This window comes from Notolabrus celidotus, chromosome 4 (genome assembly GCF_009762535.1).
Source record: "Notolabrus celidotus isolate fNotCel1 chromosome 4, fNotCel1.pri, whole genome shotgun sequence".
Classification (NCBI taxonomy): Eukaryota; Metazoa; Chordata; class Actinopteri; order Labriformes; family Labridae; genus Notolabrus; species Notolabrus celidotus.
In genome coordinates, this window is record NC_048275.1 from 11632463 (window position 1) to 11837170 (window position 204708).

The 204708-nt window shown below is 40.2% G+C and overlaps 6 protein-coding genes and 2 long non-coding RNA genes across 21 annotated transcripts; 5 read left to right on the top strand and 3 right to left on the bottom strand.

Annotated features, from left to right (window-relative positions):
* Positions 1–7091: 7091 nt before the first annotated feature.
* Positions 7092–12624, top strand: LOC117811172 (phosphoglycerate mutase 1-like). The gene is made up of 4 exons (XM_034681269.1): positions 7092–7390; positions 8604–8878; positions 10538–10718; positions 11082–12624. The coding sequence occupies exons 1-4, from the start codon at positions 7252–7254 to the stop codon at positions 11249–11251; spliced, it is 765 nt and encodes a 254-aa protein (XP_034537160.1). The 5' UTR covers positions 7092–7251; the 3' UTR covers positions 11252–12624.
* A 1311-nt stretch (positions 12625–13935) lies between these two features.
* On the bottom strand, positions 13936–15136 carry LOC117811336. The gene is made up of 3 exons (XR_004630974.1): positions 14665–15136; positions 14309–14475; positions 13936–14073 (listed from the first exon to the last, which is right to left on the bottom strand). It is a non-coding gene; the product is annotated as an uncharacterized LOC117811336 (long non-coding RNA).
* Positions 14139–24605, top strand: slf2 (SMC5-SMC6 complex localization factor 2). Of its 2 annotated transcripts, none has more exons than XM_034681559.1 (20): positions 14139–14516; positions 15215–15249; positions 16784–16944; positions 17086–17131; positions 17475–18955; positions 19074–19153; positions 19239–19352; positions 19467–19634; positions 20555–20660; positions 20750–20837; positions 20922–21063; positions 21481–21568; positions 21678–21854; positions 22207–22301; positions 22390–22477; positions 22594–22701; positions 22875–22952; positions 23066–23152; positions 23579–23647; positions 23775–24605. In XM_034681559.1, exons 1-20 carry the CDS (start codon positions 14482–14484, stop codon positions 24135–24137), a joined length of 3609 nt encoding a protein of 1202 aa, XP_034537450.1. In that variant the 5' UTR covers positions 14139–14481; the 3' UTR covers positions 24138–24605. The 2 variants fall into 2 exon arrangements, with proteins under 2 accessions (XP_034537450.1, XP_034537451.1); XM_034681560.1 differs by having other exon boundaries at positions 14510–15037.
* Positions 24606–28153: 3548 nt separating this feature from the next.
* Positions 28154–40993, top strand: washc2c (WASH complex subunit 2C). 9 transcript variants are annotated; one of them, XM_034681882.1, is made up of 31 exons: positions 28154–28648; positions 29429–29572; positions 29736–29900; positions 30082–30150; positions 30298–30471; positions 30575–30668; positions 30752–30813; positions 30900–30956; positions 31043–31141; positions 31233–31317; positions 31496–31555; positions 31690–31811; positions 31921–32011; positions 32121–32174; positions 32277–32459; positions 32541–32698; positions 32807–32917; positions 33340–33432; positions 33521–33622; positions 33941–34048; positions 34137–34306; positions 34413–34530; positions 34792–35226; positions 35335–35463; positions 35599–35700; positions 35830–35904; positions 36015–36074; positions 36514–36741; positions 37480–38175; positions 38268–38439; positions 40298–40993. In XM_034681882.1, exons 2-31 carry the CDS (start codon positions 29429–29431, stop codon positions 40441–40443), a joined length of 4362 nt encoding a protein of 1453 aa, XP_034537773.1. In that variant the 5' UTR covers positions 28154–28648; the 3' UTR covers positions 40444–40993. The 9 variants fall into 9 exon arrangements, with proteins under 9 accessions (XP_034537773.1, XP_034537770.1, XP_034537772.1 ...); XM_034681879.1 differs by having other exon boundaries at positions 28154–28309; positions 32121–32177; XM_034681881.1 differs by having other exon boundaries at positions 28154–28309.
* A 2100-nt stretch (positions 40994–43093) lies between these two features.
* zfand4 (zinc finger, AN1-type domain 4) lies at positions 43094–62066 on the top strand. Of its 3 annotated transcripts, XR_004631003.1 has the most exons (11): positions 43094–43441; positions 45898–46209; positions 48287–48362; positions 49874–49941; positions 50089–50275; positions 51050–51215; positions 51638–52867; positions 52984–53040; positions 53905–53959; positions 59374–59491; positions 60970–62066. XR_004631003.1 is itself a non-coding variant. In XM_034681667.1 (10 exons), exons 2-10 carry the CDS (start codon positions 46026–46028, stop codon positions 61103–61105), a joined length of 2220 nt encoding a protein of 739 aa, XP_034537558.1. In that variant the 5' UTR covers positions 43095–43441; positions 45898–46025; the 3' UTR covers positions 61106–62066. The 3 variants fall into 3 exon arrangements, 2 of the variants coding, with proteins under 2 accessions (XP_034537558.1, XP_034537559.1); XM_034681667.1 differs by lacking the exon at positions 52984–53040 and having other exon boundaries at positions 43095–43441; XM_034681668.1 differs by lacking the exons at positions 43094–43441; positions 48287–48362; positions 52984–53040 and having other exon boundaries at positions 46098–46209; positions 60970–62065.
* Positions 62067–71891: 9825 nt separating this feature from the next.
* march8 (membrane-associated ring finger (C3HC4) 8) lies at positions 71892–184697 on the top strand. Of its 3 annotated transcripts, XM_034681717.1 has the most exons (8): positions 71928–72026; positions 101043–101251; positions 155071–155121; positions 167063–167142; positions 167650–168612; positions 177323–177503; positions 179997–180132; positions 183305–184697. In XM_034681717.1, the coding sequence occupies exons 2-8, from the start codon at positions 101144–101146 to the stop codon at positions 183607–183609; spliced, it is 1824 nt and encodes a 607-aa protein (XP_034537608.1). In that variant the 5' UTR covers positions 71928–72026; positions 101043–101143; the 3' UTR covers positions 183610–184697. The 3 variants fall into 3 exon arrangements, with proteins under 3 accessions (XP_034537606.1, XP_034537608.1, XP_034537607.1); XM_034681715.1 differs by lacking the exon at positions 167650–168612 and having other exon boundaries at positions 71892–72026; XM_034681716.1 differs by lacking the exon at positions 167650–168612 and having other exon boundaries at positions 72007–72259.
* On the bottom strand, positions 136810–137983 carry LOC117811447. Its single transcript, XR_004631004.1, has 2 exons — positions 137836–137983; positions 136810–137084 (listed from the first exon to the last, which is right to left on the bottom strand). It is a non-coding gene; the product is annotated as an uncharacterized LOC117811447 (long non-coding RNA).
* Positions 184698–192818: 8121 nt separating the features above from the next.
* Positions 192819–202685, bottom strand: LOC117812154 (arachidonate 5-lipoxygenase-like). The gene is made up of 14 exons (XM_034682775.1): positions 202375–202685; positions 199839–200037; positions 198779–198860; positions 197960–198082; positions 197382–197488; positions 196513–196694; positions 196210–196356; positions 195906–196109; positions 195182–195268; positions 194618–194796; positions 194406–194527; positions 193894–193994; positions 193460–193630; positions 192819–193298 (listed from the first exon to the last, which is right to left on the bottom strand). Exons 1-14 carry the CDS (start codon positions 202522–202524, stop codon positions 193119–193121), a joined length of 2034 nt encoding a protein of 677 aa, XP_034538666.1. The 5' UTR covers positions 202525–202685; the 3' UTR covers positions 192819–193118.
* Between the last annotated feature and the right edge of the window lie 2023 nt (positions 202686–204708).

Here is a 204708-nt window from a genome sequence, read left to right on the forward strand (position 1 = left end):
TATGCTTTGCACACTTGAAGCTGGCGTGGAACATGTGATAAAAGGCTGCACATTAATCACACACACACAAACACACACTTCTCCTTTTTCTCTTGCACATTTCCAGTTAAATGTGACAAGTTATTCTTGGAAAGGAGAATAAGAGATTAAAGTTGTATCATAGCAGCTCTAAAGTCTTGATCAACACTAAAGAAAATTGCAGAAATGAGAACATAGAAGCAGCAGCATCACAAAAAATGAAGCAGATGCAGAAAAAAGGAATATCTTATGCTTACTTCCAAAACTATCTGCTGTTTCATGATTCATAGTACGTGTACATTTTACCCTGCCATTAAACGGACCTATAAAGTCACTTTCCTGAACCCTAAAAGGAGACACAGGGAAAATTGTTACAGTATTTCTACTTAATTTCAGAATTCTAGTCTCAACTTTCCACTACTTGATTGATCTGATTCTGTGAAGGATTCGGTACGATAAGACACGACACAGCTCGTCTCAACTCGACATGGCATGTTTCGTGCATCACGACACTACACGATACCATACCATACAATGAGACAGGACACGAGATGACAAAACACAACATGACACAATGCAATACAACATGATACAATATGACAGGAGACGATACGATACAACAAGATAAGATACATTATGATACAATAAGACACGATATGATACGATACGATACGATACAACATGACTTGACTCGACACAAAACAATAGGATACGATACGATATGACATTGCACGGCAAGAAGACCACAACATATGTTGCACATCTCCCATATTGCACATGATCTGCACAAAACAACATATATTATGGAATAATATAAGAGGATAAGACCATCATGACACAACTGCACAAGTCATACAGCCTCATGAAACGTTTCTTTATATTTTGGTCGAGGTGAGCACAAAGGAATTTTAAAAGAGGCTCAGTTGAAAACTGGAGAACTCTGTATCATCTGGCCAATTGTAAGAGTTCACACTCAGAGTCTGAGTAATGGGTCAGACAGCACTCTCTGCACTTGTGTAAGAACAAACTGATCGTATACTGACTGCAGGGAAAGGTTTTGTCATGAATAAATAATGTAACCAGCCCAAAAGAAGTGTGTAACTAACCATTATACAGGAAAAACAGACCAGAAATCAAAGTAGACAGATAGAGTGGATTATAGAAACATTGAAGAAATAAGCTATTCTGATTATCCTGAAGTAAAAGTGGTCATCACTTTTGCCAAAAACAAAAAGGAAGCCAAATTTCTATCCCTGTCAGTGCACCAAAATATTTTAGTTTTTGACATACATGGATGTATCATAGCTTATCTTAACTCTATACTTTATAAGAAAGATACAAAAGAAAATGTGATCATTTGTGACTTTAACAAGATATCATCTATCAATTATTCTTAAAATTAAAGCAAGTAGTTTTTTTTTAATAAGTCTGTTCACAATGCATAATGTATCACTTTAAAAACAGCCAGACGCCCTACAGCTTGTGGAGAATTACTCCAAAGGAAATCCTTTTTATCGACCCATATTTCTGACATATTAGTCAATGATTTCACTGGCCTATCATTTCAAAATTTCTCTTTATTGATCCAGAAATCAAACCATGTCATCCTGGGCATCCAAAGCAGGACCAAAAGTATGTCTTAATTAAAGTATCAACGCTTTTTTTAAGAACGTCAACAAATGGAGCAGCTGTTCCTAATGTCATCCTGCAGTGACGGCAGCAAATCTACAGGTTGTTTACAAGTGTGTTATGAGCACAAGGTGACATCTGTGGTCAGAGTCATGAGTGGAAGGGTTAATGTCAACCAGCTGTGGCACTGGGGTATAAATCTAACACTTCTAAAGTGGGGAAAGGAGTACACCCCCTTCCAACTTTCTCCCCCTCTGAGATTTCCACAGAAGTGTTGTCCTGTCTACGTGTCAACGCCTGTGGAAACACACTGTTGTATACAACCAAACAGAGACACACACAAAAGGTCTGTGTGCTGCATAGAAAAGCTTTGGCTCCAGGTTTCTGTGATACTTCAAGTTACTATAGTGAATCATTTAAGCTTTGGATGACTCACAACTTTAACATATGGGGGCATTTAAGGCCAGAAAAACTAGTCCCCACTATTACTTCAAGAGCCTTCTTTAATCTTACAGTGTTAACAGCCTCTTTACTATCTTCATCCTGAAACATCACATCCCTGTTCAAACAAGAAACCCGTGAAATCACAGGTAATAGCATAAAAAAGGTACGTCTTGACATCATTCAAGTGTTTGAGCACCACAACAGAGGCTGCTGTATCTTTGATCCAGCTACACCCAGTGTAAAGGAAACCCAGAGTAAGGACATATAGAGCCAGCAGCTTCTCTAGAGTGCCAACTGTGTGATATTTACTCTGGCTACCCAACCAAAGAGACATTTCCTGTGTGCGCTTTCCCACCCTTCTGCAAGAGACCAACCGTCTGAAAGTAACGGTAACCCCTCCAAAAGGTTCTCTTTGGCTCTCTCTGAATGCAGCTGTATGTGTACTGACGCCATGGATTGATCAAAAACTGATAAAGAAATTCCTGCCACAATATCGATCATGAATTGACTTCTGAAGTCCAAATGGATAGCACATGTCAGCTGCAATTAAAGCTCCTGTTAGGAACTTGTAGTTTGTCTTGAATTTGGAGACCCCAGTAGACAAAGTGGTATATCTTAGCTCTTTGACAGTTTTGTCCTGTACAAAATGAGTTTTTTAATATTTTTTTAAATATCTTCCTGCCCAGGGACCACAGATGTAAATCAGCTTTACAGCTTACTCTGGTCCAGCTGATGTGTTGTGCATGGTCCCTGCCAAATAAACCTTTGAATGCACGAACACACAAATGAACTGACCCATCAAGATAACTAGCAGTAGACATAGTAAACCAAGGCTGGTTTATTTGCAGTGTTCTGTTAATCAGTTTTATTCCCAGCTTTTTTACTAATAATCTGTGTTTAAAACTTGGTTCTGATTGGTCAAAACCCAAAAACCCTGTTAAATAATCCTGGATAGCGAGAGCGATACAATGGACAACCAGATCACACACATCATTTCAAATCAAACTGCAAAAAGGAGTTTCAGGAAATTTCATATCTGCCTGTTGACATTGTGGCAAAATGTAACTTAAACATATTCTGTTTTGAGGCTAAACAGCATAGATCATTTGAATTCTGGATCCTGACCTGCAATCCAGGCAAAGGCAGCAGAGCTGGTGATTCCACCTATAAGTTGCCAATCAGTACAAAGTAACTCAAATCATAAACTGCAGTGATAACAGCAACAATGTTTAAAGTAATGACTTCAGAGATATAACTTACTATTCATTATCCTTTACATAATCAACATAGAAATAATTGTTCATAACAATGTAGAAATAACCAATCTCATGGCTGATGGTCTTGTTTGCTTTAGGTCATATTGAAGCAATAGAATAGTACCTCAAGTCTGTTTCAGCTAAAAACTCCTTACAGGAGCTTTACTAGCAAGTTTAACATATAGACAACACAGGATTCATCTTTTCCTTGCATAACTGATAAATTGACAAGTCTTCTAATCAGACACTACTTGCTGCTTCAAGGTTTCTATATTGTTTTGATTTCAACATCATAAGAGCTGATTTCACTCTATGTGAAACAACTCTTTTGTATAAAAACAATAAAGAAAAGAGTCCTAATAATAAGGATAGTCAATTGTTTTTAAGTACCTCTTAAAGCAATGCAGGGAATGCTGTCAAATATTAGAAGGGGTTTGTCCTCCTCCATGCTTGTATTGCAGAGGTGAGATCCGTTCCTAAATTGAACCCGTTCAAGCTGAAAGAGAGAAAATCCACAGTCATGAGTGTAAACATACCCTCTGACTTTCAGCTGCAGCTAATTTGATGCTTTAGCCGTCTGGCTCGGTTGAATCAATAAAATTGAGTAACTTCTGGAGTTACATCATTGACCTACTGTTCAAGACTCTCTCTCACTCTTACTATATCTCCGCCGAGGCTGAACAAGGACACAGCCTTGAATAACAGATGAGATTTTTTAACTAAAAAGACTTTGAGTTTGTTAAATATCCACTTGATTAGACTTAGATTTTAGCTCCAGTTGAACTAACAAATACTTAATCTGCCCATTGCAAAGATTAAAGGTTGTGCCTGCAATCTCTTATTTTGGAATAATTTGGTAATGTCAGTATTGTTTTAAAACAGACTTTAAAAATGTGATACCTCCTTAAAAATAGGTATTTCTTCATGTCTGTTCAGCATTATTTAAGAAGTAATTTACATATTGAAACCGAAAAAAAACCTTAACACTCAGAAAGATTTGTATTTTGTATTCATCTCAGTAGCCTTGTTTTGAAACTCTTCACACTCCAGAGCCTAGTGTTGCAGTCCATTGAACCAGGTGTGTAAACTTGGTTGGTTCTAACACACTCAGCAGCTGGACTGGAAAAGATTTTTCTTCCGCACCCAAAGTCTGGGTGGGTTATTCCCAGAGGAAGTGCTCCATCCTGCCCATGTGTCTGCCTCTTTTTTTTCCCCTTGTCTCCGATCTCGGCTTCTACAAGTCGGCGCATGAAACATGAAAACACATACACATGCAAGAAGCAGTGCCGTGCTAACCACACTTGCATGAAATCCTGCTGAGGTGCACATTCCAATGCAGAGGAGAGGGAGACAGGGGCTGAGTAAACAGATGGAGAACGATATAACAAGTGAATGAGCAGAGAAAGAGAAGAGATGTAAAGATGTGAAGATCCAGGCAGGAATCTGAGACTGACATTTCCTGTGTGAGAGGCATGAATCAGCACACTGTTCAAGTCCTTGTAGCTATTCTCTGACACTCGCATGTTTATAGTTTCCTAACATGGTGACGGGGGTTTCTCATTCCACATCTGTTGCAGCAGCCTTTGCCCACACAATACGTCTGAATGGGGCTTAGTGTTCATGAGTTGTGTGAGGGCAATGGCAGCTAGTGGTGGGAAATGAGGCTATTTATAGAGCCCTAAGAAATACCACTGCTTCCTTCACTCTGCAAAACTTAACGCCAAGATGTGGAGAAAGTTAGGGAGACAGGGAGGGAGAGACTGGGCGGATAATTTCACTAATTTCCTGTCTGGCATGTATTGGCTCTTTGGCATGTTCTAGAAAATTACGTTAGCAACACCTCCGTCATTCATCACCTGTAATTTATACTGCACTAAAGCTTAATCTCAAAGACAGGGAATGAAGTGGTTGACTTTCTTATGACTAAAATCAAAGGTGAGTCACTAAAAAAAAAGGAAAAATTCTCTTTAGCACAGTGTAAGCAGAATTATTCATTGGGAAGTAAAACAAACACAGAAGCTGTAATGGCTCAGATCTGTTTCCCAGCGTCACTTTTCCCACAGTGATTTCAAAGAGGCTGAAATTTTCTCTGTTACATCACACAGCTGTTTGGAGGAAAACATAACACTCACAAGCATCAGCCATGATCATTCTGGCCATAAATAATAAGCAAATAAAAATATAGAACGTTACTATGATTAATGTATGTAATGATTAATATTGTTCTTGTATATTGTAAAAAAAAGGATTCAATGTACCCACTAGGAGGTGTGAAAGAGCTTCACATTTGTTTTGACTAGTTTTGTTCATTCATTTCACAGAAAGTTGCTGAAAGTTGCTTTTTATTGCCCCCAATAACACTGAAAATAGATGAATAGCTCCTAACTCTTGGGATGCTTTTGATGGACTATACAATGTCTGATCTAATGCACAAGAGAGTATATGGGAATATTATTTTTCATTTAATGATATTCCTTATTAATTATAATAATATATATAATAGAACCATAATAGGTGAAATGCTTTTCTAATGGCTTTATGTCACTAAATATCAAACAATCAATCAAGCTTTATTTATATAGCACCTTTCATACAAATCAAATGCAACCCGTAGTGATTTACAGTGATTGAAAACAAGAAAGAAGCAGAAATAAATAATGGCAAGACATTAAAAAAAAAATTAAAAAATGGAGACTACTGTAAACCAACAGCAATAAAAGATGCATAATTAAAATAAGTTAAAGCATCAGGTAACATTAATAATATATATAGATAAAATAAATACATTTAAAAAGGGTAAAGATAAGAGTTGAAAATAAAATGAAGGCTAAAGGTATCAAAAGAACTGAGTAGATAAATAAAAGCAAGTATTTAAAATTAATAAAATAATAAAACAACATGTATAGCATTTATAATTTGCTTAAAAAAGCAACAGAGAGCAGTGGTAACTTGATACAAATACAATCAGTGATAGCACAAACTCAAACAAAGTTAGGACTAACACAACCTCTGTTCATATCGCTCTATTTCAACATAGCATATCAGGCAGAAACAAAATCATAATGCTGAACTAAGAAATGAAATGCTCTTGTGCAAAAGCCTGACCAGGTTAGCTTATGTGTCAATAGAATCTAGATAGGTCCTTATCTGACTTTGTGAGTGTGGGGACTTACAACATCAGAAAGTGGAGTTCACAACAAGGCCATGAAACATCCTCTGTATTTTATTTTATTTTATATTTTATTTTATTGTATCCTTAGCAGTCTGATACAGTTAGTTTTCTGTGTTTCTTCTCATAGATAGATAGATAGATAGATAGATAGATAGATAGATAGATAGATAGATAGATAGATAGATAGATAGATAGATAGATAGATAGATAGATAGATAATACATTTTATTTATAAAAGTGCTTGAAAAGATTCTCCAAGAAACTTTACAAGAAAATAAATTATACAATAGAAAAGCAAAGGAAAACAGTGCAAAAAAGCAAAGAAACAGTGCAAAAAGATAGATAGATAGATAGATAGATAGATAGATAGATAGATAGATAGATAGATAGATAGATAGATAGATAGATAGATAGTGTTATAAAAGGGAGAAGTCAATAGTACAATGTACAAAATAAAGGTCAGGGTACAGTCACCGCTGCTGACACCCACCGCTCCCATTGGTCGACAAACCAAAGATAGGGATTTCAGTGGAATGTCATTGGTCGATAAAACCCGGAAGTAGAGGAATAAACCAATCCACTAAATAAAAGTCCTTACCGGTGTGACAGCAACACTGTAGACCTTCTGTGGAGGGGGAATTATTCAATCAGCCGCACTCTTCATCCACAAAACTAAAACAACTTTATTCAGAGGAATACCTGTATTTTAAATCGTGCAGTATTTAATTAACTATGGCTGCTTACAAACTAGTGTTGATTCGCCACGGAGAGAGCAGCTGGAACCAGGAGAATCGGTTCTGCGGCTGGTTCGATGCGGATTTGAGCGAAACCGGAGTTAAAGAGGCGAAGAGAGGTGGACAGGCCCTGAAAGGTGAGAAATAATTAATTAAATGTGCTCCTAATTTCCAGGGCTGCTTTTTTTCCCCCTGAAACACTGCAGGGACAATGCACGTCCACGGTTGCGTAATCCTCCTCCGCATCAGACAACAGACCGCCTCCTGAGCGCGTCAGGAATATTATGGAAGATATGCAAACGTGCAGAAGTGATGCCTTCATGTCGCTGTGCCGGTGCACTGCGTACAGGGCCTTGTAGCAGGCAGCTTACGTAAAAATATATGGACTTTGTTGTTTATCTGATCCGATTTTCTGACTCTCATTAGAGACATCAGTGCACTAGTACAAATATTCAAAAACTAGCCCCAGTAAACAATGGTGTATAAAACTGCAACAATGAATAAATCAACAAGTCGATGTGAATCATACCTCAGTCCATAGTTACTTAATTGCTTCTATAATTGTGGAAACAGTGATGTCATTTTTGGTAATTTCAGCTTCTTAAATCTGTTAAATATGCAGAGGTTTTATTTCACACTTGACAGTAGTTGTAATATTTTTGTTTAGCCTGTTGGTCAGACAAAACATAACCTTGGTCTCAGAGAAATTGATGATGTTTGTTCTATTTCATATTTCATGAACAACTGATTTACAAAGAAATTATTCAGCACTTCAATTTTAAGCTTTTATCCGTATCTCTAAAGGAAGAAATAAACCATCTTGTAATTTTAGCTCAGTTAAGTGTATTGACAGTATATTTTAAAAGTTAGATTTAATGCAAGAGGTGACAGGAATAACAATCTCAAAGAAAGAGCAACAGTGTCTCAGTTGAATTTTCTTCAACAGTTTAAAGTTACAGTAGGGGATTTTCAGCTGGTTATGACTATACTGCTATAACTAATTCTTGTGCTTCTTCATGACCTCTAAAAGCAAACAAGACCATCAGCAAGAGGACTGATGATTTCTTTTTGGTTATTCTTATGTCTGAAACTGTGGCGATGGAGGCATCAGAAGAATTAATTAACAGATCACTGAAAAACAGCCTTTGCTGCACTTTCTCCATGCCAAGACTGTTGATGAGTTATATATTTGACTGTTAAAAAACACTACTTTCCCATTTACAGGACAAGATCAGCAGAGACCATTGTCTCCACTGGGGGGCACCAAAATCTAACAAACAAAAAAACCTAAAGTCTCTTACAGAAGCTTTAAGACAAACTTAATAAATCTTGTGTCTCTCACTCTCACAGATGCTGACTTTGAGTTTGATATATGCTACACCTCTGTGTTAAAGCGGGCCACCAGGACTCTGTGGCTGGTTCTGGACAGTATAGACCAAATGTGGGTTCCAGTGCATCGGACCTGGCGTCTCAATGAGCGCCACTATGGAGGCCTGACAGGGCTCAACAAAGCAGAGACAGCTGCAAAGCACGGAGAGGCCCAGGTGAAGATCTGGAGGCGCTCATTTGACATTCCTCCTCCCTCCATGGGCCCTGACCATGACTACTACACTATCATCAGCAAGGTAAGCTATGATATCTACAGCACAGAGGCTTCAGTACAGAGCTTTGTTACTCTGTGATAAAAAAGTCAAGTACATATTGAAACACTTGATAACTAACAGGCATAAGAAAGAGGAGGCATGACCAGAGCTGAGTGAAATCACCAGAAGTGACCTGAGTGTTAGGAGTGAAAATAAGGACTTGAAGGTCAGAGGTGTCTTATCTTTTTGTTCACTGCACAGTCAGCTTGAAAGTACAAATGTTGTACAAAAGAGCTATAATGTAATCTTCAAGCTACACCACACACTGGGGATAGAGTCCTCTAGTATTTGGTGGTGTATGCCCAGTGTTATTACCTAATAGTACATCCAAGATGAGTTAATATATGACTGTCAAGAATGAGGTCTGAAAGGTTCAAGTTTAAAGTTCAGTAAAGGTAGAAACAAACAGATGTCTGCAGAGACAATCGTACTGAGAAGTGAAGATGATGTGGAGAGATTGGATTCATTCAGGCCCACAAATGACATACACATATTTCCTCAAGCTGGGAATGACAATCCAGGAGGCTTCTTAACTCACTAATATAAATGTGGGTACTGGGACTGTTAAAAAATCACCAGGGCAACTCACATTGAGATAGTTTCTTTTCCTAAATAGATGAACAACACTCCTTGCATATGTTGCACTGTTTTTATGCAACTTTTAGGTCTCTTCATTGCACTGTTGTCACCTTAACTGATTGGACTGACTCAATTTTTCATGGATGAGTGTGTATGAATGTTTTTATTACCATATGTTACTAGGATCTCCTGGAAACGCTCTTTTATCTTGTTTTAACACTAGTTGGAACAAAAAGACAATTAAGTTTGATTTGATTTGACATTAAGTTATAATATGTTTTGCTGTTGACGAGGAAGTAAGTGATGAATATTTTTTTACTACAGAAGTAGAATCTTCTGGTATTTTCTTTACTCCACTTGAGTGAGTTTTTTTCTGAAAGGATTTCACATTTTCTCCTACAGTTTCATACACATTTATGTTCTTTCTACTACTTACAATATCACCTGCTTACCTGCTTACTTGTGCATGAATGGTCATATGATTTTTTTCAATTAATTTTTGCATGCATTCTCCACAACATAGAGGACAATTTTTCACCTAAATGGAAAAGACTAATAAAAGAAAATACCTTGTAGTTCCCTTCAGTGCATAAATTGCACAACAAGGGCATTTTAGACATATGAAGATGAGACTGACAAGTGGGGGGACATTTTGCTGAACTTTTTTGTGCAGTTCTTTAGAATGTTGGTGGCATTATGTTTTGACCTAGGGGAGGCTGTGGGTAGAGTCGGTTGTCCATCAATTGGAAGGTTGGCGGTTCGATCCCAGCTTCAGCAGTCATATGCTGAGGTGTATTTGAGCAAGACACTGAAGCACAAATTGCTCCCGCTGTTGTTCTGCTGTGTGTGAATGTGTACATAAGAGGTTAGCTAATACTGATGGTCCCTTACAATGTAGGAGCCTTATCCATCAGTGAGTGCATTGGTGAATGTGACGAGTAGTATAAAAGCTTCAAGTGGTCAGAAAGAAGTGCTTTATAAGTGCAAGTCCATTTACAGTGTACCAATGCGGTCACATTTTGAATTTTATGTGTAATATATTGATAACTTTTCTTTCTGCAGGATCGTCGCTATTCAGACCTGACAGAGGACCAGCTCCCTTCCTGTGAGAGCCTTAAGGACACCATCGCCCGGGCTCTGCCTTTCTGGAATAATGAGATTGCCCCTCAGATTAAACGGGGGAAGAGGGTGCTCATCGCTGCCCATGGGAACAGTCTGAGGGGGATTGTGAAGCACCTTGAGGGTGGGTGGCACAACAGAGTTAATATACAGTCATGGTGGTTCTTGCAGACACTCCTCAGCACTGAAGGAGCTGATGATGATGTTGTTGTGTATTGGCAATCATGTTTCAAGGTTTAATTGCTAATTTATTTTCTCATCTTAGACATTGAAACTGTGAGAGTTTATTGTGTAGAGGAATTCTTACTGTGATTTTCTCACAATGTTTAAAGAAGTTACTGGTTTGACTATTACTTTCTTGAAAAACTAATTTAGACTTCTTGACTTTTGGGTACATAGCAATAGTTATGGTGATCCATTGAGAACATATTTATCCTGCAAATGTATCTAATTCTAGAATTCTGTTTGTGTGTGCTGCCCCATGTAGGAATGTCGGATGAGGCCATCATGGAGCTGAACTTGCCAACAGGCATCCCCATCCTCTACGAGCTCGACAAGAACCTGAAGCCCTTGAAGCCGATGCAGTTCTTGGGAGACGAGGAGACTGTGCGCAAAGCCATGGAGGCTGTGGCTGCTCAGGGGAAGGCCAAGAAGTGAAGTTAGAGAAAAGATCTCTCTGTTTACAGCAGCTGAGATTTCTGTCACAACCGGCCTCAGATTAGTGTTTCCCTAAAACCCTAATTTATTTTGGATTGTAATGGATAATACACTGTAGATTGTTGTCAAAGGCAATCTGACTCTACTCGCTCAGTAAAGGGATAACATGTGGTGAATTGTTGGGCTATAGAAAGAGCAAAGGAGCTCTCAAGAGATTGCAAACCATTTGTGACAACCAGAAGATAGCATTTAAAAGAAAACCTAATTTTGCTGATAAATGCAGTTTTATTTTGTGCACTTGAATATCTGTTGATAATTAACACACAGTCCTTTAACAGCCCCTGATTCTTTTTCTTTACAAAGACAAAGGTCTGTAGCTACTGCGTCTTAGGCTGAGCTGTCACATTTCTGAGTAAAATAGTCAAGACGGAAATTATAGACTCAGGAGTGAAATCTTTGCTGCAGCTTCACCGTCATAAATGAAGATAAATTTGGCTACAGTTTGTGCTTTGAAGATTCATGCACATCTGAAGTTAATGACACTATAAAGATAATAATGAAGAAATAGGTAGAGACCTGACTCTGCCGCTAGTAACCTGTATGCCCATACTCATACAGTTAATCTATGTGAGATACCATTCATAGGTGGTAATACCTGTTTTTGTTTTATCATGCTGACTTAATTTTTACTTGACCTAGACAGTTTGTAGTTACTGGAAGACCGGCGTATAGTATATAGAGAATATTCTGACCTATTATTTTGATCAGCAGCCAAGGTTTTATCAGGTTTTATATGGAACATTTTTAACCTTAAAGGGACCACTGCAAACAGTGAACTATCTCTGTTTTCAATTCACCTTTACGATGCATTCCACCGATGAAAGGATGTATTTTTGCAATCTCTTGAGAGCAGAAAACAACTCATTTAACAGCTGAACACCTTTTCTCTTACCTTCTCTGTCTGAGTGATACTTGTGCAGTTTCCTTGAATGTTATATTGATGTTTGTGTTGTGTCCGACAATCTGTACTTGTGTCTTTGACTTAAAACCTGTTTATTCCACAGTGCCAAACAACTTGCTGCCACAACTGCCATTAAGAAGTGTTAAATCCACTTGGATGAGGATTATAGCCCCACAGTTTCACGGTACCACTGTGACAGGTTGATGAGTGAAGATGTTTGAGTTGGACCATTATCAATGACTTTTTGTTTGCATTCCTTTGGTATGTCTTTGTGTCCTTGTGAAATAGTGTTTATGTGCCTCCTGGTGCTCTTCTCAAAGCAAATGCCTCTTTTCAAATAATTCCTGTGTGTTGGTCCGCTGTACCCTGAATGCCCTGGGGCAATAAATGTAAAACTATGTAAAAAATTGGATGTGTCTGTCTACTTGTGTTGTGTGGATGAGTTTGACTGTACATTTTGTTCTCCACAGACATACAGTTACACTTCAGTTTTCAGAAAAAAGTTTTTCTTCCTGTATAGTGGTCCAAGGAATATGCGTTCATCAGGTCTAGCTGAAAACCAATAAGGGTCCCTAATCCTTGTTTACTTGAAAGCCAAATTGAGTCAGGTGTTTGTTTTTGTTAATGTTTCATTCAAAAAAATGTGCTAATTATGCTAAAAAGACCTTAAAGTTACAGCGTGTAGAAATTAGAATATTTAGCAATACTTGGCAGTAAGTTTGTACATTGAAAAAGCTCCCCTGCTCACCCCTTCTGTTGGTGAAGCAATGGTGGCCTTCAAGATAAAAAGCACCTGTGAAGCATGATAAGTATGATCCTCCATCATCAAGATTTCAACCATCAAGAATGAGATCATGATCTGTTTATCCTAATATTCTGAGTTAACCATGCTGTATTCCTAATGCTAAGTTAATTTCAGGGTTTCTCAAGGTGTTTATATATTTTTCTTGTTGTCTTTAGATAACAAAGGTGGTTTTCCCTTCATAGTGGGAAATTATATATTTTATGAATGCATATGCTCAATTTAGAAATAGTGCCCTATTTGATTTTGCATGGAAATAGATATTTAATTCTGTTAATAAAGTTGTTTTTTAATGAGATTTTTTTTTTATTTGTTGTGATGCAACTTTTTTTTTGTACATTTGTCACGAACCCTTTGCAGTACTCCATTGTACCCCCATTTGGGAATCACTGGGCTAGTCAGGGTTCCCACTCTTTTCCAGAGATCATTTTCCAGGACATTTTAAGGACATTTTCAGTGATGAACAAGCTGGTATGACAGTCTAAATTTAGTTCCTAATTTGGTTCCTAAATAGTCTAATATGTTCCTCTCAGTGGAAGTCTACATTGAAAGTCGTTCAGTCTATGGCTATCCACGAAATCATCTCTTACATGCTTAAAAATGATGGCAAATTGATTATAGAATAATGCAACCACAGATGTAAAGCACTTTATTGCCCAGTAACAATGATGGTCAACTCTCATCTCAGCTTTCTCTTTTCTCAAAAAATGTTAAATCAGCTAAGCAAAAATCACAAGAGCCAGCAAATGAATCTGGAAGCTGCCTCCTGAAATAAATAAATAATAATAATCAGAGGATCAGTGCAAATTGACCTAAATAGAACTGAATGACAAAAATGGCCACAAATGTTGAATGGGGATGTGTTTTTTTAATCTTGCCAGGTCGCACACAGTCATATTGGAATCATTTTCCAGGACAATCCGTTATTTTTCCAGGACATTTTACTTTTTCTCCCATTTGCCAGGTGTTTTCCAGTGCTGGAAAACTGGTCAACTGTTTTCCAGGTTTTCCAGGACGCGTTGGAACCTGTTGGAACCCTGATATTGTACCGACTTGCTTCTGAATGAATGAAAAAAAAAAAAAACATCAAATAAATTTGACCTGCTTGACTTTCCGTAGATGACAGCCTCCTCCCAGGTTTCTGAGTTACTTTTATCTACTTGTTTACTTTAATGCAGATAGTTTCCTTAGCTTACACAATTAAAATGTACATATCTATCAATTAACTTAGCTCACAAACTCATGTTGAGTCTGTGGCTGCCTAGCAACACAGTCAAAACGAAGGGCTACCCACCGCTGGAACACCTTTGGACTCCAAGTCCCATGGTGCAATCCGATCCGGTTCTTCGCTGTCGGTTGGTTTTTTGCAGCAAGCGGGAGAAGACCATGTTGACACGCCAATTTTAGCATAGCGACCCAGGGACTGTTTGTGTCTGTGTTCTCGGTTTGAATAAAACGTTCCTCACAATGAGAAGAGAAACAGAAAACCAAAAGAACAGCCGGTAAGAAGAAAGACTTCCTTTGCTCTCTTTGCTACGTGCGTTAGCGGGCTAACAGCTAGCACAACAGGGCACTTCCTACTTATTACAACCTTCTTATCTTCAGTTTTACTTTAAAGTATGTGGAGTCAAGCGACAAGACTGTGCTTACTTTAAAAATCAGAGCCTTGGACGACCTTATGCTACAAAATAATATAGCTAGTATCTGCAGTAGACCCTTAAACTGGTCCAGACTGTCGGTCTCTCGTGGATCGTGACGTTAACTGGACACTGCTGGCTAGCACTTCCTTTTACAGCTGCTAGCTTCAGCACTGCTAACATGATGTATGATTTTGTTGTCGATATTGTGTTTGCTTTCCCTCTGCATGGCAGTGCTTGTTTGAATTTGACGCTGACTAATGCTGTAGTGTCAAATCGTTGTATTCACTAAGTCAAAGTTTGGCTACACACCCCTCACGCTGGACCCGTGTTGACATTTAACGTCGCATGCTGTGATTGGTAGCCAACCAGAAGTAGACAAACAGGTGTGTTATTATTAGGAGGCTTGGGAGAGCTGCAGGTTTCGTTCTGAAACACAGTTTGTCTTTCTTTTTGATTTTAACCTGAAGCTCTGAGTTGCTATGGTGTTGTGTTGTTTACTAAGCAAACTAACTATGACCATGGAAACTAAACTTTTCTTGTGTCTCTCCGCTCTCCTGCAGATCACTTTCAGACTACTTCTCTCCAAGAATTAAAGGTGGGTCAATGTAACAGGTGTTGCATCGTATGCATACATATTGATGTCTTGTACAAAAGCAAAGTAATGATGCACTTTAATTTAAAACAACAACCATGCTGTATGGAAAATGAGTACTAATGTGTCTTTGACAATTTGAGTTTTGAGCTTTTTGAAATCAGCTGGATGTAGAAAGATGGATGCACACAGGTCAAGATATTGTAAACAACTTTCTTTTGTTGACCTGCCTACAATGCCAGTGGACAGATTTAGTCCCTATTAATAAAATTGGTTAACTTGGATGAAGGTAGAACTGCTTCTTTGATAAGAGTTAAATAATTATAATTGTCTTCTTTACCCTTTTCTTGTATTTGATTTGATATGTCATAACACGTGATCCTTGTAACATAAGTGATCATTCAGATGATGTTTAGTGTTTATTAAATGTGAACGTATATGTGTGCACAGTGAAAGTTAAAACGTGAATTTACTTGTTACTATGGTTTTGTGTTGACATTTGCCAAATTAATGACCAATTTGTTTCTCTTTGTATGTTATTTTGTAATTCATTATGAGGAGCTGTTTTTGTTTTGTTTTGTTTTGTGGTTGTTTGTCTTGTTTTGCTGACTGTGTGTTAGTGTGCATGGTTGTATGTGTTGGACCCCAGGAAGAATAGCCTATGCTTATGCTTGTGCTAATGGGGATCCAAAGAAAGAAAGAAAGTCCATTCATTATTTTAAAGCTATTTATGTGCCCTCAGGAGTGACATTTGGACTGTCAACTTCTCATTTTCTCTCTCAAGTGTCAGCATTTTTTTCATAGAATGATATAAGCCAGGTTATAAGTCTAAAAAGAAAGATGAGAAAATGAATGAAATCATCCAAACCTTTCAGTGTGGAATTTTTTTATTTCGAATATGTTGTCTAGGTCATTTTCAGAACTCTGCAATGTCTAGTAATTTGCAATAATGTTGCTTTATATGATGTACAAGCTGCTTTAAGTCACTTATTTTTGTATATCATGTGTGATGATCTCAACACTTAATTAGAGCATTTGTGGCAGTGAGTAGTTACCATCCCACAAATGACATTTGTTTGCACTGCGCTGAACTTGTCAAGTAGGAAGTTAAAGCAGTCTTTAAATTTTTCTGCAGCCTTGTACTCAGTCTCACACCATCAGGTCCATTTTACCCCTTATGTATAAAAATCTACTTTTAGAACTTGATAAAATCAGGTTCTTTTGGACCCGTGAATTCAGCAACAGGCAAGTCTAAGTGAAGCAGAATCTTACTCCTTCTTCTGCAAGCAGATTTAGACTAGTTAAGAAGAAGCTTTTATAAATAGTGACAGCATGATGCAATGCAGAAGCGATGGTGCTGTTGGCACTCTGCCTAAAAAATGCAGCGATAAAGATTCAGTGTAATGTAATATGACTGATGACTGAGCCACAGCTCCAGATATCAAGCCCCCTGTCAAATGATGGCATGACGATGCTTTGCAGAACTTGTACACTCCACGGCACAGAATAACACACAAATGCTGTCTCTGTGTTTCAGTGAAGGATTTTGCACTCCAGCAGCGCCCCCCACACCATTTCCCTCCTCTTGTCCAGGAGACTCCAATGAAGCCCTCACAGGTCCCTAACCGGCTTCCCCACCCAACACCCAGGACAGTGTTGCCACTTCAAACACACCACTTCCCAGTATCTCCTTGCCAGGTAGCTAAATGAAAGATTAAGTTCTAGTTAGATGGCCGTCTGTTGGGTGATGCTTACGCTCAGTCTCTGATAAAAACATGATCCAGTGATATTGTTCTTGTTGAAAACTTGCTAAACAAAGTCTGCATTTTTCTTTTTCAGGACCAAAGACATAAACCAACACCTTCAAGTGAAAAATTAGCTCAAGGTAATAATCTGAGTAAATCATTCAGATACATGACTGAATTTAAACCCAACTTTTTAAAGGAGAAATTTGCTTTGAAAGTTATTTTTAAAAGTAAAATGAAATTAGATATGAGCACGACAGCTTATTTTCATTATGTCAAAAAAATATCAGCTTTATTTACAATTTTCACTGTAAAACTGTGATCACAAAAATGTGTACTAGCTATTAACTTTTGCACAAGTACTATTATTCAAGTTTGGAATACTTGAAAATGTTTATTTTAAGCATGAAGTTTGCAAGACCTTGATAAAGTTTGACTGTTTATGTAAAAAAATACATTTTCTTCATCTTCCTTTGTCTCTAGTTGTGGACTTGAACTGCACTTCTCTGAAGAGGAGGAGGGAGTTTGACGACTCTGACCACAGTGCTGTGAAACTGCATCGTCTTGGTGAAAACTCTTGCAGAGCGCAGACACCAAAACCCACAGTTGGCAATTCACTCAGCACTTCACTGGTGTCCCAACCATCAACAAAGCCGTCTCCAGGTTTTGAACAGTCACCGAAACCAGGAAATAGCCATCACTGGAGGGAACCAGTATGTGGCCAACCAACCTGCTCAGAGCCATCATCCAAGTCTAAACCCACCCAGTCATCCTGTGCATCCCTGACACCTGAACTCTGTGTACAGAGACAACCAGCCAGGGGGGCAAAGCAAGCCTATATAGAATGCACTCAGAGTCAGACTCTGCGGCTAATGGTTTTTAGTCCACTCTCAATGCAATGTGATGAAGCCATCGCTGATTTCAAGAAAAGAAAGGAGACAAACGACGAAAGGGACAAACCATGCACTTTGTTTTCCTCTGGGATTCCCTCAAAAGACAATGGTAGCTCACCTTCTTTTCACTTAGGGAGCCCGCACTCTAGTGATCACTGTAGTACCTCCCTCTTGCCTATGAAGACCCCGAGCAGAGGTTATCAGGTGGAGGAGAACAGAAAGTCAGGTAACTTCACTCCCAAACCAACTTCAAAACCAAATTCAGATTCTCCGAGTTGTCGCTCGTTAAAACGGAGCAAAAGTGGCCCCTCAAGAAGACGCCTTTCAATTGCAGATGATATAGATGACCTTTTCACCCCTGATCCCAGGACATATGTAGTTGGCCCCACACAGAAGACTTCCAAGCCAAAGATAGATAGGGAGGTGAACAGACCCCTGGAGAAAAGTTGTTCATCCAACACTGTGACCAGCCCTTGTACCGCTGTTCTAGGATCCTCGGCTGGAAAAACACAAAATATCACAAAACCTGCTTCTCCTCATGCAGGGGACAAAAACACCTGCCCTGTGTCATCACAGAATCAAGAGCCCCAACAACACCGTGTGCCAGTTGTAACTTTGAAGCGGGTTAATCTTGGAAACCTCAGATCCCCTCGATGTGGGAACAAACTCCGTTATTCTTCCTCTTTAAGCTTGCAGCGTAAGGATAAAAATCTTAAATCTAATGAGAAACACAAATCTCCCCCCAACACTGTGGCAGCATGCACTTTAGAGACTGACACCGCTGCCTCTTCTGCACAACCTTGTATTGGGTCTCCAGTGATGGAGAGGCAGGCAAACGGAGAGGGGAGACAGCAGGAGAACGAAGTAGATCCTATAGATATGGAGCTGGACCTAGACCTGAGCTTGGCATTAGACTTGGATCTAGCTCAGAGCTCCCATAGCAGTGAGGACGAGCCGCTGCTTTCCCTGGACGAGATGATGGAGCGTGTGACCAAGCCTCTAGATACACCAGAAGAGGGGTCTTTCTCAGAGCCGGGTACACCTGGACAACGCGCCTGTAAGCAAAGAATTGTAAGTTCCACATGGATTATTTTTTATTGTACATTAAACAGAAATGTCTTTATGCCTGAGAAATTTTCAAGATTTCAAGTTTGTCTCTCTGGATTTTCAATGTTGTCTTCCACATCAGTATTTACAACCAATCACAAAATCAGCCAACTACAAGAACAGCCTTGATCAGATGCTGAAGGAAATAAACACCAACAAAAAGTATGATGATCAAAAATATATACTTCATTATGTGATCAGAGCTTCAGCAGCTGATGAGAAAGTTAACTTTCTCCACTTTCATCAGATCAAAAGAGATTGAGATGCAGCTTCTAACAGCATGTAAAGAGGACCTGTTGAGAATAGCTGAATATGAGGAGGCTGAGGAGAACCGAGATAACGGCATCTCCACTGAACACCAGTAAGTCATCCAGAAACACACTGACACACTGTACGGGGTCACTGGGAAACAGCCCATGGATAGTTATAGACACTAAATCTAAAATGTTGGGTTTTCTTGTCATTTGTTTCCCAGGGAGTTCCTCCAGCGCTACACATTAATGTCCAATGCAATCAGGGAGGTGCCTCCAGGAGAAGTGGTGTTTAACCTGGAGAAATTTGGCCAAATCTTCAACCATGATACGCTGCAGCTCAGACAATGCATGGTCTCCCCAGAGGGGGCAGCTCAGAAAACACTTCTGTGGTGAGTTATTTTCCAGGTTTTCGTGAGTCTTGATCATTTTAGTGATCCTCTGATTTCTCATTACAGGGAAACATCATCTCAAAGTCCATGTCCAGTGTAGTACATATGAATATTATAGATATTGAAGTTTCCTGTTTATAGTTAAAACCCAACAAAATTCAAATATCAGCATACAAGAGTTGAATGTTTCATCACGAACACCTTCATTACAACATATCAAGCACACGATACTCTGCAGATAATCTGGCTCCTAGCCGAGAGCTGTGAACCAAAAGAGCATGGACAGGTCACTCTGAGACTCTGTAAAGTTTACGGTCTGTCATGACAGTCAGTCCTGCACAGCTCTGTTTGCACAGCTGCGAAAACACAGGTGCCGGTATCTGATTGACAAAAAGCAAGTCAACTGATTTCTCAACTGATGATCTGAAATGTCAACTTGTACATGACAGCTCAGATATTTCATGCAATACCAAAAAGTGTTCAGCATGTTTATGCTTTCTATAAGGGAGAAACTTTCTCTGTTGAACAGCCCCAAAGGCGACTGATTAGCTTTGCGCAGAGGACATTGTATTATGTACTCAGCTGTTTGATTGCAAACAGCTGAGCCTAATGTTGTCACTTTGAGTATAGCATCTAAATGTATAGATGCCTTAATTACTGTGAGATTGAAGGCTCTTCCTTTAGATCACTCTCACAAAAACATTTGTATATGTCATGTATGTTAAGAGTTCCCTCCATCACTTCACTCTGTGGGATTCTGGTCATATTTATTGTGTATTTTTCTTGGTTTTATACTTTACAATAAAACCATTTGAAAAATTGAATTGATTTAAATAAGCACAGTCTTACCTTTTAGGTGGTATCCATAGATTTTCAACTCCTCTCTCTTTCTTTCCTCCTGCTTCTCTGCCTTCTTCCAGGTCTAGCCCTGCTCAGCTGAGACTGCACATAAATATTGGATTGTTCCATCAAGCCTACAACTGTCATTCACCGTGTCCTACTCAGGTTACCCGTTTTCTCTTCAAGGTAGGACCAACACTGACATGTTACTTCTCAGGAGGGTTCTCTCTCGACATTTCTAAGCTTTGCCTTTTTCTCTTGGATTATCTTTTCAGATGATGTCCGTCCATAATGAGAGACTGGTGTCTGAAAGTATTCTACAGACCCTCTGTGACATAGGCAGCTCTGCTGCTTATCAGATAGGTAAGGGCCTTCATTCTCCAGAGGCTATATGTGTATCAGCTCTACTGTTGAGATAAGTTAACGTTCTTTTTGTTGTTTACTCAGTGAAAAATGGGAGCCAGAAGTTTGAAGTGTGGGTGCCCAGCTTGGCTGATGTGACGCTAGTCCTGATGAACATGGGAGCTTCGTTCGTTACTCTCTTTCCTTTTGAGAATCTGCAGCCTCCGTTCACTGAGGGAGATTTGCTGTAAGTCATGTTTCAGTTCATTTCATTGTTTAGGTTTTATAAAGCTTTCTGTGAGCTGATTATTCTGATTATTTTTAATAGTGTTTTATTTATATTTTACATTATACACATATGCACCAAAACAAAGAAACTAGAAAACAGACAAAATAAATGAAAAAGCAAATAAAAAAATAAGGCCAAGAAACGAAACAAAAAATATATATACAGACTAAATTTACATCAACCTGACAAGCTCAACCTCAGTCATTTCATGTCTCTGCCTCTTTAAATAAATGAAAGGCTGATAAAATGGGAAATTAAACGAATAAGGAGTACAGAAAAGGAATTTCCAAATATAACATTTTGTTTTTATGAACTAAGTGCATTTTATATTTTACCCATGTTTTTTCAAATCTGATGATCTGTATATTTGTGTAGGGAGGACGTCTGTATCAAAGTAGAGAGTTCATCCAGCTATGAGGAGCAGAGCACTTTCCCTGAGCACAACTGCATCAACATCCTGAAGGTGAGATGATAGAAACACTTAATTTTCATGTTTTTCACAAAGAGAGGGGTTAAACTTCACAATTAAAGTAACTTCATCCTTTTTGTTTCTCCATGTCTTCTGTGTGCAGTACGTGTCTTACTGCATGAGTCTCTGTCCGCGGGCCTACAGCGACAAAGAGCTGCTGTTGCTGCTAACAGTGGTGGGGAGGGTGGGTCTGGACCAACAGCTAATTCTCCAGTCCCCCTTGGAAATGTATCCTCTGCTGTACAAAGCTGTCAACAACTTCAGGGACTGGAGCGCCATGGTCAGTTGATACATGATGTATACTGTGTTTTAATTCATTTGTTATATGCAAGGTGCCTCTTGTTCTCGGGCTAGGTAATCGTGTTCAGATGAATGTCACAGAATTAAAAAGAATAATTTAATATTTCAGGATGTATGCCATTATCTCATCAAAACTGACATAAACTGTGTTCTTCCATCATGACCTATTTTTGTATCAGTTTGCTTTGACTCATAAATGAAAAAGATTTTTATGCATGCTCAGAAATCATAGATTATTCAGTCATGGTAATATGACAGAAGTACTGATAATCCTAACTGTGTGTGAACTCTATCCTTTTCCCTTCATTGATTTTCTACTTATTTGTTTTCAGCTGCCCAGAATCTGTTTGGCGTTCACTGATCTAACGGATGACCACCACAACATGTGCCTGCTTGTTAGAATGCTGCCTGATAACACACGCGGAAAGTGAGTCCTTTTATCTGTGACAGATCTCTGCTCTGCATGCTTCCCTTCAAACCACACTATGATTATTTTTCACTGTTTCCTCATGAAGGCAACTGCGTCGACATCTGAGCCTGTCCATGATCTCCAAACTGTTGGACGGAAACTGTACTTACAGTCCTACAGAGAGTGAGATTCAGGTAATAACCACCTGGACATAGTTCCTTTCAGATCCTTCATCATTTTGGTTGCGGTGATAAATGTACTAGATGTCTTTCCTCATCTAAAGTCATTTCCTTGTAATCTAAATTGTCAGCTATCTGAACTGAGGCGGTTCCTGCCCCGCATGCAACCCTCCACCCTTCTCCGGAACATGCTGAGGAGTCAAAGAGATAAAGAAGACACGGCAACACTGGACCAACAGGTAATCATGAGGAACAAGTCTAAAGCTTCTAAATGTTCCATCATTATAGATCTTTATGTCTTGTTTTTTTTGTGAATAAATCTTGCAATCACACAACTTAAACCATGAGCGGATTCAAAAATGATTTTCTAGTTATCCTGATGCCAGTATATTTCTCTTCTTGTATGTTTCAGTCCTACTACCTCTGCTACAGCCTTCTGACCTTGGCAAATGAAGCGTCAAATTTCCAGTTCTTCCCAGCCCATCAAAAGGTATGACTCCAGCTCTTTCACTGTTGCCTAAAAGTGATCAGTCACCAGTTATTTATCAGCTAGTTTGTCAAGTGATGCCTTATTGTTTCCTTGCTATCTTTCTTTTCTTCCAGAAGCAACTTCTGATTCTGTGCTCTGAGCTAGAAATGCACGTGAAGTGTGACATCAGAGAGAGTGAGAAATGTCTCTACCGGAGCAAGGTGAGTTTTATACCACCAATCAGGAGTTCAGGAAGTTGTGTGTAACTGTGTGTATTATGATGACGAAATAGTGTAAAACATTTCTACATCTTCTGCAACTTGTTTGAAAGGTTGTACAGACTGATAAGAGTGTGAGCTGTCTGAATGATTACAATTTTAAACCTCAACAGCGCAAGAAACGGGGCGCTGGTGGCCTAGCGGTCTAAGCGCTCCATGTGTAGAGGCTATAGTCCTCATCACAGAGGTCGCCGGCTCGACTCCCGGCCAGTTGACCATCTACTGCATGTCTTCCCTCACTCTCTACTCCCCACATTTCCTGTCTCTCTTCAGCTGTCCTGTCAATAAAGGCAAAGAAGCCCCAAAATATATAACTTTAGAAAACGCAGGAAACTAGAAACTCTAATCTACCTTCTCCTCTGCCTTCAGGTAAAGGATCTGGTTGCCAGGATCTACACCAAGTGGCAGATGCTCCTCCAGAGGACCAGGCCTCTAAATGTACAGTAGTGAAACTATTATACACCTATTTTTATTTTCTCTTGAACATAGAAGTAATTATGAATAAAACAAATCTCAGCGAAAGAGAAACTCATACCTGATTCTCAACTCTGTGTATCTCTTGCAGGGTAAGCTGTATGATTATTGGCAGCCCTTGTCTATGGATACTTTGACAAGCAGCCAAGAAGAGCTGGAGTTGAAAAGCAACGATGAAAGAAATGAGGCTGAAGAGGAGGAAGCCAGTGGAACTGAAGACAATGAGGTTGAAATGATGGCTGAAGATGATGATAACGAAGAGACAGACGATACAATGGATGAGCCAAACAAAGCAGGCAAAGACAAAGAGCATCTTTTGCATGACAAAGAGATGCCAGAGCCAGAGACCCAAGTACACACAGAGTCTAAAGCTACAGAGGAGAACATAGAAGCCGTAAACAAGGAGTGTAATGAGACCGAGACTGGAGAAAACTATCAGCTTAACCAGGCTTAGGCAGGAGTTCAGTGTCATACAGATTTTGTTTGTTTTCAGGACTTTAGTAGCTTTTGCCTTAATGTCAAGCTCAATTTGCACTATTAGCCGATCTCTTACCTCCACGTTTGTCAATACAGATAACTGTATTATGAGAAATAAAGCCATTTTGGAAGAGAAACTGAAGTTTGTCAAAGGTGCAGACCTCATCTTCTTTTTGCTTTGTGCTGCTCAAGAAATAAAATACTCTTTCACTCTGTTTTGATAGAAGTTGAAATGTTGTTTGAATTCTATTTAATTTACTAAAGAAGTGTGCAATGTGTGAAATGTTGATTTTTGTTTGGTTTATTGACATCCTGTCAAAGGGTCCCAATGAAACCTGTTCATATTGAGGGATGTTTTTTACATTGCTTTTGTGTTCCTGCTATGTTTGTTAAAATGTTGTCATTTCGGAAAGACAGTAAATAATCTGTTTATTTGCCCACCCCAGACAGTGACTGGAACATGGATTTTATATCTGCTGCACATATCCCTAAAGTGGAGATATGTCCAAATGTATAGATAACTTAATGCTGTTTACCTTGTTCCACTCTGGTGCACTTGTTTTTCTATTTGTTGAAGCACTGTCAGGAATAATAATAGCTGCCGTTGGCACCACGAAACTTAATGTTACCCAATGATGACCCAAAATCTGCATGAAACATGTTTACTGTCAGTGATCTATTTAGAAACATCAAGCTGTATGTATCCTTTAGCTGTACTGTTCTGTTACCTACAGTAAATATCGTTAAGCATTAATTTCACAGCTTTCATGTTCGGAAAAGAAATCGTGTTAATGACACCATTGATAAACTTCTGCTCTGGTGATAAAAATTTTGTATTTACATGTAGGATTTTATTTCAGTGATATGCCAAAATGTCATCAGCAAAAATAACTGCTAATTCAACTTTGTGACTAACTTCCAAACAGTTTTCTTGTTGATTTATTTTTATAATTTAAGTGTTTTTTGTGTGTGTTTTGTTACATTTCCCTTTTGGAAATGTATTTTTTAAGGATTAAACTTATTTTATAGTTGCTGTTGTTAAAATACAGAAAATAAACTGTTTACATGTAAAGCTGACATTTTGCATCCTTTTTAAACAAGACAGACAAACACTACAGGTACAGATAAAAGAATTACAATATCTTGGAAGAGGTTATTTTTTCATAATTTAATTCAAAAGAGTAAACGTTCATATGTTCAGTATTCATTTCATGTAAAATGAAATATTTCAAGACTTAATTGAATTTTGATGATCATGGCTCAGCTCAGGAAAATCAGAAACCAGTAACCAAATCCTCTGTTACACTTATTTACTGCATCACTGTGTTGCTTTGATAGCAGCCTCCAGCTCGTCTGTAGCCACAGGTGCAGAATATTGTAAATATATATATATATATATTGTGCTGAAGTTCAATCAAGTTCAAAGAAATTGAAATATAATGTACTGTAGACTAATAACATGAAATGAAAATGTTTAAGCATTTTTCCATTTTAAATTTAATAATTATAATTTGCAGCTCCAAAAGAACATAGAAAAAATCTCTGAACATTCAAGATCTGTGGAGAGCATCCCAAGGTGTTGACTGAGGCAGGTGTCAGTGCATCAAGAGCCACCACGCACAGAGGTCTAAAGGAAAGGGGCTACAACTGCCACATCCTTAACATAGAGACACTCCTGAACCAGAGATGTCAGAGGTGTCCTAACTAGGCTAAAGAGAAAAAGGATTGGACAAAGTCCAATTTATTAGTTGACAGTAAATTTTGCATCAAATTTGTAAATCAAAGTCCTAGAGTCTGGAGGAGGAGAGGAGAGAATCCAAGGTTATAGAAGTCCAGCGTACTTTCTGCAGTCTCAGATGGTTTGGTGTCCTCTGATGTTAGTCCAGTGTTTCATTAAGTCCAAAGTCAACACAGCCTACCGTCCACCAGGACTTTAGAGCACCTCTAGTTCCACCTGCTGGCAAGCTTTATTGAGAGGCTGATCCCCCAGGACTTGGCACCTGCCAGCAGCACCAAAACTACTACCAAGTGGTTTGCTGACCATGATATCATTCTGTTTGATTGACCAGCCAACCTGCCTGACCAGAACCACAACAAGGATCTATGGGATAATGTCATAGGAATATGGTTCTCAAACATAGTATACATTGTACCATTCTTTTGACAATACCATGTCAAACTGGGGGAAACATACCTAGACTGTAATATGTCTCTGCGAATGTAACACATTTCTGAGCTTTTAATTTCCTACAGAGCTGTAGCCTACTTTTATTTTCTTCATTTCATTGGATATGTATCACACTCCAACTGCAGTTTCATTTGGCAATTAAGTTTCTAAGTCTTAATCAAGGAAGTGACTGTAGAAACTAAACTTCAACAACAACATTTTTTATTTTTAAGATGTTCGTATTAGAAATGATTTTAATGAACTTCTAAACACTAGCTCACACTTTAGAATATACATCACAGTTTTCTTTAGGAGGACATTTTGATGTTAAAAGTGAAAAAGGCTCTTTAGAAGTGAACCGGAACACTCAGGTTATCAGTTTAATAGTTAATTACCATAGACTGCAGACAGGGCCGGCCCGTGGCATAGGCAGTAAAGGCAAATTCTAGGGGCGCCACTAAATGAGTGAGGAGGAAAATGTGAAGATAAACAGGAAACACTAAAGACTAAAACACACAGGGAGCAAAATGTGAAGGTAAAAGGAAATTGTGGAATGAGGCCTGTAAACATTTAAAAGCTTGTGATTCACTTTTGGTTTTTGAAATACTGGTATGCAAATCAGTTTTTGAAGTCTTGAACTGTTCATGATTTACCTGTTTTTGTTTTGTTTTTGTTGTTTTCCTTACACTTTGGAAGCTGTTATCTTAATTAGATAGAAAATGTAGACTAGGCTCAAATAAACATTTTGCTTCTTCCTTTTCAGTCATCACTTAATACATTACTGTTGCTTTGTGTCTGCACTGTGAAAATGATTTTGTTATATAATGACTGAATAAATTATACTACTACTAAATTATTTATTTTGAAATTGTATAATTATTTTCCTGCTAATTATCAGTGTTATTACCATTTTATTAATGTTCTTTTAGAGGTTATTTTTTATTTTAAAACAAAGTTGTCTTACAGTGTGTATGTGATGTGATTGTTGGAGTTGGTTATAACACAAGGGGCACCAGTTAAAATCTTGCCTAGACATTAAATTCAATTACCCACAACACTAACATTAAATTTATATGACTTTATGGAAATGAGTTCCGGCTCTCTGTTTCTGCATTTGGTTTATTGCATTCGGCCCATAGACTGTGTAAATAAGTGAAATAAAGTGAATAGAGCTCTTTATAAGTGAGCTGGAACACTCAGGTTATCAGTTTAATGGTTAATTACCATAGTACGGAAGAGGATTAGGGCCACTAAAAAAAAAAAAAAAAGAATTTGAGGTCAAATTTTATTTTTTTTAAATTATTATTCTGAGAAAAAAGTCAGAATTCTGAGAAAAAAGTCAGAATTCTGAGAATAAAGTCAGAATTCTGAGGATAAAGTCAGAATTCTGACTTTTTTCTTAGAATTCTGACTTTTTTCTCAAATTAATAATAAAAAAAAAATTTGACCTTAAATTTTTTTTATTTTCAGTGGCCCTAATCCTCTTCCGTAAATCTCAGAATAATAATTAAAAAAATAAATCTTGACATTTTTTTTTTTTTCATTGGCCCTTATATTCTTCCGTAGACTTTAATCTCAGAATTCTGACTTTATTCTCAGAATTCTGACTTTAATCTCAGAATAATAATTTAAAAAATAAATGTTGACCTTAATTATTATTTTTTTCAATGGCCCTAATGCTCTCCCGTACCATAGACTGTATATATATATTTTTACAGTCTATGATATAAACATTCAATTTATATGACTTTATGGAAATGAGTTCCGGCTCTCTCTCTCTTCATTTGGTTTGTTCCACTCCGCCCCACTTTCACACGGTCGCTAGGCAACGCTAGTCAGGTGACTGTCTGCAGACAGAACATGGCTGACCTGTCAGAAGACCAATGAGGAAAAGGCCAAATTTAGCATAATCGATCATACTTTTCACGCCGTACTGACCACTGTTGACTGTCGTGGACAGCAATTGACCACGGGCATTCAAGGTGAGTACGAGAGCGCTTCAATTCGGATTAAAATAGTTCCGTGTGTTGCTCGTTTCAGCTGAAGCTAACGTTCGTAAAGCTAGCTAGCTGCTAGCCAAACAGTCCTCGCTCTCTCCAGCAGATACAAGTCTAATGGATGTGAAAGCTCGCAGGAGGAAATAGGATTTGGGTAACTTTGTACGGCCACAACAAGTTGGCTTCCGCAATGTTGTAACATTATTAACAAAACACACGTTTGCTGTTTCGCAAGTGAATAAACGAGTTATGAGTGAAAGGGACACCGTCGTTAGAAGTAGAGGAATTCATTAACGGTGTTTCAGTGATTGCAGACCTACGTCGGTATGTACACACACACACACACACACACACACACACACACACTCTCACACTCTCACACACTCACACACTCACACTCACACAGACCCCCATATTAGCATCAACTCAGAGGCTCAGTTGATTTTGCATTGTAATCTGTTAGTTTTTGGTACATTGACATACAATCAGACATCGCAGACAAAACATGGACACATCATCAAAACAGGGAGGAATGATCGTCGTGCCAAACAGAGGCGAGATATAAACCTTTGAACAGGGAGCTGTCCTTTACATTGATCGTTTGGTGAGCTGGAGGCATCGTCCTTGATTTATTTAGACCTGCTGATAGTCTGATTGTGGAGACATGCCAAAGTCCTGTCACTGATCTTCCTTTCTGTATCTTACTATTGTTCTAGTTATATTAGAGCAAGATAAAAGGCCAAGAAATCAAGCTGAAGAATGCTTTTGATGAAGGTTGCTTCTTGAAACTTGTGCAGTTTTTTGTTGTCTGCCATCATTTTGGGGATGAAGCAAATGTTGGGAATCCATGAGATATATCTCCAAGTCAGTTCATCATCAGAACTGTGACAATGAGCAAGAAGTTTTTCTAGACTTGATTACCCTCAGGCGTTATATGCCTTATTTCAAGATGATCAAAAGTCACTACAGTTAGTCTTTGCTTCATTCAAACACTTTTAGTTGTTAACCTTTAGTTGAGAAACATTTTCTTTCAGCTTGAAGTTGTTGTTGTTGAGCCTTTCTGAATGATCAATCAATAGAATAATAACAACAATCTGATTGCAGATGAGCGAGTTTCCGGAAGGAATAGCTAATGGGCCGAGCAGGGGCAAACACTTACAGAAAGATGGCCACATTTGGGAGAGGCCGTGGACTCTTGAAGAGATGCGGCAAAACAGTGCCAACTGGTCCCTGGCAGCTGACTCAGGGGTGAGTTTAAAACTACCTCCTTGTTTATGAATAAAAAACATCTGTGATTGTTATTACCTTCTCTCCTGTAATCTGATTATTGCTTTAAAACTAACTTACAGGTATTTGAATATACATACACATATAACTGTGGCTATATTTTTTGTGTTTCTTTTCTTGACAGCTCTTCCTCTTCCTCCAAGACTTCTCCCAGAGGATGCTGTCGAAGACACATGAGATTGAAAAGCAGATGGACAGTCTGATCCGTGACACCAAGGCCACAGACAGCTGCTTGCACTCTGTGTTCAACGACTTCCTCATGCTTTCCAATACCCAGTTTATAGAAAATGTAATGTTTCAAATTGAATTTCTTTTTGTTCTCCTTCATTGTGCTTGTTATTTTTCAACTTCAATGATTTAGTGTTTGTTTACTCAACGGAACCCAAAGTGTTGCAGGGTGTCCTATAGTAATCTAAACATGATATAATCCAACTAACAAGAGAGTCTTCTTTCATTGTGTCCTGTTTCAGAGAGTGTATGATGAAGAGGTGGAGGAGACTGTCTCTAAGGCTGAAGCTTTTGAAAAGCAGCCTGAGCAGGTATAAAGAATTCATCCTTCCTTTCTACTCTAAGCATTTCTGGTACAACTGACAACACTGGCCAACCATTTTAATACTTCATAATGCTTTTCAAGCCCCATAGAAGTTTTCCATAAACCTCAAAGTCTTTTTTGTTTTCCCTTGAAGGAGAAGACTCGGGAGCAGAAAGAGGCAGAGTTGATCCCAAAGATGCATGCGGCTGTGAACTATGGTTTAAGTGTGTTGGAGTCAGCCTTTGAGCATCTGGACATCAAAGCAGGAAACTCTGACTCAGAGGATGATGACCTCACTGACAGAGTGGAGGCCATCCTGGAGCCCAAGGTTTGCTCTTCATCTTTAATTTAGGACAGCTGCAATAACTGTAGACATGTATGAAATGATGCATCTTCATAGCACTGTTCTTCCTTCCTTCCTTGTCTTGTAGGATCTCTATGTAGACAGGCCGCTTCCATATCTGATTGGTTCCCAGGCCTTCATGGAACAGGAAGATGTTGGACTTGGTGACCTCTCAAGTGATGGTTAGATACTCAATTCAGCTTTTATATGCTCTCACACATTAGTGTTTATTTTTCTTCATGTGTGGGTGTGCTTATCTTTCCAGAGATGTCAGTTGACAGCGACAGAGACAGTGTGATTGAGAGCGATGATGAAAAAGAAGCGGACGTAAGACCCTTCTCTTCTTTATTTCTAATGCACGTTGGTTACAAAATTCAACGCCTGATTGTTTCCATGTTTTTTTTATTGGTCAGCAGTCTGATGATGACTTTATTCAGGAGGAGGATGAAGATCACAATAATCTCAAGAAGGTAAGCTGGCTGAACACCCACCAACTTGACAAATATGTGAAACGAACGACTTCATCATTTTATAACCTGCTCACTCACTTACCTAGAAGTCATCCATGTTGAGTTATGATGACGATGAGGAAGAGGAGGACGAGGATTCAGACATATTTGGAGAATCGGACAGGGATGATGATGAGGACTCAAAGGTGAAACACGTTGAGCAGTTCAGAGGTGAAATATTTCCAATGTGTTGCTACCTCAGAGTCATTGAACTTCTCTTTGGCTGTTTTTACTCAGAACACAGGCCCGTCTTCTTTTGCTGACGAGCTGGCCGCCCGGATCAAAGGTGAACCAATCAAAAAGCCGGAGGCAGATCGAGCATGTAAGTCACTGCTGTTCTCAAGTCATTGATAGCATATCATCTTTCTCCTCATTTACATTCCATGTTTTTGCCTTGCACTTGTCAAATTTCATAGACAGCAAGAACGTTTATATTTGTGATTTAATGCTAAGCACCATCTCTGCATGTGCATGCTCATGGGTTTTGTGTTTCTTGAAAGCAATTACATCTAAGAAGAAGACTAAAGGCAAAAAGGAAACAAAACCCGTAAAGCCTCAGGGTAGGACTTTCATCCGTCATCAAATACAAACATTCAAACATTCTTTGTGTTTACTTTTGCATGAGTCAATCCCACAGAAGCTCCGGTGTATTCTTTCCGCTACTCAATACTATTTATGTGCTCCGAAACAACAGCTGAAGAGGACAGTGATGACATATTTAAGCCGCCAAAGATGGATGAAGACGATCTCTCCCCGTTTGGTGGGAAAAGCGGCCTCTTCAGTGGAGGGAAGGGTCTGTTTGACGATGATGATGAGGTATATTCAGCCAAATGATCGTTAGATTCCTTCTTATTAAGTTCATGTTACATAAACCCTGGGCTGTAGCTTTTGATTTGATTTGTGCTGTATGTGTTCTGTCATTCAGGGGGATCTTTTCTCTGAGGCACCTAAACCTCCTGTAGCTGAAGAGAAAAAGGCTTTGACTGAAAGCTTGAAAACCACAGTTCAAGCTCCAGGTAAGGTCAGACTTTATAGGGCAATATGCAGGAACGTATCTACGTCAAGATGGTTTGAAAGTTTGCGAGGAAAAAAGTAAAAGATTGCCACTTTCTTTTTCTGTCTAAGAATCTGACAAACCTGCAAAGAAGATCCCAGCTGGTGCCGTTTCAATATTTCCAGGTAGTAGCATCTACTTCCATTTGCTTGTACGACACCTTATAAAACATCATTCACAACATCTTCTTCATCATCCTTAACCGAACCAAATTTGTCTCTCCCCAGATACCAACCTGTTCAGTTCAGGGAACGACTCTGATCCAGTGGAGAACAAGGAGAATGGTTCTGGCCCCAAACCGGTTCCTACAGCAGCTGGTGTTGGTGGAGGAGGAGGTGGGCTGTTTGATGATGAGGAGGAGGAAGAGGATGACTTCTTCAGTGGTAAAAGCCTGAAGAAACCTGACCCTGGTAAGTGTCTAAGAACAGGCAGCTCAGTGCTACTACAGTCTTAAGTTCTCTTTGAGTTGACTGTTGTTCCTTCCTTTTCAGCCGTACAGGAGAAATCCAAACCCAAGAAAGCTATTGACCTTTTTGATGAGGATGATGAGGATGGGGACATATTCAGTGAGAAGAACAGCGTGTCTGCTCCAGCTCAGAGCAAGAAGGAGGTGGTGATGGAGGAGCCGGTAAAACATCCTGAGAAAAAGGTAAAGATTAACATATTTGTTACTTAATTTCTGTTTAGAATATCACTCATGGTGGATTTTGTGGTCTGTGGAGGATCATTGCATGTCTGTCTGTGTCTCTATGTCTAGCTGCCAGCTGGAGCTATTTCTATGTTTGGTCCTGGGACTAAAAACGTGCTCATTGAGGGCCTGAAAAAACGGCAGCAGTCAACCAGCGAGGAATCTGAGAAATCTGAGGAGGTCTGAAAGGAGCATTGTCTAACAATCTAACAATACACTCCGTACAAAGTCCCATTTGGTTTGTTTTCACAAGATAAGTGGCAGATTTTGCACTGAAAAAAGAGTCTGTTAAAGCTTCAATAACCACACTGTGCACAGGCTGTATGGCCCATATGATAGAGGACTTTGAACTGCCTTGTAACAAACTCTGAGCAGGCTGCCTCAGAATGTTTTCAGTCCATATCCCTGTCGTTAGAGTCAACGCCAAATTTGATTTAGTTTTGAGTGAACTTCTGCCCTTTACATCTGTTGACACCATCCAGTTCTCTTTGGTCCATACCAGTGTTTTCTTTCAAAACATAACCCACATACTCTATAACAGAGGGTTACGCGTGAAAATAACTGTATAAATTGAATTTCCTTCAACATGTTGTGTATTTCAGAACGGAGCTGCTCCAGATGTCGGGAAGTCTGCCGTCAAGCCCTCTCCTAAACCGCAGAGCAGAGGCCTGTTCTCTGATGATGAAGACACACCGGTAAGGCTCTCAGTCTTCACCACAAAAACATGAGGAATACAGCATCAATAACTTTTAACCACACTCAATATGTATCTGCAATCTGCAGCCATTTCCAACCCTCCCTAAGAGCCAGTCCAAGCCTGAATTTTCAAGCCAGAACAAAACCGGCAAGGCGCCTTTGTCTTTCTTCGATGATGAAGAGGATGAGGTAAAATGACTTAACACAAATGTGTTTCTCGCACCAACACAGTTAAATGATGCCTCTTGACATATTTTATTATAACCCCTTTTCCACCAAGTCAGTGCCAGGGCTGGTCCGGAGCCAGCGCCTAATCTGGAACCAGTTCCTTGTGTTTCGACCACATTAGAACCGGCCTTAAACCGGAAAAAAAACGATTCCAGAGTAGCACCAACTCCTTGCAGGGCTAGAAGAAACAAGTCCAGAATTAGCACCAGGGCTACTTTAGTGGAAAAGGGGTACTTGTGCATCAAGTACTGTGCAATAATCAGATTATTTTTCCTGCAGGATCTGTTTGCATCTGCAGCAAAATCTAAACCAAAACCTAACCAAGCTAAAGCCTCCACACCACAGCCCAGTAAGGCTGTGTCCAGCTTGCTCTTCAGTGATGATGAGGTATGCATTAACTTTGCTGCACGCTTCATGTTATATTGATAGGAAGGATCAGTATGAGGTTTTATTTTTGTGAATGTTTGAATTGCAGGACCAGTGGATAAGCTCTAAAAGTAGTCCAGAGAAGCCTGAGGTCAAGACAGGAGGGATGAAGCCCAGTGCCAGTGCTCCCTCCAGTCTCCCCAGTGCCAAAACGTCTCACAAAAGTAGCCTCTTCGACGATGACGATGACGACCTGTTTGCTCCAACAAAAGAGTCAAGGTCTTTCTCTTCACTGGAAACAATAACTTTCATCATACTTCACAGAGTTATATTTTTTGCTGTCTGAATCCTCACCCTTTCTCTTGTTATGTTTCTCCTCATACAGTCAGAAGAAGCCTCAGAGAGTGGCTCTCTTGTTTGAAGACGAGGGTGATGAAGATAAAGGATCTTTCTTTGGCATCAAACCTGCCGTCAACACAAACACTGCAGCCGCAGCTTCTAAAGTAAGTGCTCTAACTTATTTATTGTATTTTCAAATAGTATGTGAAAAACAATGTTTTTTTGAAGCTATCCTCCATAAAGCCTTGAAAAGTTTTTTAAATCTAAATCATATAGAGCCTTCAATTAAGCAAAAATACGACCTCAGATGTGAGCTCTGAGACTGAACAGTAGTATATAGAACTAGGTTCAGGTAATTTATGACATCATTTAATCTGCATAAGTGCCTAGACTTAGATTGATTCTTTTAACGCCTGTTTTTACAGACACCTAATGTGGTCTCTCAGCCACCCTCTGTGATGGAGAAACCAGAGGAGGCTGCAGCGCCCAGGACGGACGATAAGCCTCCAGAGCAGGTGAAATCTGCGCCAAAGACCCCTGAGCTGCCCCCGTCATCGTCGCCCTCACCACAGAGCAGTGAAAGTAAAAAGAAACCTGCCGGAGCAGTCAGCATTTTTGGCGGAATTGACATATTTGCAAGCAAGCAGACAAAGAGCCCATTGTTGGATGAAAGTGACCACGATGACAGCTTTCCCGCCAAGGATAGCCCACCGCTAACCGTCAAGAAGGAGGAGAAGAAAGAAGAGAAAGTGAAAACAAACACTGTCAGTCTATTTGATGATGAAGAGGAGGAAGAGGATTCAGACTGGAATGACCCCATATTCACGCCCAGTAAACCTGCAGTAAAAAACACACTTAAGGTTAGTATGTTTTATGGTTAACCTTTGAACAGTGACCAATCAACTCAGCTGCATTAGCACACTGTTTGCCACAGTTCATATGTTGAAATGTGTCTTTTTTTTTCCTAGCCTGCAGAAGAGAGACAACAAACAAAGAGCACAGGTGTGTTCCAGGACGAGGAGCTGCTGTTCAGTCACACGCAGCAGAAAGACAATGACCCCGATGTCGATCTCTTTGCCACCTCAGGAAAAGCAGCGGTCAGTTCACCAGACTCTCTTATCTGCTTGAATCTGTTCTGTTCTGGTAACATGTTTAACTGAGCTGCATACTGTGTCCAAATGCACGTGTTCCACTTCGCTAGGAAAGACACATGACTGTGTGTTTCTTTTTAGAGCTCCAAGCCCAGCTCTGCGAAGCCGGCATCACAGAGTCTGTTTGCGAATGACGATGAGGACGACCTCTTTGGCCCCACCAAGCCCAAAGCTCCTCCTCCGGTAGACATTGAAGTACTTTTAAAGTGGTTTTGAGCTAAGCTGGATTCCTGCATAACTCAGCTCAGAGTTTTAGGTCAGTAAGAGAACTTTTATCCTTCTCTTGTTTTTCTGTTTCCTCTCTAATTCCAGAAAGTGGCTGAGAAGCCCAGTAAACCTGTTGATAGAGCACCACTAGCAAGTCCAGAATCTGTAGCAGAGATCAAGGTAAGGGTAACTCAAGCACCATCATGCACTTCTTTATTCATTCATTTGTTTTTTTACCGTTTAATTTAAGGCCTTCAAAGCTCTGAACCTGCTGTAATCTGACCACACAGAAACCTGCCCCAAGTGTTGTAAAACCTAAAGATTCCTCATCCAGGATTGGGAAACTTCAAGTAATATTTTTTTTTCTTTAAAGTTCTTCATTTCTGACATTTCCGTCTGATTTCCCCTGAGGAAGGATTTTTCTCTTTCCCCTTGAACGGTTTCTTCTCTCTGGACTTTTTTCATATTTCAACCTAAGAGCTTGGCTTTGGTGCCGCATGACTTCCAAAAGGAACTTTGTCATCGTTTTGATTAGATTTTTCCATACTGGAAGAATTTGCTCCCTTCATCACTCAAGTAACTGCATCTTGCTCTCACCTTGTTTCCATCTACAGTCCTGGCTTTATTCTCCTCTGAATGATCTGCTGCTTGGAACCTCTCTGAGAAACAGAGAGGCTGAAATTTGCAGTTTCCACACTTTCAAATGTACAAAGCCAACATTTTGAACAGTTGAAACCGTCCGGATCCCTGGTGGCTTTTATTTACTGCTGTACCTAATCTCATTTTCAGGCCAATCTGATGATCAACCCTGCTGCTTTGCTGCCTGGTGCTGTCCCCACTTTTCTAGGGGCTACAGCTGCATCACCTGGCACAGGCCCCAGCTCCTCTTCAGGGGTGTCCAGCTCTAGCCTGAGCCCCAGCCCTGTCACAACTCCTTTAGGTGCCCAGCCAGACAGCGAAGGAGCCGTGAGCTTTGAAACTCCAGTCCAAGTTGCAACACTTCTGAGCGCACACAAGGTGGGCATTTGGTCCTGAAATATGTTTGATGACTTCAAGTATGTTTTACTGTCGATATAGCCTTGATTTGTCTTGTGGTATCCAAACAAAGAAGATGGTTAAACTAAAACTGCTGCTAAACCATAGGAGCAGAAAAGCAGCATACATGACACATATTTTGTATTCTCTGCACTGTCTACCTCTTCACAGTAGAATTAACTATAAGGGCTTTTGATTGGTTAAAACATTTGTGATGGTTTTAGTACTCTTAACTTATCAGATTTGCCTCCTTCGGGGTGGCCTAGCAGTCTAAGCGTGCCCCATATACAGATGCTGTAGTCCTCGTTGTAGAGCTTGCTAGTTTGAAACCTGGCCTCGACCGTTTGCTGCATGCAAAAAGAGATTTGCCTACTGCCTCTGAACAATCTTGAGCCCTAGTGTCTTCTGACAGGGGAGTTTTTAATCATTCCACAAATTCAGAACAAAAGCCTCAGTATCCATGCACATTTAGCATTTACAATTATTGAAGTCTAGTTCTTTTATTTCATTTGTTTATTCATCTCTTTATTTACTTTGTTTGTAGTTTGGCCCTAAATTGAGCTGCATTATTATTTTTCCTTTAAGTCATTCGTCGTGTTTGGGTCAGTTATTCTTATGTGAAGCACTTGGTTTTGCAGAAACTTGTATGAAAATGTCTTCATAATTAAAGTGAGATTGAACTGATTCATTGATTGTGATTGCAAATCCTCTGTCCTGCAGGGTCGTGCCAAAGGTTCAGCACAGCGGAGACCCCAGTCCAGAGCAGCCAGGCAACAATCAGCCCAGAGATCTGCAGTGAATGAAGAACAGACCCAAAGTGCAAACGCTCCTGTCCCGAACCCAAGTCTGACTGATTTAGTCTTACCTCCACCAGACAAGTCCAGCCAGGCCCCTGCGGGTCCAACACTACCTAACTCAGCTCCACCTACAGCCTTACCCGACTCCTCAAATTCTCAGTCCTCTCTTCCTGAGACCTCCCCGAGACCGTCTGCACTGACACTGCCAGTTTCCACAAACGATGAAAAGAAAGACTTGAGTAAAGACGGCAACAGTACAACAGTGCTGCCTTCTTCTGATGAGGATGACCTTTTTGGCTCAGACGGTCTGTTCGGTGTGACTAACACATCCGCCTCCAGACAAACCACCAAGACAACAGCACCTCCAGCCAGTAATGACGTAGGACTGACGACAGACAAGGACAAAAGCACACTCCCATCCATTTTTGATGACAACACTGACGACTTGTTCCAAAACATCAAGTCTAAGTCCTCGACTAAGAAGGCCAAGGCCTCTTCCTTTTTGGAGGATGACGATGATGAGGATATCTTTGGAGTGAGCAACAGCTCCACTCCCTCATCAACAAGCAGTAAAGACATGAAGAACAGCAGCACTTTTTCCAAACAGGACATCTTCCAGGTACCTTTCATTTCATCTTAATTATAAAGCTGTCAGGGTTTTCTGTGCCTTCATTTCTCTTCTTATTGATTTGTCTTCTTTATTTCCTCCAGGATGAAGTAACCATTGTGCCTAAAGCTGATAAAAAGCACAAAGAGAAGACCATTGATGCCAGCTTGTTTGACGACAACATTGACATTTTTGCTGATCTGACGGACTCAATAAAGCCTAAGCAGAAGTCCAAGACAAAGGGAGAGACCAAGTCAATATTTGACGATGACATGGGTAAGCAGCAATAAAACGTATGCTAGCGTTAGTGTGCAAACTATAGACATTAAAAGATCCAAAGAAATTGGAATTAGAGATATACGTAGATTAAAAGACAATAAAATGAAGAAAGAAAACTAGACATTAAAAAACACAGGCCAAGTCAAATCCCAAGTCCTGAAACATAGGACTTTGCTCAGCTCATGTACTTCTTCGCTGGTTAGACAGTCAATCATGTAGGATGGAAGGTTTAGAATATAGAATATGTTGCTTTTATTTCCCTCTTAGTAAGTTATTGTCTTTGGCTCCATGAAACTGTTAACCCTCACAATCCGGTGACAGAGTACACCAGCGAGGCATAAAGTAAGTCAGTCATAGCTCTCATGTCAAACTTAGATATAACCATCTGTTTGACCAGAACTTACACTAAGTGCCCCAAACCTGACTAACACCGGTCATAGCTGCACCCAGTCTTATCATGCGTGTTCACATGAACATTCCCTGAGTGGTGACAAGTAACAGACTTCTATCCACTCTCCCCTCCAATCAAAAAAACAGCAGAAGGTATGGATAACACAGCCTAAAGAAAACAATACAGAAAGGGAAAAATGGAAAGTCATAGATTTGTATGCAGAATGAAAAAACATTCTAACTGCGGAAGCAAACAACACAAACAACAAAGCAAACAGAAGCTCTCAGCAGGGAAAGTGTGGAGGTCCGTAACCAAAGCTGTCGATCGTTAAGCAGCTTATTCGCTGATATTTGGAGAGAATTCCCCTCTTTCATAAGACTGGGCAGCATTGACAGCTCAGTGCTGACAGATGTTTACGTGAAACCTTAGAGCAATCAGCACCTACAGGGTGGAGGACAGAACGCGGCTGAGGGGAGAACTCTTTCATTAGTTTAATCAGGGCTTACCTGACAAAATGAAACCTTAAAACCAGCTCATTAGTGTCTGATCATGGATTACTCTCTCTCTTATCTTAATGCACTTTCATTGATCATCCTGTAAACAAGGCATGCTGGCATCACCTTTTTTAAGTTCTGTGACTCTCATTTTTCTGTTTATTTGACTTTGAATAGGCCCACTAGTCTGACTTAAGACTTTGGCCTGCTCCTTCCTCAGTGTAAAGTTAGACACAAGCAGAGCTTATGTCTAGCTGGTGCACAGGGCTTAACTTTAGGTTAGTCGTTACCTTCGGCTCTAAGTCAGCCGTAAGGTTGCACTGAGATATACACTACCAGTCAAAAGTTTGGACACACCTTCTCATTCAATAGTTTTCATTTATTTTAATTAAATTTGAAATTGTAGATTAATACTGAAGACATCAAAACTATGAAATAATCTGGTTTTGCCATAATATAGTTTACAACAGTAGTCAAACCGGGCTATCCATTGAGTAATAACCCTACCTCTGAACAACACAACTGATGGTCTCATACACATTAAGAAGGCAAGTCATTCTACAAATGAACTCTTGAAAAGGCTTATGTTAATTAGAAACCATTCCAGGAGACCACTTCATGAAGCAGACTGAGAGAATACCAAGAGTGTGCAAAGCTGACATGAAGGAATAAGGGGGCTACTTTACAGAATCTAAAATATAAAACATATTCTGGTTTGTTTCAAAACTTTTTTGTTAATTAAATAATTCCATATGTTCTTTCATAGTTTTGATGTCTTTGGTAATAATCTACAGTGTTTCAAATAATTAATATAAATTCAAACCCTTGAATCAGAAGGTGTTTCCAAACTTTTGACTGGTAGTCTATGCCCAGCTGTTGCACTCGGCTGTAGGCGTCTGTCTTTGTATGCAGTTTTTGATTATGTCTTTGTTTACCATATATTTTGTCTGTCTCTCTCTTCTCCTCAAAGATGACATCTTCTCACCGAGCACGGTAAAAGCAGTCTCAAAAGCTCCCAGCAAATCAAAGAAGACACCGCCGTCTCAGGAGAGCACTACGGCGGCCGATTCAAGCAACATCTTTGATGATCCACTAAATGCTCTTGGTGGGAACTGATTGTTTCTGAGTAGCCAAATTTGTATAATTGTGAATTAAATCTTTTGTCAGTTGGTGGCTGAAAGATTGGAGATCGGATACACTGTTGATAGAGTATTTATTCGTATGAATTCATATAAATACTATGGCATATTTTTTGCAGATAAAGTCTCAAATGAAAATAATTCAAGTCATCTCCCGACAGCACTTCCAAAATCATCTCTGCATCAGATCTTACTATGTAACAGTTAATGTGTACTGTTAATCTTTATTATACATGATAGCACTTTATAAGCATACCCTATGCTTAGCCTCAAAGCCTGCAGAAATTAACAGTACATTTTTGTTTATTTTGAGTTGTTTATTGTTTGGCTTTTCCATGTTGAGATTCCATGTCTTTTGGTTTGTGCCATATAATGTTTATGAGAAATCAGTGTGTTTACTTAATGTCTTAGGCATTTTGACAATGTTTTTATTAATAGAAAGTTCATCAATTTCTTAACTTTGGCTGTGATAAAAAGGAAATTCATTTTTAATAACTAAAAAGAAACATATTTTATGCTATCTGAAATGTGTGTGATTATTTCAAATGCCCTTATATTCATGTGGTCTGTGACTAACTGGACCAAAACATGGTCTACACCTCTTATTATTTTCTTTATTTGTGTTTGGGGACAGTCTTATGAAACTAAAAGGCAGGAATTTAAGTTCCTTTTCTTTATTAGTTTTTGGGAAGAAGGTTTTAGCTGTTTGGAAATTCTCTATCAAATTATAAAGGCAAGTTTCTGAAAACCTTAAACTCACTGCATCCTTCTAGCTTCTCTCTTACTGTGTGTAGATTTTTTAAGCTTGTGGTTTTTCAGATTTAACGACCGACGGGGGACATTTTTAATAGTGTTTGGATGTTTTAGCTACTTTTTGGACACAGGAACCTTCTCAAGGAATAGGGGCTTTTAACTACTCAGTGTATTTCTACTGCTGGGAACAAAGTCTCAATAAAATACTATGCACTTTATTTAACTCCTTAAAAGGTCCCTACTGGAGGGTTAAGTGCTTCAGAAGGTACAGGGAATTAGGGACATGCTGCAGTGCTTAATATTACTGATTGGTCAAGTCATTGTAGTTGTACAACAGCAAGTAGATTGAGCATCTGCATGTGTGACCATACTACACTTAAATATTTACAACACTCTGAGGGAGTCGTGGCTGTCAGGTTCAACATATTTAAAGAAGGAGGGTACTTTGGTTAAAATAAAATAAGCTAATCATGGTGAGTTGTTGGTTATGTAATTAGTTTGGAGAAAGCTCTGCATCACTCCTGTCCTCGCCAGCCTATATTGGCTGCCAGTTTTTATCGTGTCGCTTTTAAGATTTTATTGATTACTTTTAAAATGTTAAATTGACAGGCCCCAAACTATTTAAGCAACATTTTAACCCCCTATGTGTCTGGGCAGCCCCTCAGGTCTTGGGATGCATCTCTGCTGGTTGTGCCAAGATCCCGCCTCAAAAACAAAAGGTGACAGGGCCTTTTCAGTCAGAGCTCCAAGTTTGTGGAACTCCCTGCCACTGACAATTAGACAGTCCACAACCTTACCTGCTTTTAATTCCTCACTAAAAACATTTCTATACAAGAAGGGATTTCTCCACCCCTAATTCATGAATTTACTCTACATTCAGATGTCTTGTTTTGCTTTTTTTGTCTTTTTTCTTCCCCCTGTTTGCACCATTTTTTATTCTTTGTAATTCTCTGCTTTTTTGTTGTGAAGCGAATACACTGTTGATAGAGTATTTATTCATATGAATTCATATAAATACTATGGCATATTTTTTGGAGATAGTCTCAAATGAAAATAATTCAAGTCATCTCCCGACAGCACTTCCAAAATCATCTCTGCATCAGATCTCACTATGTAGCAATTAATGTGTACTGTTAATCTTTATTATACATGATAACACTTTATAAGCATACCCTATGCTTAGCCTCAAAGCCTGCAGAAATTAACAGTAAATTTTTGTTTATTTTGAGTTGTTTATTGTTTGGCTTTTCCATGTTGAGATTGCTGGTTGTGCCAAGATCCCGCCTTAAAACAAAAGGTGACCAGGCCTTTTCAATCAGAGCTTCATGTTTGTGGAACTTCCTGCCACTGACAATTAGACAGTCCACAACCTTACCTGCTTTTAAATCCTCACTAAAAACATTTCTATATAAGAAGGCATTTCTCCACCCCTAATTCATGAATTTACTCAGCATTCAGATGTCTTGTTTCGCTTCTGTCTTTTCTCTTCCACCTGTTTGCACCATTTTTTATGCTTGGTGATTTTCTGCTTTTTTGTTGTGAAGCACCTTGTAACCTTGTTAAGAAAAGTGCTATATAAATAAAGTATATTATATTATTTCTATTATTAGTATCAGTATATGTTACAGTCATTGAAGAGGGCACGAGTGTAATTTGTAAACTTGTGTAAGGTCAAAATGCAGAAAACAAGACAAGACATTCTGAGTTAATTGAAACAAGTTCCTAGAACTGTAAAGTCAGGTACTGGTACTTCTTTTAGTGGGAAGTCCAAACTTAGTGTGGTGTGAAAGTGTGAAAGTGACGATGCACGGAGACGGTTGATGATTGGTTCTTGTAGTCCCGCCCAACTAACCATCCCCGACGCTGATTGGTTCGAATATCCGTCAATCAAGCAAACTCACAAAGGTGTTGTTCGACCGCCTTTGACAGGTACTAGGATGTCACCAACAAGGGCACCACGGCCACCAACCACGGTGGACCGTCTCATCTGTCCCGTGTGTACTTTTTAGGGTTTAACGTGATGAAATGCGGCTCGTTGTTACCTTCGACAGCTTCATCCGACGGGAACAGGCTGGACCTCCTACATGTAGCCTAGCAGCCTGTTAGCCGTCCACCGAGAGAGGAAGGCATTGTTTGAGTTGTGGGCTAACATGGCAACCAAAGCTAATGTTAGCAGAGTCGGCTAGACGAGCTTCACGACCGAGTTACTGCAGAAGAGACTGGTAAGTCATCTCAAACAAGAAAATACTGTTTTCAACTGATGTTTTCAACTGAATTCTTAAGAAAATGAGAGGTACTTTGCTACATTTCCATGCTAACGGTTAGCCCTGCTTTATCTGTGTTCATCACTGTTGTCAGGCAGCTAGCTTGTTAGTCCCTTTTATGCTGGACTAGCCTGTGGCTTCTTTTGTATAGTGATGCGGTCAACCACTAACTGTTAAGGGTAAATGTAAGTTACTTTGGAAAAAGCCGAATGTAAAACGACTATTTTAAGACTTTTCTTCAGACAATGACCTGGTTTGACAACTCTGGAGTCCATAAATGAGTTTATCTCCGGCCTTTCTCTCAACAGCCAACAATCAGCGTTCATTTTAGCATTGTGTACCTCCTTCAGTGTTTAGAGGTAACTTAATTCCAGGCCCATTGAAGTGGGTTCAATTTAAAAGGTCAGGCTGGTATTAGTTGCCCCTGGTTGCACCTTGTGCAATAGTGTGTACTCTGAAACGCACAGGAACAACACAATATAATAGCATTATGTTTAAAACCCAGGAATCCCAAATCGTAATTTCTTTGATGGTACCCTGTGGTAAAACAACCTCCTGTATTCTTCTGTTATTCCTGCTCATAGGGAAGAAGGCATATGCACAACTTAAAGTCTAACTTTAGAATAGAATAATGTACTTTATTAATCCCTGAAAGGAAATTCAGGTGTCGGTCAGCTCATCTCCCTTTGGCTAGAGAGTTATGAAGCCTAATGGCTGCAGGGATGAATGATTTTCTGTTTCTGAGATGAGCCGTCCACTGCTGCTGTTTCTCTGGTCCACAAAGAAGTTGTGAAGTGGATGATCTGTGTAATTTAGAATGACCTCTAGCTTCTTCTGTGTGCATCTCTCCACCAAAAGCCCCCAGTGAGTCCAACCTGGTTCCAATCACAGTGCCAGCTCTCTTCACTAGTTTGTCCAGTTGCCTTAAATTCAACATGCATGGTAGCCTGACCGGACATGCATCCATATATCATATCTACTGTGTTTTCCTGTAATAGAAAGATAGCCTCATTTTTGTTCTCAAGACCTCGTAACATTGATTATAACTTGTATCCCCACAGTGGCATAAAGCAAACATAGAAACAGGCCTAACCTCCCTCATTAATGTGGGTGATGTTGTGGTCTGGCCTGTCACAATGACCTGCCTATTGTTTTGTTTTCTAGATTGCCAGGGAATTATCCTATTACCACAATAAACAAACTTTGTTATCTTGAGATAATAAGATAAGTCATTTTGTTAAACTGCGAAAACCAGCTTTTTTATTCCATAGATTAAAGAACATCTATAGATGCATGTCTGCCTAGAGCATCTGTGTGCTCTTTTCAGAATAAATAAAAGCATAGCTGGTTTAAACTGCCATGGATTACAGGTTGTAAGGTTTTTGGTATATACATACAGTTGTATGCACCAACATGCAGTGGACATGCAATTAGGGAGATATTTCAGAGTGAGGATGCTGCCATCAACCAGTGCACCTCGAGCAGTTGGGGGTTCAGTGGCTTGCTCAAGGGCACCTTGGCAGTGTCCAGGCAAGTGAACCAGCACATCTCCAGACACCAGTCCACTTGCCAAACTTCGTCCATTGTGGGACTCGAACCAGCGACCCAAGCCAAGTCCCTATGGACTGAGCTACTGCCGCCCCAAAAAGTACAATAGTGGCCCGTACGGGGATCGAACCCGCAACCTTGGCGTTATCAGCAGAAACTTAACTTGTTTGCATACAAAGGCATACATGATCACAAAACACACAATCTTAGCAAACACGCTAAAACAAGTGACATAAGAGGTGATCAGTCGAAGGCTGCGGTAAGGCAGAGGACACCTCATACCTGTGATGGGCTTATGTAATGCACATGACCTTCTTGAGTTTTAGCCAAGGCTTAACACTGTACTGAATGTTTAATAAAGGGCTGTGCACTAATATACAGTATGCCCTTCAAAACCACGCTGCCTCAATTTAAAAGATAATGCAAAAAGGTCCCAGTCTCACCGGAAACTTTCTTTGCATGCTGGGAGATGTTTTTGTAACTTTGTATTTAATATTGGTTTGTCCTGTTTGTGTCGATTAGAAACTACCCTGATGAGTGTCCAACTCAAGTGTGATGTAACAGGTTATGTGTATATCCTCTAGTCTCCCATCCCATGTATCCCCCTCTACCCCTCCGCTGCTAATTAGATTTCCAGTCATTTCTATTTCAACAGTCAAGTTGAAACCTGGTACTTCTTTTAAGGTCATTCAAAAAGTGAATTCAAGATGTTATCGTAAAAACTTTTCTATCCAGAGTTAGCTTTAGAATATAATTTGAAGGTTAAGTCAGTGTGCAGGGATTGGATCCCAGAGGCAGGAGGCTTAATTAATCAAACTGTCTGAAACATTGTGAAAATCATGCTGTGCTTTTGTGTCTGTTCACAGCTGATGTGGTGATCCTGCATAATGTGTGACGGTCGTGAAGCCAGTCTCCCTCGTTCCCTCATTCCCTCATCGTGGGCTGGCCCTCCGGTTTAACCATCTTCCTGAAGTCTCTCTCCTGAGCTGCAAACATGACGGACAGGAAGGAGCCACCCTTTTACAATGACGACAGCATGGGGGCGTTTCAATATAAGCTCCCTTTCTATGACACTATGGAGCTCTTCATAGAGACCCTGACAGGGACCTGTTTTGAGCTGCGCGTGCTGCCCTATGAGGCTGTTATTTCAGTCAAGGCGAAGATCCAGAGGCTAGAAGGTACATTTCTCACTAATGTGTGTTTTGCTTGTTTTAGCCCATCATTAGGTAAAAGTGCAGACTTTAAAATCCAACAAGTTCATTCACTTACTTTTTAAGTGGAGGATAAAGGCCAAATTCCTGTCTGTCTCCGATCCGTCACTGGACTGGATCTGATGAGTTTCTATTCTAGTCAATCTGTTAACCGCAACTGGATCTGCTCTGTTGTTCCGGCTGCGTCTCTGATCCAGCACGGAACGCAACGGATCATTTACGCAAGACTTCTATTTTTGGTGGATGCTGGAGCACGATGCATCAATTCAGCACAGAGCAGATGGAGCAGGACAGGAAGTCAGGCACCAAAACAAAATTAAAACATCCGGTTAATTTTCAGAATAAAACACTCTTTGTTACTGTTTGATCGTTTTTAACTTAACTATGACAACAAAATGTCATTTTGAGCGGAGGCAGGCCTGGAGTCAACAGGTCAGGTTTTCAGAGGCCGATAAAGACAACCTCGGTCACATGTCTCCAGATGTCCAGCGGTCCTGCTCCGTGCTGCGTTCTGAAAACGCAACTGGTGGGTGTTGACGGATGAGAGAGCACGGAGCCGGACCGCAGCGGATTGGAGATTGACCGGACACAGATCTGGTGGAAGTCCCTTGTAAGAGTTACATGCATCAGTCATATTTACATTCTATCGTTGGTTTGATCACTTAGCTTGGTCTATTTTATCTCCTGAGTTGTTCTGCTCTGTGGAGTCTTTTTAACACAACTGTATCTACCTCTCAGAGAATTTTGTTGTTTAGGTTCAGAGCTCATTACCAGGCTTAACATAGCTGAAGAGGAAAAAGATGCCAAAAAACAAACAACTCTGCTTACTAAGACTACCATAATTATACACCTCAGCCAGTGATGGGTAGGGACTGGGATATCAGTTTTTATTTGAAAGTCAAATTTTGTCCCTTGGTACACCTTCAGTTTTCAATCTATTATGGTTTGTTCTGATTTGAAATTCACAGTTAAAGCACACAGGCTGTGGTGTGTGCTTTAGCAGTGTGTGCTTTAGCAGTGTGTGCTGCAGTAGTGGGTGTTTAATAAATGTCAGTGAATCACAACACCAAACCTCCTTACAAGCCATGTGTTGATGCAAACTAGTGAGAAAAGGTCAGGGTGTTTAATTACTTGTAAGTGCTTCAGCATTATAATGTAAATATAATTAATGTGGGCTCACCTGTTGCTTGATCTCTAAAGAGAAGCACAACAAACAAGCATTGTTCTGGAGCTCAGTGAAGGATTAGTACATAAGTTGGTATTGAATTTGTTTCATTAAAATGTTATCATTTTACCATGCTAGTTTTCCCCTTTGTTCCCAACCTTGGCTTTCCTCTGAAGGTTGCAGATCAAGATATGATTTATTTTCTACACATCTCTCCCCTGATTTCACTTTAGTTCAGAAAGGCCTCTCTGTGCTCTCTGTGAGTGAGGAGGTGTGTCAGCAGCCAAGCCTTTGTGTTTTGTGATGGAGCAAATCCACTTTGCGATGAAATGACCGCTACTCCCACATTAACACTGGATCACTTCCAGCACTGGATCTGGAAATCCACACACACACACATGCTCAGAAAGCTTCCTAACACTTCATACACTCCCTCTTATACCAAGGAGACGCTCTAGAGAGCCTTCTAATGCACTCTCCATCCCTCTACTGCGGTCTTAATTTGAACTCATTGCAGTAGTATAAAATACAATATAGGCGTATAGTAGTCAAACTTCATGTGTAGCATGTTTAGCTGTAAGGTGAGTGTTTAAACATGATGCTGTGTTAACAGTGAGGCAACATGTTTTTTAATGTTCCAGCTGTCGGAGCTTGTGTTCTGTGATTTTCACCCTCACAACAGTTACACAGTTTAGTCTCTAGGGGGCAGACATGAGTCATCTCAGTTCTCTCTTCTGTTGTCAGCCTGTCTCTTCTTTCTTCCCTGCCTGTCAGATTTATGAACTTAGGAGTCTATAAGATATAAAAAGTCATTTTTTAAAAACTTTTGTTTTTTCTCTTTACTATCCTCTCCTACCCTCACCCCCACTGTCTTCAAAGGTATCCCTGTTGCCCAGCAACATCTCATCTGGAACAATCTGGAGCTGGAGGATGAACATTGTCTACATGACTATGGGTATATATATTTTTCATAGTCCTTTCTGTCTTTAAGAGCAACGACACTGCAGCAAATCAAACGGTCAAGTCGTATTTTTAGAGCAGTTACCAGCCTCATGTTTGAAGCATAGACTGTATAAATAATGGACGTAGTATCCGTGATGTCACCAATCTGGAAATGCAGAACTCAACCAGGCGTAGTGTGACGTAAAGAGGCGGAGTTTGAGCCTCCTTGCAAACAGCTATGTGTTCCGTCCGGTAGTCAGGTCAGTCATGTCCTTATTTGGGCAAAAACTCATAATTTGAATATCTTCTGAACCGTCGCAATAGAAAAAAATTCACCCCCCGTACAGTGTGTGCCGATACAGAGCTTAGCTACGTAGAGCCAAGCCGTTTTTTGAACCAGGCTGTAAACATGTTTATTAATGCTGCAAAGATCCTCTTTTCTGAATTGGTGTCTATGTGGTTTCCGATGTTTTTGCGGCCAGCCTCAAGCAGACTCGATGAATTGCAGTTTATAACACTTCGGCATGTGCTTCATATTTTGAGACCTGAGGTTGTCGCTTGGTTTGAAGCTGTGCACAATAAGCAACAATCGTCTTTGCACTTTAATAGCGTCTTGCTGTTGTGTTGATCTTGTTTTATTCATTTCAACATGTTCTACGTAAGTTCAAGAACCAGAAGAAATGGGCTTCAATCACACATAAGCCTGTTGCATGAGGGGGCCTGTTATGCAGTAGTTCTTTATAGGCAGTAAGCTCTTCAGGTGCTGTTAATGTGGTTTAATAGAAACACAGTTTGACCTGAAGTTAAAGATTAAATCAGAGCTGAGGAACCCCCTGACATTTTTTAATTGGAGATTTTCCCAAATAAGGAAAGTTGACGTCTTACAGATCGGTGACTTAACCTCACAGAATAAAACATGGTTAGAGTAAGGACAGGTGAATCAGTGGTTGCCTAGCAACAAAAGAAAAATGCAGCAAGTTGCTCTGTTTCAAATTGTAGGCTTGAACAAAACAAGCAGTCTGGCGTGCTCCTCTCTTTGCAGCCTGCTCTATGCTCTCTTTCTGATCCGGGCCATACTGGTCATATTAAGAGAGCTCGCCCATGCACTCCCATCAGTTCATGAGATGCGGGCCTCAGCCTGCAGTGCTCTGCTGGATGCAGATGGTGGTATTGTTATGAATGCTTGTCACTTAATTTTCCACATGAACAGCCTCTGGTGAGATCCTTCCCGCCTATCATTCGGCAGCATGCTTTGAAGTCGGAGAAGCGAAGAGGAGGAGCAGGCGATGAAACATCTGTTCATATGAAACAACTGTTCAGATGGGATTCCCAGTAGTTCACTTTGGTTCACTTGAAAATCATCCTGACCCTCAGAGTGCTGTTCACTTTAGATCACAGCGTCAGAAGGAAAGCTTTTTACCCTAAATACAAATATGTTGACGGCTTGCATTCACAGGTGGATGGATTATTATTATAGTGTTGATTGTTCTGCTGTGCTGATCAACACTGTGTGTTTGTTTGCAGCATTGCAGAGGGCTGCACTTTGAAACTCATCTTATCCATGAGGGCTGGCCCAATTAACACCAGGAGAGGTATGGACAAGACAAAAGATCTATACAATATATACTACAGCAATTCTTACATTGCATATCATTTAATTCCCTTATGCAGAGAGGGATTACGATGATGTCGCTGCTTTTTTTATTTTAACCACGATTCCTGCTCCATTCTTTTATCAGTAACACTCGAGGATCCCGTCAAAGAGGTGGCTGACCTGATGGAGAGCACAAAGGAGCAGGGCTGGGAGAAAACCTCGTCCAACAAACAGGTCACGTTTGTGGTCTACCGTGAGGGTGACCAGCTGAATTTCTTCAGAGTGGTCAACAGAGGAGACGGGACTCTGACCCCTCTGTCTGAATCTCTCAGGTGTGAATATTGACTAAATGTCTACAACAGTTTTTAGCACATTTATCTGATTCTATACCTATAAATCAATGTGTTAATCACGTTGGTGCAGTTATAAAGTGTAACAATTCAATCATTCAGTCAGTGTGAAATTCAGTGGTTAACACTGTTAATTAGTGATGCAACGATGATGAGTGAACCATGGTTGGTCCTTGACACGGTGTGGCCAGCGTATGATCCACGGATCTGTGGAAAATGTATCATCAACGTGTGCAATGTGATTAGCTTTTACTGTTTCTTTAAGCGCTCACCTCTGCTTCAAACCAATAAGAGTCTGAGAAGGACGCCTGTCTGTTGTGTTAGCGTTGGTCCTCTCTTCCACCTTGGTCAGAGACAGAGCATCCCTCCACTCACGCAAATACTGCAGTTGCATTGAGATACAATAAATACACACGGTAATAGAGACAGAGTGGGAGTTGGTGTGCTTTGAAATGCACTGGTAGAATCAAGGCTAAGCAAAGGAGTAGGAAAGCAATATAAATATCTATCTTGTTTTTGTCTATCCATGAACCATACTGAACCGTGGCCCTTAATCCATGAACCAACCAAAACCAGCTTGTGATCCGTTGCACTGCTACTGTGTCTGCAGTGGTTATTTGCATCTGTGCAGAATGTTACGTGTACATTGCAGCAACAAGTGTTAAGTGAGCAGAGCCACGAAAGAACCTGCCATTAAGCAAACCGCTTTGTTGGATTACTAAAAGGAAGAGTGTTTCCGCCTCTCATATTTTCTAGTGGCGGCGGTTCGGTGTACAATGTGTGTGCAGAGGAGGAGGAGGATGAGGAGGAGGAGGAAGGAGCGACTTCAGCAGCTGCTCAGCACAGCCATGAGAACTCCATCACCATGAGTAAAATGAAGCTACTCAAGGCTAAGATGGAGGACATGAACCTCAGCAAGAAGGTTGGCTCACAGATACTTTTACTTCAGAAAATTAAACTGCCTGTCTGAGCGAGGATGTGGCCTAGAGTTTTGTTTTTTCATAGTACATCTTCATTTAAAAAATGAACACTCTGCTCATATGAATCTTCAGGCATTTATTTTCGTATCAGGGCTTTTCATCATTACAAAAGCTGAAATCACGTCTGAGATTCAAACTATGTCTGTTAAGCTAAAAAATGTCAGCCTGCAACCATTTAGCATAACATAGTGTTACTGTACCAAACACTGAACACCAAACACTAACTACCATGAACACTTTGCATGTGTTAATAAGACATGGATCCTACCATACATTAAACTGCAGTGGCTCCTTCATCTCTATTATGCTCATAAAAAATGGCTTCTGTGGTATAACCTGAATTTCCTGTCCCTCCATTCTCCAGCCCAAAAAGCCCATTAAGATGAAACCACGGCCCCCTGTCAGCCCTCACCCCTGCGGTGGCTCTCTTGGACCACCTATCACACGACACCACCATCGCCCCTTCCGTTCACTTGCTCAGATCAACCAGTCTCAGCAGTCTAATGCAAAACTACCTCCAATCCCTGACCATAAATCCATAGACCCCTTCCCCTCCTCCTCTTCTGCTGCTTCGACTTCTGCGCACTTGTCAATCCCCAGAAGACCTCCACCCTCTTTCTCCTCGCCTTCTTGTTACATGCTTCAGGAGGAGGAACCATGGGAGACATGTCCCCAGTTTGCAAGAATCCGACCCCCTCCCAAAGTTACACAGTGTGACATCGGCAGCACCCGGCTAATGAGAGACTGTGTGTACCCTCAGCTCCCTCCACTGTATATCAGGGGACACCCCGAGGCCACCTTCGACCCCTCTGAGCCAGCAGTGGAGACAGTGGGACTTGGTTTGCTGGAGGAAGCTGCTGGGCTGGTGATGCCATCACAACCTGGAGCTCAGTTTGGGGAACTTTCAGACCCACTGAGTTTGGATGTGTCCACACAGCCAGAGGGAGGCTACCAGTCCCTCACAGTTGGAGCCCAGCACCAGCTGCCGCTCCCCCCTTCCCCCGTGAGTACCTGGATGCTTGGGACAAATGAAACTCTCACTAGCAGAGCTGAAAGGACTCAGCTTGGCACGTCATTTCACATCAGCCCCCCCTCTCCCTTGCCCACCTCCCCATCCTCCTCCACCAGGCCTCTGCCTCAACCTTTTGATTCCACTCTGTCCTGTTTACAGCCCAACCTTCAAGCACAAGTTAGACCAGGGAACATGTCCCCTATCCCTTCCACCAGTTCATTGGTTTATCCTCCACGCCTTCATGGTGTTAAAGTGGAGTCACCTGGCAAGAGGCCAGAGCTTATCTCCAAAAGGGAAGCGAGGGGCATCACTCAGATGGTGAACCAAGCCTGTAAGGAGCCACTGGGGTCTGTGAACAACACCGAGCTCTTGGCTTCTCTCTCCACAAGGCCTTCAGACAGCAGCCACAGCAGGGATGCTTTTGGAGAGAGTCTGGGACTCGCACTGACTTTCCCTCCTGCTACAGCCTCAGGACAGGGCGGCCTCAGCTCCAGACTGCAACCCATCCAAACCAACAGGCTCCTTCAGGATGATATCCTCAGACAAATGTCACCTTCGCGCCGAGCAGCAGCCTCTTTCATGGTGAGTACAGATACATGTCAATATTTGCTTTTTAAAATTGAATTTGTGGATCTCTTTTCAAAGTTCAGTTTGTCTTGGAAGAATTTATTTGAGTCTGCACACAATGTTTTCTGCAGACTGAGATGTGACTGGTGAAGTAACCACCACTCTGCTCTCCTCAACAAGAAGATGCTGTAGGAAGTCTACTTAAAATTCTCTTTACTACAGATGCCATATAAATGACTAAATTAGTCAAGTTAATGATATTATTTCTGTCAGGTTATTAATCTAAACTGGTCTAAAAGGATTTTGAATCACACGTTTTCGCTCCTGTTGAATTCTGAAATATTTGGGATTACATGCTTGGATAAATTTCAAGATCTAACTCAGTTTTCATAAAGGAATAAGAAACGTTCATCAGGGTGTCAAGAGGTTTTCTTCAAGGAGGCTGGCTTTTAGTATCTCCAGGGCAAACATTAAGGAAATAAATTACCCACAATGCTCCTCTGTTAAAAACAATCTGTTGGAATTCTGAAGTTCAGCTCTGTTTGACATTGACTCGTGACAAGGTGGCAAACACTGGATGTAAAGTTAAATGAATACATTGTGGAGGGACTTCCAGAAAACCTTGATATATAAATGAGTCATATTTGCAGCGGACACACCACACACAAAGAATTGTCACTGTCTTGTTTAATAGTTCAGAAACACAAGGTAAAATTCACATTTGTGTCATGATTGATGGAGAGCAGATTAAATATAATGTATAAAGCAGAGGTAATGTCAATCAAAGTCCATCTTTTCATGATTCCTCCTTCAGTTAGAAAAATAAGGTCTCTCAAATCTGTTTTACTCTACCTGTGGTCATTCTAAGATTTTTTGATAGTTTTCTCTCCAAGAGACTTAAAGTTAGTCATTACTTCTCTCATAATACTGAATACTCAGAGCCTGTTTTCAACACATCACCTCTAAAGCCTTGAGATTTTCTCAAGATAAAGCACTGCAATATTGTCATTGATTTGCTGTACAAATATTTCATATTGCTGTTATTTTCTCAGGCCACAAACACTCTTGCATCAGCTGGGGGAGCCATGACTTCATTCGGGAGAATAGGTAAGGGAGACGCACACAAACACGGTCATGATTTCAGGAAGCACTGCACCATTAAAAACCATGCTGCAGTGTGCCAAACGGCTCTGAACTATAACGCCGTTCTTGAAAGAAGCAGTCATATACAGAGAGGATGCTGTTATGTGAAAGCCTTCAGTGCATGTTGTAAGAGAGCTACAACAAAGCACCGCAAGGGTTTTAAATATTCATTAATGCTACAACTGCAGAAGGCAGCAGGCGTGCACACAAGAACACTCACTTATTTATGTCAGCCACTGATATGCTTTGGTTGTACTGACAATAGAACAAGTTGTGCTGTTCTCATTTTTCCAATATTACTCTAACAGCATCAGAGTTTCCGAGAGACCCAAAATGTATTGATAAAGACTAGGGATGTACACAATTAATTGATTATCCATTAATTGATTAAGAAATTACTCGAAACACACATTTTTGTTTTCAATTTTCTATCACATGGAACAAACGTGGTCTCATATTACACTCAGCTGTAAGGGAGGTGTTTAAAGTTTAAGGCATGTTTGGATGTGAATCAGCTGTTAAAGGTGTTGCACACAGCGGAGACGCTCAGCTGGCGGCTGTGGCTGTGCGTCAGGTCTCCACATGCACTTTTTAAAGAGGATCAATGCGCAACTGCTCCCAACAACAACACAGACACGAAGGCTTACCACTTTAAACAGGACATTTCCCACCTTTGGATACAAAGCCAACAGGCTTTCCCAGGCTGGTGGGAATTGCTAGTACGCTATGTTTGCAGACCTGCAACACCCGAGCCGTCTGAGCATGTTTTCTTCCTCTGGACTGATTATGACCCGGTTGCGCTCCCGGCTGACACCTGACCGAATACACGTTTATTTTTCTCAAAAAGAACGACAGAAAACTGGACACTGCGAGTCTGAAGTACTTTACTGTTAGTATTATGAGCCTTCACTTTATAAGACTATGTCCGTGGAGAATTTTTGTTATGAGCCTGATCATTGATAATCAGTGTTAAACATGTACCCGTATTCAATACCGTCAGTAATATGCATTTTGTTGCTGTAGAGAATAAAACTTAGGGGGAAAAACTTATTTGGCCTTGTTTTTGACACGAGAATAATGCTTTTTTTTATTGATTAATCAATAATTCATGGTTATCATTTCCAAAAGATTGATCAAGGAAAATACTTAAAATTTACCTCCCTAATAAAGACTCAAGGGTTGACTGCAGAACAGACCGACAAACATCAATGATTCCTCTTAATTTCTATTTTTAACTGCATTTTCTCAAAAAGTAAAAAACCAAACCTGAACATTTAATAATTGTTGTGGTCGGGGCGAGATGTGTTTGAGTGGGCTCCCAAATAACAGACACAAAGTATGCTGACTGTGGTGTTCAAAAGAGATTAATTAACCCCTGGAGCTTGTTTTTTTAATCCTGTTTGAACTCATGCAGTCTGTTTATTAAAAATGAACTATGAAATCTTCTCATTTACATAGTACTCAATTCATATTTCTTTTTCCCTTGGCAGTAATTACAACTTTTGTTCTTCTCAGGTTTGCCTGTGCCAGATTTAAACACCTACACTTTGGCATTTCCTCCCGTTCCCCCATTTAGATTCTCTTAAGTGCTGAGAGTTTATGAGGAAACACTGAAACATTCTCTGTTTCCAGTCAGGTTTAAACGTGGACTCTGAAGGGGCCACTCAAACACAGTCCCTTTAGTCCACTCTGTTGTTGTCTTGATGATGTTGTTATATTAAGTACTCAGTTATTACTCTGTGAGCTTGTGTCAGCTCTTGATATTTGTCCCCAGATGTCTGTCTATATCTGACATCATTTATACTTTCCTCAATCAGGCCATATATAGTTTTAGTCTGAGTAGAATCCATGCGAAAGTTCTGTCATGATATACTTTGTGTTGGCCACTATGAGCAGGCGATGTTCTTTAGTAGTATTTCACATTGAAGTTGTTTTGAACGTTGTTATCCTTCATACTTTGCTTTCTTAAGTGCAGACTTGTACGTTGTTTTTCTCAAAGGATATCAAAAGGCAGCAGATGCATCATTTCTATTTCTGATCATACAAAAAGAAACTGAAGGTGCGCAGTTTGTTGTGAGGCTGATAAACACAAGGTCTCTGTTTGTGTTCAGAAGTGTTCCTCATTACTCAGCTAGATGAATTTTGATTTCCTCAGATGTAGATTTTGCAAACTGTTTAGTTTACAAGTCCAGCATTTTGGTATCATTTCTCAGAGTCTTCAGGAAGGAAGTCATTCGTGTTGGAGAATGGAGACAGTGTTCATTTGGATACAAGTCCCATTTGTTAATTGACAAAGTATCACCATGAACGTTGGCACCGATCCAGCTATTTTAACGCAAGACTGTTCCCTTAGGTCAGTGACTTCCTCGTGGTTCTCTGAACAAAACTTTCCCTGCAATTTTGAAGGAGGGCAAAAGTCTTTAAAACTGGTTTATAGTGCAGATCCATTGTCAAAGAAAATCCATTGTTCTTCTTGTTCACAGGCATCCTGTTGTGCTTTGTCATGAGTGACAAAGTGCAGGGTAACACAAACAAAACAGTCAGCAGTCAAATAAAGATCATAAAACATTGACAGCAAATGAAACACACTGATTAACTTCATCAGAAGTCACCTTTTCTCTCTTGTTGTCTCGACAGTGCTGCTGTATGAACATAAAAGACCTGTTTGGATCCTCATTAAATGAGGCAGATCAGGATTGGGAGTAATGAAAGCTTGATTGGGATAATGCGTCATGAGATGTCATCAAATTACAGAAGAAACGTGTTAAAGAACATGTTGAGAGTCTGATTTGGTCTGAATAAACCTGAACTCTCTGTAAACCCGTATGACACCAGATTAACGTGAACTGGACAAAAAATGAATCTAATCCTGCTCCTAGCTGCTTGACAGCGAGCTTCCTGTACCTTCACGGCAGAGTTGTCAGTTTTATCTGTGTGTGCCTGTTTCTACAGAGCTCACAAACCCAGCTGGGCTTCATGCTTCCACAGACACAATTATCACTGATACAAGCTGACATAAACCTGTGTTCCCCGACTTATTTTCTAGAATGATGCCAGCGTTCAGGCGGCAAAGCATGACATTTATTGAAAAGGAAATGTACCTGGCTGACAACTATCTACAATTACTGCTCTGAACATCTCCTTTAATTGATCATTTATCTCAAAATGTACACTTCATCATGAAACACTCAAACACACAAATTAATTTAAAGGAAATGGAAACTGTTGAGAAAAGACAGAATTTGACAGTGTTTTAAATGAGTTTCCTGTGGGTACTGTGTGACAGAAATGACTAAACATCATACATGAAATGTTAACCCTTTCTGCTTTTTAAACTGAATCTCTGACAAATCTAAACCAGTGAAATACTGATGAGCTTTCTGAGCAACCCAAACTGGAGTCTTTACAGCATTCAGTATTTTCTGGCCTCCCCCAGTTTATGATTTTAGATCGGTTGTTTTGACTTCCGACAGCCGTTGAAAGTGGCTGCTTTGACATCCCTGAAAGAAAAACACGTAAAATAACTGAACAGAGACAGCTGTAATTAACCTGCCTCATGTGATTATTTGAAATAACATGTTTTGGCTTCATAATTACAGTGACAGATCTGGTTTTGACAAATTATCAAGCACAGAGGCTACAGTCTTTGTCACAGGGGGTCACTGTTTCAACACATAGCCACAACCCTTTGTTGCATGTCTCCCCCCACACATGCCCTATACAATAAATACATTATAGGGATAACAACAACAACAACAACAACAACAACAACAACAAAAAGATAACCGAAAAAAGAGGGGGAAAGAGGAAAGAGTGAGACTGCAGTGTATGCAGATGCGAATCCAACACAGCATTTACGCTCCCATGAATGTGTTTTGAGATTAACTTGAGTATTTCCTTAAAAAGCTGTGAGGAACATTTCAGAGATTAAAAACCTTTTTTGATGTTGTGATAAAGTTTTGGACTCGCTGCAGGTGTTTTTTCTGTAGTGGGTTTGTTTGAGGTACTTGTTAATAGTTGCCCTGGGGGAATGCCGGTCAGCTCGGCCCCTTTGAGGTTTGAGAACACAAAGTGAAGCAAAAGTGAAAGTGCAGTGAAATCCTAGCTCTTGTTCTGGTTCTCCAGCTGGTTTTTCAACAAAGGGGCCGAGCTGACCGGCATCCCCTGTGGGTGTTACACTTACTGTTGACGAGCACCTTGTACAACACTGCAGAAAAAAAAAAACCAGTTGATGTGTGGGATGGGATAGGAGTGATCACATGAATGAAATGTCAATCCCTCCTGCATGCATTTCAATCATTTCCTTCATTTTTCAGTGTCTCTATACAGCATTAAACATGGCTTATACTAGCTTATATGAATGGTTCCTGAGTATAGATGGGAATTTCAAGTATTTTCCGTGATCGATCTTTGGAAATGTTAACCATCAGTTATCGATTAATCATTAAAAAAATGTCAAAGTTTTCTGTCAAAAACAATGTAGAATACCTTTTTCCCCTGAATCAGACTTTCCTTCACGACACAATGTATATAACTGACAGTATTGAACAGCTACAGATCATACTGAGGTGTTCAAAATGTTAAACACGCTGAATATCAACGTGTGGAGCACGCTCATATTCTCTGCGTACAATCATAAAAGTGAAGGCTCAGACTACAACATGTGGATTTACTGCAAGAAGGGAACTGAACAGAAACATATTTTACACTCACAGTGTCCAGTTTTCTGTCTACTCGTTCTTATTGAGAAAAGTAAGCATGTGAGCGTGGTTAGGTGCCAGCCGGGAGCGCAACCAGGTCATAATCAGTCCGACGGCGGAGAAAGAAAGAGACCTGTCACTCAGCTGCAGCCCCCAGCTGAGCGTCTCCGCTGTGCGCAACACCTTTAGTCAGCTGATTCACATCGAAACATGCTTTAAACGTAAAACGCCTCCCTGATAGCTGAACGAAATATGAGACCACATGATGTTTGTTCCACGTGATAGAAAATCGAAACAAAAAATGTGTTCGAGTAAGTTCTTAACAATCAATGAATCGATAGTCGATTAATTGTTGACATCCCTGTTCCTGAGGCATTCCCACCATTTTTCTCTTGTATCTCTGTTAGATGGTCAATGCCGCTTGTTTTGTTTCTACTCTTTCTGTTTGGACTGGCAGTGCAGTGTCAAGTGTAGCTTATTCTTCAGACTTCAGAGGATGCTACCCTTAGCTACCACCTTGTTTTATCTGCTTCTAACCAGTTGTTGAAATCACAGCTTTCTGTTTATTTTTTGCAGCATTTAAAAAAAAAAATGTCAAAATGTCATTTGAAAATTGAAAACAACCAATAATAAAACCTTTTCATTACACAGTCAGTCAAATGTTTCGTCTCATCTCAGGCACTCCAACATACCACCTACCTCCAATCAAGGCTCCCACAGGCAACAAGAAGAAGAGCTCAAAGCACTGCTTCCTCTGTGGCAGGAAGACTGGCCTGGCCACCAGCTTCGAGTGCAGGTATAAAGTGCCTCCAGCGTTTCCAGCTGCTCTCACTCACACTCACTGCCCGACTCTTAATCAAATCTCTCCCTATTTCTCATTCTCGTCCTTGAAGCACCCCTTTTAGTAGAAAGTAGTCTTTTCCTAGTTCATCATTTTGTCTCTCAGCACCTCTCAAGTGGAAACATGTCTCTGTTCACCACTTGTTCTGCCACAAGTTGTTAACATTATCAAAGATTCTCCCAACAACATCCATCTGAATCAAGTCGCTCTCTCCCGAGGCCTTGTCCAGCGTGCACACACTGCATCTGATGCAACTGTGTGTAACTCTAATACCCTAACACCAGCTCCTTGAAGTGGTGGAACCATTAAAACAGAGCCGCCGACTGTGTTCAAAGACCTAAGTGATACCAGTTTAGTCAAGTGGCAATGATCTGTGATTAAATCACTCATATAATTTACTCAATATCACTGCTTCTAAACGGAATTTATTAGACATCTGAAATAGTGCAGCTCTTGCACTAATGGTCTGTTACAGAAAGGAAGACTAAAGAACAAAAAGAGGCTTTCAGTCTGAGACAACCTCTATATTAGGAATTCAAAATAAGAAGCAGAATTGTGACATTCTGAGTCAGCTGAAAAGCATGAGGATGGAGCAGTGTTTTTAACTCATACTGAAACTGAAAGACTACTTACTGGAAGGTCTATTGTGTAACACACAATGAATACATGAACATATAAAAGTATAGTTATATTTTTTTTTGGGGGGGGGGGTGGCTTTTTGCCTTTATTCCTTAGGACAGCTGAAGTGAGACAGGAAATATGGGGAGTAGAGAGTGAGGGAAGACATGCAGGAAATGGTCGACCGGTCGGGAATCGAGCCAGCGACCCCTGCAACTAGGACTGTTGCCTCTGTATGTGGGGCGCTTAGATCACTAGGCCACCAGCGCCCCGAACATATATAACTGTATAGAATATTCAGTACCGGTCAAAAGTTTTAGAACACCACAATTTTTCCAGTTTTTTTATTGAAAATTATGCAGTTCAATGTCTTATTGTGCTCTGAAATGAAAACATTGAACAAATAAACAATTGAAGGTATGGTACCACAGTGTGTTCCAACAATACTTTTATGCAGACAGGGATTTGGAAGTAATCAAGGACAGTTTGGACACCTGTAAGAATTGGTAGCACAAACTTTCAAGGCTTGACTAACATCAATTGCTGCAGAACAGCAACCTATTTCTTGTTCCCTGAAAAAGGCCTTTTTGTATACTTCTGAAATGTACATTCTTTTTTCAGTTTTGGGTAATCTTACCTTTTCTTTTTTACTTCTGGCAGTTCACCACTTACTTTTTTACCATTTAAAGCTATTCAATTGATGTGAACTGCTTGGATTTATATACAAAAGTGGAAAAATTGGGGAGTTCTAAAACTTTTGACCGGTAGTGTACATAAAGTATTTTTTCAAGACTGTTTTCATTGTAATCTTTCAGATGTGGTCACAACTTCTGTGCCACCCATCGCTACGCAGAGACGCACGACTGCACGTTTGACTACAAGAGCGCGGGACGACGATTCCTGCAAGAGACCAACCCTCTTATCAGTGCTCCCAAGCTGCCTAAGATCTAACACCCAACACCCAACAACCCTCACCTCTCAGAAGGGACGGCCTGAACCAACCACAGGTTAATCTTGACTGAACAGTTGAGATTCTGCTTTGTGACTTTTCTAGGAGGAAGAAGGAACTTATTCACCACTGTGTGCTCTTTTTTTTAATCTGCCAAGTTTGCTTAAAATGAAATAAGATATTCTGTAAAAGCCAAGTGTGAACAAAGAAGCGAAGACTGAAATGGCACAGAGCTACTTATCACCTCTTGACAATGTGAAGATGTTTATTCTTTTTATGTGTTACTTTTTCCTTTTCTTCGCCTGAAAACAAAACTCCCTGTGCATGTATGTAGGTAGGTTTCACTAAATATATCTGCTGCACGTTCAGACATTTCTACTTTTTAGTTTTGATGGTTATTTCTGTTTGTTTCAAAAGGACCGCTTATGACTTTTCATTGGACAAGTCTTTGACAGATGCACTTTAGAAGTATCATATTTATACATTTGACTTTCCTCCTTGTGGGGGAAGAATTCTTAAATCTCTGTGTTTGTCTTATGAAGTGTTTCTGTTGTGTCATGATCTTTTATATTCTGCACCTCTAGAAGTCTTTCTTACTTGGGCACATACAAACCGACATCACTAATGAAATCTTTCCTTAAAGAACTTACGTATTGATAAAATACTTCATATTTATTAATGAATACTACTTATTTAAATTTAAGGGTGGTTTTGAAATAGCAAGTATGCAACGTGTGTAGGTATGAATGTCAGTTTTAATGTGTATCCTATCAAGTTAAGTGTATTAGGATGTTGAGGGGGGGGTGTTATGGTATTTATGATGTGTCTCTTAAGTGAGGTGGTTGCCATAAGAATCTTTTGTAAGTCTTTTTTATTGCTCAGCTGTTGCAAAAAAACTTTAAATGCTGTTATAGTATCTTCAAGGGTTTGATCTAATAAAGTTTCTGATCATATTGTACACCATTGACTTGTGTATGTGTTTATATCCAACACCTTCTCGATTACATTTCCCGTCCGCTGATTATTTTCACTTCTGTTATTTCCTCTTTCTTCACAGTGTCCTCAAGTCTTGCTGTTCCTCATTATTTGCACATTGCATGTTTGACCTCCCCTGCTGCGCTCCTTTTAATAGTTCTCATATTTCTGTGAAGGAGATGTGAAACAGTTTCTGTTTGCTCTCACTGACTCATTCTTGTCACAGCGCCCTGTCTTTAGATCCTACTCAGACCCATGGCTAGTTCCTTAGCAACAAGATAATTTTTGATGTCTCACGTTAGACCCCCTCTGTCCTCATATGAGCCACCGTCAGGACAAATATAATTGAGGACATCTTGTTAAATCCTCCTTTATTAGTGCCTTGTTACCATCTCAGCAGAAACTTGTGATCTTCTTTCCAAGCTGCTGTTTGGTTCTCAGTAAGTTGTTCTATAAGTGCCAAAACAAGTTGATGCCCTTTAAATGAAAAATAAAGTATGGGGACAAGTGAGTGGGTAATAAGCTGTAGGAGTTTATTCTTTGTGTGTAAATACATAGTTAATGTTTTAATATTGCACACAAAAGAAGCTGTATCTTTAATAAGTTATCACATTTTTGTCTGTTTTTCACACAAACACAGACATTTAGATTTACAGCAGACACTTTCATCTCTGATGAGAGTGTAGACAAATAAGAAGAAGAAGAAGAAGAAGAAGAAGAAGAATTTTATTTGTAGAGCACCTTTCAAAACCAGGTTACAAAGTGCTTTGCATGGGCAGCAAAATAAAACAGGCAGATCATAAAAACACACAAGTCAAGATAAAGAAATAAAACATATCTTAAAAGACATAAAATTCCCCTAAAAGAACTCTAAAGGAATACAAGTATTTTAAAATATATTTCTTAAGACGGTTAAAATAGAATAAAGTCAAATGAAATTCAGATTCAGATGGATTGATCCCACTGGGTCTTGTGCCACATCTGGTTCACATATTTAAATACAATGTTTGCAAATGAATTGTTTGTCAAGGAGATCACTTCAGTATGTAGCTTGTTAAGCCTTTGGAGTTAATGCTGCAATCATAGACTATCAAATGATATAAAATAAATAAATAATATATAATATCCTACATATAGTCTACGGTTGCAATCAGTAAATGCAGGATCAGTTTGTGCAATCAAAGCATAAGTATGATTTCTTTCTTTGCAGGTGAGTCACTGAGCAGACAGCTTTCAGAGGGAGAGGTGGGGGCTCTGCCTGTTATTCACTTTTCTCCCACATTTTTTTTTTTTTTTTTTGTTTTGTTTCCATCAGACAAACCCTGACCCGAGTCACATCGAGGTGTTTGCATCCTCACTTCCCTCCTTTATGTTGTCTGGTTTCCAGATAGTTGAGCTTTGCAGTATATACTGCTGAAAAGTGCTTAATGTGTCTTGACAGGCAAATGCACCGTGACATGTGAAGATGATCTTTTCTTCATAAGGAGAGAGTTCAAAAGCATCTCAAGATCAATTTGATAGAAATACATCATGCTGCTTTCATATCACAGCTTTTAGAGCAGCAGTGAGAAAGACTGTTTTATCATATTTGTCATTTTCTGTCAGGGGTAGAATTTGTCATATGTCCTTCAGAGAGTGGTACACAATACCTGAAAAGTGTAGTGTATAGTTGGCCGCTTGCATTAGCATACTGTTGTCTTCAGCTCAGTTTGTCCACTCCCTAATTTATTATCAACTTCCTGCAGAACGGGCAGATCCTGTTTATATTACCAGGGAGGCCCAACTGTAGCGTTGACTCATATCAGGATGGCTGTGTGAGCACATTCATGATTGAACAACTTTTATTTAACCTTTCTATCTCTACTTAGTATATCTTTATTTCCTCAAACATCAGTTCACAATACAAATGTTATATTCCTGTTTGTTTGTTTTTTACTTTAAAATGTAAAACAACAGAGTGCCCTCTTTTAAATCCTCCTGGCATAATTCTTCATGGACTCAGAAAGAAGGCATATGTCCAAAGTGACAACATAAAGTACAGACATAAGGAAATGTAAAACTCTTGCAACATGGTCAAATTCATTGACTTGAAGATAAGTTCTGCCTTACCTTGTTTTAAGGTTTTGGGGGGGGCAATCAGATTCAAAGCCTCTTGGCTGCCTCTCTCTGGACCCACCCCTGCTGCAAAAATATTGACATCAGCAGTTACTTAAAAAAAAAAAAAAAAAAGGTAAACTCAATGAGCTTTTCAAAAAGACCCGACATCACTTAAAAGAAAACTTCCTGCTAGTATGAGAACATGATTGTGAATGTGTTAGCACGCTGATGTTAGCATTTAGTATACATAGTATCTGTGACGTCACTCATCTGTTTCTGAAGAGCTGTTTTGAGGCCAATCGGCGGCGGCAGCCATATTGCTGCTGTCGAGCGATTGTGATGTAAAGAGGCGGGCTTTGAGCCTCCTAGCCAACAGCTACAGTGTTCCTGCCTGTCAATCAAGTCAGCTGTGCCTCTCATTGGAAGACTCATAATCTAAATATCTTCGAAATTGCCGCGTTAGAAAAAATTCGGCCCCAGTACAGTGTGTGCCAATCGAGAAATGAGCTATCCAGACTACACTCGTCTTTTGTACCAGGCTGTAAACATGTTTATTTCTGCTGTAAAGATCGTCTTTTTTGAATTGGTGTGTATGTGGTTTCCGGTACTTCTGGAGCCAGCCTCAAGCAGATCCTTGATGAATTGCAGTTTTTAGCACTTCTGCATTGGACTCATATGTTTAGACTGGAGGTTGCTGCTTAGTTAAAGTGCAGCCTTGTACATTAGTGCAAGTATGGCTGTGAATTTCATATCTTCCGCCTCCAAGGTTATATTCACTTATTTATCCAATGCTCTGTACTAAATCTTTTGCACTTATGACTAATGGTAAATCATTTGAGGCGGACTAGATTAGATTAAATTATGTGTGAAGTCAAGATGGATATCTAAATCTTTTTCGTCAATTTTTCTTGCTGTGATTGATACCTAAACATCAGTATCTGTCCCAATAATAATAAAAAAGAAAAGCTAGTTTTGAAGACAATCTTAACGTCACATTAGAGTTTGTCCTTTCCTGGAAAACCTGCAAAAATGTTGATGCACTTAAGTCTGTATACTCATGTGTCCAATGAAATTCTTATTTGAGGTTTATTTGTGCCTTCTCTAGGACACTCTGGTCTTATAACTTGTTTATGTGCATATGTTTTCACATTCATATACAGTGGGGCAAAAAAGTATTTAGTCAGCCACTGATTTTGCAAGTTCTCCCACTTAGAAAGATGAGAGAGGTCTGTAATTTTCATCAGAGGTACACTTCAACTATGAGAGACAAAATGAGGCAAAAAAATCCAGGAAATCACATTGTAGGATTTTTAAAGAATTTATTTGTAAATTGTGGTGGAAAATAAGTATTTCATCTGACCACATGATATTCTCCCAGTCCTCTTCTGGATCATCCATATGCTCTCTGGCAAACTTCAGACGGGCCTGGACATGTACTGGCTTAAGCAGGGGGACACGCCTGGCACTGCAGGATTTGAGTCCCTTTCGGCGTAGTGTGTTACTGATGGTAGCCTTTGTTACTTTGGTCCCAGCTCTCTGCAGGTCATTCATCAGGTCCCTCCGTGTAGTTCTGGGATTTTTGCTCACCATTCTCATGATCATTTTGACCCCACGGGATTAGATCTTGAGGGGGGTCCCAGATAGAGGGAGATTATCAATGGTCTTGTATGTCTTCCATTTTCTTACAATTGCTCCCACAGTTGATTTATGCACACCAACCTGCTTGCCTATTGTAGATTCACTCTTCCCAGCCTGGTGCAGGGCCACAATTTTCTTCCTGGTGTCCTTCGACAGCTCTTTGGTCTTGGCCATGGTTGAGTTTGGAGTCTGACTGTTTGAGGCTGTGGACAGGTGTCTTTTATACAGATAATGAGTTCAAACAAGGGCCATTAATACAGGTAACGAGTGACAGAAGAGCTTCTTAAAGAAGAAGTTACAGGTCTGTGAGAGCCAGAAATCTTGCTTGTTTGTGGGTGACCAAATACTTATTTTCCACCATAATTTACAAATAAATTCTTTAAAAATCCTACAATGCGATTTCCTGGATTTTTTTCTCATTTTGTCTCTCATAGTTGAAGTGTACCTCTGATGAAAATGACAGACCTCTTATCTTTCTAAGTGGGAGAACTTGCAAAATCAGTGGCTGACTAAATACTTTTTTGCCCCACTGTATATACACTGAATGACACAGCACTTAGTTGTTTTATGGGAGCTATAATTAGAGGGAAACAGAAACAGACCACAATGCATGGTTCCTGATAATGGTCTTCGAATAACTGTGTTTCTGGATTTTGTATTTGAGATAATCTTTGTTTGTTTATTTCATGCCTTTATGGAGAGCACAGTTTAGTGGAGAGAGCGAGGAACAGGGAGGAGAGAACAGGGAATGACATGCAGCAAAGGGCTGAGGTTAGGAGTCCAGGGCTGAGCCCAGGGCTGCTTCAGGGGCTGTAGCCTCTGCACATGGGGCGTAAGATTTAACCGCTGAGCTGAACCGGCACCCCCTGGCCCATTATTGTTGACCAGGGGTCCAAATGAAAGACTGAGCAGGGTGTATTTTTCTGGCCTTTGGCCCTAACTCAGCTGGACCACCCATGTAAACACATCCTGGTCCAGGACTGGGACTCACTGTGAAAAAACTTTCAGTGGCCCTTGGGGATTTTGAGTAGTGATGTCTCTCATGATCTTGTCTTGGCCTGAGAGACTTCATATTTTTTACAAACTGTGTTACAAAACAGGGCGTGGAGTTGGAAAGACATGGGTGTTTACAAGTCTTGTAGGGGGAATTAAGTGTCCAGGTTATTTAGAGCTCGACCCACTTGAGTCTCTAAAAGTCAGAAAAGCATCAACTTTGACCATTCTCTCAAAAATGTGTCTTGTGAGTCACTCAGCTTTATGTAAGTGCAAGACTTACTTTCTCTCCTCTCTTAAAAGTGGGTTGTTTTTATTCTTATAACACAGTGTGCTTTTTTCTGAGTATCTATTGGTTTTCTACAGCCATTTCTTCAGTGGAACACTCTGCTACTGTCTCAGTGCAGTGTGTTACACAAACAGAACTAACCAAATGCCTATTTTTTGTTTCAGGATTGTTCTGCTTGCCTCTTGCATTCCTGCCAACTGCTGCGAGTCTATATTTTGCACGGACCCAAAAACAATTCTTTTTCTCACTTTTTTCTTAACTTTCTCTTTTAGAGGAAGAAATTTAGCTCACACGGGTGGCAGTGGTGTTCAAATGTAAATGACCTGGAGAGGATTTTTCAAAGCATTGCAGGTTACTGATTGCTCGTTAAATAGTAGGTCAGTAGGGATCGTTGAGATGTGCTGCCAACCTGGAAATTTTACAGTTGCTCTTTGGTTTAGCTGCTAGAAACCATAAGAGCTGCATTGAATTGAATTATACCCAATAACCAGACTATGATTTGTTGTGCCTTACTCAACATCTGCCATCGTTTTTAACCTCCTGACTTTTTCATGAGCAACTCTGATGTTTTCTTCAACTGCTTAATAAGGAACAATGAAAAACAGCGACCACAAATTGGAACCGACCAGAGGAATGTGACAAACAGAAATAGAAATTAGAAAGATATTTGCTGATTTTGCTGTAACTGAATATGTTTCCCAGACTCATAATCAGAAAAGCTGTATTGATCCAACAGGGGAAGTACAGCATTACATTTGTTCACCGCAAGGAGTGGAGAGCAGAACAACGATGAGTAATTAAAGTAAAAACATGAAGTAGTTAAGTCCTAACTGAGCTAAAGCAGAAATAAAAGTAGTCATAAAATAAAGTAAGCACAGAATAAGTATGACATCTTGAATAATTTACCACTTATTGCACCCATATTAAAAAATGCACAAGTTATCTTGTGGTAACTGTGTGGCAATAGGTCATTTTTTCCACAACTAAAATACAGGTAGCAGAAAAGATAAAAGTACACTTAAAAGAGTAGGATTAGTTATTATTAGTCTCTTTTCATCAACGCTATACTATCAATGTGTCTTTCTTAAAGCTACTGTGAGGAGTTTTTAGCTGGTTATGGAACAAACTGCCTCTATATAATCTACAATAGCGACGCAAAAGAGGCCATCATCTTGAAGTGTAATTATTTCTATATAGTTATTTGTAATGTCAGTAAACAGTGCCACAGGGTAGGTGTCAAATTAAGCTGTAAGCAGCACTCTTTCAAAACAGCCTTATTTTATTAAATTTTCCATGGCAAAGATTCACAGTGAGTGCTGACGTACGGCAGGATAAGATGATGATGAAGACAGAACAAAATCAGCTAAGAAATAAAAAGTACCACTTTGTCCGAAGGGGGCGCCAAAATCAACACATGTTTGTTTATTTATTTGCACAATTAAAAGAAAATACATACAAAATTATAGCAAAGATAAATAATATAATGTGCAGGAAGAGGCAGAAAACTCAGAGAGCTTATTTGAAGCCTCCACCCAAAGTGTTCTAATATCAAAAATGAATTAAAAAATACTAAATTGACACACATAAAGAAAATAGTTGATACTACAAATAAAATAACATAAGAATATACAAAATTAACAATTAATATAAATACAGTTATTACATCAACAGAATTCAAAAGTACAAAATATTAATATGATGTGTATGGACACCTACTCTATGAGAATGTGGTTGAGAATGAGTATAATTAAGTAACAGAAGTTCAAAGTTTTTTCAAGAATCCTTTATAACATTTTAAAGACAAATAGTTTTTTGCTACACTGGAATAAATATGCCAGCCCCTGAAACGTATTGAGAATTGACTTCTACAAACCCTATAGGAGCTTTAAATAAAATAAAATCAAACCTTAAATAGCAGTCTGATGTTTTGAATCTTGGCATGTTGAGTGTCATTAGTGTTATTTACTCTGCTGAGTCATGTTTTCACAGGCCTACAGGGATCATTCGGTGAGACAATAAAAGCACTATACCAGTCTGGCAGGTTCATGTTCCAGATTTAAAGAACAAAGGACATACACCATGAAAAAAATCTCTTACCTCTCACCCCCCGCCCCGCACTTCCATTTCTATCTGCTGACAGGAACACTGACCTCCAGGGACGAACACCTCTTATTTATGCCTGCCTGCTCCTTGTTTGCCGATCACCCAACACGCCTCTTTTACTCTCTGCATCTTTTTTTCTGCTTTCTCCGTCTTGTAAAACCCTCTCTTGCAACCCACATGGGCCTTCTCCATGTTAACTCCTGTTCTTATGCATCAGAATTCACCCAGTTTAAAACACACGCACACACACAAACACACACACACACACACACACACAGACACACACACACACACACAGACACACACACACACACACACACACACACACACACACACACACACACACACACACACACACACACACACACACACACACACACACTATTCAAATTTTAATATTTGTTGTTTTTAGGAGTGTTGAGTCCACCAGTCTAACTCTGTTTCATGCCTGTATGTTACTATCTCTGTGGCTACTTTTACAGTCTTGTAAAAACCCAATATTTGAGCTTCTAAAGTCGGTAAATGTGGTGAATAGTCTGATTTAGTATCAACAAAACAGCTTTGTTTCACTGTCCTCCCTTCATTTAACACACAAAAAAAGCTACATCTTAATCCCTCCACGCCACATCCCAAGACAGCCTGTATCTCTCTGCCGCAGAGACACATGCATGACAATTTGGCACACTCCCTTCTGAGGTGCCCACTTTGTCCAGACAGAGCACAGAGCCTCCGTTGTCCCACCCCAAGGACGGAGTGGCGGACTGTGAATCAGTAATAAGCCTAAACACAATGACAGGTTTCACAGAGATAGAGCCGAGGCTTTGAGTCAACAGAGGATACATTCCCTCCTTTAATAAGTGAGCCTCTCCCAACATACTGCACTGTGCGTTATGGTGTGGAGTTACAGTACATTATGTGATTCACTCTTGTCAAGAGAGTCAGTACACTGCAGGCTTTCATAATCGTGAATAAAGACGGATGAAACAGAATATTTCCATACAGTTCAACACACTGAAGCTGTGTTCCCCAAGTTGTTTTCTGTTGGCTACTAGCAAGAAGTGTCATTTTCATAAAATCTGATGATATTTAAGGATATTTTATCATTTTAAAATGAAAATTATGAATATCAGTTAACTGTCTTCATAAGTATGATGCACTGTTCACTCTTATGGAAGAGAAAACAAAGTAAAGATTCCACTTTTATGTGTTTAGAGTAAAGATACAACTACAGTTAGCTGCCATGTTAGCCTAACTTAACATGACATTAGGGAAACAAGCCAAGTTCAGTCTAAAAATAAACCTACTGACACAAATTAAAACTCATTAGATCCTTCAGGGTTTTGTGTAGGCCTACTGTTTCTTGACCGCCGCACAAAGCTGACATTTGCTGGGGCTAAAGAGGCGGGCTTTGAGCTTCCTAGCCAACAACTACAGTGTTCCCGCCTGTCAATCAAGCCTGCTGTGCCTCTCATTGGAAGACTTGTAATTCTCAATAACTTCAAAATACCTGCATTAGAAAGAAATCCCCCCCCCCCTCACAATGTGTGCCGATCGAGAAATGAGCTATCCAGACTACACTCATCTTTTGTACCAGGCTGTAAACATATTTATTTCTGCTGTAAAGATCGGCTTTTTTGAATTGGTGTGTAAGTGGTTACTGGTACTTCCAGAGCCAGCCTCAAGCGGATCCTTGATGAACTGCAGTTTTTAGCACTTCCACATTGGACTCATATTTTTAGACCGGAGGTTGCCGCTTGGTTTGAAGTCATTAAGCTATGCTAATTTGCCAGTGACTGCAACTTCATATTTAAGGGCATAGCTTCATAGATATTGTAGTAATTTTAGGCTTCTCTTTCAACAGAAAGTAGATAGGCCCACAGGTTATTTCCCAAATGTGAAATGTTTGCAGTATTTTTCTTCATTGTGTGAGAAGCTTTCTTTAAAAAAGTAAAACAAGCTGCTTGCCACACTAGTCTTGATTGATTTGGAGGTGTTTTTATGTCCATCTGATGAATACATAAACAGAATACAGAAAACATGAACGGACAAACACTGAGCGGACATCCGTGGATACATTTTATTTACTCTGTGTTTACCTGTAGCCTACTAATTCTCAATGTCTTGACTCTTGATAACAGCTTTGTTTCACTCTCTTCCCTCTCAAGATCTTGACTCAGGATGATAGAGCCAGTTTTTTGTGATTACAGGTCAATTTTCTGGCAATCAAAAAACTACAATTGGTTGGTCTCCATTATAGACCAGGCCAGGACATGCCATGCTCCAACTGCCCACACTAATGAGCAAAGTTAAGTCCATATCTATTTTTATTTTATGATTTTGCAACTCTTGGGGCGTGCGTTTTGATCACCTGGCATTAAATTGAAATCTGCAGAAAATTACTAATAATCTCTGGAAAGCAAAGTCAATTTAAAGAAGAATGTCCTCTTGGGGCTTCCATAACCAAATCAACCGGGCAGATAGCCTAATAAAGGACTTCTAAGATTAATAATTTTCTGTTGTTGGAAAAAAAAAAAAATTGTGAGGCTGTAAATATTCTCTTGTATCTGTCTTGAACATCTTCATCATAAGTTTCATTTTCCACCTCTGCTGTCAGAAGCATCTTCTCATCATCTCCTTCTTCATCAGCTCCACCATGCACAGCCCTCGGCGCGCCCGCGTGCGCCGCCTGTCCTTTAAATTCATTATTTCTCTTGAATTTTTTTCCACTCCATCTTAACGCGGAAGTCAGTGACGCACCAGTACACACAGCTGCTCAGCGGGGGGAGATGAAATAAACAAAACGTCGTCATTCGGTGCCAAACACAGCGGTGAGTGTCTTCTTTTCTGTGTTACTTGGGATATGGAGCAACGTTTTGATCCAATGCAGCTACGCGTCCGTCCACACTGAGACTCCTCTGTCTCTGCTGCGCCTCACGCTTTATACTGAAACAACCGGAGGCGGCTGTCGGTCGGTCGGACGGGCGTCTGGACTGTGCTGAGATGTGAATGTGTGGAAATTTGCTTATTTAATCTCGGAGCTGGTCGCCTGTTGTGGTTGAAGGTATGAATATTCAGTTTAATGTGAGAGTGTTGCTGGTGCGCTCTGCAGCAGAAATGACCAACGCGTTTGTGTCAGCTGAGATGTCTGTGCTGTTTTTAATGAATTTATTGTAAAGGGTTTGTCCATTCAGCATGTGGTTGTGGCTCACGGGGAGACGTAATGTTGAATGTGTCCGAGCAAGCCTTTGTTAGTTCTCCTGACGCTCAGTTGTAGAGTAAGATGGGTCAGCAGGTTTACTGAAAACATGATTTATTGGAATCCTGCGCGGTGATACACTGTGCCTGTATACAGTTTATCATCATGACTGCCTAGAATAAATTTCATTTGAATTAATACATTGGAAGACGCAGCGTGGTATATCATCTAGTCTGCCTCCTCTGCACACTGGATCAATATTGATATGCATTTTAACGCTCACATTTGCATGGTCGACTACTTGTGCGATCCCATCCGCTTCCCCCCTCTCTCTCTCAGATCTCTTGCTACTGTATTGTCATGTTTACTGTGGAGTCCAGGTCTGAGGCGCACTGTCCGGCCGGATGCTCCCTCATTATGAGCCATACTAAACCCAAGAGGAGAGCCTCACTGTAGCTGCCCTGTTCCCTCAAGCTACAGCAGCACAAGGAAACATGAAGCAGCCTTATACCATCATCTCTCACTAACACCATTATGATTAGACTGGACTGTGAATTCTGCTTTGCTGTCCAAAAAATATATATTTTTCACTCTGTTCTGCCCTCAGACACAATAATCAGTCAATAGTAAGAGTGACTCTCACATTTCACTGTTGTTTTCCCATTGGCTGCAGGATCAGCTTTCCTCAGTTTTGCTCTGCTCTGCTCTGCTCTGCTCTTGCTGTGTGCCATGAAACTCGATGTATAGTTCATGCATGTGCACTGCAGTTGCAGCTTAAGGCCTTTAACATCACTTCTCAGGGGATTTTTGCTACTGGCAAATAAAAGAGCTTCTGACAGAAGACTAAAATGCATTTATGAGGACTGATTTGAAAGGCAGTGTGCTCTCGTTCATGAAAATGTTTGAATTCAGTGTTGAGCTAAAGCACAGTCTTTGTTGGATCGGCTCAAAAATGAATCAAAGTGTATATTTACAAATGCTTTTTCATCTTTGATACTCATCTTTGGGGAGGGATAGCAAGTTACCCTAATAAAATGAACCCCATAGCTCTAACATCCAAGTTGAATCTGAGATCAGCGTGCCAGAGTCTTAGTGTTTTTTTCAGTGACACTGTTGTCTTGACACCTTCTGCCCAATCTGTTGCACCACTCTCCAGTCGATTTTTCAACCTCTCTTTAAGAAAATGAAAACCACTCCCGTGTATTCTTCATCTTGTGTGTTGCCTACTCTGCCTTCTTTCACCAAATGCACGCCTGCTTTGGTGTTTAAGTTTTTCAGTGGGAGAGCCCTCTTCACTCGTCTTCATTCCAAGGTAACAAGTCTTGGCGTCGTGTCAAAAACAGCTTCTTGTAATGCCTCCTCTGCTGTGATTCAGACTTCAGTGTGGTGTTCAGCTATTGTCAGGCAAAGAACCAGCTGTGTGTATGTGTGTGTGCGTGAGTGTGTGTTACATCACTGCAGCCTTTGGTTATGTCTTTGCCAGTGCATTTTGAAAAAGTGAGGTCTTGTTGCGATAAGAAGCTTCATTGTCCCGTTGGTATCTGTGGAGCGTGCGTGCATAAACTTGCAGATAACACAATGCTTTTTCTCTCTCTGTGTTGTGCTGCTGTGTAACTAATCCAGCCTCGTCACATGGGATTACCGCATATAGATTGGTTTCTTCTGCACACAAACACTGTTTAAGTTTCTGGAACAGTGGGGTGTTTGAACAATGGCGATGGACGGTGGCCTTTTTGTGTGGGAGCTCTAGTCTCAAATAAAAGAAAAATCTTGACTTTAGAATAAAGTAATTGGGGACACTTTTGATCTCTTCAAAGCAGGAAAAAAAAGAGCAGCAAAGAGCAGTCAGACTTTTATTCATGAGCTGCTTTCAGCCTGTCAAAGTTTCCTGTTGAGTGCACTGATATTTTATATTATTAGCTGAATTACAGCGCTGATATCAAATGTTCGGGGTTGGATCACAGCAGACTGTCACTCGCAGGAAACTGTATCAGGTGACTTTTACACTCGGCTGTCTTTTTATTCTCCTCTTCAAGGTGAGAAGAAAACAGCTGCTATATTCAGGTGTCTCTTCTTGAACAGCTTGAGAAAAGCATAGACTACACTTGCACAAACTTGCAGCTTTAAGTCCAGTTTTCTGACCCCATTAACCCTAGAACACTATTGCTAAAATTTGTAACACCATCACTAAGGCCGGGTGTTTTTTACCAGATATAATATACACAATTAAAAGTACTTGTCATCCAAATTTTCAAAATTTGACAATACATGACAAATTAGAGTAGTGTTCTTATATTTTAAACTTTAAACAATGTATCATTGGGTGAGCCTGTAAAAATGCTCCAAAATTACTGAAATTTGGAATTCAGGACCAAAAATTTCTAAAACAAGAAATGATGAAACTGGGTGTTCGGTCCACCCATTCCTGGGACATTTGAGACTTCCCTGGTGAAGGCACAGTCTCCTTGACACACAAACAGCTTCAGGACAGAGAAAAAAAAAAGGGTGAAAAGCACCCGAACACGTGCCTGTAGGAAAAAGCGGGTTTTGGAGAAGGGAAACACCCACGCCTTTAAAGATGTCAAAGACGGTGCTGAAGCTACCCAGGTACCAAGCAGCAACCTCCGGTCTAAAAATATGAGTACAATGTGGAAGTGCTAAAAACTGCAGTTCATCAAGGATCTGCTTGAGGCTGGCTCCAAAGTACCGGAAACCACATACACACCAATTCATAAAAGCTGATCTTTACAGCAGAAATAAACATGTTTACAGCCTGGTACAAAAGATGAGTGTAGTCTGGATAGCTCATTTCTTGATCGGCACACACTGTACAGGGGGTGAATTTTTTTCTAATGCGGCAATTTCAAAGATATTGAGATTACGAGTCTTCCAATGAGAGGCACAGCTGACTTGATTGACGGGCGGGAACACTGTAGCTGTTGGCTAGGAGGCTCTAAGCCCGCCTCTTTACATCACAATCGCTCAACAGCAGCAATATGGCTGCCGAAGATGATTGGCCTCAAAACAGCGCTTCAGAAACAAATTAGTGATGTCACGAATACTACGTCCATATTTTATACAGTCTATGCCAGGGACGCACGACACTTAGACAAATGAAAAAATGAAAATCATGTAAATGTGTTTGCTCGGGTGAAAATCCCCCTGGGATAGTGTTCTAGGAGGGGGGAAACCAAAGAACCCAATGATTCAGTCTTAGTATTGATTATTGAATCGAGTAATCTGATAATGAATCACGCACTAACTCAAAACATGCCATTGACAATATTAATTCAAGGCATATTTTCATCTTGTCTTTAAACAGAACAAGTGTTTATATAAGATGATGATGTTGTGCAGTCAGTGTGTTATTATAGTTTCATGCCTAGAGTTTGCACCACTGTTGAGTGGTATAAGAGGTAGTAAAGTAAAAGAGATGAGAGGAAGAGAAAAAGAAATGGTGTTCTTGATGACAGGTTTTAAGGTGAGTGACTGAAAATGTGAATAAAAGAAAAATCACTCTGACTTTGTACTATTAGGATGAATTCCACAGTTGATGTGTTAAAGAGAGATGTCTGACATGCCTTCTATTCAGATGCTCAGACATTAGCAATGTGCTCTCATTATAAGCTTTACAGGTTTTGCAGACAGCTCTTTCCTCTGGTGCATTGAGGGTGAAATGCTCCATTACCTTCATAGTGTCATGATGCAATGAGACTGTATAATACATGGATATAGTCTCAGTGACATCGAAATGAGCTATTCAGAGTATGGCTGTTTTTTGGTACCAGGCTGTAAACACGTCTAACTCTGCTGTAAAGATAGGGACGCTCATGTGCCTGTCAGTAGTGATTCCTTGTCTTTGGGACTTTGCTTGAAGTGTACACTGCAGTGTTTTGCACTTCTAACATTGGCTTCGTTTTCCTACATTGGAGGTTGCCACTTGGCCGCATTGGCTTCTCCAATTTTGCTGTGTCTTGTTTACCCGAGGCCACACAGACCGCTAGACCAAACACTTAACGTTTGTGGTGACAATTTCATATTGGCGATTCAACAGACACAAGATCTCACAGACACTTGCGTGAGCAAACGTGACTTCAGAAGATCAATTAATATAGAGGACGATCAGCGTCATTGGCTGGCTGTCCTGGTGTGTGTTCTGTTATGCAATGCAAAACAAAAATGAGGAAAAGAATATGAGTGAAAAACAAGCTGCTCTTCTTCTTTTTCAGTACTTTAGTTGTGTTTACCTTCGCCGCCATGTTTGAGATCTTTAAAAGTACACAATGACACTTCCAAGTCTTCTCTCTCATTGGTTATTGCATATATTTTGTCAAGCATTAAAATATCGACACGACACACTTGAAGATTATTTGGACAAATAATCACTTACGACAAACCTCAAATCAGGTCACGCCCCCCTGATCACAGAGGGTGGCAAATTCAGACCTAAATTGAGCCTGAAATCGTCTCGTGTGGGCAGCCTAAAGCTTCCCACTCACTGATCAAATCTTGGAAGAGATGGTAAGGATGCAACATGTCTCAACCCTTAGCAACTCAGCTCTTGAAAACAATGTTATGGTCACTCATAGCATGAATTCACCCACAACAATGAAAGCGACCATTTATTGACTATTAAATTCATTGCCAGCTAATTTATGTCATTAGTTATTGTTGACAGTGTTAGCCATCCATTGCACCCCTATCGTTTTCAGGTTAGAACCTTATTTAGTATATTCTCCCCAAACATGTCTTTTATCTCACAAGATAAAGTTAGCTCTTTTTTCATCTCTTCAATCATTTTTTACATCTAAATGCCAAACAGACAGACGGGCCGACGAACCAACACTGTTACACAGGATTGAACATAATTGATCAACTGACCCTTTCATGCAGTGTCCAACATCTAATAAACTGAAAGCAAGTGTGTGCAGTTCTGTACTGTTAAAGGGATTTGAACAATGCAACTTCCATTACAGATTGTGCAACCTGTTCAATATCTTGGGGATTTCAAGGTAAACTACTGTTAAAGTTTAGATATTCGTGACGTGTGTTTACTGATATACACAGCCACACAAAATATCACAATCCTGTGCTGCATTGACTTTTTCCCCCGCCCAGCACATCTTGTACTTAAGTCAGTCTGCTCCTCTCCTTCTGCCTTCCTCTCTCTGACCGTCTGACTGCGTGCCCCCTGACAAAGGAGGATTTTGCTGGTATCAACGAGCTTCCTGCCGTTATGAGAAATCTCATCTATTCCAGACACCAGAGCTGTCCGAGCTGTCGTCGGCTTCTGAAGTCGTCTGTCGTCCTGACAGGACCGACCGCGAGCAGAAATGAGAAAGTGAAGCCGTGATTATGATTCTGAACGGGAGGAAGAGGGGGACTGAGACTGTCAGTGCAGCAGCTTGAACTGTGAGCTCAGGAGCCTGCAGTCTTAATGGACCGAGCCATTGTGTGCTTTCAAATTAACTCATACAGTCTGTCCAGAGAGATACGTTCAGAGGGAAGTAATTTGAGGGTGGAAAGAATGCCATCAAGAGTATGTGAAGGCTGCGATAGTAGCTTCTTGACAATTAACTGCCACCATTGTTTGACACAATCGATTGTGATGGTGAAATGTACCTCCCACATATTTTACAAGATGGAGCAGAGGAACATTTTGACAGCCCCTATTGTGCCTTTTCCAAAGAGGTTTCAATCAAATCCAGTTGAAGCACTGCCAGGAGCATTTTGACTTTTAGAAGAGTTTTAGAGCATCAGGTTTGTCAGTCTGGAAGTATTCCACATTGGTTTTGGCTCTCGAGTTTGTTTGCAGCAGCTGAAGTTTGCTCTGTCAAACCACATTAAGTATAGGGACTATAGGATATAAATTGAAAATGAAACAATCCTTGTGGTATAGGATTTTTCATCCAAATAATTTAGTCTCATTGCTGATATTTACAATCAGACTTCAGCTTGTGATTATGTCCATTATTGATAAATCTGTCAGTTATTGTTTGGCCTGTTAAATGTCAGACAGAGAAGCCCATCACACTTTTCTTGATTCCAGAATAATCTCTTCAAAAATCTTGTCAAGTGTGATCAACAGTCCAGAGATATCAGATTTATTATCCACAGGCAAAAAACAACAACCAATCAATCCATCAATCTTTATTTGTACAGTGCCAAATCATAACAAATATTCACATCAAGACAGGATAAGATCCAGTACCATCTTACAGACAGGACTCAGTCTTATCTCATCTTAATCCTGCATGAGCAGAGCACTTTGCAGCATTTAGCAAGTTACAGTTGCAAGGTCAAACTTCCTTTAACAGGCAGAAACCTCCAACAGGACCAGACTCATGTTAGACACACATCTGCTGAGACCGTGTTGGGGTTCGAAAGAGGGATAGAGAGAGGGAGAGAGGGAGAGAGGGAGAGAGAGAGGGAGAGAGAGAGGGAGAGAGAGAGAGAGAGGGAGAGAGGGAGAGAGAGAGAGAGAGAGAGAGAGGGAGAGAGAGAGAGAGAGAGAGAGGGAGAGAGAGGGAGAGAGAGAGAGGGAGAGAGGGAGAGAGGGAGAGAGAGAGAGAGGGAGAGAGAGAGAGAGAGAGAGAGAGAGAGAGAGAGAGAGAGAGAGAGAGAGAGAGAGAGAGAGATGATATGTACCTGATCACTACAGAACAATGTTTGCTCACTGCTTTTGTATCATCTGGAACTCGTTTTTGAAGTACATGTTGTTCCACAGGTAATCAGATCGGTAGGCATCTGCACCATACTGGAAGTCCTGTACCGAAACAGTTAGGTGTGAATACATGTACTTTTACACACCTACAAATGATATATTGATTGAAAAGGGTTGCTTTCAGGGTTGCTCTGTAAAATAATCTCTAATTTTGAAATAAAATAGTTTAATCTAATCTTTTTTTTTTTTTGTTGTTGTTGTGAGATTATCAACAAGTAGCTCTCTGAGTCTCTCTCAAATACACACAAACTTCCCTTTTTGTTGTTTCCTGTAAATGACAGAGGATGTGATAAAGTTGTGAAATGCACCTTGCTTCATGACAGCATGTTTCTTTACTCCTGATATATTTCAGTATCTATATTTAATGTCAACCTGTTTCAAAATGGCCCCTGCAGATGCTGATCTGACTCACTCTGCCTCCTTACGTCAGCTGTTTACTGCTGTCTCCTCTCTGAGGTGTTTAATCTGTGAAATAATGTGGATTGAATTCTACACAAAGAGAGAAGAATCCGACCCAGACACAAAATATGACCCTTAGCTTCTTTGTACATGATTATGTTGGCTGTTTCCCTAGACTGAGGGCAAGTCATGATGAAGGTAGTTATTACCTCTCTTTATAGACTTGCAGCTTAGCAAGTTGTACTTTTTAATTGGACTTTGGATGAACTAATTAAAAGTATATTAAGAATATCACCACCATATGGCCGCTGCAATCAAATAACAGCTTTTTCAGTCCGGTGTAGACCCTCAGCAGCTGTCCTGTGCTGCTTCTGTCATGTGATCCTTGTCTATAATCACATGAATACGTCCCTTGTCTGTCTTGTTGTATCAGCATGGCTTGCCTGTAATGTAATATCATAAAGGTATCATATGGAGACGTTTCTCTTCACTACCCATGCACTAACTCAGTTCTGACCTGCTCTGCTGCTGTGTCTCAGGTCTTTGCCTGTGGGGAATAGAGTATCGATCCGGTCTAATGACTTCCTCCTTTGGATGATGTCACACACTCCTGTGAATCAAACCTTACAAGAGTCTTGCTAATGGCAGTAGTTGAAGACAGAAGTCATCAGACAAGATGACAGTGTTTATGTTGACATTTCTTGCAGATCCTAAGTAGCAGTCTCCACTTAAACTTGCTGTGTGTGCGGCATATGTGTGTTGCAGGGGTGCTGCAAAATCATAATGTACAGCATAAAGGGGGGGGCAGTCCTGGACAGCTGCTATACATCAGCCGAGCAGAAGTGCTGGCTCAGCTGAATGCACTGTGGGGTTGCACTGCAGCAGGTAGCAGGATATGGTTGATGATGTCATTAAGGCTGTCATGGTCTCTTCAAGTGTCTGTGCGCTCATAGCAACACATCTACAAGAGTGTACCGCAGTGCTGTGTGTAACTGCAGCCTGATATCATAAAGCCAACTGTATGCATCTTTGCAAAAACACTGCATTTATTACTTAGAGCTGAATCTATTCACAGCAGGATTTGTAAGGGTTTGGATTTCTATATTTCTGTATTTCTGCATTTCTATACATGTTGATGCTGAAGACAGTTATGTTATGTTATGTGACTGTATTTTAAAGAGGTGTTATTAGAGTGTTTTCATATTTTAAAGACAAATAATAAGTTAAAATGTTGGATGTCAATAGTAAATGTTGAAAAAGTTTCTAATTTTGAGGTAAACGTGTGTTGGAGTGACATCAGGATGAGCCTGCAGGCTGCTCTGAACCGCTTGTTCAAAAAATCACACGAGAATTCAGTGAGCTCAACATGAGATTTGATCAAATCGTGACATCACCAGTTGGTAAATCTCTTTTAAAAGGGCAAATTTGCTATTAAATAAAGAGAACCACAATTTTGTTGATTGGAAACAGAGAAGGAGGCTTCAAGAGTGCTGTGATTTGGGATGCTGGAGGAGCCTTAAAGAGACAGTTGCTCAAATTAAGCAGACAGGCTGTATTGAGACGTTTCAAACACAACAGGCTACACCAACTATTACAAAACTAAAGAGGGACAATATTAGTCTAAAAATGAGCATGATACCCCCTCTTTAAGTTTTGTCTGAAAATATTGCTTGGGATAACTGAGGCATGGGGTTAATATGTCACATAATCTCAAAACCGTCTGTCTGCACATGTTGTACAATATCAAATTTGAGTAAATTACTTTACAGAGCAACCCTTTTCAATCAATGTATCATTTGTAAGGGTGTAAAGGTACATGTATTTACACCTGACTGTTTTGGAACAGGACTTCCAGTATGGTGCAGATGCCTACCGATCTAAATACCTGCGGAACAAGTACTTCAAAAACAAGTTCCCACACGGGTTAGCAGATTTGTGTTAGGAGTTTGACCAGGACTTTTTCCTGCCAGCAGCTGCAACATCCAAAACGATCTGTTAATCTGATCTGAAAGAGGTAGGTCTACTGTTATCAGCAATCTTTTTTTAAAAGTCTAACAATAACAGTCTTTCTATCTAACTCATTGGCTAAAACCAGCTTCCTTAACATTCTGAATTAATTTGTCACGCAGACATGTCACCTACTTGATTCTGATTGGTCATTTCAAAACAAAGGTTCATAGCAACTGTCTGTTATTTCTTGATTTCTTGGTCTTGAAGTACGCCGCTGCTAGGGAAAGAGCTCTAATCACAGACTCTTGAGGACTTATTGTAATCGTATCAATGTGCAGAAAGAGTCTTGGTGGTTTGATGTCATTTTGTTGACAGTCCAAGAAAAAACAGAGAAAGCAGAGGTCAAAGACTGAAAAAAAAACTGTGGGCCACAACCGAGACATCTACAGAGTTGATGATGGTGCATGAGGTAAACACTGTATAGGGTACGATGGAGTTTAAGGACTTAAGTACCACAGATTATTCAATACCCCTTTTGTCATTTGTTACCTGTCCAAGTCTGATTTGTTGGACTGACTTTTAACTTGAAACAATCAACAGTATCGACAGAGGGGTCTTGAAGTGTGGAAATAAGCATGCAAACTGTCCTTAAGCTTTACATAGGCTCCTTGTGCTTTTTATGTCCAAGTCTTTCATCAGGTCTGTCAGCAGTCTCTCCAGGTGCAATGTGACCACAGTTTATTCCCATATCCTCACATTTATCCACACCACTTACATGGTAGGACATCAAACGATATTTGATGTTTCCTTTTTTTTTAAAGCTGTGTGACTGTAATAAATCAATCAAGAGAACTATGAAAAGATGGAGCCTTTTCATGATAGGAAAGATAATCCTTTATTAAAAAAAACACAGGTTCTTATCATGTAGAGTTTATAATCAACACCATGATGTTTAACCAGCCTTTTAAGAGTGAACTTCATTCAACATAGAGTTTACATCCAGCTCTTTAAAATGATGCACCATACTCCTGCGTTGTGCTCTTTTGCAGCATGTCATATTTAATTACACTTTGAAATACAGCCAGCCGTCCGTTTTCATTGCTTTCGTTGGAGTGGAAAAAACATACATCTTTTATGAAGGGTAATCCGTCATGATGAACATGCTTTGTAATCTTGTCAACAGTGTCAACCTTACTGACACAGAAGCTGATTTTCAGATGTGTGAATGAGTTCTTGTGCCGTCATGCGGTAAAAAGAGTCTGACAGATTCCATGCAAACATTAAATGTCTTTTTAGCGACCAGTGATAAAAACAATCATTCAAATATTATGAAGATGAACAGTAAAGATCAGACTTTGATTAGGTTAGTCAGTTATAATGATTAATGCAATTTATCATCCAACCGAAGCAGGTTTCTAGTTTGTGCAAGCCTCACAAACTAATGGCATTTAAAAAAACAAAAACTGTTATGAAAACCGCTTATGTGTGACCTCTCCTTTGAAAGCTTTTTATTTGTTTATTTGTAACTGTCGGTTTTGCTGTTGTTCAGTAGCAACTCATCCAGAGGCTTCTCAGAAAAGTTTCTATATTTGCTGCCTTGCTGAAGTGTTTTTTTTTTGGGATGGAAAAACTGGATAATTGGCCTGAGCAGAAGCAGCAGCTACTGTGGCTGCAGACAAAGAAAGGAGCAAACACGGCATAGTATTTTAAGCATTTGTCATGTGACTATGGGAAGTGCCATGCAACTTGTGGAACGTTTTGGGATTTTCTTTTGCAACATTGTCATTTCAACGTGTCAAGGGATAATGTATAATGAAAGGGTGGTTGTGCAAATTAGAATCCTGACAGGGTGAGCAAGAGCAGAAGGGTCTTGTCTCACTCTGAAGAGATTCTATTTGCACGACCATCCTTTCATTTATAAAGTATCCCATTTATTACCTGGCTAACAACTAAAGCTGTAAACAAGCTGACACAAAGTGCTGATTAAAAGATGATTTCATTGATTTGAAGATAATTTATACAGTCAAAAAAATGTATATTAATCAAACAGAACATTTCAATTAACAGTCAAGTTAAAGCATTAGCCTTCTTATTTGTCTAACTAACCTTTAATGGAGATGTTGGGCTTAATGCAACGTTAGACAAGGTGAATGAGATTTCTGCTGGAATCTTTGTCATAATTTCAGTCCTCATTCAGCTCTTCTACTTCTCAGAGCTTTGCAGTCGACACACCTTTAACCATAAATGAAGCAAAGTAGTGCAGTGATTGTCAGCTTAGATATGCTCTCCCCAGCTCTGCTGTCGTTGCCTGGCTTACAGGACAGGATCTTGCTCTACTTTTCCCTATCAGAGATGGTTGGGGCAGAGTACCTCCCCAGGCTGCTCTCACATCTGTGCCTGGTGACTCATTAGTTTCTGACTCTCAGGACCAGCCTGAGATGGAAATTATCTTTGCTACAATGCTCAGCTTGCTAACAGAAAATAAAATGTTTCCACAGTGTCAACAGGCAGAGGTGTAATGTGCTGGACTCCTTTTAGTCTAATTGATTTGGTATGTGGTAGATCAGGTTGTTACTGTTGTTGCTTTTGCTGTTGAGTATCACAAACCATTGTGGTGGTGTTTTAACCAAGCAGCAACCTCTGGTCTCAAACTATGAAGCCCATGCTGAAGTGTTATAAACTGCAATTCATCGAGAATCTTGAGGCTGGCTGCAGAAACACTGGAAACCACATAGACAGAAATTTAAAAAAGACATCTTTGCAGCATTAATAAACATGTTTACAACCTGGTTCAAAAAACGTTTTGGCTCTACGTAGCTCATCTCTCTATCAGCACACACTGTATGGGGGGTGATTTTTTTTTCTAACGCGACGGTTCAGAAGACATTAAGATTACGAGTTTTTGCCCAAATAAGGACATGACTGACTTGACTCTGGGATGGGAACACATAGCTGTTGGCTAGGAGGCTCAAACTCAGCCCCTTTACGTCACACTGCCTGGTTGAGTTCCGCATTTCCAACATGGTTGCCGCCGTCGATTTGCTTCAAAACAACTCTCAGGAACAGATAGGTGACGTCACGGATACTACGTCCCTATTCTATACAGTCTATGGTCTTAACCAATTAGAATCAAGTATTAAACATAGCTGCGTAATAATCATTTGTAATCCACTCTAGTGTTTGTAAACTGCAGAGACATAATCGGCCTCATTTGGTGTAGATTTCTGTAAACGGACAAATACATCCCAACAGCAGAAACGTCCCTCCTGTCATTTAGTGACAAATACATGGACTCAGTTTTGATTCCTTATGACTTTTCTCTCCTCAGCAGTTGTTTTAGACTATTGCTTGTGTTTGTGGAGGGGGTTTACTGTTTACACATTTAACTTAAATATATTCTTGATTTAAATCTTATTAAATAATAAACCCATGTCTAAGATTGTCCCCTGTAACAGCAGCCAAAATAATCCCAGCTCCAAATCTCTACTGTGCCTCCACTGTGGTCCTTTGATCATATAAATCCATCCTGAGCGTGCATGCGGCCGTTTATTAATCAGGTTTTGAATAATTAACTCATCTTGTTGTTGCTTAGACAAATTGGTTTTGTGGACATAATGCGATGTAGTAAGTTGGAATTAGTTTTTGAAGCAATAAATGAGTTTGTAAGACAGACATTAATATGATGTAATGAATTGAAGTTGCTTTGTTTGTGCAGCTGTTGAAACTCAGACAGCTGTGATAACACTGAAATGGTGAAGGTGAACAGCTGCAAAGTTGACTGAGTTGGATATTTCATGACAGACTTAATGTGTGCTTTCCAGGGAGGGATTAAGTTAGCAGTTGTGTCAGGTGTCGTATTATGAAGCTAACATGACAGTTTAAGGAGTTTAAAAAGAGAAATGTAGTGATTACAGTTGTGTAACTTCAAGTCTTTTCATCCTCCCTGCTTGAAGATGTTCTGAGCAAACACTTCACAGACAACATCGTATTTACATGAGTCAGTGAAGCTTGTGTAACTAGTGCATGTTGTAAGACGCAGCGTGGAGCTATACTGGTCTGATTAAACCCATCACAAAGAGATGAGGACGCAGGTTTGCTTTATCAAACCACCCTGACATCTTTAATCATAACACCAGATATAGATGCTGTGAGGAAAAGAGGAGGACAAGGGGCTTAATCATAGACCATTTATAGACTGTTCATCATGTGTGTCTATAAGCTCATGCCTCACATGTACTCATCTTAAGGGGTGGGTGAAGAAAAAAAAGCCTGTAGCATTACAAATGGATATCCTCCTAGTTACAGTCATCCTGCATGTCCTTCACAGACTACCACAAATGAATCAACACATTGGAAACACTAGGTGAGATAACCGGCCAAATTTCACTTGACAGAAATGACTTGACATTTTTTTTATTACAAACCCAATACCAAAAAAGATCTTGAGGCTCTTAGCTGGCACTCCAATAGAAAAACAGACATGACTCTGTAGTGGAAATCACTGCATGGGCTTAAAATCACCTCTAAAAACCATTGTCTGTCGCGCATCCACAAATGCAGCTTAAAATAAACTTAGGAAACATGAAAAGCCAGCCACTTCTCTGTGCCCGAGCCTGTTGAAGATGGACTGAGGCTGAGTGGGAAAATGTCTGCAGAAGCCTCATTGCAATGTTTACAGTATGTCAGCATACAAAGCAACAGAGACCACTCTACAGTGACAGGTTTTGAGTTTAAGTCAATGCTTTATTTACACAGATGGATGTGCAGACATCTTTGCTGTTCTCGTCTTAAGAAGGATTCTTCTTCTTCAGCTGTGGATGTTTTTATTTATTCTGTTGCTCTTCTGGGTTTCCACAGCTTGTGTGATTTAAATATCATCACACCATCCAATTCATGATAGTGAATTTCCTCAGATATTCCCTGCAGCTCACTCTGACTTCACCCTGAGTTTTAATCATGGTGGGGTCAGAAACATTACTGGGTAAAGTCGGGATACAAATTTAGTCTGTTTGCATTAAAACATGTAGCCCACCCTGAAAATGTTAAGAGTTTTGTGCGTGTCTTAATAGAACTTAAGTTATTTTTAGGGATGCACCGATCTGATCCTGGTATCGGATATCGGCTAGATTGGACTCAAAAAGCTAGATCGGATATCAGTGACAAAAGGCAGATATATAGTGCCGATCCATATGGCAGATCTATTCATCTCAGCTCTATGTTTTTCTGTGTTTACAACAGCCATGTGCATCTCCTACGTCATCAGCGCCGGCCGGTCTGTGCGTTTTTGCCCGTTGGAGCAAGATGGAGGATAACTACAGAGGCTCTGCAGTTTAGGTGCATGCCTCTTTTGCTAACAACTCCGCCATAAACTTGCAAAATGTGCAGCAATAATGTTTCGACAGATGGCAGTCATGTTGAAAAATATAATGGGAGCCCAAAGGAAGAAGTTTACGTCAGCTGTAGCCTACTGCAAAGAAGCAAGAAACCTTCAATGTGTGAAAAAATTGACAGGCTATTGGATTTAATTCTTCTGGATCCTTGAAATTAAGGGATTCCAGCCTCTGGTTTAGCACTTGGAACCCAGGTACAGTTCACCATCAAGTCAGAAAAGCCTGAAGTTGCCAAAACATGATTCTATCTTCACATTAAGGAATAGAGATTGTTAAATCAATACCAGGATCGGATCGGCTAGTATCGGTATTGGCAGATACCAAAGCCCAGCTATCGATATCGGTATCGGAACCTAAAAAGTAGGATCGGTGCATCCCTAGTTATTTCCATCAGCATTTAATCTCCTGTTGTGCTAATTTATTAACCAACCAGTTTCTTTTTCCTGAAATAACAACAAACTGATCTTATTTTGGTTTTAGACATCATGAGACAACTCCAAGGCACTCTCTTTCTCAGCTATCACAATGTCTGCTTTGTATTCTTAATAAACAAACTCTGAAATGCTTTAACACTGAGCCTTTTATAAAGTGGTCAAACAGATGTCATAGAACAACAGGCCCATTTATGGTGGTTTTCCAACCACAGAGATTTTCCTCTTGGACATTGCTGTTGTGTCTAAAGGTTGTTAGTGTTTTACTGGCTTTAAAATATGGAGCAGTTGATTGGCTTGTGCCTTTGCTTATAGAATATTTAAATGAGGTGTTTTCCAAACAGATCCAGCTCATCATAAAGGATGCATTTTATACCACGCTGGTATTTTTCACGCCTTGAAATCAACAACATAAGTCCTGCCGTGTCAAACTTCACCTGCTGTTGCATCTTCCAGCTTTGGCAGTGCCTCATTAAAACTAACAGCGGGCGTCCAGACAACTTTTCCCAACATCCTCATCAATACTCTCCAACTTTACTTGAGGATGTTTAAGCAAACAACTAACAGAAAATGTCCGGATCTTGGTGCTGCTGAAATTGTGTTTTAGAAATAAAAGCCAGTTTTCAAAATGCTATTTTATTTTGCTGCAGAATGATCTCATTAATTTTTGTGAGATTTTCTAACAAATGCAGCCAACGTTCATCAGCATCTAGTCTGCATCTGCTCACTCAGGCTATCCTCAACTTATTACGGGGTTCAGCTTCTGCTCAAATCCATAAACATAAATGTAAATATGTGCCTGGGTGTGTTTGTGTTCTCCAGTTACCAGGTTTCCAGACGTGCTTTCCGTTACTGTCACATGAATAACCTTCAGCTACTGGCTATTTGTGAGTTGATATGACTCTGATCTGGACATGTGCAGACTTATAATCAGACTCTTCTGATAAGGAGATCTGGCTGAGGGTTATATTCAAATTTATCTGCAAAAAAATAAAGTTTGGAGTCCTTGCCTTTGCTATGTTTCCTCCTCTTCCTCTTTTCTGTGACAGCTCTTGCAGACAGATTACAGAAGCTGCATACTCCCTGTGTGTGTGTGAGTGTGTGTGTGTTTTGTGGAGCTTGCCTTCAGTCTAAGTGACTGCCCTGTCTAAAAATTTCAGTTCCTGTCTCCACACTCTGTATTTTTGATGTGTTTGCACTTTCCTCTGCACATATTTTTTCATTCTGCTCTTCCAGGGAAATCAGTTCTCATAAATTAACTTTTTTTTCGTATCCTTCCATCACACAAGATGAATTGAACACCGACTTGTCAAAACTCTTATTAGGTTTTCTCAGAGTCAGCCATGCATGATATGAGTTATTTTTTACTCTTACTTACGGGTATTAAGATTTTTTTTTTGCCTTGTCATTGCAGCTCGTGAGGTTGTCAAGGAGGAAATAAATTCCCTCTGGGCAGACAAGGTTCAGTTTTCTCAGAAACAAAACCTACACTTCCTCATTGTTGCACAGCTGCTCTGGCAACATTACAGCTGTTCCACTGCAGTGTTTTGACAGTGAAATGTTGACTGATCTCTTTCATAACTGTTCATTTAGTTGAATATTAAAACAAGGTCCAGTATCAACTCTGTTACTGCTTTAGCTTAAACCACTTCAGAAACTTAAACATCCTTCTAAATTACAATGGACTTCACTAATGTAGCACAGCTCTAGGGATCTGTCCTTTTATGATACTTCACACAACATCACACAACATGGTACTCATCATTCACCCTTTCACACACCCACACACACACATTCATTCTGATAATATGTAGAGCAACCAATCAATGGCCATTCATACACTGCAAGCTGCAGGCACAAGTATCTTGCACAAGGATACTTTGACAATTCAACAGGTTGAGCCAGTGATGGTGCCAGCATTCAGATTTGAGTATGAGTATGTCTGAGCCAAAGCAGCACCTTTTATAATATCACATCGGCTGAAAACCAAAGATTCAGTTTGGAAGGTACTAGCTGTTAGTTAGCTAGAGGCTCTTTACAACAGGCTGCTGACAGTTTTTACCCTTTTAACTGTCGATGCAAGTTACAAATAAGAAGCCTGTCACCATAGTATTTTATACATTGTTATTTCTCAATAAAGTTAGTCAAAAAGATACAAATTCAGCAAGAGATTTGTCCAGACTTTAGTGTTACTGAACCACCAAATTAGAAATGTGATTACAGAGAACCAGAGTTGTGAATAACTGAATTAATGTTAAATCTAAAGTTGGCTTTTCATCTGCACCTTCAGATACAAGACACTAGTGAGCTGCATTTCTCCCTGGACCATGTCTTGGGTCCAGATTAGGGCTAGGCGATACGGCCTCAAACAAATATCATGATTGACAGAACATTTTACCTTGATTTATGATTAATGATATACTTGTTTGTTTTTATTTATTTATTTTGCCCTTACAGTAAATGTACGTAGTTTTTACTGTAAATATGCTAACCTCAGCTGGGAGTATGTTTCTGATGAAAGAGTGTTTATCCTATCTTTGTGATTTTAAAATAATTGAAGGAAACACGCAGAGGAACTGTTTATCAGGGATATGATTGGTGTCAGACAAAAGCCGACAAAGAAACAAAGTACTGAACCAATCTCCAATCAAATTATATTAACTGAGCTGTTAGCTGGTGGCTAATGCCCTATTTTTAAGAGCATCAGCTTATCAATAAACACAGACAGCTAACATGGCTCAATGCTCTCAAAACAACAGGTTAATTTCAACTTCTAATTTTGGATTGATAGCCCAGCCCTAGCAGATGTTAAAGGAACAGCATGTAGGATTTAGTTTAGTTATCTGAATTTTATTTTACTTTATTTTATTCTAACCATCTTAAGAAATATATTTTAAAATACTTGTATTCCTTTAGAGTTCTTTTAGGGGAATGTTATGTCTTTAAAATATGTTTTATTTCTTTATCTTGACTGGTGTGTTTTTATGATCTGCCGGTTTTATTTTGCTGCCCATGTAAAGCACTTTATAACTTGTTTTTTGAAAAATGCTCTACAAATACATTTATCATTATTATTATATTTAGTCGCATCCATTGTTGATGTTTCATATCATACCAATTAACCAATGATCCCTGTGCTCCTTTCTTAAGGGTGTAGGAAAACCTGTTGCGGCTGCAAAACTCATGGAAAAGCACATCACTGTGGTGCTGCTTTAGCTCAGTAGGAGGACATTGTACGGAGGCTTAATTGTTCTCATCGTACTGGTCCTATCAATAAAGTATATAATCTAAAAAAAATGAAAAAAGCAAGACTATTAATCTGTGTGAAAACGAAAGCGTTGATATGACAAGTTTGGTTTTTCATGAAGAGCTGCTTCATATTAATTTGCTGAATGAGCAGTATCTTCCTGGAAGTCAAACTAATCCTGTAGCAGACCAGTGGGAAGTCCAGCACAGAGCGAAAGGTTGATGAAGAATGAGCTCATGCTACATTACTGACAGGTTGAGTGAATTTCACGTCCCTTTAACTGGAATTAAAAGAATGACAGCTCTCGTGGGGGCGTCTTGGGAAATGGATGAGGAGGGGGAAAGTTGAACGTAGTTCACTGATTCCTTCAAGCGTCTGGCATCAGAGTCTCTGTACATCACCACACTAAGCTGGGGAACTGTGTCACAGTATTTAACTGAACTTTAAATGGCCCACTTCTGTGTTTCCGCGGCAGAGTCACCGTTTCTATTCTGGTAGCAGCAGTACTGAAACTGAAACATTTACTGTAAGTGAATTAGATCCTTCTTCCTCGTTTGACAAAACCGACATTCAACAAAGGGGAAGAGGGAGTCTCACAGGCTGTTGTTGAGTGAACGTATGCATCCTTAAATCTGCATAATCCCTCTTTGTTTCTTAGTTTCTTTCTTGAAGAAGTCTTTAAAAAGTGAAGGTCACTTTGGGAACTGTAGGTAAGATCCAAAAGCATTTTGTAATTATTCTTATGTGTCTCAGAAGCATCAGCTCTTGTATTTTCCCAGTGGACAGGCCTGTTCATCCGGAATTTCTATTCAGAGATCAGTCCCCCAAACACACAATTAATCACACCCAAACTGGGACTCATTAGCATATAGTTAAAGGGTACTTTAATATCATACGTTATTTTGATTTATTCTGCACATAAACGGGTGAAAAGGCACAGAGAGAAGAAGAAGCAGTTTTAATATTGGTGCTGAAAAGTATGCAGCATTTACATATCCAAGTTTTAAAGGACAGTAATGCTAGCTTTGCTCTTCAGGTGAGCAAGACTTTAAAACTGCAGAAGACACTCTGTAAATCTGTGAGAGTGAGAGCTCTGGCAGGGCTTTAAGTCCAGTCACTGCTGCCAACAGAGCTATAGGATCCGTGCCATGATGAAATGCCCTCTTATCTCTTTGACTTGTTCCTTTCAGCAGCAGTACAGGTATATTTGTACCTCCCTATATAAGGATTCAGTGATGCAGTGACACATCTCTCGACAGAGCAGCAATCAAAGCAAGAGATGACATTTTCAGGCAACATGTACCTGCCAAAATGAACACTGAATACATTTCTGTGGGAGAAATATAAGAAAGATCTTAATGACGAACACCACAGTCACTTCTTTTCTCACAGCTTTCCTTTTTTCTCCAAGGAAGAGTCATCTCAGTAAAAAGTCACAAACAAACTGGAGAACAAACTCTTTGTTTTTGTCATTAGGTGGCAAAATTCATAGATTTAACTCACTGGGGACCCAAATGTTATTTCTCTCACACTCAACATTATGAAGACCCTCAATCTCTACGATATTTTATATCTTTCATAATTCATAACCAATCCTGCGGGGAAGACACCTTTTGAAAATATAGACTGAAGCCGTAGTACAGTGATGTGACGATTGATTGATACACGGCTGAGTTTTTCCGCCTGGTTGCTCATCAGAAGCAGGGAGCGGGCTTGCCGTCATATCTCAGGTCTGATCTGACAGTAGGGACACACAGGGGCCTCTGTGCTAGCTGAATAACAGCAGAGCTCAGCTGAGCAGAACATGGTGCAGACAGGACTGTGATTTACCTGCTGCAGAAGCAGAGGAGGGAGGAGCTGCAGAGCATGGCTGAACTGTGTTTTGTTTTTTTTCAAGGCTTTTATAAGGAACTCAAGTTTGGCTTCAAAATTGGAACACCTGCTGCTGCCAAGAGTTTGATCTGGCTGGTGTGTGGAAATGTTTTGGAAGCGAGTCACAACTTCTTTTCATACTCTTCCTTTTTGACTTCACAGTTTGCAGAATGTGAATCCTATTTTTTTGAGTTGTGGTGATTTAATGTTAATGACTTTAAGTATTAATTTTGGGGCATGTTTTTCTGTATTAGATTGGACAACTAAAGAGAGGAAATGTGGGAAGTAGAGAGCTGGGGGTGACATGCAGAAAAGGGTCGTGGCTTGGGAGCCAAAACAGCGACCGCTTCTACAAGGACTTTGGCCTCAGTACATGAGGTGCATGCTGAAACTACCAGCTGGCACCTCAAGATGAATGACTTAAAGTTTTTTGTGCAGTGTTTCTTTGTGTTAATACAGGCTTGACGGATGTGGCTGCCCTGTAATAGTTACAAGTTCACGAAGCTCAAATTCAGCTAGTGAGCAAGGCTTACACTAGTTGTATTACAATTTCAATCATAAAATTCATACACGGTACACAGCAAGGTCCCAAACATGAAAAGATGTACCTCAGACACATCTTTCTATGAGGAGGAGTGATACCAGATGGGTTTTGAATCCATTAAATCCTGCATCTCTCTCCATATGTGAGTGATGAAGTGAAGTCACATTGTGTTTCCATCTAAACTCTATCACTATCTATTTCAGCAAAATACACAGTGATATTTTAGGACTACTTTTGGTGAAGCAGTAGTCAAAGCTTGCATTTTTTATTTTGTATAACAATGCATTATGATGTTGATGTTGTGGCCAAAATGAGATGGGTTTCTATTCACATTCATGCTGCATACCGGTTCCCAAAAGAGGTGTATCCAAGAAAGATAATAAAAGATTTTACATGAAAATGGAGAATTTGTACAAGCAGGACTTGACTTAAATATAAGAAGTGTTCAGGTTTTCATTTGTAGTCTGAGTAGTATTGACCAATCATATATCAGCAGGCTTTGGTGAATGCAGGAAAAACAGTCCATAGAGCACTATCGACACTAAATGTCATTCTGGTTTACAGTGCAGACTCAAGACCCACTAATTGCAAGTAAACTTCAAGAAAGTTAGATTATTTTTCAGGTTCATACTGTTGAAGTAAGCCAGAGTGAAGCCTCTATGTAACTGAGTATTTACAGTGAAGCTGAGACCTGCTAGAAACTGATGAACAGGTGCTCCTCTGGGAGATCTGATGGATGAGCCAAGAAATGACAGAGTTTATGTTGCCGATATCTATAGAGCAACACATTTTGCTTGGTTTTGGATGTAAACATGATCACTTCTTTAGTTGTGAGTTTGACTATGAAAGATGTTATGCATAGAAAACAATGTTTTGGCTGGAAGTTGTTTATGGATAAATGCTGGCGAAACTGGAATGCTGTAAAGTTTACCGTTACCCACAGAGGCATGATACAGTGTTTGTACGTCAGACGATAGTAGTTGGGTTCCAAGACCGGTGTGCCTTGAGAGGTTTCATTTGGATCAAACTTAGTGACAATTCAACTCTCCTTATTCATGACAAAAACATCTGTCAGGTCAGCTCGTACAAATATGTAGGTGTCCACCTGTATATTAAGTTGAGCTGGGAGACCCACATTGATAACCAGTGTTCCTGTGTACAGCAAAGATTGTACTTTTTACGTCAGCTCAGGGTGTTTGGTGTGAATCAGGTATGGGATGACAGCATGGTATGGTAACCTCTCTGTTCAGCTCAAAACCAAACTCTCTCGCCTGGTGCAGACTGCCATGAAGGTCATAGGAAAGACTGGCAACCCTTCCCTTCAGGCCATTCATGAGCATTGTGTTCTTGGGCAGGCTCAGAGAATACTTGTAGACCTGTTGCACATCCTTTACTCTGAGAATGAACTTTTACCATCTGGAAGAAGGTACAGAGTCCCCAAGTGTAAATTGAATTGTTTTAAAAACTCCTTTGTGCCGATCTCTATTAGAATTTTAAATAGTAAATAGCCTGTTAGGTTTGGGACAGTGTTATGGTGTTCTCTCCTTAAGACTATGCTGTGTGTTGTATGAATGTGTACTATTTATTGTATTTTTTCTTATTTATTTATGTGTTCTTGTGTCATTGTGGTGATTTTTGAAGGAGCAGGTAACATGTGCAGCCCTGATGTCAAAGACAAATTTCCCTACAGGGACAATAAAGTACATCGTATTGTATCGTTCAATGAAGACAGGCGTTATGAATGAGTGCAGAGAGATGTTTATTTTCTTGCTAGTGGTCTGGTTTGCTCTTGGCAGCTGTATCAAGGCTTCCGGCTTTGAGGCTGTTTCTGAAGAGTGATTCTTTGAATTAAAGAAGTATCTGTTACTACTGTCCATGGTATAAGATACTTCAATTTTAACTGAAGATTACTCTGTGCAAGACTGATATACAAAAAAAACCCTCAACCCTCTGAATACTCCCAACAACAACCACAATGTCAGGCTGGATGAATAAAGTAAAGAAAGGCAGTCAGGCAGAGAAAGACCAGGGTCAGCGAGGCTCAGGAGGATAAAAAAAATACTTTGATGTTCAGTAAATTATAAGTTTGGATTAATCAGTTAATTTTTAATTACAGTTTGTGCAGAGAGATGATTTTAGATAACTTATCTTTGCCTATAATAATAAACACAAACTGATCATATCACCAGAATGACAGCTCACAGAGCAGCAGCTCAACATGATGTTTCTGTTATTGTCTTTGTAGAGTATCATGTTCACTCTAGCTTTGCTTGTTACTTGTTGTTTGAAGAGCAGCCATTTCTCCGAAGCGATCGTCCCCTTAACGGCTTTATCTGACCCCTGGAGCTGTTTCCATGGCAACAGGGCAGCATCGAAATTGAACCATGGGAGGTCTGTGATTGGTTTGAGTGCTGCAGGATTTGTAGGTATGAATATTGTTACTGTGAACTCTTTGACTGGCAGGCAGCCCAGAGGACGGACACACAGACACACAGTTGTTTGCTTGGGTTGTGTGTGTGTGTGTGTGTGTGTGTGTGTGTGTGTGTGTGTGTGTGTGTGTGTGTGTGTGTGTGTGTGTGTGTGTGTGTGTGTGTGTGTGTGTGTGTGTGTGTGTGTGTGTGTGTGTGTGTGTGTGTGTGTAAGTGGCCTGATTGCACATCCAAAGACCTTCCAACCACTTGATTGACAGATTGAGTTTAGTTGAATTAATCCTAAAAATATTCACTGTGCAGCACTGATCTGAGTGTGTATGGTGGAGTGTAATCCTGACTGTCCATCCAACACGCCACTCGACCCATTAGTACAACCCTTCAGCTCAACAAGGACCTCATGCCTGAAAATACAACGCCAATTAAGAGTGGAGTGCAGGATTTTACTGCAGTTGTTATTCTTTGAGTGCACAGTAACGAGCTCGCTGGTGTAGCGGCGGTCTCTGTTGTGGCTGCAGTGATGGATGTTGTTGGTTGTTTCATTGGACTGCAGGAAAAAACATTTGAGAGAACCCACAGCTCTGAGAAAGTAGTACACAAATATGACCATGATGTATTGTCTTCATCCCTCCTTTTCACTTGGCAGCACAGCTCCAGTAATGACGCGAGAATGACCACTCTGTAATTAATACAGACGTTTCAGACTGAAATACAGGAGCTTTAATGATGCAACCATGTGGAGGCTAAATCTACCCTCTTTTTTCAGCTTCTTATTAACTTCACAAACACGCACAAAACATGACTCCATTTACATCAAAGTGACTTGTATTCCTTAGCTCGCCATAGCTCACTAACTCAGCGTGAGGTCACATAATGGCTCATTATACAGAGAGAATTACCAAAAGGGATTAGATTACTTTACAGCTCTTGCATTCAAGTCACAAAATCCACTTGACTTATAACATCATCAAAGCTGATGTCTTCGGAAGGAAAGAAACAAGGCGTGCAGACAAGGTAGAATTTATATCCAACGCATGCAGCAACAGCAAGAAACTCAACAGGCCTTTAAAATACAGAATAAAGCTTCAGGTTTGGGTTGAACATCAGTGAGAGAATAAAAGATAAGTCGGTTTTTTTTTGCATACCTGACCTCTGCGTACAGCAAAGGACGCACCGCCTCAGGCATTCTCTGGCTGAATCCAGTGCTGAATCATGAAATATAAATGGTATATTTAGTTTTTTTCCTCTGGGTGAGTGTGCTGGGTAACCTCTTTTGTGTTTCACAACAAACACACACGCTGCGTTTTTACTGCCATGTGAATCAGCAGGAAATGTCAGTCTTGGGTGAGCTCCTCCTGTGCAAAATTTTACACCCCTTAACTTTTCAGCCGTTGAACTTTAGTTTTGCTTTATTATCAGAGACAAACACAGAAATAAAAAGACCCCATGAGCCACATGAACCGTTTTTGTCTGGCCTAATAAGGCTGCACAGTTAATCCAGATACCCAGTCAACTTTTTCTATTGAAGAGTTTAACAAATGACCGTGGTTGCTGCTGAAAAGATGTTAAAAACTGGTTGAAAAGTCAAAGATTTTTCACTGACTCTTTGTAGAAATAAATAAAAGGTCTCAACCTGAAATCTGCTTCCATTAAAAGATCCATCACACGTATTAACAGTGATTTTCAGGTTGCATCTTGTATATTTTGTAGCTATAAGTATGTTGCAGTGCATCACGGTCACCATTACAGTGAAACTAAGACCTACCAGAAAAGGGTGAATTGAAAAATTTGAATACCTGACTTCATACCCCTGATAGCTGCAATTACGACTGCCGCAACTCAATTCTGTCAGCCACCAACATCTCATGGACTCATCATTCATTTCACATCATTTCACTATGTCAGCATCCAGGGTGGATCTGCTTTCAAAGTTTGAGTTTCACAGTAAATGTCTGAGCATGGGTAGTCTTCATATTTGGCCAATAAAAACAAACTCAAATTGTATGGGGCAAAGTAATGTTTCCAGTTATTAGTGACTGTTTATAGATTTATTTAGCGTTAGTTTAATTAAGAAATTGTTGATTATTATAGTTTATTTTTTGATGAGAAGACACTGTCTCTTTAATATAGGTTTGTGTGTGGCACAGACAGTGGGAGGAGTCTGTGGAAGCTAGACGGGTTTGGAGTCGCACGTTTTTTTACTGTGTCTGTCTAGAGTTTTATTTATTATTGTGGAATCCTGCATCATCTGCCAAATACTTGGATTTGTGACACTGATGGAACATCTAAATAAATTTGTTTTACCTTTTACAACATTGAACGGCTCAAGAGTGGATGAGTGCTCTGGATGCAACAGGGAGACATGTGTAAGCCAGGACTCCAGCTATCAATGCAGTTTTGTCTTCTACAAAAATTGCTCTCTTTACAATATCTCTGAACCTTCATGTCAACATAACAATGCCCAACATGCGCTTTAGTTACAGTTGTTTGTGTAGACAGTTGGAAACTGGCTAAAATTAGGTCTGAGACATTCAGACCTAGTCCCTGTTGGGGCTAACTTGGTATTCAAATCTCCAGAACAAAATCTTGATTGCAAAAGGTGACATTTTGTGATGATGGTGATATAATGTGTTGTCAAACAGCATTATGGGGAGTACTGCAGGGCTGCATATCTGACCGTTTGAGTTTCCCAGATCAAAAATATTCCTTATTTGTTTGATTCAGACTCCAACAAATGTCACATTAATGTTTTAGTCATGTTTTGTTATGCAAATAAAAACTGTGATATAGGATTGATTTCCCGTTAGATTCATTATTTTGAAATGACTTTTGTTTAAGCAGGAGAAAACTCGTGAAGATAAAAAATGTATTTTACAACAGTGTCCTAATCAAGACAGGCAGCAGCTCAGTTAAAGTTCTGACAAACATTGAGAAGCCATATATGCAGAAAAATATAAGATACATGGTATATAAAAAAGCATAAAAGAATAACATCTAAAACAGCAAATATTTCTCAGAATTGAGCACAATCATTATCGTAGTACCACTGGTGTTATTACAAGATACTAGATAAAGACATCAAGGACTTGTATTCAGCTCATATTGATAGAAGTCACTCTTAGTCTCAGTCTAAGAAGATAAACAGCAGACAACATTATCTTTGATGTGTGTAAACTTAACACAGTGAGTAATTATCAGAATGAACAGTAAACGGCGGTTTGTCCCAACTTAGTTTCGTTTTTGATCACCGTCCACTGAAACTCTACTACACTCCTCCTGTAGACCAGCTAATTAAAAGAAAGTGGACAGAGTGAAAGTGAATGGAGGGCAAGGACTGCACGCTGTAGATCAAGAAGCTGACATGTCTGATGTCTGCTGTCCATCTGTGTGTGTGTGTGTGTGTGTGTGTGTTGATATGAGCGTAATCACCGTTCCTCTTGAGAAACACTTATCAGAGACAGTGCAGCGATGAACTGCAGTGTCAGATCTGCCTCTGCTCTCCTGCCTCTGAAACCTCTCCTCAGTTAACCCTTGTGTGACACTCTCAAACCTCCAACCTCACCCTCCCCTACAACCATCACCACTGGTTTCTGATTACTGCCATTTCTCTGACCTCCCATCTGCCTGTTGGCTTTTTTTGGTTTCTTAATCCTGTCATTTTCAAACTGCAGAGCCTGAGGGTTTACTTGGCAAGAAGGGAGCCTGTGCACAAGTACACACATAAACACACAGATACACACATGTTCCAGTGGTGAGAAAGAGCTTAATTGCTGTCAGTGGCAGTACAGATGGTTGCATTAACAGAAGTTAAAACGACCCCGATGTGAAAACTCTTGTGTAACTCACATCGCTGCTGTTCTCCTGTCTAAATTTATCCAAGGAAACACGACATGGCTCTCTCTCCTCTGGTGTTGAGTTTTGTGGTTTTAGGTCAAAAATTGAATCCCTTAACAACTCTTTACTGATTTACAACACCTCTGGGATCACCTCTGTGATAATTTATTACTCTTCTGCTTGAGCTATTCTGAGACAAATTTCTGCTCTGCTGTGGTAAATCACAAGAGACAACAGAGTCTTTGGAGGTTTGAGAGAAAACTAAAACTGCCTCCACTGTAGCATAGGTCAGCTTTAAGAAAAGTGTCTGGGCCTGCTTTTGAATAATTTCAATGTTTCAGAAGAATTCTTTAAAAGATGACTAACTTAGTTTAATTTTAAAGCTTTTTTTTTATTTATAATTTGTGTTTTTCCTCTTGATCTTTTTAACAGAGGTCTCAAATGATTCATTATTTCAATTCCAAATTATTACATAATTTTAAATAGTTAATTGCAATGAATCCCATTTTTAATTGCATCTTTATGGTACCATTATTTTGCATTTCAAGCAGTTTTGGAGTCTGTATTAATATGTTAAGCAATTCTTGCCAGTGTCTTGAATAAGGAAACAAATCAGTGAAATGAAGCGTAGTTTATGTTCTTGACTTTTAGATTTAGTATTCAAATACATGCTCCCCTGCTGCAGCTGTGTGGTCTGAAACCAACTAAGTGCTTATTCTGTGAAATTCAGTCAGTATTTTTATATTTTTTTAAAGGATACCACTGTTACATGAAAACAAATATGCAGGAGTGCATTTACAAAGCATCCAATTGCTGTCGATAGGGTGTGCAGTTTTTTTAAGATTATATTGATTACTCATTGTTGTCCAGGGATCCCTGGTTAATGTGACAGCATTTGGTTGGTTACTTTCTCTGTTTCAAGCAGGTCTCATGTGCATGAATCTGTTGTTTCCTGCTATGGTAATGCATATGACAGGTCATAACATGCCCACCTGATGACATCCCCTAGATTTGAGTCTTCTATGTTGACTGGCTAGCAATCGGCTGCCACCCATTTAGCAAGCGCTGTAGTTAACTCCTTCAATGTAACTATATTCACAGTTCTGTGTATCCTGATGTGCTCTGTTGGCTTTTGCAATGCGGTTGCCTGCTGCCATCACTCTGATTAGCTGCACCTGTATGCTAAGCTTGTAGGCTTGTAGGCTTGTTGGTGATATTTTAATTCAATTTGATACAAAGTGTATAGTACTTTTGACCTGTCAACTGAGCTGAATGGGAATTTATTAAAGGGAAATGTGCCATTCAGAAGTGTTTTCATCACAGCAGCATGTGTGCAGTTGAAAATTATTTAAGAGCACTCAGGGTTTTAAAAACTGTAGTGCAGCTGTTATAAAGATGTAATGTTGCCTTGAAATATAAGAGCTGTGAGTTTCATACAATTTATGTACATGTTAAGGGAATTTATCATGCTAATTTGTGTGCTTGTTTTTAACTTGAAAGGCATGTATATCATTGAACATAGTCTGCAGGTTAATACATGAGAAACAGCTCTTTCAACTAGTGTTCTCAGCTTGTCTGCACTTAAAATGAAAACGTTTTATGCAACATGAAAAAGTTATGTATTACACACAGTAAAGTGTCCGTGATGCAGAGGATCATTGCATCAAAATCTGATTTAACATCTGAAGGAGTTGATCTCAGTCAAGTGATCAGGAGACAAGACAAAAAAAACAACATGAAGCTGTGCCACTTTATTTTTTATTTTTTTATTATGTGACGTGTTTGTCCTGTAGTGAACCTCTGTCCATCCTCTCTGTGTTTTCTGCAGGGCAGTGCAGGCACAGTGTTGCAGTTCAGACCATCATGCCCTTTGCTCCGGCAGTGGGACAGGAAGTGAGTGTGTAAGCGTCCCTGGTTGGATCTGCTGGGATGAACATGCCACTGCATCAAATCTCTGTCATCCCCCGTGATGTCACCACATCACGGGTGTCCGGCAGCGGGAAAGCGAAGGACAAAGACAAGGACAAGGACAAGCAGGTAGGTGAAGACCTAAAAGGCGAAAAGTTTAGACTAAGGGATCTGATTGGATGAGAGGTATTCCCTGAGCGCTGATATGAAGTGCAACAGCACTGGGACCTCACATCTGTTTGTAAAGGAGCTTCAGGTGCTCTAAGTACTGTTGATTCTCTTTCCAGTAACTGTGTTTGTCTCGACTAATCATCATACACACCAACTAGGCAACTGTCAAAGGACTGTTTGCAGTACAGATGGAAACAAACAGATTAATGTGCACAAAACAAACTGGATGATCTGCACTAAATTGCAAGAGTGCTGGAGATGTTGAATGTGTTGCTGTCCAGTTCTAGTCAGGCTGCAGAGCTGGATGTGTTGGTGGAGCTGGATGGATGATAGAAAATGGTTGATGCTTTTCTCTTTTAAATGATACAAGCAGGAAGTGATCAAGTATTGTAAGCAGCTAGAACTGTGATATAACAACAGTATCACATTTGTGGAAGTGCTGTTATACTGAATATCAGCACGGCTATGATTATGTTTCAGTTACAGCAGTGCTGACATTCAGTATAACAGCACTCCCTCTCTTGTCATATTGCTTAATTAGCAATGCTAGTTGGCCCATCCCTGTCCTCCTCTTTTTCTCTAGAAGTTGTTTTTGTTCCTTTTTTAATACAATATGAAAAAATAATGCCCTCATTTTTAAACAGCCTACATTTGTTCTCTTTGTGTCTGTCTCATTGTTTATTTTGTGCCACAGTGGACTGTGTGACTCTGATATGCAGACTCTGCATACTGCCGCTCACACACCCACAGAGGACAGTTCTGCCAGATAATGTCTGATCCTTTTTATTCATAGTGTCATTATTTTTAAAATAGGTTTGACAGCATGAAATTTGTATTCCTAAAACCATTTCTTTGTTTCATAGAAAAAGATAGTTGAACCTTTTTGAATGCAAACATTGTCAGAAACTGAAACTAGATGAAGACGAATAGGTTTTAATCCTAAAATGAGAAAAAAAGCCAAGGCCAAGTCCGAGGTATGTGAGGTGGTGATAGGAGAACGTAACCTCAGGTGTTGCCAGTACTGAGAGAACAATCAAAAAGTTAATTATTAAATGCCGTGGGTGTCAATCTTACCCAGTGCATCACATCCATTCACTCACAAATGAATTATTTCTGTTCCCCCTGTGGGTCGAGCTGAGGTTTGCATCTAATGAGGCCGGTCAAAGTCTGGTTTGCTTTTCCCATTTGAGCCCCAAACTGCCTGTAGGCCATCTAGTTTTTCAGTTTAGTGTTGGACTCCTAAAGTAAATACTGGCTTTAGTACCTCTCAGATTGTTGGCTGTTGAAAAATTGACAAATGAAATCAGTAAAATCCCAAACTCACTGTGCTTTATTAATCATCCCTGCTGCTTGGAAATAATAAAAAAGACCAGATCTGCCTAATTGAGACCACACGCGATCTTTCATGAAGAAGGGGATTAGTGCCACATCTAAAGTGTTCGTTTGAGCCTGTCACAGATTTCGGATTTGTGGATTTTGACTCTATTCTCTGAATTTTGGCTTTTTCTCAGAATCCAAAGATTACTCCCAGGAAGCTTTAAACCATTCAGTCGTCTCATCAGGATTTTCCCCACGTTTGAGTTTAACATTTGATTTTTCCAACAAAGATAAAAACAGCAGGTGTACGATCGCTTTGCACGCGGCTTACTGATCATTACTTTCTCTCCCTCTCTCTGTTCCTGTACTCCCGCACCATCAAACACCTCAGTGGAGTGCTCTCACAGTGCTGTTGCTCTTTTTTGAGCTGAGGTACAAAGAGAGGTGCTAAGACAATATGTCGTTGGCCTGCCCTTTCTCCTCGGCCTCATCACATCACAATAGATCGAGGGCGCCAAGTGCAGCAGCACAGGTGTTCTTAAGAGCCTTCTTCATGCTGCATATGGTGCTGTGTCTCATCCTCACTCTCTACACAAGTGTTGGCACACACAAGCTGCAAACTGGCTCTGACATATGTGTTTTTACTTAACAGCACACACACACACACACACACACACACACACACACACACACACACACACACACACACACACACACACACACACACGCACCTCACTTATGATTCATTTTGAAACCTAATCTGCATCAATGTGAGGCTGAAAATACTGCCTGGTCATTGCAGAAGTGAAAGTAAAGTACTGTAGGAGTTGTTCCAAAACTGGTTAGGTGACTTGTGACTTGTTGTTTTGAGTAAACTTAGACTTGTATAAGCTTGAACAGTTTGTTATATGTAAGCTTGTTTTGCAGCAGACCTGTTCAACCTCTCCTTTAGCAGAGCAAGACATTTTCTCTGAATTATAGTTTGTTTTCATCGCACATTTTCAGAGATGTAGATTGTTTTTATTATAATAACATTTTGAGAGTTTTGAGCCTTTTCAATTTCCTTTGCTATGATTGCTGTGCTTAACAACAGATGTTGCTATCAATTGAGCTACATAGCATTCTACTAAGTTAACTCACTAAAACATGTATAACAATGTAAATTACAAAATGAACTGATGGTAGCTCAGCACAGCTATAGAGCTTGGTTTATACCTACATAGCAGGTATTGTGGTCTACTCTATCATGAGCGCTATTTGTGTGTTGGAATGTCTGCGTCGCTCTGTAATACTGTTGAGTTGAGGTTTGCTGAGGTTTCCGCCCAAACACTAGTAAGCAGTGTGATTTCTATGCTCGTGATGTTGCCAGTTTCTGTTCCTGCTACCTTCTCGTCTTGTTTGTGCACAGGGTACATGTCGACTGAAACCAATCATATTATGTTGATGTTGGAGCTGAAAGATGTTGAGCAGAGGTTGATCATACTGCAATTACTGCAAAGAAGAAAAAGAGAGGAGACGTAAGAGGAGGTGGAATGTACAGTTGATGAATCAGTGTAGGTGGGGGACGATGGCCATGATACCAGATAGTTTGTAAATGCAGAATTACAAAGCTACCCAGCGGACCAATCACAGAGCTTCTGGTCTGCGTTTTTTTTGGACATATACTTACATTTTTGAGGTGGTGCACATCAGGCTATGCACCTAGACTTCTGAACCTACGACTTATGCCATGGCTTAGATTAGATTGTAATCTCACCACCGTGCCGGATGATTAATCTTATGTAGTTGTCAGCTATTTCATGTAAAATAACACGTCCTTTCAAATTTGTTTAATTGTAACACCGTTATTAATTTGCAAAGTAATTAAATACATCAATAGTTACCGCAAATAATAGGAGTTACATCATTGGTACTGACCAATCAGAATCAAGTTCTTGACACGGGTGTGTATCAGTAAACCTGGAGATTTCAATAAAGACACATAGAAACAAATTTTTAAAAAGGGCGCTGGTTTTGCCTTATGGTTATGAGGTTACAGTCATTGAAGCAGGAGGCCCAGGTTCAATTTATGCCCCCATGTAATTTCCTATTCTCTCTCCAGTTCCTTCATACTCAGTGCTTTTTCATATCCATATATTTAGTTATGAATTGTTAAAGGATCAAATGAAGGTTGTTAAGGGTCTGATCTGCCTCATAGCTCACAGATTGGATCCGTCTGGTTTACAGGATTTAGAGGTTCGCAGGTAACCTGACTCTGTTGGAAAATAAAGGTGAAACTGTGAGCTTGATAATGTCTGGGGGGCATTTGGTCTCCCTGCTGCCATGTTTGCTATCAGTGTAAAGCTCCAACCTCATGTCTCTCTGCTCAGCATCACACTCCTCTCTCTGACTCCTGCTGGCTGAGCCTCCTCTTCTTCCCCTGAGGAATGAGTGGATAAACAGCAGCAACTCCCGTCCTCCCTGTGGAACCGTCAGCTGAGGGGAGGAAGGAGAAACAGAGTGTTGAAAAAAGAGGGGAGGGGGGGGGGGGACTGTGAGCATTTACTTTGAATGCTGATCAGCTGGAGGGTCCTGGTGGTGGTGGTGGTGTGTGTGTGTGTGTGTGTGTGTGTGTGGGTGTGTGTGTGTGTGTGTGTGTGTGTGAGTGTGTGTGCGTGTGCCCAGAGTTTAGTCACACAGCACAGGCCCATCTGGCTCTCTTAGACAACACAACTGGTCTTTTACCGCTGCAAGAAAAAAAGCAGAACTTTTCCTCTACTTAGAATTCAGAGAAAGTCAGCTGCTCCTTCAGAGAGAGAGCATCACATATTTAACTGTTGCTCGCCCCTCGCTGGCCTCCTCCCTCCACCTCAACTCAAGTTAATTTGTCTTTCTTGAAATCCTCTTTGCACTTTGTCCGTGCACTGTGGTCCTCCCCCTTGAAAACTTGTGTTAGGGGAGATAAATTGAGGTTTCAAAAATACTTAAACAGCTTCTTGGAGAGCAGACGAGGGGAAAAAAAGGAAAGTTCCCTGACAGTTCTCAGCCTTGGCAAATAATATGGTCAGATTTATTTGCGCCTGGGGTTTTTGATAAGGCGTGCAGCAAATGGATTATGCATGAGTTGACAATAAAGTAAGCTCTGGCACAGTTTGGCAGCTTGGGGAAGGAGGGAAGTCTTGTGATGCACACTGAGCTGTTGGTGTTTGTCTCGATGATTATATCTTAGATGTGGCTCACTTGTGTTTTTACTGTAGAAACTGCATCATGCAGCGAAAGCAGCTGTGGTTTTATTTCCACATTCACACGTGTTCTCACACCAACGCACAAGGCCTCACTCGCACTAGTTTTAAATTTAGCTGCATATCTTCTGTCTCTGCACACACTGAACTTTGTGAAACTTGACACACGCCCTTTTGATGCTGCATGTATTTTTTATGAACGCACAGCCAGCGCTGGAAGCTTTGTCCTCCGACGAGCGTGTGTCAGAGCCAAGGACAGAAAAGATTCTCTGCTTCTCCTCTGATGTTTTGATAACAGCCGCAGAGCTCTTGGGCACTGATGGAACTGATGCTAATATCCAACACTTGCCGCCACAGCAGAGGCTTTAAATACGGCTTCAAGGCCTGAAAGGGACTATTTCTTGTGTCTGTATTTGCTCATTTAATAAATATCTTCTGCTATGGTGTCACACACGAAAAAAAAAAGCATTCATGCACTTTTGGCAGAGCTGAAGCTTTTTCGGCTGAGATGGGACACAGCAGGGTAGTCTCTTTACACCCATCTTTACTGTATCAGTGTCCGAATAATCTGGTCTGATTCAATTCTTCTTCTGTATCTAAAAATATGCTTCCCAGCCCCGAGGCGGAATAGAAACATTCTGCAAACATTTGGTAGATCTAAACTGTCCAAATCAGCCCTCTTCCAGATTGCTGTGCCTAGGGGCCTGCAAATGGAAATGCCACGATAATCACCCAGAAGGCCTTGGGGCTGGGTAAACAACACAGGAAATGCTGCATTATGGGGAAAGGGAGTGTTTGCAGGGTGTGTAAAGGGTTAAGTCTGTGGTCACAGTGAGTCTTTAAATGAGGATATGATCGTTTTCTTTAAAATTTTGTGCAGGTGCAAGTAAAAAACATCTGTCAGCAGCTGTATTTGTGTTTCTGTAGGATGCAAACTTGTGCACATATATGCACCAATTATCTTGCACACACATTCTGTGCGCACATGCTGTGCACAGGTGCTAATCCAGTTTGTGCTCAGGTTACACAATGAGAGAAACGTGCTCATATTTTTTGCTCTTTCTCACTTTCAAACAAACCCACACACACACACATGCATGCATGCATATATGCACACACATGTGCATTCACCATGGTGTAGGTGTTCAGGGGCCAATGGGTTCCCCTGGCCTGTCTGAAGCAGCAGCTGGAGGGTGAAGATAACACATAAACAGAATAGGATTCTCTCTATTCTGGTGGAAAGTTTCATAAAGGTATGAAAGCTGTGTGTCAGCAAACTCACCCGCTTTACATATTACACTCACTGAATTCATTAATAGATTTGATAAACGCTGGAAACCTCACACCTGAAGCTGCTGATATACGATAAATATCTGCAGATTAAATATATGTTTTGTTTGTGAGGTGGGCAGTTTAAATACTTTTCTGCAGAGCTCATAGGTGTCAGTACGACTATAACTAACTAAATTAGACCATTTTCATTGGAATATGATGCCCAAAACAAAACAAGGTATCAGAAGCAGACAAAGCCTCTGGTTATATAAATGACAATGAAGCCAATATTCAAAAACTTAAACCTGTGTTTTTTTCTTTCTTTCAAGTCTATTTTAGAGCTTTTATACCTTTTTATTGAGAAAACAGGATACTGGATAGAGCAGGAAACTTGGAAGAGAGACTAGGGAACAAACGGGCCATGGGTGGAAGTTGAACCTGAGCCTGGGGGTTGAACTGCTGAGCTAAACCCAAAACCTGGGTTCGCAGTCAGATGGGGAGGAATCTACTTCTCACAAAAACAAGACGTCATACATATAATTTGTTCATCTTATTATTCCTTTTAATTAGTCATACAGTATTTTTTTTCTCTGTCAATTTTGTGTTTTCCAAATTTGTGTAGCTAGATGGGAAAATGACCCTTTCATTGCAATAATCACACAATTTCTTAAAAGTTCCCCTTTCCTTTGCCTTGCACTGGATTTAAGAGCCATAGTTCCATATCATCATAAAAAGCAGAAGAAATCAAGGATACAAATTACTACAGTTCACAGTTTCACAGTGATTAAATCACAAAGAGGCTTTTGTTCCAATGTTTCCACAAACAGGATTAATATTTGGTGTCACATAGTGTGGGCTGAGTCAGCGCCATCATGATTTCATTTTCTGAATCAATTTATCGACACATAAATGAATACACAAGATTTCTCAGTACAGCATGGAATGAAGGGACATTATGAGGAACAAATGTTTAAGAATCTTTTATGCTGTGAATACATGTAGCACTGATACAGCAGGATGTACGTAGTTTAAGTCATGGTCACATTTAGAATAAAATTGACTTCTGTGCATGCTCAAAGTTGTGGCTTCCTACTAGGGGTGGGAATTGATAAGATTTTATCAATGTCAATGCCATTGTCGATTCTGCTTATCAATCCAATTCCTCATCAATTCTCCTAACGATTCCTGAGTATTTTTTTGAAGGGGAAAAAAGTAGTTCTACACAGTCTTCCGCTCCAAAAGGAACCATTTTATTTCTTCCAAAATTATGTCTGCATAAGACTGAACATGAACATATTCAACTTGTACTGAACAATAGGTTGACCTCATTCTTGGCTGTCTGAGTCCGGACGTGGCCCCTCGAGCCGGGATGAAAAGACCTTGAATTTGGAGAGGAAAAACGCTTTTCCTCCAGGGGTCATCGTGGAGGTATTTTACCCGCTCTTGGTGCCTCATTTTCGGCCGTGTGAGTCCAGACTTGGCCCCTGGAGCCTGGAGGAAAATACTTTGAATTTGGAGAGGAAAAACGCTTCTTCCTCTCTATGTTTCTTCTCGGTTGAAGGAGTTCTGCGTTGCAGAGTGTGTGACGTAATGCAACGCACCGTGACGTGACGTGACATCGTGTTGGGAAATGAATCGTTAAGAAGAATCGATAACATTTGAGGTTTACAATTCAGATGGAATTGATCAATTAGAACTGGTTCTAAGATGGATCCGGTTTTCGATTCCCACCCCTACTTCCTACGATAGATCCGTTGCGGTGGCCTTTCAACCAGGACAGAGACATAGTCACTTATGATTCCAAGAAACTACGATGACTGCGGCTGAAATAATAAACTGCAGAGTTCAAGAAGGAATACACGCAAACTAAAGGTGAATTCAAGGTGTTGATGCCTCTTAAACAGTCTAAAAGAAGTGAAAATATATGTGATAATATCTTTCTAGTTCCCAAAGTTACCTATGCTGCATATTTTGCCTGACAAATGGGGAAAAAAATGCAATTACATTGAGAACCCAGTATTTTGCCAAGCAGAAACCACCAAAAGTTTCACCTCTTTGCATGATGTAAAACTTAAACAACTCATTTAAATATCCAGACTCGAGTATGCTAATGCATCTGGTGTTATTTTTCTGACCCCCGTCTCTCTCTGTCTCACTTTCTTAGTCTGTCTTTTGGGAAACAAACTTGCAGATGTGCACTCAAATTGCAGGTTCATACAAACACACAGAAACACACATGCTGGGGCCTGGCTGCAGTGAGCCACTTGAGGCTGAAGTGCTAAAAAAGATAATTAAATGTGGAAGAGGAGCGATGACTGCTGAGCCTTTGAGAGTCTTCGCAGCTACGAGAGAGGACTCTGCTTTACTTTGTTAAAGATTTCATTTCATTAGCTGCAGCGACAACTCTGCAGGTTATTTTACTTCCTTTGTCTAGCTGTTACTCTCCAAGCTATATTAAGTTTTTACATATGCGATTAAATTGACCCGTAGCAGCAGCAGAAAATAGACTTAAAGAGGAAAGGCGGGAAATAATTACAGACCATTTAGCTGCTCTGTATTTTTGTAGACGTGGCATAATGTTTTGTGATACAAGGGGGAGTAGGCTTTGTCTCTAGTGTGAGGGGGCGCCTTCTCTTCTGTGTATATTTCAGCTATGATATCTTCTAATTAACCCTTGCACCCTCAGCCACCTCCACCCACACACACATGTAAACACTCTCACAGTTTACTTTGCTTATAAATAAGAAGATTCAGCAAGTAAATATGTTGTTAAGCTGCTTTCAGATGTTCTCTTAGAAAAAACACATTTTCAAACGATAATCTCTTGATTTACATATTATGTGGGCTGTTGTATAACCTAATCCGACAGATGTATAGCTATTAACCTACTAACCTACAGAAATGTGTTCAGCCTGTCACACTCCGCAGGAACATAAAATGCTTCCCAACTTATAAATAAGCTCTTAGCTGTGAAAGCCGCCAATTTTACTGGAATACATTTAAGGCAACCAATTTAATTTTTGCACAGAGTAACCCAAGGTGCAGTCCTCAGATTTTAAAAACACTCTCTTCCATGAACGACTGTGGTTAGAGTGCACACACAGATAACCAGAGTCAGAAAAAAACAAGACGTTAATGAAGTTATTTCCAGGAAGGAGAAATGAAATCGCCACATGAAAGGCTGCATCTGCCCGTCCTCTCTCCTGTTAGTCACTGCTGCCTGAGTCTGCGCTTCATCTATTGCTTTCTGCAGCACTTATATTCACTGGAAGGTGTCTCTCTCTCTCTCTCTCTCTCTCTCCTCTCTCTCTCTCCTCTCTCTCTCTCTCTCTCTCTCCTCTCTCTCTCTCTCTCCTCTCTCCTCTCTCCTTTCTATCTCTCTCTCTCTCTCTCTCTCTCTGCGGGGAGTCTGAGGACACTGTTTAATTGCCTGTGACATGCTGACTTGACTCACTCGGCCCTGAACACTCTGCCACTGCCAGCCGTAACAGTGGTGGAGTTTCTCTGAGCCGGCCCGCAGGGAGACACTGCAGATGTTTCTGTCGCCACAGCACTTTGTCAGGTTCTGCGGAGTCTGACGCACAATGGTTATGTGCTTAAACCCTTGGATTCACAACTCTTTTATATTCCATTGTGGGGAGCAGAACAGAGAGAGCACACAGGTACATAATAACTCTTTTGTGCACAAGAGAAAGATAGTGTGCAGTTGGACGCTTTCTAGACAGAAATTTTATGAGAGTCAGACCCTCCAGGATTTCCCTGGCTCTTTTTGTGGCCTGCAATACCTGATTTTTTAATAAAGTTGCAATTCAAGTTGTCTTGAGGCTTGTTTTGTATCATACGTTACACCCCAACTGTGAGCAACTGGGAAAAATCCTCGGACAAAAGGGCATCTATTGACTTAACCATCTTCAAGTCTTCTGGCATCACCTCTGGTCAATTTCTGTGTAAAGATGTCAAATACAATGGTTCAGTCAGGACCACTCTCATCAAAGAGAACTATTATTTGTCTGCAACAAGTTAGATTTGGCAGTATGGCTCTGTTTTAAGAGCTCCCTGCCCTTCCATGTGCATACATGGAATGACAAAGCCTGAAGAGCATACATGGAGGAAAGGCAGGGAGAGCAGCTGAAAAGACCCCCCAGGGTTCAGATGCAGGGATTGGTTGTATAGATTTGAATTCACTGAATTGTAATGTCCTGACATGGAGGAGGGACAAGAGATAAAAAGCTGCCAATTATTTGAAGAAGGACAAAGTTTATTTCAAGTACTCATTAACCCTTTGTGGGGTGAGGAACCATATTTGGTAACTTCGTTGACCTCGATTTTTAACATGAAAATGAAACATTTTGAAAAATGTCACAAATGTTAAATAGTCTTTTTATGTCTTCCAATATTATAACACTCTAAGGTTGAAATTTGGAATTTTTAAGTATTTCAATGAGTGCTATTTAAAGGGTTAAATACAACAATAGGAGGGGGCATTTCAGCTCAGCTGGTGGAGCAGGCACCCCTTACAAAGAGGCTAGTACTAGTACTGGTTTGAGTCCCTTTATGCATTCACATATTCCACACTATTCTCCCCATATGTTTCCTGTCACTCTATAGCTGTCTTATCAGACAACCCCCCACGCTAAAGGGAAAAAAGTGAACATTCAAGCCAATGTTTTGTGGGCACAAAAACACCTAAGAGTCTCATTGTTGTCCATACCCAGCTTCAGTCTTCTCCTCCCCCTCCTCCCACCACCTCCTCTTTTCATCCTCCTCCATCATCCTCTCATGGTGTTATCCAGTGGAAGATTAGCGTGGATAATCTCTCCGCCTATGGGTTCCTCATTCTGACCACACTGTGAACTCGTCCTTGTTGCTCCGTCTGGCTGTCTGGGGAGGCAGATGCCCAACAGCTGCTGATGTTCAATCAATTGCAGACTTTCACTCCTGAATAAAATGCTCTGAATGCTTGAAGTTTCACGCTCTCAAGGTCTATAGTGCAGACATTGTGGGATCAGCATCACAGTCAACCGGTGCCAATGCTGGAAAAAGCCTCATTTCAGAATGTGCACCTTATCTATGAATGGCGATGATAAGACCTATAGTCATGATAGTAACACATTTTTGGACCTCAAAGTTTAGGCCTGTTATCGCAGAGCGTTTGGTTATCCCCTGACATAAAGCAGTCCATTAGATTAATATTAGCATGCTAAACACAAAACTAATCCTGTGATCAAAATTGCAAGCTACTCACTATATGGTCTACTACACTGTGAATGCATTTTGTTTAGTGCTGTATGAATCTATAATGAGAATTACTTTAATGACTTCTACAAAGATTTCTGTAGATAGTGAGAAGAGCAAGGTAAATTAGTGAATTAATAATTTGGTTAGAGCTGCTCCTGTGGGGAATAACCATCTGTGATGATTTTGGCAACCCCTTGTGTATCTGTTTGCAGATTGACATGAGTCATGAGTGTTTTGGACAAAGATCTCATTCTTCTACTTATAACAGTTGGATGGCACTGACTGTCAGGTGATTGGTCTAGAGGGGTGACCACTGACCAGAGGTGGTATGGGCCACAGTTGAATAGTAATTGGCTACTTTTAGTACCAGCCGTAAATCCTGAACTTTGATTGGCCGTGTGCATCAACATCAGGTGCAGGAGCTATTTGGGCTGTGTTGCAACAAGCTGCTTTGTAGCTGTCTTTGCATGTAAATGTAATTTATTTCATATGATTGTCATATTTTTTGATTGCTTGAGAATCAAGTTTTAAGATTTATATATAGGCACTCTGTTGTTCTTTTTTCAGTGTTAGTTTACACATGACATCTGTACCATTCTTTAATGTTAGTATTGCTTTACATGTGATTAGTGAAGACAGAAAGTGTCTTTGTATAGGTAACATTTGTATAGGGTTAGGGTTAGTCATTAAAATCTAAAGCAAACCCTGAATAAGTCAGTGCTCTAGTGGGCCACCCCAACCAAAACGGTCTGGACTCACCCCTCCTCACTGATTTTTTTCGAAAGCACTGCCAGACTGCTGGCCGGATATCTATGTGGTGGACACATAGACTGTATAAATATGGACGTAGTATCCGTGATGTCACCCATCTGTTCCTGAGAGCTGTTTGAAGCAAATCGACGGCAGCAGCCATATTGGTAATGCGGAACTCAACCAGGCAGAGTGTGACGATGTGAAGCTTCATAGGGCCAAGCCGTTTTTTGAACCAGGCTGTAAACATGTTTATTAATGCTGCAAAGATCGTCTTTTTCCCATTCATATCTATGTAGTTTCCGGTGTTTATTGTTTGCAGTTTATAGCACTTCCGCATTGCTTCATCGTTGAGACCGGAGTGTTGCCGCTTGGGTGGACACAAGATAATAACAGTGACAGGCCTTAATGAACTAATAGAAATAATCTGTCTTATTTCCTGATGGTCTTGTTTGCTTTTCTAGGTCACACTGGCATATTAATTTCAAGTGCGTTTCATAATCAGCTAAATACCCCGTACTGTTTGTTTAATTACAAATCAAGGCAATTTTGGAGCCATCGTGATCAGCTTATGAAAGCAGTACATTCTCCAAAGTTATTCTTGACTTCCGTGAACACAGCAGAGTATTTGGTACTTGCATGTTAGGTTGGATTTAAGCTGAGAGTTGGTTGATGGCTGATAAACGGATATTCACTCTGCTTCGCCATTCATTTTTCAGTTTTTCTAGCTTGTAAGTTTGGCTGACCTGCCCCATCTAACTGAAATATGGTCCTCAACAATTAAAGCGATGAGCCAATGTTCTGTATATTGGTAGGAATGACGGGAAAACCAAATCAAATGAGACCAAAGTCGTAATGAACCAGGATTATCCCATAACATGCTGACAGGGACAAATTGCTCCTGCTTTGGTTTTTTGTGTCTCTGTCTTTGTCTGTGACCAAACTGTGACCTTCAGCATTGTACGCAGGTCCTTAAATGGCTAAGTAGAATAAACAGTCATTACCTTTAATTTGTGCCAGGAAGACTTTTCTCTCAGGATGGAAATAAAGGACTTACTGTAGACAGCAGGAGCAAAGAAAGGAGGCTATAATTAGCCTGTCCACAGTCTGAGAGACTGGAATAAGAACTGATCTACACACATCTTATTTAGCTTCATCAGTTAGCACAACACAATTCTGCTCTTCTCAGAAACACTGCAATGCATTTGTCTGTGCAGACTGACATGTTCATGGTTATGTGGGTATTATCCATGACTTATTGTCAACATGGGACACAATTTAAAAGTCAATGTGCTATTTAAATCTATTTTTAAAACGAAAAATGTGAGCAGTCCTGTTAGCATGTCATATTGCACAGCCAGTGTTCAAGGTGTTGGTGCTCAACCTGAATAATAGGGAGAATAAGTAGAAGTAAATAGTATAAACGGTGAGGATGTCACAGATCCCAAAATGAAAGAAGCTTCCCCTTTAGGAGAAACAAAACAGAAAGTAAGAACAAAAGTAACATTTTCAGGATGTGTTGTGCCTTTGGTTTAGATATCTGAATGCCAAAGCCATTACTAATTTTATTCATTCCGATTTCAAAGACACCTGTAACAACCTGAACAGCTTCCTTTCTCTCTTAAGTGTGAACAGTGCAGCTGTGTGATGTAAAAGTCACATGTAATTCCATCAGGATGTGATGAGCACAAAGAAGTTCTGTGTGTGGGTATAATGGGGGTTGTGAGCTAGCATTACAGGGACTGGTTCTAGGATACAGGAGCAAGTTGTTCAGCCTCCCTGACGTGTCATGGGTCTAACTTTGATAACCCCGGTGTTGTGCTGGCTCTTGCCAGGGTCGTTAGGGGCCAGGTGGTAGAATAGTTACCTGGTGATGTCACTACCTGGAGCTTGAGTCTGTTGAAGGTGGAGGTGCTGTTTGGGCTCTGTTGTTCACTGAGTAGTAACTAGTGTTTAATTTGAGTTGCTGATGACATTAAAGCTCCAGTGAGGAGCTTTCAATTTGTATCACGTTGCCTTTCAAGTTATCTCCTTACTGATTTAGTCCCGAGTTTAACTGATGTCTTACAACAACATTTCACCATGCAATATGTAACAGCTTAATAAATTACTCATTGAAAAACTCTGCTGTGGAAAATTTTGAAGAAAGGATCCTTCAGCAGCCTGCAGTTTATCAATTCACCTCACACCTACCCTGTGGCACGATCCTTGAAATCAAAATGAACAGTGAGAAACAGTGAGTGTTTGTCTCTAATGCTTCATGACCTGACAAAAACTCCTGACAGGAGCTTTAAATAGTCTTGATTAGGATTGGAAACATCCTTCACTGTTTTGCCTCATACCTTTCATCAACGACAACAACGATGGCCTTAACCTCATATGACTATTCACAGAGATGTTTTTTGCCCACTTGTGCTGCTCTGATCATCATTAGAAACACAACGTTAACACCATAAGAGATTTGTTGTGTATAAAAGGAGAGCTTTCAAAAGCCAAACGAGGCTTCATCCCACCCTGTGTTTCTTCAGAAATGCATTATTGAAACAAACGATGGAAAGACAGAGCAGAAGAAATCTTTCAGCTTTGTCTCCAAATCAGATTTCAGATCTCAGCGCACGCCAAAGGGCATTCAAATAACGGTCATATCTGCCTCTTTTTCCCTATGATGCCTTACTGCAGGGGGTGTTTCTGTTCTTGTTATGTTGAAAAGAGAGTCAGTGTTCACAAAGTGCTCCCATAGGCAGAGTGGAACACTGGATGTTTGTTGCTGGGAAATGTCTGCAGCTTGAAGCCCACAGTGGAGTTAGAAATCCTGCCGTCAGTCTTCTGCGGAAGTCTCTCAAAGTTTCTTCTTTCAAAGCTTGTTCGGAGAAAATCAACCTGTCTCCTGATCAGTTCCTTTACCACACATTTGTGAGAGTGAGGATAATGAATCGCCATAGCCTGTAGAGTTTGACACAAATGTGGCTTCTTGACTGTGGCAAAGAGAATATTATTTTCCTCCATTGATGCACCACTGGGCCCGTTCAGGACAAGAGAGGTATCAGATAAAGATAATAGACACTGAGAGTCCTGATGACTTGTAACATGGGTCATAAGCCACTCTTGAACCCGTGAAAATTGTGTTCACAGCGCTTATCTTATCCCTCCTCTGCCTGTGGATGGCACAGCTGCATGAATGCTCTGGTAGCCGGTCTCCTGATGAGGCTAACACTGAGCGCTGCAGAGAGCAGAGGACTGCTGCGGCCCCACATTGACATTCACCCCCATCTGCCAGAAGGAGAAAAACCGAGTACAGTCAGAGCATGCTGAACAAGCTCAGAGAGAGGGCCCAGGTGAGGGAAGTAAAAAAGATAAGGTGAAAGAGAGCACAATTACACTCTGCTGTAAACAAGGCAAAGGAAAAGGGAGTGGGAAAGGAGCTAGTTGTTGCTGTAGAAACAGAGCAAGACTGAATAATAAGAGAGCTGTTGGCAGGACTGAAGCAGCAGACTGAATGTAGAGCGATGTCTGCTGTTCATCCAAGAGTGCTTCAGTTTAGCTTTTATAACTGTTTTGGGCATTTTTTTTGATACATAAATATCTCAGACAAATGCTCAGAGGAAATGCACTCAAGGAAAACAATAACAGATCTTACATAAAATGCAGAAGCTGTAAAAAGCAGGAGATGGCTTAAATATAAATTTAAGTGTTTTGGTTGTTTGTGCAGTATTGACCAATCAGCAGGCTGTGGTGTATGCAGGAAAACTGTCTGTACGGAGAGCAAAGCTGGCAGAACCCAATCCTCCTTGTTCCATTGTATTATATTGATGGACTTCTGCACATGCAAGTTCTTGTGTCATGACTTCAGATCATGCAAAAATACTACAAAGCAACATGGGGGTCTGAAACTGGTCAGAGAATGAAATGCGGATCCTTTTGGGCATTTTAATTAAAATAAATAAACATTGGTGAAAATCAAGAAACATGATCTCTCCAATAAACCACTCAGCCTCTGGCCTTCTTTGCATTGCCCTCAATAGTGACGATGTGCTATTTTCACACTGTCTCATTGAAAACAAGACAATGACAAAATCTACTAATCTGTGCACCTTAATTATGTCACTGCTATGATGTCAATTTTGGTGGGCTACACCGCAAGTCACGCTGATATGATCTCACGCTACTCAGGGTGCAATTGACACCTTGAGCATATAGATCTTTTGGTGTGGAGGGGGGCTCTCTGAAGTCCTTCTTTGACTCTGTGGTGGCATCAGCCATCTTCTTTGGAGTGGTCTGCTGGGGAAGCAGCATCTCTGCTGCTGACAGGAAGAAGCTGAACAGACTGGTGAAGAAGGCCAGCTCTGTCCTGGGCTGCCCGCTGGACCCTGTGGAGGTGGTGGCTGACAGGAGGATGATAGCAAAGCTATCTTCTCTGATGGACAACACGTCACACTTCCTCCAGGAGACCATAACAACACTGGGAAGCTCGTTCAGTGACAGAATTCTTCACCCGCGGTGTCTCATGGAGAGATATTGCAGGTCTTTTCTTTCTGCAGTGGTCAGACTATATAACCAATAATATATATGTTATAAGATCTGCTTATTTTTACCTCTTTCATTTTAATTTCTAATAACTTTTAATAATTTATTTTGTATATGCTCTTGTTTGCTTTATACTCTTTTGCACTGTCTACTTGCTGCTGTGACACTAAATATCTCCGTATGTGGGACGAATAAAGGACTATCTTATCTTATCTTATCTTAAACGCCAGATTGGAATAGATCATACCCTGTGTAAACAGATGACGGAATTTTAAATCGGAAATATTTTATTTGGAATAGCCAAAAGTGGTCATGTAAACTCTCCTAATTAACATATATCTGCATGCAATTGTAGCTTACAGTCTGCCTCTGTATCAAATATTTTAACTTGAGTGACAAATCTGCACAATGCTGTGTCATGAAAACCAATCAATATTGGTTAGTTGAACATATGCTGTGTAACACTTTGACACATATCCTTTAACCATATTGAAAATGCAGGATTATAAGTTACGGACGTGCCCTCTGACACAGCATCTATAAAGTGTTGTTGCATCAGCGTTGCTTCTGTCAGAGCTGTCCAAGGCTTTACATGCAAGCTGATACATCAATAAGTATTCACATAGTGTGTCCTCGGAGGACTGATACCGTCTGCCATCCAAACCAATGTCCCGTGTTGCACATCTTCAATCTTTTTGCAAGGGCAGCCTGAATCAGAAAAATGTCTCCTCTGTAAAATTGAGGTGAAGCCTGTTTGTAAGAGCATGAGCCGCAGATAGTTCCTCTGTCAGTCCTGCGTCATTTGATTGATGTGTTTATTTGAACCTGCGGCTCCTTCCACACAGGCCTAAAGAGCTGCGTATACGTCGCCTCGGGTCACGCTGCGAGGGCTGACAGCAATCAGGCAGTGTCTTTTAAATTCTTGTATGCACCAACACACTCCATTTTTCCCCCCCTCCTCTCTCTTCATATCTCTTTCAGGGCTGTGGCCTCCCTCAGGCTCGCTTAATAGATTATGGTGGTGCTGTATGTGAAACATGAGCGTCTGAGGCCATTGAGACGAGGAAAGCAAGGGGGGCAAAGAAAATGGAAACCACCTCCCAAGGACTCTGTTGAGCCGCTACCTAACTAGTATTGTTTCTATCTTTCCTCTTGTCACCACAAGGACTATTTTAATATATTTTACAGAAGAAACGGCGTCTTTAAACTGCCAGCATCCATTCTAAGGAAAACAAACTGAAACAATTACACTATTATTGCTTTTAAAGACGGCACACACACACCGCTTATATTGGCATTAATTTCAAGGAAGGCTTCGTTGCACATCTCCTCCACCCACCAACATGTTCAAGGTTAGGATTAAGAGAAGAAGAAGCACTGAAGGGTCTTTATACAGGTGCTTTATGGCCCTTGGACTGTGCTATTCCAGCGTGCATTTTGGGAAAAATAAGCTCAGTTCAAACATTTAAAAATTGCACGTCTGCTACAAAAACTAACCAAAAGTACACCACAGGATTGGTGCACAATTATAATAGCTTTATGGTGATGTATATTATATTAAAAATAGCAACACATTGAGATTAACTCAGGTCCTCAGCATGGCTTTTGATCATGCAGCATGCCCTGGATTCAGTTTTGAAGGAGACTTGAATTTTAGGTGATGGTTTCTGTTCGGCTTCTTAGAAGTGCAAAGCAAGAGATCTTGGGATGATGATTCTAAAAGAAAGAATATCTGAAATTCAATCTCAAATTACCGTCATCATTCAGAGCCATTATAGCCAGCATATGCTGTTGAATATCTCAGAGCCACATTAAGGCAGTCTTGACAGCTCATAGGAAAGGCAAACCATCTCAAGTTGAGTGCACATTTAGTGCTCCTGTGAGGAATTTTTAACGGGCAATGAAGCAGACTGAAATTAATACTAATGCCTCTATATGCTCTGCAAAAGTCATTGCCGAGAATATTTACTTTATTCATATAGTAATTTCAGTCATATCAATTAAGGGCATGCTGCCAAATCAGGCAGTGTTTACCCTTCCTCAGCATAGAGTCATCCTGAGTGATGTGTTTTACCGTTAAAGAGAGCAGGATGAGATTTTAGAAAAGGCACTTGCCTATGAGGTGCAGGTTTAGCTTTGTGGTTAAAGTGCACCCCATGCACAGAGGCTATAGTCCCTTGTTGCAGTGGGCACTGGCTTAACTCCAAGCATCAACCCTTTGCTGTAGGTCATTCCTCCCTCTTTGTGCTCCACATGTCCTGTCTCTCTTCAGCTGTCTTATCCAAAAAGGGCAAAAATACCCCAAAAGTACCTCTCTGTCTTCAACAAGGTTTTAGTTTTACACAAATCCGATTGAATTAAGGTTCTTTCTTGTAGCAGACTTGAATTTTCACAATTTTGACTGAGTTTTGATTGACTTGTTAAAAAAAAACCTTGATAGTGAGGGTTGGATGTGCGTAGCTTCTTGAAAATATCAAAATAAGTTTGGATGTTTATAAATGAGAAAAACTTGTCCCTTCACCCTGAGGTTGCTGCAGTCATTAAGAATCTGTTGAAGCAGAACATGTTGAGCAGTATTTCCATAGCAGGCGGCCTTGACAGCTGATGAATTGCCTACTGAATTCAGTAAACGTGTTTTTGATTTTCTTTTTTGAAACTGTTGGGTTTGATTTATTGAAGAGACGTGTCAGTCATCCACAGTTGTAGACAAACAGCCATTCCAATTTTTAGACTGTCTCCAGGAAGTGTGCATATCTTGGAAAGCAAAAAAAGCTTTTTCTCTTTGGTTGGAAGCAAACTCATAGAGCATGTAAGTCGTGTGTGTGTGCATGCATGTGTGCATGTGCTTGCCGTCCAACTTGCACACATGCTCATAGAAACAAAGCCAGCCTCATGATTGAAAGCTGAAACTGCTTCTGCGATCAGACAGAACAGAGCGAGTACAATGGAGTATTAGCTGCTGATGAAAGAGGATCTGATGCGATGCTTCTGTTGACCACTCAAAGTTGTCTGACTGAATACAGCACATAAGAACCACTTTTATCTCCCAGGGAGCTGGATTATTCACCTGAACAACCTGCTGAAAGTCTAGCTGTGGTAAAGAGGCACTCTGTATGAAAAGGAGAATGTTAAAGATGCTATTTCCATGAAAATGTTATCTCTGCTCTCTTCCCGGGGACATTTGATATCTTTGTTCTGAACTAGTTTCAGTCTTTTCTCTCTGCAATCTCTAACAAACCCTAAATAGATGCTTTTCTCTCTAAAATTTTCTTACAAGCATGCTTATCGAAATATAATAAATATATAATCCCAATTAATTAACAGAGCTGAAATGATGCTGCTTTAGTGTGTGAGTTTGGAATAGAGCAGCTGGGAGTCATAGTAAATTTTGGCATGAAACACAAACAAGACCATCAGCAGTAATATTAATTATCTTTGTATTTTTATTTTTAACGCCTGAATCCACTGCCATGAGGTAGGTGTTGCACAAGCACATGGGAACATACTACCCTTTTTTCATTTTCAACAGGAGGTATTCCCAATTATTGACAAATGTGTATGTAACAAAAAGCAGGATGTGGTTTTTAGAAAACATTGCCTAGATACGAGGTACAGCTTTGTCCACAAGGAGCGCCAATATCAACACAAACTGAAAGTTTCCTCATTGGATCTTTAAGGATTCAAAAGTCTACATTTTGTCAAGCTTAGACGAAACAGATTAAATTCCTAACCCTGGCATAAAAACATTCTTTACTCTACTCAATCTTTCATGCTTTGCTTTCCCTGCTCAGACGAAAACAGTTGAACTGCAAACCCCCTTGGTTCCTTTGTATGTAGTGACATTTTAAAAGAGGTGTAATGGGTATGTAATAAGGATTAGATATATAAACAGCATACTAACTGAAGTAAAAGTAGCACAGCCTTGTATCTATTATTAATGTTTTAGTGTAATAATGTATGTACTATATATAAGATGTTAAATGAGTTAGGGTCTGTGTCCATCAACACCCTTTTTTGTTGCCCTGGCAGAGCCTATTTAAAAACTATATATATATATATATTTTTTTTATAACAAACAAAACATATACACTTGGCTCACATATATCATGGTTAGCACATTCAACTTAAGTTAATACAGACATCAGGAACAGGATTCATTGCAGAGGTGCAAAGATATAGGAAAAGAGAATAAGGGAATAAATAGAATTTAAAAAAAAAAGATGATAATAAAAAGTTGTGTCTATAGCACAAAGCCTCTTGTAAGAATAGTGGAGACATTTAGCCCAGTATATATCAGGAAGGGTTCCCATGTTCTACGGAAAACATTGTCTCTGGAGTGTAGTTTGCAAGTTAAGCAGCAGTGGGACATATTCAAGTATAACTCTAAGCCATTGTTCTTGATTTATTCTGCCTTTTGTGCATTTAGCAGCCTTATGGCGGAACGAATGAAATAATTAGCATAGCGGTTTGTTTTCCGCATCGGAACATAATACCGACAACCTGAGGGCATGATTGAGAATTCACTGCCAAGTTGTGTCCCGGTTGGGTCAAAATTCGGTTTGTTTTCTGGACCACACGCACTGTCCAAAGGGAGCAGAGGTCCTTAAGCTGGACCTCAGTGACTACTGGACTACTGATAACATTTCCTGATGTGAGTTGCTTCTAATGCTATGACACAATGTCTGTCAGTTGTTTTTTCCTTATTTCTAAGATTTGATTAAATTAAAGCAACCGTGAAGCATACGGTCATTTAAAAACAGACTTAATGGTCAAGAGATGTGGAAGTGCAGCAGGACAACATTTGAAACTTAGCCAAGCACTTTGTTGCAAAGGTGTCAAGGTCATGGGCGCTGTCTGCACAAAAAAAAGCTGTCAGTGGACACAGGCCCTTATCCTTCATGTTGAAGATCATACATACATGGATGTTTCCCCTTGAATTTGCAGGAGTATTACAAGTTTTTCTAGGAAGTGATTTCCAACAAACAAGTCCTGAGGCTTTAGATTACCCTTTTCTGTGAAAACACAATCTGTAAAAGATTGGAAAAGGGCTCTACATAAAAATGTCAGTTTTGTTTTCTCTGAGATTTGCCTTTTCCATTAGCCAAAAAATAAATAAAAAAGAAAGATTAGTCCTTTGTGTTTATGCTTGTAGGATGTTGAAGGTGACTTCACACTATGACTCTGTTGACTCGGGGCTCTGACAATGAACATGAGGCTCGCCAAGCTTTATTGGAAAAAGGTTGTTGTAATTCCTTGGGTGTGATGAAAGAGGGAGGGCTGGAACAAGCTGCAAAGAAACACTGTAAAATGCCAAAAGATGTCATCAAGAAAGTATCACCACCTGCTCCCACTTTGAGAGCTAGTTTCAGTCCCACTCCAGAGGGAAACGAAGCTCTTTACTGAAGACATTTGCTCAAAGCTGTCTGCACACAGACGGAGGGCTGGCCAGACAAATATTGACAGGGGGAGCGAGATTGGAGCAGTGATTGGAAGGAGGCTTGAGTAAATGAAGAGTTGGTAGGAGGAAAATGTAGATGAAGATAAAATGAAGAGAGGAGGATAGGGGACAGCAGAGTGTCTGTCAGACGGCAGGAGAGGGAGAAGGAAATGGGGAAGAAATTGAAGGTTGAGAGTGGGGTTGGCTTGGAGCGATGGGATTTTGACTTCATGCTTATCACTTCAAAAGAGCGTCTGTAAAATGCACTCTGCTCATCTGCACACCTTCTCCATCTTTCTCTGTGTCTCCCTCCTCATAACCTGAGGTGGAGGGGATCATTTCGTGCAATGTGAAGCTATAGTTACGGTTTGAGTGCTGTGCAGTTTCCTTTCACAGAGACAACCTGTTCTCCCAGGCGCCGGCTCATTCAGCGCTGCGTGTAAGCCTCAGCTCTGCACTACCTTCTCCTTTGAAACCCAAGCAGCAGCAGCAGGTCATGAAGCAGAGCACTTTTGGAGTGTGACATTATTGCTGTAACTGTAAAAACAACCCTGGAGGTCGGGGGGAAAGTTTGAGACACACTGCACAAACACTGCATTGTGCTTTTTGAGTATGGCTCTGTTTTCTGTGCCTTTTATCCCTTTTTTCTGCCGTCTTGCCGTCTTCTAGTGTCATAAAAATGATCCGACACGTGTCCTGACAGCTTGCAGCCGCCTCATTGTGAGCCCCAGAACAATCCGGACCAATACCCTGAGAGCTTCACCCAGATGGAGACGAAATGTAGCGCGAATGTTGATGAGCAGAGGGTTAGTCTGGAGCGTGATCACCAGCACCTTGTCTTGTCTATCAGCGATGTCAGCTGAGGGGAAAAACCTAATAACAGGATGACAGGATGTGCAGTTGGAGACATCAATGGATGCGTTTGAGATTGCAATAGGGGAGTGATGAGTTTAACGAAAGGGGGAGGGTCTTGTTACCTTGAGGTGGAGGTCACTTAGAGGAGTGGGTTGCCAAATGTCATATACCTTTAAAGGAGTAAGCATGAGTCACCAGAAACCCTGGTTGCTTTATTCTGAGATCTGAGGAATCAGCATGCTTACACTGTCACAAATGGAGCAACACCCGCAGGCTAGCTTAGGCAGGCAACTCAAGTTGCACTGATTTCACATTCGACACCCGTCATTCTCAGAATCACCTGTCAAAGATAGATCCAATTTACTGCTGCCCTGCACCTTTGGTGCACCTAAACTTTCAACCCCAAAACCAAAACATACACTGGAGTATCCACCTGGAGGCTCCAGCCAGGGGATTAGCTTGACAACCATCCCATTGTTCGCCATGTTTGTTTACTCTACAGTCTAATTTTACTGCAAGATATTTTTTGAAGTTTCCAGTTTGGAGAGCAAGGACTCTGATTATTAATAAATGGAATCTGTTAATAATTAATAATTTTGTTAGTGTGTGCTGTGCTGTGTACATCATATTGTTGCACTCTACACACTAAAAGAACCAAACTGTTCAATCTGTCAGTATTTGTCACCATGTTTCAGGTCTCTCACATCTGTTTAGATTATCTTTAATTGTGCGCCAGGCAAATATATAATCTTATCACTCTCTAATCTCTACATCTAAAATTCAAAGCATTTGCAAGAGTGATGAGGTTGGAGCATAAACACCAAATACAAATAAAGTTTCAGCCAATGAAACGTGAGTGATATGACTGAAATAAGAAAATCTGCAGCTCAGCTTTTATGACAATATGCACCAAAACTATGCAGCTCCTTTTCTTAAGGCTGCGATAGATGCTTAAGCCACTATTAATAAACAACCACTGAAAACACATTTATGTAAACTGCATTCAATTAATAGTCATATTCTTTTTCTCTTATCTTTTAAATCCTTCTTTGTTTTATGCTCTTCTTTGTTCTTGCATATTCGTACCTGCATACTGCCGTTCATGCATTTTGTTTCCTGTTTTGTTTGTTATTCATTTAACTTCCTGATTCTATCTTGCAGTGTTGCACTTGCTTAACTTTTAAGCTTTTTATTGTCTTGTTTTCCACTTTATTTTAAAGCACTTCTGTCTCGCACTTCAGTATGGAATATGCTATTTAGTGCTATAATTTATTACCAAGTACCTGAATAAGCTGTTAGTCATCTCATTTCACTGTTTAGCTTTGCAATTATACAGCTCCACTTGTTTGCTCTGGTAAATTGTTCCTCTTATTTTATAGAGGAAATGTTTTTATTTGCTGCACCTCCTGCTATATAGTTCAAATTGAACATATCAGAAAGAGTACAGATTTAGTGTGTGCAAAACAAGTCAGTTGTTCATGCAAATATGCTGTATTTTCCTACAGGTTACAGTCAGGTGAATGACACTAATATTATATGTACCTACCCATACATATAAGTGTCATATTCAAATTAAGTATTGAATAAATTTCCTGAAATTACCCTGTGTCCTGACAAATATATATCCAGTTATGTTATAGACCAGTGTCTTGTAAACTCTTATTATTATAAGGACAAGTATGAACTCATTTATGAACCTCAAGACTTTGTTTGCAGTTTCTACCAGTTTCAGAAAGTGTTGATTTCACCCCTTGGCCCTGAAAAAAGTTGAGTTGAGGGTAGTTGGTTCAGCACCAGGTCAGCAGAGGGCAGTACAGTAAACAGTCTATCTGATTATAGAGTGTCTCCAACTCCCTCTGTCTCTGCAAGGCCGACTGATTTGAACCTGCAACAGTCATCTGAAGCATCACCCATTATGATGGTTTTTAAGGTCTGTAATGCAGCATTAAGAGGATTTTTTGTCCTGAATGTGCCACATGTCCACCTCAACTTTTCTGTGCTTTATTTAAATTTTTCATTTTTTAAATAATTGCAGCACTTAAATCCAAAATATTTTAAATCCCTGGCTTTTCCTCCTGTGATTGAAATATTGAGCTTTTGGATTTGGGCATTTTCAGGCATTCAAAATGCAAATGTACCTTTCACTGAATTGCAGGCATGAGGCATGTAAGACGAACAGCCTTTAAATGCAAATTGCTCTGGTTGCTCTGGACCGTATTTATCTGGAAGCCAAATGAGACTGGACATTAAAACGGCAATCAGAGTAGGTGGGTTGGGGACAGATTCATTGCCCCATCCTTCATCCATGGAGGTGGGAGAGGAAGAGTTTGTGAAAGTCCAAGGTTATGGCCTCAGGTGTGGTGAAGAGGAGTGAGTAGAGTTGTATCCCCATGCTGTCCTGAAATCAAAGTATTTAATGCTACAAACGAGCTGAGCTGCAGAGAAATGAAACTGTCTGAGGAGTTACCATACTGTTTGTTCATCGGCAAAACAAAACTCCTGTGCAGCTGCTGTCTTCTGATGTTAGAGCTTAGAGGAATTATTTATACTGCCTCTTTGTTTAGATTGGTTTGGTGTGTAGAGGCTCCGTTAAGCTGGACCCACATACTGTATAAGACAGGGATTCAGCTTTAAGCTTCAAAAGTGAAGCCACAGTGTGTACATGGTGCCTTAAACCTGCATTCTTTCTTTTATAACCGAATCCAAAATGAATACATATATTATGTATAACAACAGGTATTACAACACTTTATTAAATTAAACTATACATCACACAATCACACATCCTATTCACCAACAACCAGAGTCCCAACTCTCAAAACTTGAATCTCAAATGCAAGATCTCTCGCAGCCTAACGTGACTTTGGAGTAAACAAACATGTCAGACAACCTTGCACATCCATTGCATTAGCAGGCTCTGTTCAAGTCCTCTCCTTATCAACTCAGTTATGGTATGTTTTAGGACACAGGCTGTATCAATACTTTAGTTGCGGCCATATGTCAACAAGTTGGTCTTCATGGCTGCATTTGCTGTGCTTCTTCTTCAGTCAGCTTGCTTCCCGATTGGCTACTGTTTTTTTTAACCTTACAATCCACAGAGTGGGTGCTCAGCTATCCTCTGGGTTCCACCCACACAACAGGATATCTGATTTTTAATATTGAGCCTGCTTCATTTCGAATCAGTGTGGCCTCAATGTTCTTCAGAGCACATTGTGGAAGTGAAATCATTGATAGATAATCTATAGAAGGGGGGACTGTTATCCTCTGCTGCCACCTGTTGGGTGATGATATGTCATGCTTTTGGGGTGCATTTATCCTGCACCCCAAGAAGCCTCTAACTCATGTACTGAAGAGGACAGAAAGTGCATGTGCAACGTATAACAAGAGTCAATGGAGACTTTGGGTACAAATTATTTCACCAAAAGTCAGAAGCATGTGACCAAAGAGGTATTTTATGTATACCAACAATACTTTTGCAATCGGCAAGCCTACTCTTTTGATTGAGGCCTGGGTATAATGGTCATGCTTTAAAACCCTTTTGATGCAGTGAAAATATATATCAGTTACATATATCTATAGCCTGTTAACAAGGAAAGATAACTAGTTTTGTTTATTCACCCTGATGTCCCAATGTGGTCGCTTTTGATTGCAAAAAAGTGGCTACACCCAAAATGCAGAACACTTATTTAGCCTGGAATATAAGTAGTTCAGCTTACTGCCATATTAACATTGTCCACACTGCCTCTCCTTTGAGTCTCTAATCACGGTTTAATAGTATTTCACTCAGGTTGTTCAGACCTGTTGACTGTGTGAAGGCTTGGATTGAAGGTTTAAATGCAGCAGAAGCAGCTTTGTAACCTCGGGCGTGTGTGTCTGCCAGGAGACTCCCGCTGAGGGTTTGTTTGCTGCGGGTGAAGCTGCTTACGGCCCTGAAATCCTGATCTGATCTCTGTAAGCACAAGTGTAGCTGTTGTTAAAGGTTTAAGAGGAGTATATTGTGCATTCAGAGTGTGTGCATGTTTTGAAAATACCTTTATCCCTATATTAGAGACACAGTATTCCCCACCTGTCTGTGGTCTGTAATGGGGTACCATCTGTTTAACAGCAGGTGATGACTGATGATGTCATACCCCGTGGAAGGCCAAAAGGAGGGAGGGGGCGGTGAGGAGGGGGATGGATTGGTGTTTCTTTTTTTTTATATAGATCAAGGTTATTCCTGCTGTGATGCACATTTGATTGATTTAATGTGGGTTTTTGATGTGATGATTGGATCAATCATGTTCACATAACCTTTAAAAAAATCATCAGGTCTTCATTCCCACAAAGGCTGCCCGGGTCCGGGAAAATAAAAAACAGAGCCCTTAAATCTGCTAATGCTTCCATTTCAAAAGAGACAGACATGATTAAAAATCTTAATGATGCTCGTCAGGCTGCTGATGTTTAGCTGGACTCGGCCTTCACATTGATTCCAAGGCAAAGAATGCATGCATACAGCGGCTATAATTACCTTTCCTCTTGCAACATGGAGACATTTGTGGTCATTCTGATTTAAATTTGAATATCCCTGCTTTGTTTTAGCCAGTATTGTTCATCCAGTATTTGTCAGACTAATTGTCTGATTCCAGAGACAATAGGTCGACCAGGTCGTGAGTTAAAAAGCACCAAGAGCTCTGGCACTGTGACTCTGTGTCGCTGTCTGCATTGTAATGACTCCTCTCACCAACACTCACAGTCCCACATTCTGTGGATGCTTAATTAAGTGAGTGAGATTTCCCTCATACTCAGTGGTGCTCAGATCTATTCAGCCGAAACTCTTACACAGGATCTACGTCTCTCTCCAGCCTCTGCTGTTGTCCTTTGCTCCTTATAGACCTTAATGCACTGCTGAAAACACTTATCTCATTTGGAGGGTTATCACCAGCCCCGGGTGCTGATGCAGCTACAGATAGACTCTGTGCTGTAAGTCTACACAGTCACTGCTGCTGGGGCTTTTTTCTGCTTTTCTCAGAAGCCTAAATTGCTTTCAGAAATAAATAGGGAGCTGTGAGGCGGCTGCCTGGCACATCTCTTCTATGCAAGTGTACGTGGGCGGATGTAAGTGGACATTAAGAACTAACGTGAGCCAGCACCTCGCCCCTGTGTCGCTCAGACCCTCGGTGTCCGTGCTGTTTTGACCTCCATATTCATTATTTTTAAAGGTTAGGCAACGGGAAGTTTGATCCCTGGAGGAGCAGGATCAGTCCGGGTCAGAATCAGAAAAGGTTCTTACCTCATTAAGAACAGAATATTCACACGGACGTGACAACATTTGAATGGTTAAAGAGTTTTTCTAGACCATGTATGTTTTTTTAAAAGAGCTGGGATTAGATGGCAGTGTGTCTGTGTATTCTTTGTGGTTTTCCCTAGATTTGTGTTCCCCCACACCTAACCTCAGAACCTATCAGCTGTTATATGATGACAATATACCCTCATGGAGCAACCGATCATTTTTTTGTGTGTTGAATTGTGGATTAAGTTGGCTGCACTTGCATACAGAGATCTGTTTATTAAAGCTAAATCATTGTTGGATAGCTGCTGATTGATCCAAGAATTTCAGTTTTGGCCCTTTTTGCACTTCATACAGATTGTCCTGCACTCAGAAAAAGCCTGATGAAACTAGAGGATGATGTTCCTCATACTACACGTCTGTGCCCATATCCAGACTCATGCCAACAGATAGAACACTTCTATGAAAAATCTGCTTGAAAAAAATGCTTGCATTTGTGTGTCTCCTGATGCTTACCTTATTGCTCTTTGAAGTCTGACCCTGAACTTAATTCTCTGGAGCTGCTGCATCAGAAACAGACAAGCCTCTGGTTGTACTGGTTCAAGCCTTGAATTTTTGTAACAGACAGAATGTGAAACTTCATATAATGATGGTTTTGTTCAAGGAGAGGATAACTTCAGCATTTTACAGACATTCATCACCTTGAAGATCCCCAACACTTGATTTGATTTTTGATTTGGATTTGGATTTGATGTCTTTATTTTGAACATGTAAAAGTAAAATAGAAAAAAAAAAAACATGCAAGTAGAAAATAAGAAACAGTTATACAAAAGAAACAAAATCCATCAGTTCCATTAGCAAGCACTGAAACATTTTACTTTACATGTGCGAAAAGGAGTAGGAAGAAGTTAAAACTTATCTAATTCTACCCCTTCATTCATTCATTCTATTAACTTTCATACTTCAAGGCTTAATGCTTACGGTTGGGCTTGTGCAGGTCTTATCTTCCACACCTCTGGTAAAGAGTCCAAGTCCCCATAGCCCCATAACAGGGTTAGCCAAGTGAAAGAGATCGTCACGCATCTAAATAAAAATCAGATCAATACTAAGCAATTCAAAAATCTGTTGCCCACTTCCACCTTCCTCAGTCACTCAGGTATGGTTTCCTTTTAGAAGGCGTCACAAAACATGACTCATGCTGAATGCACTGCAGACTCTTTGTCTGTTGCATTTCTTTTTTGTGTGAATGCAATATTTTATTCTGGTCTCCTTCCTGTTTAGTAAATAAAGGTGTTAAATAAATTAATTTAGAGTTCTCTCAATATGAGACTAATTTTCCATGTGCAACAAGAAATAGTTTAATATTGTGAAAACGATGTAAAGTGTGACAAAGAAAAACAAACAGAGGGTTCACATTGGCTATAACTGAGAGTTCTATGTCTATTTCACTGCAATAAATACCTCAGAACCAGGAGATATTTTTGCCCAGATATTTGAAAGTAGACTCATAGATGATGAAATCCACACTGGATATTGTCCACAACTCTGTAAAATCTCCTCTCTGGAGAATATCTGATCTCAGGAATGGGACCAATGTGATTCTATCAGAAAATGGATTTAAGATATTTTTCTGATATGACTGATGCCAAATTTTGAATGCCACACACACCACATTTCTGAGGTCTGCTCAGCTTTTTTATGCTTCAATGAAAGAGCGATGATGAGCCACAGATCTGGTAAAACTCCAACCAAATACTGAGTACAAATATTCCAAGATGTAGCAGGAGGGCATATTTGGATATTTGACTTAATGTGTGTGTGACATTTGACATATTTGGACACACTATCATATATGAGGGAACGTCTGCCCAATACTTGTCCTGATATAAATCACACCAATACATCCCCATATTCTCTGGATATGATCCAATTCTTGCAAGACAAAAACATGTATCTCTTGATTCTCTGGGTTTTGGTGCAGTGTGTGCTTTAATTCATATTTTAAACATCACCTGTGTTTGCAGGAGGTTAATCCTGAATCCAAAAGCATTTCTTTTTTTACCTCAAAAGCACCAGTTGATCTGAGGGTGGCTGATGGCTAGCTTGAGTTTTATCTGCATCGTGATGGTTTTAAAGCATGGCCATTATACCCAGGCCTACATTCTGAAGGTAGGCATGCTAAATGTGAAAGTATTGCTGGTGTACATAAAATACTTTTTCTCATTTATTGTGACGTATTGAGACTGTTGTGATGCGTTCAATGCCAGCTCTCCTCTGTGTGTTTCATCGTGATATTCAGCCTTTTTCACATTTTAATGATGTTCAGCGATCCTAAAGGTACTGCTGAGCATAATTTATTTAAACAATGACTCTGAATACTCAGGTGAGTGTATTATTCTGGGGTACTCACACTGAAATTTGTCAGCCCTGTGAACCTCTTGAATGAGACACTTCTATGCGTATTATCTTTCAGCTCATTTAATCTGCTCTCAGTCTTATTTTCCAATAACTGCTGCTCTGATGAGATGCTGTGACCTTGTCTGTCATCATATTTCGTCTAAGTACAGTGTGTCCTGCTCTCTGCCATAACTGTGAGTCACCCATTAATGATACAGTGTGTTTTCTACTCTGTACTTTAAGTCACAGCAGGGCGAACACAAGGAGAGACTGTGGAAGGACCTGGCATCAGGTCTGATGTTAGCAGATTACGCTCTCGCAGAAGAACCACCGCGTTCATGTTTTCATAGAGCGGACAGATCATTTGAGACTCCAGTCGATTTAATGAAACATGCCTGACAAACAAGGGTCATCTCAGATGTGTTTGAGGCCAAAGCAGGAGGTGAAGGATTTCATTTTATAAGGATGCAGTTACTTGAACATTTTTAATACTGTAGTGTAAAAGAACACAGCCGACACAGAGGAAAGGATTTTCTGTTGGCTTAGCTGACCTCCTGCACACCACTCTGTGTGTGAAAGTCAGAACTCCTTTGCTCAAAGTGAATTTGTGAGATTTAGAGGAATTTTGATTAGTTAGGGATCTTCATCATGTGAACATAATGTAATCTAGAAAAATACTTTTGGAATAATCCTTTGGCACAGGGTCCCTCCTTAAGAGAAACAGAACACTGGGTTTCGTTTGTCTCTTGGTAAATGGTGTTTTTGAGAACATTGGAGACAACAAAGCTAGCCAAAACTTGACACTCACAATGTCTGTTGTTTATTATAAACTACACATCGACCTTACAAAGTCCGGTTGAGCGGCTACTAGCCTATCCCATAATGAGCAAACAGTAGTCAAACAAACCCTAAAGTTAGGGTTGAGGTGAGAGGCAAAAGGGGTAAAAGAAGCTTATCTACAGTTATACGTCAAGAGCGAGAGCGCTGCTCAAGAACTGACTTCAAGAAAAAAACCAGAGCGTCATCTTGTGACGTTGCTCCCGCAGTAACTTAGCAACACAGTTTGTCTTAAAGGTACATTCCACAATTTCAACAATTCAAACATAATGTAGGAACATTGGTTGATGAAATCGTACTTTAAATTGTTTAAATTCTCAAGCTCATTTTTCAAATGTTTTCATTAATTGGGAGCACTGTGAGGAATTTTCATGTTGTGTTGATTCTGCAGACCCCTTTGGATAAAATCTGTAGTCTCTTTCTGGGGTGAAGACTGCATTTCCCATGAGCACCCTTCACTTCATTTGTGAAAGCAAATGAATGGAATACAGATCGTCTTCTTAATGCCACTTTTCTTTGTTCAAGACAACTTTTTGCAGGCTGCAGAGTGATGAGTTCATGTATTGATTTGTAGCAATGTAAAATTAGTAACTAACAGCCACAAAACTTTGTTAACTCTGATTTATTAACATTAGTTAGCTTACAAATCGGGTCCAGGCATACCAGTTTAACATTGCCTGTCATAGCCCTGGTGTCATGTCGTGTATAGTTGTAGAGTTTCTCTGTCTGAAACAGTGTTTCCACAGAAGACGTTCATCCTCCTCATACTATTCCTGCTTCGGTATCAGAAAAAAACTCCTCCTGCTTGCCAACTTACTTCTCACTGCCAAACTTCACCGGAGGAGTTCTAGACATAGATACTTCAGGGTGACTCGCCTTTCTTCCCGTTGAGAATCCAACCCAAACACAGGCACTAAAATTCTGTATGAAGAAGTAACCAATCTTGTGACTGAAAATCTGATTTTACTCTGCAAGTCATGAAGAGGCATCAGTATGAAAGTGAGACTATTTTAAAACCAGTTGAAAACTCCTCACTGTGCCTTTAAAAGGCAATGAACCAGAGCTTTGTGGTGCACCCTAGAATAATGGGGATGTCATGCATATTAGAATACATAGAGGCAACATTAGTGCTCAGAAAGTTTGCTTACCCTCAGGTGTTTTGGTTGTTCTTTCAATTTTTACCTCAGCCAGAAATGTTTAATTGATGTATCTTCCAGTTGGCAGTATTATGAGAACTTGGCCAACAAACTTTGTAACAAGGTGCAGCATGGGCCAAAGAATAAAAAACAATACCATTTTAAAACAGGAATGGACCTGATCAAGACACAATCAAGAACACAAATTAAATAGGGGTGCTGGCTGGCTTAACAATTTAAGCTTACCCATGAAGTGAAGCTACAGGTCTGACAAGGAGCCCGGACCCTTTGCTGCATGTCATCCCTAACTCTCCACTCACACATTTCTTTCATCGGCTGAAAAGAAAGAGTACCAGATGAATTGAGTTGTAATGGTTTTGAGAATAATTCCAGATATACAAAGTGATGCATTAAACATGCTTGCAGATTTGCACAAATCATAAAACTTGGCTATTGGCCTTAGTGGAGGTCTGTGCTCTCCTACTGTCCCTCTGGTTTGGTTCATGAGTTTTGGGGAGACACACCCCCGTTACCGTACATCCATCTGTTGTCCTGATTTCAGCCAAGTCAGTTTTCTTTTTCCAGTCTCAAATCTCGCTCACCAGGCTGCACAATCCCACATCCACTACCCTTTTGAGTCAGATAAGGAGAAATCCACAAATCCTTTAACAGGGAAACCTAAGCTACAGCAAGAGTTCCTCTCTCTGGACTGACAGAGATTCAGTACATGCTGCAGATACACAAGGATAAACCAGCTAATGTGAATACAGACTGCAGAAAAGAGGCACAGACTCAAGTAATTTTCCACTGTGACCCTCAGACATTTTTCATATTTGCTTTATGAATAAAACATGAAACATTTATATTGTAACCTTTACATTTTTCTCGATCCTACACGTACCTGGGGGTTGATTTCTGTACATGATTGCACACGTACCTTTTAGAAACAATTCTGCCTTTTAGGACTTTAAAATAAGCTGTAAAAACAACACTTAATGATGAATCCATAAATTGTGCAGCATTTAATGAAATCAATGTACTCCTTTCAATTAAATTTGTTACATACATCAGTGATTATGGCATTTTCTAGGATGATTGTATGCTGTTCGGCACTGCAGTAAAACTTGTACATCAATGTAAGGTGTGCATGTGTGTTACACTGCAACAGGTGTGAATGCCATGAGGAATTTTGTATGCTAAACACAGTAATCTGGTGCATAATATATCAGCATGCTCCACAGTCCTGATTCCAGCCTTGCAGCCTGGACAGAAATAGCCTTTGGAAGTGTGGTTTTTTGCAGAAAGAGGTCATGTTAAAGTGTGTTTCCCCGTCACACTTGACTGCCCAGCTGCCACTCACGTGCGCTCACGGCAGGAGCACCTTTCCACAAATCTCCATCAGCTTTCGCAGGTCGAGATAAATGTGCCCCATCGGGTGTCAAAATTGAAAAGATGGTGAGATAGAGGGAAGGCAAGAGGACAGCGGGTAGAGGGGGGAACGGCAAATCAATAAAGCTGCTACAGTTGACCTCACGATATTTTAGAACAGAAATTGATGGCTTTGTGGGCTGTCATGCTGCCGCAGTGACGGCCCACTTAACGTTGAAGTGTGTGTTTTAGGGTGCAGACTATGTCCCATGAATTCAAAAAAGCTCACAAGCCATCCTCCGCTGCATTACACACAGATATGTAAATGTAAAGCAAAGCAGCAGATCAAAGCGCTGCGTACGGTTACAGCAGATAAGAGGCGAAGGATCCCTGCGCAGTTACTCAACATTTTATAAAATATTAAACCAGGAAAAAACTTTGAATCGTCCCTGAAGAGTTTTTTTCACAAACCATGTCTTCATTTCGGTCTCACTTCCCTTGTCTCTTTCTCTTAATTGAAGGTAGATTTGATTGAAAAGTGCAGGTAGACTAGCTGTAATGTTGTAGTTATCAGTATGCATGACTGTATTTGAATATGAACAAAAAAAAGGCCATTAGAGCTCAATTTCACGCCTGGTGAGACATCTGACATGATTCTCTCTCAGTCGAGAGCACTACTCTCTTTTTCTGCCTTTCTTTTTTGTCACTTCACATTCTACCTTAAATTTCTGTCTTTTACCGCTCCACCCAACCCTACAATATTCTATCTCCTCTTGTCTCAGGTCCCTGACTTTAAATGGCCCGACTCTCATTCCCTTACCTCCATCAGGCTTTTATACATCTTTTATTATAGTGTGTGAGTGATTTTCTTTTGGACAGGGGTTATAATCAGTTCAACCTCTGTTCTCTATAACCCTCCACTCCTCTCTGATTTACACTAGAAATCCCTGCAGTGCTTCTGTCAAAGTGTACCGTGAGATCACCACCTCATTATGTTTTGCAAAGGTGAAGCAGCACTCCCGTCTGAAAGCCATACTTTCTCCAGCTTTAGTTCTATGCTATTCTCACCTTGGCTTTACAATCTTGTATTCTGTGACCTGCTTTCTTCTCAATAGGTTTGATGACTGAATTATATCTGTTTGTCTTTAAACATGCAAAGATAAGTGTTGCTTAAGATTCAGGATTAGAGACATTGTATTGATGTGCTGTGAATTAGACGTGTTATCTCTACCTGACACCATGACATTCTGAACGGAATCAAGAGCTTCACACTCTGAAATCAACATCTTATTCGCTCTCTTGTTTCCTGCTGTTGCCTCATCACCTAACTGCTGCCTTTGTCCTATTTCCCACAGCTCAAATGCTCACTGCTGGGGTGTCTAGATGCTCTTATTTTTACTCAGTGTTGAAGAATACAAGAAAAAGTAGCACAATCTAAATGTGTGCAGCAGTCTAGTCCAATTTTACCCACAGGGACAGTGAAGTTTAGGGTGTGGTATCGTACTGGACTACTGAAAGGACGATCCAATCATCTTTTGTTTAAGAACTTTGAAAAGGCTTTTCTTTAGAATATGAAATCTCTTTGTAGTGTTAAGAGTCCAAAGTCCATGAGCTGGGCCTGTGGACCTGCAGTAAGACTGTATTTGGAGGAGAAAGTCTTCATGGCCATGTTATGCAATGAAAGTGAAGATTATCCCAGCTCTTTACCCAATAGAAAGGACCTGAACAACCCCCCAGTGTGAAGACAGTGTCTGGTTGTCAAACTCTTCATGTCAGTTTTCTATTGGGGAAAACTTTACCAGCATCACCATAAAATAATATCTCCAATTGTACAAACTTTTATTATAAAAGCTTTCAGTCACACAGATGACAGGTCACCAATGATCAATACCAGAGGAGACTGGAGACACGTTTTGATATTACAACATAGAGTATTATATACATAACCATCATTACAAGTCAACCCTAGTTTTTGAACCTCCTTTACAAACAGAATAACACACAGATGAAAAGAGAAACAAAATTGACAACAATTAATGTTACTGGTGTGTATGTGTTTGTGTGTCTCTGCCTGTGCACATCCGGCTGTTCATCACTGTATGTCAGCCCTGTGATTGACTGGCAACCAGTCCAGGGTGTGCCCTGCCTCTCGGCCGATGACAGCTGGGATGGGCTGGGATAAGCAGGATGGATGATATAATTTTGCAAGACCAAGAAATTACAGCATAGAACATGAAATAATGGAAATCAATGAATAAAGAGGTAAAAAAGTGAATAAGGCAAAATAAAACCATGGATTAAAATAATGATTAAAAGGGGAACACTAATCTAAATATTGATTGGCAGGATGGTTGTCAAAAAAGAAACACATAAAAAAAGTATGATATGTCATTCAGATGGATAGCATAAAAGGGATAAAAGACCAAAACACAAAAGTTCCAAATTGGTGCAAAAAAGTAATGCAAAACTAATACAAATCCACTCAGTGTATCAAAAAAAGTCAAGAGTTATCATTGAATTACAGACTAATTATTTACACTTAAAAAACACATCTATTTATAATAATCATGAATTACAGAGGAATGACTGGAGGCTGTGACCATCAAAGATATAAATCTTTGGTTTATAATCAGTATCAAATGAGGTCAGTATGATAAAATAGTGTTGATGATTGTTTTCCTATCTCTACCATCCATAGCCAACATTGCTTTCGATTAGAAGTTTGTTGCACATTCACTCTAAGTTTTGACTTTAAAGCATCATCACTCTCAGTGAGTCATGGCTGTACTGAAAGGTTTAATGGTTGAGTTTTATTAGTGGACTTCAGCCTGTAACAGCCTGTAGTGATACTCAGTACTGTGAGATTGTACTGTGTTGTAGTTTTGCCCTTGAATACAGCTGTGAGGATGTGTGTGATAAATTACCCTCTCTCATCCTGGCTTCACCTCTCCTCCCTCTGTTCCTGCCTTGGATTGGTTGAACCAGCAGCATCATCCTCTTTGATTGGTGGGCAGTGATGGGGTTTTTTGAAGAGTTTGTTTGCTGATGTTTCCCTTAAACCAGACAGAGAGTTGAAGGGAGGCGGTGTGTGTGTGTGTGTGTGTGTGTGTGTGTGTGTGTGTGTGTGTGTGTGTGTGTGTGTGTGTGTGTGTGTGTGTGTGTGTGTGTGTGTGTGTGTGTGTGTGTGTGTGTGTGTGTGTGTGTGTGTGTGTGTGGGTGTGTGTGTGTGTGTGTGTGTGTGTGTGTGTGTGTGGGATTAAATGTGTATGGGTGTCTGTTAGCGTCAGGACTGGCTTAAGTAGGGTCAGGGGGAGGTACTTTAAGGTTAAGCTCAGTGTACAGAGCAGGGGGAGGCTATTTAAAGGACAACACCGCCCCTCATGAATGATTCAACAGCAGTTTGCCCCTCCCCCCATCTCTCGTCAAGATCAGCTGGAGGAAGTGCTTGCTGGCCAATGGGATTACACTGGCGGATTGACTCTGTGTGTTTATTTATGTGTGTGTGTGTGTGTGTGTGTCTGTGTGTGTGCAAGCAGCTGAGAGGTAGAACAAGCCTGGACATGCAGCAGCAGCAGCTCTGTGTTTGTGTGTGTGTATGAAGAAAATGTAGGGCAGCCGCTAGTTCTCCCTCCCTCTGCCATCTCTCTCCCTATCTCTTCCTCTGTCTGTCTTTGTTTCCTGGCTGAGCTGCCGTAGCTGCAGTCGCCACGGCGACGGCTGACATTGTTGCCTCAGCTCCACTTCCGTATTTGCAGAGGCTCGGCTGTCTTTTTCTCTCTCTTTCTCCTCTCTCGTCACAGCTAACCTCGAGGATTTACAGAGAGGGCATGTAACCTCCCTGAGGAACCATTGTCTCTGTGAGGGTGGGTGTGGGTGTATGTGTGTGTGTGATCGTGTGTGAGTGAGTGTGGGTGAAAGCGAGGTGAGGGGATTCAGGATCCAGACATGAATTCCTGTTGGAAAATGAAGATTCAGGTAAAGATTATTCATCTTCTTCATGGTCTCATGTTGTGGACATGTGTGTGTCTGTGGATGCTGCTGTTGTCATTGCTGTGTTTTTTTTTTTAAATGCTGCAGCTTTAACTCAGGTGTGTATGCTTAAGAGCCTGTTTTAAAAAATGCAGCTTCAAATAGAGTTTACATGCATAGTCTGTCACATGCAAGGGACCCACAAAGGAAACAGGATTTTAATAAAAGGAAGCAGGGCTCATTGCAGTTTCCATTCAGTGGTTGTTATGGTGAGGCCTTCTGTCTCTGTGGGGATGGCAGAGAGCTCTTGCTGCAGTAGACGGGAGATGAAAGAGTTGCCAGGAATGTGTGTTTTTGTCCATTTGTCCATTTGTCTGTGTGAGAGAGAACGAAATGGAAAAATGCAGAGCAAAATGAGTAGAAATGGTGCGTCTAATGCATCTTTGTGTGCATGCAGAGTAGACATCAGGGGGTTATGAATATGTTTGGCTGCATTGTGTTTGTTTGTTGGCTCGTCTGCTGTAGGCTATCTCTGTGTGTGTTTTGAGTATTCAGTGCAATCCCTCAGGGACTCTGGACACAGTATGTGCTCTTAAATTCAGTCCATGTGCCTGGACGTGCATGCATGACGATCCCGTGCATGTTTGTTTGTGCGGTTCAGAAGAGCATCTGCCACCTCTCTGGTGTGAAAGGTTGACCCACTTTCTCCCTTTCCGCTGCCCTTTGTTCAGGATGAGTGGGGGTGCAGAGAAATACTGTACATGACCTATGCACTTGAGCGTCCCATGAGTATTGTGATATTGACTTTCGACTGCGGTGCACACAGCTGCATGTTGCTTATTTAAATAGTCATTGTTTTTGCAGTCATCTCTTCAGGGTGTTTCCATGCTGTCACTGTGTTTAGTGCTAAATATCCAGAATACAGGACATACCAGGAGACTATGTCTGGAGATTAAAAGCACATGAACTCAATGGCCCCCCACTCTCAACTTTTTTCCCCCGTATCTCTTTGCTCGTGTGCTCTACTTCTATTGTGCAAGTGCAAAGAGAGGCTGCAGCTCCTGCAGCATGTGATTTGTTTGCTAATAGCTGCACACAGAAACTTCAAAACAAACATACAATGCCTCAGTGATGTGACATATATATATCTCCTTCTCAGTCTCCAGCTTAGCATATCACATCATCGACTGATGCACCAAATCACGGAGCTTTGTGTCAAATCTGCAGCTGGGGGAAGGAAAGAAGGGAGGGGAGATTAATGCAGTCACATGTCATGGCAGAGCTTAAAACCTGTTGGAGAGGGGAGGAGGAGGAGGAGGAGGAGGAGGAGGAGGAGGAGGAGGAGGAGGAGGAGGAGGAGGAGGAGGATAGAGGGAGAATTGAGGAAGACTGGACAGGAGATAGCATGGTTAAGGAATCATTAATCCACGTTTTCTCTAATGGGAAAGCCTCACCTGCAGAACTCAAAATGAAACAGCTCTTATTTTGTATGAAGTATACATATATGTAGTATGTTGCATTATTTTGTATGTATTGTAAGGCCCATCTAGAGGCAGATGTTGCAAATTGTCTTTGGCTATGATGCTGTACTTTGTGGCATTTGTTTCCATGCTACATACTTGTGGTTTTCCTGCAGCATTTTGACAGTGTTGGGTGTTCTGTAGCCTCCCACTGAGCTTTTCTATTCACAGTACCATCTTCATCTTATCCTTATCTTCTCCTGCTGTTTTTAAACCTCCTAGCATGGTTGTAACATTTGACAGCACAGACAACTGAGCTCTCCTGCAGTTAGTTTTCAGCTTGCTGGATGCTAATATTTTCTTTTTTAAGAAATAGTAAGAAACTTGTTTGAAATGTTACCACACTTCAGATAGGATGTTCTTTTTCCCAGCTGGTGCTACAGCTAATGCTTCTCTAAGCAGCAGCAAAGTGCTGCTAGCCATAAAGAAGCTGTGTAGTGGGCTCAGGCTCTTATCACACTCTTGGTTTTAAAGTCGGTGATACAGTCCGAGAGTCCCTTCTTATTCTGAGACTCATTCAGTTGTTGTTTAAGCCTTTTTACATGAGTCGGGGTCATTATTTCACTTCTTAGTTTTCTTTTCCAAGCTGACCTCTTTGTTTCTGTAAGCTTCTCTTGGATTCTGCCAGTCTGTCATTGAAGGATTATATCACACGGGGTCTGAGGGTTCACACAGCCATAATGCAGCTAATTAGGAGACACTGCACTGTACTAATTATGTGTGTCTTGACTTTTTCACGAGTCATAAATAATGACTCCTATCATGTGGAAGAAATGACACCAAGTGAGGCTAATGAGGGAATGTTTCACTGAGTATTTGGGTCTCTTCTTCTTTATAAAGCAGTTGTCATATTTCACTTGATTGTCTCTTCCCTTAGTCCAACCTCTGCTATACTTCCGTGTCGTTTATGGTTCTTTCTGTACTTCTTATTGAACAAACAGAGGCTATTTTGGTTGGGATAATGCTCAGGATGGGAAGCCTGGATGGCACATGATGAACTGCTAATATCAAGGTTTATGAGCCCTGCAGTAGATCTGAGTGATATTGTCATTTTACTGTGGCTTGATTGGGCAGGATATGAAAGGTATAGGGCGTTGGTGTGAAAATCAGACCAAAGGTTAGGATTCAAGAACATACAGGATCACTCAGCAGCTACCAACAACTAAGGCAAGACAGCTATTTTTAGCACCCACACTCCCATTTAACACAAGCTCACCTTGTTGTGTACTACCAATTAACAACTTTCTTACTGTGACATATAACACCATTAAACAGTATCATTGGTAAGAAGTTGAATGCTAATATTATGTTTTGTCACTAGTTATTTATAAGGGAACTTAACTTTCGATAAACCTATTGTTAGTTGTCAGTAGCTATTGCATGGACTAATAGGTTGCTAGTGTTAACAGCTAATATTAGCATCCAACTGATTCTTAGTTTACTTTGGGTAGCTTGTCTACACCATACTTTTCCCCTATTTCCTGTTATAATTTGTAACACTATCACATAGCTAAGTTAGTCAGGAAGAAGTGAAATGCTAATCAGTTGTTTCCTATCTCTATCTAAATATGTAATCTGGCTGGAGGAAAACATGCAGTTAGTCTCTTTTCAAAGTGGGGGTGCTGCCAGGGGGCCTAGGAGGGCCTCAGAAAATTGGAGGGAAGGGAAAGAAATTGAATCTTATAATTAAAATTTTTTTACAACACATTTGTTAATAATTTCCTATGCTAAACAAATAAAATAATTATTGAAAAGTGAATAAAAGTAAGAAAATACATTCTAAAAGTTGATGGTTTTTTTTTACATATTTTGAAGCATTGTCTGTGGGTTTGCAAAGGGGATCCCCGGCCAGAAGCTAATGCTGTTTGGGGGGTCTTGGCATTGCAAAGTTTGGGAACCCCTGCTTAAACAACAATTTGATCCCTTGTTAGCTACTAAAAGTTGCAGTCAGTCACAACATCTTAGCATCCTACTTAATCCCTGCCTACACTACTGTTACCTTACATTGCCATGACCAGCAAAGATTAACATTAGCTACAAGTGCCTATCTTTCCTATTGACAAATGGTGTTAGATAGAACGCAATGAAAGCTGTTGTTTAACATAGCTTTTTCTTCTATCTTTAATTTAATGAAAGATAATTGTAATAGGTACTTGTGTTCAAGGTACCTGGTGTTTAGCTTATGGTTATCTGTTATTTCACTTCAGAGAAACCTACTTTAGCTTGATTTGCAACATGTTTTGATCACTCATTACCTACTGACGGCTAAGTCACAACAGCTATTGTTAGAATCCAACTATTTTCTGTACACTGTTGAATGGTTAAGATTATTATGAGCTACAAGTTCATACCTTTCTTATTACTGTGTATAAACAGTTCAGTTAGAAAACGGTTGAGGGGGTTGACAAGCTTCATGAACGCTGTTGTTTAAAAGCATGACAATTAAAGATGCTGTTGGTAGGAATGGTGTAAAAAACGTTACTTTGCTGGGTTTGGAGAAAAGGTCATAATGCCCATCGGTACTCATCTTCTAGTGGAATAATTTGAGACTATTGCAAAATCTCTGCATTTTCCAATGCCTTTAACCTAACGTTATGATGGACCAATCATAGTTAATCTCCAATCCTCTGTCCTGACTGGTTACGGGGCGGCCCCTGCTACGTCCTCCGATTGGTTATGAGTCCGGCACTATCATGATTGCACACGCCGATCTGTGTTGGGGGGCGAAGAGGAAATCTGGTTTGGAGGGATAGTGTTGACATTCGAAGTCCCTCTCTCTGAACAGATGTTTACTCTGTGACTACCAACAGCAGCTTTAATCATAGCCTATTTGTAATTTAACTTGAGGTTAAGCCTGATGTCCCTTTTGAATTTTGCTATCCACATTTCCTCTTGTTGATCTGCCTTAAGCAGTGAAATGCAAATGTTCAAATGGTTATATATCCTTGTAAATATATTTACATCCATATAATTCAAAGCAGGACATAATAACAGCAATAGAGTTTTGTAACCAGAGTGACATCAGAGGAAAATGGCTGCTCTGGTGAATTATTGTTGACATATAGATGATATATCATCTACAACTTCCTTAAAGCCTTATCGGACACATCCATAATGGGTCACCACATGGTCCAGAAGTGAAAATGACGGTCCACTGTCTTTCTTCCAACATATCCTGTTTGGACATGCGGATGTAATTACCCCCGAGATGAAGAAAGATGAGGGACAGATAGAGCAGGAGGTGGAGGAGGTGGAAGAGGGGGAGGAGGAGAAACCGCAAGCTCACATCCTGTCGATGAGAGCGAACAGTCATTCTCGCTCACAAGCTAGAGATTTCACTTCAAGCAGGATAGTCTGGGGGTGTTTCCTGCAGTCTCACTTTACATGCTACCTCAGTTTGATGTGGCTTTGTGACACACAAACACACAGAGACACAGATGTTGAATACTGACACTGTTGTTTTAGCAGACCAATGTTTAAAAACAATACACCCTCACATATCAAATACTTTTATATACAACAACTCTAAATACAGTTGTCAGTAGAATATAAAGTAGGGGATTTTTCGGAAGGCTTTCCCTTTTTTTCTGTGGTTCATGACCTCTCTCCAAACATTATACTATTCTTTATCCGAGGGCCGGTTAGACGTCTGTGGTCAGCCAATCTCTCCGCTGTGTGTTGTTACAGTGCATTTTTAAGATTTCACATCTGTTGGTGCTCTCCTGCCCAGCTGCCCACTCACAGTCAGTTTGCATTTCCTGTTCAAGTGGCCACTGGACTTTGGCAGGGATAGGAAACCACATAAAACCCAGCTTCCTCTCCTGATTGGACTCTTTTTCAGGGATGTTTCATACAGCATGTGACCTCTGAAGGAGATCACAGGTGGAGCTTAATGCAATGGAGGAGGGAGGAACTTGATGCAAAAGCATGCTCAAATCTATCTTTGGTTTTAAAAACTTCTTCCTGTCTGCATTTTCTATGTGCCAGCTGTATCTTAAATCTGAAAGCAGGTGAACAGTAGCTTACTTTACATTACTGTCGTTTGATTGGTGTGATTAGAAAGAATATCTCCACTTAGGAAGGAAATTTGGAGGCAGCTTGTCTGCATGAAAAAATCTTCTAAAAAAACAGGGTGGCCTCATTTCTAGATCTGCATTTGGCAGACTGATCAGCCCAAAGCAGATAATTTCATCCCCTTGCTATTTACTTCAGGGAGAGCTATTCAGATGTAAACACTGCTGTGTGCAGGCTGCCACAGGCCAAACTCTCAGTTTCTGTTCTTCATACCTGCAGGTGCATTACCCTTCCCCTGCCTGTCAAATGTCTGCTTGCTTTATTGTGTTTAGATGAAAACAATGTGGTCATGGTTGTCTGCCCTGGCTTTTGTTGTTTCTGTGAATGCGGTTTCATAACGTTTTTATCACAGTTCTCGTTTCAGAGTGACATTGATGTATTAAATTAGGCATGCACAACAGCAGACCACAGATAATGCTGCAGCTGTCTGAAAGTGAACATTTTAGCCGTAAAGCTACTTGCTGTGACTCAAGCATGTTGTTGTCTTTGTCTTTATTTACTTCACAGTTTCAGAATGCATACAACCTCCTTACCCAGGGTTTAAATGTTACACAAGGCAAGACAAACAAAGGAAATGTAACTTGTTAACTCAAGTTAATGTAAGAAACAAATAAAAGACAACTCTATGCTTAGGTACCATTAACACTATAAATCCCACATAGGACCTTTACATCAGAGTAGAGGGTTTTAACATGTAATTGGTGATTGAACCTCATGTGGGCAGACAGGTAAGGTCAAAGTGAGTTGTTCACACTCGCTACAGAGCCAAAACTCAGTGACGAAATAAACTCCCCGCACTCACACATTCCTGAGAGGAGCACATGTTATCCAAACAAGTGAAATCATGTGTCTGGACCATGGAGTGTGCAAGCCTTGGACAAAATGTTTAGAGCCTGTCGTGCAAGTATGCAACAGACAGAAGACTATCCGTACTGTGCATGTCAAGTTTTTGTAAGATGTTACTTTAACAGAACAGAATGAGCTGTGTGGCTCTGGGGAACTTAACTGTGCATTCTGACTAATTATTTGATTTGATTTTAGACTGTTAATGCATTAATGTATATTTATTCTCCTTCTCTCAATGTTCAGATTGAATTGCCTTCTCTTTGATCATTGAACACCCTCCCACTTAATTGAAAAATATAGTGGTTTTTTTTAACGTGTAGAACCATTAAAGAGGGAGGTGAAGATAAGCTGCTTGACATTAAACTGTGATGATCGGGGAAATTAGACCCCTCCTGTGTGCAGCAGCATGCAGACGTCACTTGTTAGAGACGTTTAACTAATTTACAGATAAAGAACCAGACTGGATTCAAATAAATGTGGAATTTCCTTTCTACACGCACATACACACATATATTTGTCCGTTAATTTCCCTGATTGAATTCCTCCGACAGGCCTCTCATTACCGCTGTCTGATAGCTATCATTCATTGGCTTCTCTGTCGCCGACTTTATGTCTCTTCCTCCCTCTTTTTCCTACGCTCTCCTGGGTGCTCCCTCCTTGTCTTGTTACGATGTCAGCTGTTTGTGGAAGGAGATAATAAAGTGAAATCTTTGGCCCTGTTTCAACAGAGGACCTGCAACCTGAATCCGCTCCCCGTCTCCCTGAATGTGAGGGAGAGCTCAGTGGGGATGTATCAGCATTGAGTGCACAGAGGTGTCATTGTTTAACATACTGTAGTTTATATTGGATGGAAGCCATTTCCCAAAAGTCTCTGTTATATTACCCTTTACTGCCCAGAATCAATTCTTACTGTCTCTAGCTGTCCTTGACCTGTGTTTTTCTGCCTCATGGCATCCTAAATGAGCATCCGACCAATTATCAGCATGAAAAGCTCTGAATTTGTTCTCTGTGTGCTTCCTTTACCACTAAAAGAGCAGTGTTTATTACATTAAACGTGAAGCTGAAGTCTATGCTTGGCTCTGAGGCGGAGGAAACTGAAGGTTTTATTTCATTATGTCCCTGTTGTGACTTGATGGTTGGTGCTCTTTGTTTTCTATAGCTTGAAGCATTCTGTACTACTTAGGTTTATATTTCTCAAGCTTTTACAAACGATCTGAGTATTGCCGGCAACAGAGAGGCTGTCTTCCACTTACTGCTGGCAGAGCTGAGATGTCGTGGTTGGTATTTCCGCTGCTTAACAGATGTAATTCACAGCAGCTAAAAGGCTTGTTAACTTAGAAACCCTACTATTGCCCTTTTGATGTAACTATTTCTCTGAATGTCACAATCTCTGGCCGTCTCGCTGCAGAGTAGACAAGTCTTTATTCGGATATTTCAAGGAATTAAACATAAGTTACAGTACATGACGTCAATTTAGGAAATAGATCTGAGAACATTTCAGATGTTAACATGAAATGACCTTTCAAGTGCAAAATGCATGGTTTACAATTCAAAAAAGACTTTTGTGAGGTCTATTTTTGTCTAGTTGAAACCTGTCTGCCCCGTAGATGTTCTTTTAAATCAGTCTACTATAAGAAATGTTAAAGCTGAAGGGCTTCACGCTCTACATCAGCTCTCATTTGCAGCCCCAGCCTGTCCTGTTTCATATCTGTGTTGGAAACAAAGCTGATGAAGTGTGAAGCCAGCCTCTGTTATCGAAGATCTCAGGTTTGAATTCTGAGAAACTACTGACCTCAAACTCGAAACATATCTTCCGATTCACACCCTGCATCTGTTACGTCAGCTCTGTGGTGATGCAGAATCTAGAAACCAGGTAGAAAGATTCACTTCTCTAATGAAGAAAATGTTGACAAAAGTAAGGGATGTTTTTCACAAGGAAAGTCATACATTAAGATTTGTGGTAAGAAGATATTGTAGAGGTGCAATTTAAGTTAGTTTTTGTGATCAGTTTATTCCTCTACAATAATTTTTTTCATTTGACCGTCAGTTGAAACAAAATATGTTCGACATAAATAATTAAAAAGATATTTTCACTGTTCAGGAACTTGAACCAAAAAGTATTCCTTGCTCAATGAAACTCCTGAAAGCACAGGAGCAGTTTGAACTTAAAAGTTAGGTATTCACTCAAATTTGGCTGCCTTGCCAAAATCACCTGAGCATGTCCATCCTGCACACTCCTCCACTACAGGTGTGCCTTATATGTAACATAATAGATGCAAACACAGGACCACTCAGACAACCACGGTCTAGTCAGATGTTGCCCCACACCCCAACCTCAACACAGAAGTGTTCAGCCGACTATTACTGAATAAAGACAATGCAAGTGCAAAAGGCACCTCTTTCTCCTGCTGGCATAGATGTCCATTATCTTTCAGGGGACAGTTTTGGAGTCAAATTGCTTTTTTATACTGCATAAACTCCGTCTCAACATGCTGTGAATGACTCGATCAGGAGACTATCTCACGAGGAGTTTATTAGAGTTTACATAACGCAGTGCAGCGAGGAGAAGAACAGGGATCAGTGTCTTAATTATGCTGATCTTTTGTCTGTTTTTCCACACTACACCATCAGTCCAGAGTTCAGTTTTTGTGTTTTGCTGACAATCCACAAAACTGTAGATTAACATCATGGTTCATGACCAATCTAAGTTTGATATCACATCATCACTTCAGTCTATAATGACCGGCTCCTCTCTGCTCGGTCACATGAGCATATACCTCCCCCGCCCTTGTTTGTGTTGCCAGAAGTCTGCATGACGGTTTATTATGATCATTTAATTTTCTTCAAAGCCAAAGATCATGTGTTTGGTTGAAGCATGAAAGTGAGTTCTGATCATAAGTGGTCACTGGAGACTCATTTGAGAAGGCATGATCTGGATATGTGTTGAACTGCTGTGATTAGAGTTGACCACTGTGATCGAATCAGCCAGGCCACATCACAAAACAAAAAATATGCCTGAAAAGATCAGCTTATTTAGATATTCTTTCAAATTGATTTTCTTTATTGACAAATAATTACTGATTTGCTTTCAGCTTAAGCTGCATGGCCTATAAAGTTGCACTTGTTGGTCAATTCAATGATTTGTAGATCCACAGATGAGTAATCACAAACTATCTTGAAAACCGGTTAATTGTTTCAGTCATTTTTTCAACAAAAAGTCAAACATCTGCAGTTTTCAGGCAATTAGTTGCAATGATCTCTCATGATTTTTGACATTTGATACACTTGAAGATGAATCTATAAACTATTGGACTATATGAAGTATGAATCAATGATGTAAATATTCAGTAGTGGAAGCTCTGCTTGTCTACTGTCAGCTCTGTCATGTCTTCATCAAAGAGAGGCACACATGGTAGATTCAGCTCTAATATTTGAAAAAGTTGTGTTCAAAAGAGAAACTTTGTGCAGAATGGGAAGATTTCAAAGAGTGGGGCTTAAATTCAAAGAGGTTTTATCTTTTAAGATTCCTGCATGAAAGCGGGCTGAGCCATCCTCCCTATGGGCCCAGAACAGAGCCCCGAAAGACACCGCCATCCCTCTGAATATGACCTCTCCTTCTCTGCCGCTCTCTCCTAAGCTCCGTCTCCTTACAAGCTCCAGCCTTCAGAGTCCAGTCTGAAAGTTGTGTTATCAAAGCCTGAGGCTGCGAACAGACCCACAGAGGAGGTGCAGAAAGACAGACACAGCCGAGTGTGAAACCTGAACCCTTCTTTACCAGAATAATGCATGAGCTTAGAGAATAAGGCCCTTTATATTCTGCCGTCATGGTGGTAGTGAAGGTGACTCCCGGACCTTGTACTGTAGGTAACTTCGTTAGGGAGGAAGGATTTGAGAGAAATTGGGTTAAAAAGAAAGAGAGAGAGCCTGATCTATTTCTCTTCTTCATCTTTTCTCATCTGTCTGCAACCTTTCTGCTCTAATCATCGCTGTCTATAAAACTTGTCTGCCCATTTGTGGCCTTGTTATTTCCCAGAAATCTCTCAGTCTGGGCATGTCTGCCTGTTACTCCCGTTTTTTGGCCAAGAAAGACGGATTAAGGGCAAGGATCATCAATTTGTTCCTCTCCTCTGCTGTGCCTGTTATCCTCCGTTGTCATCTGCTGTAAAAAATGAATTTCTATCCTCTTTGACAAACTTACAGTATCTTTTGCTGCACAAATTGCACCCATCGAGAGCTGCATTTACCATTTTGCAGAATCTTATCGCAGACATTGTGGAGGCAATGACATGGAGATGAAGGAAAACTGCTTTTTTGTTAATCCACTTGTGTAGTAACAGACTGGAGATCTTGCCCTTTGCGAGCAGAAACTCAAGTCGAATCCCCTCAAGGCCTTTTCTCTTTGAACCTTTTTAAATTTCAGTTTAACAAATTTGGTCTTACAGGACAGTGAACTGTTCAGTAACATTACACAGGCACGTCTTTTCAGGCAGTCCAGGAGTTTTTGCCTCCTCACAATGTCTGTGTGTAGATCCCATGCACAGATATGGATAATCTGTGTCCATATATAGCACAGAGTATATATATGAATATGGATGTCATGTCTCCATCTCCTCCCACTGTAAAAAATAACAAAGCTTAATACGGCTGCTATGGACACTTGCATGTTGCACTGTCCGAGGCATGCACAGAAGCAATCTGCCTCCTGGAGCCTTACGACTGACCTCACTTTCTTTCTGCTAAACCAAACTTACTGATAAAACATTGAAGATCCCTCAGGTGGGTCCAGTCCACAGCAGAATAGATTCTTGTGCTGATTTGAAGTAAACACTCACAGATATGGAACGTTCAATAACTCTTGCATTGTGTTTGTGTTGTAACGTTTTCTCTCACCGTTCCTCCTCTACTCTGCTCATGCAGTAAGGAATGCTGTAGGAACCTGTGTATGTCAACATAGCTGTCAACCATGATGTAATGTTCTTTATTTTTAACATCAAATATCAAAATTGAAACAACTGAAAAACAACATCCACTGCATCAGCAAGGAAATGCGTCTTGCAGAAAGTTAGCAGCTGAAGTACGGTTTGAGATCTTTGATAGTGGCCTCAAGTTTGCAGCTGACATTCCAGTCTGTTGAAGTGACAGGAAACTGTGTACAGATGTTCATTCAGTTTTGTGTTCCCTTCTTGTAAATGTCAGCTTTTTACTTCATCAGATAACAGGAGCCTGTGCTATTGTAGAGTTCTTTTATTCGTTATTTGGGGAAAGATTTAAATTCAGCAGTATTTCTGCATGTATTCACCCTATCTGTCTACTTCATTCATATCATCCTAATTACTTAAATTCAAATATGAGATGTTATCTTCCTAAGAATCCCTTTTTAACTTTCAAAGTGGTGCATTAGAGAGGAAACATGTTGATCTTTAAGCTTAGCTTTTTAAGGACTCAAAAATAAATTTGTCCAAAGTCATACTTTGCAGTATTTCAAATCTTACACGCAAACTCCTGTACACTATCTGTCAACATTTTGTTTATTGGCAATGCTTCAAGGCTAAATTGTCACCATTAAATGTATTATTGACAGTTAGTGTGCAGGAGTAAGCTTGCATTTGTTGATGGACTTATTCCTCGTCTATGCGTTTGTCTTCTAAAATAGATATGTGAAGTACTTTTTCTACAGTTCTGTGATGTTTTAGAATTTTGGGGTGGCGCAATCAAATTTTGCAAGGCGGCCACGCCACCCCTGACCTCCCCTCTGGACACGCTCCTGTTGATAACCTTGATACAGTCTGGATCGTCTAGAGCAGGGGTGTCAAACTCATTTCAGTTCAGGGGCCACATACAGCCCAATTGATCTAAAGTGGACCGGAACTGGGGTTTGACACCCCTGTTCTAGATACTTATTTCCTTCTTAGTAACATCATTATTCACAAATGATCATGGGAAGCTTTCACCTTTGATACTGAAGATGGCTGAGGAAAGAGAAAAAAAATGCAGAGAGCAAGCTGTAGGATTCAAATAACATAAGTAACTTAATAATCCCCCACGTTTACTCGATTAAGTCAGATAAAGTCGAAATGTAAAGGTTTCAGAGCCAGGATCAGAAATACCTTGTATATCCCAGGTTGAGGAGGGAGGGGGAATTCAGGCCTTACAGGTACTCTTATACAGAACGTAAGCTTTAAGGAGATTTAAGATACAAAATATGTAAGAAATCAATTATAATTATATCAGCATTCAGATTTGGTCTAAATCTGGTCAAATGTTTCCTTCTGGACTCTGAGGGGAGCTGGCGGCTTCATGAGATTCAAATAAGAGACATAAAAGTTGTTTAAATGTAATCTTTGCACAGACAACAAACTGACCGTGAGCTGTTACACTATTTTAAAGGTCAAGAAGTCTGTCTGGGTCTGAGTGCAGGAATGTTTGTATTATTCAAATATGGCTAATACAAAGGTTTTATCTTGTTGTTTCATCTCAGACTTTGTTGTCTTATCAGCATGTCTGCTACAGTGTGTGTGTGTGTGTGTGTGTGTGTGTGTGTGTGTGTGTGTGTGTGTGTGTGTGTGTGTGTGTGTGTGTCTGTGTGTCTGTGTCTGTGTGTGTGTGTGTGTGTGTGTGTGTGTGTGTGTCTGACCACAATCCAGTGTGTGTCTTTTGAATAAACGTCCTCGGGCGCTTTGTGAGACAGGCGCAAAATAAGGATGCAGGGAGAGGCAGAGACTGATGGAGAGACTTGGCACATATCACCATGGCAACTAGACACAGCGAGGACACGAGTGATGCACACAGTAATTATCAATTGGAGGCACGTCATGTTTTTCTCTTAGAGGTTCTGTGTGTGTGTGTTTGTGTGTGTGTGTGTGTGTGTGTGTGTGTGTGTGGACTCATGGTTCACGGGTTTCTGGTGGCAAGGTTAATGTACTTTCTGTTGGACAAGGACAGCAGAGGTAACACGTAAGCTGCAGATGCTTCTGGACAACAGGGTGAAAAGATCCCAGGGTCAAGATTTCCACACTAACAAAGCTGATTCTGCCTTCATTTGGCTGCCGAGTGCAAAGCCTACTCAAAGGACAGAATATATTTCAGGTGGTTCTGAGGCTTTTTCTGTCCTCTTTTCTGTAACATTGACTCTGAGAGTTGTGTCACGGCATCAGCCTGAAAGTGTGCTTCACAGGGAGCTGGATTAAAGTACAGTTTAAGATCAGAGGTAATGGCCACATGTTTGCAGCTGACATTTGTATGACATATTTGCCATGCAGCATTATTCGAATATAAAGATTCCCTGGGGTTCTGATTACATAATGAAGCAGTAAAAAGTGATCACTATCTGAAAAGAGTTTTAAGAAAATAGTTGCACACTTTTATTTCTCCACTCTGCTTGGACAGTTAAAAACACTTTTCCCAATGAAAAGATCTGTTTGTGTCCAAAGCACAGCAGTCCTGCTGTGAACTCAGCATTATATAACAATGATTGATTACTTGTCAAGGAACCACGCAAGGCTTTGATATGACCACTGAATGCAGCACAACACCCCAGTGGCTGTTTATTTAATGCTCTGATTCAAACTGGGAACATGGAGTGCAGATCAGGGATCATTAGGCCTCACAACGAAACCCAACAGGTCGGAGTGCTGACAGCTTTTGGCTCATTTCTCTCTCGGGGTTATGATACAAATACTGTGACACCATTTGATTTGGAGTTTGGATGGATGTGTTGTGCAGTCAGTGTGTTGTCCTTTGTCTCAAGCCAGAGAATTTTGATTTAGAGGCTTATAATGTTCACAGGCGCCTGAGCTGCTGAGAAATGTGGTTTTGCTCTTCAGTGGAAGAGGAACCATAAAACAGTTGTCTCTGTTCTGCTTTAAGTGGAATTTTCTTCATGTTTACTACCATATTTGCACTCTGGAAACGCCTCCTTTATGCTGGCTTTGCCATTTTTAGCTAGCAGCATGGCTCCAGGACATATTCTAACTGTCTGTGGATTCACTGCTTATTTCAAGGGTGCAATACATACCATGAATAGATTTTGTTCAGGTATCCATGTTTCATTCTAAATAGATAACTTTCATGATTACTTGACTTTTATAGCACCGTCATTAAATCCCACATGGACAAATAACTGCCCCAGAAATGTTCTGAAGTTGCTTAATCTCACATGTCTCACCAGCATGAAGTGAACACTGTTGGATGGAGGGGGGGTCTCAAGAGGAAAGCATGGGGTAAAAGGACACAGTAGTAGTCACTATGCAATATTTATAAGATGTCGAAGATGCCAGGCACACCTGGGTTATACTCTATGATGACAGTTTTTACTTTTCTATCAGTGCTCTGTGTAATTGGATTTATCTACAGTATCAGCAAATGTGTGGAAAAGAACAGAAAGGTTTGGAGCTGCTTCATTACATTCACCAAGATCACACCTGCTCGGCTTGCATCAGAATCCGAATCAGATTCAGGTTTATTGCCAAGTAGGTTTTACACAACTTGTCTTGTAGTAATCTGTCTTGGTGTTTTGGTGCAAAAACAATGTCACACATCCACGCACCCCGACTTCTTGCAGATATTTTGCTAGAAGGCTGGCAGGAAAAAATCAGGATGAAGTTGTGGGTGTAGTCTGAAAAAAATACTCAGCTGTTTGCTGTGCTGAATGTTTATCAGCAACTATTAGCATGCTAACTCACTGATTTAAGCAGGTAGACATGATTTACAATGTAAGTGCTGAACTAAACAGTCAATGTTTAGCAACGTTTAGCCTGCTACCTAAGCTGCAAAAACTTCAGTAAGTTAGCATTACTATAGTGAGCAAGTTTGGTATTCTAGCATCAGTTTTAAACTCAAAGCACTGCTGTACCTTCTTTACACCACTTTGCATTGACATGATTATATTTTTACCATGAAGTGAAGCTGTTTTTCAGACAACAAAGACACTTAAGAGCTGTGTACTAGATTTCTCAGAGCATTAAAACCTGTCCTGATAGTTGTTTATTTGTAACTTATCTGTAGCAGCACAAACCCTTCCACTACTTAAATATGTCTCTGCCAGACTTGTTATCAGATAATGTGAATGAATGACCTTTGTAATGTGATGTCATTTAATATGGCAAACAACTTACAGTTAGTTTTATCACCCGGACACTAACTCTGTCCCCCTTGTTTCTGCACAGTATGATGCAGTCTTGTCAGGCCATGTCACACTCATTCTTTTTAAGTTTATTTTTGGGCTTTAATGCCTTTACTGACAGGATAGGACAGTGGATAGAATAGCTAACTGGGAGGGAAAGTGGAGAATGACATTGTATATTGGGAAGCAGGTTGGAATTGAACCCAGGCCGACCGCTTTGAGGACTATAGCCTCTGTGTACGGTTGTGCTATTAAACCGCTAAGCCAAACCAGCACCTCAGGTCATGTAACAGTTTTTACAAACCTACCATGTTGTATGCATTCATATGAATAAGTCATTATACCCACACAACATGAATGCTGTGCCGTTAGCAGCTCATCTGTTTGTTTGCATACACCTCCTGTAAATGTCTGTTCTGTTAAAAGGGTCAGATGTGTATTATTTTTGTATGCCAAACAGCATATCACTGCTCTGCACCATTTATTACAAATGAAGCATGATGCCAATATTAATTGAAGGCTTTCTGCCAATTCTCATTGTGCAGAAAATGTGCAGGCTGAACAGCATCTCTTTCTGAATGCATGTCTTTTCACTCACTGGAGCTCTTCTCTCTTCTTTTCTTCCACAGAATGAAAAGCCTCTGGGTCATTCTGCCAGCAGGTCCAGCAATATATCAAAGGTGAGCAAAGCACACAAAAATGGAAAAATGTGAATGAATGATGTATGGCCTAACTCTGCCACAAAGAGAGAAAAGACAGTGAGCATAAAGACAGGAGGGCGGCTGTGAGGTGAGCTGTGGAGGAATGCAGAGATTGACAGGAGATATACTACGTGCAGCGGAGTGAAAACAGCTGATAGATAACCTGCCTCCATCGTCACAATCAGAGCTGCCTCTCTGATCATCCTCCAGAGAGCAGACGTGTCTTTACACCTCAGCTCACTGTGGCTCTCTGTCAGACAGCCCGTCAACTCTCCGTGACTCCTGTCTTTCTCGATTTTCTCTCCTCTTCTCTCCCTCTTTCTTTCCGTGGCTACAGCAGGCAAAGCTACAACCTGTGATCGAACGTGACTCCAGGGTTTCAGGCCACGTTCCCCTGAGCTTCTTATGGGATAAACTCTTTACTGGTGCTAATAGATGTCAGGGTCACTTCATCGGCACGAGACCACTCTGGCAGTAATGTTTGATCCATGCACTGGTCGGTCTTTGAACGTGAGAGAGGTGGAAGTTCTCGAGAGAAACCCATGATCATTTTCAGTCTAACAGTTATGGCTTTAGATACGTTTCTTAAGGCAATGTGCCAGCAAGGTGAATCATGAATGAACTCTTAAAACAAACAAATACTACATAACACCAGTTAATGCTCTTACTTTAAATGTTTTTCTTAGATTGGATAACTTCTTGTAATCACATAACTTAAAACATGCATCTTAACTGAATCACACAGACAGATGGCTCTCACATGTAGACTGTAGACTATAACTCCTTCACATTGCTGATCGGGATGATTCAAAGGTTGTGTGTCTGACTGCAGCCTGAGTCATCTCTAAGATGCACATTTTATCTGTTTATACAGCTGCCAGAAAATTCTACGCTGTGAGACCTTGAGTCCTTGTTTTGTTGTTGTGGTTGCTGATCTTGGATATGGAAAGAGTAGTCAAAAAAACAACAAATGGATCAGGAAAAACTTTTACAGCTTAAAGCACTCCACTAGCTACCTGTTTCTTTTATAATTGACTCTTATGTTCTTTACCTGAAGACATCTTTACCTGCTTATAAACCTTGACATGAGATTTTCCTTTATAAATATGACATCTTTCTTTTTTCATTCCCTTTAGCTTCCTTTAAATGTTTGTCCTCCATACAGGGGCAGATGAGAGGGCCTTCCCTTTTATAGCACCTAAACTATGAAACTCACCATCTTTGAAATCTAATCACTCGCTCTCAGTGTTTTTAAAAGTAAATTAAAGAGCTTTTAAATCTGACTTTATAATTTAGAGTATGAAATCTCTTTTATTATTGCTTTACAAAAAAAATTTACTCAATTTGTTTTGTCTCCTCACTGATTTTTTGTCTTTGTTGACTTGTTTTTACTCTTGAGATTTCATTAGTCACACTTTATCTGTTGTTTTCCTAGCAACAGCAATTGAGTATACCCAGGTGAGCAACTTAATTAGCCAAATAGAACAAATTGAACCTGTTTATAACCAAATCAATGGCTTGTGCATGAAGTTAAACGTGCTTGCACTGTAAAATGGAGCAGGTGCAAGCAGGTGAGGTGCGTAACTGCTGTGAGTACAAAGTCTGTTAAATCCGAGGCTTTGAAATAAAGTTAAAGTACAGCTATAAAAAAGTAATGTGATAATTATAAAACAGCACGTGTGGTTGTGCCCTATGATCACTTCTAGATAAGTGAACTTTGGAGTAATATAAAAAACGATGGTTGAATTATAAAACGTGGACTCCTTAAAGTAACGTGTGCTCAACAATCAGAGAGGCCTGAGTCCAAAAATTGGACCAAAAAAAGGAGGGAAATTGAAGGACACTTTCCACAAATCTTAATCTCAGTAAAAGATGATAGACAACTTGTTCTTTGGACATTACAAGTGTCATACAGATTTAACAGAAGCGATTCAACACTTCAATTAGTAATAGAATATTGCGCTCGATGTCCTTGAAGGTGGATTTTGTTACCCAGTCACCAAATGTCTTGATACCAAAACAGGTGATTTTATAAAAGTGTTGATTCATTCAGTGTTAGTCTTGAGCTTGGTATAGAAATGTTGGCCAATGGTTGTTCGGTGTTTCCTTATTCCTCATATGATGTCCTCAAATGCTTAGTTTGTTCATAGTTCAAAGATATTCAGTTAAACGTCAAAGAGGAAAAGAGAATCAAGAAAATATTTATGTTGATGAAACTGCAGTCAAAGAATTTGACCTTTTTGCCAACAAACAATTACTTCAAACTACTCCTACAGTATCAAAATAATCGACTTTCTGTTTAATTCATTGCACCTCTTGTTGGTTTATTGGTTTTCTTTGTACAAACACACACAAGATTGATAGGAATTCAAAGTGTCTGCTATCTCATCCATAAATTGAGGGGTGGATTTAATTTGTCTGCACTTTCTGGACTCAGTGCTTTATCATTGAACGACCTACCTACACCGTTGATAACTGTGTGTGTAATGGAGTGACAGGAATAAAGTATGAACGAACCTCTTTGGTTTGACAGCTTTAATTAATAATCAGCGGTCTCTGTGCCAGCTGGTGTTTCCTACTGCTTCCTAAAGGGAAATACCGCTGACTGACAGGTCTTAAATCTGTATTAACTGTTCTCTGGGTGGAAGAGTCTGCTGGGAGTCTCCATTGTTGAAGAGAGCGAGTCAGCCTGTGAGTGGAAAAGTTGCAGGTTTGAATTGTTGGACCACCGAAGAAAAGGGGCATGAAGTCCTTGAGTTAACTCTGAAAGATACTCTTAAAGAACAATAGATTGTTATCAAGGCAATATCACACAAAGAGAGCTGTGTTCTTAATATTAGCACAGCTGTGATTTGGTTATCGGCTGCATGCTGGGTGCTGAAGATAATCTGGGCTGTGCTGATATTCAGTACAACAGTGTGAACACAAGTGTGATACTAAACCAACGTTCTACAAACAGTTTATTCAAGTAAAAAGTATAAGCGACAAAAGAATCAGTCATTTGGTTCCGATACCTCTTCCAATCCTGCTGCTAGTTAACACTGTGGTAACATGTGGTGTAAAGTCACTGGTAGAAGTTGATGTTGAGTTTGTATTTCAGAGACTTACTCTCACAGTGGGAGGTCAAATAGAGTAGACATACATTCAACATTGTTGGAAATGGTTGATGACATAAAGGTAATACAACTGTGACCTTCAAGTCTGTGTGTAAAGTTCGTTCAATGTATCACCCCATCTGTTCCCTCCACACCTGTTGTCTCACTACATTTTCATGCAGGTGTCAGAGCCTCTAGCAGGGGGCTAAACAAAGTGTGGTGAGAGTAAGAGGCGGGGTGTGCTGTTAGAATAAATTAGACCTAAAGTACCAAATTATTAAGTGTGTACTTGTTAATTTTCACATCCTGCTGGCATAGTTTCCTTTTTTAAAAACTGCTGTAAATCACAATGAGAAAAGATATCACAATTAGGGATGTGCGTGTTTAGTCGACTACACAGTCAAGCATCGCCCCCCTCGTTAGTCAGCACCAGAATTACTCAGCAGTTCAACAAATTATTCATGTTTTTTTTTTACCTCTTGGCACAAAATGACAGTCAGATGTTTTGACAAAGCATTATTGCTATTGTCATAACCCTATAATGTCTTACTATCCAAGTGTAAACAAGCACAGATGACATATGGTGCTGTTTGGCAGCATTTAGATCTAGAAAATGGAGATAAAGAGGTATACGATAACCTCATCATAACCTGGTTAATAAAATGAAGATGGAGTTGCATGTAGGCTGTGTCTGGTTAAACTGGTACCACTCGATCAGGGAAATGCATAACAAGCAGGCAAGTGTGCGTTAACATACAAGCAGGACCGAAGGCTGGTGGTGCTAGCTCTGCTTGTGTTAGCCACATAAAGAAAATCCATTTTACTTAATTTACCCGCAGACTCACTGGTCCTGTGTTTGGCTGTGTTAAATAGATTGTGCACTATTTTGACTGCCCTCTAAAAGTTTTCTTACCTTTTAGAGTAGTTAGATTTTAAATTGTTTTGTTTAAATGATTAGGAAACTAGCTGCTGTGGAACACATCTATCACAGCATCATTTTTGATATCCTGTAGCCCTTTTACCAACCTCATCAACCCTGACAAAGACTGTCTGCTGTCATGATATTTAACAGCATTCAGAAGATATGGTGGATTGATTGTAGTTAAGAGTCCCAGTGCGGTTGTACTGTATATCATTACGCATGGAATGCCTCTCGTCCAATCAGATTACTTGGCTGGAACTAACTGTCGTATAAAGGTGGTGGTAAGAGATGATATATATTTCCAGTTATGCACCATCTCCTTGAAACTATTTCTCCAGAAGCTTCTTGAATCTGCATATGATCTGTGAGAGTACAGAAGATTAACTTATGCATATATGCAGTTTCATTGCTCTCTGCAGAATTGGCAGAATGAGATGGAGGATTTTCATATTTCCAGACTTAAATATATTTCCCCTTTTGTTGGAAGAAAATTAAATGTAGGTCAGGTTTATATGCCTCAGAGAGCTGCTATGATCATAAATGATCTTAAAGACACTTTAGGTATATATACAGCTGGTAATATCTGCAGTTAATTTACACATGTGCTTTGTCTGTTTGAGCTGCTCATGCCGTTGTAAAAGCCAATCTTGACTGAAACGTGACTGTTGTCATTTGTTTCCACATGAGCTCCAGCCAGACTGAAAATCGGGACACCAAACAAACCCTGCACTGCTTCCGCGTGGCGCAGAGTCAAGCTGAATCACATCGGCTCGTGTCGGATCAAATCAAAAATGAATACACTCGTATCTGATTGTTGACCTACTTAAATGATCCCACTCTACATAAATAACCACAGAGAGCGTCGGCCAAGGAGGGATATTTCATAACATCTCCAGCTTGGCACAACAATACAGTCTGCATAATTATGTATATGAAAACCCAATGAATTTTTTCATTCTGTCAAGCAGACTTGCTTGTGTTTCTTGCCAGTTCTGGTCTTTTTTAATGTCGGCAGCAGTTGAACTGTTGGTGTTTTCATAAAAAGGAAAGCATCCTCTTCTCTGAGGATGACTCAGAAAAATATCGACCGTCCCAGTATCCAGCTGCCTGAAACACTCCCTCTGTAGTACCTGCCATGAGACACACACAGCAGGGGAGCGAGATTTATATAATAGGAAAACAAGCTGCAGCATTTAGCTGGGGGCTGAATTGTTTCATAAGGACCATATTGGCTCTCTCAGTATTTTAGTCACTCAGGGGTACTAAGGAGTAAAGTTTTCAATATACATTTTTATGTGTATCCAGACCCAAAAACTCATTATCTCTTGTCTGCTCTGAGTTTATGTGCTCATTGATTTATTTCTGCAGAAGCTGTCTGTTATCGAGCTTTTTGAGAAAGAAGTTGTTTGTAGAATTGTGAAAGAAAAGGTGAACCTGCGGCCAAATATTCAGCGTTTTCGGTAAATGAACATGGTCAGTGTATGGAATTTAAAAGCAGCTCTGAAAGCTTTGGTGTGCACAGGACTGCCCGTTATTTGGCAGGAGCTGATCTCCCACTCGGCGAGGTCAGGAGGCTTAGCTGTAGCCGTTTCTCTCTTTAGCACGGTGCCAGGGAGCTGTGCGATGCCTCCTACTCTGTTTGGAAAAGATTAAATTATTACGGTCCTCGTAACGACACAAAGCAGCGACCCACCGCTCTGTGGACTGCCGCTGATAGTGAGCCAAACATCTGGTGGTGTTCTAAAATTCAAGCTGCTGCCTTTTTGCAGCGTTTCAGGCTCTGTTGCTGCAGAGCACAACCCGAGACAGTCCTCTAGACTCCTACAGGACCGGGTCTGCAGCTCTGTCCAGCTCAGCAGACCGTAGATGCTGAAAACAGGAAGTGAGCCAAGCTACTGTTTCGATGAAGTGGAGTTAATTGTTAATTTGTTGGACCACATTGTAGTTTTGTTTTCTTTGTTGAAATCCTCAATTTGGCAGGATAACTCATTTTGACTGTTTCTCTGCTGAAGCTGGCCTTGGTCTACAGAGAGAGCAGACTAGAATTGTCCTATTACAAAACACTTGATGATAAATAGCCTCCACTTATTTTTAATTTGAGGACAGAGAAAAGGTAACACAACACTAATAGAGCTGCTCTGTCTCTGAAACGGTCTGATGTCATTCATAATCACTGCTGCACAGCTGGACCAGAACAGGTGGTCAGATTTTTCCCCAACTGTCATAATTATTTTCTTGATAAGTTCATCAGCAGACTCTTCTTTTGATTAAGAGATGATTTTTCGTAAAGCTCCAGATGGTAATTTCAAAATGCATATGGAGTTTGGCCAGCCATACAGCTCAGTTTGTTATAGTATAAATAACAGACACAGCTAGCAAGTATGTTGCTGAGCTACTCGCTTGTGTGATTTCATTACAAGTGTTGCCAAATGTTTGTCAGGCCTTCTGCATCTCCTTCATTGAATGTATATAAAAACTGCACCTCTACTTCCTCCCATTGTGGGGTGTGAAGCCAAATTACTGCCTCGATGGGTGCTGGCATATAGTGCTGATGCTCAACCTGTTCCACTAACGGAAACATACCTTCAATTTATCGCTAAAACATTAAAGATCCCTCAGGTAGGTGCAGAACAGATTCTTGCTCAAATCTTAAGCAGCCACTCAAAAAAACTGACAGCAGCTTGACAAAAGTGGAGGTTGCAGTGACAAAACTCTTGGTTCTAAACAAGCTGTTCAACCAGTACTTGAGGTGTTATCAATTCCTGTAATGTTTAATTGGATGGAGATGGTATACTTACTTACATCTATTCTTAAAGTTATATTTTTGGGACATTTTCACTGCTATTTGACAGGACAGTTGAAGAGAGATAGGAAATGTGAGGAGTAGAGAGTTGGAAGACATGCCGCAAATGGCCGAGGCCGGGAGTAAAACTAGCGACCTCTCGACAAGGACTATAGCTTCTGTTCAAGCGGCTACATTTCCCGGCTGTTGGGTTGATTGCGCTCTTACTGCAAAGAAACCTGCTCCAGGGTTTGATTGGAAGAGAGCCCAGACCACCTCTTCCAGGCGATCTCGGCTCATTTGTTTTGTTCGCATGAGGGTGCGATTGCTGTGTTCACATATGTCCAAACAAACAGAGCCAAGGTGGAAAACGACCTCTGTTTCAGAACAGCACCTCCAAACGATGCAGGTGCGAAAGCAAATAAGACCATTATTTACTAAATGAGCATGTTGATGTATTGAAGTTGTCTTGAAACTAGAAACTGAGTAAAATCATTGAGAAACTGTTCTCTGAGGTTGTGCATCAATAGAGAATTTATTTAAACATCTGGCTTGATGCCATTTGACTTCTCTCTGAGCCAGTGGAGTTGGCTCCTGCTGGCCTTTGGACACTTTTAGATTGGCCTCATTTCACACCAGGTCCTCATGCAGATCCTTACTTTGTACAACCTATGGGTTAAAAACCGTTGCAAAAAGAGAGTGAGAGGACTCTCAATTCAATAGTTTTTGCAAAAAATAACTTTTATTACTAAGTTTGAAGACCACATTTGCTTAAATGCCATTGCAGAAGATAAATAGACATTATGGACTTTGAAAACTATACCATTCAGCCAAACTATCTTCAAGGTCAAGAACTAATCTGGATCCTTATCTTCCATTGTTTTTCCTATTAGCATCTTGTCAACATCCATTCAGTTTGTCTGCTCAGCCATGTGTTCAGCATGTTTGGGGCGTCTCACTGAAAGGCAGTGATTCATTGTCCCTGTTAGAATTTAAAGGTTATTCTTTGAAAGGCCCTGTTGGCTACAAAATGAGAGCTGCAGCTCTCTCCACAGGTACAGATGGAGCTTTTAAAGAAGAATGGAGGCAGAGGTTATTGTAAGATGTGAGAAAAGAGGAATAACAGATGGATAAGAGGGTAATTCATGCATGGAGGAAGTGTATAAGTGCTTAAGAAGAGAGGTTAAACTAGTAGTCATGATAATGGATGGAACTCTTACCAAACAGGTGTTCATACAGTAAGGCTGGTACTAGGCTAGATTATTTTTAATCACTTCATAAGAGCCAAAAATCTGAGCAAACTTGAAAGCGAAAGAGAGAATGGTAATAAGTGCTTCTACACGCTGTTTACAGATTCAAAAGTAAAAAGTATCGAAGGTCAATGCCACCCAACAAAACTTTTGAGCAGTTGTTGAAAATCCTCCCCTGTTGTGTGTCAGTTCAGACTCTCGTTCACTCATCGAAGGCTCTCGTCTCATGAGAGAGCGGTTATGAGTGAGCAGATGTTTGATAGAAGTCTGAAGAGTCATACCGACAGTTTTGAAAGTTAATCATTGCTATCTCCACGATGTTCACATCACTGTGTGGATTGATTCTGCTCACAGACAGAGCTGGTTATCTGTGGGCTTACTCTCAGGAGATGACAACATGAATGATTAACAGAGGAACGGCTGTGTGGGAACACTGTTTTTTTTAACTTCATTTAAATCTTGAAAAAATCCCATGGTTGTAAAATGAACTGTACTTAATACTGTCACCTCTCATCGGCTTTCAAAGCAAGTTAGACTCTAACCGACCAGATATATTATTTCTGTTTAGTTGAAACTGTTTCTGAAATTGCTGCTGCAGGGTCGGTGTCAGATGAAGTCATTAACCACACAATGCCAAAACAGTCTATGTTGATCACAGCTAAACTTCTTGATGAAAAGGTATATCGCCTACATTTTGCCTGTCTAACTGTCCACATGATTATGGCATTGAGGGAGGGAGCAGCACAAAGTGAATGCAACAAAAGAAACAAATACGATACCAGATGGTAATTTAAGTGCAATCATGTTTTAAGTTGTTTTAATCAGTTTGTATTCAGATGTATAATGCTACAACTGGGCACATGTGATGAGGTTCTTGTTTTAATCCATTGTTAGAGCAGAGCTGTAGCAGCAAGTTCAGACCATGTAGTTAAGTATAGAAGAGCTTGTCTCAGATGTTTTTTAGCTGGGATTCAATCTTTTTGTCTTTCCTCCACCTCCCAGAGCTGTCTGTTTATTTTATATTCATAGTCCGGGTCCCTGTAGGAACCTTTGACTAATAAAATAAGAAAATAGGATTAAATATTCAAGATAAATTAAAGGATTTAAAGAGCTTTCAACCTCAGAGGGAATATTAAGAATAAAAAGGAAAGGAGAGGGAGAGCATGTTTGTGTCTTTGTGTGAATAAAGCCGGTTAAACAGAAGCTGCTGTGTTCATGTACACACAGAAACACAAACCGAAGGGCAAAGCTGGACATTGAATTTTGTATTGATTGGTGTCAGCCCATGAGCTATAAATTCCCCCTTAGTTAGAAATGTAATCAATAGGTAATTAGTCTCTTATTGAAATAACCAGGCCACCCTTGCCTTTACGTTAGAAACTTAAACACCATCTGCTCCCATTCATTACCATCTTTCTATACCCGGTGCTGAGGAAGAGCACTGGGACATTTGATACACTGTTAGGCAATATCTCAACATTTTGGGAAATAGGTTATTGGCCTTCCTGTTGAAAGTTAGATGAGCAGATCAATACCACTCCTGTCTTTGTGCTAAACTGGGAGGAGTTAGCTTAGTTTAGCTTGACTGGGCATGAAGAGTAAAGTCCATGGGGAAACACTAGCCCAGCTCTCAGTAAAGTCAACAAAACTAATGAATCTCAAAGAGAAATAGTTTAGAAATAATTAACTATACACACACACTCCTCTGGTCTTTAGCCATTTGGGACTATATTTCACTTTGTGTAATTAAAGCAGGGTTAGCAACTGTAATAACAGCAAGAGTAAGCTCTGATTAAAACTGTCCTATCAGAGAGATGCCAACGCTGCTCTCGCCAAACATATGAACATGCTGTGCTTCACTTTTAGTGCAGGATGAGTCCACTTAGGAGCGCTGAGTGTGTGCAGGTAGGCAGTTATGGGTACCCAGCTATGGGTATCCTGACAGGTAGGTCTATATAGCTCTAAGAAACCAGGCAGAAAGTGATTCAAGGTAAATGGCAAGTCGACAGTTATAGGTAACCTCATAGGTAGGGAATCAACTTAATTTTTTCCACCAGCATTGTATCTTCTCAGGTCTTAGTCTTGATGTTAGGAGTTTTCCCTACTCTCTCCTTCACTAAATACAGTGAAACATGAAATCTCATGTATTTCTGGGACTATTTGTGTGTAACGGTGCAGGGGCGTGTCCAGACAGCTGTCCAGGGCTGGCATGAGCCCCCTTCGAGGTCTGATTGGCCACCCCAAATTCCTCAACTCAGATTGAAAAAAAGTTGCCCCCCTTTAAATTGTGTGAGTAAGTAAAGCACTCACTCCTGGGTATTTCTTAAATTGTTTGTCTTTAAAGTGCAGAGCTGAGCCAAAATGGGGGGCAGAGGGTAGCATCGGTGGAATCTGATTAGCTGACTCTAATGCCACCCCAAGACCCCAAACGGTGATTGGCTGTTTAACTTGTCAGAGGCGAGACTTAGAGTTTTACTTTATGTGTGGCAACAGGCTGTGGCTTTCATTTCATGTTGTTACCTTTTAAATTTGAATAAGAATATACAGCCGTATGAAAGCTGTTTGATACTTTAAAGTAAAGGTTAAAGTAGATATGATTATTTGTGACAAAAAGGGAAAATAAATGCTGTTAATGCATGTTTGGGCACACATGCCTCACGCGACCCCTGCATAAGTCAGTGTTCCAGCTGTGCCACCCCAGTCAAAAAGTCTGGACACACTCCTGTAACACGATTCTTGTATCAAAAGATTTGGTTTTGAGGATACCAGCTCAGAAAGTCAAGATATACCTGTAAGTGTAAGAAATACCGTAGCTATTGATGATGAGGAACCACATTTCAGACTCATTATAAATCAGATCATGTGAAAGTAGAGCTGACACAGGTGACTGACAAATCTGTCCATCTAGTTATCCCCATAAATCAGGACTCATGAGACAGTCTTCATCTCTGATGAATGAAATAATCTCACAACGCTTTTCACTTATTTTCCATTTAATGATTTCAATTATAGGAAGGAGAACCCTCATTTACAGATACAAGTAACATCATCAGAAGATGCTGGAGGCAGTAATAAGAGAAAAGGCATGGATAAATCAGGATAATTCATGATATTATGAGGTAAAAGGGCAAGATTATTCATAGTGCAATTAAAATAATTACAAACAATAAAAACAGTAGAAGCAATTACATTCCAATGTGCTGAGGATTTTCTCTCTTAGACTTTGTTGACAGGAAGTTGTTTTGACAGTAAATATGATGAGAAAATAAATGATTAGACCTTTAAAAAAAAAAGTAGTAAATTGTAGTAATTAACCAAAAGTGCTCTGAGACCTTTTTAAGTAATCCTTTCCATCTTGTTTTTGTAGAATACATTGTGGTAAAAGCACGGGACAGTGCTGTTATTTTTATTATCCCAGCCTTGTACCTTCAGGCGCATCTGTTTGAAAATTCTCTGTGGAGGTTGAACAAGTCCACAGCCTCACATCCTCCAGCTGTGTCTGTCTGCGTGCCTCATTCTTCATAACCCTCCCTCTCTCTCGCAGTCTGTCTCCTCCGTGGCAGCCTGGTGTTTTGCTCGCTCTGTGACGCACTGAGACAGATTTCGCCTGACGCTACTTTAATCAGATAGATTAACCGTCAGTGTTGTGTTTCCTTCCTATCATCCCGCGTATCAGTGCATGCTGAGCTTACTCTTTTTGTGTGCAGATCAGATTCCGGCCCTGATAGCTTGATAATTCTGTCCACACAGGAACTGTCCAAGCTTGCAACACAGGAAATATGATTTGATCTTGTTTGTTGAAGGTTACACCAGATATTTCTGTTATTTCTATATTATATTTATATTTGTCTGCATGTGTTTTGTTCCTCAGGCCGGGAGCCCGACTTCAGTCAACGCTCCGTGCAGTTTCTCCAGAACGTCAGTTTCGCCCTCCAGCCAGGACATCTGCAGGTATAAAGCACTTCAACCGCCCTTCACTCTTACTGCCAGAGATGTAATTTATGTCCACAGTGATGTGAACACTCGAGGCCCATAAATTGAATCTATTAACGAGTCCATTACTGGTGAAGAGCGCTATCAGCAGGCATGTTGGTTTAGCTTTTAGCCTTGGGCAATATTCTGCCACAGTTGGACTTAGCCTTGGTCCTGCGTAAGCTGCTGGAAAATGGATTGTATAGTAACTTGGGTCATCTAGCTGTGGTATTTTCATTCAGACTTGAAGCCCCAAAAAACCTTTTATCTCCTTTTGCTCAATTTCCTTTGATTTCAAATGCATGATGTCTTTTCCATTTCTCTTTTTTTTTGTCTTTTCCTGCTCCTTTTCCTGCCATTCTTCACCACTGTCGTCAATCACGTTCCTCTTTCATTAACACACACACACACACACACACACACACACACACACACACACACACACACACACACACACACACACACACACACATACATTAACAACAGCAGTCAGGAGCAGGACTGTCAGAAGCAGACTGCAGTGGTTCTCTTGAACTCTAACAGTAAAACCTATCAAGGGTCAGGAGGCGTTTCAGTTGCCACTCTCTGCACGGACGCCCTTCCAGCGTCCAAACACGCCAAACAACGAGACTGGCTCTCCCTGCTTCGCCCTTCTTCTGTCAACATCCACACCAATGGCTCACTCAGGTTCTCTGTCTCTCTGAACGATGTGGGCCAACGTGTGGACAGCCTGTGTCGGGGTCTGCACTTTATAGACCGCACATGCTCGGAGGGAGAGCTGGAGATCAAGCCCGAGCCGGGGCAGCAGCCGGGTCAAGATCGCAGGGCGCACACACTCAATGGCAAGCTGGCTTCATCCTCCGCACACCAGAACCCAAATCCAGCCTTCTCCACACACCCCCACCCCCACCTCGTCCCCTCTTTCACCAACAACTACAAGTACATGGTGGGTGTCCCTCCTGCAAATCGTCCCCCGTCTGACTCTGCCATCATCCCCCCTCCTCCTCCTCCTCCTCCTCCTCCACCTCCTATTTTAAACAACCACATCCATCCCAATCCATCCCCAAGCTCCAACTTCCTCCGCCTCCTCCTCCCTTTCTCCCGATCCTCCACCTCGGCCAGCCTGCAGTGCTCTGAGATGGGCAGCTATGCCTCTCACCTCTACATCGCCAAGTCCTCTAGCGCCATGCTGGAAGGCAGCGAGGCAGGGTTTCTCCAAGGGGAACTGGTGGGAGATGATGATGTGTTTGAAGAGAACCTGTCCTGTCCTTCAACGAAGGAAAGCGGAAAAAAGGCAACCCCAGAAATGCTCACCAAGACTGGGATAAGTGCACATCTAGCCCCCATGTGCTATATGGATGAGGACAGCGACTTGGACTGCTGCCCGTCCCCTTACTCAGAGAAAACAGAGCCAATGTCACCCTTTTCACTCTCTGGAGACTTCTGCAGGTGGGTGACCGTCTGGATATCTACATGCACCCCTCCTGTGACTTGGTAGAGCCCAGAACATCCCTGTGCAGTGAAACCCAAGAGCCATGTGGAATAGTGGAGAGCTTCTCATCCTGTAGAGTTACTACCAAGCAAACACCCCACACTGTAGCTGTGTTTGTCCTCAGAACCCCTGCTCAGAGAGGAGATTTGAATTAGAAGAGCCTGACACATAGGCCCTGTTTACGCCCGGTACAAACATGCATCCTGAGTGAGCCGATCACAAGTGGAGCATACAGGATTAAGGGCATCTTTAACACTTTAAGGACATTTTAAGATTCAAGAAGTCAGATCTGTGATGCATTCGTTCTTATTTGTTTGACGTTGTGTTTTAGGCCACGGTGAAGGAGAAGCTCGCCTTTCATTCTAGTCTCACACAATACTTTTCTGCTATGTCTCTAAAAAGCTTAGTTTTATTATTGTCTGTCATTGTGATGACATCAAACTGTAGTGTGGTTACTATAATAGGCTGTGCATGACAATATAGGACAGATCGTGTTTGTCCCATTTTCATTGTAGGGGACATCACTCTTTAGTTTGTCAATACGGGATAGTCTTTCACGAGAGTGAGAGAAGGCCAGGCAGAGACTGGATGCAGGGGAGAGATGTGACAAAGAGGAGGGATGCACAATGTGGATATTTCCAAGCCCATACCAATAACCAATGGTAACCTGCTGCTGATTGTCAATACCTTTAAGATTACAGATTTTTACATTTTTTTAAAACATTTTTGTACTAATTTATGCACACTTGAGGATATGAAAGGCTGAGATTTAGTGAACAAAGATGCATTTATTACTTTACTTAATAATGATAATAGTAATAATAATAATAATAATAATAATAATAATAATAATAATAATAATAATAATTGATAGGATTTATATAGCACAAGTACTCAAAGTCGCTTTACATGAAGTGCAATAACATAGAAATAAAAATAAATAAAACACAAAAATCAGAGGTGGGGGGGGAGTAGAAGTGATGTGTTTTAGGCTTTTTTACAGAGATTGGTTTTGAGTTGTTGTTTAAATTAGAGAAAAGAGTCAGAGTTTTGGATGTTTGAGGGAGAGAGAGTTCCAGAGAGTTGGGGCAGCAATGTTAAAGGCTCTGTCCCCCAAGGGGCCCCAAGGTTACTTACCAACTCTACCTGAAATCACAGTTGTCAACACAAAACATACTCATGATTTCCTTTTCTTTTACTGTGAAATTGAGCTCTCCTGTGCGTGCAGGAGTCCGTGAAGTCCTTGTCAATAGTAAAACTTATGTCACTGAAACAGTTGTTGATCAGATTGACTGTGTGCAGAGATCACAACATACAGGGCAGGGAGGGATATGTCTGCAAAGTAGCACGGACACAGGTCACCGTTTCAAATACACCATTAACTGTGACATCCTTGGTTTTCTACCTCGGTTAAAAGTTTGGTTATCAAGTGCTGTAACTAGATCGTGTCATCAGTTGCTTCAGCTTTGGCTTGTCTCTGATAAACTCTCTGCAGTTCTTAAACTAACTAGCAGACTGACGCCATTTTTACTCTCTAGCCAACTTGTTGTGGCTGCAGCTTTTCTTCTTCTCTGAATGTAATGGGGGATCACATACCGTGCAAAATATTTAGGACATTTTAGATTGAACTAATGAAACTTTGATCAGTTGTTTTTATCAGATGAAATAGCATTATTTGGGCAAAAAGGCAACGCAAGACAAGTTTATTTATAAATCACCGTTCATACAAAGAGGGATTCAAAGTGCATTACAGAGTTAAAAGCAGTAACAACAACAAAAACATTTTATAAGCATTTAAACAGCATTAAGAGCAATATCAAGGTATTCCCCTTTCAGGCCAATGGGTTATCAACCTAATCTTTATCCTGCATCCCCGCCAACAAGCACATCTTACAGTAAATGAAAGTGTGCAGCAAAGATACAGGTGTTTTGAAAGAGGAGAAAAGGGTGTTAAGCACATAACTGCCTCACTGTTTGATTATAAAGCCTGGATGTTTTTGTTAACAGATCCTAAACACAAAGTTTTTATATTACAACAACACTTTGGTCCATGGGCTTGCCCACAGGAGCGTGCACTCCCTCCCTCTATCTGCTGAGAGTCTGCATCACCCTTTTTTATTGGTTTATCTTTTTAGAGCCTTTATGCAGGTGATTGAGGCTACATGTTTATATGCATACACTGCAGGGAGGTAACCAAACACAGCTGGTCACTGGAGACGCATTTGAAGAGGTCATGTATTGCCAGGTGTGACTAGCCACACTGAGCTTTCCACTCGTGATCAGAACACCTAGGAAACATTAAATCCAGGTGAAAACCGGCTCATAGATGCTTCACTCTACACATACTGCAACACTCCTTACACCTCATCCTCCTCAGCTATCCTCGTATGTGTTTGGAGTAGAAATGTGTCTTCATTTCATCTCATATCACTCACTCTCACTTCTCTGCAATCGAAGAGATCTGCCATGTTTTTAATCACGCTGTCAAGCCGTGTTTTTAAGATATTTTTTCATTGTTACTAGATCAATGAGACATTAAAGTGTCTCACATTGGCTGTGAAAATGTATGATTGATTTCACCCATGAGCTTTGCCTTAGCGGCGGCAATAGAGGCTGGAGGCAGTGTTTAAAAGAAAAGACAGAGGTTAGAGCAGAAAATGTAATAGATGTGAGGGATGGAGTTTGTTTCAGTGTGAGAATTAGTGGAACAAAAGTAGACGGGGACAATAAATGCTGCTGAGCAGATGGAGAGGGTCTGATTTGGTCCAGAGGGCCATCATCGCTCTCACCTCCACGTGCCACTTTATGTGTGATCTGATTAGCAGAGCGAGGAGATGTTAGGAAGGAGAGCTAGTAAGATCTATTACTAGCGAGCCGATGTGTAGGGACCGAGCAGCCATGGCATGATCTGTAATCAATTATTTCTCACTACTGTCTCCCAGAAAAGGAGCTTAGAGAACTACTTTCACGCAGAAGTATCAGTCTGTTCCTGGTAGGAAGATACTGGTTTGATAAGAGTGAGGTTTAAACTCAGACATGTCTAACAAATACATTAAGTCTCGTTTTTAGTCCCCAGTCTGTGCGTGTTCTCCAGAATCCAGATTATACTTCTTCTACGTCACACGTGAGATTGAGAAACATGAGCTCAGAACTGGAAAAGGTGAAAGCCAGAGATCAGGAGGTGGATTATTGGCTTCGAATAGCCTGTGTAGTCTCTGGAGTTCACACACACACACACGCACACACACACACACACACACACACACACACAAACACATACATAAACAAACACCCTGCCAGCTTTCTGTCAGGTGGCTCGGCGCGTGAGTTCAGGGCAGAGGCTCACCTCACCTGTTCAACAGCATGTGTGTGAGTGTGAGTGTGAGTTGGTGGTTGAAGGTGGATGAATAACATGTAAATGATTAGCCAATCTTTTTTAATGGCACATTTTAGGTAGTGCTGTTTGTAGGAGTGGTGAGAAGGGATTATTTTATGTCTCAAGGAAAAAAAACATATTAGTTTGGTGTTTTTTTCTTTTGAATGTTTTAAAAAACTTTTTCTTTCATTAATATATATTTATTAGAGATTTTCTACCAACCTGCCTTTTGGTTGTGCGTTGCTCCACAGCTCAAAATGTTACAAAACAGCTTGAAATTACAGAAACCTTCTCAAGGTACTCAAACTTTTAAACTTGGACTGTCAAACGATTACTATTTTAAAGTTAGGATTAAATGCAGAATTTAAATGTTAGGAAGGAGATGATTAATCACATTTTAAATCAAATTTATAATTATATTCTTTTGCATTTCATAACAGTTTTTAAGTCCTTATTAACAATGTTAAGTAATTCTTACCAGTGTCGATCATTTTGATCATTCACTGGAGTCATACAGGCCCTGTATGTGTGAAACTATTGTTTGAGAGTAAGGCGGATGACTGGTCGAAACATGCCGGCCTGAGGACAGGTCTTCCACAGTGCCGACTGGCCTGCAGTCACATTCCAAACATTTGACAAGCGCTAGTTTGATGTAGTTCATCTATGATGATTCACACTCTGCGTCGTAGTGCTTCGCTGGCTGCTGTGATGCGGTCGCTCGCTGACATCGGTCTGATTAGCCGCACCTGTATGTTTAGCTCGTAGGTGGTAGCTCAAGATGACACACTGAGCCACCTGGGAGCTTTTTTTTAAAGAAATGTGTCATTCAAAAGCACAGTGGTGTTATTTATCAACACACCAGCAACAGGTAGTAGTAAGACTCTACGTTGGCTTACGTACAGTGCCCCAGAAGGTACAAAATAGCATGTGATTAAAAGAAAAGTGTCACTTTCATGGACCTAAGGTGTTAAAGCCCTCTTATAAACACATCTACAAAGATAATTTTCTCTCCAAAGCATTTAAAGTTTTGAAAAACTACATAGCTCTTATCCAAACATGAACATTAAAGAGTCATTTTCCTTACCTTCCGCTCAGTAGAGCATTTTGTAATAGCTTAAGATGCTCAGGAAACAACTAAACAGCCATGTATCATTTAGTTGAGCATTGCTTTTTTACTGGTAACAGAACAGCGGTCAAACCTTACTGTCATATAAACCGTCTCTCATATGATAGACAGTCCTACCTTTGATGTAGATTATTATAGTAAGGCTCATGTTACATAGCTTTCACTGCATTTGAACTGTCTCCACTTCTTTCATCTTGCTCCATCTCTAATTCCCTTCTACACTCCACACATTTGCATTCCCACCCTCTGCGGTCCTCCAGCATGCTCTAGCAGAGCAGCAGTTACACATAAAACAGACAACATTGCTCCCTAGTGCCTCTGGCATTGAAAAACTCTACAGGCTGCCTCTTGAGTCTGACAAAATGAAGCAGACAGAATGTGTGTAATTCCTCAACCCTTCTCTAAAAGATATATTTCTTCTCAGTGTATTTAATATTCTTTTTCAAGGCACTCATGAGCACACAAAAAGAGAGGAGTAACCGAGTAAGACTTGAGGGGGAAGGGAGGAAAAAAGGAGATGACTTCCAGTTGTGAAGCTGCTAATTGAAATGTGTTTTTCTGTGATCAGCGTGTTTGGGCTGAGTGTCGGGTATAAACTGTTCAGACTGAAAAAAAGCCAAGAACAAAATGCCTCGTGTTGCACTCTGCCCCATAACACCCCTGTAAAAATCTGTTTAGCAGAAACGCAAAAACAGCAGATTGGTGTTGAAAAATTCATTTGACAATAAATACATAAACATATCAGGGTAAGGGCGGATAAAGGAAGAGCCAGAGGGAGGGGGGATGTAAAGGCACAGATCTTTTAAATGCCACAGGAGAGAAGTTACGAGGAAACAGACAAGAAAGAAAAGGAAGAAAGTGAAAGCCTTGCCGGGCTGCAGTGTTGCCAGGCTAGTTTTCCCCTCCCGTCTTGTAGTTTCCCGACTCTTACAGTTTGATGTTGACACACTCCAAAAGCGCCTCTGCCATCTTCAAATTACCATTGAACAGGGTGTGTTTTGGCTGCTAAAGTGATGCAAATTAAAATTTAACTTCCCTCCCATGCCTCACGGTGCTTGGAAGGTGTTGCTGCTGACACATGCTTCAGATTTTGCAGGAAGGTTTTTGATTTTCTTTGAAACCAACAGATGTACATGTTCCTTTGAATTTAGTTTGATCTCTCTGTTAGATTTCTATCTTTAAAGCATCTCTCACATCATTTGTTCACTCTCTTCAACAGATCAATCCTCCATAAACATACATTTCTCAGCTGAAGCCCCCTACAGTCTCTTCCACTCATGTTGTTTACTGATCGCTTTATTTACACTGAGGCTCTGTGTGGAGGTGCAGGGTTTTTTCTATGGTTATCCCCTCCTACGTGAAATAAAAAAAAAATCCACATAAAGATGAGAATAATGTATCAAACTGGTCTATTTCATTTTGGAATAAGAAAGCGGGTCCTTGTCCCTGGGCTGGATTTCTGCATTATTTTGAGCTCTTTAGAGTGTGTGTGGGATGAGTATCTGCAGTTCTTCTTATGATCCATGCAAACAAACACAAACAAAGCACCCTAGCCATAACCAATAAAAACCACTCATCCTGAGATGTTAATTGTGCTTCCTCTATCCCTTAATCCCCATCACTCCCCTCCCTCCACCTCCTCCTGTGTTTGAGAAACCCATAGAAATGACCTATTTTTATCCTCCTTTGTTCATCTTTGTCGTCTAATCTTGTAAAGCTTTGGTCAGATCAGTGAGGTCTTAAAATAGTCGTCGCCTTTCCCGCTAAGTTTCTTACATGTGAGAACGTGAGGGTGTGCATGTGTGTGTCTTAATGTGTTCTTATCCCCTCATGAACCAGGATAAACCTATCTAAACACACTCCACTTGTCTCCAACACCTTTTTTTTTTTTCCAGTTCCTTCCTCCTTTATTTATTCCTTTTCCTTGAGAGAGGCTCCCTGCATCTCACTCAAGGGGAAACACAGTAGAAGCTTTTTCTGGTTTGAGCATCAAAAAGGAAAGCAAAAGTGGATTTGTCTTGCAACTTACCTTGAAGTAAAGTCCAAGACAAGCCTCTGCAGGGATTCCTGCACTTTATTCTTCCCTACATGGATATTCCCTCCCTCATAAGATTGCTCTTTTCATCCAGTCTTACCTTTTTAATCAAAGGTCTGTAGTGGTGGAAAAACAGCAGCTGAATTTTGGGACTTGTTGCTCATTCCTCGAGGACCCTGCAGTGTAGCTGCACCAAGGTCAATGCCCTGACATACATTTCTGGGATTATAATGAATTTTGCTTCTGCTTCCTACAAGTGGGATGTGCTTGTTTATTTGGAGGTAATAGGTTCCTGTAATGAAAGGGCAGGGAATCACCAGAGGCCCAGAGATACAAAAGAATGCAATATCTTTGTCACACTATTGTGATTTCAACATTTCAGGCTACGCCGAGTATTGTGATGACAGATGGAAGCACTGAAAACTTTAATAGAGACAGATTCTGACGGATGATTTCTTTTTGGGGAATAATTTCTTATATACATTTATTTTAATATATAACTTCATATATTTTGAGATATACTGTGATTTATTACCATATTTTTCACCAAAAAAGAAACTATGCCCTGAGAGAAAATCTGTCTGCATCTTTTTTTCAGTTTGTCCACCACCGTTCACCAATTTTTACTGCATTGGAATAGGTTTGTCTAGAAGGTCCCTGGCTGCCCTTCTTACCATGCCCCTGCCATCAGTGTTGCATGCACCTGAGAGACTGAACTTGTATGACAGTTTATACATAGTCAAACGCAACCTGGAGATTTAAAACAGCCGTCAATGGAAAGTTTTTATTTGCTATACTGCTTTTGATAATATGGGTCTTAATATTAAACATTTTGCATCTTTATATATTGCATTGACAATAATAATACTACTGATTTTAATGTAATGATAGCCTTTTATTTAACAACCCCTTTTCAGGTCTTGTTTGATTTTCAGTGAAAAGGTTCCTCACAAAGCCAGCAAAGATCTAACAAGACGTATAAATCATTAAATTAAATGATGAAAAAAACAAATGTCAATCTAGTGTAGGCCAAACATTTGGAACGAAAAATATCTTGGAAAAAAAAAACTAATTAAATAGAATAGTATAAAAAATAAGCAAATGAGAGAAGTTCTTGATCCCACACTTACTGGTGAAAAGATATTGATAGTCCCCTTTCCTGCACACCAGTTATCTTGGGGTCAAATGTGCAGACACACTGAGCAGACAAACACACTCCTCTTTGGAGTGAGTGACTAATAGCTCCTGTCCTCCAACCTGTCAGTCAGTATTCGAGTGGTGATCCTGAGGAGAGAGGGGTCCGTGTTGGCCTGATGTTAAAAATCCAATCGGTTCTTTTCTCAGAGAAAAGCCAGTCGAGCAGTCTTTAGAGCTAGCAGACATCTAATTGAATGTCCAAGGTGAAAGTATCTGTGCAGAAGACATTGTGAGCATCTATAGAGGCTTAACACAATATCACAAACACCTGTATGTTTGTGTTAGTGGTATTGCAACAAGCATTAGATTTGAGAGGTTTTCAAAACATAAAGAAAGTTATTTTATACTCTGTTGTTTGTGAGCCACATCACTGCTGTACATGTCAAACATTGTACAACGTAATCATCACAAGCTGCTTGTATCCCACGCTGGGAATAAGATTGCTGCAGCTTGGACTGCAGGGTATCTGACATTAGATTAGCAGTGTTTGGTTTTGTGCAGGGACACTGCAGGAACACATGATTATTTCTCTGAAAATTTCATTTTGATTTCCAAATGAAGTGCTTTGAATCAAATTGCTTTGTCCTGATTGAGTCAATACATCTGGGACATGTGTTGTCTTCTGCTTTCAGGGTCCTATGCTTGTATTTTTGTGAAATTGTATTCCCACCTGCCATGCTGTGTGTCTGTGGTAATTGTGGAAGAGATTAGCATTTTGTACACACCTTGTTTTATTATAAGCACTACTAGAAAGTGCAACAATATACCTGACATTTATCCTTGAAAAGTCAAGCTTTCCTGACTTTGAGGAAACATCCCTGAGCGTCACCTGCCAACTTTTCTCTTTTTGATCTTCTCCTCTTTCCTCTCTTCCCTCTTTTACAGCTGTCTCGCCTCTAGCTAAGTGTTGACTGTATTTTTTGGCTCCTGCAGGATTTGTCACTGTGAAGGGGATGACGAGAGTCCTCTGATCACACCATGCCACTGCACAGGGAGCCTGCGCTTCGTCCACCAGTCCTGTCTGCAGCAGTGGATCAAGAGCTCTGACACGCGCTGCTGTGAGCTCTGTAAATATGAGTTCATCATGGAGACCAAGCTCAAACCACTGCGCAAGGTAAGACACAGTTTGTTTGCAAGGCCAATTAATGCTCGTGTTCATTTGTCCAGTCTCAGCTAATAGACTCAGGGCAGTCATTGCAGCTCTGTAAGTTCACATCACTCCTTCGTTATGAGGCAGAAAAGCTGCCTCCCATCTGTCATGTCGATAACACAGCAATGACACTGAGCTTCGAAGGCGCTTTCATAAGCACAACTTGTTGAAAGGTGAGGGTTGTGATTCATTTCATAGGGTTTACAGGCAGTACACTTCCATTAAAGTCTCTTATCAATCGCTGTGGCCTGGAGATAGCAGGACACTCTAATTAAAATTCCTCCACCCTTCATTAGCTGCACAAAAGGCCTTGAACAAATGCTCTGCTGTTAATAGCTTCTGAGTCCCACTGGTGAACACTGGAAGTTGTGTGAGCATGAAGAGAAATCTAAGATGAGATGTTAGTTTTGGAATTAAATGTTTATGAAAGGATGCTTAGATCCATCTCATCCTGCAACTCCCACTTCTGACCCTGCAATCAAGCTTTTCATCGCTGAAAAATTCAGTGAGTAATGCATTTAGATGTTGGGAGAGCCCAGCTCATCTGATGCTTCTGGCATTGCTTTTTGTGTTTAGTTTCGGCTCATTTTCTCAAACCAGTGACACAAACCTACCCACAGTGAGCTGAGTGTTCCTGCATGCCACTTTTCTTCTCTGTCATACTCACCCTGCCAAAAAAATGTTATGTAGCATTCAATCTTGATCACAGAGGCTGAAAAATCTGCATTGAATATTCTGTTCTCTCAATGAGCTTCTTCAAAAACAGCAGAGGGATCCTAAAGTTTAATTTCAAGTTTCAATTTGAAGTGAAGGCTTTTACAATACAGTCTTCAACTATTTTATCCTTCATGTTTTGGTTTAGCACCTAGCCAAACTCCCATATAAGCCTGCAAAAGTCTGATGTTTGACAACAAATGATGACTTAGTGTTAGTGATAAGTGTTTATGATGACCAACGATCCCTTTCTTTCTGTATCATTCAATCTGAAAAGTGTGTTAAGTCAGCTGCCTAAAGTTAGCTAAACTTTGGTTCCTAGCCAAGTTAGCCCCTCCAAAGAGCATCTCAAAGCCACTTGTTCTTCATTTGAAACGGCTTGTTTTTGTGTTTTGGACTGTTTTAATTACCTAGTTTGTTTTAAAGGGTGGAGACTTTTGCCAAATCTGCCTCAGAAAAATCTCCAGTGATGAACAATCACAGCCCCTCCTGACATCCTGCCTAAAAAAGAGAGAAGCACAGATGACTCCAACTACTTTTTTTGTGTTCCCTGCTATGGCAATGTCTTATTTATTCTATCATTGAACCAAGGAAGGATTTTAGCTCGCAATTCAGCTAAAATTAAGGACAGCTTGATTTTAGCTGAGCAAGCCCCCTAAAGAGCACCAGAGACACTGACTTCTAACTCAAAACTCTTTTGTCCAGAGTTTGTACCAGTTTTAATTACCTGGTAATGAAGGTTGGAGACCTCTATGGAAACTTTCTTTTTGGCAAAATTAATAAATGAAAAACAATATATCTTTAAAGTAATGTTTAACCAATATTAAACCTTAAAACATGCAGGACAACATCAAACAAGCTAGAATCAGATCTGTGCACAGCCCGTATGTTCACCAAGAACCACAGTAAATAAGTAAGCAAACTTTATTTAGTATAGAACCTTTCACAGGCATAATCACAAAGTGCTTTACAGAGAATCAATGTCGACAAGACAATACAATGAGCAATAGATAAGATAATAAAGAAAGCAGACAAAATGACATCAAATTACAACAGAGGGTCGAAAGCCATAACAAACAAATGTGTCTGAAGCTGCTTTTTAAAAGTCTCAGTTGAATCAGCACAGCACACTTGGGGTGGAAGACTGTTCCAGAGAGATGGAGCCACATGCTCAAAGGCACGGTCACCTTTAGTTTTAAGACTGACAAGAGGCTTTTATTTACCTGTAATTATTTCACCAAATGAAGGTTTTTTTCGGTTACAGAGCAGTTTGAATTGCCTGGTTTGTTTTGAAGAGGTGGTAACGGATGTTGAAATTTGACCGATCGTTTAAAAAAAAGGCTAAAAACTTGCTAAGCAACGTCAAACAAGTTACAAGCTCTTTTCCCAAAACCTCTGTCTGACTAACAGATACATACATAAACAGATTTGTACTGTGTTAGGTGTTTTTATTGATTTACATCACTGTCTATTAGTAATGGGGAGGAGGATATTGTTGTGGATAATTCCTCCCCCAGAGATATGGTCTCTGCTTTTAAAGTGTACAGCCTGCCATACTGTTGTATCTAAAAATAAAACCCTCAGATATTTGTTTATCATTGACTTTTAGGGGCAGCCCTTTTTAACTCTCTGTGTTTTATTTTCCAATTCTGTTTGTTAATTTCTTCTTCTTCCTTTTTTTTTTTACCTCTCTGTGTTATTTTCACCTCTTTAAATGTCCTTGCTTTGTCTTTCCTTCCACAGTGGGAGAAGCTACAGATGACAGCGAGTGAGAGAAGGAAGATCATGTGTTCGGTCACCTTCCACGTCATCGCCATCACCTGTGTTGTTTGGTCCCTCTATGTTCTTATCGACAGAACAGCAGATGAAATCAGACGAGGTCAGCACAGACTCAGACGAACAAACACAAACACACACATATTGTCATTGTCTGTGTTATAGATTTAGTGTTGTGTAAGATGTGATCCATTCATCCCTAATCTGCCAAGTCATTCATGTACAGTTTAATTACAAATCTGCACAACTATCCTGCTTTTTAAATGGTGTGAGTAGTATGAAATGTTCTCAGAGATTGGAACAATGTGGACATAATTCACTCGCCAGAGCTCAGTGGGCACCAAATAAATAAAGTGTGCTGAGATTCTTCAGAGATAATTTTCCGACTGTGAGTTTTTGGGACCTTTTATTTAAATCCTCTTTGATTTCAGACCTCTAAATGACAAAGTTGAGAGATAAAAGAGATGGAGGAAAGAGATTTTAAAAGCAGATCTATCACATCTGTCACTCAGAGATGTAGCCAGAGATTGAGACCTTCAGATGGAGGCGATTCTGGTTCATTCTTACATCTTCAAGAGGCTTAGAGCAGATTTCCTGTGCATGCTGTGAATCAGAATGAGTGAGTTAAAAGTCCTTTTCATGGTAGTCCTGTAATTGACTTGAGGTCCTTATGATGATTAAAGAGTTTATAAGTTTGTGTGAATGTTTTTTAACACTGTGTGACTGTGTGTGCAGGGATTATCTCAAAAGGGCTTGATGAAAGGATGAAAATTATGATGAAACGATGTGAAAAGCCATGCAACAGTACTTGGTACCAGTTTGATGTATGCATGCTTTAGCAAAACATTGATAAAGATGTATATTTTTCAAGTTAATCTTTAGGAGCTTTTGTGCCTTTTATTAGAGGCAGCTGAAAAGAAAGGCCTGCAGTCAGACCTGCAACCGCATAATCATGAATATGGCCTCTGTACATGGGATACAGTCACTTTCATATCCAAAAGAACATGATTTCTCATATCATAAACCAATAAAGCACACAGATTGACATATGTTGTTTCTCTAATATAAAAAAATAAAGTAAAAAACCTCTGTTGTCATGGGGGCATACTTTATGTGTGTTTTTCTTTGGACAGACCAATGTCAGCTATTCCCAATTACCTAAGCTAACTGCTTGTAACATAATTTTAAGTTAAAACACGTGAGACTGAATTTTTGACTCAGTTAGCACAATATGAGAGCACAAATGGTTACCTCTTGCTGACCTAACAACCTTGCTTTCCCTGTTTTGTGTGTGCTCCTATGATAGCCTCCTAGAGTATTCACATTTTTGCTTAACTTGAACCAAAGAAATTGAAGCTACACGCAATAATTTGGCAGATAGTCATTATGATTTAAAAAAAAATAACAATATTAAATCATGAACAGGAATTTAAAAGCCCTTTCAGCAGCCCCTTGTGTCTGGGCTTCTTTTTCCATCCATCATAACCTAAGCAGCTTTGAGTAACAGACAGATTGCTCTGCTCTCGCCGCGCTCTCGCTATCCAGGTTAAAAATGGAGATGGCTGCTTTGATGATGAGCTGTTGTATCATCGGCTTGCTTTGCGTCTGCAGACACTCATTCCTCGCTGGCATGTTTGGTGCTTTAGAGACGGTGTACAGATGGAAGAGCAAGCTGTGCCTGTTTAGCCCAACCTGATGATTCACACTTGTTAGAGTCTCAGAGGACTGTCGGGTTCAATCACCATGGTGAAGCCAAATAGGTCCTCACCAGCCTTGTTTGTCCTCTGCCAAGTTTCACAAAACCATGGTGATGCTTTTCTCTCAATTTGTTCACCAAGATTAGAGCAAAGTGAAATGTATTTCATTGTCTTCTTTGATTTGTGAAGCAGATTTAATATCTATGAGTGTATAATTAGTAACATCCTAAAATGTGCAACTATAAACCTATCAAATATCTGGGTTTGTTTGTGTGTCTTTGGTAATACATGATACTTACACTTTCTTTATTCATGCAGACGGAAGAATCCCAGGTAAACATTTCCACTTTGACCTTTGACTTTCTAATTGTGTTTTTCCCCCGTCAGCCTTTGTCGTCTGTCAGCTGTATCCGGTTCTTTTCCAACCGCACTTCACACCCTTTTCCTTCCTTTCCCTTCTGCCTTGATTTCAGGTTGTAAATACTATCTCAAACCTTTTAAGAGGCTGGTTTTAGTCACAGCACAAAACTGAATAGTAGGAGAGCACAGAGTGGAGGAACACACTGTGATATATTTTGTAGAAGAGGATTTTGATTTAAAAAACACACACTTTAACACTTTAAGAGCACAGTCTGTTATAAGCATATAATCATTGCTGCTATTTAATTAAATCGGTTATCAATATTAATCCACGTATGTATAGTATCATCACAGGGAGGTTGTGTAACTGACTTTTCCTGTAGTCACATCATAAACCTCTTAAATTCAATTTAACATGAAAAGACTGAGGGGGTTGCAGGTCAGCCGTTTTTTGTTTGGTCTTGTTTTTGAGGATCACATTTCTCCCTCTTAGTTTTTGTTTTGGTTGATGCAGCTTTTTTTGTAATACATTCCCTTTGACAAATCACAATTTTCCTCCCTTACTTGGGGGATGAAAGTGCTTTGGTGTGTCAGGGTTTCTGCAATTTTTCAAATATGCTGCAACTGCCTCAAAGGACATAAAAATGTTTTTGCACAGTTAAGCAAATGTACTAAAACTCACATTTTGTTAAACCCTCTGTGCTGTTGGGACCACTTAAAGGCAGTTATTTGTTTCGTTATCTTATATGTAGTATTTTTGGAGGCTTTTTTTGCCTTAATTTGAGTGCAACACTGGGGACATGATATGCAAAAAATGTATTTGCAGGACCATGGTGCCCCCATTTGTTTTCATTTATGTTGCTTCAGCATGAAAATCAGCTTGAAGACAGTTAATCTGCCAGTTATTTATTTTACCATGACCACCATGTCAGATTTATACTGATTTTATAAACTTGTTGGATTTATCAGTGCAGACTGATAGGGAAATCTGTAGTGCTTTTTCTTGGAATATCAGTGAAGGTACATGTCAGTTGATGACAGAACCACAGGGATATATCTGTTTTTGTCTTCTTTATTTAATTAATCATGAGTCAGGAAACTCTCATGTTAATTAAAACGTATACTTGCATTTTGTTTATCCCAAACTGATTTGCATTTTGTTTTCTGTGTTTGACTCGTACACATTTTTTCTCTTTATGTCTGTTCTCTGTCCCTCAGGTGTCACAGACTGGCCTTTCTGGACCAAACTGGTGGTGGTAGCGATCGGCTTTACGGGTGGACTGGTGTTCATGTACGTCCAGTGCAAAGTTTACATCCATCTATGGAGGAGACTCAAGGCTTACAACCGCGTCATATACGTCCAAAACCGGCCCGAGACATGTAAAAAGCTGGCTCTGGAGAAGCCGCCTCTCTTGGAGCCTGGTCTGGAGACCAAGGAGGCTCTGGCCCCCGCCCAGTCGGACACAAACTCCTCCCAGTACACAGAGACAGAGGACTACAGTATGGAGGTGCTTCACGTCTGACCACGCAGTCCATGTTCATAAACACACACCAACTGGCCCAGAGGGAAGAGAAGTGTGCGAAAGTGTGCAGAAGTGTGTGGAAATTATATTAAACAGAGGAACTACCAGACACTCCCTTTCCTCTGATCTGTCGGACTGTCATTCTCCTCTTGTCATTTTATAAACCCTGAACTGGACCCTCAGAGACCGCCAGATCAGGACTATCTTCTTCTATCAACATCCCTCCTTCCAGATTTTATTCCTCCCCCCAGACTGTCGCCTCTTTCCTTTTCCCCGGACCAGACTGCTTTTACTGACTTCTGTAAATGTCTGAAGAGGCCTGGAGCACACCACTCTATAAACGCAAACACACACACACCCCACACACACACACACACTTTAATGTTCACCTCTGGGAGAGCAGGACTGAGACAAATATACTCAAAATCAGCTCCAGAGGGCTTCACGTCTCTGATGCGTGGTTTGTTTATTTGTGAGTTTGTTAGATTTGTTTGTTTTTACCTCCTGTGAGTCTCAGGCGTATACCTGCCGTGGATCAGTATGTAGCGCCGCGCATCGGATCTCTGGAACAATCCAGCTACTGCCATCTCTGTCGCCATGGTCCTTCAGCCCTGAGCTGGTCTGGATCAGACCAGGCCTTGATCTGGACATGCATCGAAGCACTTTTGTTTTTTAGTTCCCTGAACAAACTCCCCTCCCTTCTTCTTGCTACTCTTTATTTTTTTCTTTGGTATGAATTGAGTCTTATAGGTTGTACATGGGGGAGAGCACACTCGAAAAAAACCTGGAAATGTTTGTTTCCTGTTCTATTTGACGTTGCATTTCCTCATACGCACATATTTAAACCCTCCTGTGGATGACAAAAAAGGAAATGGGGTTAAAAAAAGGAATCACGCTGAGTGTTTTTAGTCACAATAGAGAAAAAAAGGAGTTTTGAATATGACATCGGGCTCAAGGCTCTAATGCAGAAAAAAGGAAAATCCAGCCACATGACTTCCCTACCCCAACATGAACTTTCTGAAGGCTTTGAGAATGTAAACTTTTTAAAAAATGATAAAAAATAAATAAACAAAAGATCAAAAAAATAATAATAATCAAACAACATTTTGTACTGGTCACAGGAAATTGCCAGATAATTTCCGTGTCTTGAGATCATAACGAAAGCCTTTTGGCATAAACAGCGTCGCTCATGTTTTTCTATCATGTGAATGACACAGTATTTACAGAGTGATATTCCCTGTGCAGTTTTTAATATGTCTGATTTGTTTGCTTCGTCACGGGATACACTGAGAAATCCACAGCTGCCTATTCTTATCAGTTTGCCCTCCAAGTGCTCCCATCATGCGGGCGCTGCATTGATTAGCTTCAAAGAGATAGTTACAGTTAGTGTGTGTGTTTAAATTTGACTGCTTCAGGCTCAGTTTTTGCTCTGCGGGTCAGAACACACACATTTACAATCAGTCTCTTTAACTGGGTTAACACACTGAGCACAAAGTTTATATAAGAGAGCACGTGTTTGGATGTTACAATTTTCATCAGTGAGCATTTCAGACCAGCAGAAGTGTCCGCTTTTGTGCGTCTCCATCACCGTCGTCTTGTTGTTCTTCTTCACCTTTTTCTACTTGCAAGACTCGGCACAATTTGATGAAATCTGTTGTTTGGATGTTGCACTAGAGGTCAATACAGAGCATTTCAAGTAGAAGTGTCAGTGTGCCTTCTTCTGCTTCTGCTCTTATCACATGTTAAGAAGTCTACATTAGTTTTTGATCACTATGTAGTCCTAATGTTTCATTTTATTTGAGTATTTTCTATCATTTCAGCCTTATGTTGATAAATGAGACGAGTTGTTACAGCATTTCTTTTTCTGATTTCTCCAAGAGAAGCACAGCCTAAACACTGCAAAAGCATCATTTCAGGACTAAAGATGATTTTTATAGAGTAGTTTCTTTATATTCATCAACAAGCGGATAGTTTATCTTGCAATAAAAGGACAGCTTGGATGACTGACACGGTATGAGGCTGTTCATACCTTGCATTAAAATCCCATCTGTGTGATTCGGATCACATGTGACCAGCTATGAGTACGATTTGTTTACATCTTGGATCAACCATGTGTCTCCAGTGATCGCTTCTGATTGGATCTTATGTTAACACAGAGTCCTATTTATATAATGATGACTTAATGACTCATCCGTATCTTCAGTGCACTGTTATTGATCATCAGTGAGTGAAATACAGTCTTCCTCATTGAAGTGAAATGCAGACATGATATCCTGCATGTTTGTGCACACCTCTCTTTAATGCATACAATACGTCTCCATATGTTGGAATGAAAAAAATTAGAGTGTGGTCTGTCATGCCACGTGATCGCCTCTGTGGATACAGGAAAGGTGGGATGTCCTCAATGTGGCACAAGACACATGAGTGTACACTTTACCAGACTAATGTGGACAAATCCCTCTTAGACCCCTCTCTATGTGGACTGAGGAGTCAGATCCCAGCATGCATTGATGAGCATTCAAACCTGGATTTAAGGCTTGTCACTTGTGGTGTGATCACCCAGATCCAATATCGATGTGAGGTGTAAACAGTCTATGAATCAGGTATGAGCTGACTGCAGCGCCCTCTGCTGGTGAGGAGCTGGGCGTGCAGTCTGATGAAGGCAGCAGTGGATTTCTCAGGGTGATAATGTGTTTTGTGCTTACAGTCATTGTAAGTGCTTTTGTGTACGTGGGAGCACAGCGATGCCGGGCTCATGTTGAGCCTCACAGCCATTCCAGCAGCACACACACACACACACATTTTTAAAACTGTCTTTGATACCAGTAAACTGTCTGTGAACAAAAACAAAGGTCCAACAAACATACCTGACAGTTCCTGTTCAGCAGCAGCAATAAATGAAATCTGCGCTCTGGTTTTTGCAACAACACAAACTGTACTTGTGTATAAGCCCCACCGTAACAGAGATCTGGAGTCTAAAATGAATTTCATGTGTAATTTGAGCCGAGGGAGTTGTTGTGTGTCGAGTTGGTTTGAGACCTTGAAACAAGAAGCTTCTCTGAAACTTCATTACCCACGAGGCTCAGTGCAATTAGACAGATAAAAAAGTGCAATTACCCTTTTGTTGTTATTCTGTTCTGTAGTTATGTAATGGTGTTTAATGTCCAGGATGTCTTCTTGGGATACAAGGATTATTTCTTCTTTTTGTGTTGTATTTATTTTGAAAAGAAAACAGAGTACAACTTGTTCATTTAAAACCCCTTTCATAAGTAATTTTATGCAACTTACACTTTATTTTTCCCAGGCATTAGTACAGGAAAACCACTATCAGTCTTTGTTTTTCACACAATCATTTAGATAAGTTTTCTCATTTCACTGTGAATATTTGTTTCTCTTTTTAAACTTGTTGATGATTTGATAGTTAAATAGTTATTCAACAAAGACATTGAATAACAGCATTAAAGTAAAAACCAAGCATATTTTATACATAAAACAACAATAAATACTTAGTGTCCTCCACATGGAAGATTATTTTGTACTCTCTACTCATAGGAGCTGGCTCCTTTCATAAAGTCTGACAAAAACATTTTTATGTTGTCTGGATGACGACTGAGACCACTTTAGGCCGCTTTTACAAGCAGGCACGTTCCTCTCTGAGAGCAGCTTCTTCTCGCTTATGTTCTCTCTAAGTGTCTCCATCATCATGAATTGATTTCTTCATTGTGTAACCCTTTTTAGCTTGACATCAGCTGAAAGGTGAAGTTACCCTCTCAGCTTCATTGTCTCATTATTTTTTAAGTCTAGATCTTTCTGTCTGTCTTTGCCCTAACTATCGCTAACATTTTGTCATGTCTGGGAAGAGTGTAACTTGCATAAAGCTACATTTATTTACTACTGACTGGACTTGAACATATATGACTGTTCCCCTGTCTTATGATATCATTCCACAAGTTTGTCTGTGAATTTACTTTGGAATAGTAATTGTAAAGGATTTGGTAAAAGTACTTATGTTTTTAAAAGAAATATTGATGTGTTTTCAGTTTAATTTCCCATTTGAACAAAGTATGTAGAGTTAAAAAGAACAACCAAATAAAAATTAAGTTACTTGTAAACTTGTGTTTTTTGTTGTTTCTTATTCTGAGTTTTAATGTTGTTGTAGTTGAACCTTTTATGTAAAGCCAAAAAAAAAACAATGCAGTTCCAGTAGGACTAAAGAAATGTGCATGTTATTTTACAGCAGTAGGCCCAAACTACTACCATCCTGAAGTAAAGCAGCGGTAAGCCTCGGTGCTCTTATACGTCATCAGGGACTCCCTGATGTATATATATATAAGGTGAGTGACTGCGGAGAACACAGATATATATGTATATAGGCATAATGCCGTGAAGCGCTTACCCGTCCTTAATTTTAATAAACCTCAGCTTACTAATCTGTAAAGCTAGCAACTGAAGTGGCAGAAGACTTTCTGTGTAGCTTCTCAACCCATTGTTGAAATGTATATTTACTGCTTTGCTGGTGGCTCGTCTACTCTTCTAATACTGGGTTGGGTTGCCAACTACAACTGACGGCAGAAATAAAGCATTAGATTGCAGCTATGTGTGATCATTGGGATTTGAAATTTGTTGGATCCACACTCTCAATAAGATTTGAAAGGCTTAAGTTAACTTGCTTAAGTTAACCCCAATCCTAACCCTAACCCCAATCATAACCCTAATCATAACCCTAACCCTAATCCTAACCTTAACCCTAACCCTAATCACAACCCCAACCCTAACCCTAACCTTAACCCTAACCCCAACCCTAACCCTAATCCTAACCCTAACCCTAAACCCAACCCTAACCCTAACCCTAACCCTAATACTAACCCTAACCCTAACCCTAATCCCAAACCTAACCCTAACCCTAACCCTATCCCTAATCCTAACCCTAATCCTAACCCTAACCCTAACCCTAACCCTAACCCTAACCCTAACCCTAATCCTAAACCTAACCCTAACCCTAACCCTAATCCTAACCCCTAACCCTAATCCTAAACCTAACCCTAACCCTAACCCTAATCATAACCCTAACCCTAATCAAACCTTAACCCTAACCCTAACCCTAACCCTAATCACAACCCTAACCCTAACCCTAACCCTAATCACAACCCTAACCCTAACCCTAACCCTAATCATCCTGAGGCAGATGTGCTACAACAGACACAAGACAGAGTGAGGGATGGAGCAGAAAGAGCAGGTGCAGATTCTGATACATGAAAAACAGGAGACAGATAGTTAGGCAGCTGTTTGGTTTCTACCTCTTCCATCCCGCAGCACCACCTCCTTGTCGTCCACCAGCCAACGGAAACAGGGGAACTCAATAAAGTCTCCAGAGGGGGTCTTGACTGTGATGTTCCTGCAGTACCACTCATCCTGCACCCAGTACTGCTTCTTTTCTATCTTCACTAACACAATCTCACCCAGGGTCTCCTTGACCGTCATGTCATAGGAGTCAATCTGTTAATGAGATATTTGGTCTGTATGATGAATAAATAAATTCCACCAGTAATATCACACAGAGTAGTTGTTAAACCAGATCCCATGATGGGAGCACATGCAGCCAAAGTGTTGTAAAGTTTTGAATATTGTCTGTTTTTAATTTGTCAAAATGTATTGCGATGCAGCTTATTTGCTTTTGCCATGCACTGCCATGTATGGAGATGTCAGCTTGTTGCAATTTTCAAATGGATGCTTTCTTTTGAACTGTGTTCTGATATCAAGCTGGGTGGTTCCTCTCCTCCATAAAGCACAGGACATAGTGTCCATGATTTCCAAAAGGAATATGACATTTTTGATAAAGATCACAGAAGAGTTTTCCACAATAGCTTTTAAAATAGTTTGAGCCCATGCAGTGATATCCACTACAGAGTCATGTCTGTTTTTAATGCAGTGCTGCCTGAGGGCCCAAAGGTCACAGCTATTCTTTATTGATTTTTGTCCTTGTCCCCTTTGTGCCCATTTGAATCTCAATAGCCTCTGAATCATTTAATGATATTATATACTGTTGATGATGAATCCCAAAATACATACATTTTACGCTGCATTAAATAACAATCTCTGCATTACACATTTTGCCACTTCTGAAACTTATTTGCACTCCCTTTTGTGTACGCAAACATACTTCACATAACCACTGCATAGTGCACTTGTTTGGTAAGTCCAAATTTTTCGTCTGCGCCCTTTTTCTTCAAAAAGAAACCGGTTGCTCTCACAAGACTAGATGGCACGGTGCAGGCAGAAATTGGGCAAGTGTGAGTATATCAGAAATATTTAATTTATTTTGTATTCCATGGGAGGATCCTTCACATTTTAATATTGCCCTCTGGGTGGCCAAGCCCTCTTAGAAATGTATTATTTGCCAGATTGCAAGTCTACCCCTGCCCTTGAAACTGTTTAATCTGGCATGGTGACACAAGATGAGACCACACCTATCATACCAGCACCTACACTAATAAAGGTACACTCAAAAGATAACGGTTTCCCTGCAAAAAGCCCACATTGAATCCTATGTGAAAACACACCCCAAGTATCAAATGACAAAAGACTAGAGTGCTCTGAACAACAGAACAGCATGATGTAACAAAATATGGAGAGTAGGAATATTTCCGTTATTATAATTATCTTTCAATAAAAGGACTGCAGCACATCCATAAATCAGCTGCCTTTGACAGACTCTACATAGTATGCATGATGATGAATACCGTCCCCTGCTGGTGAGCAGCTGAGTGTGCAGTCTGAGGAAAACAGACTGACTGTAAAGTACCTGACTGTTACTGCTAGTTTAAGTTTCTCTGAGTTGTTTCTCTGAAACTTCATTACCCAGGAGGCTCAGTGAAATTTGACATAAAAAACTGCAATTACCATTTTGTTGTTATTCTGTTCTGTAGTTAAATAAGTGTTTTACATGTCCAGGACGTGTTCTTGGAATACAAGGGTTATACATTTGATAAACAGAAACAGAATAATTTGTTGATTTGAACACCAGATCAAGCATAGCTTTATCATTACTATGTTTCAGTAGGTATCTGAGGTCTCTTTGGTTATCAGCATCAGAACAGCTCTGAAGGAGAGGTTTATGTTACATGAGTAGGGACTACTGTGTTTTTTTTATATTAGTCTTCTGACCACTCAAAGTGCCTTTACATTACATATTGTGAGGGGCACTCACTCTGGCTACTTTTTGAGTTTGGTGGGAGAATCATCCCAGAGCACATCGGTTATGTGTGGGTGTGTATGGCTGATTGGTCCTGATTGAGGCCAGGTGTGAGCAGTTTATATATACCTGTGAGTTTCAGTGCGTTGTGCTGACTCATTGGCTGTTTTCAAAACCGTCTACTATACAAGCAGTACATACCGATTTGGCCAAAATTCAGTATGAAGTATGAAGTATGTAGTATGTAGTATGTAGTATGTAGTATGTGTAAAAGAGCAAAACCCAGAAGAAAATTTTACTGCTCAAGGCTTTCTCTTCTAAGTCTCTGGAGACGAAAGTGAGATTCTCACTTAAGCCTCATTCAATTTTCAAAATGTTCTCATTAGTTTCTCATTAGTTTCTCCTAAAACCCCCTAGGATAAATAGTTTAGACCATAACATGAGTCTTATTTGAGACTTAAATGAGAGATCTCATTAATGGCTAATTTTATTCTCTTTTTTTAAATTATATTTTTGGCCATTTTGCCTTTATTTGACAGGACAGCTGAAGAGAGACAGGAAATGTGGGGAGTAGTGAGTTGGGGGGCGATACACCCCTTTAATTGTAATCTTTTGCAATTTCTCTCAAGTACACTAAATCTTTGTGAAGTTGTTTTGTTCTCAAACAGACTTGTAAAGGAATGATCATATTGTGAAGTCAAAGAAGAGATCATTTGACATCTAAATAGCTGACCTTGCAAGTGGTTCAAATGTTTTAATGAGAATTGTAAGTTTGTGGACAATTACATTGAAATCTTAATTTTGCAGGGCACTATAAATGTTCATGAAAAGGTGAGCTCAGGCTCTTTCTTTGCTCCATCTGAGCTCAACTTGAGACACAAAAACGGAGTCTGACAAAAACAAATGGATGAGGTTAGATTGAGACAATTGAGAGAGCTCCCTGATTTCTCCACCTCAGCTCAAAAGGAGTCACAACACTTGAGAAATACTTGAGAATTATTTCAGATTTTGATGAGATCTCTTTTTGAACTGAAAGGGAGACTAAGCTGAGACTTTTTGCAACTTTTTTCTGGAGGCAAGAATGAGAAACAGGAGACAAGCTATAGTCTCATTTTGCTTTCAAACAGATCCCATTGTTGTCTAAGAGACATAAATGAAACACTTTGAGATCTCCTCTCTAAATGTATTCTCCTATGGGAGTCTCCCTCGCGTACTGTTTCCCATAATGCAAAGCGCTCGTTCTGCTTTTCCTTTTTTCTTCTTTATTGACGGTGGGCACTCCTATTAGCTTGGCTGTTGATCACTTCCACTTTCCGAAACCAGAAATCCTGTGACGTCTGGCTCAGCATACTGTAGACCAGACCCAACAGAACAGTCATACTACATACTAAATTCAAACGCAGTATATAGTTGGCAGAACCTACTGCCTGCTACATTCATAGGTAGTATGTAGCAGGCCGTTTCGAAAACAGCCATTGTCTCACCTTCAGAGATAGTGAGAGGTTTCCTCTGTGTGTATCAACTATTAAAGTGTGTCTCTGTTTAAACTATATTAAGACATTTTTCTGCAGATTTTTTGTGTTTCCTAAAGGAGTTTTTTCCAGGGTCTCTCTGAGAGTTTGCTTCCTGGTCAGCTGCTCGGCAGCGGTGGCATAGTTTGCCTTAATCTAGTTTAGTTTTGGTTGTTTCTTACTTTTATTGTTTTTTTTCCCTTTCCCTTTTCATTACTTGCATTATTATGTTTATTCCTTTGGGGTAGATTTCAGAACCCCCCGGGCTCCCAGTCCACAATTGTGTCCCACTCCCCCGCACCCTGACACACATCACATACACCCGTTCATCCCACATCCATACACTGATGGCAGAGGCTGCCATGTAAATGGCCAATCAGTGTTAACTAACCCATTCATACAGCACCAGGGGCGTTTTTTGGGGCTTGAGTGTCTTTCCCAAGGATACTGTGACGACCCGCTCTTCCACCAAGCCACAGTCTCCCAAGTATGTAATGACAGGAGTTAGGCAGTGTAACTTTTTATTCAGGGGTGGCTAACATTGATAAACCAATGAAAAATGCCCAGAGCATATGAAAAAAATATCATCAATTGTCAAGTCCATGCAGTAAAATTTGAACCAATTTTCATCCAAAAAATGACAAAATATGTAAAAGTAGAGAAGACGTTTAGATACACAGAATTATCAGGTTCCAAAGAGTTTTCTAACAGCATATTTGGCCAGTATGATAATATGGAAAAGGTTTCACAACATATTAAGTAGAAACTTGACAACCTCCCTTATCTAAAGAAGAGATTTTTACATCTCAAACAGCGACACTGTTTGGGATTTTGTCAGGAGACATGTTGTAGTAAGGCAGATTCTTCCCATCGTTCCTCTTCTTGATGGAACCGGTTATCTCGGCCAGCTGCTTCCTGAACTTCTCCATGGCCTCCTTCACCGGCTTCTCGATGAAGTGGTCATCAGGATACATGCCCAGGTACAGCTGCAGGAGGAGAGAGAGGGGGCAGAGGTGCCAGGAGACACACAGCAAAAAAGAGAACAAATGTTGAGGTGAAAGATCAAAATGATTGAGGCTGTACAGAACTTGATCTCTACTGAGATTTTGAAAGTACAAAATGATTGCTGGTGTTTGGATGTCTGTACTTCATTCTCCTGGTACTGGCTGAGGGCCCAGACGCCCCCCACGTGCCAGCTGCAACGTCCACGATCGGGAAGGCTCTCCATTATCATGTTCATATCTGCCATGCCCTTTTGGTTGGGTGGGGGTCTTCTCATGGTGGATGGAGAGTTGGGGACCCAGGCAAACCAGTCAAACTGTATAATGTACACAAAGATGCACTACATTTAAAGAGGAACGTAAGGAACTCTTTTATCCCTACAAAAGTCCCTGACTTCCTCCATCATCATGTTAATGTAAGAATAGACTCAAACCATTTGTTGAACTTTGATTGTATGGTTAAAACTGTGCACAACAGATGTCAACAAACCTTAGGGACATTACCAACAACAGTAACATTTTATTTATCTTCTAAAAAAGTCTAAGAAAATAGAAATATAATTATCCATCCACAACTCACCTGTCCAAAGTTAACAGCTGCATGTTGAGCCGAAGCAGTGAACACGATGACAGTCAGATACTCTGCCAGCTCATCTCGTGTTTTCAGGGACTTGGGGAACTCTGTCCACAGATTTTTGGCACATGAAATTTTAAATGTTAGACTTAATCTTTGCAATTTCCAAATGATTTTCTTTCTCAAGGCATCCTGTGTAGTTTCTCCTTGCACAGTGCACCAGAATAGGTAATGTAGAAATGCAGGAAGAGGGTTACAACACTAGAGCTCAGGCAGTGACACCATCACTGTGACTTCTGTAGCTTCCTGTCATCAACGTCAAACCATTCATCTCTGAGAGAACAGATATGAATTTTAAATGCTGCCTGTTCAATGCCACACCTGTCTCCTCCAGAAAATACTACACCACTGTTATTGTAGAAGAGTGATATGCTTCTCCCCATGGAAAAGTAACTGAATACCCATCTGATGTTGCAAAGAAAGAAAAATAGAACAGGAAGTCTGTAATGTGTACCCACCACAGTGATCGTAGTCCTGCATACCAGAGCTGCACACATCTTTAACGAAGGCCTGGATTTCTTCGTCTTCCTGCACCATCTCATCACTGGTGTAGTAGATGTTCACCACATCAGACACAAAGCTGCAGGAAAGAAATCAGGGCAGCAAATAACATATACAGCAAATCATCAAACACTTTGAGACCTCTCTCTTTGAATCTCCTTTCTCTCACTTCTTGATGGCTTCCCACACCATGTAGCCGTCGTCTCTGTAGAAGCATGTGGGCAGTTCATCCTTGTTGTCCAGGTTCTGAGATTTGATCATATCCGGGAAGCACAGAGACCTGAAGGTCAGAGACTGCATTGCCTTCTGAATCAGCAGGACCTGACCACCTCCACCTATAGCATTTGCCTTAATGCAGATGGAAGACACACATAATGACCTTACATGACACTTATTAATGCTGCATCATATTTTTTTATTTTCATCCTTGCAGGTTAAGTTAAGTGCCCATTACTGAATACATAGTGACATTTTCTGAAAATTGTTTTCTTAGAAAAATTGAACCGCTGACTTTTATCATTCCAGAATTGTTAGAGTATTTCCACACAGTCCCTGTCTTAAGTTAGCTTAATGATGTTTATCTGTTGTCGTTTTTTGCGTAACAGAACTTTTTGTGTTTTGTTGTCCCTATCAACAATATCTATCTATCTATCTATCTATCTATCTATCTATCTATCTATCTATCTATCTATCTATCTATCTATCTATCTATCTATCTATCTATCTATCTCACCTTGTCAAAGACACCACCCTCATTGATGAGCTGATCTCTGGCCTTGGTGTTGATAGCGATGGTGTAACGAATGTGTGGGACAAGGAGCTGAGAGAAGAAACGATCAGTCAAACATCAGTCATCAAGTCAACAATCTATCAACACAAGACCCTTTTCATATTGCAAGTCCACACTTTGTACTTTTATGTTGTGCCCTACATTATTTCTCGGATCATCCTTGACATTTGCATAACAGTAAGTGCATTTCTCAAAACAATTCATACAAATAGCAAAACACCATGGATTACCTGCAAAAGCCAGTATATTGCTCAAAATCCTTAGTTTATCTCTCAAAAGAAAATATCTGTGTCAATGAACATGTCAGTGCCATCAGAATGACGTTATTGTGTAAGTAGAAGATAGTCGAGAAGTTGTTACGACACTGTTGCAAAATCAAAACAGCTAGTCACTACCCCCAATGCCAGCAGAGCAGTTGCACTACTTGTCTCACGATCATGCCTCTTTGACATTCGAATTGAAGGTGAGATGTTACAGTGACATTCATTTCACACCTTGAACTGTCAACATGAAAAGGGTTTCTGTTACTAACTACAATACCGGCGCACTGGTGGGACATCTTGGTCCCACCATCATACTTTTACATTTAGACATTTATACTGAAGACATTACATGGGTGTAACTATTATGCCTTGAACTGACTTTGTGGACAGAGATATAATTTTACCTTGAACACAGGGTGAACAGCAGGCAGCTGTCTGTACATGGCGATAGCAAATGCTTCTGATACCAGGTGAGTCCTGAGCAGGTGTGTGATGACCTGATGGTGTTGGAAATTAGATGAGTGGACCCACATCTTAGCCAGCAGCCAGTCATGCTGACTGTCAGTGGGCAGGAAGATCGGAGTGTCTTCACCTGCAGTCTGACCGAGCTAGTAAAGACACAACAAGCAGAGAGAAAGAAGAAAAAATGAGTTTTACTATTTGAAAAAGGAACATGTTTCCCTCTCTGTGTAACTCATGTCACATTACCTGTATGGCAATGGGCAGGATCTTGTTCTGAATGTTCTTGTACAGCAGACAGATTGGTGCTACCATGTACTGTGGTGTTCTTGGATCAGTGTTGTTAGCACTGATACCATCTAACACCTCGTAGTCTACTATGTAGATGTTGCCTGCCTGGAAAACAGAACATTGATTTATGATGAATGTTAGAAGAGACTTTAAAGAAAGATGTGTGTTTAAAAATGGAACATAAAATTGAATTGATGTTTATGCTTGGCAAAATTAGGCTTGCTGTGAAATATTTATATTGAACTTTAATACATTGTCTACCTCTATTTCCTGCTCCAGAGTCATCTCTCTCTCCAGACTGGGAGAAACCATCTCATGAGTCATGGGAAACTTGTCAGGAAGTTTGGTGCACTTTCGGATAATTACTGGGTTGCAGCCATTCAGGAACTGGTACCCAAACAAGAGGTCTTCCATCCAATGTTCTATCACGTACTTTTGAGTGTCTAATATGAAATGATTTACAGATATATTATTTAAATACATTTATTTAACTCTTCAATATTTATTCTTAAACCATCGACTGTGTATTAACATGGACACAGCACCTCTACGCCCCTCCCACTGGGAGATAAGAAGCCATAAATTGACGCTGGTGGTGCCAAGACAAAGATAGCTTGAGTCGTTCCACGGCAGAATAGATTCTTGTGTTGGCATGAATCAAACACTTACGACTACAAAAAGTTAAATGATTCTTGTGTCAGTGTTTGTTATGTTGTCTCTTGCCATTTCTCCTCCACTCTGCTACTCCAGTAAAGAACACAGCAGGAGCTTCATTTGTTGATAGAGCTGTCAATCAATCATCTCTTTAACATCAAATTAAAACTAAACCTATCTGAGAATCAAACACTTGCACTGAAATCAGTGTAACAAGAATTAACTACAATGACAGAGACCATGAGTGAAAAAGAAAAACATTTCACATATATTGTAAATTTATAGTTCGACCAATATATATGACCTCTTAACATGATGAATGTAGAGTTTATAACCTTTACTATAACCAGTCAGTAGGGGGAGCTCTAGATGTTTTGGTTTCACACTCCAGGAACACTTGGAGAATCCATTTATATGTATGTTTGTGGTTCAAACAAAAGGCCCATTCTTGCATTCATATATTAAAAAGAGCTCACCTGAAGTTTTGTCTTTGATGTTGATAAAGATTTCCTCGAAGTCCTCAAAGTTGCTCCATGAGGACTGGAACAAGCCCATAAACTTGTTCAACAACAGGTTCTCTATTCTGCAAATACATGAATGTAATCATGGTCATTCTCTTACTCATCATCATAATCATCTTTGTCAAGCTATTCTGATCAAAAAGGGAAATCATATGCATTTTTTCTGTGACAGAAACACTGCAGTTAAAATGATTATATAGGATGAAAACAATGTTCTCCTTCCCTCGTTATCTCACTATGGGAAGTGCTCTCTGACTTGACCCGTCACGGAATAAAAGGGGAACAGGCTGGCCCATACAGTGTAGAAGATTGGTCTGTCCCATGACAGACGTGGTGGTAGTAGAGCTTCCATTATTGGTCACACTAGAGAGCACTTCCCATAGTAAGGTACCTCACTCAGTTTTCAGACCACAGGGTTACCAGAGTTACCAAATGGTTCAAATGTATACTGAAAAAGTAGTTCTAGTTATGACAGTTTAGCAGCAAATTTCCTTCAACAGTGTCCGTCTACAAGAATGATGCAAAATACGTACGCCGCAAGGAAGTTGAGTGTAAAATCCTTGTCCTTTTCAAAAAAGAACTTGATGTCTCGGGGTAAATCGCTGTAACTGTTAGCATCTATGCTCATTGGAAAGCCTGGCTGCCACTCCTTCCATCTGTGAAGGAGAACAGAACTGTTATTAAGCTATGTGGGGTGCCATTTGTAATGTTGCGCACACTGATAATGTTAAAGGAAATCTGAAAAGAGCGAAATGACAACAATTAGTCAGATTGTCAAGGTTAATGTAATGTAGGTCCTAAAACACAAGGGTCAGACATGATAACATTTAAGCTTCCCCCCCTGTGTACAGCGTCACAAGAGGATGGCTGCTAGCCACCTGTAAGAGTCAACATTGAGTCAATATAGTTAAGATATTTGTAGCCCTTCATCAAGTTTTTATTTGAGTAATTTCTCTGGACAGTAGTGTGAAATTGTATTTTAGAAATAGGGTTAGGGTAATCAGCAACATTTCATGATTTAACATGTGACATTTGGATCTAACATTTAACACTTACAGGTAACATTTGATTAGTCATTTAGATATTTAGTAAACATATTTAACCCTATAGGATTTACATTTATCATTTGGATGTTACATTTAACATTGACCTATTTAAAAATATTCATCGAACAGTAGCATTTTCATCAGTGGTAATATATTTCAACACAAATGATTTTGACAAAGTTCACAAATATAGATTTAAAATGAATAAAAAAGTGACTTTGAAAAGGGCACAACTTGGAAACACAAACAGTGTCGCAAATACAGCACCCTCAGTCACATTTAACCTTGAGTGCAGAGAAAACGTACCTGTAGGTTTCCCTCCTCATGTCCAGCTCTTGTTGTCTGTGCTGCTTCACCAAGCTGGTCTTATCATCCTGAGGCAGATGTGCTACAACAGACACAAGACAGAGTGAGGGATGGAGCAGACAGAGCAGGTGCAGATTCTGACAAATGAAAAAAATAGGAGACATCAACTTAGCACAAAAACTAAGCAAATTTGTGTTTGGAACCAGAACATGTGAAGGAATACTATGATCAGTGTGAGTCCAGATTCTGCCTACAGCAGTCAGATGGTAGGGTCAAAGAGTGGAGAAGACGGAGAGAAGGCTATGCTGATTTCTGCACAGATAGAGTAACATATTTTGGGGAGGCAGCGTGATGGTGCAGGGCGGCATCTCCCTCACAGGAAAAACAATCTCAATGCAGAGAGATATCCAAATGAGATTTTGCAACCAGTGGCAATCCCATACCGAACTCTATCTTCCAAGTTGACAATGCTCACCCCCACAGAGTGGAGTTTCTTAGAGAGTAACTCCAGAATTTAGGAGTGGAGAGGATGGAATGACCTGCCAGCAGTCCTGCCCTCAACCCCATTGAACACTTGTGGGATCAGATTGGGCATGCTGTTCGGGCCAGAGTAACCAACACAACCCCGTTAGACAATGCTGGATGAAAAATGTGATGCCATCCCACAACAGTGTGTGACCAGGCTTGTGACCAGCATTAGGGGGAGGTGAAAGGCTCTTCCACATACTGCTGAGTCTCCTGTTTGTTAAATAAATCAATTTTAAATTGCCAATATGTGCTGTTTCTCCCGATTTCAATAATCCAATCCACCAAACAAAACCAAACAAGAGTCAGTGGCAGAATAAGCTGTTTGGCATTAGCAGACAAGATTTGGCAAATTTTTGTGGGCAAGGGTATTTTCCTTACAAATGTGGCACCATTCAAAAGGGAAATAAACAGGCTTTCCAATGGTATACAACATATTGCCAAGAAGCATTGTTATAACAAAGAAATAAATGACCAAACACAAATTTCCTTACTTTTTGCTCTATGTTTAGTTACCAAGTTGTATGATTTCTACCTCTTCCATCCCGCAGCACCACCTCCTTGTCGTCCACCAGCCAGCGGAAACAGGGGAACTCAATATAGTCTCCAGAAGGGGTCTTGACTGTGATGTTATTGCAGTACCAGTCATCCTGCACCAAGAACTTCTTCTTCTCTATCTTCATCAACACAATCTCACCCAGGTTCTCCTTGACCGTCATGTCATAGGAGTCAATCTGTTAATGTGATATTTTGGTCAGTAACTGTGTGCTCTGGGTAGATTATGTTTTAAAGATTTACGGGTGTCATTTTGTCTAATCAGTGTTGGTACACATGGATGTATCCATAGATTCCACCAGTAATATCACATATAACAGTAGTTGTTAAACCAGATCCCATGATGGGAGCTCATGCAGCCGAAGTGTTGTAAAGTATTGAATATTGTCTGTTTTACATTAAAAAAAAACATTTATTGCGATGGGGCTCACTTTCTTTTTCATGCACTGTCATGTATGGATATGTCAGCTTGTAAAAACACGCAAGTATTTATTTATTTATTTGGTTGTTTTTTTTTTATTTTGTTTTGTTCAAGCCCTTTCATCCTCCCAACCTTTACCTTGACTGGAGGTTAACAACAATATCATATGTATCAATGTAAAAGCCCTGACTGGCTCCTGGGCAAAACAGGGTTGCTGAAGAGTACACAATATCCATACAGGGGTAGAAGTATGTAAGAAGTCAAAGACAAAGTTATGCTGATATTAATGCTTATATAAGAGTAGTTTGTGAAATAAAATGTAAGGTAAACGCACTCAGTCCTTAGTCAGCTGGTGAGGAAGCTAATCAGCTTTTATGAGCATATCAAATCAAGTGAGGACATATGAGACATGCTGTATGGGTAATCGTTCATTAATGCGTCTAAAATATGTAATATATATAATATGTAATGAATATAATATGTTATGAATATATATGTAATGTATGTGTATGAATTGTATGTGCTTTGGTAATAACATGTCTTTGTTCATGCCAATAAAGCAAAATTGAATTGAATTGAGTTGTTCATGAAAATCAAAATGTTAGTTAAACGCGCTTAATCTGAGCCTTTGTAATCAATCATGCTTCATTTTTCTATAAAACTAAACCTAGTGGTATAACACTTTTTACACCTTTTCATTCATCTGATAAGTGAAGTATATTATTAGATACTGGAACAACCATTAACATCAGTCCCTCCATGACACATGTTGCAACATATGAAACTTTTTTGCACTCCACTCACTCCATAAACTTCCCGCAACCCCAGCAAAGTTCCCCTTTTTGGCAGCAGGCCAGGTTCATGCCCCTGGCTATATATACCCTTCTTCTTCTTTCTTGTTCGCACTGATAAGATTCTAAAGAAAAGTGTGTGGGGGCGGGGGGGGGGATCTGCCCTTTTTCCAAGGAAAGATCCTTTAAATACTGGCACACCTTAGCTTAATGGACATTGCGTCTTCAGGGTATTGGTGATTAATCCACAAATGATTTGCAGTTCTATGCGGAGGAACATTGATCTACAGATAGTAACATAGTCTCTCACCTATAGTGGTGAACCTCGCCCCATGTTTATTTTTGAGAGACTTGGCCTCTCTTAAAAGTCATTTTTATATCAAGTCAATTTACTAACTTATTGCAAATTTCAAATGGATGCTTTCTTTTGAACTGTGCGCTGATATCAAGCTGGTTCCTCTCTTCCATAAAGCAGCGGACGTAGCGTCACTGATTTCCAAAAGGATTATTCCATTTTAATAAGATCACTGAACAACTTTCCACTTTGCCCTCTCATGAATTGAACAAATTAACAAGTCTAAATCAGCTGGTCTTAACAAGAAGTTATTCATTTTCTTTTTCCAAGGAAAGATCCGTTAAATACTAGCACACCTGTGCTTCATTGACATTGCGTCTTCAGGGTTTTGGTGGTTAAATCCACAAATGATTTGCAGATCTATGCGGAGGAACATTGATCTAGAATTGTTGGATTATTTCGTCACAGTCTCTCACCGAGTGGTGGACCTCGCCCCATGTTTACTTTTGAGAGACTCTGAGCTGATATCAAGCTGGATGGTTCCTTTCTTCCATAAAGCAGAGGACGTAGCGTCCATGATTTCCAAAAGGAATATTCCATTTTAATACATTTTTTACAAACTTTTATCAAATAAATGTTATTAGTTGGGATTTGTCTCTAAAGGAATTATTTTGAACTATAACACAATATTTTCAGGGTTTCTGTTGTCCCTGTCCTAATTTATTTGAAACATGATGCTGGCATCAAATTTAACTTAGCATACATTTTTCACAAAATGAGAACATTCCCAGGGTAAACATTTGACATATTTACGGAAGAGGATTAGGACCACTGATAAAAATGTTGGAGAGCAGACAAGCAAAAAAATAATTTAAGATGTTAATTATTTGTTTTTATTCTAAGATTAAAGTCAGAATTCTGAAGTTAATCTCAGAATTGAAAAAATTCCATCTTAATTTTTTTTTTCTTTTTTAGTGGCCCAAATCTTCTTCCTTGTCACACAACTTACCCCCTTCCTCTCAAGGTCATCGTACAGAGGTTTGTCCAGCAGTGTCCTCTCGCTGCATCCCTCCGTGCCCACCAGTGTGATGTAGACATAGTTATCTGTACCTGAGAACAATTGACTCCCTGTTGACACAGTCACTATGTAAGAAAGCATGGTGATCACACAGGACAGAGAGGAATCCAAAAAGATCAATAAGGTCTAATTTGCAGAAATGTGGTTTTTCTGGTACAACAAAATATTCAGCCCAAGATTCTTACACAAGGGTTTCTACTTTTGCTCGGAAATGTGACTGTCACTTCTCTACGTCTAGTCACTCTGGCACAAGCACCAAGACAGTATTTAAAGAGGCAAAAGTGGGTGGTACAAGACACATTATTACATGAAGTTCAAGATAGCAGATTTTCCTTGCCAAACGCCCACACAAATCCTATCCAAAACCACACCCCTAAAAGATAATGACTAGTGTTCTCTGAACAGCTAATCTGAACTCAACTCAACTTTATTCATATACAGTAGCATCTTTCATACATACAATCATGCAGCCAGAAGTGCTTCACAAAAGAATGGAGACAGAAAGCAACAGCAATGGTAAAATTATAAAAGGCATGATCATAAATAAAATACTTAAAAATAAAATAAAATCAATACAGTCAAATACATTTAGAAAAGTACGAGTAGAAAGAAAAGTTAAAAATAAGTCCATGGCTAAAAATAAATTACTCCAAATTAAAAGCTAGATTAAAAAGGTAAGTCTTAAGTTTGCTTTTAAAAACACCCAGACAGCTAACCGTTCTGATGTCCAGAGGCAGAGAGTTTCAAAGCTTAGGGGCGTAAAAACAGAAAGCTCTCCGGCCGGTGCTTGTGTGAGAAACACAAGGAACATTCAAAAGGGAAGCATTCAAGGACCTCAGTAAACGAGCTGGAACATAAAATGACAGGAGATCAGTGATGTATGGAGGAGCAAGGCTGTTAAGAGCCTTAAAAACAAGTAAACTAACTTTAAAATAAATGCTAAAAGAAACAGGGAGCCAGTGCAGAGTTTTTAAAAGAGGAGTTATGTGGTCAGTTTTCTTTCTCCTTGTTAAAACTCTGGCAGCAGCGTTCTGAACAAGCTGCAGCTTTCTGAGAGATTTTTTGGGCAGGCCTATCACTTGATGCGGTATGCTCATAAAACCTTCACCTAAAATCAAATATCATGGGATGGTGCGTCCCTCAGGCTGTGACAGGCAGACACATATTTAGCAGCCAGAGGAGCTGCTGACCCTTCCCCCAGGAGAACTGACAGTTTCTCTTCTGGGGTTAATGCTGGGAAGTTTGGTACAGCCAGTACAGAGTTTTAAGAAGAGGGGTTTAGTGATCAGTTTCCTTTTTATGTGTAAAAACTCTGGCAGTAGCATTCTGAACAAGCTGCAGTTTCTTGAGATAATTTTTGGGAAAACCAGTAAAAGGAAGTTACAGTAGTCAATGTGGCTGGTAATAAGATCAGATAAAAAGCATATGTAGGCGTCTTTCTGTGATGAATAAAGGTCTGACTTTCGTTATGTTTCCGAGATGATAAAATTAAGTACTTACGACCTTATTAAAATGAGCATTACAATTAAAATCTGAATCTAAAACCGCTCCCAGGTTTGTGACATTCGATTCAATTAGCCTGTTACAATCTCTCAGAGTAGTTTGGAGTTGTTCTCTGGCTGCTTTGGCACCTACTAAAAAAATTTCAGTTTTTGATCTTCATTTAGTTTTAAAAAGTTCTTGCTCATCCAGACATTGATGTCAGATAGGCAGGCAGTGAGGGAATGAAGAGGGTTTGGGTCATGCGGTAAGACCATAAGAAAGAGATGTAAAGTTGGGTGTCGTCTGATTATATGACAGACTCAAACCACTACTACCTCATCCTCAGTATTGCACTATTGCACAATTTCATTCTGCTTCACAACATTCATATACTGAAAGTATTGCACTGTTCTGGCAATTTTATATTTATATTTGTAAATTTTTCTATAGATATATCTATACTTATATATATTTTTATATTTATGTTTTCTATTTCATTTTATTTTATTTTGTTGCATTTTGTATTGAAACAGAGAGAAGTCGGACGAAATTTCATTGTACTTGAACAACTACAATGAGGCTGATTCTGATTCTGAAATGGTAATTGATATGATGACGGGAGATAATGTGTCTAAATGTGGTAAAATGTATAAGGAGAATAAAATAGGCCCAATAATGCTTCCCTGAGGAATTCCATAGTTAAAATCTTGTATCTGAGACACACAAGCACCAAGGCTGATAAAAAAAAACTGTTTGTTAAAAAGATAAGAACTAAACCAGGAT

Bases quoted from the DNA above. Each gene is read 5' to 3' on its own strand.
- LOC117811172 (XM_034681269.1), top strand. From the start codon at position 7,252: ATGGCTGCTTACAAACTAGTGTTGATTCGCCACGGAGAGAGCAGCTGG. The intron at 7,391-8,603 runs GTGAGAAATAAT...TCACTCTCACAG, and splicing joins AGGTGGACAGGCCCTGAAAG to ATGCTGACTTTGAGTTTGAT. The intron at 10,719-11,081 runs GTGGGTGGCACA...TGCCCCATGTAG, and splicing joins GATTGTGAAGCACCTTGAGG to GAATGTCGGATGAGGCCATC.
- slf2 (XM_034681559.1), top strand. From the start codon at position 14,482: ATGAGAAGAGAAACAGAAAACCAAAAGAACAGCCG. The intron at 14,517-15,214 runs GTAAGAAGAAAG...GCTCTCCTGCAG, and splicing joins GAAAACCAAAAGAACAGCCG to ATCACTTTCAGACTACTTCT. The intron at 23,648-23,774 runs GTACAGTAGTGA...TATCTCTTGCAG, and splicing joins AGAGGACCAGGCCTCTAAAT to GGTAAGCTGTATGATTATTG.
- washc2c (XM_034681879.1), top strand. From the start codon at position 29,429: ATGAGCGAGTTTCCGGAAGGAATAGCTAATGGGCCGAGCAGGGGCAAA. The intron at 32,178-32,276 runs GTAGCATCTACT...GTCTCTCCCCAG, and splicing joins CGTTTCAATATTTCCAGGTA to ATACCAACCTGTTCAGTTCA. The intron at 32,460-32,540 runs GTAAGTGTCTAA...CTTCCTTTTCAG, and splicing joins CCTGAAGAAACCTGACCCTG to CCGTACAGGAGAAATCCAAA.
- zfand4 (XM_034681667.1), top strand. From the start codon at position 46,026: ATGACGGACAGGAAGGAGCCACCCTTTTACAATGACGACAGCATGGGG. The intron at 46,210-48,286 runs GTACATTTCTCA...CTGTCTTCAAAG, and splicing joins GAAGATCCAGAGGCTAGAAG to GTATCCCTGTTGCCCAGCAA. The intron at 59,492-60,969 runs GTATAAAGTGCC...GTAATCTTTCAG, and splicing joins GCCACCAGCTTCGAGTGCAG to ATGTGGTCACAACTTCTGTG.
- march8 (XM_034681717.1), top strand. From the start codon at position 101,144: ATGAACATGCCACTGCATCAAATCTCTGTCATCCCCCGTGATGTCACC. The intron at 101,252-155,070 runs GTAGGTGAAGAC...TTTCTTCCACAG, and splicing joins ACAAGGACAAGGACAAGCAG to AATGAAAAGCCTCTGGGTCA. The intron at 167,143-167,649 runs GTATAAAGCACT...CATTAACAACAG, and splicing joins TCCAGCCAGGACATCTGCAG to CAGTCAGGAGCAGGACTGTC.
- LOC117812154 (XM_034682775.1), bottom strand. From the start codon at position 202,524: ATGCTTTCTTACATAGTGACTGTGTCAACAGGGAGTCAATTGTTCTCA. The intron at 194,528-194,617 runs GTGAGAGAAAGG...TCTTTCCTGCAG, and splicing joins GTGTGGGAAGCCATCAAGAA to CTTTGTGTCTGATGTGGTGA. The intron at 193,299-193,459 runs GTACAGACATCC...CTCCTCCTGCAG, and splicing joins GCCAGTACCAGGAGAATGAA to CTGTACCTGGGCATGTATCC.